Source organism: Conger conger, chromosome 14 (assembly GCF_963514075.1).
Source record: "Conger conger chromosome 14, fConCon1.1, whole genome shotgun sequence".
Lineage (NCBI taxonomy): Eukaryota > Metazoa > Chordata > Actinopteri > Anguilliformes > Congridae > Conger > Conger conger.
In genome coordinates, this window is record NC_083773.1 from 43,354,591 (window position 1) to 43,628,902 (window position 274,312).

The window sequence follows — 274,312 nt, forward strand, 5'->3', positions numbered from 1 at the left end:
ATGCAGCAACTCGTCTGGTCCTCACCCAAATACTCACACTCCCCTGCTTACTTCCCTCCGCTGGCTGCCTGTCATGGCTCGCATCAAATTCAAAGCATTGGTGCTAGCCTTCCAAGCAGTTAAGGGGTCAGCCCCAGCTTACCTCCAAAAGATCATCAGAGCCTACACGCCTGCAGACCTCTTCGTTCAGCCACCACAGGCCGCTTGGCGCCTCCCCCTCTCCGAATTTCCACCTCCCGCTCACGACTACTGTCTGTTCTGGCAGCACCTCTCCCTGTCCCTCCCTACCTCCATGTAAACCTTAACTGTTGTCTTTAACTGTGTTATTTACTTGTATATTAGGATGATACCTTCACTAGTTTGTTCAGCTAGGTAGACAGTTTATTCTTACATTTGTATGTTGCGGTATTACCATAAAAAAAAAAAAAAAAAAAAAAAAAAAAAAGTATAATAATAAATATATACATTTAATTTAATTGACCCTGGTCCTTATCTTTGTTGTACAGGTAGCAGTTGAAATTGTACTTCTCTCCGGGGTCTTTCAGTGCACCTTTCCCTGGTTATGGGTATGCACTTTGCACTTTGTTGTACGTCGCTCTGGATAAGAGCGTCTGCCAAATGCCATTAATGTAATGTAATGTAATGTAATGTAAAGCTATTAGTGCATTTGGTTTGAAAACCATGCGTGTAAAGTTAGTGCTGGAATTGTGTTCAGTCCTCTTTTCCCTGCTTCAGATGAGATAACACATGGCAAAGCAGTCACACTGTCACGTTTCATGAAAACTACAAACATTATGAGGTTGTTAGTGATATGGATGTACAGTGCAGTCCATAAGTATTTAGATAGTGACAATTTCTGTTGTTTTGGCTCTGTAATCCATCACAATGACCTTGAAATTACATTACTAAATATGAGGTTGAACATAACACAACTAGAAGTATGGTCAACTTTAATCTGGGGATATTTTAATCCATATCAGGTGATCCAAATAGGAATTACAGCCATTTTTTTTTTTTCATTTCATTTGGGACAAATGGCTTCACGTGTTTCTGATTAGGCATGTGTGTTCAATCATTTCTTTAGTGGAGGAATATGAGAGTGTTTAGCATCTAGTCTTGATTCTAGGTTTTTGAAAGAGAGGCTGAGAATGAAGCTGAGAAATAAAATTAAAAAAGGTAATGCGCTAAGCGACAGGCTTACCAACACAAACTGTTTGGAACATCATTAAGAAAAAAAAGCTGGTGAGGTCCGTGTAGGCTGACGTCTCTGACTCACTTCTCTTTAAAGTGCATTTAGGAGGGTTATGCCTATTATGACAGATTTTCTTTCCAGCCAATGCATTCTCCATTAAGCTAGGTTGCAGGAAATGCATTTTTCAAAGAACGATGACCCGCAAAAACTTTGTTCCATATTTATTTAAAAAAACTCTGCATACATCCTCATAAAACGTCAGCTAATATACAGTACCATTAGGACGTCAGCGGTATGTTCACACAAAATGTTACAACACCAAGACCAAAGATTTTAAACTGTACACAACTGATACAGGGCACTGGATGTGGAGAATACTTTAACCCATGATTCAATCTGATTGATAACAGGACAGAAATTCTTCAACAATGTAAGGCATCTACACTTGATTTAAAGTGAAATATTTATCAGTTTGCATCATGTACAGTAGTAGGAGAAGACATACCTTTGGTTGGGGCAAAAGTAATTTCAGGTCTGAAACTTTCAAAAAGTTTTTCATATTTGGGTTGCATCTCTGTAGTGTGGTCAAAGAATCGACCACATAAAACATGTTTTTGTGCATCTAAGGTCAAACGATTCTTTGACTCCATAATGGTTTACTTTGCCCCAAGTCACTTGCACTTGCAGCTTGATTCAGTTTCAAATAAATAGTGTGATATTTCATATTTTACAGAATAAAGTAGTTTGACAGGTACACAAACCATAACGGCTCAGTCTTTCAGCATGTTTGCGCCTGGGTGAAATTAGTTGTGTGGAGAGGGGCGGAGTACGGATGCTGTTGGTACAGACAGGCAGGAGGGCAAAGATACTGACAATGACTAGACATCCATGCATGTCCATTTAAGGGGTAGCCAAGGTGCGTCCTATTTGAAAAGTGTTACTTTAACAAAAGCAAAAAAAAAAGACAAACGTGGTAATTTCAACCGCTCGGTGGTTCAACTTCTTTAACCGTTTTTTTTTTTTTGTACTTCTCCTGCCTCCAAAGACAGTCTCTGCAGAGGGGAGCCCGTGCCCCAGTAACCCGAAACACGGAGCCCAAACAGTCTGCAGTGCTGTCTTTAATCAGACTTCAGCCATCACGGTGCGAGAGCTGCACTGCGATGATGAACCCTGTCTGAGCTCGGCAGGGCTTTTCCCTCTCATGGTCCTCCCACTCATGCACCCCAGGAACGGGAACGCTAACACTCCAGGAACAGGAAAGCAAACACTCCAGGAACGGGAAAGCAAACACCCCAGGAACGGGAAAGCAAACACCCCAGGAACGGGAAAGCAAACACTCCAGGAACGGGAACGTCGGGCAGGAAAACAGACGGGAAATAAAGTGGGTTGGTCGTGAGCATGCTCAGTGCGGCTTGGTCCTCAGTCAGTAAACAAGTCCCCACACAGCCCCCTCTCCTGACTGGCCAGACAGTTTTGGGCCGGTTTTAAAAGTTCACCGAAAATGGAGAGAATGACAGGTGGGTACAGGTGTTCTGTGTGTACGTACAGAATGGGGAGATTCCAGGGAGAAAGAGTGACAGGCGGGTACAGATTGGGGCGAAACAGGGACAGGTGGGTACAGGCATTTTGTGTGTGCGTACAGGATGGGGGAGAAACGGCACCCCTTGTTCCTCATCCTCGCTCTTTGGGATCATGCACTGCGTACGCATAACCAGAGCCTGAGTGCTGCCAGCAGGACAGGGGGCCATCTTGTTTTGGATCGTCAGGTCGGGTGCTTTGATTCCATATACATTCAGACAAAGGCAGCTTTGACTTGGAAGTACAGAGAGGGCCCTCGTATACACACACACACACACACACACACACACACACACACACGCGCGCGCATACACGGGTACAGGAAAATGTGTACACGCATACACTGAAAGCGCAGAGCTCCATTACCTGAACTTTACCCCAAACAGAATGAGTATAAGGACAATAACAGTGACAAACAGGATTAAAATGACCAGCATCTTGCGGTTCTTCTTCTGGTACCCTTCCGCCTGCAAAAGAAAGCAAAGAAACCAGGTAACCTTGACAAAGCTGATGACTTCTAGGTCCCAGGTCTGCTGATTAACTGCTGCTCCACTGACACCTTCTGCCAGTCACATTTTTCTATTCTAAAAGTATTCCTGAGTGAGGAAATCATCTAAAAGTATGAGAAAATCATAAAAAAGAAGATTTTTTTTGTGTGACTCAAATGCTTAAAGGTACAATAGGTAAGATCTGTGTGTTAAAACATTGTTACAAGACCATTGTAAATCCCTTCCTATCATTGAAAAATGCCCACTGACATGTTGACTGAACCTCTCCCCGTGTTTATAGTCATTAAAATCAGGTTTCGAAATAAACAGTTGACGGACTGTACAAAAGCATTGTACAGCTGTACAATAACTCAAGCTCATTGGTTGAAAATTGGTTGTAATTGCCACAGCGTGGTGGGGGGCGGGGGGGTATTCTGACACATGCACAAGCAAGGTGCCCTTGGACAATGGCAAATCTACCAGCAAGCGATCCTTAGACCCTACATCTCCTGTGGTTAGACCAGGAAAATGAGACCTCCACTCAGTGAGCACTTTTTTTTTTTTTTTACTTCTACTGCTGTAGCCTATCCACTTACAGTTATGACGGATTGTGTGTTCAGAGATGCTCTTCTGCATACCATTGTTGTAATGTGTGATTATTTGCATTACTGTCACTTTCCTGTCTGGCCAATTTCCTCTGATGTCTCTGATTAAGAGGAATCCTCTTAATGTTTCTGTCTCCAGAACTGATGCACCATTCTTTGCAAGGTCTGGAGACTAGTGTGCATGAAAATCTCAGGAGATCAGCAGTTTCTGAGACACTGAAAACACCCTGTCGGCCACCAACAATCATTCTACAGTCAAATTAAATAAAATTCCCCCATTCTGATGGTTGATGTGAACATTAACTGAAGCTCCTGACCCGTATCTACATGATTGTATGCACTGCACTGCTGCCACACAATTGGCTGATAAGATTATTACACCTACTTATTCATGTGATTAAGTAAAAATGTTCCTAATAAAGAGCTTGGTGAGTGTATGTGTCGTGTGCGTAGCAACACCTATATTTCGCTAAACCTATATTTGTGTTTAGCTAAACCTGTATTTGTCTCAAACTGTTAGTTGCAGCGTTTGCGGTAGACTATCATATCTTAGTTAAATAGCCAGCTTGTTACATGCCAAAACCTTGCTCATTGCTTGGTTAGCTAAAGCTAAAACTTTAGCTAAAGCTAAAACAAAAAGAAACATTGTGTTGTGTAGCTATTTCAACATTTCATAAAGTCAGCATCAAGTCACCTTTTGGCAAACATTATCTTACTAGAACACTATGAAAAGACGGCAGGCTCTGTCACCGTTTGTCACGGTCAACTTTGTAAAACAGCGCAAGAGAACCTTGAGCGAGGGATAAACAGTGTTGTGGTTTGAGTCTGTTTGTTGCTGCAATTCCTCTCTTGACCATTAGGAGTCTGAAATTACCTATTGTACCTTTAACCTCCAATGTTAGAGAGATTCTACTGTACATGAATGTGAATTTGTCAATCACTAAATGTCACTTTTGTAAAGTCAATTCTGCCATTTGAAATAATTTGAAACGAGAAACATCACTGTTCTTTTGAGTAAAAATCAGCTGCGGACCATGCAATTCATAAATAAGGTGAAAATGTCTTGGGAACCTCCGGGATCAGCGACGGCTCCGGGATCAGCTCTTACCTTCTGTAACTGCTTCAGCCCCTCGTCTGTTTTCACACAGGCCTGCTCCACATTGAAGTCAATCCTGTCCAGCACGGTGCCCTGTCACCAAACCACCAACCAAAAACCACAAGCTTCAAACTAAAGTTAAGCACAAGTCAGGTCAAAGGTTAAAGCGTCTATGCCACATCTGCAGGTCCACTGAACCTCATAATCTTTGGATTGGCCATTACAGCGCCCTCTATAATGTCTCTGACCTTTTTTTCTTGATTTGCCTCTGTACTCTGTGAATCGTTTGATTATAAATCTATACATTTTAGATTTATAATCAAACAATACACATGTGCAAATTCTCAGCTAATATTTTAAAAGTATTTCTTTATACACATTTACAATGGACGCATGAGTGTTGCTATGACAGACAGACGTCAGTGTTGCTATGACGGACACACATCGGTGTTGCTATGACAGAGACACATCAGTGTTGCTATGACGGACACACATCAGTGTTGCTATGGCGGACACACATCAGTGTTGCTATGACAGACACACATCAGTGTTGCTACGACGGACACACATCAGTGTTGCTATGATGGACACACATCAGTGTTGCTACGACGGACACACATCAGTGTTGCTATGACGGACACACATTAGTGTTGCAATGATGGACAGACGTCAGTGTTGCTATGATGGACACCTGTCCATGTTCCAGAGACAGACCTGTTCCACCACCATTCCAGCCAGGTCCCGGAAGATCTCGTTCAGGTCGGAGATGGACTGAACGATCTGTCGGATCTCCCTCTCCCGCTCTTCCACCATAACTGTGTTTTGCTCAACCAGGACCAGCTGGTCATCCGTGAATCCCTTCAGGCGCGAGACAGAGAGGGTAGAAAAGGTCAATCCATTTGAAAGCGAACTTCATTTTACAGTTTTAGACCTTCGTAACAATTCAACACATATTTCCTTGTGCACTGAATAGCTGTTGACATATGGTCAATTTCAAATACTATCCAATATCACGGTCCACTGCATATTGGGTGGCTCAAGACCTGGGTGAAATATGTAATTGTTTTGGATTCAAATACTTTTAGGACTAGAAGCTGGATTTGCACATTTTGAGAGTATTTTATAGGTTCTAATACACCAGGGCAAGCTCAGTAAAGCGTAGAAAAGTAATTGAATCCAAAACAATTACGTATTTCACCCAGGTCTGATATGGTCCATTTAAAATACTATCCCCATTGGCTACTGGGTGGCTCATCCTGTTATGGCACTGTTTTAGGTGATGGATGGACCCCAGATGGACCCCAGTCACCTGGTACTCCAATACAGACTGAGCCAGCACCACCGGTGGGCAGAGGCCCAGCAGGGTGACTCATAATGTGCCCTAGCACTGCACCGACAGGGACAGGGTCATTACATTAGTCATTTAGCTGACACCCTTATCCAAAGCGACTAGCGGTTCATCAGTCTAAGCAGGGGGGCAATCCCCCTTGGAGCAATGTGTGGCTAAGGGCCATGCTAAAGGGCCAAACAGCTGCACTGATTTTACTGTGGCTACTCTGGGACCTAGAAGGTTGGTGGTTCAAACCCCAGGCAAGCACCTTCGCCACTAGGCTACAGGCTGCCCCCAACTTTGCTGGGATGACTTTTGGAAATCTAGAATTGGTCAAAAGGAACGTTTAAAAATTCAGATTGTATACGTTTGGAGATGGCCCACCTATCAGTGAAAAATTCATCGTGTGATGTTTTACAGTTCTCTGTAATTTCAGTAAGACGTGAAGGGGGTGTCTTTATCCTCCAGAATGTACATTTATATTTCCTCCCAGACGATGGCCCACAGCGTTGTCAGCTCACCCGGTCATACAGAGCGATGTCCTCGTCCTCCTCCATCAGCGGGCCAGACGTGTCAAAAAAGTGCTTCGACCGTTCCTCTCGATTCTTCATCCCTGGAATTGGGCAAAGGAGCACTTAGTAAACATCTGCAACAAATTCCCCCCTACATTTATATCTGAAAATTGAACAAAACACGGGTTTAGAAGAATATTTCTACTGGTGTTTTCAGTTGGATGGACTGTGAATCGTTCGTAAAAAATATTGTTCATGCCACCTATAAGAGCTGATGAACAGTGCCACATACTGGACGAATAGGGTTTTGGATTAGTGAATCATGAACATGTTGGGTTATAATAGGCAAGCTGTAGGCTACTTTATTAAACGAATGCTCAAGGGAAATACATTGTGTCATGGTATTTATAGTGCTCTAAAATGTGAGTACATTTTTTTTCATAGTTTACCATTTAGTAAACGGAGCCATTCTGCACACAGCCTATGTAAGTCACTGTTCTAGAACTCCGTATCCAATTTCCAATAGTGATTGTTACATCAGCATCAGAATGACCAGTCAGGTTCCCTCAGTCAGGAACACTGTAATCACACGTGTGACCTCACACCTTAAGGGGCTGAGAAGCAGAGAGGATGGATGGAGAAACGGAGAGAATAGTGGGATAGCAGTGTGTGTGTGTGTGTGTGCGTGCATGGGAGTGTGCGTGTGAGTGCACGTGTGTGGGGAGGTGTGTGTGCGTGTGTGTGAGCCCGTGTGCGAGTGTGTGTGTGCGCGTGCGCGTAGCGGAGTGTGTGTGTGTGTGCGCGTGTGTGTGCGCGCCCGTGTGTGCAGCAGAGTGTGTGTGTGTGTGCGTGCGTGCGTGTGTGTGTGTAGCAGTGTGTGTGCAGCAGAGTGTGTGTAGCGGAGTGCGAGCGTGTGTGCGTGCGTGCGTGTGTGTGTGTAGCAGTGTGTGTGTGTGTGTGCGCGCGTGTGTGCAGCAGAGTGTGTGTAGCGGAGTGTGTGTGCAAGCATGCGTGTGGCGGGGCCTCTCACGTTTCAGGTAGCCGGACTGCGTGTGGCGGAAGCTGATGGACAGGTCCTGCAGGCTCTGGGCCAGCGAGGACACCACGTTCCTCAGGAGCCGATCCTCCTGCTGCGTGCAGTGGCCGCACCGCGCCTGCAGGCTGGTCACAGACCGCTGGCAGCGGTGGAACATCTGCAGGGGAGGGTATCGAGCTCAGGTCCTGACTGGCAGTGGTGTCTGCTGGCTAAGCTGAGCGTTAGTGCCAGCCTAAGCACTTGAAGTCGCTGATTAGCTAAAGACACGCCTCGCTTCCGAGGCCTGAACTGCCAGTTGAAGGGAAATCACAGAAAAAGTGCACACAATGTAGCCATTCAGCACTGGAGATCCAGATGCCCAATTTAGACTTTTAGTCCTTTATCACAGCATTGCTTTGTTCCCCTGTACCTGTGTGATCTCTATAGTGGTGTAATCTCCTGTGTAGTAGTCTCTGTAGTGCTGTACCTGTGTGATCTCCTGTGTGGTGATCTCTACGGCGCTGTACCTGTGTGATCTCCTGTGTGGTGATCTCTACAGTGCTGTACCTGTGTGATCTCCTGTGTGGTGATCTCTATGGCATGCTCCTCCTCACTGCTGTCATCCAGTGTGGGCCGGTTCATGTGCTTATCGTGGAGGCTGGCCAGCTCTTTCATCTTCTGCCGGATCCGCGTGACCTCGTACTGAATCTGTGGGTCATATGCCACACCGTCAGGCGTAATAAATATAAAAACAAACTACTGGAAAACTACAGGTACACTTAGAAAGGCTGAATTCCAGCACAGTAACTGCAATTCTTGGGTTGAAAAACATACACACTGTCCCTTAAAGAGATGGCTAGCTTCCCACAGTTCCAGAGTCCTCCTATTCTAACCCACAAATGACTGCCACGGTTTCCACAGGTCCATAGCCCTCCCAGATCCCCACGCTTTCCCACAGTTCCATAGCCCTCCCAGACGCCCACGGTTTCCCACAGTTCCATAGTCCTCCCAGACGCCCACGCTTTCTCACAGTTCCATAGTCCTCCCAGACGCCCACGGTTTCCCACAGTTCCTCAGCCCTCCAGGAGCGCTCACCTCATCCACCCCATCCACCCACTTGGGCGGCAGGCGTTTGGTGACCCCGATGGCCGCCTCGGGGTCCAGACTGATCCCAGACACCAGGGCCATCCGGTCGTCAGCCAGCTGGAGGTGGGGCGGAAACGGGAGAGAGGGGGAACAGAGTAAATTTCCTCCAAAATTCAGAACAATTATTATTTTTGTTTTTTCTTGCAGAGGATTCTCAGGGTTCTTCAGGAGTGCACTGAAGCTTTACCTCCATCTACAGAGTTAAAGGACCTCCAAGGTCTGACACATCAACAGAGTTAAAGGACCTCCAAGGTCTGACACATCTACAGAGTTACAGGACCTCCAAGATCTGACACATCTAAAGAGTTACAGGACCTCCAAGATCTGACACATCTAAAGAGTTCCAGGACCTCCAAGGTCTGACACATCTACAGAGTTACAGGACCTCCAAGATCTGACACATCTAAAGAGTTACACGACCTCCAAGGTCAGACACATCTAATGAGTTACACGACCTCCAAGGTCTGACACAGGTCAGCTTACCTTTAAAGTGATCATTGGTCTCAACCGGCTTTCCTTTGTGTCGATTGGTTAACAAACGTGCCAATCATCTGAATAATGCATTACTTTGTGTCGATTGGTTAACAAACGTGCCAATCATCTGAATAATGCATCGGTAAGTAAACCCAAGGCTTCCTCTGAAGTGGTATGTCACACTGTAGCATTCTCTTTCTTACACGAACAAATTGAAAAGCAGAAAAAGAAAAAGTTTGTTCACCAGGATTTAAACTGCAGAATCAGAGCAAATTAGGACAAATTGATATTTATACCATCAATGTTACTCAATTTCAGGCCTGAGTGTTTACAGAGTTATACCCTAGGGTTGTATGAGTAGCTGGCACATAAATGTAACATGGGGCCACAAATTGCCATTGTGTTAAAAGCAGGGTTGTGTTATAACAGAGTAATTCTAAAAAGCTGTGTCTGATGCTAAAACTGCCAAAAAACATTGTAAGCCAGCCTGTTCTTCCACTGAAGAAGGTAGTCCTCCAGGTTTCCCTTCTTCTTTTTCCATTCACGAGCGGTTGACTCACTTCGCGACTCAATTCTGTTTGTTGCTTTCCCCATTTTTGCTGGTCTAGTGAAGATCATTTTGAACACAAAGTCTTTTGTTTTCTACCAGTGTTTTTCTCACATTATCAAGAGAACTAAAACAAACTAATATGTCACTGAAACTCACGTGAATATTTATTTTAATTCACTGTAACTGGTTGAAGGTGTTGCACCAAAACTAAATATTAGGAGCCACAGGCATTAAGACTGAAGCCATAAGACTTCCTTACCTGCATGGGCAAACCCCTATAAGTCTGGGGGGTCAAAGTGCAGTCCTGAGGGGTAGCAGTGTCTGCTGGTATTTGTAGTTTTTCCAATTAATCAGCCAATCAAAGCCTTTTAAACAAGGTGCATAGACTTTTTAGCCAACCAATAAATTAATCACACCAAAAACCTGCAGACACCGCGGCCCTCCAGGACTGGAGTTAAACTTACAGACACTGCGGCCCTCCAGGACTGGAGTTAAACCTGCAGACACTGCGGCCCTCCAGGACTGGAGTTAAACCTGCAGACACTGCGGCCCTCCAGGACTGGAGTTAAACCTACAGACACTGCGGCCCTCCAGGACTGGAGTTAAACCTGCAGACACTGCAACTCTCCAGGACTGAAGTTAAACCTGCAGACACTGTGGCCCTCCAGGACTGGAGTTAAACCTGCAGACGCTGCGGCCCTCCAGGACTGGAGTTAAACCTGCAGACACTGCGGCCCTCCAGGACTGGAGATGAACCTGCAGACACTGCGGCCCTCCAGGACTGGAGTTAAACCTACAGACACTGCGGCCCTCCAGGACTGGAGTTAAACCTGCAGATGCTGCATATTAGTGTTTAATTGCCTCCTTAATGCAGGTATGAGAGCTCGCAGCACCTTATATTTCCTATATTCTTTCGATCACCTTTGGAAATTTTTATCAACATGATGATCAAAGTTGTGCCAACAAAAGTCAAAGAAGCCATTAGGAGACTGAGAAACAAGAATAAAACCAATAGAGATAGTCCACACCTTAGGCTAACCAAAATCAACTTTGGAACATAATTAAGAAGAAAAAGAGCACTGGTGAGATTACTAATCACAAAGGGATTGGCAGACCTAGGAAGACGATGATAGAAGAAATCTCTCCATAATAAAGAAAAATGACCAAACACCTGCCCCACTGGTCAGAAACACTCTTCAGGAGTCAGGTGTGGATTTGTCAATGACCACTGTCCACAGAAGACTTCAGGAAAATAAATACAGAGGCTACACTGCTTGATGCAAACCACTGGTTAGCAGCAAAAACAGGACGGCCAGGTTACAGTCTGCCAAGAAGTTAAAAGAGCAACCACAGTTCTGGAAAAAGGTCTTGTGGACAGATGAGATGAAAATAAACTAATGGCAAGAGCAAAGTAAGGAGGAGAGGAACTGCCCAAGACTACCTCATCTGTGAAACACAGTGATGGGGGTTTCATGGCCAGGTGTATGGCGGCTGAAGGTACTGGCTCACTTAAAGTTCAATCAAATGCCTCAAAACTCATTGGCCAGTGATTCATTCTACAGCAAGACAATGATCCCAAACATATTGCTCAAGCAAGCAAGGAATTTTTCAAAGCTAAACAGGGCACTGATAACCACATTATTGCGTAATAACGGGGCGGTCTCCACTTTATGTACTTTATCAGCCTGTTAACGGCCTCACACCGGGCAATGAACGTTTTGTGTTGGAAATTATTGCATAGATATAAAGACTATAAAGATAAAAGGTATATGGCATTTAATTTGTGCACGGTTTTAAAAATTATTTATTACATTTTCGCATGACGTCCACTGCCTATCCTTTTAGATTAGCATCATGATTGCTAATGGAGGAAAGTAAACAGAGACAGGTTGAGAGCAATGATCAGGTTTGTATGGTTTCTGCCTGCTGTCTTTCACCAGCAACCACAGATTCATATGTGGTTCCACTACAAATCCCAGAAGGCCATGGTCCAGGAAGTAGGACATTACATTACATTACATGGCATTTAGCAGACGCTCTTATCCAGAGCGACGTACAACAAAGTGCAAATTAAACACAAGAACAAGTGCAAAGAGGACCTGAGAGGACAGTATAGTTCCGAGTCCTAGTGTAAACATGCAGAAAATCAGAACCCTTTAAGAGTACAATCAACTGTCAAACTAGCATACCACAATTGCAGCTAGAATACAAAAATAACAATACCTATACAAGTAACAACATCTATACAATCTATACATAAGTGCCATTACAGTCTAAGGCTAATCATGGTGGTGAGTTGGGGAGGGAAAGGTGTAGCCTGAAGAGATGGGTCTTCAGTCTGCGCTTGAACGAGGTCAGAGACTCTGCTCAGGACGTTTTCTTTTTTTCTTTTTTTTTTTTAACTACAAAAACACCAAATAGGGCCCATTTCTAATACGGCAGGAATACATGCCACTGTATTTCCTCATCACATGTAGAGGACAGGAAATAACATTAAGCTGTCATAAAAAACCCAACACCACATGAACACCTGCAACATTGGCATTGATGTTAAGTGGTCTGTGCGTCTGAGCCACGCTGGAGCCACACACGGGCTCAGACTGATGTGACCAGACTGTGTTCTCTCTCAAAAAGGATGTGTTCACATCCAACACACTTTACGTGTTACTTTTTACACAACTTACATCAAAGTTACAACATTCATGCTACAAATGTACAATGTATGCGTTACAAAATTAGTTTTATCACAAAATGTTTTGTCCAGGCATAGAGGTGCATTAAAAATGTTAACTCGTGTTTTTAACACATCCATTTTCAAAGTGCCGCTGCATATAAACAACAATCTTGTAGACTTCTGGAGAAGCGATTTATTTGACTGTACCTCATCCAGCTCCTAGTTTGATTGGAAGATCCCAGCAGTCGCATCCAGTGAGGAGATGGAGGAAGGGGAGAGAGGGAGAGAGAGAGAGAGAGAGGGGGAGGGAGAGAGAGAGAAGCAAGACGCACAGGAGTGAGAGTAGATGAGCCCTGAAGTGATTGGCTGTACAGATACACTCTGCACACACACAGATCAGATCACCTAAAACACACCGCATACACAGATCAGATCACCTCAAACAGGTTTACATTGCATGGCAGTTCAGGCATCACACTGTCACAACAAGTGACCCTGTGATATACCCTGCAGAAATCCAAATACTTTTCCTAAAGAATATGGTGAAATAGGTCACTGATTTTTCACTGATTTGAAGAAAAACAAGCCAAAAAATGTCCAAAATATTATGTTTAGCCAATATTTTTTGATAGCACACACCAGCGCAGAAATGCATCGTCACATTTTAAAAAACGGGATACATTTAGGTGTGCTTGTCAGATCAAACTCAAATAATTATTTCAAATTTTTCAACTGTTATGAAACCAGGATCATTCCTGCAGATTATTAACTACTTTAAGAGAGACCTTACACTTTCACCAATATTTAGGACAAAAAAATGATATTCAATGTACAATTTTGATTAGATTTTATTGCTAAATATTGTTGAGTTTTGGCCCGTTTACATTTTACAGTGATGTCTCGTGTGAATTCAAAAAGAACTGCCATGAAAGGACTGTCAATTAAAATACTAAATCAACATTTTCCCCTTCTGAGATCACCATTCAGCTATAGCGATAATTTAAAGGAAAACACCAACATTTTTGGCAATACACCGCTTTTCCGACTTACCCAGCCTTTTCATTTTGTGCAGTCACTGGCTCAATTTTCATGTTCGCATAACGTGTTAACTTAGCATAAAGACCCTTTAGGAGTCACTAGCCTACTTCCCTCAAAGTGAAGAAATACACCTTACAGCAGCTTACTTTCACAAGGTATCGTGGGTATTTGAAATACACGGGCGGGAAAAAAAAACAAGAGACGTTGTTTTCGGAGAAGTGAGACGGTTGGAACTATAACCGCTGAACACACGTGTAACCTCGTCCGTCTTCCGCTGGCTGAGCGCAGTGATCCGCACACCTTCTGTTTGAAAAGGTAGAAAACAACGTCTCTCGTTTTACACATGATGCATCGTGTAAATAAGACAGATTCGGAGTTGCTGTAAGGTGTATGTCTTCACTTTGAGGGAGGTAGGCTAACACATTATGCTAACATGGAAACTGAGCCAGTGACTGCACAAAATGAAATGAACATCTCGCCTAAATCTGGGTAAATCGGAAAAAAGGAAGATTTCTCAAAATGTTGGTATTTTCCTTTAACATTCATGTAACAGCATGCTTTTTTTTTTCAAGGTCGGTAGGAAAGCACAAGCATGGAGATTTGAGTAGAGCAAGGAAATGCATGAGTTGTGAGTAGAGCAAGGAAAGAAAGTTTACATAGCAAAACTTGAGCCAAGGCCGAAATTAATGTAACACAAAAAATGTTGGAAGCCTAATAATAGATCAATAACTGCAGTTGGACTTGTGGAAAATCCCCAACTGGGGCTCAGCAGCACTGAATGAATGAACCTGTCCTGAATGCGTGAGTCTGCAAAACGGAGACACGATGTACTACTACACGCTACACAGGTGCGCCGACACTAAAGGATTAAGCCTTAAGAAATGTCTTGAGAAATGAGAGATACAGAGATGTGCCGGTGGCATCGCGCAGGGAGCGGCCTTCAAGACAAAACAACATTCTTCAGCCTTCTATTCTGTACGGGGAAAAAACAGCTTCAAAGGAGGGACTGTATGGGAGAGGAACAAAAGATAAAGAAGTACAGGGTACTTTAAACTGCCTATAACTTAGCTTCTACATTCAAACACAGGATATGATTTTAGCATAGGCCTACAGATTATTATTATTATTATTATTATTATTATTATTATTATTATTATTATTACTAGAAAGCCATCCTTTTCCCCATTAATGTTTAAAAAGAACCAAGTTGCCATTTATCAACTGAAATAATGTTTTAAAATACTAAAGTACAGTGAAAAACTAAACACAAAATGCATGTAGGCTATATACACCGCGGTAGTGCTGGATATGTTGAGGAGCGTTATTGGCTTCTACAATCCTCCTTGAATTTGCAAATCGCCGCATGTGAAAAGCGCACTGTTTTAGGCTGAAAACATTTGTCTCCGGGAGTCTCCATGTGTAATGTTCAATGGATTAAATATTAAGTAGATGCCCTCGGCGGGCATATGACAAGACATGCGATGTTGCAATATTTATTATGCACACTATCCATAAGTATTGTTGCCTTATCTGCTCATTCATAGAACATATCTACATGAATGCAGGTGATGCATTCATATGTCCGATACTGGCAGCTAGGCCTGTGATCTGACTGTGTTTTCCCTGAAAGATTATGTGTTAATATCCAACACACTTTTTGTGTTACTATTTTTGTGTTACTTTCAACACATTTTGCGTTAGTTAGAACATTGGCGGCATATGTCCAATCTGTATGTTCCTTACAACAGTTTTAAGTGTGCTCTGTGGGAATTCAGTGATGTCAAGTAGTCCAATACAAGAACACAGCAAAGCCAGCAAACACAAACACGAAAGCCATGCAGAAAAGCACAACACCGTACACGAAACATGCAAACTACATGCAATAATGCGATTATAATTTCATGTTGGGTAATAAAGCATAATTTTATGTTGCGTTACACATATGTTAGTGCACTTTATATTGTAATTTTAATGTGTGATAGTAAATGAATGTAGGCTTGTTTAAATCATGCGATTGTTCACCGGAGGCTGTCTCAGTTAACTGAATAAAATGTAATACCCAAGAATTTTAGCCGGCAAGTCTTTGGTTGGTTGCTTCAAACTAGTCGCTAATCTGCGATTTACAGCGAAGAAGCTACTTGTGCATGGCCTCGCCCGTGTCATACAATTCGCTTGCTTTTTTGATGGGTTATATTGTATAGCTAATGATGACAGTAATGTCGTAATGGGGATTCCTGTTAGCAGAATCTGGAGCATTTAACGACAGTGTACGATCAAATTATCTAAAATAGTTTTGTTTCTTTATTTTTTTGCCAACTGGCTACAATAACAAGGAACAAAACGTGATCAAATCTTCACATTAGCTAGGTAGCTAGCAAGGTATTTCAAAGGTAATGTGAACACCAGTTATACGTCAGTAAAGACATGCAGGAGGACCAAAAAAGTCACTAGCGCCGTTAGCTAACTTCGCTCGCTAGCTAGTTGACAGCCGGCAGTGCATCTCATTAGGCGATTGGCCCGGTCGCTAAGAAGGTAACCCAAGTTACAACCAGGTAGCCTAGGTTTAACAAGCTGTCATACGTTAGCAATGGTTTAGAAATGAATTACTCGCGAGCATTACGTTCGCTACGATAGGGCACACGGCACACAGGTGCAATATTACTAGCATGCAAGTAAGCTAGCAGCAAGCTAGCTGTCACTAGCCAGCTGCACACTTGTGCTTACTAGCCACTAACTAGCAAGATTGGTAAAGGTTTAATAATCTACGAGGCTATCAGAATAACACACGCACACACACACACACACAACAAATGTCAAAATAATCCAGACGATTAACGTGAGACTCACCGCAGCATTGCTACGTGTACTCAGAGCACGACGGGGGTCGTATGTACTCACTTGCTCAGCCAAAATCTGCCGGTTTTGGATTGCATTGTTCCGCATTAATAAGAAGGCATCGGTCAGGCGCCTAGTTGCCATGACTGCCTCTCACGAGAGGGGTTTAGCTTGCTAACGCTGCTACGATCGAATAACAGCAGCTACTGTTTCTAGCTTCCTAGGACGAGAGCTTAGATATACAGGCAGTAACGTTAACGCACGAAAAAAGGAACCCCTCTCCCCTCTCCTTCCAAATGCGGGTAAGATAAGGTCACTGCGTAGTTATCGCGTTTCTGTAAATAAAGGCATACATAAAATGTCCAACAAAAACCCGATACCGTCTGTCTTTTCTGCTCAGACCTATATCATTTATGGGGTCATACTACGGCCTCTCGACGATGAAAAAGGTAAATAGACAGCCCCACTTCCTCTGCCAGCAGAACGGCTTTGCGTCCACAGGATGTGGGAGAAGACGGTGGCTACGGTGGCTTAGATAGCCCAATTAATACGTTCCTTTTCAGCGAAGGGAAATGCAAAGCAAGGTCAACTTTTACAGTTCATTTGGTCATGACGTCACATTCGAAGGCGATTTTATCCAAAACGACGTACAAAATGTTCTCGGCAAGGCCATTAGGACAAACTAGATTGCCGGTAAGATTCACATAGAATCAGTTGTACAGCCATGAACATTAAAGTGACTGTAAAGGTAAATTCTGTGAATGGCTGCAAGCTATATTGAATGGTATTATTATGGTATGTATTAAGCATCAACACAATTAGAGAAATCAAATGCATTGCAATATTGACTTATATCAGTCGGAACGTTTCTATCTATCCCTATGTGGGGATTGAATGGGTGGAGTTATGGGTTCATTGTCCGTGATGACATCAAGAATCCCTGACCAAATGGCCATTAAATGTTTTAGTCTCAGTGCATATCTCCTCCCATATTTTCATGAGATTTGTATATAGAGATGTTTAGAGAGATTTGTAGCTTGGGCGATATGGTGTTGCAGTGGATAACAACACATCCAGGGTTCGAATCCTGACTGGGTGGCCTTTCTGTGTGAAGTTTTCTTCTCAATATTTTTCAGATCATAATCCATCTACTGACCTCATCCCTCTCCCAGTCTCCCTCCTTCTCCAATACAGTTCACTTGTAGGTGCATTCTGGGAGGAGTTTTGGGCCCTGGAGTGTTGAGGCAGATCAGACCACACTCATGCAATCCTGACATGCAGAATTTATGACTTGAATGTGTCTTATTGTTATCATTTACATTACTTTGAATAGATGTGTTGTAGATGCATCCCTCTGTGATAATTTAGGGTTATTTCAACATTTTCCAGTCACTTTATCCTAGTACATGTGGTAAATAGGCCAAGTCTGCAAGTAATTAGGTGAAGAATTCTTCTGTTTTCTTAAATGAATCAATGTGCTGGAGTACAAAAGAATAGGAATTTATTGCACTTCCATCCAAGACTGCACTGTATTACTTTAGATGTCCGCTCTGCGCTTTTCTTTGTACTACCTGCATATACACTCACTGATAACTTTATAGGAACACCTGTACACCTACTTATTAATGTAATTATCTAATCAGCCAATCGTGCAACAGCAGTGCAATTCATAAAATCTAGGAGCTTCAGTTGATGTTCACATCAACCATCAGAATGGGGGAAAAATGTGATCTCAGTCATTTCGACCGTAGCATGATTGTTGGTGCCAGACGGGCTGATTTGAGTATTTCTGTAACTGCTGAACTCTTGGGATTTTCACACACAACAGTTTGCAGAGAATGGTGTGAAAAATAAAAAACATGCAGTGAACAGCAGTTCTGCGGGCAGAAACGTGTTGTTAATGAGTGAAGTCAGAGGAGAAGGGCCAGACTGGGTGAAGCTGATAAGAAGGTGACAGTAAAGGAAATAACCACACATTACAACAGAGCATCTGTGAACACACAACGCATCTAACCTCTAAGTGGATAGGCTACAGCAGCAGAAGACTTCAGTAAAAAAAAAAAGTCTACTAAATACAGAATAAAGTGCTCACTTAGTGTAGTATATGTTCGCTAGTCGATTCCTTACTGTCAGTCCATATCAGACCTGGGTCAAATATATATGTCATGGTTTGGCCAGTTTCGATGGTAATTACCTCTTGGGGTCACAAGAGGGCGCTGCTGTCACATTCATGCCTCCCTCTTGTAGTCGGGAATCTGATTACACGCAGAGTGGGTAATCGCGAACAGGTGTATCTGATCTATATAAGCCCAGTTTTCCGAGACTCGGGGCTTGTTTGTTACTGCCTCATATCTCATGGCACTTTTTAGCCTTTTATTTTTGTTTGTGCACTAATGTGCGGTGTGCATGGACTAGACTTATTTACCTGTGGTGATGAGGGGTCTGGGAGCTGAACACGCAGCAACCCTTCATCATCTTAGTGTAATGAGGACGGTCAGTCTCACCTTCACATTTATATTTTATTTTGGTACACAGATAGCAGTCTCGACAGTTGGAAGATGGGATTCCTTCGGGAATTGAAACCCCATCTAATTCTTCCTTCTGTTGACGTCAAGAGTTAGGGTTTGAGTGATGGCATCCCTTTTCTTTGTTCACTTGCTTTCGTATGCTGTTCGTCCCAGTGGACCCAGGAGTCCCTCTTGTAATTTAAGACGGGCTCCATACAGCATTGAGCAAGTGTAAGGGGAACACAATGTTCACCCTATCCTTTGCTGGAACTTGCTCTTGGCTCTGGTTCCCAAGCTGGCAGCCGCATTCAGATCATTTTTGTGTGGAGAGGTGTTTCTTTCTGTCAGGGATCGGGCAAAGGGAACCAATCGCAGACTCAGGGGTAACGTAATCAGGCAGGCTTTAATGACAAAGGGGCAGATCCAAAACGTAGTCCAAAAACAGGCAACGGTCAAAATCCAAGCAGACAGGTACATGCAGAGGCAGAGTTCAAAGAAACAGGCAGAGTTCAAAGACCAGGAAGCCCAACAAGCGAAAGTACAAGAACAAAAAAGAAAAACAGAGTCCAAAAACCAGGCAGAGATCAGAACCAGAAAATTCAAAAGCAGAACAGACAGATAATCGCAGAGCACAGGTATGGGCAAGCTAGAACCGGGGTAGGGAACAGAATAACTTAAAAGACGAACCTAGCAACAAGAAAAGGACAGGTTTAAATACACTACTTACAAGCACACAATGAGAAACGGGTGAATGACGAGAGACGGGAAGGAAGTTCATATAAGGAGTGGGGTGGTGGAGACAGGAACTGAGACACAGGTGGAACAAATGAATGAGGGAATGGAAGGGAAAACAGATTATGGTAAGCACAGAGGTAACAAAAGGCAAAAACGCTGGGGACTTAGACATAACAGATAATAGAAAAAAAAACCCAGAACCTGACACTTTCTGTCACTTTATTCAAAATGCATGGTTTTCATTTCCATCATAGCATGTCTGTTATCGTTCATCCTGTCCCAATACTTTGCTGTCGGAGGTAACACCCTTATTAGAGAGCGCTTTGCGCACCTCTGATAGTCTAGGGATCTACGTTGGAGATCCTCGTGGCGGATTGCGTATTTAGGTTTCTTCCACATAAGTCTCCTGCCCTGAGACACTTATGCTCTTCCTTGCCTGCTTAGTGCATGTGCTTCTGTGTATTACAATAAGGTTAACTACATGTGCTTCTGTGTATTACAATAAGGTTAACTACATGTGCTTCTGTGTATTACAATAAGGTTAACTACATGTGTTCTGTGTATTACAATAAGGTTAACTACATGTGCTTCTGTGTATTACAATAAGGTTAACTACATGTGTTCTGTGTATTACAATAAGGTTAACTACATGTGTTCTGTGTATTACACTAAGGTTAACTACATGTGTTCTGTGTATTACAATAAGGTTAACTACATGTGTTCTGTGTATTACACTAAGGTTAACTACATGTGTTCTGTGTATTACAATAAGGTTAACTACATGTGTTCTGTGTATTACAATAAGGTTAACTACATGTGTTCTGTGTATTACACTAAGGTTAACTACATGTGCTTCTGTGTATTACAATAAGGTTAACTACATGTGTTTTGTGTATTACAATAAGGTTAACTACATGTGTTCTGTGTATTACAATAAGGTTAACTACATGTGTTCTGTGTATTACAATAAGGTTAACTACATGTGCTTCTGTGTATTACACTAAGGTTAACTACATGTGCTTCTGTGTATTACAATAAGGTTAACTACATGTGTTTTGGAGTTATCACCCCTCTCGGCAGAGAGCTTTGTGAACCTTCCATATCCCAGGGCTCTATGTGGGAGACCCTCGGTGCTGCTTGTGTTTTTAGCTTGCTTTCTCATGAGACTCCCGCATGTTCGGTAGAGCTGAGAAACGCACTGTATTCGTTTCAGTCATGTTTCTCACAAATTCTGAATACACAGTTGATGGAGAACCACCCGTCTCAGTGGAGAGTTTTGCGAGAGACCACCCAGGGTTCTGTGTCTGATACCCCTGTGTATTTAGTTGGTGCACTTGTAAGTCTCCTGCATGGTCAGTTGAGCCTAGGTGATTGTCAGGTGAATCTCTGTGGTTGCTGACTTTCCTAGTCAAGTGGTTTACTGAGCTTGTCTAGTCGATTGGAACCCATGAAATACTCGCAAAAACCCGTTCTCTGATCCTCTTGGTTTGCTTAATTGTACCGGGAAAGATCAACCGAGCCCAAAAAAGTATTTGAATACAGAAAAATACATATTTGGTGCACATTCTGAAAGGTTTGTGGGACAGAGCAACAAAGAGCAGACTCGGGGAGAAGGTGAAAAAAGGCAGACTTTAATGGACAGGGGGCAGATCCAAAACACAATCCAGAAACAGGCAATGGTCAAAAATCCTGGCAAACAGGTACATAAAGGGCACACAGAAGAGTGGTCAGATAACAGGCAGAGTTCAGGAACAGGAAGGCAGTCCACACAGATGAAGGACAGGTTTAAATACACAAGGGAATGACACAATCTACTCGGCGGGGCATGGGAGTGAGGGCAGTCTAACGAATAGACATCAGGTGAGACCCATGAAAGGGCAATCATACAATAAGGGAGGAACAAAGACGCGGGACTGGATTCACATAGACACACATGTAATACAAACGGCTCCGGACTAGGGAGTAGACAACTGCAAAGACTTAAGTGTGTTCATATAATTAGTACTGTACAAATCCTATGTTAGTCGATTAGTAGATTAGTGCTATCTACAAACATAAATGGAGAGAAAGCAGGAAGTAAGTAAAGCAAGACTGAGAAGGAATCGTGGGAAACCAGAAAATAATTTGAATAGTGAATTACACAGACAGGGTAGAGACTCAGGCTCAGAACTACATAAAGACACAGACATCACAGGGGAAGACGAGTGCAGTGTGGCAGTGTGTAATTAGCCAAGCGACAGCAGATAAACAACATCACACTAATCACATCAAAACAAAATAATAAAAACAAAACAAAAAAAGCAATAATTTAAAAAGAAACACAAAGTGCAAGATGAGCACATTAGCAAGATGACAAATGTAGCAACTCTTCAAGTGGCTTGCAACCGGTGAAACTTGACCATGATCGAGCAGAACTCCGGGTAACACACCTACTGTATTGCACTCTTTTAAATGAGAAGAGTATACACTCCAGCATTTTATTAGGAGGATTTTTACTTTATTACACCTACTTATTAAAGTGATTATCTACTCTGCCAATTGTGTGGCAAATGTGATCTAAATGTTGACCGAGGAATGATTGTTGGTGGCAGACAGGGTGGTTTGAGTATCTCAGAAACTGCTGATCTGGGATTTTCACACACACTAGTCTCTAGTTGTGTTGGCAATGAATGGTGCAAAAAATAAAAAATAAATAAATCCAGTGAGCAGCAGTTCTACAGACAGAATTGTTAATGAGAGGCATCAGAGGAGAATGGCCAGACTGGTCAAAGCTGACAGGAAGGTGACAGTAACACAAATAACCACACATTACAACAGTGGTTTGCAGAAGAGCATCTCTGAACACACAACGCATCATAACTCTAAATGGATAGGCTACAGCAGTCTAAAAATAATATATACCTAATAAAGTGCTCGGTTACTGTGTGAAAATGTAATTCTTCAGATGCCATTCATAATACTAATTAAATTACTCAATTTGTAGCACTTGACTCAGACCTTCCCCATTTCCCTTCACCATCAGGAACAATTCTGTCCCATAAACATGATTAGTTTTGCCTTCATATTTTAGTGCCTATTGCTCAGTGGTAGAGGGTTGAGGGTAGATGGTCTGTGTCTGCAGTATTAAAGTAAGAAATTGAACCAACTCAGAGAAAGTTTACTGTATTTTTGTAAACTAAAACTAAAACGAAATCTGCATTTCCTGCCTGTTGTCCGTCAGTGCATTGACTTTTGTAATTGTGACTTTTGACTTTTTAAAATCCTGCTCAGCTTGAGTCATGCCAAGCTTTTGGCATGTAAATGAGTTTTATAATGTAATAACCAAGTGCTGTTTTTCACCACAGGGTGGCAGTAAATCATTCTACACTGAAAAAGTATAAGCTTCACTGTGGGTCCAGCCATCATCTTGGCTTGTTCTGGTGGCTGACCTGGCTAGTTTTCAGGAAAAATGCTGAAAATCAATATGGGAAAAGTGTGTGTATGTGTGCATGTGTGAGAGTGTGTGTTAGTGTGTGTGCATGTGTGTGTGCCTGCATGTGTGAGTGTGTGTGTGTGAGTGTTTGTGCCTGCATGTTAGTGTGTTTATGTGTGTGTGTGCATGTACATGTGAGTGTATGTGTGTGCCTACACGTGTCTGTGTCTGTGTGTGTGTGTGTGTGTGCATGCACATGTGAGTGTATGTGTGTGCCTGCATGTGTCTGTGTGTGTGTGTGTGTATGTGTGTGTATGTGTGTGTGCGTGTGTGTGTATATATACTGTCTCATTAATTATCAGCACACATTGATTACATATTAAGTGAATGTGCTCTAAGTGCCCTTTCACAGCTTAGAGCTGTCACATGCTCAGTTTCCCCACTCCTGATTGGCCTTCGCATATAGGAAAACAGGAAGCTCCGCAAACAAAGTGCCAGAGCAGCCTGGTGTGAGTAATGAGGCTACAAATCCGCCACTTTCATGATTAACGGCGTCTCTAAGCCAGCATACACCACCAGGGAAACACAATGGCTGCTTTATCAGGGTCCCGGGCCCAACTGCAGTTATCTGGAGAAATGATTAGCCTGTCACCTAGTCTTTATGGGGCGTTTGCCCTTGGCAGCAAGACACCTCCCTGTGGATGTGATTACTGACACTCTTTCTTCCGCTCCTGTCATTAAGAACAGAGGATTATAAATGCACTGACCATAAGAAGAATTGTGTTTTCTCCCTTAAGTGACGAGTGATGGCTACTGTGTGTTTCTGAGCAGGTGAACTGTAGTGTATTGTGGGCGGCCTGTAGCGTAGTGGTTAAGGTAAATGACTGGGACACGCAAGGTCGGTGGTTCTAATCCCAGTGTAGCCAGTGGTAGTGCTGCCCGCAGTTAACACATGCCCAACAAAGGTTTTCTGCCTGTGAGTAGTGACCTCCATATACACTTAAGTCTTATCCGTGGTGCTTTAAATTTTCTTCTTTTTGAACCCTAGTTAGCTACATGGGGTGTATGTGTACATGGCTGCTGGGTTTCCATTAACCTGGAGCTCAGTTGTGCCTGCTTGTGTGCAATTGCCTGCGTGTGGCTGCTGTTTTTACACCTGGTCCGCTTCGCTCCGCTCCACGTTCAGTGACTCGTCTCCGTGATCCCGTCGCTGTGAGAGATCCGTCTGTGCGGGCGGTAAACACCGCGCATCGCTGCCCGGAGCCCCTGCTCCTGCGACGCATACAGGCCCAAGGTCAGGACCAGACTGCCTATATCCACACATTCAAAACCAGGGCTACACTCCACGCGCGGGCACGCAGTGACGCCAGAGCAAAAATCACTGCGACGGAGGCCTACGATGCTGAACTCCCTGCTCCGACAGGTTCGGCAGGTCTGTGCATTTACACCTGGCCCCTCAGTTATCTCTCACAAAAATACAAATAAAGGAAAAATATAAAGAAATTTAAAAAGTGCTCTTTTACCTAAAGCTATTTAATAAGGGTTTTCCACTTATCCTGTACCTTTGAGAGGAGTTTTCACTCTGTAGCTACATCTTGTTTCTGTAGCAGAGTGGAACAGATGTGTCCAAGCAGTTGGCGGAGACCTGGAGCAGTATTCAGCCATTTTGTTTTGCCATTTTTCAGCACATTTGTTGGACAGGGCAGGGCAAGACTGCTGTGCCTCTGAGCATAAACACACCCCTCCATTATAGAAGGCTAGTGATCATGTCTCAGTGTTTCACTTTGTCAGGAAAAACCCCTGGCTGGACATTAGTCAGGCTTTGTGAATCCCTGTTGCTGCCACACCACACAGCTTTCTGGAAGTGTGCCAGCAAAGGATTGATCAAAGGAGATTCCTGAGGAGCTCAGAAAACAAGTTCGATGCTCACCAGGCTGGAAAAGGTTACAAAACCATCTCTAAACAGTTTGGGCTCCACCAATCCACTGTCATGCAGATAGTCTGCAAATGGAGGAAATTCAACACCATTGTTACTCTCCCCAGGAGTGGTCGTCCAGCAAAAATAACTTCAAGAACAAGGCGTATAATATTCCAGGAGGTCACAAAGAACACCAGGGTAACATCTAAGGATGTACAGGCCTCTCTTGTGTTGGCTAATATCAGTGTTCATTAATCCACCATCAGGCAAACACTGAACAAATATGGTGTGCATGGCAGGATGGCAAAGAGGAAGCTACTCTCCAAGAACATTGCTGCCCGTCTAAAGTTTTCTAAAGACCACGTGGATGAGCCAGTAGGCTATTGGAAGAATGTTCTGGGGATGTCATTCATTCATTCATTATCCTAACCTGCTTATCCAGAACAGGGTCGCAGGGGGGCTGGAGCCCATCCCAGCATACATTGGGCGAAAGGCAGGAATACACCCTGGACAGGGTGCCAGTCCATCGCACACCATTCACTCACACACTCATACCTGTGGGCAATTTCGACTCTCCAATCAGCCTAACCTGCATGTCTGGACTGTGGGAGGAAACCGGAGTACCCGGAGCAAACACGGGGAGAACATGCAAACTCCACACAGAGAGGCCCCAGCCGACCGACATTCGAACCCAGGACCTCCTTGCTGTGAGGCAGCAGTGCTACAGAAATGTTGTGGAAAGACCCAAAGAGAGCAGTTAATACACGGAAGCTCACCAACATCACTGAGTTGGAGCAGTGTTGTAAGGCGGAACGGGACAAAATTCCTCCAAGCTGATGTTTGGGACTGATTAACAGTTCTATTGGTTGGTTGAGGTTATTGCTGCTCAGCAGGGTCACACCAGTTACTGAAAGCAAGGGTTCACATACTTTTTCCAACAAAGCATTTAATGTTGTATAATTTTGCTCAGTAAATAAATCATAAAAGAATAATGTGCATTGTGTTTTACTGGGTTCCTTTTTATCAAGTTTTAGGACTTGGATGAAGATATGATCGCATTTTAGATCAGATTTATGCAGATATACAGAAAATTCTAAATGGTTCACAAATTTTCTAGCACCGCTGTACTAAGCTTTATTGCAGTCCTTGTGAATTATATTTCAGTATTGACTGCTACCAAATTAAATGGTCCCTCTACGATTTGTGACTGTAATCTCACATATTATTTGACAGTATAAAATGCTGTAGTTGAAAAGTGAAAAGATGTCCTTTGAGTATTTCTCCCTGTCACAGCAGAACTTGTGCGAAACTGGTGCCCACACCCCCACCCCCAGACACCCTCCCCACTCATAAAAAGGGATCTAATGCCTACACTGATCACCCAATATGGATGTAAATACCAAATTAAAGATAACACTCTAACCTCATATACACCGTTTTATTTTAAAGTCAATGTGCTGGACTACAGAGGCAAGAGAACAGAAACTGTACCACTGTCCAAACCATTGTGGACTGCACTATATGTGTGCATGTATGTATGCATGTACCATGAGTGTATAGGTGTGTTATACATGTCTGTGTGTTTGTGTGAGCATGTGTTTGTGTGTACACTCACTGAGCAATTTATTAGGAACATTTGCTCTCCAAACAGCAATTCTTCATGGCATGGATTCCACAAGAAAACATTGTTTTGAGATTCTGTTCCATGTTGACATGATTTCATCACAGAATTTCTGCAGATTTGTCAGCAGCACATTCATGATGCGAATCTCTCGTTTACCACATCGAAGACATTGAAGGACATTGAACTCATTGTCATGTTCATGAAGTGATGTGATCATTTTGAGATGACTTTTTCTTTGTGACGTGGTGCATTATCATGCTGGAAGTAGCCATGAGAAGATGGGTACATTGTGGAAATGAAGGGATGCACATAGTCAGCAACAACACTCAGATAGGCTGTGGCATTCAAGCAATAATTAACTGATATTAACAGGCCCAAAGTGTGCCAAGAAAACATTCCCCACACCATTACACCACCATTATGCCACCAGCCTGTGTTGACACAAGGCTGGTTGGGGCCATGGATTCATGCTGACCCTACCATCTCTCAGCAGAAATTGAGATTCATCAGACCGTTCATTTTTCCAGTCTTCAACTGTCCAGTTTTGGTGAGCCTGTGCCCACTGCAGCCTCAGATTTCTGTTCCCTGTGCCCACTGCAGCCTCAGCTTTCTGTTCTTGGCTGACAGAAGTGGAACCCGACGTGGTCTTCTGCTGCTGTAGCCCATCCGCCTCAAGGTTCGACGTGTTGTGCATGCTGATGCTTTTCTGCTCACCACAATTGTACAGAGTGGTTATCTGAGTTACCATAGCCTTTCTGTCAGCTCAAACCAGTCTCCATTAACCTCTCTCATCAATGAGGCGTTTCCATCCACATGTTTTTTGCACCATTCTCTACAATCTTGAAAGACTGTTGTGCATGAAAATCCCAGGAGATCAGCAGTTACAGAAATACTCAAACCAGCTGTCTGGCACCAATATGCCACGGTCAAAATCACTGAGATATTTTTCCCCCATTCGGATAGTTGATGTGAACAATAATTGAAGCTCCAGACCCATATCTGCATGATTTAATGCATTGCACTGCTACCACATGATTGGATAATTGCAGGAATAAGTAGGTGTACAGGTATAAACTGCTCAGCGAGTGTATCTGTACTTTTTCTCTTCCTTTCTCTCAGCCAACCCTGTACCGCCCCCCGCCCACCCCTTATACCCTTAGCCTGGCCTGTTGATTTTCATGAGTCTGTGATGAATTCACTTTTTGGGGGCTGGTCCTGACCCCCCCACCTCCCCCCGCAGCCCAGCAGTGGCATCCATCATCCTCAATCGGCCCATTCATCACAGCCAGGTCAGCGGACGGCCGCCACAGCTCCACAAACACCTCCAGGAATGCAGTGTCGTAGTCCGACATTTAATGCGCTGCAGAGAGTGGCCATGTCACCCGATAAGGGCTCCCCCTCTGCAGGGCGGAAACGGAGGTCATCTCAGGAACCCCCTCGGCTCTTCAAAGGGAGAAAACGCGGCGTATTAACCCCCCCGGGAAATTCCACACCGGAGATAATGGGCGATGCTATGAGACGCAGCGCCTCAAGCACAGTCCGTTGGTGTTTCCCCCAGAGCTCCTCGCTTCCAGAGAGTTCCGCCATCATGCCAGGAGAGAGTATTTAAAGCGAATGCTTTAATGTGGCGTGACACCCGATACAGCCCATTGGCTAGAGCCGCTGGCCTTCTGGGTATTGGTCAAAAGGGCTTCACAGAGCACAACCAGCTACCACCACCCAAATACTTTTCCGGAACTCCTGTAGTTCTCTCCCGCTGTTGCCTAGCAGTTGTCTGAGGCAAGCTGCATTCAAACAAAGGGTTACTCAACTCATATGAATAGCTTTAAACAGTTGAATATGCCACACAATATTCAGTCATTTTTGCTGGTAAGTATGCTGTTTGATGTGTGCTTGCTAGATACAACCATTTAACCACAGACATAATTTATTATCCTACAAATTAAAAAGAAATTGGTTGGGATTCAACCAACAACTGTCCATAACTGAGACGGGTGCGTGGGGGTTGGACCCAAAATGCACGACTCAGAAACAATAGTAATATAAAGACCCCTCAGGGCTTTATTCGGGACGAATCCCAGGAGAGTAGTCAACACAAGCAAAGTCCATACACGTAGATCCAGCCAAACAAATACAAAACAAACAAAAAGCACGGTGCCGAGGGAAGAGGCAATCTCGTAGTCGGTAGGCGTGCAGGGAGGTCCGGTAGCAGGAGAGCTGTCAGCGGGGCAGATGAACAGACGGACGGCAGGCAGAGGCGTAGTCGTGGACGAAGCGGGAGTCGAAACCATGAAACAATCAGCGGGGCAAAAGTACAAAAACGGTAGGCGGGGACGTAGTCAAGAACAAAACGAAGGTCACAAAACAGAAATCAATAATCGATGGTCAGTAAACAGGCGTGGATCGTAACGTGTAATCAAACAGTAAATAATGCTCAAGAGTTGCGTGAAAAAACAGAGGCAGACAATTTCGCAGTGAACAGTTGCGCGACTGGGCTATAAATGCAGGTGTAGACAGGTGTAGACAATTAGTTAGAGCGTAGCAAGGAAATGGAAAACAGGTGCGATGGATGACTAGTTTAACAAGGAGATTAGTAATCGTTAGTAATAAACCTATCCTGCCCTAGCATTAGTAAATTAGTAAATGACATGCACGAGAAACGTAAGGTAACATGAACACATGATTAGTCTTGTTAGTTTCTACCCAATCCTGATCTAGCGTTAGTAGTTTTAGTAAATAGACAAATAGAACATTAGGGGAGTGAAGGACAGAACGAGAGAGAGAGAGAGAGAGAGAAAAGGCGGAATGCAAGGTTTGCGGAAAAACATGTAAAAGTGTATGCATAACAACGACCAGTTAACGTAACAATAAACATACATCGAAACATAACACAACGCGGAACTAAGACGATAAACACTCAACATAACCAGGTAATATAATCGTACGAAAACATAACTAGACATGACAAGAAAATAAATCGTAACAAGACATAACTAGACATGACGAGAAAATAAATCGTAACAAGAAATAACCTAAACAACATGACAAACCTAGACTAACATAATACATGATAAGACACTACGTGACTAAGACAACATGAATAAACATAAATCAACATAAAACATGGTGAGACAGACCTGAAACGTGACAATAACTTTGATTAAAATAACTCACCACTGATACTGAAAAAATGATATCGTTTTTTTTTTCTGTCAAAATTAAGGAGAGATGTTGACTTCATACCAATCATTGTCTACAACCAGCTACCAGCTACACACAGTGCTCTCCAATACTATTGGCACGCTTGCAGAAGAGAAAAGATTCGAGCTGCTGCCGGCCACTTTCCCGCTCCAGCGCTCCCGGGTCACTGACGCGGTCGCCCTGCCGGCTGGGAGAGCACGAGAGTGCCGAACGGCATTCTGGGATTCGGGCACCGCCGAGCGGAACAGGTGCTCCCTCCTCTTGTCAGCCATGAAGAGGGTCTTTCGACCAGGCCTGCTGCTACACGCAAATTCTTCAGAATCCGGCAGGACTGGTCCCAGACTACTCCATCGAGTTCCGGACCCTGGCAGCGTCGGCCGAGTCGAGCAACACTTTGCTTCATAGAGCCACTCTGCGCTTCATAGAGCCACACTGCGCTTCATAGAGCCACACTGTGCTTCACGGAGCCACACTGCACTTCATAGAGCCACACTGCGCTTCATAGAGCCATACTGCGCTTCATAGAGCCACTCTGCGCTTCATAGAGCCACACTGCTCTTCATAGAGCCACACTGCGCTTCATAGAGCCACACTGCGCTACTTGGAGCCACACTGTGCTACTTGGAGCCACACTGTGCTTCATAGAGCCACACTGCGCTACTTGGAGCCACACTGCGCTTCATAGAGCCACACTGCGCTACTTGGAGCCACACTGCGCTTCATAGAGCCACACTGCGCTACTTGGAGCCACACTGCGCTTCATAGAGCCACACTGCGCTACTTGGAGCCACACTGCGCTACTTGGAGCCACACTGCACTTCATAGAGCCACACTGCGCTTCATAGAGCCACACTGCGCTACTTGGAGCCACACTGTGCTACTTGGAGCCACACTGTGCTTCATAGAGCCACACTGCGCTACTTGGAGCCACACTGCGCTTCATAGAGCCACACTGCACTTCATAGAGCCATACTGCGCTTCATAGAGCCACTCTGGGCTTCATAGAGCCACACTGCTCTTCATAGAGCCACACTGCGCTACTTGGAGCCACACTGTGCTACTTGGAGCCACACTGTGCTACTTGGAGCCACACTGTGCTTCATAGAGCCACACTGCGCTACTTGGAGCCACACTGCGCTTCATAGAGCCACACTGCGCTACTTGGAGCCACACTGCGCTTCATAGAGCCACACTGCGCTACTTGGAGCCACACTGTGCTTCATAGAGCCACACTGCGCTACTTGGAGCCACACTGCGCTTCATAGAGCCACACTGCGCTACTTGGAGCCACACTGCACTTCATAGAGCCACACTGCGCTTCATAGAGCCACACTGCGCTACTTGGAGCCACACTGTGCTACTTGGAGCCACACTGTGCTTCATAGAGCCACACTGCGCTACTTGGAGCCACACTGCGCTTCATAGAGCCACACTGCACTTCATAGAGCCATACTGCGCTTCATAGAGCCACTCTGGGCTTCATAGAGCCACACTGCTCTTCATAGAGCCACACTGCGCTTCATAGAGCCACACTGCGCTACTTGGAGCCACACTGTGCTACTTGGAGCCACACTGTGCTTCATAGAGCCACACTGCGCTACTTGGAGCCACACTGCGCTTCATAGAGCCACACTGCGCTACTTGGAGCCACACTGCGCTTCATAGAGCCACACTGCGCTACTTGGAGCCACACTGTGCTTCATAGAGCCACACTGCGCTACTTGGAGCCACACTGCGCTTCATAGAGCCACACTGCGCTACTTGGAGCCACACTGCGCTTCATAGAGCCACACTGTGCTACTTGGAGCCACACTGCGCTTCATAGAGCCACACTGCGCTACTTGGAGCCACACTGCGCTTCATAGAGCCACACTGCGCTACTTGGAGCCACACTGCGCTACTTGGAGCCACACTGCACTTCATAGAGCCACTGCGCTTCATAGAGCCACACTGCGCTACTTGGAGCCACACTGTGCTTCACGGAGCCACACTGCGCTTCATAGAGCCACACTGCTCTTCATAGAGCCACACTGTGCTTCACGGAGCCACACTGCGCTTCATAGAGCCACACTGCGCTACTTGGAGCCACACTGCGCTTCATAGAGCCACACTGCGCTACTTGGAGCCACACTGCGCTTCATAGAGCCACACTGCGCTTCATAGAGCCACACTGCGCTACTTGGAGCCACACTGCGCTTCATAGAGCCACACTGCGCTACTTGGAGCCACACTGCGCTACTTGGAGCCACACTGCACTTCATAGAGCCACTGCGCTTCATAGAGCCACACTGCGCTACTTGGAGCCACACTGTGCTTCACGGAGCCACACTGCGCTTCATAGAGCCACACTGCTCTTCATAGAGCCACACTGTGCTTCACGGAGCCACACTGCGCTTCATAGAGCCACACTGCTCTTCATAGAGCCACACTGCGCTACTTGGAGCCACACTGCGCTTCATACAGCCACACTGCGCTTCATAGAGCCACACTGCGCTACTTGGAGCCACACTGCGCTTCAGAGAGCCACACTGCGCTTCATAGAGCCACACTGCGCTACTTGGAGCCACACTGCGCTTCAGAGAGCCACACTGCGCTACTTGAAGCCACACTGCGCTTCAGAGAGCCACACTGCGCTTCATAGAGCCACGCTGGCTACTTGGAGCCACACTGCGCTACTTGGAGCCACACTGCGTTTCAGAGAGCCACACTGCGCTTCATAGAGCCACACTGCGCTACTTGGAGCCACACTGCGCTTCAGAGAGCCACACTGCGCTTCATAGAGCCACACTGCGCTACTTGGAGCCACACTGCGCTTCAGAGAGCCACACTGCGCTACTTGGAGCCACACTGCGCTTCAGAGAGCCACACTGCGCTTCATAGAGCCACGCTGGCTACTTGGAGCCACACTGCGCTACTTGGAGCCACACTGCGTTTCAGAGAGCCACACTGCGCTTCATAGAGCCACACTGCGCTACTTGGAGCCACACTGTGCTTCATAGAGCCACACTGGGCTACTTGGAGCCACACTGTGCTTCATAGAGCCACACTGGGCTACTTGGAGCCACACTGCGCTTCATATAGCCACACTGCGCTTCATACAGCTACACTGCGCTTCATAGAGCCACACTGCGCTTCAGAGAGCCTTCGAGAAGGGGCTGTCTGACCAGATTCAGGACGAGCTGCCTGCCTGCGAGCGGGCACTCATTACAGCCAGAAGGAGTTAATCTGTAATGTAGGGACATTATAAAACAAAATGTTCTTTTTTGAATCAAAAATATCTTCATTAAACTCATCATTTCATTTTCATATTGAGAGAGAGAGAGAGAGAGAGAGAGAGAGAGATTACTTTACACAGTAATTACAGCGGATATTCTTTCTAAAGTCTCATTATTAGCTAACAGATATTAACTAGCTGGGTAATGTGAACAATAAACATGCTCTGATAATGTAAATGTAATGGGCTATGTGTATGCCTGCTCATACAGTAATATGCAGTAATGTTGCAGTAAGTCCACAAAGGGGTATTTTTAGGTTGAGTAAGGAAAACAGCAGTTTCTACAGGTCAAATCCCACTGGGGATGTTTGTATAATAGAATCTCCACACCATCCGACTGCCAATCAGAACAGAGTGCAGTTCACTACAGTATGTGAGTAAAACTTACATAATGATACATACAGGATGTAAAATAATAAGTGATGTATCGAAAAACAACTGTACATACATGCTCTCACTCTCTCTCTACCTGTCTCACAAGACAACCCCCCTCTCTCTGACACACACACACACCTGCTCTCTCTCACACACAGGCGCACACACACACCATCTCTCTCACTCTCTCTCTCTCTCTCTCTCTCTCTCTCTCTCACACACACTCACACACACACACACGTATATAATAAATCAGCTGAGCATGTCAGGCACACCAGTAGCAGAGCTATGCTATGTGTTTGAACTGAAAGCTAAGGCCACTGCTAACAAGAGTCCGGCTGTGAGCCACCCACAGCGCCCGGGCCTGCACCTGTCCCTGGCTCTGCCTGGGCGTGAGAGAGCATATCACACGCATATTACACACGTATTACGCGCCTGACACGTGTGTTCACCACATTCCTCCCCTCCCAGTCATATATCACAGCCCAGCAGCAGATGGACAGACAGAAAGAGGGGCCTTCCTGATACTCCTCCTTGTGACCTCAGTGTGTGGTGCGTCAGACAAACAGATTTAAATTATAGCAATAAGCGATATGTGTGGTGTAGTAACCCCAAGTCCCTTCTGTTACCCTCTCTGCCTTCTCCCTGTCTGAACACAGCTAAAAATGAGAGGGTGTACTGCCTGCTTAAAAACAAATCACAGTAATAATAATAATAAGAAGAATGCACTCATGTACAGGAACTTGACAGTGCTTGTGAGTTGGATTTAAGAATGGCATTCACCTTAATTTGACAAGGAATACTGCCATGGTAGGCAGGAAAGAACATACATTACTGCTCTCTGATTGGCTCGCAGGACAGAGAAATGTTCAGTGTCAAATCTCATAGAGCTATTTTAACTTTAATAGAGTCTATTTGGCCCCTATTGAAATAATTTAACATTGACATTTTCACAAAGGGGGAGTATGGACTGCAGTGGTCTCTAGCCCTGGTCTTAGACGATCCTGGGACTGCTGGTTTTTGTTTTCAGCTTAATATCAGCACCCTGTTCAGCTCTCCAGGAGTTGGAGACCACTCATATGCTGTTAGTTCCGGGGTTCAACCTTCCTTCCAATCTTGCATTCCTTACTTCCTGCTTTCTCTCCATTTCATGTTTGTACATAGCACTAATATACTAATCCCAACTAACATAGAAGTTGTACAGTACTAATTATACTGACACACTAATATGTTTGTCAAACTAACAAACTAACATTCACTAGTTTTGGGTATTTGTAATTTAAATCACTTCACTAACTTACTAACGCATCTCCAGTGTCAATTCTGTTCTGTAACTCTACCTCCCTATTCTATCACTGATTACTTGCTTAGTTTCAGCGAAGTATTCGCACCTGTCTCTCCATATCTCTGCATCTCCTGATTCTCTGCAAATTGTCTACTCCCTAGTCCGGAGCCGTTTGTATTACATGTGTGTCTTTGTGAATCCAGTCCGTGTTTTCGTTTCCCACTCGTTATTGTCCTATTACCCTTTAATGTGTCTCACCTGATGTTTATTTGTTAGACCGCCCTCACTCCCATGCCCTGCCTAGTGTGTATTTATACCTGTGTATATCTGTATATCTGGATTTCCTGTTTTGACCCCTGCCTGCTTCCCTGGACTCTTCTTTGCATGTTGTGGATATCTGTACCTCTGCCTTATTGGACTGACCCCCTGGTTTTTGACCTTGGCCTGTTTATTGACTCCGCTCTGTCTGCCCCTGCTGTTGCAATTAAATCCGTCATTTTTTCTTCACCCCTGTCTGCTTTTGGTGCCTCTGTTCCCCCCGGCATAACATGCAGGATGAAAAGGGCTGCATTTCCTACACGGTTGTGTGTTTTAATCTAATGGCGTACAGAGCCAAAACAAAATACTTTTGCATTTAACTGTATATGCAATTCAGACATGGTAGTCAGGCTGTAATGGCCCTATCATTCCATGTGATCTCTTACCTCTTCCATTTGATCTGAGAACTCCCAGACAAGCTTTTGGAAAATAGCCAAAGTGCCATCATTAGCCGTTGGTCAGTCATTTCTGACAGGCCATAAAACAACGTCCATGAAAAAGCGATGCTATCTCTGTGGAACGCCCCAGGCCCCTGTGCATTCCGTCACCTGTGATGTCACAGCACCGTGGGGTTGCTGGGGTCACATGACCCACGCACAGGAATCCATGTGAAATTCCACATATCCAAGAAACCTCACTGATGTGCTATTGGCTCATGTGTCACTAAGCAGATTTACAAGGTGTCACAACTCCGGCCAGACTCTACGACACTCACTTTACTGAGGCTCACGAATACCTGCCAACTTCCCAGAACCAAATACCAGCGCTGCCAGATATTCCAAACGTTTTTATGTCACTCAACTTCCCCGCGAACGGTGAACTAAAAGCCAGGACCAGGGGAATTTAGGGGCTGCGTTTAAGGAGTAGATGGTGTATCCAGATTAAAGGGAATTACCGCGGGAGAGACAGGACGCGAGCCTAAGGAGGGGGAGGGGGGCAGTGCTGCAGAGTTGGGTCGGAGCCCAAGCCTTGTGCTGCTCCGTTTCTGAGATGATGGTGATAAATAAACGCTGTCTCACCATCCATCAGCGTCAGAGAACAAAGGCCGCTGAACTGTAAATATTCCCCAAGGACTCGCCAGCACGCCATCCAAAGCCAAACACTTTATAATGAAAGAAACGTATCCTTCTGCTTTCTTTGTGGATGGGGGGGGGGGTGTTAATGTCAGAATCACTTCTGGAATGTCTCGACATAATGTGGGTGAGTGTGTGTGCGCGTGCGAGCATGCTCGTGCACTTACCCCTGGTTATGGGTATGCACTTTGTTGTACGTCGCTCTGGATAAGGGCGTCCGCCAAATGGCATTAATGCAGTGCTTGTGTGTGCACGTGTGTGTGTGGTAACATGTGCAGTGGCATCAGCAGTGAGGTCTGATATAGAATATCAGAGAGATGCATGTTTTAATGTCTCCAAGAGTTGTAAAATCAAAGTTCCAGATGACTGGGATCACATTATTAACACGAGATTAACACTGCATAACACACTTCATCACCAAGAGTGTACTTCGAGCGGGTACAGGGAGCCCTTGGTGCCAGTGTTTTTTGTTTTTTATCTTTGGATGTGTATTATATAACTTGATCCGAGTGGTCGGAACATTAGCAGTCCAGTCATCGAGCCAATGAGAAGACTATCCATCTGTCTCAGAAAGTCAATCCATCTCGGATGACGTGGCTAGAACATGGTCAAGTATAAGTATCTTAAAACTGTGCCTTTGCCTGAAGAGAGGGGTATAATGTGTCAGTTAGCAGTTCCAGACAGAATCAGAAATGATCAACGTGCCTGACCACTCTGAATGTCTGTGTCTACATAACAAAAACTGGAGTAAACATTTTAAAAAGTTTAAACTAATCACCAGCTGTTCTCCCTTCCTTAAGAGAAGCAAACCCCTTCTCTCCACCTCCTGGTTCTGTCCTTCCTCCGACTCCCCATTTTTCTTCATTCTCCTTAATCCTCCTTCCCCTCTCCCGGAGAGTGGGCTCCCCAGGCGAAGGTTTGATGTTACCCAATCACAGACACTCTCCAGTCCGCTGCACCCACAACTCTCTCCCTCTGCGAGGAGGCGTCAGGCAGGCGGAGTGTGGGGCAGAGGTCAGACCTGGCTGGGGTAACAGGGAGTGTGGGGCAGATGCCAGACCTGGCTGGGGTAACAGGGAGTGTGGGGCAGATGCCAGACCTGGCTGGGGTAACAGGGAGTGTGGGGCAGATGCCAGACCTGGCCGGGGTAACAGGGAGTGTGGGGCAGAGGCCAGACCTGGCTGGGGTAACGGGGAGTGTGGGGCAGATGCCAGACCCGGTCAGGGTAACAGGGAGTGTGGGGCAGAGGCCAGACCCGGTCAGGGTAACAGGGAGTGTGGGGCAGATGCCAGACCGGGGAGTCATGGCAGCGATGTGCTGAACCCCAGGGGCCGTCCCGGGGGACACGCGGTGTCAGCGTAATGGATGTTCCTCTCCTCTACGCCCTCAGCTTTCTCCGGCATGATGGATGCGTGCGTCACGGCGACCGTTTACAAAGCCGCGGAGAATACAACCCTTCCACCCAGCTGTTACCTCCCTCTGTTTCTCTTACCCCCCCCCCCTCTAAAGTACAAATTAATTAATTAATTAATTAAAACATGCAACATGATATTAAACTCTGTGGAAGCCTCGTATAGAAAAGTCAGCTTCATAGGTATGTTTAAATTCCCCTCGCAGTGTTTTATGGCCTACATTCTAATGCTTCACTGTGAAATTTACCATCACGGCCTTATAGGCTTCAGTTTCCTGCAAACGTCGACAGTCTGCGTTCCCAGATTCTTCGGTAACAACGGAGACTAAAGCGGGATCCATCATTGGTGAAGATTTCCCTACAGCAACATAATGTGGCCAGCTGCGTATATACCATCAATCCTGACCCATCATCGTGGACCAATCCTAATCCCTGTAATCAACCAAAACTCATCCGCCAACAAAACTAGCCCTATTACAAGTTCAGGCATCAAAACAACGTGCCAGCACTCTAACCTTGGCGTGAACTAGGGGTATACTAGTTCTTGACCTGCCCTTACATTCATAACCGAAGGCTAAACTTACATAGCCTATAACCGTAACTCGACCCTCATCGTGATCAAACTCCACAGCACTCAGACACAAACAGGACTCAGGGACACACTACTGGTGTGTAAGAATCGGGTTCAGCCACCTGCGTGTTATCCAAATCAGCCTCGCTAATCCCGAGGCTTGTCCCAAGAGACACCCGCAGTCTGTGCGTTTGATCTCGCTGCAGGAGGGGGGAGAGAGAGTGTTCTCACGGTCTTTCACGATCAGAAAGTCCAGCGCAAGGAAGGAAAGGGGAGGTCAATGTTACTGTAAAGGAATACCGTACATATACAGTCGTTGAAAATATGTGAAAAATGCTTTGAACTCGAGTTAATCCCCCGACAAAAGTATGAATATTTATACCACCGTATGTGGCCTTTTATTGCTTTCCTGGATATGAGGTGTAGTCGCAGTATAACCGGGCCGAGTATTTTTGATAATAAATAGCATACGGCGAAACGGGCGATTAAAACTCATTCGCCCCATAACTCCGCAATTCCCCGATAACTCAGTCATCGCTCACAAAGATGCACAGGGAACCAACGACTGAACTGTCACGTCCAATTTGATTCTCTGCGCCACTTCTTCGCGAGTCGTATTCCTCTGGACGTCTCCGAAGTACCACTCAGCATGGAACGCACAAGCCAAATCCGCGAGGGAACCACATATTCAAACTGTAATTTAATTCATATTCCCTGCATTACTGCTTTGGGTCTCCACGGTAAAACACTGCTGTAAATAATATTGCAGCCAGGGTTTAGCACACTATAATCGGGTGTTATTACAGTAGGCTACGGCAATGGAAGTTCGTATAGGGATCATGGTGAAGGTACAGCCGAGAGCCGGACAGAGAATACGCAGATGTAGCCCCGTCGACTGGGTAGGGGCAGTTAAATAAATTGAGCGCTATAAACCCATGAAACTGGATGCCGGTATTTTAGGGAAAGAACTAAAATCTATAAAATAAAAAACTTTTATGAGCCTAAGGGACGAGAAGGAAGACAACGGAATGTACTTTGATATATTAAGTGAGAGAAAGAGAGGAAAGGGGGGTAAGTTACAGTACGAGGATGTTTAAAGCAGAAAATGGATAAACAAATTCATAAACAAGCAAATTCCAACAGGATAAACCAGTAGGTTTAAATTATAGATATCTCATTGGATAAACATGACTAATTGATGAAGATGTAAACAAGTGGTAACTTGGAATCTCTGCAGTTGTACGTGTGTGCTTGTTATCTGTTGGCCCTCAAATATGCCCTTTGTTGGCACTAATGTGGAGTGTTTGTTGGCACTATTTAGCTGCTAGCCTGGGGCGGACTGCAGGCTGCCGTTGACGCATGCTTGGCGCTCCGATCACAGAAAGAAAATACGTTACTGGAATGCAACTGAAATTGTGACTGCATCCAGGTCCGCATCTGCACAGCGTCAACACACCTCCCACCGGTGACAGAATCGTAAATAATAGCTCTGCCTATTTTAAGAGAGCATCAACTTTGTTTTTACTGAAGTGCAATACGTCTTAGTCGTGTGTTGTTTAATAAATTGCATGTGGAAAATGTTTGGCCTGTGCGCACCATTAAAATAGAATCCCCGGTAGGAAGTGGTCGAAGAAGTAGTTCACGGGTGTTCCACAGTCCACAGTCCACAGCAACTTAAAGTATCTGCGTTTAAATGTAATTTGCCTGGAGTTTCTGTAATTAATAAACCAAATCAGCAAGAAATTACTGAATGTATCACTTATGACTAATGTTGTGCACCAGAAGTAGCAATAGGCATATCTACAGGAACTCAACATTGTTGGATGTAAGGAGCGGGTTCACATTCATTTGAAGACCTTTTTTTCTTTCCTTTTTTCTTTTAAGCATTTGAAGAATTCTCACTGTCCCCTCAAAAAGTATTTGAACAGCTATTTCTTTTTTCTATTTCTTTGAAATTTCACAGAAGACAATTGAGTTTGAGGTGTAGATGAGATGACAGATCCAAATTTCAGGTTTTATTTCCCGGTATTTTTATGTAGATTTGTTAAACAACTTAGAACATATCACGTTTTGAATCGTTTTGCAAATGTATTGGAACATGTGACTGACAGGTGTTTCTTGTTACCCAGATGTGTCCTGTTAGATTGATTGGTTAAACAATAAATATTTATGAATGTCTACTCTTGGTTTTAGCCTTGGGTTTTGTCTGTGACTACATTTGTGTTACAAAAGATAAACCAATATGAAGACCAGAGAACTGTCTTTGGGAGAAAAGCAAAGCATTTTGAAGCTTAGAAAAGAGGAGAATCAGAGCCATTGTATGAGCATTTGAGATAGCTTGTACAACAACATGGAATGTCCTGAAAAAGAAAGAAACCACTGGCGTGCAGGTCGACCAGGGAAAACAACAGCTGTTGATGACAGAAACATTGTGAGAATTGTGCAGAAAAACCCCAAAACATCAGTCAGTGACATCACAAAGACCTTATCTCAATTTACCGTTCGGAGAAGATTTAGAGAACAGCAATATAGAGGCTATACAAGATGCAAACCACTCATCAGTAGTAAGAGTCTGAGCCCGAGTCACTTCCCTGTCTATGTGATTCACTATTCGGGTGGTTTCAGAATTATCCGGTTTCCCACAATTCCTTCTCAGTCTTGTTTCGCTTACTTCCTGCTTTTCCTCTATTCATGTTTGTTGATAGCGCTAATCTACTAATAACAACTAACATTGATTTTGTACAGTACTAAATTATAATAACACACTAATTGTCTGTCTAACTAACTAACTAACAGTCACTTTGGGTAATGGTAATTTAATCACGTAACTAACAGACTAACTTTACCTCTACTTCAATACTCTGTTCTATCTCTAATTGCTTGCCTTGATTCAGCAAAGTTTTCTCTCCTCTCTCACTGCGTTCCTTAACTGCAATTGTCTACTCCCTAGTCCGGAGCCGTATTACATGTGTGTCTTTGTGAATCCAGTCCGCATTTTTGTTCCTCCCTCTTCATTGTATTAATTACCCGTTCATGTTTCTCACCTGATGTTTATTTGTTAGATCATCCGCACTCCCATCCCCCACATAGTTTGTCTCATCCCTCTGTGTATTTAAACCCTGGTCTCAGTTGTATTCTTTGTCAGAATGTTGAACTACATATTCAGAGCCGATTGATTGTAAGCCTGTTTAATAGTGATTCCTGAGACAACCGAGTTCCGGTTTGCCTTGCCCCTTTAATTTGTTTGCTATTCTGATTTTTGGTTTTTAATTTATTTTTCACATTTATCGACTAAGCAAAGCATCACAAAAGAAAAATGCAACAGATTGGCGATTTTTTGGCAGTTATTAAATACTCTCTGTTTCAATACTTTTACACACCTAAAAATCTCAAAGTCTCAAAGTTATAAAATAGTTTAATACATCTAGGTGTAAATACCAGGAAATAAAAGCTGAAATTCTGAACTCTTGTCTCATGTTCATTTTTTCATCTCAACCACAAATGTATTCAGTGTATTGCAAAAACAAAGGGAGAGGCATTGCAGTTCTAATACATATAGAGGGTACTGTATATGTTAAGCAATAGACCAGTGGTCCTCACTCCTGGTCCTGGAGAGCTAATCCTTATTTCACAGATCTTGCCAGCTGTTCCTGTTGCCATGCCGTTCGGTGGTCCAGGAGTTTAAACCTCGGGTTTAAACCTCGGCTGAACACGCTGTACTCACACATCACTTTTTGGTGAAAGGGACTAGGCTGCCACCGTGTGAGACCAGCAAAGCAGATATCGCAATCCTAAGATCTGAGACCACACACTTTGGAACTCAGATCTCAATCATGGTACACCTCCCAGAAACACAGCTTCTCAGAGTGTGGTTTCAGGGACAGGTAGGGTGTTTAAGCAGACGCAGGCACTTGGGAAAGAAAAGGTGGGAGTATGGAGTGGAAATGAACAAAATGGTCAATTTCTGTGTGGTTTTCATCAATCTGAATGTCTGGCGCCTTCTCCACACACACACACACGCACACACACATACACTCATACAGACACAGCACACACACATGCACAGTCACGCACACACAGACACAAAGCAAAGACACACACGTGCACAGACCAGCCCTTGCCAAATACCACCTGTCCGCAGGTATGAAATGAGACAGTCTTAAGCCCCCTCTTTGCTGTTTGTGCTCAGTATCCACCTGGCTTTCCATCCCTGAGTCGCCTGGGTTACCCCCCCCCCATCCTAATACCACTCCACCTCAACCCCAACCAACCCCAATCTGTCACCACCAGTAACTACACCTGAATGGCCAGCTGTCCTCAGGACAAAATTTAAAAAATGGTGGTTTAAAACCATCTGCAATTCAAAGGTGCAAGGCAAGCAGGATGCACCATTCTCCATAGGCACTGTACACAGTGGCTGTACACAGCAGTAATTCGACCTGAATTGCCACCTGTACTCAAAAATGGGGACCATGATGATAGAGACGATGATGAAGGACTAGTTCAGGATAGTTCAGAATAGTTCAGCATAATTGTTTTCATTCAGATTGGAATCACAATTGTGATTAGCTAAAATAAAAATCCAGTGCACTGCTTACCCACAGTGACTTCACTGCAAATGAGAAGTGAGTTCTCAGTCGGCCAATTCGGTTAAACAAAGATAAAATATAAACTGCCTGTGGGTTTGTAGGGTATTTTGCTTTTCTTCATTTGTAATCTGATTCTGATTCTGACTCAATGAGTCAAGAGCTCCCCCAGTGGAGGAGGATCATTGTGCATGGAAAACCCTCCACCAGGAGTTGTCGCACATGTAATCTCAATGTGAGCACAAGGCCTTCTGGGTAACCACCACACTAGCGAGACCTGATTTCTTGCTGCCCGAATCTGCTCTCTTAAACTGCGGCGTTTGGAAGGACAGCACAGCGAGGGACGGTCGACGGGGAGAGCCCTGCCAGAGCCTCACGGCCTCAGTCAAACCATCTGCCAGCAGCTTAACCAAGGAGCTGCATATCAGTGCAAATGGGGAATGACAGCTATGTGGCGGGAGGGCCTTCCCACACACACACTCTTATTCCCTCCCTCTCCTTTTCCCCTCTCTCTCTATCACACCCTCACACACACACACTCTCCTTCCCTCCCTCTCCTTTTCCCCCTCTCTCTATCACACCCTCACACACACACTCTCCTTCCCTCCTCTCCTTTTCCCCCTCTCTCTATCACACCCTCACACACACACTCTCCTTCCCTCCTCTCCTTTTCCCCCTCTCTCTATCACACTCTCACACACACACACTCTCCTTCCCTCCCTCTCCTTTTCCCCCTCTCTCTATCACACCCTCACACACACACACTCCTTCCCTCCCTTACACTCTCTCCTTTCCTCCCTCTCCCTTCCCCCCTTCTCTCTCTATCACACCCTCTCTCCCCTATTGGCCAATAAGTATAATTGTACATAAGAATAAACTGCCCAAAGCTTTACAGAAAAAAGACAAAGTCATTTAATTCCTAAAGTGCAAAACATTTTGAATCTGTAAAATATGAAAGGTGCACAAAGAATGTTAAAGTAGATAAAGGGCCATACTTCTACACCCCACCCACCCCTTCTGACACACACACACACACACATACACCCTTCTGACACACACACACACACACACACCCTTCTGACACACACACACACACACACACACACCCCCCTCACTGGTGGCAGATTGTTCAGGCTCAGTTTTCAGTGTGTGGGGAGTGCGCCGCTACTCAGAGCTCAGAGGAGGGACTGGGGCAGAATCAATAAGAGGCCTGATGTACCCAGCACAGGAAACCTGAATCTGCCTGCAGAAAGAGGGCCCAAGGCTGCATATACTACAGCAGCACAGAACTGCCCTGCAATCAGCCCATCTGAGTGCTCTTAGCGAGGGAAGCTCACTCTGCTGTGGGCTCTGAGTGCGCTTAGCTCACTCCGCTGTGGGCTCTGAGTGCGCTTAGCTCACTCCGCTGTGGGCTCTGAGTGCGCTTAGCGAGGGAAGCTGTGGGCTCTGAGTGCGCTTAGCTCACTCCGCTGTGGGCTCTGAGTGTGCTTAGCGAGGGAAGCTGTGGGCTCTGAGTGCGCTTAGCTCACTCCGCTGTGGGCTCTGAGTGCGCTTAGGGAGGGAAGCTGTGGGCTCTGAGTGCGCTTAGCGAGGGAAGCTGTGGGCTCTGAGTGCGCTTAGCTCACTCCGCTGTGGGCTCTGAGTGCGCTTAGCTCACTCCGCTGTGGGCTCTGAGTGCGCTTAGCTCACTCCGCTGTGGGCTCTGAGTGCGCTTAGGGAGGGAAGCTGTGGGCTCTGAGTGCGCTTAGCGAGGGAAGCTCCCTCAGCTGTGGGCTGTCTGATGTGAAATACAGGCTCATCTCTGTCTGCAGACTCCGGTCAGCATAATGCTTTCACTTTCACAAAATGGTGGATGCAAAGATGCTCCGGATTGAATGGTCATAACGGCGTAAGGTGACCTATTTTGTTTTCGATATTGAACATTGAATAAATAATGTGTTGGGAACTTGCTTAAAGGTATACTATGCAGGAGTTTACCTTGAGAATATTAGGTCAACAAAATAACCCTGCTAAGATATATCTATGATACACCTTACCGGCAGTATCTGTTGCTGAAAACATCCCTCCCTACCTCCCTGTGAACCTTAATTGTTGTCTCTGTGACTTGCTTTGTGTATCGGTATTTTTAGTTGGCTAGGTAAGCAGTGTTTGGATAGTTAACTTTGGTCACTTTTGCTCTTGTTTGTTTGTTTGTTCAAAAAAAAAAAATGAAAAAAAAAAATGGCCCTTGTCCTTATCTTTGTTGTACAGGTAGCAGTTGAAATTGTACTTATCTCTAGGGTCTTTCAGCGAACTTATCCCTGGTTATGGGTATGCACTTTGTTGTACGTCGCTCTGGATAAGAGCGTCTGCCAAATGCCAATAATGTAATGTAATGTAATGAAAATGTGTTCTGTCCGTGACGTTTCTGGCCGTGCTGCACTTTTCTGTGTGCAGAGGGAGTGTGTGGGTGAAATCAGGATTATGGGGAGCGGATTTGGCCATCTACACTACTGGTGGAGCTGTGTGGGTGAAATCAGGATTCAGGGGAGCAGATTTGGCCATCTACACTACTGGTGGAGCTGTGTGGGTGAAATCAGGATTCAGGGGAGCAGATTTGGCTAGCTGCAGCACTGGTGGAGCTGAAGAAGTAAAAGTGCAGGGAAGCGAAACGACAAGCCGACCTTGGAACTGCTTTTCCTTGTTGGCGACAGCTATTTAAAAACAGGCACATTAACACAGGAACGGTAAAACAGATTTTAAATATAAAAATGGAGGTGAGTGGGCGTGATTGAGGACAGAGGAGGAGGCTTCTTTGATTGTAAACACAGGAAGTCACCTCAAAGCAAAGGAATCCTCCTTACCTAGCGTACCTTTAAGATCTGTCTAAATTCAGTGGTTCTGAGAGGCCTGTCAGATCGGCACCTGCAGAAGACAGAAACCCTGCCGTAAAATCCAGCACTGCCAGCTTGACCAGCTCGAAAACTGAGCTGATCAAGCTGATCATAAGCTGATCATGAGCTGATCAAGCTGATCATGAGCTGATCAAGCTGATCATAAGCTGGTCTAGCTGGGTGTGAGCTGGTCAACCAGCTACCGGCTGTTTCAAAACCTAGCTTGAGCTGTCTTTTTCAGCTGTTCAGATACTTGTTACACGTTTGCAAGCTGATATAGGGGCATTTGTGGGTTTGTAGTTTAAAACAACAAAAAGTACACCAGGCAATTCCAGGGCCGCTTGTACAGCTTGTAATTATATCTCCAAAGACTACATCTGAACATATTAATCTCATAGCATTGATATACCGCTATAAACATGAATATGTTTAAATAAGCATTTTGTGCCAGTACTTCCCTTCTTGTACTGGTTTCAGGTTGCATTCACCAAAGGAAATAGTTCCAACCAAAAGTAAGATTAAATGCATTTAATGAGCTAATATAGACATGTGAAATGTCAGCAGGCCTAAAGTTACTATACATGCTGCTTTGGAGTTACTTGAAGTGTATTTTTTCATGTGAAACCACAAGCCTGAGAATGCCCCTATACCAGCCTTTGGAGAGCTGGCAGGTTGTCAGAGATGTCTGTAAATATCAAAACATTTCCTTCATACAGTAGCACACAAAAAAACATGTGGGCACAGTTAAAACATAAACTAGAACTGTCTGGGAAAATCAAAGAGAACTGAAACTGAAAAAATATATATGTTAGTAGTCAGAAAGTGACTATTCCTTTCACATTCCAGGGACATTTTGGTATTCTGTTTGTTATCTATGAGCCTAACAGAGGAGATCCAAGCTTCAGACACTGAGATGAGCCTGGAGCCAGAACACACAATTATCCAGTGCTGGACAGCAGTTTGAAGGCAGCTTCAAATCAATGGCTTTATCCTGGTAGATCAACATTTCCACAAATCCTGCAGACAGCATTATGTACAAATAGAGCCTTCCCCAGGGATGTGTGATGTGGTTTGAGGTGAGTACACTCAACATCTCTGTATGCCTACAAGGTTTTTCAAGGTCTCTCAGTTTTTTAATAATGTAGGTGAAAGTTTTGGATCCATATTGGCCATCACTTTTGATCTTCCCGTCTTGACCACACACCAAGCTACTGATGTTTTGCTTTATGACCCAAGTCTGGTCAAAAAAAGACAAATTAATTATGAACTGAGGCATTATGAGGTAAGTAAATGTTTAATTTTCTATTGTGAATGATCATATCACCCTAGACCTGGCTCCAGTCGATGACATACAGTAAAATGGCCTCGGCACAAGACAGAGCTTTCCGTTGGGTTCAGCAAAACAAATAAAAGGGTCTAAAAAAAAAGCACATTTTTCTCCAGCCAGCTCGAGACAGCTCTCCAAAATCGTGAATCATGCAGGAAAAATGAGCTATGAATGTAATATACACGAGGTTTGTCCACAGCGATGATTTTTTGATTTAGAAGCTGTGTCCAAAGTAAAAAAAATTTTACTGTACTGAATACATTTGTCAGTCTCAGACTCATTGTAAGGTTTGTTGAGGGTCACCAGCTTTTCACTCGATTTCCAAACAAGGAATCTCAAGTTTGACCCCCATCTTTGGGCTGCCACAGAAAATGTAACTCCATGCTCCAACTCCTTCCATGCTCCCCTTTTCAGTCCTCGCCCCACGCATCGGGAGAGGTGAGAGGAAAAGGAGGGAAGACGGGGAAATCGAGAAAACGTGAATTAGGCAAATAGAATGGTCCTTGCGCCTTCAAACGCCAGTTCGAAGCCACGTCAGTTACACGTGTGGCAGTTGCAGAGAAATGGAGAAAAAATATTTCTACAAAGGATGCGCTGATGTTTCCTTGATCAAAGGCAAGATTGGGAGTTCCTATCTTCTACTTCTAGCTCCTAGAAGGAACATTTAACGGGTCGGAATGTCCTTAAAGATTGCGGATCCTCTTTTCCAAAGACAAAATGCTCTACATTTACATTAGATTACATGACATTATTGGCATTTGGCAGATGCTCTTATCCAGAGCGACGTACAGTTGATTAGGCTAAGCAGGAGACCATCCTCCCCAGGAGCAATGCAGGGTTAAGGGCCTTGCTCAAGGGCCCAATGGCTGTCATGTACCACTACGCTACAGGCCGTCCCTTCAATCGAACTACAAATGACACAAGAGGGGTCATAATATAACAGGTTGAAATCAAACTAAACTATGAAGAAAAAAGATATTCAGAGGCAAGAAATATTATGTGCAGGGTAGTTCAGTTAGGCTGCAGCTTTAGACAATCAATGCAAGTAGAAAACCAAATCATCAACAAGATTGAAAATTAATAAATAAACAGAGAAGAGCAAATATCTATGTAAAAATAATGAATAAGGTGCTTAAGGAACCGGAGGGGGGGGGGGGGGGGGGGGGGCAGTTGGCTCAGTTCTTTTGAGGGGTCCCCCTACTATTCCTGCCACCGCTCCCCCGTTGGCGGCAAGGTCCACCACAGGACCGTCTGGGAGGAGGGATTGCATCATGCAGTGCGTGACCAGTTCCACATCAAATCCATTTCAAACTTCAGAGGTATAACTGTAACATGCGATACTGATGCACCATTCTCACAGAACACCCACACATAAGCTTATGTGCCGTTCAGAGTTTATATCAACAAGCACAGCTAAATAAACAAAGATGTATCCCAAACATAGATTTTTCCAGCACATATATGATGCTTGACACTACCAGGGAATGCTATGGCCCAGATAGTAATCTCATGCAGCAATTAGCCCTCGTTTGTCAAATCAGCTAGTTTACCTCACTCCATTTTGGCTTTGTGTCTCCAACATGTTGCACGGTGTTGCGTGGTGATGAGGGAAATGTGGGGAATCGTGGGTACTGTAGTGGATAGAGCAGGAGGTTGGAGGAACCAGGGGGGAATCCAGGTTTGTGTCGCATTCAGTTCTCCAGGGACGACTCGCTGGCGCGAGACGGGGGAAACTGCTATCCAGCCCGGGGTGAATCCACAGCTGCCCGCCACGCTGTGTCCCGGCTCCTGGAGCAACAGCTGCTGTCCTGGGGGGGGTCTGGATCCCACAGCAGCAGCATGAGCTACGCGCTTCATCCGTCAAACAGCCTGGAAAAGCACGTCGTGCGAAGGGCGTGCTGGGATAACACAGCTGCAGGGGTGGTCTCTGCTCGCATGTGGCCGGGAGAGAGCAGGGAGAAGGGAACAGCAACAAGTCATTTCTTGGGCTTGTCCCAAGGTGGCAGGCTTCTCTGCTGTTGAAATCGTACGGGGGGAATTCATGCAAGGCCGTTAGAGAGATGCACTCGGCCATTTCCACCCCCTTTGCTTCTGAAAACAAGACCTGCCCGGCTGGGTTATTGCCACAGTCCCAGTCTGACCATATGCTTGGACTATTTTAAACAAGTATGGAATAGCTGAATACCTCAGAGCAACACGAGGCTGCCAAGGAGGGAAACGCACCAGTGCGCAGACAAAGCAAAAAATCAACAACGTCCTCGTCCAAAGCGGAGGGGCGATCTCAGTGCCAGCCAGCAGCAATAGTCCTTTTATTGTCGGTACGGCGCAGCGATCCACCTGCAGATTACCGCTGGGATGAAGGGAGGAGCTGGCGGATGGTGCGGGGCAGTCTGGGGACGGCGGGGAGTGTTGGCGTGACGGTGTGTGTTCTGAGGCGCAGCTGGCAGATACCGAGCGGGGGTTTGAATGTGCGATGATTAGAGGGGCCGCTCTTATCAGAGCGCAGGGCGCGCTCCTTTGTTGCCGCTCCGCACCGCTCTCCCACAGACTGGACCCGCGCCACGTCTCAAACTCCGCCGGCCTGGAACAGCAGCGAGAGAATCTTTTCCCCTGACGTTTTTTTTTAAAGATTAAAAACACAAATGAAAGCAATAGAAAACAAATAAAGCAGAAACCGCAGCATAATATCAAGATCTGTCATTAAGATGGAAGAGGTACATGCTGTCATGATGAGTCTGGTGAGCTACGATTTAAAAAAATCAGTTGAGCTTTTTACACCTCGTTTTAATCAAATCTGATGGCGATGTGGGCGGTAAAAGGGTGGATGGATGCAGAGGTGCGTGATGTTTGAAAGCCAGGTGAAGGACTTGATTAGGGAGCATGTGCTTTCTTACTTTAAAAACGGGCCAAAAAGCACATCGACCCAAACAGTCGCCAGGCGCGGCAGGAGAGCGAGCTGTCGAGGAGTCAGGCTCTGAGACTGCAGAGACAAACTGGCCCCACGGGGGGCGCTGTCCGCTCATTTTGTAAGACTCGACACACGGTCCTGCACGAGATTGGTGATTTGGATATCTGACCTTTTAAACTGACAATGAAATGTCCATGGAAGCCAATTTGTAAATTTGCAATCAAAAGCAGCACGCTCTTTTCAAAATAAAATAAACTTTTTTTCACGTTTGTCATAACAATTGTTGTGAAAAGCATCTGAAAGGTTGTAGAGTTTTGAGGGGCCAGATATAGGCTACCTCACACAGAAAAGCTCGGTACTAAATCTCCTGTAACGGACATTTCATTAGCTCAGTAGGGGCCACATGTACTCTATTAGAGTTAAAAGTACTCTGAGTAGATTTCACGCTGAACATTTTGGTGTAGCCCACACTATATCATATTCTATGAAAGGACATCTGTCCCTGGAGATGTGGGAGGAGCTACAAGACTGGGCGACTGTAGATAGGAGAATTTACTGCTCTCAAGTGGTAAGTTAGAAGGGCTTTTTCCTTTCGTGTGTGCACGCATGTGTGCATGGGGGGGTTGACAGTGAAGCGAGACGTAGGATTATAGGGTTCAGATGACACAGGGGCCGTTGAAAATTCCATTGGAGTGGGGGGGTGGGGGCTCTGGTCGGATCAAAGCGCTTTGCACTCTAACGGGTCTGTCACTGTGCCGGGCTCACAGCGCCCCCTGTGGCCGGAGTGCGTGTGGCGGTCAGTCTTGCAGGAAAAAGCTCACCATGGCGTTCTCTCATTTCCTTCCACAGACCCTCTGCGGTCGTCAGTATTGGCTGGCCCCCGTGTGAGTGAAGGCCCTGACTGACATTTTTGACAAAACATAGTGTTATAAATGCATTGTTTATAGGGCACTAAATATACTGTATGTGTTTAGTTTACACAAGAATACTATTTGAAAGTATGAACACATGCTAAATTTAAAAGGTTCTATCTGCTTGGAGCCCCTTCACTTTGGTATCTTTGAAGCTCAATATCTCGAAACCAATCAGAACGCAGATAGAACCTTAAAATTCCAAGGTTACAAAAACTGTGAGAGGAACGTTCCCCTCTCCTCAGACCGATAAGCTTTTTCTGGGTTCCCTGAGCTCTGTAATGCTGAGCTGGCTGCCTGGCCCGACCTGGAACCCTTCCTCCCGTGACCCCCCCAAGCGGGGGGCTGAAGGGCTGAAGGCTGTCAGGGAATCCAGGGTTGCGGTGGCGGTTTTGTTTCTGGACAGAGACTCGCTCCCCTCCTCTGCTTTGATTTTGCCCTCTTGCACCTTGCTCTCAAATACTCCCCAGAGGGTTAGTGTCTGGGAAGTCTAAAGTCCCCTCCTCCACTCTCTCTCTCTCTCTCTCTCTCTCCCTCTCTTTAAACCCGCAGCGCTCAGAACACAGACACAGTCAGCCAAACCTCCGCTGGAGAGAGAGAGAGATTGAGACAGTCAGACCAACTCTCTCCTGCATACCGCCAACCAGACTGCCAAAAAGGAGCCGAAGGAGTAAATGTACTAAAAAGGAACTGAGGAATAAATATATTTGAATAAAATAAAACAGTGCTAAGGGACAGCAGTGCATTCTTTCTTTTTCACAAGGAGGTGAAACCAACGAGTGCCAGAGGAGTGCAGGAGAAGAGCTGCTGATCAGACTTACCTCATGAATCCCGTATATGCTGCAATGGAAACGTCCTTGGAGAAAGTCACTTGTTGAGTGAGGTGGTTGCCCACAACTGGATTGTTAAGGAAGCCGATCACCGTTCGGAGTGTGTGTGTGCGTGTGTGTGTGTGCGTGCGATCATGTCGAGGGCTGGTGTCACTCACCTGCTGAAGGGGCTTTCGCTGCTTTGGCTCTGTGAAGGTAAGTGACTGCTGGTCTCTCTCTCTCTATCCCTCTCATTCCCTCTATCCCTCTCATTCTGTTTTCTCTCTCTCTATCCCTCTCATTCCCTCTATCCCTCTCATTCTGTCTTCTCTCTCTCTATCCCTCTCATTCCCTCTATCCCTCTCATTCTGTTTTCTCTCTCTCTATCCCTCTCATTCCCTCTATCCCTCTCATTCTGTTTTCTCTCTCTCTATCCCTCTCATTCCCTCTATCCCTCTCATTCTGTTTTCTCTCTCTCTATCCCTCTCATTCCCTCTATCCCTCTCATTCTGTCTTCTCTCTCTCTATCCCTCTCATTCCCTCTATCCCTCTCTCTCATTCTCTTCTCTCTTTCTCTCTCTCTATCCCTCTCCCTCTCATTCCCTCTATCCCTCTCTCTCTCATTCTCTTCTCTCTTTCTCTCTCCCTCTCCCTCTCATTCCCTCTATCCCTCTCTCTCATTCCCTCTATCCCTCTCTCTCATTTTCTTCTCTCTTTCTCTCTCCCTCTCTCTCTCATTCCCTCTATCCCTCTCTCTCTCTGTCCTTTGTTTGCCCTCTAATCAGAGCTTAGTGCTCACAATTCTCAACCAAAAAAGCACCCATGGATCAAACTGAAAATATTATAATATTATACTATATTCCGCCTTTCTTTATGGTTCTGCTCTCCATTAACATGAGCCTTGTAGGTTGTAGAGATTTTGAAATAAAACCAAGTTAAACAATTAAAACATTTTATTAGCCAGGGAATTGGCATAAAACTTTGCACCTAAATATTTGTGTTCTTAAATGCTTTGAAATGTGCTTCTCTGTTAAGTCTGTGTTGCAAAGTGTATTACAATCTGTCAGTTCATATAGATTTTTTGCTACCCTGCTCTTGAAGGCTTTTAACAGCTCAGAGAAAGAACTGTCAAACATGCTTAACCTTAATCAGTTTCTTTGTTCATTAAGAATGAAAGAAAATGCTTTGTGTCATTATCAACTCAAACATAATTCCAAATGACTTATACAGTAGCGCATAATACGCTGTATGTAGTAACACAGGATATATATTAAATTCTACACATACACATGCACTAACATGCGTACTGTAAATTCACGCACAGTTTTTCTGCAATGTTTGTCAACGCGTAAACAGACTGACGACCAATCGGTAAATCAAAGTAGCCGATATTTGGAGATTTCCAAACGAGTTCAGGCGATTGTTGTCCCATCTAAGAGAGGTCTCAGGAGTCGGCAGTGTCCGAACGGCAGGAACAAAAGCCCCGCGAGCGGCAGGCACAGTGGCCCTTTTGTTGGGTTTAATTGGCTCTGCTCTGCGAGGTCTCCTCCACTCACAATCACACCGCAGCAGAGGGGCTTACAGCGAGCGCCGGGATATTATCCTTCTCGTGATCACAAGCTCCGTATCCTCAATTTCCAACGCCAGGGAGTCGGGATTAGTGCCTGCTTTCAACTGGACAGAACAGCACATTTATACTGAAAAGAGTACACCTCCAAAACCAGTCCTGAGAGTAATGTGTGTAGGATCACAATGCTGTTTTCATCTTAACTGGCATGTTAATGAAGGACATTAAAGTGTAATATAGCCTCAGGGTATTATTTTCAGCTGCTTTGCGAAGATCATAAATATTGCAGTGCACTACACGAGAGAAGGTGCTTGAGATACCACCTGAAATTCTGAAATATAATGGATTCCTTTGTTACGGCTATTGGTGTTAGAGCTGGGAGATCTTTTGCAGAATACACCATCTGACAGGTACATTCTGAAAACCGCAGGTACAAGTGGTAAAAAAAAATACACAATATAGACAGACTGTAACCAGGCCTAATGGCTTCAAGGTGAATATTGGCAGGAAATTTCAAATCATGAATGGACATAAGTAATATAACAGAAATATGCTCTGCTTTGTAAGAGCAGAAAACAGCATGCATCCATGGTAAACACTGTGCAATCCCAGAAGTTCACTGTCAAACACCGAAAAGGTCAACTCTTTCTACCCCAAAAATATTGAAAGTAGCTGAGGTCCAGATTTCGGGAGCCTCTGACGAAAATGACCCAAATTTTCCAAAATCAAAGCTTGTTTGAAGGTTTCATTTTCATCCTTAACTCACTCAGAGCCGTGGAATGTCTAGTTAGTTAGGGTGCCTTTGGGTGGAGGGGGGCTGCCTATTGTAACAGCGGTGCTCTTTGAAATGCACCCCCCCCCTCCCCCCTCCCCCCTGGAAGTCACGGCCCTGGAGCCTGTGCTCTGATTAGAGTAATGGCTGAAATAACAGGACGCCGCCGTGACTGACCCCTGGCGCAGGGCGACGCTCGTTTGGCATCACTAGCCTTGGGGCTCGGGGGCGTTTCACCAGTCAGCGGCGTTCAGAGGGGACGGCCAGACAGGGGGTCTCTGCAGAGCGGAGCCTCTCACTCCCGTCGTTGAGGAAAGACGAGAGCTCTTCAGCAGCACGGCTCTTCACACACTCCCGCCGACCCCAGACCCCGGCACCTGCGGAGGGGAAATTCATTGTCATTCATTCATTCATTCAGTCCAAATAATCCTCTTACAGGGCACACATTTATTTTTGAGTTCAGTATTTTAGTATTTCAGTTTCAAATAGAATTGTGTAAATCTCTGTAAACTACAATCAGAACTGTGGAGATTGCTTTGCTTTGCGGGTGGCACGGGAGAACAGATCATTAAAATTTAGGCAAATTACATGCAAAAAATACGTATTTCAAAAGGCATGCATTTGAAATTGAGCACACTCCTACCTCCTCACAAGATAAATAACTCTGCAGGTTTGACTCCACACACTGAATAGCTGGGACCCTCCCAGTCCCATAGCTGGGACCCTCCCAGTCCCAGGCAATGGCAGTACGGAGGAAAAACTCAAGAGATTAAATCAGGGATGCTTAGCTCCATTCCGGGAGAGCTGGCCTGTGTCCTGGTTTTCGTTCAAATTATTCTGTCATAGTACTCTCAGCAGCTCTGTTGAGTCACTCCAGTATAGGGACACAGTAAAAACAGCCCACAACTGTAGATTATACCTTTAGAAAAAATGTCAGGTCAAATAAACCATTCCACTAATTAAGTAATTATGAGGGGCTGGCATGAAATCCTGGAACGGAATGAGCCTTGCCACATGGCCCTGGAGTGGACCCTGACAGTATCCAGAGGTGCGGAAGAGATATCGGTCCCCCAGACACCCTGATTATTTCACACTCTTATTACGATGCAGGACCTGGCTACTGTCATCGGCTTGTCGTCATGATGGCCCCGCTGGTCCCGGCCCTGAGAGGGCTGTTCTCGCGTGGCGGTTTGTTCCTCCCGTCGGGGGAGTTTCTCTGAGGGCTGGCGCGGGGTGTGAGGCAGTGGGGTGAACAGGGCCGGATGCGGCTGGCACACAGCTGCTGCCGGTGGAGTCTGGGCAGGCTCGTCAGACACCGAGGCCGGGCTTAGCCGTGCAGAAAGCCCAGCTCACAGGCACAGCGCTGCGAAACGGCGAGGAATTGAAAACCAGCAGACCATCAACTGCTCTCTCTTTGTTCTTCCCCTTCCTGTGGTCAGTGGGAATGTTTTGGGCGGCGGGGGAATCTGCTCTGAGCGAGGGCCTCTATTGTGTCTGTGACCCAGTGAGAGTCACAGGCTCCGTCATTATGGGTGTCGCTTCACGTTCACTGCCTCACAGTAACCTCCCTGCACTGGAGCCGTCAGTGTGGTCTGTACTGCTGTCTGTGTGCACTGGAGCCATCCCTGTGGTCTGTACTGCTGTCTGTGTGCACTGGAGCCATCACTGTGGTCTGTACTGCTGTCTGTGTGCACTGGAGCCGTCAGTGTGGTCTGTACTGCTGTCTGTGTGCACTGGAGCCATCCCTGTGGTCTGTACTGCTGTCTGTGTGCACTGGAGCCATCACTGTGGTCTGTACTGCTGTCTGTGTGCACTGGAGCCATCACTGTGGTCTGTACTGCTGTCTGTGTGTACTGGAGCCATCACTGTGGTCTGTACTGCTGCTTTTGCATACTGGAGCCATCCCTGTGGTCTGTACAGCTGGTTCTGTATACTGGAGCCATCACTGTGGTCTGTACTGCTGTCTGTGTGCACTGGAGTCATCACTGTGGTCTGTACTGCTGTCTGTGTGCACTGGAGTCATCACTGTGGTCTGTACTGCTGTCTGTGTGCACTGGAGTCATCACTGTGGTCTGTACTGCTGTCTGTGTGCACTGGAGCCATCACTGTGGTCTGTACTGCTGTCTGTGTGTACTGGAGCCATCACTGTGGTCTGTACTGCTGTCTGTGTGTACTGGAGCCATCACTGTGGTCTGTACTGCTGTCTGTGTGCACTGGAGCCATCCCTGTGGTCTGTACTGCTGGGGATCGGATCTGGAGACGGGATCAGGGGTAACCTGGGAAACAGTGTCTGCGGAGGGGCTAAAGACTGGACCTGGTGCAGTGCAGGAAACTGGGCATGTTCCTGGAAACTAGACCGGGAGAGGTGCTGTGGACCGGAGCTGAGGTTCTGCTGAATGCTGGAACAGCAGTCGCACTGGGTCTGCTGCAAAGCCGGAAACTGGATCCGGGACGGAACTTGAAAGCTGTGTGGTGGACCAGGGGTTATGTCTCCAAGCAGAGCTGTATGGTGGAGCAGGGGCTATGTCTCAGAGCAGAGCTGTATGGTGCAGCAGGGGCTATGTCTCCTGTTTTCTTAGTGCAGACAGCTTGACTGACAGATGAACAGTTTGGTAGTGGGCTAGTTGTGGGCATTAAATGTACCACAGAACATGTGAACTCAACTCCGAGGATCTGAAAAACAGCACGTGCCCTGTCGAAAAACAGTTTGCTCAGGACGGCTCTAAATAGACAGGTATGGGGAAACATATTTTTAGATGTCCAAAAGGACGGGACCTCAAAGGGCCGCAGCTGCCAAACTTTCATCCCAAATACAAACAAACAAGCCTGTGCGCGGAGGTTTTTCATAAATTACACGCTGTCTATATATCAAAGTCTCCAGTGTGTGGTGTCTTGTGATGGGACATCCAGACAGGTAGATTACTTTGGCCTTTAACCAAACAATCTTGTCTTGGCAGCAAGTCAGATTGATATGGACCACACATGTTTTGCTGCAACGCCCTCTGCTGGTCAGGTTACAGACTTCACTAAATCAAAAGTTGGAATCATGGATACACTGTCCTGAAGTACCCCCACAAGTTTCTTTGTATAGCAAATCTAGAACTCCTTAAACATTTTCTATAATTCATTATTTCATATAGACTTTACAGCACCAGGATTCACAAAAAAACCCGTTCAAAATAAATAATCAAACCATCTCTATCTCTCATGGTTTTTACTTCCCAAGTGAAACGCAGTTCTATAAGTCACTTTGACCCAAAGCATCTGCCACATGACTAAATTGTGAAATGTAAGCGTGAAGAAGGAATGCGCATAATAGACGGGACACCGCGGCCACAGACCGTGCAACGACATCTCCACTGACACTCATAAATTCATAACTTGGAGACACAGCCGGCTTTTTGGCTCGTATGCCTTCAGAATGGATCGTATTCAAAATTGCCATAAACAATCCCTTTTCACTGGACAGACTGTCGAAGAAATGTGAAAGTAATCGTCGTTAAAATAACAATGTCTATGTACTTGTCAAACCGTGGTATCTGAAATCCAAATGTTTCCCTTTATTGCAGCTGAAATAAATCTGTTTTGGTATTTTGTTCTTATTCGTTTCCATGTTTCTATATATTATTGAAGCTACTCACAAGAGCAAAGTGGACTAATTAGGCGTATAAACAGTACAAAGAGTGTATGTCCAATTGACCATTGATATGGGCATATGCTTAATATTCAAAATATTTTAGATAGCTGCAGTGGTTATTGTCTTCATTTTAGCAAAAAAAGAAAAGAAAAAAGAGACTGCCTAATTGGAACCCCAATTTCTCAGTAATTTTAATTTTCAGGCGGTGCTTTCCCTCCCTGTCCCACACTCCCAGCGCGCGTAAACGCAACCATATGTTAAAGCGCGCGTGTAATCGTTTCCATGGCGCCCCGCGGGGACACGGTCCAAAGCAGCGCGGAGGGACTGAAGCACGACCTTCGTGCAACAAAAAAAAATCTAAAGAAAACTCTCGGCAAATGTAACACATATTATAGTCTACAATATATTTCTATGCTCCTTTATTACTGCACTTGTCACCATTATTGTTCACTCACTGTGTCGTTCAGTGACCCCTACGATGCTCCCATTATAGGAACTTTTGCTCCTGAAAATGAATGTGCGCTAACAGGAAAAATTATTCAGGTGGACATCTACTAATCGACATGCATTAGCGTGCTCCAAAATATTTCAACTTTGGAGCATACTTATGTGCCCTGCGGAAAAATGGTCTTGCATCGCATAAAATAGACTATTAGATATTTGCACTGGAGCGAAACAGCTGGAATGAAAGGACGATCAGCGTTATTGTGGAATATGTTAATAACTGTAGAGATTGGAGCGTAAAATATTTAGAGGGAAATAGCTAAATTTGGTTGTTTTTATTCAATTTATATATGTTTTCGTTAAAGGTTGGAACGCACCGGGCCTGTGCTTAAACTGCGAGAGGTATCAAATGAAGCATCAGCACATACGGAAATCATTTCATAATTTGACAAACAACCAACAATGGTTCGGATTCATACTCACCCTCAAGAGAAGCGGTTGACTCGGAACATTCTCTGGGGAAGCTCGTTGGCTGACTCGCACAAACAAAGACACTCTAAATTAAAGCAATGGCAATAAAATGCTATTCACGGATCACCACCATTTCCCAGTTAGAAACCGGGACCGATTGTAATTGGACCCGAAGCGTCGACAAAAGATATTATGCAGACGCTTTCGAAAATGCTCAAGGCAAGACCCCGGCCTCAGCCGCGTCCCCGCTTATATGGCGCGCAACCGGACGTGGACGTTCATAAAGTTGTACATGAGTGGTCTTTACGGTCTCGCTGAGGAGGGGGTAGGTGGAATGGGGATTACAGGGGAAGCGAGAGAACGAGTCTGCGGGGACTCATCGCCATCGTTGTTTGACGTTTGGCTGTGGATGCTGAAACTGGAGCCGTCCTGCTCGTTACAAGCAGGCCGCCCCGTCCCCCCGGAGCGGAGCCTCTTCATTCTCGACTCGCATTTGGGTTAAATCAAAATCGCGCTGGGCTGGGTCGCCTCACACAGTCCCTCTCCTCGCTCAGAGTGCACATTGGGCCATACGGCACTCGTCAGGTCCAATTCCCGACTACTCAAACTTTTATGTTGGTTTTAGAAACCATTTTAGAAATAGACTATTTATTTGCTAACATTAATCTCATAGAATTAATAGCCTATATGAATGCCACTGAATGTGGTGATTTGCTTTAATCCCAGTGTCTGAACATTACAACAGTGGTCAATGGATACAAACGGATATGAAACACAATATCTGAATATTTTTTGTTTCTTTCACAATTAATAAAATAACATGGACAGAAACAGCTTGGTTGTAAGTTTAATTTGCCATCGACCTGCAAAGAATCTAAACCACAGCAATAAGTAGTACTAGACAGAATGAACAAACAAATCTTTTGGGAGTCTATTTAACTCCCCCCATTGTTTAAAACAGGGTAGCCTTTTCCCCCACTTTCACAACTGCATATCTAAAATCTCCAGTTTAAGAAAAAGGATTTAAAGAAATAAAAAGAGAATTGCAGCTGGCTGCTGATTGAAGTGACAAGCCAGACTTTCTCCCCTCTCAGCAGCTGAGGCCTACAGATTCAGATCTATATATGGCAGCGAATAGTTCATCTCATAACAAAGCAAATCACACAAATCTGAACCTTCAAATGCCTTCCTGTCAACCATATAATGCAGTTTTAACATTTAAGAGGAAGCTTTATTTTAACTTTCTAAAAACCCACGATTTATCTTTGCGTGCTTTTATATTTCGTGGATCATTGTGGAGCCATATCTTAGGAAGGTTTTGTCTGATTTTAGTGATTTATTTGTAATCATTATATCTGGGTGTCTCCAGAAGTATCTATAACTTGTCCAATGGTTAGTCGTGGTATTTGTTTTGCACCAATCCTTGGTTGTGTTATTGCTTTTGGGAGTGCTAAAGGTGTTTGTAAATCACCTTTATATCCTGTGAATTTTGGGATATTTTTTTCGTCCCACAGAGAGATTTCACTCTTTTTCAAGTAGTTCACCCTCAGGGATGCAAAAAATAAAATGTATTTTATTACAAGACGATACAAAGGTGAGCAAATCATATCCATCCGTCCATTCACCCATTCATCTATCATCTAACCCAGCGCTACTCCACGTCAATGGCCACAGTGTCTGCAGGTATTTGCTCCTAACGTGCGCTACACCACCTGATTTCACTCATTATTTCACCTGCTTGGTTTCAGATAATAAGCTAATTAGTGAAATCAGGTGGTATACCGCATGGTTGAAGCAAATGCCAGCAGACACTGCGGCTCACAGCACATGGATATTCCTTTGTTTTTGCTATACACTGAAGACAATTGAGTTTGAGGTCAAAAGATGTCCATGAGAAGATACATCTGCATTTCAGCTTTTATTTTCTGATCTTTCAATCTTGGTATTTCAACTTAGAATATATAACGTTTTATATCAGCCCAATTTTTAGTTGAGCAAAAGTATTGGAACATGTGACTGACAGGTCTTTCTTGTTGCCCAGATGTGTTCTGTTAGATTGATTGGTGAAACAATAAATAGTCCTGAATGTCTGAGCCACCTTGGGTTTTGCCTGAGAAGACTGAATTTGTGTTAAAAATAAAGAAATTAAATAAACTAACATGAAGATCAGAGAGCTGTCTTTAGGAGAAAAGCACGCCATTTTGAAGCTTAGAAAGTAGGTGAAATCGATCAGAGCCACTTTTGGGGATAGCTTGTGCAACAACTTGGAATGTCCTGAAAAAGAAAGAAACCGCTGGCGTACTGAGCAACAGGTCGGCCATGACAGAAACATTGTGAGAGCTATGAAGAAAAACCCCAAAACATCACAAATCATCTCAACAGGACAGGGGTGAAGGTATCTCAATCAACCATTTGGAGAAGAGAGCAGCAATATAGAGGCCACAAGATGCAAACCACTCATCAGTAGTAAGAATCAGAAGGTGAGATTACAATTTGCAAGTCCAGAGATGAGCCAACAAAAATGAAAAGAACAAAGTTTTATGGACTGATGAGACCAAGATTAACCTCAATCAAAGTGATAGACAGGCCAAAGTGTTGAGAAAGAAGGGATCTGCTCATGATCCAAAACATACAAGCTCATCTGTGAAGCATGGTGGAGGAAGTGTCATGGCTTGGGCTTGCATAGCTGCTTCTGGAGAGGGCTCACTAATCTTTATTGATGATGGGACTCATGATGGTAGCAGCAGGATGAATTCAGAAGTCTAAAAACATTCTGCCACCTTACAGAGAAATGCTAAGTAGTTTAACACAATGTAAATACCAGGAAATAAAAGCTGAAATTTTCTCTTGTCACATGTTAATCTTTTTATCTCAACCCCAAATGTATTCAGTATCAGGTCCATAGAATAAGCAAACCCAATCGCAGTAATCCAACAGGCAGGAAGTTTGTTTAGAGTTTTTATTTTGTTCAGGCGAGTCAAACAGGCGATGGTCAATAGCCAGCAAACAGATTCAGCGGGGATAAGGCAGTTCGTAAAACAAAGTCCAAGCAATGGGTCAAAACTCCAGCAAACAGGTATAACAGGGATAATCCAAATTGTAATCGTGGTCACAGGCGAAGGGTCGGTAGCTAATGGGCTAAGTAGGCAGAAACAGAATCCAAAAACAAATGTCGAGGTACAAAAACAGGTCAATAAACTATGGTTCCAAATCAGACAGACGGGATAAACAAAGCGTGGAAGTCGGGGACAAACCAGGTCGTAACGGAGATCAATCAGAAAACAATGGAGAGTATGGAAAAGACATGTAACAATCAGGTGACGAGACATACAAACTGAGGGGTATAAATAAGACCGGTAATAAGAGAGAAACAGCAATCAGGTGTGGGAAACAATCAGGAAGTGAAAACACAGGTACAACGAATGAATGAAGTGACAGGGTAGCTACGGTGTGCACAGAGGTACAAAAACACAGAAACGCGAACAACCTAGACAAAACCTAGACAGTGAAAAATGCAGAGCCTGACATTCAGATGATGACGGCTCTTCTGACTACTTATTTTTATGTTGCTTATGTGTAAAAATGTGTTACTGTTTGTTGTAGTATTGCTTTGTACAATGAATGATTGTATGACACAAATTTTGCATCTAATCTGGTGTTCGTCTGTTGTATGCAATATTTTGTATGTTGATATGGATAAGAGTATCTGCTAAATTAATTAAATATTTGATTTAACATGACATGATTAAAACACAAATATATTCCACAACATCAGGCTGGCTGTCGATCAAGCCACAGAGGAAACCGTATTTTATTATGCAAAAATATGAATTACATATTCATACCCAGATTGAAACATCCTAAATAATTTAATACCGCTTAAGGCACTGCATTAATTTACTGTTGTTCTGAACAGTGTCTTGAGAAGCTGCCAAATTCTTAAAGATGGAAAGCATGCCTACCCAGAATGCTTTGGAATATTTATCCATGAACTTCACTCACATTTCATAACAGATCATTTGTCCTGTTTGTTGAGTTGAGAATGGATGTCAGCAGTTTGCCGTGTGCCTGCCGTGTTAATGTGGGAACTGTTCTATTGCATTATAGTACATTTAATTTTATATGGCAGGGGCTTTTATCCAAAGCGACATGTAATACGTGCATACCGAAGGTCGTTGGAGCAACTACAGAACACAGGTCAGATAAAGTACAGTTCTTATAACCTATCAGTTATCAGTTATCCCCTGCCATGAACATCAAGTCTAGTTCACACAGTAAACATTGGCTGAGTCAATAAAGCTATGGCAAGTCATAAACTAGAAGTGAGCCATGATTACAAGAGATATGATAAAGAGCTACAACATCAAGATGCAGATACAAGTGCAACATGAAAGTACTAGAATATCAAAATACAAGTGTTACATTAAAAAGATACTACATTGTGGGGTAGACCTGCAATTTGGTCAAGGTCTGATGCGGTTAGTTTTGGACCGTGGTGGAAGATGGGCAGTGATTGAGGAATGGGGAGTTTGTTCCACCACTCGGGAGACGGGGTGGGGTGTTATGCGGTAGAGGCTTTTTGATTGGTGATAGAGGCGGACATGTTCAGTTGTGCAACGCGGAGTAATGAGAAACAGCAAATCAAAACGGCCTGACAGGACTCGAGGGGTTTTCAAAGTGTTTGCCTAACTTGGCAATGCACGTGCATGAACATGCAGATGTCCCAGTTCATTTAGGTCCAGAATGTCAGAAATGGCTGTGCGGATTTTATTGTGGCTACACCGGGGATTGAACCACCGACCTTGCGGGTCCTAGTCATGTACCTTAACCTCTACGCTACAGGCCACCCTAAATAGATTGAATGACAAGGGCAGCTGGCTGGAGTTGAAATGCTGAACTCTGGCCTACCTGGTTCTGTGCAAGATGGATGGAGCCAGCAAGCATGTGCCCATCAGACCTCCATCATTGGTCTGCAAGCTATCAGTCTCCCAGCATTTTGCGAGTGACCACCATGGACCATTAGACAACTATTCTGCTTTCCATTAACAGCTCATCTTCACCTTGAGTGCTTCTCCCCCGCCACTGTTGCCCTGGCAGTCTCCCGGAACGTATCACCTGCTCCCTGATATCTGCGACTGGCCAGAAATCTCCTGCAAATCAGCAATCTGCACCACGGGCAGAAGTGAAGTTTAGAAATTCACGCTTTCCCATCACAAGCTTTGCAAAACAGTTGTGAATTAGGGAGCCAGAAAGCGCGGCGAAATCCTCACAGGTTGCGTGATAGCACGGGAACCCTCTCCCTACCCGGCTGGTCCCCCTGAAATTGTTTTTACAACGGCGGGATGTCTAGCAGTGGCAATTTGCCCAAAAAAACTGGTGGACTGACAGGTGTAATAGTGGCAGGTGCAAGTACACCATTGTATTCTTGCTAGCAGAGGGCAGTCCAACTACGCCATCCAGTGGTGGTGCACAGGGAATCTAGTTTTCATGACCGCTGTAGTGTACAGAGAAAGGCATCCAATTTGGAGGAACTTCGTCATGCAGCAAGACAATGATTGTGTGAAATGTGTCAGCTGTGTGTTATAAATGACAAGACATTCACTGAGATTTTCTCTTTTTTGGGTCTTTCATTGCAGTTCACATATAATACGTTTCATGGGTTGTTCATGTACTTGAGATTCTACTCAAAGCAACTTGACTTGATGGTGAAGGTAAAGGCAGACTAAAGTTATGACTTAAAAACTAAAATTGAAAATATGCGTAGGTCTCCGAGGGCTAAAAGTACCCTGTGATGTGAAATAGAATCTATAGAATCCTAATTTCTCACGATTCTTCTTGTGCCTATGTTTCCAGTTGCCTTGGTGTCAGGAAGTATATTATGGGAGGTACCGACGGCACCCTTCACGTCTCCTGTCAACAACACAGTCAAACTCCTGTGGGAGCCACAGTGCCAGGCTCAGCTGCGCCACCTACAGGATGGAGCCAGAATCACAGCGCTCATTCCTCCAAAGCTGGAGGGTAGCTGGGTCTCCTCCAGGCAAGTTCATCTGACTTAGAGCTCCCAGAGCTGCTCTATACATCATCCCCCCTTACCTAGAGCTCCCAGAGCTGCTCTATACATCATCCCCCCTTACCTAGAGCTCCCAGAGCTGCTCTATACATCATCCCCCCTTACCTAGAGCTCCCAGAGCTGCTCTATACATCATCCCCCCTTACCTAGAGCTCCCAGAGCTGCTCTATACATCATCCCCCCTTACCTAGAGCTCCCAGAGCTGCTCTATACATCATCCCCCCTTACCTAGAGCTCCCAGAGCTGCTCTATACATCATCCCCCCTTACCTAGAGCTCCCAGAGCTGCTCTATACATCATCCCCCCTTACCTAGAGCTGCTCTATACATCATCCCCCTTACCTAGAGCTGCTCTATACATCATCCCCCTTACCTAGAGCTCCCAGAGCTGTTCTCCTCATCATCCCCCCTTACCAAGAGCTCCCAGAGCTGCTCTATACATCATCCCCCCTTACCTAGAGCTCCCAGAGCTGCTCTATACATCATCCCCCCTTACCTAGAGCTCCCAGAGCTGCTCTATACATCATCCCCCCTTACCTAGAGCTCCCAGAGCTGCTCTATACATCATCCCCCCTTACCAAGAGCTCCCAGAGCTGCTCTATACATCATCCCCCCTTACCTAGAGCTCCCAGAGCTGCTCTATACATCATCCCCCCTTACCAAGAGCTCCCAGAGCTGCTCTATACATCATCCCCCCTTACCTAGAGCTCCCAGAGCTGCTCTATACATCATCCCCCCTTACCTAGAGCTGCTCTATACATCATCCCCCTTACCTAGAGCTCCCAGAGCTGTTCTCCTCATCATCCCCCCTTACCTAGAGCTGCTCTATACATCATCCCCCCTTACCTAGACCTCCCAGAGCTGCTCTATACATAATACTGCTGTTCTACATAGTGTTCTACTGCATATTTACATTTACCTTTTTATTTTGGGCCAAAAATGTACAGAATCACCAGCTAAACAATGACAGCATCTGGTCCCTGACTGCCAATCACCGGTTTCCAAATGCATTCAGATGCATTTGAGGATGGAATTCAGATGCAAATAATGCAAACCTTTCATTTTCTCCTCAACATTGAGATTGTGACTTCAGAAATAATGCAGAGAAAACAATACATTTGACACCATTGCATGTTTGAGTTATGATACAAAGGGGTCTATGAAGAGATATACCCAAATTGACTTTTGCAGATGCTGTTGAACGATGTGGTTTTGAATCCAAGTCATACAAATTTTTCCACGGGTGAGGTGGAACACCAAATCAAGTTTTTTTTTGCTGGAGCTCACCATTGACGGTACACAGCAAAGATAGAACACAAAACACAACAATCAGGTTTAAGTTGTTCCCGCTCCCCCCCCACCCCTCTCCTCTCAGGTGCGAGGTTCGCCCCGGTCCGGAGTATCTCACGCGCTCCTACACCTTCTACTCCAGCCGGCAGTTCAAGGCTCTGCAGTTCTATTACCGGGACAGCGGCTGCCGCGAGCCGGCCTACTCGCTGCTGGTGCAGGGGCGGCTGCGTCTCCGCCAGGCCTCCTGGGTAACGCGCGGGGGCACGGAGGCCGAGCCCCACCTGCACACAGTGTCCGTGGTCTTCCACAGTGCGGCGGCCCTGCATGGGCTGGCCGCCCGCCTGCCGCCGCTCTGCCACGCCCAGGGGGAGCGGGGCTGGGTCCCCGGGCGCCCGTACGAGCTGCACAGTCCCAGGGCCAGGGGGTCCGCCTGCCTGGAGCCCCTAGGGTTCTCCATGACTGAGCTCAGCCTGCTGAGGGTGGAGACCCAGCATCACGCCCGCGGAGCGATTGTGCAGGAGCTCTTCCTGGGAGACGTGCCCACCGACTGGAGCCAGCGAGCGCACTACCGCCCCACTGGCTACCAGCGCCCCCTGCAGAACTCTATGGTGAGATTGTGGGTACGCACACGTGCATATACACGCGCACACACGTACATAAAGTCTCACACACATATGCACATAAAGTGTCACACACATATGCATGCAAATATGCATGTGCACATGGTTGTGAATTAACTTTGCTACTGAATATTCTTTTTACACATAGATTTGTGTCATTCGTTGTACAAGTTTTAGAAGTCTGCCTTAATACCTGTATTTATTAATTGTATGCAAAGATATATGCATGCTTGCAAAAACACACATGCACACACACATGCACATTCCTTCACACACTAGCAGGCCATAGCAACGCACGTAAACAAAGATCATCCGACATCACTTACTTTGCTCGTCTTACAAAATCTTGAAAGAAACGGACAAAAGTTAGATAACGTTCCTTCCATTCGTAATTCACATTACATTTACTGAGTTTTTCTATTGGCCCTATCTTGTTATGGTAAACACGAGTCTTCAGTTTCATTGAAGACACACCGAACACACACAGTTTCAAATAAAACTTGGCCTAAGGTAATAAATATGAACATTCACAATCGCCAAAACGTATATATTCTCCCACACAAGGTTCATAGAGGCTAAGCCATGAAAGCCATAGCTGAAGGGTAAAGTCTTATAAATTGCAAGTGTATCCCAGCCTGCCCTGAGGCCCATTCCATTTAAATCATTGCTTGCCTACATTCACACAGATGCAATGACCCTTTTCTCATAGCTTGAAATCCAGTTACCATGTCTACCATATTTTCTCAGCTGGCTCACAATTGATTAATATTAAGAACCATGTGAGCATTTATACTTTTCTCCTGAACTGTATATGTACTGTTCTTTCCTCTTTCTGCTGTAATGATACATCTTCTGATGCTATGCTAGATCACATCGTGAGTGATGTAACCTGGGATCACCGGGTGCTTTGGGTCTTTCAAAATCAGACACCAGCAGTTGCCTCAGCTCAAGCCTCAGCTTGTGTCCTAGCAGCAACCTCCCACGGATTCACCCTCCTCTTTGTCTCCCCAGTGATGCCAAGTGCAGTGGAGGCCTTACCAAAGGACAGCCCTGCAAAGCCCCTGCACCCAACCTCCACTGGCAAGCATCTTGCCCTCAAACCTTGCCAGTCCTCAACGACTACCCTCAGCTCATTCTGGACTAACCGCCGCCATTCCCTTCCCAGAGCCCTGGCATATAGGGGGGTTGTGAAGGTTCACAGTACAGCCCTTCCTCTGGTCACCGCCCCCACCAGGACTCTGTGGCATAGGCATGACTCCATCTCCTCCACAGGAACCTCTGCTATCCACTTCCTGCCAGTCTTGACTGCAATCCCTGTCCTGGAGACTTTAGGGTCGCTTGATTCCTTAGTGAGCACCTCCCTCACTCACAAGATTTTGACTTCCTCCTCAATGGACTTCAGGGGGAGTCTTAGTTTGCCGGTGTTTCCATAGAGGGCGATACTACTCAAGATCCTTAGCAGACCTATACATCTCCTTGGGCAGCGATTGACTTGCCTCGCCACATCTGTCATGAGGGAGTTTGGGAACTCATAAAAAGCAGTAGCCACAGGATCTTCAGCAGGATACAATATTGAAAAATCCATGCCTTGAATTTTCCCCGGAGGCCTGTCTAGTCAGCCCTCCAGATCATCGCAGGTGACCTTGACTGATGCCGCATCTCTGAGGCTGCGGTCAAAGATCTTGCACAGGCTTTTTACAGGCTTCTCACAGATGGTAGGGAATTGCGGAAAAAATAGAACTAGATAATAGACTAATAGAACTCTGCCTTCTTTAACACCTGGGACCTAGACTTTCCTCGCTTGAAAGACAGCCTGGCCCACCCCATTAGTCTCTGAAACCCCTGCAGGATCCATCTGCCTCCAGACAGCGACTCTGTAGTCACTGTCACATCATCCATCAAGGTGTGAATAGGCGGTTGGCAGATCCCGGACTTGGACCTGGGGCTTCTGCACATTCAGCAGATTTCATCAACATGTTCATCGCCAAAGCAAACAGAATCACTGAAATGGTGCAGCCTGTGAGGATCCCCACCTCCAGTCTATGCCACTCTGATGCAAGTGACCCTGCTAAGATTCTTAGTCTGCAATTACTGTAATAATCCAGGAGAAGGTCTCTCACATTGGTAGGAACATAGTGCTTCAGAGCATTTCCAGTACCAGCTTGACCCATAGGCTAGGTCCAACCACACATTATCCCTGTTCTCACTGGCTTCTCTGAGGAGTTGTGTGACAATGCCTGTGTGTCTGAGACAGCCAGATACCCCTGGAATGCCATCTCTCTGCACTGACATGACAATGTATGCATTGCTGAGGAAGAAAAGCAGTCAGTCGCTTCACTGCAATGCTGAAGAAAATCTTCCCTGTACGAAGAGCTGATTCTGAACTGGTGTCCTTGGAGTCCTCCTCTTTAGGAATCCATACCCCTTGCTGTGCTACTCTGCCTCTGCTGTAAATGACCCTGATGGTTCTCCAGAGTCTGTGTGGCAGCTTTGGGCAATGCTTATATACCTTGTAGGGGGTGCCACTTGGTCCTGGTGCCGAACTAGGCCTTACACTCTTCACCACATCCTGGACTTCTTTTACGAGTGGCTCCCTCAAGTCTAATGCCTCAGTTGGCTCTGGTGGTCTTATCACAACATTGCATTGCCCTAGATCTTGGTCTCTGGTGGAGTCACTAAAAGTGTCAAGCAGGTGCTGGTCAACTTCCTCTGCCGTACTAGCTAGGTATCTACTGCATTTCTGCCCAAGCTGCCTGGTGAACTCAAAAGAGGAAGCAATGAAAGCAGCTTGCTTCCTGGGCCTTCCCCATCCCCCTCCTCTCCTCCACACCAAATCTCTCCGCAGCCATGCTCAGAATAATGGTTGTCATAGGCTGCAGTCTCCTCTCCACGTCCCCTTTTGCTGTTGCTTCCAGCGACTGGCCCACTAGATGGGGCGGCCTGCAGTGTAGTGGTTAAGGTAAATGACTGGGACATGCAAGGTTGACGGTTCTAATCCCGGTGTAGCCACAATAAGATCCACACAGCCGTTGGGCCCTTGAGCAAGGCCCTTAACCCTGCATTGCTCCAGGGGAGGATTGTCTCCTGCTTAGTCTAATCTCCTGCTTAGCCTTGTCAACTCCTCCCTGTCTTCCGGCTGTTTTCCGGCATCCTCCAAGAGGGGCCACATCACTCCGCTGCTAAAAAAGCCTACCCTGGATCCCTCCATCATCCAGAACGACCGCCCGGTATCTCTTCTTCCTTTCCTTTCTAAAACTATAGAACGAGCCGCTTCTACTCAACTTTCTTCCTTCTTTTCTAACAACAACCTGCTAGACCCCCATCAGTCTGGCTTCAGATCGGGCCACTCGACAGAGACTGCGCTCCTCTCCGTCAGTGAGTCACTTCATGCCGCACGAGCAGCCTCCCTCTCCTCTGTCCTCATTCTTCTAGATCTCTCTGCTGCCTTCGACACTGTGGATCACTCCATCCTCCTGTCTGCCCTGTCAGCAACGGGCATCTGTGGCACAGCCCTGGACTGGATTGAGTCCTACCTCTCTGGTCGCTCCTTCCAGGTTGCCTGGGCTGGTTCGGTATCGACACCTCGGCCCCTCGCCACAGGAGTTCCCCAGGGCTCAGTCCTTGGCCCACTTCTTTTTTCTCTCTATACTCGCTCCCTTGGCCCTGTGATCACTGCACATGGGCTATCCTACCACTGCTATGCGGACGATACCCAACTCTTCGTCTCGTTCCCGCCGTCTGATACGCAGGTTTCAGCCCGTATCTCTGCTTGCCTGAGGGACATCCAGAGCTGGATGGACAACCACCATCTAAAGCTCAACCCAGGTAAAACTGAAATGATATTCATCCCTGCTAATACCTCTCCCCATCTGGATCTCTCCATTTCCCTCGGGGATACCACACTCACGCCGTCACCCAGTGCAAGGAACCTTGGCGTGGTGATGGACAGCAGACTGTCCCTTTCCGAGAACATTGCGGCGGTGACCCGGTCTTGCAGGTTCTTCCTATACAACATACGGAGAATCCGCCCCTTTCTCACCCCCTACTCGACCCAGCTCCTGGTCCAAGCGATGGTTCTGTCCCGCCTGGACTACTGCAATTCCCTCTTGGCTGGCCTCCCAGCGTCCGCCATCAGACCCCTCCAACTCATCCAGAATGCAGCAGCTCGTCTGGTCTTCAACCTTCCCAAATACTCACACGTCACCCCCCTGCTTACTTCCCTCCACTGGCTGCCTGTCATGGCTCGCATCAAATTCAAAACATTGGTGCTAGCCTTCCAAGCAGTTAAAGGGTCTTCCCCAGCTTATCTGCAAAAAATCATCAGACCCTACACCCCTGCCAGACCTCTTCGTTCAGCCTCCACAGGCCGCTTGGCACCTCCCCCTCTCAGAACCTCCACCTCACGCTCACGACTACTGTCTGTTCTGGCTCCACGGTGGTGGAACGAACTCCCCGTTGAGGTCAGAACTATAGAATCTCTCCCCACCTTCAAGCGCAAGCTGAAGACACACCTCTTCAAACAGCACCTCTCCCCATCCCTCCCTACCTCCCTGTGAACCTTAATTGTTGTCTCTGTGACTTGTGTATCGGTATTTTAGTTGGCTAGGTAAGCAGTGTTTGGATAGTTAACTTTGGTGACTTTTGCTCTGTTTGTTTGTTTGTTCAAAAAAAAAAAAAAAAAATGGCCCTTGTCCTTATCTTTGTTGTACAGGTAGCAGTTGAAATTGTACTTACCTCTAGGGTCTTTCAGCGAACTTATCCCTGGTTATGGGTATGCACTTTGTTGTACGTCGCTCTGGATAAGAGCGTCTGCCAAATGCCAATAATGTAATGTAATGTCAAATGCCAATAATGTAATGTAATGTAATGACTGCATGCACCTGGAGGCTGTGGGGGGTGGCTTCTGGGCCCGGCTCCCCCTCTGCCTTTCTAGGTTCTGGACCTGTGTTCATTCTTCACAGAAGGTGCTGCTCGGGCTGCTAACCTGTGCCATCAACTGTCTCTCCAGTTGTCACAAACCAATCCTATTCTTAGTTGTCAACAAGCCTATTCCTGGTAGTCACTGGTTTCTCCAGGTCAACAGCTGTAATGATGCATCTTCTGATGCTAAGCTGGAGCACATCATGAGTGATGTAACCCAAGGTCATTGAGTGTTTTGGGTCTTTCAACATCAGACCCAGGCGACGCATCTCAGCTCGTGCCCTAGCCACCTCCCTCTTGATCCAGAGCCATCTGCAGGATTTCTCTGCAGCCTCTGTGCTAGCCCTCCTCTTCCTCTCCCCAGTTATGCCAAGTTCATTGTAGGCCCTACAGAGGAACTGCAAAGCCCCTGCACCCTACCTCCACCAGCAAGCATCTTGCCTTCCAAACTAGTCTGTGGCAGGCGCTAACCATGTCTTCGTATTTCTAAATGTATTCAAATAAAATTCTTAAATTTGATTCATATAGCAGAATGCAGTTACATCATAAAGGATCAGCATGTAAATATATAGACAGTACATGAAACAAATGACTGTATATTATTAACTCTCTGTCTCTCTCCCCCACCCCTCTCCCTCAGCACCATGTCCACCCCTGCCCGGTGTGTGCGCGGGTGTACCGCTCCACAGAACAGCGACCCCCGGTGTTGCCCTTGGCCCCGACGATGTCTCTCTCCCTGGGGGGCCGCTGGGTCAGTCAGGGCTGCGAGTCCCGCCCTGCCGTCCTCTTCCTCACGCGGCTCTTCACCTTCGACGAGGCGACGCGCTCCTGGGAGGGGCTGTACCAGCACTACTCCGACCCCGCTTGCCGCCAGCCCACCTTCGCCGTCCGTGCCTGGGGCCACTACGCCCTGGGGGGCCCTTCAGCCCGGGTCCCTGGGGCCTGGGAGCTGGTGTTCAGGGTGACCAGGGCTGGGGTGAGGGCCCTGGACCCCCCCACGGCGCGGCTGCTGAACGCGTCTCGGCCCGGACGCTGCGGGGGGGCGGGGCTGTGGGCGGTGGGGGCGGAGCAGGACGTCACGCCCACGGGGGGCTGCGGGGCCTTGGGGATTCGGCTCCCGCACAAGGAGTACGAGCTCTTCAGAGCCGAGCTGGACCACCGACAGCGCCCCCTGCTGTTCACCGGGGAGAGGCCCACCGACGGCTCCAGCCCCGACAGGCCCCACAAGAGACCCACCTCCTTCCAGGCCCCGCTCATCCGGTGCGCCCCCGAAACCCCGCCCCCGCAGCGACACGGCCGGGGAGACGGCCCCTCCTCCAGCGCCGTCTCCGGGCTGCGGCAGAATGGAGGCTCAGTTCTGCTGTCTTTACTGAGTGGCTGGTACATCCTTGCGGTGCACTGACACAGAGACGCCCCCAGTACGGAGTGTAGCCCTCTGTGACTGTCTGAACCAGCACTAGAACAATAATCCCACCTCCGGCTGCCTTTCGGCTACACAACGACGGGCAAAAACACACTTATATGTACTTTTTATTAAATAGTATAAAATACTTCCAAAAGATCTGTATCGATAAGCTTAATTGTAAAGGTGAAACCGCTGACAGTGCTCATGCAATGTCAGTTCAGACAGGATTAATCTTGCCTTTTTTAATAAATAATAATTCTAAATGATCGGCATACAGACTGGGTGGAGAATGTACAGCAGACCAGAAGAGGTTATTTTTATTAAATATGACATCTGAAATTAAACAAAATGTATTTTAAATAGAAATTGACTTCATGAATCATTCTTTTTTTTATCAAGAAGTATTCATATTTTCAATAGCATTATGCACTCTCTCACTGTACTGTGTATATCTATATTAATCCCAAACCTACATTTGTTAAATGTTTGCATTTCTGAAAGCCTCAAAAGACAGGAAATTAAATGTTAAAATGCTAACATCAGCCTGCTGACCATGAAGGTATCAGCACAGATCTCTGACAACTGTTATAGTCACGCATACTGTCTACTGTACGTCAAACAACATGTGCTCACCACTGGGCAGATGGTTTAAGGCTCAAACCTCATAGAAATCATAATCTTAAGGGTAGTGCACTGTAAAGTGGCAATTTTGCATATTAAAGTTAGAGGCAACATTAATAGAGCCTGCAGAGCTAGAAGTGCCACCCCCTCACATGATGCTTACGTCTAATGGGAGGGGCTATAGCACCAACCTTGCCTGTTCAGGCCCTTGTCCTGCTCTGGAAATCATGCAAAAGCTACCCTGCTGCCTGGCTGATGCCTGTGCATGCTAAAGACATAGCGCTGCCTGGCTCATTCTGCCTGCTAAAGCCGTAGCATTGCCTGACCCTTTCTGCTGCAATGCTTGTTTTGGTACGCTGTCACTCCGATGCAGCCATTGCACTTCTTGCATGCTATTGTCGCGTACGCTAGCTGCATTTGCTTGAATTATCCTGCTTATTCATGCATCCAGAATTTGTTTGCGCTCCGACCACCACCCCAGCATCACCCTGTGAGCTCTGCTTCTCAAAACCCCCATAAGGGGGAGGCTGTTTCGTCCCTGTTTCAGCTGGCCATTTCGATCCTGCATTAAAGTCTATATTGTAGAGTATAGAGTATACATATTGCTATGATCACATTCATATAGGCCGACTGTATGTCATTCTCGATAAAAGTGTACAAGCAGATATACAGCCTACAGTATGTACATACACTCCCTAAGCACTACATTAGGAACACTATACTAATATTTGGTAGGGCCTCCCTTTGCTCTCAAAACAGTCTCAATTCTTTGTGGCATGGATTCCACAAGATGTTGAAAACATTTGTTTGAGATTCTGTTACATGTTGACATGATTGCATCATGCAATGTCTGCAGATTCGTCAGCTGCACATCTTCTGTTCTACCACATCCCAAAGGTGTTCTATTGGACTCAGATCTGGTGACTGCTATACCACATCCCAAAGGTGTTCTATTGGACTCAGATCTGGTGACTGTCGTACCACATCCCAAAGGTGTTCTATTGGACTCAGATCTGGTGACTGTCGTACCACATCCCAAAGGTGTTCTATTGGACTCAGATCTGGTGACTGCTATACCACATCCCAAAGGTGTTCTATTGGACTCAGATCTGGTGACTGTTATACCACATCCCAAAGGTGTTCTATTGGACTCAGATCTGGTGACTGTTATACCACATCCCACAGGTGTTCTATTGGACTTAGATCTGGTGACTGTTATGCCACATCCCAAAGGTGTTCTATTGGACTCAGATCTGGTGACTGGTAAGGCAACTGAAGAACATTGAACTCATTGTCATGTTCATGAAACCAGTTTGCGATGACTTTGTGACATGGTGCATTATCATGCTGGAAGTAACCATTAGTAGATGGGTAGACCCACACACCATTACACCACCACCACCAGCCTGGACTGTTGACACAAGGCAGGTTGGGTCAATGGATTCATGCTGTTGGCACCACATTATGACCCTACAAATGAATAAAGAATTGATTTTTCCAGTCTTCAACTGTCCAGCCTTGGTGAGCCTGTGCCCACTGCAGCCTCAACTTTCTGTTCTTGGCAAACGGAAGTCGAAACCAACATGGTCTTCTGCTGTTGTGGCCCATCTGCCTCAAGGTTCAACATGTTCTCATTCATTCTGAGATGCTATTCTGCTCACCACAATTGTGTTGAGTTACCATAGCCTTTCTGTCAGTTCAAACCAGTCTGGCCTTTTTCCGTGACCTCCCTTATGAACAAGGCGTTTCTGTCCGCATAACTGCTACTCACTGGATGTTTTTGTTTTTCACACCATTCTGAGCAAACTCTAGAGACTGTTGTGTGTGAAAAGCACAGGAGATAAGCAGTTACAGAAATACTCAAAACAGCATGTCTGGCACCAACAATCATGCCACAGTCAAAATCACTGAGATCACATTTTTTGAACTTGCTGCCACACAAATAATAATATGCTGCCATGTTAATGCTATGCAAATAATTGGGTATAAATGAGAAAGACTTGTTCAGCACAAACTGAATATAAACTACAGGGCTGTAGTATGTTAGTAAAAAGTGGTATTTTTCCATTCACTGATGTTACCTTCTTGGTTGAATTGAGTTCTCAACCAAAGATTTTGTATTCATAGCTAGTATGCATAATGACACATGATTTAAAAGTATAGTTAGTGTAATTATTTTCCATTTCAAAGATAATTCTTCAGTCAAATCTTAAGGAGACGCCAGTTGTCAGGGAGGAAGGGGCGGAGCAAGAGGCCACACTCTGGGTCTGAAACGTCTGCACTGGTACTTAATTAGGTCAATGGAGTTTTACCAAAACAGTTTGCTAAACTATGGAAGCTATTCTGTGCCACATTTACAATTATCAAACGATGTCTAATAATGAAAACACATGAATTAACAACATGCCGTATGCGTTTTGATTAAAGCGTGTTCTTTTGATTTAAAAAGAGAGCTGGCTTTTATCATTCATCACCACCACGTCTGCCATTTATCGTTTAATTTATCATTCATCGTGAAGGCATAAAAAACGGCAATCGAAAGCCACGCCCACAGACACAGATCCATGTCTCAGCTATCGATCTGCTTCCCTTTGGAGCAAGAAAACCCAGTTCTGCAGTTTCACGCAGGCGGTAGCCTTTAGCTCTGAAGTTTGAACGAGGCTCAGCCACTCTGGTTTCAAGTTGACTTAAAAAACTAAAACTAGCTTGCTAACACTAATAGTAATTTTAATTTATTATAATCATAGATGTGGTGTCCAAGTGTGGTCAGGAACACAGCATGTGGAATCACGAACCAGCAAATTAGATAGGAGGATCGAGACAATATTAGTGTAGCCGATATTTCAATTCACAGATTGTTCTTCAGTTGTAATGTTACATTTCAATACATGTGAGTGAAAATGCCAGCAAATTAAGAAGTATTCTCCTTGGGTTTCCTGTAGTTAAAGCCCAGAAACGGCAAGAGAAAAAAGAAATCCAAGCAGCTAGCTATGGACCTACATAAATTTCTTGTTAAAAGTAGTAATGTTTTTACAATGGCGAAGGAGCATAGAGCCACATGCCTGTATTCTAGGCCAGGTTTGTGATCATCTGGGACAGGGAGCTGGTTAGGTAGTCTGTTTCAGGAATAGGGATGCGCTAACATAGCTAGCTAGCTAGTTAACATTAACATGGACCGGTTTCTGTTTTCAGGATATAACATCGACAGTGCTCCAAAGTTAATGACTTTTCAATGGTAGTTTTTCTTCTGAGGAATGTGGTTTATGATAATGGTTGCTTATTGGCTTTCCCAGACACTAAACACAGACACTGAGCCAGTAATTATAGCGGAAACGACAAATAACTACACAGCCTTCGAAGGACAGATGACTAATCAGGCAATGAGGCAACGAGGCATCAAGTGAACTGACCTCGGTTTTGGACATAGCCCTAGCCCTAGTCTAACCTGTCTACTCGTTCAGTAGCCTAGGTGCTTTCTTCCTGCTGGAGCAAGTCAGAGGGGGTATGTCCAGGTTCAGAAAGTAAAAGTCCTCTCTAGTATTTTGTTGCAAACACCTGGACTTGCTAATTGGCACAAATCTTCAGTCAGGATGTCGTGAGTGAAATCAGCTGGATGAGTTCATGAGTGGAAACAAATGGCGAGACTTTTCCTTTCTGACCCCCATGGGCATGGCTTTTTATTGACATTTGAATACTGTTGGGATGAATGATAAATGGACCGATAAGGTGGATATTTTTTAGATTAAAAAAAAAAACTGCTTTAATTAGATTAAATGCGGTCTTTTCTTAATTCATGTATTAAGTTTGCATTATTAGTTGTGATCATTTGAGAATTGCAAATGAGGACTAGCTTCCATAGATGCAAGCTACTCTGAGCATAGCATGATGTAATGTTAGTTACATCATGCTATGCTAGTAAGGTTAGCTATCAAAGATTGATAAGGTAGCCTGTTACTTTAACCAGCTAGGTAGATTTACCTAACGTTAAATAAGTTATAGTTATTGAGTACTTTCTTGTCGCTACCATCACTATGCACTGCTGCACATGCCTGCTCACTTTCTGTTGTGTGGAAAGTGTCTTCCTATTCTGTGAAATCTGTGGTTGTCTGCCATCAACACGGTATTTGTATATGATTATCTTGCCAGCGAGATTGCATGTTTTCTCATGTCATGTGTAATGAGAAATATCCCGTATCAGCCAGCCAGCTAGTTAGTGAGGTAGATCTAACTATAGGCTAGCTAGATAACCCCTTAAGTATCACCCCTTTTCTTGACACAAGCTTGAAAATTACATACCCAAAATAAAATGGTTACTTTTCTCGAACACATTTGACTACAAGCATAATCATGTTGTCTGCTGAAAGGTTTTGCAACAGTCTGAATTTCTCTAAGCATTACTAAAACAATGTTACAGAAGCTCAAACACAGTGGAAGTGGAATATTCTTTTCCTCACTGAAAAGATTTTCTGTGTTTGAGTGGATACAGATTATTGTTGTGGTGCCTGGCACACATAGAAATACAGTGGAGCCACTGCCAAAACACTGGACAAATCCCCTTTCAAAGTTGATTACAATATCTCCACAAATGAGCATGCTGCATAGTTTTTTCTAAGCTAGGTCTAGGCAGTTTTCCAAAAAGGACATTTGGAGACTCCAAAAGGACACATGGAAACTAAGTGATATTATGACGTGTAAAATACTGGATTTTGTTTCCTAAAGTATCCAACACTTTTTATCCTGAAAAAATGTGTTTGCAATTCGCCCCAACTGTTACCCTCCCCCATCGTCTCCCTCTCCTCAGACAGCAACAGGTCGAGAAGATTGTAAGAAATAAGTAAATAATACTTATCATACTTAGCATACAACTTCTTGTATACAAATATATTGATTGAGGGCCATTGATTGAAGTTTTTGTCAAATGCGCAACCTCCATCAAGTCAAACACAATTTCACGCTATTATTCAAAAGCAGACTTGTTCCTTACTTATAAGCATACTGAATGATAATAAAATATATTTGAGAATATATTTAGATGCTCACTGATATACAATGGGATCACAACATTTAAATTGGAGCCAAAGGTGTTTTCACGGTCTTCCTCAGAAAGATTCACCCGAGAATACTCAAGAGGCTAGAGACAAGGGATTCCTTGGAAGCATTTTTTGTTCGAAAAACCTCAACTTTTTTGGCCATAAAATCTCAAGACCTGTTTTTGCAGAAGCGTAAGAGTCTCAGCTTGCTTCTTGAAAATTCTACAGTTTTGTTAGGCAGGCAAACTGTGTTGTTTTATGCAAGCCTAACAAACTATACATTGTTGAAAACAAAATTAGTTCAAATGACTTTCGGCTGTTACTTCAGTACCATACCACTAGCCGGTTCTAGACGGAGCTGAAGTTATGGTGTATTTTTTGCTCACGGATGAGGATGCCACCTTTACTGTGCAGCTGGATTAAAGATACTGGTCAGATAAGCTCATACATCGGCTCGTCCAGTTTGAGAGAGCCTTTACAAAACATAATACAGATAGAATCATTCGTTTTCAAATGGTATATCCTGTTACCATAGTGATTGAAAATTGCACTGCAAAAAAAACCACACTGGCCCAGTGAATGAGACTGGCTGCTGCTAGCTTCCATGTGCTATGGAATGTCACCTAGCTACTACATGCGCATGATAACATTGCTGAACATAAAGGTCTCATGTTTGATTAGAACTTTAGATTAGCCTGATTCTCCCCATGTTAAGTCTATGGTCTAATTCAAATGTAATCAAACGTAGAGTCATGAAATTAGACTGTACTCTTGTAACAACTGTAATCTTCACTTTCTTTTTCGGCCAATGAGAAGCAACAATCTGCAACGCCCTGAGCAGATTATGGTCATGCCCTGTAGTGTCATTCATTGGCCACACCCCCTTATTTTAGAGTAGGTGTCTCATATGTAGAGGACAGGGAGCTGGATCAGACTTTTGTCTCCTTGCAAATGGTGGGATACCGGATTTCAATAAAGACACAAACAATATTCATTGCTATGATTAAACTCATTTTTTAAATAAATGAGTTTTTTAAATAACCAATAACTTTGTTCCAATATATATAAAATGTATAACATATTGAGAAACAGTATCATAGTCACTGTTATTTCTTATTATGTGCAGTTCTGGGGACCATACTACAAAAAAGATATAAAGGCACTGGAATAGGGTCAAAGAAGGGCAACCAGATTGATTCCATGTGCACTCAGTGAGCAATTTATTAGGTAGACCGGTACACCACCTTGTTAATGCAAATATTTAATCAGGCAATCATGTGGCAGCTACAAAATAAAGGCATGCAGACATGGTCAAGGGGTTCAGCTCTTGTTCAGACCAAATGTCTCGGGAAGAAATGTAATCCAAGTGACTTTGACCATGGAATGATTGTTGGTGCCAGAAACTGTTGATCTTCTGTGATTTTCATGCACAACAGTCTCTAGAGTTTGCAGGGAACTGTGTGAAAAACAAAAAACATCCAGTGAGCAGCAGTTCTGCAGGCAGAAAACCTCATTAATGAGAGAGGTCAGAGGAGAAGGGGCAGACTGGTTGAAGGTGGCAGTAACGCAAATAACCAGTGGTGTGCAGAAGAGCATCTCTGAACACAAAACATGTCAAACCTCTAAGTGGATATAGGCTATAGCAGCCCAAGACCAAGACCAGTCTAAAAAATAAGTCTAATAAATTCCTAATAAAGTGCTCACTGAGCGTATAAAATATTGTTAATCCCTTTAATGAATTTAAAAGCCTCCAAGTGAACGTCTGCCGATTCATCAGGGTGAGCATGGTTAGCACAACGAGAGGGCACAAATGGAAATCACAAAGGATAAATTCCACAAAGGCCACAGGAAGTATTTTTTTCTCACAGAGAGCTGTCACTGTGGAATAGCTTGCCAGGACATGTAGTGGAGGCAGAAACACTGGGGATTTTCAAGACCAGGCTTGATACGGTGCTAGATACCATCTAGCTTTTAGGCAAACTAAGCAGTAGGTACACTTTAGTGGTAGGAAAAGGTGAGCACTGCTGGGCTGAATGGCCTGTTCTGTTATATATGTGTTATGTTATTGATTGACTTGATTGCATTTTACACATTCTGATTTTCAAATATGAGATTCTTTTATCTGTTTCCCCATATAGCACAGCTCCATTTCCAAGGGGAAAAAAAGGCATTAATCTGGTTTGAACAGGTGGCAGTTCAGTTCCACAAGCAGCAGGGGCGTCCTGAAGACTCTAACGGAAAAAAAGAAAACAAGAAATGTCGAACAGATGCACGCATTTATCGTCAGCATAATTTATTTTATTTGGCTTTAAAGGCAAGATTGAATTATGCCTTTGAACTCTAGCAGAGCGATATCGGGACGTTAGGAGCATCGCTGCGGAGAATGACTCATGCCTCACACAGCTCACACATATGGTCCCTCTGGAGGAGGCTCAAAGGAGAACGCATGTAAGGTTAAGGCCTGAGCGCACACTTTAAATGTCCGACTTCTCATTCTCTCTGGGACTTAACGTAAGCGCATCTGATGACGAGAACAAGCTACTCAGCCCCGTCTAGGTCTGTAACTGACCTAATGTCCTGAACAGGGATCTGGAGGCCTGGTCATGGAGACATTGCAGGGTCTGCTGATTTTGGTTATTACTCTACTACGCATAATTGGCCAATTAAAGTGGTTGATTACACAGTGAACTCGCCGCATCTGTTTAATTTGGTCTGTTGCTGATTTTAAGAAAAGCAGCGCACCCTGAGACTTTCTCCGAGGCCAAAATCGAAGAGCCCGTGTTGAAAGAGCATCCAGCACTGTATCAAACCTGGACTCCAGTGTGTTTTATTACAATATAGGCATTATCGCCATTTATACCATGATATGAAACCCTTTAACTCCCCGTCATGGAATTATTCATTACATAGTCTTATTTTAGAGAACTAGAAACGAAATAGAAATGACAAGACGTTCTCTCAAAAGGTTTTTGGCTTCCTCAGGTAAGTTTTGGCAAACTCCATTGTGGACAGATGAGACTAAAGTAGAGCTTTTTGGTAAAGGATATCAACACAATGTTTACAGAAAACAAAATGAGGCCTTTAAAGAAAGGAACACAGTCCCTACCGTCAAATATGGTGGAGGTTCCAGGATGTTTCGCGGTTGCTTTGCTGCCTCTGGCACTGGACTCCTTGACTGTGTGCATGGCATCATGAAATCTGAAGACTACCAAAGAATTTTGGAGCGCAATGTAGAACCCAGTGTCAGAAAGCTGGGTCTCCGTCACAGGTCATGGGTCTTCCAGCAGGACAATGACCCAAAGCACACTTCAAAGCACTCAGAAATGGTTTGAGGGAAAGCGCTGGAGAGTTCTGAAGTGGCCAGCAATGAGTCCAGATCTGAATCCCATAGAACATCTGTGGAGAGATCTCAAAAAAGCAGTTTGGAGAAGGCACCCTTCAAATCTGAGTGACCTGGAGCAGTTGGCAAAAGAAGAGTAGTCCAAAATTCCAGTAGAGAGGTGTAGGTGTATTGATGGTTACAGGAAGCCATTGTTTTCAGTTCTTTTTTCTAAAGGCTGTGCTACCAAATATTAAGTTGAGGGTGCCAATACTTTTGTCCGGCCCTTTTTTGATTTAGGTGTAAAATTATATCGGATTTGGATTTTTGTCTATTCTTTTTTGTGTTTTTTCATTGCAAGCCAAACAAATAAAGATATTAAAACCAAAACATTTGTAATTGCAACAATTTTCTGAAACTGAGCATTATCTGACAGAATTGCAGGGGTGGCAATACTTTTGTTCATGACTGTACATATGTGCTTCAAGCTTAAACTGAAGTCCCTCATAGTTCAGACTGGCCTCTGGCCTGAGCCCTTGTTTGTTTGTTGGAAGTTTGCAACCCTGGGATTGCATCAGGCTTTCACCCTGACATTCTCTTCACAAAATGGTGGTCTGACCCATTCCAGCATACACCTGCAAACACTCAATTGCTTGGCCTGGCTTAACCCTCCTATTATGTTTTGGGTCAATTTGACCCTATTCAGTGTTAACCGGTTAACCTTTCTTTTTTATGTTGATACTGTATGATTTTTACATTTTTCTATTTTGGTGAGATTAAATAGTAAACATGCAATAAACATAATGCCAACTTGGTATGTGTTGTATGGGCTTATTATGACCCTAGTTGTATGCTAAGTATGATAAGTATTATTTACTTAAATTTTTTTTTTTTTTTACAATTTTCTCGACCTGTTGCTGTCTGGGGAAAGTAAAAGGAGAGGGAGAGGATGGGGGAGGGTGACAGTTGGGGCGAATTGCAAACGCGTTTACAACCATTATTATTTTTATCTCAGATTTCTTTGTGGATGATTCTGGTGGCACTTTCCCATACAGGTGCCAAACTTTTACTTCCTGTATTTCAGGCTGTAAAATGAGATGTTTCTCACAGATTTTTCATATTTATGGATAAAAGGCTAGTGATTTGGGAGGCAATAAGAAGGCGATTTTGCAATAATTTTGGGTTTATTTAAACTTTTCAGGTCAGTTTGACCCCAAACATAAAAGCGGCCATAAACTCTTAATAGGAGGGTTAAAATGACAGCTTCTCTATAACAGACTCTAATAACATAACTGCTGATACAATGATTAAGAACTTTGTTTCATTTGACAATTTACATTATTTGTGTGGGGAGGAAATTAAACCAGAAAGCTTTGAGGGTTTCATTCCCTTTCAGTTACACTAATGAAAAGATGGTAGGGGGGGGGGGGCAGAATTGTGAGTCACTTCCAAAGGCCGCATATTGCTCCCATTAGCTGCTGTCAATGGGATGATGATGGCGACTGCAAGTACCATGAGGTAATCCTTTTTGGTTTCAGCAAGTGCACTAAAGCCTTCGATTTGGGGAATGACACAAAATGAAGGGGTTTGGGCGGGTGGGGGAGCTGGAATGACTGGTGTTTATCAGAACTCTAATGTGCTGGATCCGTCATTATATGCGCGCTGAAACCTTCTGCCGACCCAGCAATAACAGACTCCTACACCCCTGCTGATGATGGCGGAGGACTGCCGGCGCGGGGGGAAGAGGGGAGATGCTTCTCCGTGGTCTGTGTGTGGTTTGGGCACACGGTGCAATCCAACTGGCGGGCCAGGGGCCAATCACGGGCCAAGAACTACAGCCCGACCTGCGTGTAATCAAGCCGGCGGCCGATCGCAGGAATCCACTACAAGAGCGGCAAAGTGAAATTAGTTTGCCGCGGTCACGTCAAGCAAAATGGCGAAAGAGACTCCCTGTCCTTTCTGAACTAGAGCAGCAGACATGGACGTCAGGCGCACTGTGGAGAGAGCAGGGTTGCCGTGGAGAGCGGGAAAGTGTTGAGATCGCATGGATGGTGAGCACAACTCACTCCAGTGCAGTCAGCTCAAGGAACCCTTCACATAGCAAGCATACAGAGACCAGCGGCCCGCCATCAGCTTGCCTTTAAGATCATGATCAGCTGTTGACAGAAGGGAATAGTTGGTCCACTGTCACTGGTAGGACCCATTTGCTAAATGCTGGTGTGCAGACGGCTGTTGCAAGTGGTGGTCTGACAGGCTCATGATGGGCTGAATAAGCAGGTAGCCTAATTTTAATTACCGCTTTACTGTATGCAGACCAAGGGCCGACACACCCCTTGATTGACATGAAGTCAGAAACCAGAGACGAGAGCTTAAGTCAGTCAGAAAATTGACACACTGACTACTTCTGTTTGGTTTTTGGAAATGAACCCCTGGAGACGCTCATATTTTGAAAATGACTTACAGAAAACGTGAAAAGAAAACACAACCGAGCTCAAGGAAGTGAAGAAGAAACTTCACTTTTTCCAAACCTCAAATATCTTTGTGGGTTTGTCTTATTAATTCCATGGTAAAGGCAGCGATTCAGCTCTGCTGTTGAATGCGGACGCGGCAACCAGGGAATTTTATCCCGTCTCTCATTCTTGAGACGATCAAGTAGCCTAAACGACGTCAGCATCAATGCGTTCATTCAGTGCGTTTATTATATTCCAACACCACATTAAAAACCTGACGTCAGGTTTTTTTTTCCACAATTCAGAGTAGACGACATATGTTTTCTGTAATTTCAACCTCTGTTAAGAAAATCCTATTATTTTTCTGTGCGTATATGAGGTACAGATGCCCTATAAAAAATAGCACGAACGCTACGTTATTTTTCTGGCTTGAGAAATACATGGCCGTTGAAAAAATTCACGGTTTTTAAATGCAGCGTTCACCCACAGACCTCTTGTATTCCTATACTGCTCAGTGCCAAAAGTGAGGCCCTCTTCAGAATGATCATCTGGAAAAATACACGCAAAAGCGCTGAAGCCGTCCTCAACTCCTCAGCAGAAACACTGCATCAGAATCAGCTATCGTTCACACATACTTAAAAAAACACACCCCTCAAAAATTCCAAAAGGAAAGTAAAAGACGCCTGCAAGCAATTTTGCCGCTTTGATACCGGCCTCAGTTATAATCAGAAATGACGCGTAAGAGTTGTGGAGGTAAGAGATGGGATTCGTGGAAAATATAATTTTACGATCTTGCTAAGAAAAGGTACGTTTGACCGGCTATGAGGGGTAGGCCTAATTACATTGTTGCATTGAATTATTGCCATTAAAATGGTGTCACTGAGCTCGGTCACTGACTCTCTCTCTCTCTCTCTCTCTCTCTCTCTCTCTCTCTCTCTCTCTCTCTCTCTCTCTCTCTCTCTCTCTCTCTCTCTCTCTTCCCAGCTGTGCCTCAAATGGTCTATGTCTTTCTGAGAGGCAGCAGAATTTTTTTTAAAGTTGAAGTATTAAATGTTTTTGACATAATATAAATCTCTTGGATGATAAAATCATGTTGCTGTGGAAAATATTTTAAAAATCTGATTTTATTCCTATTGAATGTCCTTTTAGTGTAGGTTTCAGCAGAGTAGAATCTTTTAAGACCAGACTCATGGACTATACCTAGGGCCATCAGCTCAAAACCGACAGCTTTTCACGCCTGCAGTGCTTTGTGCTGTAATAAAACGTTCCCTAAAAGATCAACAAATGTTTTCCAAAAAAATATATTGTCTCAAAGTGGATCAATCACTTCATGATTAAATGTATTGGTGAGCCAAGTACATTAGTCCGGTACTGGTACCAGACCATGCATTTGTGGTTCAAACCCATTATTACATTTGGAACAGAAACAGGGACCACTCCATACTTGGCTTTAGACAACAATTATAAACAATTTGAAGTGTAATGCCAGGATTAGTTGAGCTTGCACATGGCCTTAGATATGTTTATCGTTTAAGAATAGTACGTGGAGCCTGCCGACTGTAAGAGGGGGAGCAATATGGCGGCAAAGTTGAAAGAAACTTGCATATGGATGAACGCACGACCACGTACTCCGAACGTCTTCCAGCTCAGAAAACCCAACCAGGAATCCGCTTTACTGTGTGACAAGGCCCAGATCCGTCTAAACCTGAAGGAAGGGGAACGTGTCCAAAACAGGAAGAGACGAAACACTTGCGAGGGGAACCGTAGCTCTGGACTGCGGTGGAAGCGCTCAAGGCTGAAGAAGGGGCGAGAGAGTACTTGACAGCACTAAGTGAGAGAGTCTCTAAAGGGCTGGCTGAGAAACTCTCGTTCCTGTCAAACTGGGTGACGTGTCCGCTAGCCGCACCCTCCGGCAGAATTTCAACTTCGCTGTGAGAGGCCTAGCTTGACACAGACCACCTCAGGGTCCAGACCGAGGGCCAGAATGAGGTCTGCCTGGATTCAGGCAGCATCTGTCCCGTACTTTTACTTGCAAATGCATGCAGATGGGAGCGGTTGCTCCCCACAAACAAAGCTGGGCCATTCAACAGCTGCCCATCGTGAAGGGGGGAAATGCAACACGTGCAAATGCTGACTGAACCCAGGCCCTTCTCTTAATGTAACAAGGCCCATGCAAGTAATGGCTTTCATTAGCAGAGTACTATTAATTACATTGGGGTTTTTTTGAGCAATGTTTGATTATCTATACTTGTGAATCGCCATCGGTGTGTGTGTGTGTGTATGAATGGGTGAATGAATCGCCATCGGTGAGTGTGTGTATGAATGTTTAAAAAAATTAAAAAATTAAAAATTAAAAAATAATAAATGTCTGCTCACTGTTATGGGACCGGCGTAGTCCGATTAAATAAATGCCGTTATGTGTGACTTATTTAGCTTACGAGAATGGCAAAAGTTATTTTTATGATATATTGAACAGATCTAGGCATATGCTCGATATCAATATCCAGGCCTGAGGATGAAAATTAAAATATATAATTTTCTACAATGAACTGGGCCTCATTTATCAAATATTTTCAGAAATCCATGTGCAAATGTATGTGTGATCTGAAACGAACTAACAACGTTCTCCAGATTCACAAAAGACGGTTAGAGACAGCTTTTTTTCGTATCCACGTGTGTATGTTGATAAATACAAACTAATCGTAAATCAAAGGCACAAAATTTGTGATTAACATAAAGTGACGCCCCTAAAACACCATATATGGAATTTCGGCTTTTTAAAGAAAGTCGAAAAAAGAAAAAAGCTTCTCTGAAGTGGTGATTGAAGTTCTGTTAATGGAAGTACAAGCCAAAAACATACACCGATCTGCCATAACATTAAAACCACCTGCTCAATCCAGTTTTCACAATTAAAAAGGCTTTAAACTGTATAAACTTAATAGTGCATTTTTTTGGTTCTGCAACCACTACACTGCCCTACTAAATCTTTTCCCTCTAAATGTCCTGCACTTCTCCCTCAGGGTTCAGTCTCAATATCAGATTTTTGCTTTCGCCATCATCGGGGGGAATATCACATAATTCTGGTCCAGTCTGTCAGAATACAGGATAGTGTGTGTGTGGCGGAGTTCAGGCTGAGGGGTTCCCGTGTGAACGCCCGCCAGACAACACATTCATCATCTTGATATAGAAAGCACCATGACCGTGTAGTTCCCTTGGCTGGGGACAGCCATCCGTAGTTCAGTGGGCGGACCGCATTACCCACCAACCCCCACAAGTTCAAAAGTCATGTGACGAGATAAAATCAAACCACAAAGAAATAATGACACGAGAGGTCAATTTGGGGCTTTATTAACTTAATTTATTAAGATGCTACATAGTCCAACAAGGTTGGATTTTATACCATAGACTACTATACTAGGAATATTCATTTCTTAGATAGACTGTTATTTATTTATATACATACAAAACAGTTTCCCCGACTGCCATGGTTACATTGAGGGTCTGAAGCTCCCGTGTAGGTCTGTTTAGAGTCAACAGACCGATCCCACAATCCCCTTCAGCAGCACGTACTCTCTACACCTCACGCATACAGACTGTGTTCCTGCTGCCCCCCACCCCCCTCCCCCCACAATATCTGCAAGTTTTCAATTACAACAGTGAGATTAAATAACCGGTGTGCATGGTATTTCAGATATCCCCACTTAGTAAAAAACAAACAAACAAAACAAAACAAACAAAAAAAGACTAACAACAAAAACAAACAAAAGACCAAAACAAAGAGAAATGATACAAACCTAGTGATGAACTGGTCCCTGTTTGGAAGAGTATGTTTTGAGGGTTTCGGTCATGACTCAAACACTGAAAAGCCGACGCTGTCTGACCATGGCTGAATTGTACAGGAAATTTGGATTCATACAGAGCAGTAAAATGTTAAAAACTGAATGAATGTACTGGTTTGAATCCAATGAGAATCCGTACACATGGCTGAATTTCCAGCAGTGGGAGTGCGGTGGACTGGTTGTATGAGTAACTACCACGAGCAGAGCTGGAGGTGACGGGAGTTGCAGAATGGATGGCATGCGTGTTAGGCGTTATTTCTCCTCCCGATATATCATTAGGAAACTATGACACAGGAGGTAAACCGCCGGTATGCTCCGGTCAGAATGAAAGGGGAGATGGCTGCATGTTTAAGATGAACTGCAATTTTTTTTTCTTTCTGAAGAACAGGACAAAACCTGCATTCCAGACAGTCCTTGCAGTGTGGAGTTCTTAAACAACAGTATTGCACGTTTTCTGAGATACCAGCCCCCCCCCCCACCCCGAAAAGAGATTTTTCATGCAACCCTGGAACATTAAAACCATGTCCTTCCCTCTCTATCAAGGAGTAACTTACAAATATAGGTCGCAAGATGAGGTGTGTATTTCTGGGAATCGACCGTTTGCTTAAACTGTAACCCGATATAACCACTATAGTAGCTGTGTATAGCATGTAGCATGTAGTCATATAAAGATACATTGTCATTTTTGTTTGCAAAGTTTTAAAAACAAAACAGAAAATTGAAATTAAAAAACACAATGCAACTGTTCTGTGGAATCCTAAAAGGGGAAGCACTAAAATTAAAGTCACAAAAACAAGTTTTGAAAAGAAAATTAAAACAGCACCCCCCCCTTCTGCACGTGCTTTCATAAGCAGCTATTGCCACCTCAGATAAGACCATTGGCAGAGAAAGGAAAAGCAATGAAGACTGTCGCTTACATTTACCCACCTACAAGTCCTCTGACTCAGTCACCACAACATCCCCTACACTACAGCCACCACAGCCCAACCTGCTCCTAAGCAATTCTCATGATGATTCCACCTATTATTTATTTTTAAAGGACAGCAGCACCAGAAAGTAGTGTGAACACGCAATCGGCCAGTGGAGCTGCGGTGGACTTGAGACCGCACGTGGCTTTTAGCAGCCCGGCTTTAAAAAACGGCGACCGGTTAAAGCAACATTCACACGATGCTGGCCGGACGTCAGGATCGGTCAGATTAAACCTCTGCCGTCAGAAACGTCTTACAATGACCGAAGTCCTTTGATTACATTTTTCTTAATACACGTCCCCGTGTCTGTGTAATTCAGGGAGCAAGGGGCAGAATGACTATGTAATAGTTAAGAAGCAAGACCCGTGATTTTTTTTTTTCCTTTTTCATAATAATTTCATTAAATAATGGATTTTTCTTCTAATGTATTTTACATCCGTTAACGTCGCAGAACTACCCCAGTGATATGGCATTCTGCTCAAAATCTCCAGATCCGTTTTTTTTTTTGTTTTCGTTTCATTTCGTTTCACCCTGAAAGCATGCGGCGGACTCCGTCCTCTACAAGACGAGCTTCCCGATGATGACTCCGAAGATGAAGAAGAGCAGAATGAGGGCGAGCATGCGGGGGCTGGCACTCTCCTCCCGGGCTGCAGCGGAGGAGGGGGAGGAGTGCTGGGTGGACATGGCTGCCGTCTTCCTCATCCGGAGGCCATCTTCTTCCTGCGGGAGGGGAGGGGGGGAGGGGGTCAGCACAGGGGACACAACACCCTCCTCATGTATAAAATACCCCCCGCCCCCAGGGGAACACTTAACCAGTCCTGTCTCGGGGCTTAGGCCCTGGTTCTGCAGGTCTTTGATTTCATCTTTAAACCAGCAACAAATCAAAACCCAAGAAACCAGGTGAGGTAGGTGGTGTGGCTGTCCAGGACCAGGGCTGGGGACCCCAGCAGACCCTGTGGCTCTCCAGGACCAGGGTTGGGGACCCCAGCAGACCCTGTGGCTCTCCAGGACCAGGGCTGGGGACCCCAGCAGACCCTGTGGCCCTCCTGGACCAGGGCTGGGGACCCCAGCAGACCCTGTGGCTCTCCAGGACCAGGGCTGGGGACCCCAGCAGACCCTGTGGCTCTCCAGGACCAGGGCTGGGGACCCCAGCAGACCCTGTGGCTCTCCAGGACCAGGGCTGGGGACCCCAGCAGACCGTGTGGCTCTCCAGGACCAGGGCTGGGGACCCCAGCAGACCCTGTGGCTCTCCAGGACCAGGGTTGGGGACCCCAGCAGACCCTGTGGCTCTCCAGGACCAGGGCTGGGGACCCCAGCAGACCCTGTGGCCCTCCTGGACCAGGGCTGGGGACCCCAGCAGACCCTGTGGCTCTCCAGGACCAGGGCTGGGGACCCCAGCAGACCCTGTGGCTCTCCAGGACCAGGGCTGGGGACCCCAGCAGACCCTGTGGCTCACTTGGTGACCAATTACTCTAGAATGTTGCCTGGAACTATATAATTTCCAATAAGACTTTATATCAGGTCCAAGATTTTGTAAAGTGGGTTTATTGGGGGGGGGGGCCTTACCCTGATCTGTCTGTTCTCCTCCCGTAGTCGCTGAACCTCCATCTGCAACCTCTTGCACTCCTCCATGATCTTCTTCACCTCACTGTCGTCCAGCGAGGAGCCCATGGACTTCATGGACAGTGTGGAAGACTCGGACTTTAGGAGGCTGGAGGACAGGACTTTGTTGGAGTCCATGTCGTGCTGCGGGAAGATGAGCAACTGAGTGTGAATGACATGCACAGACCCTGCCCACCTCTGACTGTGAGTCACATTACATTACATTATTGGCATTTGGCAGAAGCTCTTATCCAGAGGGACGTACAGTTGATTAAACTAAGCAGGAGACAATCCTCCCCTGGAGCAATGCAGGGTTAAGGGCCTTGCTCAAGGCCCTTGCTGTGCGGATCTTATTGTGGCTACACCGGGATTAGAACCACCGACCTTGCGTGTCCCAGTCATTTACCTTAACCACTACACTACAGGCCGCTACAGGCTGACATAGTGACTCCGCCCACCTCTGGCTGCAAGTGACATGCAGTGACTCCCGCAGAGTGACCCCACCCAATCTACAGTCATGCTGTCTCCAAGGACACAGGGTACTATGTGCTTTTAAAACAAATGTCTGTGATAATCCAAAGAGGCAAGCTGTTTCTTATTCCACTCACGTTATGTGGAAATGACTCTCAGCAAAGGATAAAAAAGAAAAAAATTCTACACATACCAAATTAATAAACTACAACAGCCTGATGCTGTTTATGAAAACGGTTTGGGTCGCCCACGAGAGACGAGGGCCCAACAGCTGTGTGCAGTTTGCATAAAATAAGAACAATAATAAATTTTGTGCGAGAACTGAACGTGAGCCCAGAAAGGTTGGGCGGAGCGTGGCTGTGACCCAGGGTCACGGCACGGTGTCCCGGTGACGGGCGGCGAGGGAACGCTAGCGCCCGTGCAGAGGGCCGGCTCACCGCTTTATCGTTCTCCGCAGGCATCTCAAACATACACCTCAGCTTGGAATCCATCAGGTCCTCTGGCTTCGCTTCTTTCCACTGCACACAGAACAGAGAGCAGAAAGGGAGCAGAGCGGGAGAGGAAAGGGAGAGAGGGAGCAGAAAGGGAGCAGAGTGGGAGCAGAGCGGGAGAGCAGAAAGGGAGAGCGGGAGCGCAGAAAGGGAGAGCGGCAGAGCAGAAAGGGAGAGCGGCAGAGCAGAAAGGGAGAGCGGCAGAGCAGAAAGGGAGAGCGGGAGAGCAGAAAGGGAGAGCGGGAGCAGAAAGGGAGAGCGGGAGAGCAGAAAGGGAGAGCGGCAGAGCAGAAAGGGAGAGCGGCAGAGCAGAAAGGGAGAGCGGCAGAGCAGAAAGGGAGAGCGGGAGAGCAGAAAGGGAGAGCGGGAGAGCAGAAAGGGAGAGCGGGAGCGGAAAGGGAGAGTGGGAGCGGAAAGGGAGAGCAGGAGAGCAGAAGAGCAGAAAGGGAGAGCGGGAGAGCAGAAAGGGAGAGCGGGAGTGGAAAGGGAGAGCGGGAGTGGAAAGGGAGAGCGGGAGTGGAAAGGGAGAGCGGGAGTGGAAAGGGAGAGCGGGAGAGCGGAAAGGGAGAGGGATGGAGGAAGAGAGGGTTAAAGGAGCGGACCGATAGCCTGATGAAGTCATGCCCGATGGACTGCCTGGAAGAGCATCCTCATTCACAACTGTCATAACAGAACAAACATTCAAACATTGATATTCAAACGATGGGGGTTGGGAAAAGCCCAGCTACGGAGGGGAGAAAACTGCAGACAGCAGAGTGTCCATGATTTCAGTTTGTCATCTCCCCCCCTCTCCTTTCAGATACATGTACAAACATTGAAGAGAGCTGCCACATCACCAAAGTCCCAGAATAAAGAGTCATTCCTTTCCATCACTTAACGTCTCGATATGAGCTCTGGGCCAAAGCCTCATGGGATCCATAAACCTGTCAGTAACTAAGCTGGACACGGAGACGAGGGAGAAGGAGGGATTAATTAAAGCCATGTACAAAGAGAGAAAGAGGGAGGGAGAAAACCAAAAAGAGGACTCTGGCACTTAATGGCGGCAAAAAACGAGAGAAAAGGACTGGAAAGGGCGTGAGGCAGCAGCCAGACTTGCAGCCGCCTGATCGGCCCTTTGCCCTGACTACCAGGGCCCCTGCCTGACAGGGCCCCCTGCCTGACAGGGCCCCTGCCTGACAGGGCCCCTGCCTGACAGGACGGCGGCAGAAGCAAGGGGAACAGAGGGTGTGACATCACAGAGGTCCAGGGAGCGTGCTCACCACTCCCTCCATGTCCGTCATCTCGGGAGGAGCCAGCAGGGACTGCACCATGAACTTGTGTTTGCTCTTCTCACTGGGATCGTAGTCAAACGGCTGCAGCATAACTGCAAAAAAGCACAGACACAAACCGGGGGTTAGAAGCCATGTCACAGAACACAGTGTTCTGTACTTTGTCTTTGTGAACTTTGTCTGACCTGTTCTGATCAAATCATCAAGTTTTAACTGCCCAGGATTTCAGACCCATTCCTAATGGGTCAGGGAATTCCCCAGTTTTTGCCAGAATTGCCGCAATTTTTATGTCAAAATGTCCTTTTTTTATTTCAGGTTTTTCCCTAACTTCTCCCAATTTGGTTGGCAATTGTACCCTATCTATTCCAATTACCCCTGTTAGCGAGGATACACCATGTACAACCTGTCCTCCAGCTACCCCTGTTAGCGAGGATACACCGTGTACAACCTGTCCTCCAGCTACCCCTGTTAGCGAGGATACACCATGTACAACCTGTCCCCCGGCTTCCCCTGTTAGCGAGGATACACCGTGTACAACCTGGCCTCCAGCTACCCCTGTTAGCGAGGATACACCGTGTACAACCTGGCCTCCAGCTACCCCTGTTAGCGAGGATACACCGTGTACAACCTGTCCTCCAGCTACCCCTGTTAGCGAGGATACACCGTGTACAACCTGTCCTCCAGCTACCCCTGTTAGCGAGGATACACCGTGTACAACCTGGCCTCCAGCTACCCCTGTTAGCGAGGATACACCGTGTACAACCTGGCCTCCAGCTTCCCCTGTTAGCTCGTGACCATGATTCTTGGCGATTGGGGTATTGCATGTGGTGATCCTCCCCACCGAGTTCCTCCCGCCACCCTCAGAGCGGCGGCCCAATTATGCCGCTCCCACGGGCGCTGTCCAAACTCGGCATTTTGGCAGGACCGGGACGCGAACCCCGGTCCTCTGTGTGCAACTGCATCAAACTGATTCCTGCACCAAGGTCCGACACCTTAGCCGTGCTCCCCTAAAATGTCCATTTTGAAGTGCGGTGTGGAGCAACCGGTCTGTAAATGGTAAATTACAAAAGTCAGTTGATTGACAAATTCATTGGTCTTCATCAGAAAAGAAACCCAATGCCCCTTCCGCAAGAGAACATAAGCAATCTGGAATGTTCTGGTGGTCGCCATTTCTGCAACACCGCATTCTTTTTCAAGCTCAAAACAAAACAAAACGAAAAGCAGAGTCAAATCTTAAAACACACACCACAGAATGCACTACTGCAGCGCTAGATGCGTTTCTCGTGAGTTACCATTAGGTCCCAACCAAGAGTGACCAAACGCAACCTCAGCTTGATGAGGTGAAACACAAGATGACTGAACTGCAAGAGTTCAAGGCTGTACGTTGTAAAAACATGCCGCAAAACAGAAGGGAAAACCCCCCCCCCAAAAAAACAGGGGTTGTGATCAGAAACTGCCCTTACATTTTGATTTTGATTGAAAAACAAAGCCAAGAAAGGCAAAATGGTAACAGAATATCAACCACACAGTATAGGTGTAAGCAGACAGACAGAGTCCGGGCTGACAGAGTCCGGGCTGACAGAGGACAGAGGACAGAGGACAGAGTCCGGGCTGACAGAGGACAGAGTCCGGGCTGACAGAGGACAGAGTCCGGGCTGACAGAGGACAGAGTCCGGGCTGACAGAGGACAGAGTCCGGGCTGACAGAGGACAGAGTCCGGGCTGACAGAGGACAGAGGACAGAGTCCGGGCGTTTTATGCACTCAAACCATTTCTGATCTGCGAACAGGGCTGTGGACGGGCTCATAGGACGCAGGGACGCACACGCACACGCCCGTGTTTTTCCAATCTCGTGTACAGTGGGGCTCCATCGATTTAGATGATCAGTCATTTTAACACTCAAGAGATCTATACCATGTCTTTATAAAAAAACGAAAGATATTGAAAGCTATGGGCTTCGGTAATCGTGATTTATTCACAAAGTTAACTTAATTTCACAACTTCAACATTCAAATTTAGTGAAACTCTTATGCTTATTCAGGCAAGAATCTAAAGTGCAGCTATCCAATCAAGTGCCACTCACTTGCACAAATGTACCATATTATGCACCGCAGACAGATGTCTTCAGAGAGCTTTTAGTAAATTTGCATGCGGCTCGGATTAATTGAGCTGTTTGTTCGCAAAATTACCCATGAGTCGGGCGGACAGAGTGGGGGTCTGGAACATAGTCCAAGTAGCAACAGTCCTTCCTATTCAAAAGGGTTCAAATAATCATCGTCAAAGACGAGAAAGGAGGCAGTTTCTAAAAGATCAGCAGTCCATTTCTAGCTTTCTTGAACAAAGAATGCAGAGAATGCAATCATTGCGCTGGACTTGGACTCCATATTTTTGTCTTTTAAAATAAAATAAAAAAATTATAAACCAATATGCAGTACTGCATGGGATATAAAGCATCAAATCAGTTTATAATCTGTTTGTCTGTCTGTCTTGTTTTTGTTTTGAAATGGAGAAAAGCCTGTCCCTCCACCAGATGTACACATGTCGTTTGTGGACATGTGTGTCTCCCATTTAAGTATATACAAATAACATCAGAGATTAGATAAGATTAGCCATAGACACTGCTGTACACGTGTTGGAAAATTAAACTTATGTCAACAAATGTATTCTTTTTTTTAGTTTTTGTGCATATTTATCAGGGGTGCCAATAATTCTGGAGCCCACTGAAAGTCTCCAATTTAAGGATATACAACAAACAAACAAAAATTAGAGATTAGATAATAAAGGTAGTGTAGTTTATCTTAACACACACTTGGTCATATTATTCTGGACCTGTGTTACAGCACTGGTTGTAAAACCCTAACAAACTGTCAACTGATGAACTGAAACACAATACAGCCACGCACAGTATACCGAGCAGGATACAGCCACTAACGGCTCTGTAACTGCTGCTTTAACGTATGCTAATATTGCTAATGTCTCCCAAGTCCGGGCAAATTATCAACAGCCCTTCTCATTCCAGCCAGACCAAATACCATGAGCTACAATGTTTAACAAAATTTAGAGTTGTTGATGTTTTTTTTTGTTTCGCTTTTCTTTTTTCATTTGGCGTAAAAATCTAAAGTCAAACACGTTGCTTCTTAATACCGACCATATGGAGCTCGCAAGCAGATCTAACTTACCAATTAACATATGCTTAGAAAATCGTTTTGAAGCTTTATCCCAATTTTCTCTGTGCTTCACAAGGTGGAACACCACATAATAGAGTTATGATGTGTTGTGTGTTCAGAGATTCTCTTCTGCATACCACTACTGTAATGTGTGGTTATTTGCGTTACTGTCAGCTTCCTGTCAGCTTTGACCAGTCAGGCCATTCTCCTCTGATGGCTGCAGAACAGCTGCTCACTGAATTTATTTTGTTTATTGGACCATTTTTTGCAAACTCTAGAGACTACTGTGCATGAAATCGAAGAGAAGAAGAAAAAATGATCAAATGGGCCCTTGTCCTTATCTTTGTTGTGCAGGTAGCAGTTGAAATTGTATTTCCCTCTAGGGTCTTTCAGCGCACTTATCCCTGGTTATGTGTACGCACTTTGCACTTTGTTGTACGTTGCTCTGGATAAGAGTGTCTGCCAAATGCCATTAATGTAATGCAATGTAAAAAAATCCCAGTAGTTTATGAGATACTCAAACCACCCTGTCTGCCACCAACAATCATTCCACGGTCAAAGTCACTGAGATCACATTCCCCCCCCCCCCCCCCGTTCTGATGGCTCATGTGAACATTAACTGAATCTCCAGACCCGTATCTACATGATTGTATGCATTGCTGCCACAAAATTGGCTGATTACATAATCGCATGAATAAGTAGGTGTAATAAAATGTTCCTAATAAAGTGCTCGGTAAGTGAATGCTACTTTGTAAGACCTTTGCAGTGATCACTTAGCCAGCATGGGAAAAGAATCCCCCAAAAATGTATATTATTGTTTAAATCATGCTCATTTCCATTTTATGTTTGTCTATTGGTCCAGAGGGTCTGTGGAATGAATCAGAATTATTCAACTTGCATATCACCATGACGACCCCAAATTGATGGATCTTCTTGAATCCCCTTTGGGCAATTTTTCTTCAGGCTTCCAAACCCTGTTTCTCATTGTAACTTTTCTTAAATAAAAGCAGGTGCTCGCAAATATATTCTAAAACCCACCGCACAAAGCCAGCTGGCGTCATCCGATGCCATTCCAATGAACAAAGGGTATTTTAAAGCAGTTACAACGATTTAGTTTACATTGATAGGTTTCTTATGTCTGGCATTCGAATCTTGAGTCGAAAACGGGTGACGCAGGTCAAACCACTCCCGCCACTTTCTTAAAAAAAATAAAAAAATCGCATTGACATTCAAAGGCATTTTAAGATCAGTGGAGAATGTGTGAGTGATTTCAGAAACGCGCCGCAAGCTTTCATTAAAAACAGTTGACCTCTTCATTCTGAAGCAGCCGTGCCCACTCTCAGATGTGGCTACCGGGGTTAGCTCGCATATGGCACGTGCCAGTACTCGGCTGGGGGGAAATAAACCACCTCGCCGCATTTCTGCACGCGCGTGCTGTAATCACAATCAGCGCGGGCAAAACTAAAGACAGATTAAATCTGCAGTAGTACGTCTCAATATTCATCGCGGCACACAGTAGACAGGGTGGGAAACCGCTCCACAACACAAGCCAGAAATATAGAAACACAGAAAAATACTTAAACAGGATTTGGATATTTAAAAAAAATAAAAAAAAAAACAATGGAAAGCGACTTTGACATTTTCCAAACACACTGTGTAACTACATCGATGTTCGATTAAACATACAATTACATTTCCACACATACGGGTAGTCCAGCACACAACAACATTAAACCAAACGTAAATAAATACCGTTAAATCTTTGTAAAATTAGATGTGAACTGTCCAACCCTTAACGGTTGTCGGTTAAATTACTCGATTTAAAAAGGCAGTGCAGTCAGAAGATCAGACTTCACCGGCTGCAATTAATTAGCTCCCGAGAGGTGGGGCAAATTACAGCATTAATTACCCACCCGACCTCAAAAGACCTCAGCAACTGGTGGCAATTTCACGCAGGAGACAAGACAGCACGAATACAGAAATTCAACTTGAGGTGTATTTATCAGAGCTTAGCGGATAGATCACAGCTAAAATAATATCGGGGGGGGCGGAGGGGAGGGTTATCCCAAATACATGACTACCCCTTATGTAGTCCTTTATTTCTATGGAAATTGGACAAGAGTGGACTGTTTATTTTCACACCGCGGCCCAAAAGCCAAGCTGGCAGGTACAGGAGCCGGTGGTCGACGCTAAAAGAGTAAGCGAACACAGAGCAGAAAACTGTTGTTCCAGCGCCCCCTGGAGGCTTTTTTTGTTGGATATTCTGTGTTTTTTGTGAACATTTTTTGAATCACTTTTTCTGAAAATTTGTTTTCCATTCATTTGGATGTCTTTGTTCCTTTTGGTTTAAGTGTGTGTTTAAATAATTTGTGTTATTGAGTGTGTTTTAAAAAAGGAAAAATATTTAAAATTGTTAAAAGAAATTTAAAAACCAATAAAACTACCCTGGAGGCTGAAACACTCAACTAGTTTGCACTGCTCTCCACATTTAAATCAGTAATGTCTAAGCAGGTATTTTCCCATTAACAGCTGGGGGTAAAAATACCTGCAATGACATCACTGATTGGGTGTGGCCAGCAGTGAAATCAGGTTGAAAATTTTAACCCATAGACTGACTCTTTAATGTGTACCTTTAGCAAGCAAACCACAGTTGCCAGGCTGGCCATTTTAAACTTAAAATCTGTGAAATTATTCCATAAAATTGGAGCTATTGGCTATTGCACATTGCATTGGTCCTTGCCTTCCACCACTTGGGCCTGCAAGCAGGGTCTTAGCAGAGCAATAATATTGTATTGACCTCTTTTCATCAAAGGGGAAGTACGGAGCTGACTACAGCTGTTCAGTAAACTCATTTTACGGACGTGTCATCAATTAACTGCTTTTTTAATGGAATCCAACTTCCCAAACAACAAAATGACATGGCTAAATTCAATTATATGGAGCTGAAGACATGAAGATTTTTAAAATTAATTCAGACTGACTTGGTATTCTCAAACAATTTCTTCCTGGAATCCAGATTCTTGTTTAAAACTATGCATGGAGGCCAATCATTTTCCATATTCCATATTTATTTTTCCACATTCTGTATTTACAGTGTATAATGAGATGAGCATAAACTTGGTAATGGGTTTGCAGAATGATGAAACTGATATCGGTAAATGCTAACAGACGTTGACTCCCACGTTCCTTCCACTTCCTGTTTTCCTAAACGACAGGAGGCTTCGGTTAACTGACAGGAATTTCCACCGATGTATTCTCTCATGAGAAGGCCCAGAATGTGCAATGTTTCGGGTTTAGTGGAAGAGAGACCACACATTCACAGTTAAGATTAGGGAGCTGACCATTTGGTTGGTCTACTGCAATACCTGCGCTATTACTTAGCATTCTCTGACCAGAGGGAGGCAGGCAAACTCCATGCTGAAGCAGAAGTGGACACAGTCACAAGTTTAAAAAAAAACTGTTTTCCGCACTGTCCTACATTAGACCCAATACCCCCCAGTTTTAGGGGGGGGGGGGGGTTGTGAACACAATCGAACATGACGCTAGCTGTGCTAACGTGCTAACGGAGCGCTTGCCATGCCGGCTTCACATAGCAGTGCTGTCAGGGCCGGGGGGGGGGGGGGGCAGGAAGGGAGGAACAACACAAGAGCCATCAAAGGAAAGACCTTCAGGCACTGGTCCAGGCTTTACACGGCAGGCTTTACATGGCTTCAGCTGTGCTGTGCTGCCCTGCCTTTCACTGGAGCTCAGGGGGCAGGTGGGCCTGTAAACTGAGACCCCTGCAGAACCAGTCCCCCTCCCATCTCACGACTGAACCAGCCTCTCCCATCTCAGATAACTTCTCAAATGAATACCTCAGAAGAAGATTGTCCATGTTTTCTGTGATAAAAGCGAATGCTGGTTTCAGAAACATGCAGATACAACTGCTTTCTGGGAAATATCCCACACGACAGCATAGTTCACTTCCTGCATGCTCTGAGCAAGTGAATTCAAGGACAGTGCTCCCCAGATGAGTGCAGATATAATTTGTTTTACTAACTCTTAAAACCATCTCTTCAGATGTCAAAATTTTGTTTGTTTTAGGTTTGCAGTGTAGACATTTATATTGGGCCTGTGGGTTCCCAAAAATGTAAACTTTCCTTCAGACTCAGATTTTATTGAGGAAATTTATTTTAAAGTAAAGTGGAAGTAAAGGTTTTTCCTTGGGGTCATCCTGAATCCTGCAAGTAACCCTGATTTGAAATCCCTTCATGGATTAGTGAGAAGCCAGGAGCCAGCATTACTACAGAGAAAGCAATCTGAGCGGACAGCTCCAAACTGGCTGATAGTCAGGTCCCCTGTTGGGGCCTGCAGGTGGCTCAATGTAAAATGATGTCATCCAATTTGCTCAGGAAGGACTGTGGGAGGATTTCCAGAAGTTTCCAAGATTTATATTTCTCAAGACAATATTTGGCTAGAATGTTCTGAAGACACAAAAAACCTTAACCCCCCCCCCCACTTTTTAATGTCGTAGCTGTACCCCCCGAAAGCGGTGTAACCACACTGTGCATTATACGGCCCTGTCATAAATAAGGGCAGGCCTAGCAACAAAGCCGGAGAGCTGAAAACTGGAACATTCTGTGTGTGTGTGTGTGTGTGTGTGTGTTTGTGCATGTGTGTGCCCTGTATGGTTCCTGCAGTTGTTCTGCATTGGACCTGGAGAGGGAGCCAGGCGGAGGCTGGCAGGGCTTAGAGCCCGGGAACCAACCCCCGGAGAGCCGCCTGACATCAAACTCGGGCGATGTAAGACGAGTTACACAGGAGGCCAACGCCACTCAGGGGCCGAGCCAAGAAACAAGACATCCCGCCCCAAACAGCCTCAGGGCACAGCCGACACAGCCACAGCCCCCCCGACATGGGCTGAATCTGCCATGGGCTGAATCTGTATGGGCTGAATCTGACATGGGCTGAATCTGACATGGGCTGAATCTGACATGGGCTGAATCTGACATGGGCTGAATCTGACATGGGCTGAATCTGCATGGGCTGAATCTGACATGGGCTGAATCTGACATGGGCTGAATCTGACATGGGCTGAATCTGTATGTCCTGACTCATCAGGAAGAATACCAAGCAATCATACCGACAGTATTATTTGACAAATTTGACATATTCACCTCAGCACTGTTCCTCAATGCTTCCATCCATCATATTTCAGTACCAGCACTAAGTTAACAGAATTATTTACTACTACTACTTTTTTTACAACTACTGAACAGATAATAGTATATAACCTGTGGCTAGTCCTTCATGTAATTGTAATTTCAAAATCAAAACTTAATTTACAAGCCCAAAAGTACTAATTTCCGACGTTTGTGTTTTTGTATTGCAGAGGCATCCTAAAATGTGAAAATGGTAATGATGCTGGTCATGCTGTACTGGTCCAACAACCCCACAGCGGGGTCGATCAATGCTTAACCTGACTCATACGTGCCATTACTGGCTAGCAACATTCCCAGACCAGTGAATAAAGACGCGACATCGCTGAAGTACTAGCACAACTCAAGAGCGAAATGAACCGAAGCGGTCGGACCTACCGGAGACATTGATTGAGGTTCCCGCGTCGATGACGCCACTGTTCGGCCGCACGCAGTACCGGCGTGGAGCGGTCGTCTTCACTTTAAAACACACGTTCCTGTCGGTCGGGTTGGCCAGCTTCAGGGTGGTCGTGACGACATCTGTGAACGGACCTGCAAGGAAACGTGGGAGGCTGGGTCAATCCCAAAACTTCTGAGAGCTTCCAAAACGGCGGGGAAGGGGGAAAATGGTTGAAAAAGGGGTCTGAAATTAGGCTACTGTCGATATTACGACTGTTGTGTGGAGGCCGGGCAAACTTATGTGAATAAGCGATTACCTAACTAGATTAGCACACAGAAGACCATAAAATAGATGTCTGTTTTGAGCTTCACCTCCAGCGGTAATAGCTAGGCTACTCTAATTGTGTAAGGACAGCAACCTGCCCGGGAACCAACTTGTTCAAGCACCAAGAAAAATCCAAAAAAGCAAATTCATTCATTATTATTCATAAAAATGCAAAGCATTTGATTTACTTTGCATTTTGACTAATCTTATCTTTCCACAAAATCATGCTTCTGATTTGCATTACCAGGGTTGCTCAACCCTGATTCCTGGAGATTTCATTCCAAAACCAACAGAGCACACCTCATTCACACAGCTAGAGATGCCATTATCTGTGCCAAATTAGGGCAATGAAGACCTACAGGACAGTTGATCTCCAGGAACAGGGATGGGGACTGGCAGCCCGGGTGTAAACAAAACACCAGCTGGGAGCATTTTAACTAATGCAAAATAAATTATTTCTTGCAGTGTTATAATACAAAATTGTTCATAATATATTATTGCTCATAATATATTACATATTGTAGCAAAACAAGAAACTGTTAAATCTATTACATTTTTCACAGTCTGTTATCAAGCCATCAAGGTGTCGGCAACATTTAATAAAAACCTAGCTTAGTATTCATTTATTTTGTAAAATACCAACTACTAGTAGTCTCCATTCTCCCCTTAAAATACTGGGCTCTTTAAATTAGGCAGTTATCTACAGTTAAATTGATAGGGTACCACCTAACACATTTCAAACCACTTTACATTACCCCAGGGCTAACCAACAGATTAAGATATCCTCTTAACTGTCTTGAGAGCTCACAACAAGAAATCAATATTCACCTTGCTCTGAAGCAGGGCTAAGACAGCCTCAAACTATTTTAGATTTGCAATCAAATTATTTGCATGTAGTTAAATGGTAGATTCTCAGCTTTTATGGTATTTTTACACATTTTGCTTTAACCAGATGCTACTGGAGCACTGTTTATACACAGTCTCCATATTTCTGGGCACCATAATGCATGGGACAAAAGGCTTCACAGGTGTGTTCCCTTCCCCAGTACCGGTATTAGCAAAAGTTTTTCAAAGCCAAAACCGGAAATTTGACGGACAAAGTCGCCCACCTGACCTGAATTCAATAGTACTATCCCCACACCACCCTCCCACCCACCCACAAACATGGCTGCAGTACAGGTCTGGCAGAGCAGCAGCAGAGAAGATACTCAGCTCCAGGGGATGTCTATGGGTCACTGATTTCAAGCAGTCACCGCATACAAAGGAAATGCGACAAAGAGCATAACACCTTGCCCAGGGACTAACGGAGGAGAAGCACATTAGGACTGGAACGCCTGTATATTGTATGGAACGCCTGTATATTGTATGGAACGGCTGTATATTGTATGGAACGCCTGTATATTGTATGGAACGGCTGTATATTGTATGGAACGGCTGTATATTGTATGGAACGGCTGTAGATTGTATGGAACGGCTGTAGATTGTATGGAACGGCTGTATATTGCTGCATAACGTTATGGACGACTGCACAGAGCTGTGCAGATGAGAACATTCTCGCTGTATACACCGAGCTTGCTGTTACTTACTGAATAGCAAAATAGACCACGTAATTCAACTATCAATATCTATAACTAAATATGGAATAAATATCTTCATTTATTGTTTATATATTGTTTAATGCTACGCATAGCACCCCAGTTGCTATTTACGCCATGATAAAATCGCTTCATTCTGTTTCATTGCAAACTCTTTTACCTAGCAGTGGACAGCAACTTTCTTATGGTAACAATGGCACGGACAATTGTAAAATTGGGACGGATGGCTCAGAGTATACAGTGAGAATGTTCTCATCTGCACAGGTCCGCGCAGTCATCCATTTAATTTTGCAGCAATAGACAGCCCGTTTGAGTTGTATCATTGCTTTCCACCGCTTTTTGGAAGCATTTGGAATACCGGTGCGTATAATACGGCTGTACATTCGTGCAGAAACACCCGAGAAGCGACGGGGTGTGTTGCTCTTCAGTGGTCATCTGCGGCCTGTCAGAGGCACCCATGACGCCGTTCTGGAGAACCCGACCCTACTTATTATGTGAGACCAATTAAATAATTAAAGGGCGCTGACAAAGAAGACCTGCTACTGCTTCATACCACTACTGTTTACAGCCAATGAGAACGGCTGCCAGGCGGTAAATACGCAAGCACAACACAATGACACAATATTGACACAGCGTTAAAATGATTGCCTTTCCTCTTCAACTTAGATACATAGGTTTTTCTCCTGTAACACAGATAGTCATATTGAGAATAAGTAATCTTCATGCTCAATGTAGAGAATAAAACAAATGTTCTGCTTGCTTGTGTACAACTGTGAAGGTGAGCGAAATGATACGTTTTTCAGTGCATCGCTCTGCTTTCGTAGGAGGAGCAGATGGGATTAAGGGACAGCGAATTAGAAAGCATGTTTCCTGCAGGCCCATCTCCCTGGTCTCTGTGTCCATCAATTCTGTTAAGTTCCTTGGATAGCAGCGTTTTAATCAATACTACAGCCCTAGCAAAACAAAAAAAAAAAACTTAAAGGAGCTTTGCTTTTTGCAAGGCAGTACATCTGTATTAAATGAGGGGGGGGGGGGGGGTGGTGACCACGCGAGGGCATGGTCACTGAAGGCATTGAAGGACTGACTCATACATTTTAACAACTTTACAGAATTACTTCAAAAAGCACTTAAAATGCACGGAATCATAGGGCACGGGGACTACAAACATTATCTTCGGTTGTCCTGTATATATATATTCCTGACAAACACTGTCCTTGAAAGGCAAGTGGACCTTCAGAGAGCCTCTTTTGGGCTCTTGGGACACTAAATGTGCAAAGCTAGATTCAGCAATAGTGCTGGATCAAATGTCACAGCCCACCCACTCAATAGACGAGGAGCTCCAATTTAGCACGTCTGTTCTATATATAGACCTGTTCACAACAATGTAGCAGACTGCGTCTCCACGAGAAATAACAACCCATAAGGTTCACCATCTTAATGACAGCGGAAGCTGCCTCAAACTAAAAAAAAAAAAAAGCATTATAAATTGGTTTCTTCAGGCTGCTTTCCAATTACTCACTTGCAAGGAGAGCTCTTCTGAATTCCACCTACGCTTTGCCACTGTACAAACTGACAGAAGCTACGGTTGTGTGAAAAAGACGACGGCGAGAATAAGAAACTGTGCTGCATCGTGCGTGGTGTAAAAACCAGCCAATAGGGAAAGCTTAGGGTGCCTGACAGCAGAACAGCAGCAGCCAATCAGACTGCTCAGCCAGGTTCACAGTTCCGCCCGGAGTCTTACGCGCGGGGTTAAGCTAGCGGGTGGCCACAACTCCATCAGAGATGCTGCTGTAAGTGTGGCCGGCTCCTGATTGGTGAGAAGCCGAGCCAATCCGCACAGAGGAACGGCACATCGTTTTAATAGCTGCTGCTGATGATATGGTCACAAAAGCCACCAGGAAATATAGAAAACAATGACTATTCTAGATATAGTTTCACCTTGCAGTGACTATGGCGACACCCTCCCTGAGCCTTTAGCACAACAGTGACACCATCACCCTGGTGCCTGTCCGAGGGTTGCCATCACAACACCGACCGCATCACCCTGGTGCCTGTCCGAGGGTTGCCATCACAACACCGACCCCGTCACCCTGGTGCCTGTCTGAGGGTTGCCATCACAACACCGACCCCGTCACCCTGGTGCCTGTCTGAGGGTTGCCATCACAACACCGACCCCGTCACCCTGGTGCCTGTCTGAGGGTTGCCATCACAACACCGACCCCGTCACCCTGGTGCCTGTCTGAGGGTTGCCATCACAACAGTGGAAGTGGAAGAATAGCATCCTACAAATGTGCATCCAAGGGTGCAAGTTGTCCGTGGCCAAATAATAATAATAATAATTTTCTTTTAAAAATAATTCCGACTTAAAAGTGAGCTCCTTAATGACCTTCACACACCACAAATTGCAAGGCTTGTATATATATATACATACCCCTGTAAAAACAGTTATACCAGTTTGCATGAGACAGTAAACATACACACAATAATCTCAGAATCAATGTAAACCTGATACAGGATAGTGTTTAAATTTAGCATAATTCTGACTCTCCCTGTAGATATGTTTGCATATGCCAGTCTTATTTTCTTCAGTCTTCTATTATGGTGAAAAGGAATATATTAATATTTTAAACTTAACCAAAATATGTGACACTAAAAACAATAGAGCCCCCCTTACAATCTGTTACAGTGAAAGTTCTCCAGAATGTGTGCCAACGAGGCAACTGTTCCTAAACATCAGTATTTCAGCCAAGCTCATCCTAGTCAAACAGAAATGCTGATTCTGGGGTCCCAGCAAGAGTTGTATGTGTTTTAGCCAAAATAAAGTTGCTATCGGGACCCAGAACTCCTTGGACCCACTTCAGTACATTTTCAGTACCCCCGGCCAGACACACTGTGTCCATACACCATGCTGTGGCAGCTAATTACATGGGAATGGCACCTGCAAAGTCAAATGTAGCAGCATGTTTGCCAACATTCATACACTGTCAGCAAACTTGGATCACACTCGAGGGCAAACGTTTTAGTCAGATGGCGGGGTCGATTTTTTTAGGAAGTTGGCAGTCCAACCAAACAAAGATAGGTATACGCTATCCAACTCGCTTAATGTTGTTTGGATCCGTTTGTTAGCTTGATAGGACTGCTCTAAAGCCAACTAACGTTATAAGCGGTTAACAATTACCGTTGCAATTAGAAATATAGTCACACATTTGTTATACAATTGATAACAAGCTAGCTATAAATAAGTAGAAATTGCACTTCACTAGCTAATGCATCCAAGTAGTGCAATCTGTCAATCTTAATTTAGTTAACGTTGGCTAGTCGATTACTCTATGTCAAAACCAAGCCTTTTTGCGATTAACATCAATGAGCTAACTAGCAGACCATGCCACAATGCAGTTACTACTGTTAGGTATCCCGTAGTTACACGCACTAGATAAAGGCTGTGCATGAAAAACAGCCATGTGGTGTACCAATGCCAGGCATGGCTCGTTGAATAACCCATCCCAGGTGACGTATCTAACTGGTTGTCCTCCACCTGTTCCCCAATAAACAATTCATTTTGTTGTCCGTGAAAATATCTTGATGTCTACATGGAGTAGAAAGCTAGCTCTTGGTAGTCATATTTTGGACATATTTGGACCATATTTTGCAATAGCGCCGCTACGGTTTCAGGATCCGTTGAATTAGCCAATGCAGCAGCAAGGTTAAAATGCGTAGCATTAGCTACCAACCAAGCCTGCGAGATATACGAATTCGGGCTTGAAATTGCCCACGCCAACATGAGATGCAATTACCTAAAAATCCATGATCACACTTCATTTAGTCCAATCTTAACTAAACATGCAAAGGAATCGGCATCGCTAGCTAATGCAAATAGCTAAGCCAGTCAGTCAAACACAACATTGCACGAATGACTAGGCCTAGTTCCAGGCTGGCTGGCTAGGTAGCTAGCCCACGGATAAGCTGTCAAACAATACCCCTGGAAACACTGACTTCCTTTGCATTTCGTTTAATGTGAAGGACACACTAACTTGCACAACAGCTCTCCTCATTCATGTACCATTATCGACCCCTCCCCATCCCAATGTCGAAATATGGCTGCTACCTAAGCCCCCTCCCTCCCGAGTTTCGATGCACATTCGGTGGCTAGCTAAGGCACGGCGCACTCGCAGCTCAGACGGAACTAAGGGCCCTCCCCTCTTACCTCGGAATTTCAGTTCGTGCTGTGGCTCTAGAAGCAGGACCTGTTCTTGCCTGGCCATCTCCCAGCGGTTTCCGAGGGCAATTTCTACCGAAATGCGTTTCTGTTGCAGCGATGACACTGGTATGAATGTTACGCTTGTTATTATGGTAATTAGCTCCGATTATTCCGTCTCCTGGTCACTGCAAATAACAGGAGGGCGACTCCGGGCGACGGGCGGCTGTGATGATGCAGCAGGAAGGCGGTGAGAGAGAGGCTCCGATGACGTCACGGCTCCGCATTAACCACTGAACGAGAGGCGAAGTGGGAGGACAGATTTTCTGTGGAGGGGGGAGTGGGGGTTTGTAGGTTTGTAGGTTTGTACAGAAGCACAGGGCACAAGGTGTGTGATCAGTCACCCATACGCAGCCCCCAGTCCCCATTGAAGGTGGTTTGCTGCTACTGCTCTCTATTGCATTCACTAGAAAACACATCCATTACGAATTTAGCAAGTACACTAGTATACTAGTCTAGTATACGAATCCTGTGAAAGCAGATTTGATGAGCAAAATCGTGAGATCCAGGCATGTGCGTATACAGTCCCTTCTTAGAACAACAAGGTTCATTATTTTGTTGTTGCTCTAGGCTGAATTGACAATTGACTGATGTGACAAGATGTACATGAGATGACAGATCCGAATTTCAGATTTTATTTCCTGGTTTTTATATAGATTAGTTAAAAAACTTAGAACATATCACCTTTTTTATCAGACCACCCAATTTTTAGGTGAGCAAAAGTATTGGAACATGTGACTGACAGGGGCTTCAGATGTGTCCTGTTAGATTGACTGGTTAAACAACAAATAGTTCTGAATGTCTCCTCTAGGTTTTAGCCTTGGGGTTTGCCTGTGAAGACTGCATTTGTGTTTTGAAAAAGATAAACCAACATGAAAACCAGAGTTGTCTTTGGGAGAAAAGCATGCCATTTTGAAGCTTAGGAAATCGAAGCCATTGCACAAGCATTGAGGACAGCTTGGAAAACTCAGAATGTCCTGAAAAATAAAGAAACCACTGGCACACTGAGCAACAGACATTAACAGGTCGACCAAGGAAAACAACAGCAGTTGATGACAGAAACATTGTGAGAGCTGTGAAGAAAAAAAACAATCTCAACCGTTCGAAGAAGACTTATAGAGCAGCAATATAGAGGCTATACCACAAGATACAAACCAGTACAGAGTACAGAGATGAGCCACAAATGTTCTGGAACTAAGTTTTATGGACTGATGAGACCAAGATTAACCTCTACCAAAATTATGGAAAGGCTAAAGTGTGGCGAAAGAAGGGATCTGCTCATGATCCAAAACATACAAGCTCATCTGTGAAGCACGGTGGAGGAAGTGTCATGGCTTGGGCTTGCATAGCTGCTTCTGGAGTGGGCTCACCAATCTTTATTGATGATGTAACTCATGATGGTAGCAGCAGGATGAATTCAGAAGTCTACAAAAACATTCTGTCTGCCAATTTACAGAGAAATGTCTCCAAACTAATTGGGAGGAACCTCATAATACAGAAAGACAATGACCCAACACACCGCCAACACAACAAAGGACGAGAAAATGAGAAAAGTGGAAGGTTTTAGACGGGCCAAGTCAATCACCAGACCTTAACCCAATTGAGCAAGCATTTCACCTCCTGAAGAGGAGAATGAAAGGGAAAACCCCCCAAAACAAATGAGAGGCTTGATGCAGTTAATGCAAGCAAGGGATATGCTACTAAATATTAAGAGTTATTTACTTTCATTTACTTAAATACTCTCTGTTCCAATGCTTTTGCTCACCTAAAAAATGGGTAGTCTGATACCAAAGGTGCTATGTTAAATAGTTTAACACATCTTGGTGTAAATACCAGGAAATAAAAGCTGAAATCTGAACTCTTGTCTTATGTTCATCTTTTCATCACAACCCCAAGTGTATTGCAAAGGAATTGGCCTTGCTTTTCCAATAATTTTGGAGGGGACTCCAAATAAATATTACATTAAAACATATGTATGAATCTTTTATGCATGTTTTACATATAATTTATTTTATGATCAGTTTTTACAGTTCTGTGAAAGCATGTCTTGTCATGTGGTAGAAAAGGGTATTCCTGCAAGCTTTATGTCTAGCCCAATGCCAATTTCAAAAGAGTTACTTGATAAATATGAATAAGAATTGGGGCTTGACGTGAAACACTGTCTTAATAAACACTTAAAATGCAAAGTATCTGCGCTATAGATCTGTGCTCTTCAAGAGCACATCCATTGCCAGAGCAAAGATGCAAAAGAAATTGTCCAACCTTCAGCCCCAAATTGATAGAAACTTCAAGTCCTTTGAATGCTGAGTGATTGGAAGTTCTTCCATCGCTCAGCTCTATTTAAAGTGCAGGGCTCAATTCTCTAAGCTGCATGGACTAAGATACACATACCCATAGTTCCACACATGTAAATATAGACAGAGATCTGGCTTTCCATTCTGCCTCTTTATCTCTCGGGCTCTAGCTGGGCCACACCAGACCATTTCAGCAAAGGAACACTACAAATGAACAATGCTCAACAGGCATGGTAGTGATTTTTGAATTATTTTATTCGTAAACAGCTTGACGTTTCCCTTTTGCACATTCAAAAATACACAGTGAAGTTGTTTCAAGCTTTCGGTTGTTTACAATCACTATGAAATGGAAGAAATTAAAGCTGAATATGACAAGATTTAAATGCAGAATTACTCTTAGTTGTATACCTGTGGTGCTTCTGCAATGCAAACTAATACAAGTAAATAACAGAGTATAGCACACCATCTAAAGCAATAAGAAGTATTAATTCATATTCACACATTGTCGTGTTAAAGTGTGCACGTGGATGTGGTGCATCACTGCGGCCCTTCCGGCACACTCTCGGGGCCAGCCCAAGATTTGCCGATTTTCTGAAACCTTTTTATGAAAGATGGGCGATTACGGCCCGGTCACTAAACAATCACCAGCAGGGATCACACGACGCGCTGAATGTGAAAAGGTCTCGCGTCACACTCGACATAAAGCTGTTACATATTACAAAGCTGCTATGTTGGGGCTATACTGAAGTCACCATACAATGTATTATTATGACTGCCAAATATGAACAAAAACAGAAACATTGTTTGATGTATTACAGTAAAAAAAAAAAAATGTTTTACTTGGTATTGAGGAGAGTGGAAAGGAAAATATGACTCAGTGTTAAGTACAATGACAACCATGCGATCCCAATTTCCGGACAAAGGACTACGAGTCAAATTACTTCCTTTAAAGGTCTCCAAACAGTGCAAGACCTGCATTCAGTGGTACAAAAGTACAGTGGGAAAGGAAACATTTTAATAATATGGTTAAAACCAGGGGCCAGATTTACGTACATGTAGCTCACAGCGCAAAATGCGGCTTGAGGAGTGTGTGCTGGTGTGGTCACACGCTGCCTGAAATGAACATCTCGTGTCCGAAGGTTACAGCTCATTATGTGACCAGAGAATGAACCGCATTTTGTGAGACACATTTTAAACAGTGCAGTTAAAACATGCATTTTATGCTTGGAATATCTTCTGCCAATATCCATGTATTGGCTGCCACATAAAAGCACATCCAGCACAGAGCAAAATGTGTAGGGGAGACCGTGGAACCAGCAAACACTTAAGCAAAAACTTCTCTTAGCCTAATAATAATTTTTTTTTAAATGTTCTAAGACATTCCTGGCAATTACAGTTCAATGGGAAGAGAGTGAGTGAAACTGTTACAACATGCCAGACTATAGGGCAAGTTGAAACAGCTCTGGGACAAGTTGAAGCCCAGTCTTCACCAAACAGCCGAGACAAGACGAGAGTTTTACAATGTCTTTAGAAGAACGTTTTATTGGTATGAACGGTCTGGTTTTAGAACACAAAGTGTTCCAACATGCCCCTGCTGTGCTAGTTGTACTGCTGCATGGGTCACATTCTATGCTTGCTTTATAACCCACAAGACAGTTATTTAAATTGGGTATATTTGGCGTTCACACATCATCAGTTAACCGAAAAACAAATATTACTTTCAGGGTGCTAAAACACAGATTTGTTAAGAACTCTTGGAATTTTCAAATGGCCCTGGCACTCAAGGGGGTTGCGATAATACAGAAGTTGAAACAATCCCATAATACTATGCAAAATCCCCATGTTTCAACATGCCCCGTGTTGGTTTGCCCCGGTCTCTCCTACATATTCCAGCCGTGGTCGTTTAAATTAAATGCAAAATGTGGCTTGAGCTTGACTATTGCTGGAACAGAATGGGAACGTTGTGTGGGAGGTTCTAGTACATCTTGTATTTCTCCCAGAAGCGTTATTTGTATGGCTGAGTGTTTGTCACAGGTGATTTTCTCTTTTTTGCCAGTCCCTTTAATTCCGTGTTTCTTTTCGATGATTGTATTGACTATTTATCCTACAAACACATGCTTTTTCCGCAATGGACAAAAGCGATTAAAAGCTGTGTATCATTGCATTTAGTCTACTCATTTCTTTTTTTACTGGCGGCAACATTTAGTTTACACAGATTTAGTTTACACTCAACACTGGTTGAGCATGTTATTTCAGTCAATTCCCACTGCTTCACATTAAATATTGGTTAATTGAAAAAATGATTTTCTAAATATGTTCTGTGACAAACCCTTAATTTTTGCTTGGCTGCAATCATTACTGTTGTCTTGCTCTGGGGGCGATTCTTCTTGCAAAGATCATTTCAGTGCATCTTTCGAAGCCAAGTCTCTGTCTTGTGCCTCGCTTTAGGCCTGCTCTTTAGAGGCAGAGACATTTCCTGCAGAATCCGACCCTCGTTAATCATGTGAACTTTAGTAAATTCAACAGAATACATAATCAGCTACACTTATATCTCCACCCATTATTGGCGTGATCCAGCCTTAAATGCATTAAGGAGAGAAGAGCAGCTCGACTCACGCACAGCGGCAGTGTGACGCATACGACTCATGACTCCTGGGCTGAAAGCTGAAAGGCTTTAGTACATCTGGCCCCAGGTTTCTCACCGAGAGGCATTTAAACTGCCAGTGAGCGTGAATCCCCTCTACACTCGATTTAGTCCCTCGCTCAGCCTGGCAGTATGTCAGGGAACAAATACAAATGAGAGGACAATTCACACAACTTCCCACACAGAGCGGAAAACAAATATTAAAAGTGCAACTGCAAGTACCAGAGCTTTAGAGTTTTATTTTTCATTGCACTGTGAGGAAAACGGTATTCTGGCCTCGAAAAACTGCCAGAGACATTACTACTGGCAAGAACACCGCTCGAAATTGCAACCAGCGTCTTTACAGTTTGAAGTAAACTGTGTGGCTCTCAGCAAGTCTGTCTGTGATGGAGAGGAATTGATAATCCGTACAGGAAGAGGAAAGGGATCCTCAGCACGGCAGCCTATGCCAAGAGTGGTCACACTTTGGTACTTCTATTTTCCAGACATTTTAAAAATATTGCACAGAAATGGCTACACTTGTTTCAGGAAAAAGAAAGAATCCCCTTCATTAAACCCCTGAACCGCCACAGACTAGAGCACTTGGCACTGCCATTAAAAACATGGAAAAGAAGGTAAAAAGAAGAATAAAAAACAAACACAATGGGAGACGTAAAGCCACAGACAACTTCATAAATACCAACAGTCGGGTGATCTGTTAGATCGGGTGTGTGTTTGAGGGTGGGGGGTTGACCGACTTTATGGGCTGGTCTGCTCCTCTGCAATAATATAGCCCAGGAATCAGGACTACAGTGCCTGCAGTCTCCTGGTGAATACACTGTACCCATTAAAATGTGCTCAATGAGGCTTCACACTCATCTTCTCACCTCCTTTCCTGAATCCGCGTCTCTCTGTGTTGTTCTTCTATCTCTCATTCATTAGTGATCGGGATCGACATGCAAAACCAAGGACAAAGTTGATCCAGGAACCCATCTCAACATCATGCCAGTACTCGTCCATTTCTATACTTTGCTTTGTAAATTGGACCTCCCCAAATAATTCACCAGAAAAAGAAGGTCCCATAAGCTACCCACCCGCATGGCAAAGTTTGGAAACAAAGACTTTGTTTACATAAAGTCTCCGATACATAGAAGCAGAACAGACCTGCTGTTTTCTGTTAAAGTCAGTTAAAACGTATGATTGTAAAATCACTAATTGAACTCAGTGGCATTCCCATTGTTTTTTGGGGGGTGGGGGGGCATAAGTGTGGTCAGCCACAGAGGAAAAATATGCAAGGTAAAAGGTCTGCACTTGCTAAAACATGCACATGTACAGTTCTTCCCTTAGTCTACCATCTTGGGATGGTGTAACAGGTTCCCATATCGCATACAGCATAGCAGGTCTGGGGGGGGGGGGGGCATATTTTCCTGCTCATTTCAATGTGGAGAAAATTTGCAGAAATCCTTCACATATTTTTTCATTTACATTTCTCCGTAAGTAAAGCTCCTCAACAGCATGCAGTGAAGTCAGTGGGATGGAAATGGAGGTGAACGGGGTAAAAAGCGCCTTCCACAGCCGGAGAGTAACTGACAAGGGCTCGGTGGACGGGTAACCAGCCGGAGAGAGAGCCGCAGGTCCCTTTCAGTCTCTGAGAATGACCTTTGGGAAAGTCTTATTATTATTATTTTTTTCCCCTTCTCATCGCAAAGCCAGATTGTGAAACCCACTCTTGGCTGGATATGCAAGCCAACATATTTTCGGTTATAGAATTTAAAAGATTAAAAATGTTTAAGGGACACTTAAAGAAGTGGCAGAACCTTGCAAAACAATAATTCTGCAAAACAAAAAAAGCAAGCCATCAGGCGATCATTTCCAATGAACACGAATGGTTAAAAATTTTTCGGACTAAAATGGATTCTGCCAAAAGGAGTAATCCTACTGGCTGTGTTCTCAACCACATTTGGGCCAAATTAATTTACTGAATTCCAAAGCCTGACTCCCTCACTTCTGTGGTGCCAAAATTAAAAATGGAAAAACGATCATGCCCAGCACATGCAAACTGCCAGTCTTGTCAGTCCTCTTACAAGCTGGCCTGGATAGAAAGTCCAAAACACAAGCAGCAGAGCCACTGTGCCAGGGGTCGGTCTCAGAGCAGTGGTCAAAGATCAAAGGACACAGTCCACCACCTTGTGAGGCCTCCATCGATTCAGGCTGCATATGCAGTTTCCCTCTAATGTTCAGCACTCAAACAGGACAGTGGCCCACAGCGCAAGGCAGCCTGGACACAACTCAATTAAAACAACAATGAAAAGACAAAAACATGGGCATCACCAAACATCGCTTCGTTAGTGTACGCTAGTATACGTTAGTATATGTTAGTATAAACAATCTCCAACAGCGTCCCTCTGGAAACATTAAATGTTAAAGAATGTTGAAAACTGCCAGGTGCAAAGGTCATGCAGGGTTGAAATGTCTGACACTGAGAGACTCGCTCCTTTCCGCTCCGCATCCAGGGACTCGCTCCTTTCCGCTCCGCATCCAGGGACTCGCTCCTTTCCGCTCTGCATCCAGGGACTCGCTCCTTTCCGCTCCGCATCCAGGGACTCGCTCCTTTCCGCTCCGCATCCAGGGACTCGCTCCTTTCCGCTCCGCATCCACAGGGACTCGCTCCTCTTTCTGCTCCGCATCCACAGGGACTCGCTCCTCTTTCTGCTCCGCATCCACAGGGACTCGCTCCTTTCCGCTCCGCATCCACAGGGACTCACTCCTTTCCGCTCCGCATCCAGGGACTCGCTCCTTTCCGCTCCGCATCCACAGGGACTCGCTCCTTTTCCGCTCCGCATCCACAGGGACTCGCTCCTTTCCGCTCCGCATCCACAGGGACTCACTCCTTTCCGCTCCGCATCCAGGGACTCGCTCCTTTCCGCTCCGCATCCAGGGACTCGCTCCTTTCCACGCTGCATCGCCCGTTCCTCACTAAGGGATGGCGCTGAGTTTGTGAGTTTGGTACCGGGGTGGGGGGCTTACACATTTGAGCTTCAACAGCTGGACTTGATCAAGAACTACATTAAGACCATTATTTTGGCACAATTACAAGCAGACGCTGTTACTGTAAAAGATGCAAAGACACTGGGCAACACAGTGCTCCCTGCAGTCCAAGTAGAGAAGCCTGAGAGAGCGGGATTCTGGCTGATAATGGCAGGATGTGGAAAAGATAAGGACACGTTCGAGACGTGAATGGTAACTGAGCAGGAATAGAATTACATGTACTGTGTTCTGATCATAAGGTTAATAAAAGGAGAAAGAAATTTGGGAGGTTGGTGTGGCTTTGGATCGGAGTGCCACCACACAGGCGGCGCGGTCTGGGAGGTGAGGCGTGTAGGTCGGAGGGGGAGTTGGTTGGGACGAACTTTGTGAGCTTTCCCAGGCTGGAACAGGCCGGACACCACACACACGGAAGGTTCCGCGACCTTCTCTGGAGTGTTCATGATGACGAGAGGCAGATGAAGGAGGCTGAAGAACGAGCAGCCGGTGATGGGGGACGGGGTGTATACATGGAAGTGTAGATGTAGATATATATATATACACAGGGTAGCGCGGCCCCCTGACTGTCCCCTTCTGGCGGTTTGGGGGGGGGGGGGCTTGTCAGCAGCAGGTGCGGCGAGTTTCGGACGGCTGGCGGCGGAGCTTGAAGCCCTTTCCCGCCCCGACCCCTGGATCGGACATGGGGATCCTCTGGCCTGGGGAGAGAGAGGGAGAGAGAGGGAGAGAGAGAGAGAGGGAAAGGGAGAGGGAGAGAAATGCATGTTAAATACGGTGGGACCGCCATTACACGACAGTATCAGGGATATTCCACTAGAGTGGAGCTGCTCTTAAACAGGGACCTGCAAACCTACCGCCAACTTCAAACACTTGCTACTGTCACTGTGGTTGAACAGGCTATTTCTGTAATTTCCCACTGCTTCGCATGAGATATTTCTTAATTGAATAAATGATTTTCTAAACATGTTCTGTGACAAGGCCTTAATTATTGCTTGGCTGCAATCATTAATTAACCTTTAATATTAATAGTCTGTTTAATGAATTCTTGGGGTTGAAATAGTGTGATTTCTGCTGCAAAGATTATTTCAGTGCAAAAGGTTTTCAAGATTCGGAGCCTGTGTCTGTCTAGCTTGCACCTCGGTTTGCGTCTGCTCTTTAGAGGCAGAGAAATTTCACACACAAATGAGCCCCATGCGCCAGTTTCATATATCAAACGCATGTTTCCTGGGCAGAATGCGTCGCGTGTGCCTGAAAATTGTCGCGAAAGGCTTAGTACATCTGACCCTAAGTGTCCAAACGCTTTCTGACATTCAAAAACCTAGAGTGGAAAAAAAACAAGGTTGTTAGGAGGGAACCACTCTTATTTAAAATGAATTTTACACTGAGCAAATACCTGAATAAAAATAGTGTCTTTCTACATTCTAAAAGTTAGCATGACAAAGATCACATCGAGTAATGTTAGAAGGGCATAAGGTAGCATAACAGTTTGCTTTGTAAAGAGTTCTTATGTAACTAGAAGCTCACCTGGGCTGTAACTGATATGCTGGTACAAATTACAGGCATCCAATGCACGGCGAAGTCTAACGTTTTAAAAGTGAGGGGCTCAATTAAACGCGCGCCAATGTTTCATAGGGAAATGGTACACTTTCTGCTGTGATGTTGCAGTCAGATGCTTCAAGAGATAGGTTTGGTAAAAACAATGCCAACAGTGCTTACTTATCTCTATGAAGACCTCGTTAATGTTAATTGCGTTCTTGGCGCTGGTTTCCACGAAGATGGCGTGGATGGAATCGGCGTAGTCCTTGGCATCTTTCTCTGGGACCTCTCTGTGGGAGGGAGAAGGGTGGGAGAAGCACGGTCACTGAACGCTACAGCAGGGAGCTCTTCTGCCAGGAGGGGCCACAGCGTCTGCCTGCTTTCTGAGCCCAATTTAAGCCAAAGAACTTCCACACACCTCGTTTCCAAGGCCCCATTCGCCTGCCGAATGGGAAAAGGAACCACAAACTCCAACAAACATTGCGGCCCTCTAGGACTGGAGTTAAACCTGCAGACACTGCGGCCCTCCAGGACTGGAGTTAAACCTGCAGACACTGCGGCCCTCCAGGACTGGAGTTAAACCTGCAGACACTGCGGCCCTCCAGGACTGGAGTTAAACCTGCAGACACTGCGGCCCTCCAGGACTGGAGTTAAACCTGCAGACCTCTTAGAAGTTTGACTTTAGTAGCAAAACCAATAATCTCACTGAATAATTTTGTTCTATGTATCTGTGAAACAGACGCGGTCAGTAATCTTTGTGTCCTCAGATGACTGATATATTGACAGAATTTCTTTAAGGGTTTCAAATAAAAAAGTATTTAAAATAAAGTATTTGACCCAGGATTGACCCATCTAGTCCAGTAATATCGTCGAAAATCATGTTTCGAGAAAATCGACTCCAAAGACAGAAATGGTAAATAATTAGACTAATTTAACCATACACATAGGGTAATCATTCAAAAGGTGGCATTATCCTGAGAGTTGAATAAGTGAGGGTTGATTTGCAGAAGTAAATTTGACTGAAAATGTGATTTTTCCAGTGGAACAGAAACTAACTGTTGAACTGGGCATTATCTGGTGCGCTGACCGGCCTGTTTGACCGGCACATTGTTCAGGGCCGATGCAGATTCCACACTGCGCTGGCTGGGCGCTGGTTGGGCGCTGGCTGGGCGCTGGACGTGCAGTGCTAGGAGGGGCCGGTCAGGCCCTCTGTATTGTGTGCGGTTGGGAGTGCTCCGGCAGGTTTAGTAACTCTACACCTGGGCGGCTATATAATTATCCTCACGTGCAGTGGAGCGCCAATGGATCCATTTCACCAGGGTTGCCAGATGGGGAGGGTGGGTGGGGGGGCGGGTAAATCCCCGTTTGCAGGGGGATTTTAGAATATAGGGATTATTCAAAGTAGAGATGTACGAAGGATCGGCGGTTGCTGGTCGGCCCATCATGCTAAAGCTGTTCTAGTGCATGGATGAGCCCAAGTCAGTATTTGTATTGCGCTTTTCACAGCAGACTGTCACAAAGATGCTTTACAGGGTAACAGAAGGGAAGGGGGGGAAAAAAAAGGCCTGATCCCACAGATCCCACTTTCAAACAGCAGTGATACCAATCTCCCTGATGGGAAGAGATCCCGCCTATAGGGGAAACGCCCATCCTCTGCTGGCCTATAGGGGAGACGCCCATCCTCTGCTGGCCTGTAGGTGGAGTTGTGCACCATGGTGTGAAATCTGGTTTTGTACTAGTGCTGACTCCGCAGGGCGAAGCACATTTGGTGCGAGTGCCAACCAGGGAACGGGAGTCTCAGGCGTCTGTGTGGGAGAAGACTCTTCCTCGTACGCGTCTGTGTGGGAGAAGACTCTTCCTCGTACGCGTCTGTGTGGGAGAAGACTCTTCCTCGTACGCGTCTGTGTGGGAGAAGACTCTTCCTCGTACGCGTCTGTATGGGAGAAGACTCTTCCTCGTACGCGTCTGTATGGGAGAAGACTCTTCCTCGTACGCGTCTGTGTGGGAGAAGACTCTTCCTCGTACGCGTCTGTGTGGGAGAAGACTCTTCCTCGTACGCGTCTGTGTGGGAGAAGACTCTTCCTCGTACGCGTCTGTGTGGGAGAAGACTCTTCCTCGTACGCGTCTGTATGGGAGAAGACTCTTCCTCGTACGCGTCTGTGTGGGAGAAGACTCTTCCTCGTACGCGTCTGTGTGGGAGAAGACTCTTCCTCGTACGCGTCTGTGTGGGAGAAGACTCTTCCTCGTACGCGTCTGTGTGGGAGAAGACTCTTCCTCGTACGTGTCTGTGTGGGAGAAGACTTCACCGTACGCGTCTGTGTGGGAGAAGACTTCACCGTACGCGTACGTGTGGGAGAAGACTTCACCGTACGCGTACGTGTGGGAGAAGACTTCACCGTACGCGTACGTGTGGGAGAAGACTTCACCGTACGCGTACGTGTGGGAGAAGACTTCACCGTACGCGTACGTGTGGGAGAAGACTTCACCGTACGCGTACGTGTGGGAGAAGACTTCACCGTACGCGTACGTGTGGGAGAAGACTTCACCGTACGCGTACGTGTGGGAGAAGACTTCACCGTACGCGTACGTGTGGGAGAAGACTTCACCGTACGCGTACGTGTGGGAGAAGACTTCACCATACGCGTCTGTGTGGGAGAAGACTTCACCATACGCGTCTGTGTGGGAGAAGACTTCACCGTACGCGTCTGTGTGGGAGAAGACTTCACCGTACGCGTACGTGTGGGAGAAGACTTCACCGTACGCGTACGTGTGGGAGAAGACTTCACCGTACGCGTACGTGTGGGAGAAGACTTCACCGTACGCGTACGTGTGGGAGAAGACTTCACCGTACGCGTACGTGTGGGAGAAGACTTCACCGTACGCGTACGTGTGGGAGAAGACTTCACCATACGCGTCTGTGTGGGAGAAGACTTCACCATACGCGTCTGTGTGGGAGAAGACTTCACCATACGCGTCTGTGTGGGAGAAGACTTCACCGTACGCGTCTGTGTGGGAGAAGACTTCACCGTACGCGTACGTGTGGGAGAAGACTTCACCGTACGCGTACGTGTGGGAGAAGACTTCACCATACGCGTCTGTGTGGGAGAAGACTTCACCATACGCGTCTGTGTGGGAGAAGACTTCACCATACGCGTCTGTGTGGGAGAAGACTTCACCGTACGCGTCTGTGTGGGAGAAGACTTCACCATACGCGTCTGTGTGGGAGAAGACTTCACCGTACGCGGACGTGTGGGAGAAGACTTCACCGTACGCGTACGTGTGGGAGAAGACTTCACCGTACGCGTACGTGTGGGAGAAGACTTCACCGTACGCGTACGTGTGGGAGAAGACTTCACCGTACGCGTACGTGTGGGAGAAGACTTCACCGTACGCGTACGTGTGGGAGAAGACTTCACCGTACGCGTACGTGTGGGAGAAGACTTCACCGTACGGGTACGTGTGGGAGAAGACTTCACCGTACGCGTCTGTGTGGGAGAAGACTTCACCGTACGCGTACGTGTGGGAGAAGACTTCACCGTACGCGTACGTGTGGGAGAAGACTTCACCGTACGCGTACGTGTGGGAGAAGACTTCACCGTACGCGTACGTGTGGGAGAAGACTTCACCGTACGCGTCTGTGTGGGAGAAGACTTCACCGTACGCGTACGTGTGGGAGAAGACTTCACCGTACGTGTCTGTGTGGGAGAAGACTTCACCGTACGCGTACGTGTGGGAGAAGACTTCACCGTACGCGTACGTGTGGGAGAAGACTTCACCGTACGCGTACGTGTGGGAGAAGACTTCACCGTACGCGTACGTGTGGGAGAAGACTTCACCGTACGCGTACGTGTGGGAGAAGACTTCACCGTACGCGTACGTGTGGGAGAAGACTTCACCGTACGCGTACGTGTGGGAGAAGATTTCACCGTACGCGTACGTGTGGGAGAAGACTTCACCGTACGCGTACGTGTGGGAGAAGACTTCACCGTACGCGTACGTGTGGGAGAAGACTTCACCGTACGCGTACGTGTGGGAGAAGACTTCACCGTACGCGTACGTGTGGGAGAAGACTTCACCGTACGCGTACGTGTGGGAGAAGACTTCACCGTACGCGTCTGTGTGGGAGAAGACTTCACCGTACGCGTCTGTGTGGGAGAAGACTTCACCGTACGCGTCTGTGTGGGAGAAGACTTCACCGTACGCGTACGTGTGGGAGAAGACTTCACCGTACGCGTCTGTGTCTGTGTGATGACTCAGGCACTCATAGTGGAAGTGGAAGTTGCAGCAATGTGCACAGATTCCTAATTATGAGAAAAAGTGAAAAAACCCACATGGGGAGTCAGACAGATGGGGATATAGAAAAATATAATTGGGAGCAACACAGTTCGGCATCTGGCAACACAGTTCACCGTCATGGGAGCCATGGAGACAGAATCCCTCCTACAGAGATGCAATTCCATTAACTGCTAACTGTAGCAGGCCTCGACACTCCCTTTCAAAAGTGGTTGCCAGGCTTGGCAACCAAGCATCAGTTTTTGGTTGCCGAAATTTGCTTGCTTGTCATTTTTTAACAGGCTATATGATAAGCCAGATTTTAAGAAGGAAACAATGTCCCAAATTTTTTTTACATATTACACAAGAACAATATTTTTTTTGCTTTGTCTTTGTTTTAACAATTGCTTTACAGCCATACTTCACAGAAACAGATTAAGCTTAGCCCTGGACTATATTGAGAGAGACTTACTCATTTAAAAAGTCTTAAAGGTACAATAGGTCATTTTGGACTTCTAATGGCCAAGAGAGGAATAGCAGCAACAAACACCTTCAAACCACAACACCGTTTATTCCTCCCCATTCTCTGTAAACGCACTGGCCTTGAAACGCCATTGGCTGTGGCAATTAAAACCAATTTTCAACCAACGAGCTTGAATTATTGTTCAGCAATACAATGTTGTGAGTCAACATGTCAGTGAGCCTTTTTCAATGATAAGAAGGGATTGGTCCTGTAACAATGTTTTAACACAAAGATCTGACCTATTGTACCTTTGATGATACAATAACGTTACAACATTAAATGTGCACAGTACTTTGCTGTCCCCGGTTCCACCGCATTATTTTTTAGCTGCCCTCTCATGTGGCTACGAATTCCAGCGTTTACATCCAGCCTTAATAGTTGTAAAAGATGCGAGTCCTTTCATGACTGAACCTATTGTCTCGCTGATGGTGTATGTGACATGGCTTGCCAAATGATTTGCCGTCCCTCTTAAAGATGGCGGCATATACTCCACCTCCCAGGCTTGGAAAAGGTTCTGCTTTTCTTTCAGCAGCCGTACTATCAGGTGAATAAGTTTGTGATGTGAGCTGAGATCTGCGGGAAATCACAATCACAGGCCATGAACGCAGGTCGCAAACGCGTTCATGTAGGCAATCAGTAAATCACCTATCATTCTCATTAGCCTGCCTCATTTTGCTTTGTGTCGTACTTTGTGCACAGCAACACTCCTAAGCTCGACGTGTCTGAGGGGCGTGAAAATGTATCTTGCAGTCAGATTAAATGGGGAATTATAGGCGTACGTAAAAAAACATTTTTTTTATTGTAATGATTTATTTTATGCAAACTATTTCTCCTTGGTATACCTAATAGCCTACACTTTACAGGAATGAGGCATTCTGACTTTTGCAACATTCAAATTAAACCTACCTGCCACCTAGAAGCCATCCATCAGTTGTTCCGTTTTTTGTTCATCCATCAATAAAACCGAGCACGAGTCGTGTCACAATACTGCCACTGATAGCCTAGCTGTGCCTAACTTAACATTTCTTAAGCTCATTTTGACAGAAAACTGTTTTCATTATTTGGCTACACATCACCAATGCAAGAGTCCATGTAAAATGTAGACCGTTTGCAGTCATATTGGTTTGGCACTGCAGGAACACACTGGCAATTTGTTCTGGGTCTAGAGCTTTATCTTTAAAAAAAAAAAATAATAATAATAATAATAGTAATTCATAAAATTTGGTCCAACAATTCACATTCCTAATAAAATTTGAAATACATTATTTTGGTCTTTGCTACCAGGCTGTTAGTATGACAGGCTTTTTGCATTGTATAACCACACATCACTGTAAATAACGTCTCTACACTGGTGGAAATGATGTGTTTTTTGTTAACTTGTCAGTAAGAAGCAGGGATTGTAGAGCATTTGCCCGGGTGTGTATCTGTGGGGGGCATGCTGTACCTGGCATCGGTGAGGTCACACTTGTTTCCGGCGATCGCTACGACGATGTTAGGAGGCCCGTGCTGACGCAACTCCTTCACCCAGTTCTTCAGCGTCTGGAAAGAGTCCTGAGAGAAACCATCCAGCTGCAGATCAATACTGCTCTGACTCCCGAGAGAAACCATCCAGCAGCACATCAATACTGCTCTGTCCCCGAGAGAAACCATCGAGCTGCACATCAATACTGCTCTCTGTCCCCCCAGAGAAACCATCCAGCAGCACATCAATACTGCTCTGTCTCCCGAGAAACAATCCAGCTGCACATCAATACTGTTCTGTCTCCCGAGAGAAACCATCCAGCTGCACATCAATACTGCTGCTGTGTCATTCCGAGAGAAACCAGTCAGCTATACGCCATGCATTACACACCCACAGGAAGGGGACAGAGCCATGTATTACACACCCACAGGAAGGGGACAGAGCCATGTATTACACTCCCACAGGAAGGGTACAGAGACATGTATTACACTCCCACAGGAAGGGGACAGAGCCATGTATTACACACCCACAGGAAGTCGTACCTCTTTGGTGATGTCATACACAATAATGGCTGCTGCAGAGCCGCGGTAGTACATTGGAGCCAGGGCCCGAAACTGTGAGAGAGAGAGAGAGAGAGGAGAGAGAGAGAGAGAGAGAGAGAGAGAGAGAGAGAGAGAGAGAGAGAGAGAGAGAGAGAGGAGAGAGAGAGAGAGAGAGAGAGAGAGAGAGAAGAGAGAGAGAGAGAGAGAGAGAGAGAGAGAGAGAGAGAGAGAGAGATCACTGAAAACACAATCAGCTCTGCTAAATTCCATGTAAAATTAAAGTGCACAGACCCTAAATTATTTTCATTTTATTTAGATAGAAAGGGCTGCGAAGAAAAGGTGAGGTAAAACGCAGACCACACACACACACACACACACACACACACATATATATATATATATATATATATAGCAGTATAGTATAAATAATGAGCATTTTATGAATTAAAAGAGCCACACCCGTTTTTCTCCATATCAGTTATCAAAGATACATGCTACAGCCGTATAAAATATCCATGTCACTGGTATTTTCATGACAAATCGTTTTCAGTTCTGCATGTTATTCCCACAAACTGCCAAACCAACATTTCTGGGCTTACTTCTCCATTATAGGATGGGAGTCATTCTGAAGGAGGCTGACAGGGCTAGTCCACAGAGGTGCCGTGTTCATTAAGAACAGTTTACAGAAGGGTTGTCATACTCTAGTCCTGGGGGAACAGGATACCGTCGAACAGTTCTTTTTGTTTCCCTTTGATCAGTCATCCACTTAAATGTCGGAAAGATCAGTTGTGGATCCAATCAATGACAAACTGATCAAACAAAAGAATCAGCTGACACTGCTGGAGTTTGACACTAAAGGGCTTAAAAGTCCACTCATTTATTTTACATTTGTCATTTGGCAGCGTAACCCTCTCCAACCTGTCATTCCAAAACAGCGACAGAAACTGGACTTTCAAATTGACACAAGAGGTTTCAGTGGTGCACAGCAAGTCTCTGCGGCAGAGGTGATTACACAGCGCTCCATTCTGAAGTCCTCTGACGGAGAGGCAGGTACCTCTGCTCATGCAGTGCCAGAGAGGAGCCTGCTCTTTACGCCATCTGAGAATGTACAGTTCCAAAGATCAATAAGAGGCAGAGTAGGGCTTGGCGATATAGCCATCACAGTATAACCAATTTCTTTTTTTTTTTTTTGCGCAGCATTAGATTTCTTAATCATACCTGATGCGGTTGCACACCTCCAAGGTGAAATGCTTCCGGAGGATTTTCAGTACGTCACTCGTATCTTTTAAACATTGATATGACAGCGACAGGGTCATGCTGTTTCCATGCGGTCGATAAAAACATGATGACAAGGGTAAAAAGTGGAAGTGTAAGCAATGTGTTTTTCAAAACTAACAGGCAAGCAAACCAACATTGACGAGATACAAGTGATGTTTTTTTCTCCCCCGGAAGCATGTGACTGCAGTTTGGAGATGTGTTACCGTATGAAGCATGATTAAAGACGAGAAGAAGAAACAAAGCCTACCGCCACCTGCCAGAGATGGTTCTTATTGCGCTCAAGAAACTACTCAAAGTACAGCGATAGCTATATCGTGCAGCCCTGATTGGGTACCTCAAGCACATGGTCACCAGTGTACATTAGGTGTAATAACTTAAATTATGTTGCAAGGGGTTCAGATGAAGTAGAACCCAGAAACATCAGTGGCATTGCAGGACCATGGTCTCACCCTCGAGTGTGGGACAGTTATTCATCATAGAGGAGGACCACATTTGTTTGACAACTTTTCCTATAATAAAAATATGTCAGCAACTGTCTACCGACACATGACAGGCCAGTATACGGCATACAACCAATTGTATTCTTATTTTATGTTCATTTTTTTAGCTCAGAAAGCGTGTTTGTCTACAAACAGACCTCTAAAAACTCTGAAAATAGACCAGAAGACATGTCTGATAGCAAAGGGTAAACACTTAAGCTAAGCTAAAATGCACATTAGTTAGCTATTGCCACAACCCAACATTAATTTCAGCACTATCTGCCAGACTTTACATAGGTACCCATGCACTGAGACAGTTATCATTTATGACAGCTTACTTGATCATAAATAGCCTGGTTGGTAGGTCGCTAGCTATGTTGGCATTAAACTGATAACCTGTCAAAGTGCAGTAGCTGAATATGTAGCTACCTATCCTCGGTAGCTAACAACATTACCACTCACTTACCATGACAACCCCCTTATGATTCAGCGGGCTCCTTTGTTCAGTAAAGGGGCTACTTTGAGCAAGTCAAGATAATGTAGGTGCATGGAAACAAACTTCTAGCACCCCTCTGAATCTCACAATTACATTATGAAAGGAAGTAAACGAGTGCTTACCCTCTCCTGTCCGGCTGTATCCCAGATAAGGAACTTGTGCAGTTCATTCTGATACTGCACTGTCTTTGTCATGAACGATGCCCTGGAAGTCAACCAACTCAACTCAATCCCATGTGTAACCATCATTATCTCCAATGCTTGCACGTTGTAACGTTGCTTTGGTGTAACGTTGCTTTGGTTTTCGTGCAGAGAGACATACGTCGGCTTAATAGCATGCAACAGGTTCTCAAGACGACTTCTGAGGGCTCATTTCAAAATGGAGCTTGTGGATAAATTGGTCGAAACAGTTGTATATTATAATGCTACATATGTGGCCCCAGTATATCTGACATACCAGATTATCTAATGGCATATGGATGTCAACATCTACTCAAGAAGGGTGAACGCAGGGACATTGAACCATGTAGAAAACATATAATAATAAATTACTGTTGACTTCAATTTCAAACAAAACCCAAAAAGGCTATTGTGAAATGCAGAAACTGTTAGAAAGACTTAAAATAAAAAGCTACAATGTGTATTAACATGCTCACTTTGCTTACAAAAGCAAACTCACTGAAAATGTATGCTGCCCCAGAAATAACACTTTAAAATGGAGCTCCTGATTTTATTTTTCTACATTTGAGAAAAAAACGAAAAAATAAAATAAAATACATAACTACTGTACCAAAGGTTGACAACTGCATGTTTATGATATGCGATATAACTTACCCAATTGTTGGATTGATGTTGGGGTCAAAGCTATCTTCAACAAACCTCCAGACAATGCTTGATTTTCCTACTCCAGTGTCCTTCAACATGAAAAACAATAACATTTAGGCCTACATCAAAGTGCCGACTGCATGTTTTTAATGAATGAGAAATGTGTTATGTTAACTTTATTTTGCTAGGTAAAATACGTCAGCATTAAGTTGTATTTCTTGCATCAGTTCAAATATTATATCCAGGGTGGTATTGTTTGAATACCACAATCAATGCATAAATAACTGCACATAATTTCAATTTCAAGGCAATACATTGCTGCCGAAAAATTCAGGATTACCTGAACTGAAATATTTATCAAAGATACAAATTAATGTCTTTGCCAATGTGCAATACTGGCAATAGGCAGAAAACACAATCAAACATTGAAGCTAAGATCTTGTTCATGAAGTGATCTAGTCCAGTGCACAGCTAACTAGTTAGCTAACTGTTTTTTTCTAACCATGGACTTGCTCACCAGAGAGCCGCGCACGTTTAAGCAATTGATAGATATCACTGCAAGTAAGCAACATAAACATCGACAATTTCACTCAATTATGAGAACAAAAAATATAAGTAGCATAGATGACAGTGCAAAACTAATCGCAGTTACCTAGCAGTAGCTAAGTTAGCTAACTAACTTTACACCAGTACGGTAGCTAGCTAGCTAAGTTAGCTGCATAGAATTCGTTAGCACTAACGTCAACTAGCTAGTTCAGTCAACATGTAGACCAGTGCACATTTTGCGAAGAATGCAAAGACAAACGTTAAATCCTTACCCCAAGCAGGCAAACTTTCAACTCCCTTAGCGCCATATCAATCTCCAAAATAATATTAACTTTATGTACATCCCAACCACAGTGGGTGAAATAGCTACCAGCTAGCTACTTGGTTTGGCTAGGCTAACAAAATAGCTAGCCCAGTTAGCCAGTTAATTAGCTAGCTGGTTACCTGCGTTTGAAAACAGATGGGTGGGAAGGAATCAGGCACAAATGTGTTACAGTTGATCTAAACTATGGATCACACAAGTGATATATCGCTAATTCGATACAGACAGTTTGGATAATCTTGCTAGCTAAAGTTAGCTGGTTAAAAACGTAGTCGTTGACGCCATCTTGAACGGCCGTCGTCAAGTCACGTGACAACTGGGATTTTTTTTGTTTGTTTGTTTGTTTTGTTCTGTTTAAGAAATATCTAGCTACATCTATCCCCTATAAGCATTTACTTTTTAAATTCTGAATATTATATAACCGCAGCACAAAGATGAATTATGATATATAAATTGATTTTTTTTTTAAAGAAATTGCTCCAGGAAGTAATTTCAGGAAGTAGCAAGCTTTCCTGACAGTCGTGCAGTTTACAAATCAAGATGGCAGGTATGTAGAGAAGTGTAATATAGACATAGCGAACTTGCAAACTCTATTTTGAACTATAACGTTAGCTATTTTATTCTGTACATATATGGTTCATGAGAGATGTTTCATGATAATATACGTTTTCCGCTGTTGGCCGTGAAGCTGCAGGGGGCGAGTGTGGTTTAGCAAGATAACAGTTAGCTTCTTAACGAGTTGCACGGCTACCAAGCTGCTAGCTAGCAGTAAATATCTAGCTAGCTAGTTGTTATCGATAGTTGCTTACTGACGTTGGCTATTAATCGCTTGGGTAGCTATTTGTGTATTTAACTCAATAGCTACTCGCCCGTTCGTATCGTATGAGCTAACGTTAGGTAGATAGAAAAATAGCTTTCTATCTGTCTTTTGACTAGCGTCAACTCACAACCTAGAGAGGGCTAACTAGGGCTAGCTTACTGAATGTACTCTTTCGGATAAGGCCATAGCTATAGCTGTTTAACGTAATAGGCTAACAATTAGTCGAGAAACCCAGGATTTGTGTAGCTAACAGATTGCTTTCTAGCTGCTTAGCACTGGATAGCTAATCGCCAGCACACAAAATCCAATTATTCTCGCTGCTCCACACAGTGAAGTTAACGTTATGAATTTCATAGCGCTCAAAACCGAGTTGCAGGTCGCTGCTGCATACGTTAGCGAGATACCACTAGCCAGGTAGTTATCTAATATCTGACGCTAGACTTGGTTGTTCAGCTCGGTCGTCAGTGCCAGTTACTCTTTGTTTTGATTCGTGTCCGATCTCTTTTTCTGGAATCTATTGTTCACTAAAATATAATGTTATCCATTTTATTTCCACGTTGTCTGAATTGTAACGTATTCTTAGCCTACTGTTGTGTGGTAGCTTGTTTTGCTTTCCTGCCTGCTTTCCGCCAGTGCCTGCTAGGAATGCATGCCTGTGGATGGCTGGCTAGCTTGACATTACATGCGTTAGTGCTGTCTATTGTGACACTGACATCGGCATTTTACCAAGCCAATCTCCTGTATGGTGCAAAATGTATGGATTTAATTTATGATTAAACAATGTCTACTTGCAAACTTTGTGGATCGAGCTGGTTGACTAATGTTATGGCTAATGGTGGCCACGATTAGAGTGCTAGAACTTATTTATGTTCTTTTCTCACCTGTAAGAATGAAGGGTGTGTGTGTTGTAACGGCAATACATATTTGATTATTATTGTTTTTGTTGCAGGTCTGTCTTTATACTTTGAAGATGGTCATGACGATTTGGATGACTGTAAGTATTTTATTTGTCCTCATTCCGTAACCAAATTGATTATTATTATTATTTTTATAAAAGGTTCAGTTCAACGCAGAGCCACATTTTGCATATTGTCACGTAAGACTTACTAGAGTACATTTTGTATTGCCAGCATGGAACTATCCATATTTTGGGTAATCTGTGAGACATTGTGTATGCCGTTTTTTTTTTCTTTATCCTTTAATTTCTCGGTGCAAGTCATATTTGAAGCAATCCCTTAAAGACAAACTGGTGAAAATTTATTTGAAGAATAGGGAGCAGATACTGATTTGTGATTTGAAAAATTGATCCCAAAGGAGGCTGAAATGATCACTTGGGCTGAAGCAGAACTTGCTCAGTTGTGTTTGTTGGTTTTGTGTGTCCGCTGTCTGCTATCCACACATGGGATGTTACCCAGGGCCTCATCACTGAGGGTACCAGCCCTGCTGTCATTAACTGTATAGGCTAGTCACCCCCTGCTGTTACGAGTAAGAGGGCTGGGATCACATTTTTAGTCTGTGTACGCATACACGTCCTCATAACAGCATCTAGTGTTTCATATTATGCTTTGAAACATAGATGTGGAAGCCTGTAGCCGACAGCCAGTTTCACAGACATGCATACCTACATTCAACTGCACTGCATGCGGTTGCCAAGATCTCAGCCTGGTAATCAGGCACCTTTCCAATATTTATATTTTTAGCAGTGTGTGCCCTTTCACACTGTTGAGTAATGGATTCATTCAAATTAGCCACACTATGCCTAGCATTCCCCCCAAGCCGTTCATTCATTAAAAATATACACTCAGTGAGCACTTTATTAGGTATTTATTAGGCTTACTTCTGCTGCTGTAGCCTATCCACTTGGAGGTTCGAGGCATTGTGTGTTCAGAGATGCTCTTCTGCATATCACTGTTGTAATGTGTGGTTATTTGCATTACTGTCACCTTCCTGTCAGCTTCGACCAGTCTGGCCCTTCTCCTCTAACCTCACTCATTAACAACGTGATTTTGCCTGCAAAACTTCTGCTCACTGGATGTTTTTTTGTTTTTCATACCATGCTCTGCAAACTCTAGAGACTCTTGTGTGTGAAAATCCCAGGGGATCAACAGTTTCTGAGATAGTAAAACCCCTCTGTCTGGCACAGTCATTCCCCGGCCAGTGTCACTTTGATCACATTTTTCCCCATCGTGAAAAAATTGAATTGTACAGCGATTGCTTAGAAAGTGTGTTTACCATGCAACTGTGTTGTTGTGTGTGTTCATGTCTAATGATAAAATCAAACCGCTGCTATAACTTTGTTCTTCTCACGGACTTCCTCAGTTGGCTTCGATGACTATGGGTCGGAGTGCGATGGGATCCGGATAACTGCCTTTCTGGATGCCGGGCAGGACAACCTGACTCCTCTGGGGCGGCTGGAGAAGTATGCTTTCAGCGAGAATGTCTTTAACAGGTAGGAAATAAAATGTCAGTGCCAGACATTCTCCACTGCCCTGTCTTTCCACACTGTTGCCCATGTAGTTAAATGGAACACGGATGGTCTTCTGCTTACCTTCTTGTGTAGAACTGAAGTTTCTTGGAATCCCATTCATGCAAATTCATTATAATATCTTCTGTGCTGTGAAAACGACCAGTCAAGGTAGAAACGGTCATCTTAACAGATGCAATAAGCCAAGGAAAATGATCCCATATGCACTACCATTCAAAAGTTTGGGGTCCCCTTGTCTGACTTAATGTTTTATTTTCTCTGTATTCAAACATTTCATAATTGGTCAAAGCGCTGACTCAGAGCTTTTAATAAAGGGTAATTCTATACATTTGGTTTCACCATGTAGTAATTACAGCACCTATGAAGTGATACTAAAACTCTTTGCATTTGAATGGATCTCAATGAGAACTGGGGCGTAGGACTAAATTCAGCTGTAAATGATTGTGCTGCTGTCAAATATGCAGTAGATACTAGAATTATTGTTTCTACTGACACATTTTCCTGTTGAACTCAGTGGAAGAAATATTCAGGAGAAACAATTCTACTGCATATGCATCAACTGCTTATCTGACAGCAGCACAGTGGTTTACGGCTGATTTAATTCCTTGGACCCTTGATGACTTAAAACTATTTAGCCAACAAATGTGTTCAATACTGTATCAGCATGATTTACAGCTGAATCTAGTCCCACCCACCAAATAAGATATCCAGACTGAAGATGTTGATGGGTCACAGACATCAGGAAGTCACGGCATGCAAAGGAAATGCAACCAAATACAAAACACGACTCTTTTATTTGACATTATGTTAAAATGTATGAAAGATTTCTACATACAATAAAATACTATCAAAAGTTAGTTGGTTAGCTTTGGTTTTAAATGCTAAATGGCTAAATTGTACAATAATTGAAAACTGAGGCAGCGAAAGTTGCATTTTCACCACCGTTTGGAGTTTCCTCTGAAAAGACACTGTTTAGAATCGCGAGGTGTCGCGAGGGTGATGGTTGTTGCGTTATTTTTATGCCAAATGAATGTGAAAAGGCTGTCGAATATTCATCAGTTCTGAAAAACCTTGGCAGCGCTCCCTGTGTTTCTTGGGTCAGTCGCAGTACGAACACCCTGACCCTTTCCCCCTGTCGGGTTATTTTACTGTGACCTCCGGGATGAGTTTTCTTCCTGCTTCCTCTTCAGCTCCAGTTATTTTCATTGATAAAAATATGAGCCCTCGGATGAGTACTACTGGGCTCAGTGTGTAGCCATTGGCTAACGGCCATCGGCGGCTCTTGAAATGCAAACTGGGTTTCTGTTTCGACGAGAGCTTGTGCCAGTGTGAACCCGAGCCTCCGGTTCATGTCGCCCTGCAGGCAGATCGTGGCACGCGGGCTGCTGGATGTGCTTCGCGAGTTCAGCGACAGCGAGAACGACTTCGTCGCTGTCATGGAAACGGTTGCCAGGATGTCGGAAGATGGAGGTATGCGTATGTGTATGAATTTAATGGGAGAATAAGGCCAGTCTGCTGGAATAATGTTGTTGCCGTTATGACATTTTATGGCATGCCGTACACTGCTTGGATGCATATGGAGATGGTGTTCATCTGTTTCTGTTCAGAGATGGTGAATGGGCTAGGGTGGGCTGCTCATGACCGTGGAACTATAAGGTTCTATTTCCGTTCTGAGTAGATTTGTGATGTTGCGCTTCAAAGCTTTCACATCCTAATACAGCAAAACTGCAGTGGAATATTGCTGTATGTACTCGGAATGTACAACATCAAAATCCTATCAAATTGCCCTAAAAACAACATACTGATGACACCAACTGTCAAAAATGTCAGTTATATGAACCTTATAATAAGGTCTCGTAGTGGTGGGGTAAAATCCTCTGTTGCGGTAAGATCTCTGTTGCGCTAATCGGCAAATCCCCGGGATTATTTTTCCTTGCAGGAAAAGGACCTCTTTACACTGCACTTTAGAATGCAAGAATGCTGAGAATTCCCTCTGGGTATTAGGGTTTGATCGTTAATTCAGATACTTTGACAACGGTTCCAACACCACTGAACATTATGTTTAGCCAAGTTAGCTGATCTAATACTAAACCAAGCAATCAATCGGGGTTATTTATAGGGCACATTTCATACAAAGTGTGCTAATCACAAATATGTACATAAGTACAATAAAAAAGAACTAACATCAAGGAACGACTGTCTAACCAATCAGGTATCAGTCCTCCCTTGTTCTTGTTCATCCCATTGGCCATCTATCAGACGGAACCCACCTACAGTACCGTATATACTGTATTATAACTTATATCTTCATTTCCGAAAGTTCCCTGAACTTGGGTGCGTTTGTTGAAACCGGCGTGGCACACGTATGGGCCCTTTGTTCAAAAAAAGGTGAGAGAAATCTATGAGAAGAAAAATGAAATGTTCTTGCATGAGGCCCAATGTCTGTTGGCCGACAACACTACAGTCTTTCATGCTTTATCTGCAGGGGCCTGCAAGGCTGGGCTTAATGGCAGTGTTGCCCCTGAAATGTGAATGCTGTTCAGTTTTCAGGAACATTCCCAAGATTTGCTGAGATCAGCCTGTGTTCATAATGTGTAGAACTGACTGAGGATCAGCTTTTGAATGTGGCTAATCATAGATAAGGACAGACAGAGCAAGCCCATGGAAACTGACCCTAGACCACGTCTGCTACTCTGACAGCATATGAATACAGGACCTAATATGTAGTACTTGTTGTCTCTTCACAAAATATGATTGTTTGGTGAATTCTTTCTGATCATGGAATGTCCAAGTGTAATTTAAGATGCGCGAGCCGAAGATATGAATTATAACATCCATTTCCAAAAACATCCGTGTGTGGATTGTTCAAACTCAAGGAAATGATTATTTCCCTCCAGTACTGGGAACAAGTGGTCTAAAGGCTTGCAAGAACATCCACACTATACACATGAACATGTACTGTAATTTGTGTATGTACATTGTAGAATGCAGTGCTATATTTTGTTCTTGACTGCAGTAGTATAATTTGTTGTACAGTGTAGTGCTGTAATTTGTTGTTCGGTATAGGACTGTACTTTGTTATATTGGATAGTACTGGAATTAGTTTTATAGTGTTGTCTGTAATGGGTTGTATAGTTTAATACTGAAATAGTTTTTACAGTATAGGACTGTAATTTATTGTAGATTGTAGTGCTATTATTTATTGTGCAGCATAGTACTGTAATTTGTTGTATAGTGTAGCACTAAGTTTCTTGTATAGTGTAGTACTGTAATTGGTTGTATGGTGAAGTATGGTCATTGGTTTTACAATGTTGGATAATAATTTGTTAGTGTAGTACTGTAGTTGGTTGTACAGTGTAGTAATGTAATTAGTAGTACAGTATGCTATTGTAATTAGTCTGATTTGTCTATAGAGCCCACGGTCCGTGCTGAGCTGATGGAGCAGGTACCCAATATCGCCATGTTCCTCCACGAGAGCCGGCCCAACTTCCCAGCAGCCTTCTCACGATACCTGGTGCCCATTGTGGTTCGGTACCTGACTGACCCCAATAACCAGGTACACAGACTGCTGCTCCTGCTGCTCCTGCTGCTCCTGCTGCTCCTGCTCCTCCTGCTGCTCCTGCTGTTGCTACTGCTGCTGCTGCTACATTTACATTTTAGTCATTTGGCAGATGCTTTTAATCCAAAGCGTCTTACTCAGTGCTGTTACTACTGCTACTGCTGTTACTCGGATTGCTGCTGCTACTACTACTACTGCTGCTGCTACTGCTGCTACTGCTGCTACTGCTGCTACTGCTACTACTACTACTACTACTACTGCTGCTGCTACTACTACTACTGCTGCTGCTGCTGCTACTACTGCTACTGCTACTGCTACTACTACTACTACTACTACTACTACTACTACTACTGCTGCTACTGCTACTGCTACTGCTACTGCTGCTACTGCTACTGCTACTGCTATTACTACTGTTACTCCGATTACTGCTACTGCTATTATGACTGCTACTGCTACTAGAATAGAGTAGTTACTGCAATATTTCAGTTCAGGACATTACCCCTGAAAGTGCTATATACATGCATGCAGTGGTAGACATATTCTTCACCCTCTGTAATTCACAGAAGGATGTAAACATGTAGGCAATGTTTAAGGTATGCTAAGAGCAGTGTACACTTTAAGCCTGGGCTGTTATGAAGTGTTGTGGCCTTTGTTATATGTGGTACTTTTAAACAATTTATCTTCCACAACAGACATAAGACTAGAAGATTGGGCTACACTTATGAGATAAAAAAAAAAGAATGTGAATATACACTCCCAACAAGGTCAAACCTGCTGTATTGTTCTGTACTGACAGTGTCAGTGCTGTGTTGGGTCTGTACTGACAGTGTCAGTGCTGTGTTGGGTCTGTACTGAAGGTGTCAGTGCTGTGTTGGGTCTGTACTGAAGGTGTCAGTGCTGTGTTGGGTCTGTACTGAAGGTGTCAGTGCTGTGTTGGGTCCTGTACTGACGGTGTCAGTGCTGTGTTGGGTCCTGTACTGAAGGTGTCAGTGCTGTGTTGGGTCTGTACTGAAGGTGTCAGTGCTGTGTTGGGTCTGTACTGAAGGTGTCAGTGCTGTGTTGGGTCTGTACTGAAGGTGTCAGTGCTGTGTTGGGTCTGTACTGAAGGTGTCAGTGCTGTGTTGGGTCCTGTACTGAAGGTGTCAGTGCTGTGTTGGGTCTGTACTGACGGTGTCAGTGCTGTGTTGGGTCCTGTACTGACGGTGTCAGTGCTGTGTTGGGTCTGTACTGACGGTGTCAGTGCTGGGTTGGGTCTGTACTGACGGTGTCAGTGCTGTGTTGGGTCTGTACTGACGGTGTCAGTGCTGTTCGGGTGGGAAGCTGGTGGTGACGGTGTTGGTCCTGTGTTGGGAAGCTGATGGTGATGGTGTTGGTCCTGTGTTGGGAAGCTGAGGATGACGGTGTTGGTCCTGTGTTGGGACGCTGAGGATGACAGTGTTGGTCCTGTGTTGGGACGTTGATGGTGACGGTGTTGGTCCTGTGTTGGGAAGCTGAGGATGACAGTGCTGGTCCTGTGTTGGGAAGCTGGTGGTGATGGTGTTGGTCCTGTGTTGGGAAGCTGATGGTGATGGTGTTGGTCCTGTGTTGGGAAGCTGAGGATGACAGTGTTGGTCCTGTGTTGGGACGTTGATGGTGACGGTGTTGGTCCTGTGTTGGGGCGCTGATGGTGACGGTGTTGGTCCTGTGTTGGTGGTGTTGGTCCTGTGTTGGGAAGCTGAGGGTGACAGTGTTGGTCCTGTGTTGGGACGTTGATGGTGGCAGTGTTGGTTCTGTGTTGGGAAGCTGAGGGTGACTGTGTTGGTCCTGTGTTGGCGGTGTTGGTTCTGTGTTGGGAAGCTGAGGGTGACGGTGTTGGTCCTGTGTTGGGAAGCTGAGGGTGGCGGTGTTGGTCCTGTGTTGGGAAGCTGAGGGTGACGGTGTTGGTCCTGTGTTGGGAAGCTGAGGGTGACGGTGTTGGTCCTGTGTTGGGAAGCTGAGGGTGACGGTGTTGGTCCTGTGTTGGGAAGCTGAGGTTGACGGTGTTGGTCCTGTGTTGGGAAGCTGAGGGTGACGGTGTTGGTCCTGTGTTGGGCAGGTGAGGGTGACGGTGTTGGTCCTGTGTTGGGAAGCTGAGGGTGACGGTGTTGGTCCTGTGTTGGGCAGCTGAGGGTGACTGTGTTGGTCCTGTGTTGGGCAGCTGAGGGTGACGGTGTTGGTCCTGTGTTGGGCAGGTGAGGGTGACAGTGTTGGTCCTGTGTTGGGCAGGTGAGGCTGACGGTGTTGGTCCTGTGTTGGGACGCAGCTGAGGGTGATGGTGTTGGTCCTGTGTTTGGCAGGTGAGGGTGACAGTGTTGGTCCTGTGTTGGGAAGCTGAGGGAAACAGTGTTGGTCCTGTGTTGGGAAGCTGAGGGTGACAGTATTGGTCCTGTGTTGGGAAGCTGAGGGTGACAGTGTTGGTCCTGTGTTGGGCAGCTGAGGGTGACGGTGTTGGTCCTGTGTTGGGCAGCTGAGGGTGACGGTGTTGGTCCTGTGTTGGGCAGGTGAGGGTGACGGTGTTGGTCCTGTGTTGGGCAGCTGAGGGTGACGGTGTTGGTCCTGTGTTAGGCAGCTGAGGGTGACGGTGTTGGGGAGCTGAGGGTGACGGTGTTGGTCCTGTGTTGGGCAGGTGCGGAAGACCAGCCAGGCCGCGCTCCTGGTGCTCCTGGAGCAGGGGCTCATCTCCAAAAGCGACATGGAGACCAAAGTGTGTCCCGTCCTGCTGGACCTGACCGAGCCCAACAGCGATGACGACTACAAGATCGAGGCCGTGGCGGTGAGGCGGGTTGTTCTCATCCAGGCAGGGTTGTGACCGGTGTTTCCTCAATAGCACACGGGAACTGTCGACAAACCAGGGAACGCTTAGCCACCAAATGATTTTATTAAAAATTTTTTATTTTAAAAATATAATTCAAGAACTGCATCACTTACAGTTACAATAAGTGATTGTTACATGAGTTCAGAGCACTTTAATCGCGTGTTTGTGAGCTCACGCCTTAAAGGGTTGATGAGGGATGTGTGACGGGTACAGTAGCCCTGATTAGCAGCTGGTCTCCGCTCCCTCTCGAGCTCTGGAGGCAGACGCTGGCCCCCCCCCCAGCCCTGTGCCTGGAGCTGAGCCTGCCTCCCTGTTCTGCAGATCATGTGTAAGCTGGTGACGGTTCTGACCCGGGACACAGTGGACCGTCTGCTGCTGCGGAGGTTCTGCGAGCTGTGCGGCGACGCCCGCCTGTTCCAAGTGCGCAAGGTACCCGCCCCCTTCCCACCTCACGCCCTGTAATAACGCCTGTCCGTCAGGGCTCGTCCAATAAAACTGCAGAGGGGGTGTGGCTTCTTCACAAAGGAAATGAGATCGCCCGTGTTTTCTGACCAGGCTTTCGAAAGCCCTCAGAACCTCGTCATATTACTGGTGGATACGGTACTCTATGGTGACACCTTCAACACGAAAGGCTCAGATCTGCATCAAATGCATATTTAACCCTTCATGAACCAGTAGAATTCCTACAGATTACTGACAAATGCAAAAGAATGCATTTTCACCAGTATCAGCAGTATCTTTCCTGAGATTTTTGTGCGTAGTTCCTGCACATTTTTAGTAGTAGTACAATTCATTGAATTTACAAATCCTCTGAGATCAACGGTATTATAGATTTAGAAGCACCGACAAGGTTTTCGGGTATATATTTGACTCGGGTGTAAATGTGTTTTCCCCATTCAAAATGAAGAAGTTCAACTTCTCAGCTTTTCAGCTTTCTTACTTGGCCACGAATAATCTCCAGTTTCATTGCTTGTCCAATAGGGGCAGGTGTGTGAGAGTGAGCTTTGAAACCTCACCCAGTCGACTGCTTTGTTCACAGGTGTGTGCCGCCAATTTCGGGGAGTTCTGCTCCATCGTGGGCCAAGAGGCTACAGAGAAGCTGCTGGTGAGGGCGTGATGTCATTATCTCTGTCATTTATATACTGCGGGCAAAGCTGGGTCAGCCTCAGAACCCACAGGGATGGGTCTCCTTCTGACCTGCGCTAAAATTATACCTTTTAAAAGTGCTGGAACTGAAACCTTTTTTAAAGAGTAAACGACAACATTAAGGAAGATATATTTTTTTAAATTAGTGTGCGATGAGACCCTGGGTCTTGTACTGGTGGTAATCCAGCCATTTGGCTCTGTAGAGAGGTGTTAGCCTGGTGTGAGAGACAGGGTTTAGTGGTAATCCAGATGTTTGGCTCTGTAGAGAGGTGTTAGCCTGGTGTGAGAGGGTTTAGTGGTAATCCAGATGTTTGGTTCTGTAGAGAGGTGTTAGCCTGGTGTGAGAGACAGGGTTTAGTGGTAATCCAGATGTTTGGTTCTGTAGAGAGGTGTTAGCCTGGTGTGTGAGACAGGGTTTAGTGGTAATCCAGATGTTTGGTTCTGTAGAGAGGTGTTAGCCTGGTTTGAGAGACAGGGTTTAGTGGTAATCCAAATGTTTGGTTCTGTACAGAGGTGTTAGCCTGGTGTGTGAGACAGGGTTTAGTGGTAATCCGGATGTTTGGTTCTGTAGAGAGGTGTTAGCCTGGTTTGAGAGACAGGGTTTAGTGGTAATCCAGATGTTTGGTTCTGTAGAGAGGTGTTAGCCTGGTTTGAGAGACAGGGTTTAGTGGTAATCCAAATGTTTGGTTCTGTAGAGAGGTGTTAGCCTGGTTTGAGAGACAGGGTTTAGTGGTAATCCAGATGTTTGGTTCTGTAGAGAGGTGTTAGCCTGGTGTGTGAGACAGGATTTAGTGGTAATCCAGATGTTTGGTTCTGTAGAGAGGTGTTAGCCTGGTGTGAGAGACGGGGTTTAGTGGTAATCCAGCTGTTTGGGCCCGTTTCCCCAGATGGCGAAGTTCTTCGACCTGTGCTCGGACAGTCTGTGGGGCATCCGCAAGGCCTGTGCCGAGTGCTTCATGGTGGTGTCCAACTCCACGTCCCCCGAGGTCCGCCGCACCAAGCTGTCTCCCCTCTTCATCAGCCTGATCAGCGACCAGTCACGCTGGGTAGGACCCCGCCCCGCCCCGCTCCCCCAGAGATCTGCCTTTTTCCTCCTCAAACATCTGCCTGAACATCTCTGTTCCCCGATTGGTCAGCGAAGCGTGACACGGCAGCGTGATGTGGCTGTGTTCACGCCAGACTGAGGAATGCGTGAAAGGCACCGCCCTATAGCTGTCACCAGGCTCTTCTGTGCAAAGTGGCCGTCTTAATCCCCATCACGTCCTTTGTTCTGTGACGAGCTGAGAATGTTGTCAGATCACCGGCTTATGAGCAGATATGTGGAGATGTATGCACCTGCCCTGCATTTTAAAAGATCGTCCTTTTATTCCAACGTCGGATTGACGTAACTGACCTTTTTAGAAATGTGCTCTAAACACACATGCATACATACATACACATGCACACACGCACGCACACACACGCGCACGCATGCCCCACACACACACACACACACACACACACACACACACACACACTGGAATTAGAACATGTTTTGTGTGCGTCCCCTCCTCCGCTCTTTCTGAGCACATGCATGCACTCGTACACACAAACACACGTACACACACAGGGCTCGGGGTTCCTGGTTGGAATTAAGGTTAGCAGGTAGGGTTAGCCTGTTATGGTTAGCAGTTAGAGTTTAGGGTTTAGTGGGTAGGATGAGGGGTTAGAATTAGCGGTTATGCTCTAATGCTAATGGGTTTTGGCTTAGCGGGCAGGATTTAGGGTTAAGGATTAGGGTTAGTTTTAAGTATCAGGGTTTGCATTTAGGATTCCAGTTAGCAGTTGGAGTTTGGGGGTAGTGTTTAGGATTAGGGTTATGGTTAGTGGATAAAGATTGGGGTTAGCGTTTAGGATTAGGGTTATGGTTAGTGGTTAAAGATTGGGGTTAGTGTTTAGGATTTGGGTTTTGGTCGGTGGTTAAAGATTGGGGTTAGCGTTTAGGATTAGGGTTATGGTTAGTGGTTAAAGATTGGGGTTAACGTTTAGGATTAGGGTTATGGTTAGTGGTTCAAGATTGGGGTTAGCGTTTAGGATTAGGGTTATGGTTAGTGGTTAAAGATTGGGGTTAGTGTTTAGGATTTGGGTTTTGGTCGGTGGTTAAAGATTGGGGTTAGCGTTTAGGATTAGGGTTATGGTTAGTGGTTAAAGATTGGGGTTAACGTTTAGGATTAGGGTTATGGTTAGTGGTTCAAGATTGGGGTTAGCGTTTAGGATTAGGGTTATGGTTAGTGGTTAAAGATTGGGGTTAGTGGTTAGGATTAGGGTTAGCAGCTTGGGTTATGGTTAGCGCTTGGTGTTAACCCCCCTCCTCCCCCAGGTGCGACAGGGTTAGGGTTATGGTTACTGGTGTTGACCCCCTCCAGGTGCGACAGGCAGCCTTTCAGTCCCTGGGTTAGGCTTAGGGTTATGGTTATGGTTATGCTTAGGGTTATGGTTATTGGTGTTAACTCCCTCCTCCTCCAGGTGCGACAGGCAGCCTTCCAGTCTCTGGGCCGCTTCATCTCCACCTTCGCCAGCCCGTCCAGCGCCGGCCTGCACTTCCGGGAGGACGGCACGCTCCGCGAGATCGCCAAGCCCCCCCCTGAAAGGTAGGAGCAGCAGGCCTCCCGCACCCTGTCCGTCTCTGGGGAGCGGGGCTGGAGCGGGGCGGGCGGGGCGGGGCGGGAGAGCACCGCACTGTCTGCAGGTCGCCTGTATTCACCAGTGCTCTCTCCGCTAAACGGAGCCAAGCTGAAGCTCAGCAGAAAAAAATTCATTTGCTATCTAAATCTGGTTGTTTTTGTAGAGTTCTGTTCACCTCAGCCAGCTTCAATTTGAGAATATCTTTTTGTTGTAACATGAAGCTTACTTTTACTTTTTACTTTTATTACAAATAATTAATAGTCAAATACTTTAAATCGTAACTTATTAAATTAACTTTATTGATTTAATTCCAAAACCTTTTGATCAGTCAGTCAAATAAAATAAGGAAAAATGTTACCATTTTCCTGTGAGTGAAATGCAATTCATTGAATTTTGATTATCCTGTGTTTGCGGCTTTTTGTTTGTATGTACATATATTGTTTTTTGAAAGTGTTAATCTGATGTGAGCACGGGGAGGAAAGTGATCAGATGTGGTGTGTGACTGAGTGTGGATGGGCTGGATGCTTCCTCTCGCAGGGAGTCGCCCGGGGGCTGTCAGGGGGAGCGGCCAGCGTACACCCCTCCGGAGACGGGCCGCAGCTCTACTCCAGTCCCAGGCTCCTGGACGGGCCTGGAGGCTGCTCGGGGCCCCGCTCCTGGGGCTGCGGAGGCCAAAGGAGGAGCAGACCAGGAGCGGGGCCGGCGGATGTGCGCCTCCCTGGGACAGAGGGAGCAGAAGGAGGCGCAGAACGCCGATGACACGTACAACTCCTTCAACTTCTGGAGGCCCCTGCTGCCTGATATCAGCCAGGATCTGGAGCTTCTGCAGAGTGACGGAGAGGAGGAGGAGGAGGAAGATGAAGAGAGAGAAGAAGAAGAAGAAGAGGAAGAGGAGGAGGAGGAGGAGGAGGAGGAGGTCACCAGGCTAGACTCCCAAGGCCCGGCGACTAGCTCTCAGATACAGAAGGTTCTAGACTGCCTGCAGCCTCACCTGGACGACCCCGATGTTCAAGGTAAGGGGTTTAGGGTGGGGTCTTCTCTCCAGGTCCTGTGCCCTGTTTCTGTGGGCTGTGGCTTACTGCTTCAACACTGAAAACTACCCCCACCCCCCATGTGAATGATAGCTTTCTGCTTTTATGTCATGTGCTTACTGTGTAGACCACAGCTGCTAACTATTACTTAACCAGAGGTGTGGGGGATTACGACTCCAATTTTACCCAAACTTTGTGTAAATGGTCTTTATATATTCCTGCGACCCTGTTCAGGATAAACAATATATAATAGGCCTACCCCCCCCCCCCCCCCAGCTCAGGTCCAGGTGCTGTCAGCGGCTCTGAAGGCTGCCCAGCTGGAGAGCCAATCAGACGAGGGCGAGCAGGAGGAGGCCGCACCTGATAGGCCCGCCCCTGAGCCGTCGCCGCCCCCCACCCCGGCGTCCGACGATCCTCCGCACCTCCCCAACGGCGACGACACGCCTCCAACTGACACGGAACCTTCCGGGGCTCCCCAGACCCCGCCCGCCTCGCCCCCTCCTCCTGAAGACACGGAACAAACGCGCGCAGTGAGTGTACACCTGTGAATCTTCGCGGGACTCTTTCCGCTTTCGAAATGTCCTTTTGCCGCACACTCCAATTGACTGTTAAATAACTGTCATTGCCTTGACAGGTTGTCAATCACGTAAATGTGATTTGTGCTTTTCAGATTAGTTTTGAGGATAAAGTGGTGCATTCATGTCTTTGTGTTTATTTTCACATAACATAACATAACATAACATAACAGGCCACAACAGGCCACAACAGGCCACAGCAGGCCATTCAGCCCAGCAATGCTCACCTTCTCCTACCCCTAAGCGTACCTACTGCTTAGTTTGCCTAAAAGCTAAATAGTATCTAGCTCTGTATCAAGCCTGGCCCTAGACCCGGTGCAGGATATCATCCCTGTGCTGTCATGTGGAGAGTGGGCCTGGGTGATGGTGTTGGTCATGTCCCTGCCCCCCTCCCTCCTGCAGGACGAGCTGATCCAGGCACTGGAGGAGGAGAAGGACTTCAGACCAGCCCAGCTATACGAGGAGGAGAGGTCGTCCAAGGTCCAGGTCAGTTTGCCAATGAACCCAACAAACACACCTCTGTACGTCCTGTAAAAAACACTAAAATCCAATATTAACTTTTTATTATTTAGCCCTTCCAGTCCCAAGCCCACCCTTTGCTTGAGAAAATTTCGGAGGGTTTAATAGGCCTCAATACAGTAGTATAGCAGTCATTTTGATTGGTTGAAAAGGTATGAGGTCGAGAGTGCCATATGATATGTAAATTGTCTGTTTTCTTGAGTCCGACAGTTTATGCTCATTAATGTAGAACGGTGATTAAACCTTTTCCAGGGATACTTCATAGCCAGCCCAGCCAATCAGAATTGAGTTTTCAGCCAAGCTGTTGTAGAATAAAATGCCCTGGTTCCTTGTTGGAGAAGACAAAATGGTTTTGTTGGACATTCAGATTTATTTGTGCTTCCATCTTAAACAGGCCATCTTGTTTCCACCTTGGTTTCGTGTTGGTTTTCTCCTTTGATAAAAGGACACAGATGTCGCTGTGATGAAAGGGTTGTGATGAAAGGGATGTGGTGTCGGTGTGGTGACGGGGGGATTTTCGGTAACTCTACCCCCCTCCCTGCAGAACGTGATCCCGCAGCAGCTGCTGGATCAGTACCTGTCGATGACGGATCCGGCCCGGGCCCAGACGGTCGACACGGAGATCACCAAGCACTGCGCCTTCAGCCTGCCGGGCGTCGCCCTCACCCTGGGGAGGCAGAACTGGCACTGTCTCAAGGACACCTACGAGACCCTGGCCACTGACGTGCAGGTGAGAGACCCTCACCACTGACGTATGGGTGAGAGACCCTCACCACTGACGTACAGGTGAGACCCTCACCACTGACGTACAGGTGAGACCCTCACCACTGACGTACAGGTGAGAGACCCTCACCACTGACGTACAGGTGAGAGACCCTCACCACTGACGTACAGGTGAGACCCTCACCACTGACGTACAGGTGAGAGACCCTCACCACTGACGTTCAGGTGAGAGACCCTGGCCACTGACGTTCAGGTGAGAGACCCTCACCACTGACGTACAGGTGAGACCCTCACCACTGACGTGCAGGTGAGAGACCCTCACCACTGACGTGCAGGTGAGACCCTCACCACTGACGTACAGGTGAGACCCTCACCACTGACGTACAGGTGAGACCCTCACCACTGACGTACAGGTGAGACCCTCACCACTGACGTACAGGTGAGACCCTGATCACTGACGTTCAGGTGAGAGACCCTCACCACTGACGTACAGGTGAGACCCTCACCACTGACGTGCAGGTGAGAGACCCTCACCACTGACGTGCAGGTGAGACCCTCACCACTGACGTGCAGGTGAGACCCTCACCACTGACGTACAGGTGAGACCCTCACCACTGACGTACAGGTGAGACCCTCACCACTGACGTACAGGTGAGACCCTCACCACTGACGTACAGGTGAGACCCTGATCACTGACGAACAGAATGAAGACAGTTTACATATTAACAAAAGGCACAAAACCAGGCCTTAACCCTCAAATAGCATGCGCATTTTAGCGTTTCTAATGAGGCTCAAGTCCCATGTCGAATAGCACAAGAACTTGAGACGTCAAAGAGGACTTGGGTCATGCCGGCTTGTGAAAACGTCTCTGTGTTCCCCGCTCGCAGTGGAAGGTGCGCCGGACGCTGGCCTTCTCCATCCACGAGCTGGCGGTGATCCTGGGGGACCAGCTGACCGCGGCCGACCTGGTGCCCATCTTCAACGGCTTCCTGAAGGACCTGGACGAGGTGCGCATCGGCGTGCTGAAGCACCTGTACGACTTCCTCAAGGTGAGCGCCTTGGGCGGCGTTTTCAAACGCACGCGTGTGGAACATGCAATGAAGACGTAAGACCAACATGCTGACGCGACCATCCCTGTAATACAATGCCTTTCTCTGTGAGGTTTGCTAGAACGTATTATCCCAAACGGTCAGAACAGCAGGGAGTCCCTCCCCGTATTTTCGACACAGGCTGTACCTTTTCAGACTGAACCTTAGTCCTCCCTCCTGATTTACCCTCCCGCACTTAAGATGACTCTTGCTTTTTTGGTTACTGCTGTGACATGCATGTTTAGCTATTTATGGATTTGCAAGCGACTTACACTTGTTGAGGAAGTTGTAAGTCGCTTTCGAGTAAAAGTGTCTGCTAAATGACTGATCAGTTGCCCTGATCCTGAAGGCTGAAGGTTAAACCGGTTTCGTCCCCCACTGTTTGTCCAGCTACTTCACGCAGACAAGCGGAGGGAGTACCTCTACCAGCTGCAGGAATTCATGGTGACGGACAACAGCCGAAACTGGAGGTTCCGTTACGAGCTGGCAGAGTAAGTCCGTCCACATCTCCCTTTTTTCTCCCCATAACCACTTACTCGCCCTCAGCATCACCCACTGGCAGCTCATTGGTAATGGAATTATGAGTTCAGTAGGGGTTGTCTGGCAGTCGGGGGGTTGCCGGTTCCATCCCACCCTGAGTGTGTCGAAGTGTCCCTGAGGAAGACAACTAACCCCCAAAATGTTCCTGGTTGGTGCCTTGCATGGCAGCCAATTGCCGTTGGTCTGTGAAGCATCAATTGTACAGTGCTTTGGATAAAGGCGCTATATTAATGCCTACCATTTACCATTTACCATTTTACACTCCGCATTGCCTGAGGACTAATGAGGCAATCTGATTTTAAGTTGGTCGTATTTCAAGGAACAGCATCGTATACAGCCAAATGAAGAGAGCATGTGCGTGTAAACACGTCTTCTGACTCTTCCGACCGGCTTGAGTATCAGCAGGATGGGTGTGGGAAAATGTTACTTCTGTTTGACTCTTCAGTCAGCCCGTTTTCCCACTTTAGAGTCATTTCATTTTATTTGAACTCTATGAATACAGTACATTCTCTAATCTTTTCTTACTGTAAACATGTAATCCACCTCGAAGAGCCTTTTGAAACAGATGTTTCAGCCGCATGAGAATAGTTAATATAGTCATGTTACTTTCATATGAGAAAAATATCAAAGATTTGGTCACTGCTGGTTGTTTTGATGCATGCCTGAGCCAAAATACTGAATCCTGCTTTCAGTTAGAACCGATTAAAATCTTTGTAATAAAGTTGAAACATTGACTTATTACTTTTTTGTTTGACTCTCAGAATACACCCACCACACTCCCGTAGATCCTAATCAAAAGATTCCTCTCTGTCACAATATTTAAAAAGAGAGGGGATGAGGCTTTTCCAGCAAGCACTCGATTTCACTGAATATTGATCTCTCGGCCTCTAATTCTGTGTTGTTCAAACCCGGTTTGCACAGGCCTTTCACGTGAATGTTGTTTCATGTCCGCCCGCCCTCGTCTGCCTCCAGGCAGCTGATTCTGATCATCGAGCTGTACAGCCACTACGACGTGTACGACTACCTCCGACAGATCGCTCTCACGCTCTGCTCCGACAAGGTGTCTGAAGTCCGCTGGATCTCCTACAGACTGGTGAGCTCCCACCCGCACACGTGCCCCTCTCCCTTTAAACGGAGCGCGTTCTGCTCGCGCTCATGTGGGTTAACCACACCTGGGTCAAATGCGTTATTGTTTTGGATTGAAAAGATTTTCTGTGCTTGATTGATCTTCCCTGTGGAATTGAGCCTACCAGTAGGGCCATAAGGGGGGGGTTGCACTTTTTGAGAGTATTCCATCAGGTCCAATACTCAGTAAAGCATAGAAAAGTAATTTAATTCGGAACAATGAGATATTTGACCCAGGTCTGAGGTGAACACGTTGTCCATCTGACTTTATAGAGTGCTTCCACAGTTTCAGCCTGGCTCCGCCTTTTACACAATTTAGAAAAAACCTGGGGTGGGTAGAGTAGGTGTTGTCCATCTCATTTGATTCTCTAACCAATCAGTTACCGGCAGTGTTCTGTTTTGTTTTGGTGCGTAACAGCTGGCTTGCCGATTTTAAAACGAACAGTTAAAGGGAAAAAATTTGTGCCTGTCAACCATTTTCCAACTGATTCTGATTGACGTCTATATATGATATCACCATACCTTGACAAGGTACTGCAGATCGCATTTTTAAAACTGCGGCGCAATACATTTTTCGACCAGTTTAAGCCAAAATGATATTATTTCATACATGTAGAAATAATGGTATGGATTAAAATGTTTTGTCTGTCTCTTTGGGGTGCAGTTGGTGTAGGAGTGTCGGTGGTGTAGGGGTGTAGACTGAGGAGTGCGTGGTGTTTTTGTTTTTGGCTCTCTCGTTGGGGTGCAGGGTGGTGTTGGGGTGCAGGTGGTGGAGGTGGTGTAGGGGTGTAGACTGAGTGGTGTTGATGTTTGTTGGCTCTCAGGTGGTGTAGACTGAGTGGTGTTGATGTTTGTTGGCTCTCAGGTGGTGGAGGTGGTGTCGACTGAGTGGTGTTGATGTTTGTTGGCTCTCAGGTGGTGGAGGTCCTGCGGAAGATGTACTCCAGCGGAGCTCAGGACCTGGGCCTGAACTTCATCAACGAGCTCATCGTGCGCTTCTGCCACAGCCCCAAGTGGGTGGGCCGGCAGGCCTTCGCTTTCATCTGCCAGGTCAGACCCCCTCTCCCAAACCGTCTGCCTCTCATAAAATCTCATAAAATCCCTCATTTTCACAAGGAACCCTTTCCCAGATGGCAGCAGCCCATGTACAAGATTTCAGTTAAAAACTAGTAAATGGTAAGCGCTTTGGATAAAGGTGTCTTGTTCACCCATTCATACACTCACTCACACCAACGGCGATTGGCTGCCATGCAAGGCACCAGCCGTCATCGTCAGGAACATTTAGGGGTGTCTTGCTCAGGGACACTTCGACACAGCCCTGGCGGGGGATCGAAATGGCAACCTTCCCACTGCCAGACAACTGCTCTTCCCGCCTGAGCCGATGTCACAAAGACTCCAGCCGGATGTAAACCCTCCTTGCCTGTCGTATGGTGTTTCTGTGTGTGGCCAGGCACTGTCTACAGCAGGCTTGGGGCACTGTGAGGCCTGGGCTTTTACAAAATGGTCGGTGAATGATGCCCTGTTTGTCGCCATAGCCAAGCATAACGGCATGTAGGCTACATTTAACATCCACTGTCCGGTATTGTTCTTCACCATCTGAAACTATGAAACTTCCACGCAAAGTAATGTTAACTGAATGATAATGGTACGTTGCCATTTCCTGTTGCATAAAACAGACTCGAATAAACATGACTCATTTTGAAATAATAAACGGGCCGAGGGTATGTATAAGCGGTGTAAATGTGCTTGTGTTATTGCCATATAATTGTGAATAATGTTGAACTGACGTAGGCAGCCTTACACTATCGCACTGTCATAAACAGAACACAGCCAAGGTCTGTTTGAACTGCAGTGACCTAATGCACTGTTCAGGGCCAGCCTTCCTCTCCAGCGTCATTGAGATGGTGTCTCTAAAATGTGAGTGGATAAATGGAAAGAATTGAAAGAATAAAGCCTACAGCTGCAGTTTGCTACCGTCTTCATTGAGGTTATTTTTCTCCACAGATTGAGCTAAAGCTATGTAGGCTAGCTCAGGGTTTATTTGAGTGCGAGAGAAATGTTCTTGAGAAATGGACGCCTTTCTGCTGTACCCCAGGTCAGGTGATAAGGGCTAGGACAGCCAGATGACCTGATAACTGATAACAGCAAGTGGCATTATTGCAACACCACATGCATGTTCATGGCTCTACTGCAATATCACCTTACACAAAGGTGTGGCTTGATGGACTGGAGTTAAACCTGCAGACACTGCGGCCCTCCAGGACTGGAGTTAAACCAGCAGACACTGCGACCCTCCATGACTGGAGTTAAACCCGCAGACACTGCGGCCCTCCAGGACTGGAGTTAAACCTGCAGACACTGCGGCCCTCCAGGACTGGAGTTAAACCTGCAGACACTGCGGCCCTCCAGGACTGGAGTTAAACCCGCAGACACTCCTCCAGGATGGGGGTTAGGCCTGTAGACACTCCTCCAGGACGGGAGTTAAACCCGCAGACACTCCTCCAGGACGGGGGTTAGGCCTGTAGAAACTCCTCCAGGACGGGAGTTAAACCCGCAGACACTCCTCCAGGACGGGGGTTAGGCCTGTAGACGCTCCTCCAGGTCGGGGCTTAGGCCTGTAGGGTTGTGCGGTGTGTCTGATCTCTGCTCTTCCGCAGGCCGTGGTGGAGGAGGACTGCATGCCCATGGATCAGTTCGCCCAGCACCTCCTGCCCAGCCTCCTCAGTCTGTCCTCGGACCCCGTTGCCAACGTGCGCGTGCTGGTTGCCAAGGCGCTGCGGCAGAGCGTGGTGGAGAAAGGTAAGGCCGATGCCCGGCTCGCGCTTCGCCTCCGCAGTCCCGTTCGTGTCCTACTCTGACCTTCTCGCCCTGCTGAGGCCACTTCGCCTCCGCAGTCCCGTTCATGTCCTACTCTGACCTTCTCGCCCTGCTGAGGCCACTTCGCCTCCGCAGTCCCGTTCATGTCCTACTCTGACCTTCTCGCCCTGCTGAGGCCACTTCGCCTCCGCAGTCCCGTTCATGTCCTACTCTGACCTTCTCGCCCTGCTGAGGCCACTTCGCCTCCGCAGTCCCGTTTATGTCCTACTCTGACCTTCTCGCCCTGCTGAGGCCACTTCGCCTCCGGAAATGCGCAATGGGCCCGGTGAGGAAAAGTGTTGTTCAGGGTGAATGAGTTATCTATCTGAAATTTTGTGTGTCAAAATTCGAGTTCATAGTCTAAGGCAAAACTCTTCCCTCCTTGTGGAACACACTCTTGTAGACTCTGTGGTCATTAATTGGGTAGCCTGGTGGTTTGGGTGGTGCTCAGCTTCCTCTTGGATCCCACGTGTGACAGTTGAGGCTCTGCATGGATGTTTCAGCTCCGTGTGTTGCTAGTAAACATGTTGTCTTGAACTTTAGCGCGTTTAATTTTAGCCTCGATGTACATGGTTATCGGAGCTCGGATTCGCCTCAGAGGAGCTCTCCCCTGACCCTCAGCTGCCCTTGCCAGCTTCAGGCTAATTCAGGAACACAATCCCTTGAAATAGGCGAATGATTACTGTACAGGAGGAGTAAACACCCCATTGCACCAGGAGAGACCAGGAGAAATAATGGAGGACTTTTTTCAAGTGTATTTTGGTCCTCCAACACCAAGGGGTCAGTAGAGCCCAAGTTTCAAGCCAGAGGTAAAATAGTTGCTGTGACCATCAGTTAAGTGCTCAATTGGCACTTAATCAGTTGCATGAGATGAGTGTTTTTATTTTATTTTTTATACTCAGAGTAGCTGTAGAGAAGTAGCTGTAGAGAATGCGGTTTATTTACAATATTTGTGTTCTGAATTATGCACTGCATGAAAATTGAAACTCATATTTGCCGACTAATAACTAGATAGATTTCACCTGATTTTTGTACACATGTCCCAAACAATGGGAAGATCATGTGACTCAGCTGTATGGTATGATAAAAGTATGGCTAATTTTAGTATTTTTGTTTTGTGTTGGTTTCCCAGAGGAAATAAGTTCAGATAAGGCTGCTGAATATGTTGATTATCCAAGCAAACTAATTGGAAAGTCGCTTAAATAAAATTCCTCACACTGTTCTCCGGCTTTAGTTTTGGCGACTGAGAATGCCCACGCAAGTTATACAGAACCTATGCTAAGATATAAATGGCAAAATCAATTACATTTCATGGTATGCAATGTACCAGTATGGTATTGTTTTGCCTTGTCATCGCTCTTGATGTTGTTTGTTTTCATGGTTCACTTCCTGTCCACTTATTCATCACAGCGTCTAATTGTTGTGCACTGTTGAGCCCCTCTTAATTAGTCCCTAATTGTGTAATTAGTCCTGTGTTTGTGGTGATTGCAAAACAGCCGCTGAGCTTGGTGCCTGCAGGATGACTGCTGTAATTCAGCTTGACAGGCCAGAAGGTGTTTGAAACATGGCGCTCCCCGATGGAGAGACGCAGGGCTCTGGTGATCTCCCAGTCTGTGTCTGTGTGAGTGCGTGCGTGTGCGTGTGTGTGTGTGAGTGCGTGCGTGGGTGTGTGTGTTTGGAGAGGCCTGAGGCCTGAGGCCTGAGGCCTGAGGTGTGAGTGTGAGTGTGAGTGTGAGTGTGAGTGTGAGTGTGAGTGTGAGTGTGAGTGTGAGTGTGAGTGTGGGTGCGGGTGTGTGTGTTTGGAGAGGCCTGAGGCCTGAGGCCTGAGGCCTGAGGCCTGAGGCCTGAGGCCTGAGGCGTGAGGCGTGAGGCGTGAGGCCTGAGGCCTGAGGCCTGAGGCCTGAGGCCTGAGGCGTGAGGCGTGAGGCGTGAGGCGTGAGGCCTGAGTGTGAGTGTGAGTGTGAGTGTGAGTGTGAGTGCGAGTGCGAGTGCGAGTGCGAGTGCGAGTGCGAGTGCGAGTGCGAGTGCGAGTGCGAGTGCGAGTGCGAGTGCGAGTGCGAGTGCGAGTGCGAGTGCGAGTGCGTCATGGCTTCTCCTCTCTCTCTGCAGCGTACTTCAGAGACCCGGGCAGTGCGTACTCTGACGAGCTGGAGGAGACGGTCATGGCGCTGCAGGCCGATAAGGATCGAGACGTGCGGTTCTTCGCCAGCGAGGACCCCGGCAGGACCATCATCGACACAGCCTCCCTAATATGACTGTCCCTCAGAAACCATGAACAGCTCCAATGAAACCACTGAGACACACACGTTCACACACCTGTTTTTGCCATCTTGTGATGAGGACATATGACTTTCTATACTAGTGGGGACACACACACGAGGACATGCACGCGCACACACACACACACACACACACACACACATCTTCACTGGGACTCCCCTGATCAGACAATAGACACTGGGTTTTGGGGGGACCCTTGTTCTGGTCTCAGGGGGACCCTCCTCATAGGGCAGTACAGCTGGTCTGGGTCAGGGCACCAAACCCCTCCCCATCTCTTGTCCGCTCTAGCTCCATACGATGGACTTCTCATACGTGGCAAGCCATCTGTCCAAAGGTTATTGTACAGATGAGTATCAATATTTTACATGTTCTTTTTTTCTTTTCTTTTTTTCCCCCCCTCCCTTGAATTTCTTAAAAGAAATTCACAAAAAAGACTAAACTGCTTGGAAACATGCACTAACTCAGGGGGACTGATCAGAACAACACGTACGCAAACCAGGTCTGAAAATCCCCGGGGGTTTTCCAGCTGGCTCTGCTCGCAGAACACCGTAGCTGTGCCCCCAGAACGTCCTCAGGTTCCCTGTAAGCCGGCCTGCATGGATCTCACGGCCCCTCTCCTCTCCCGGGCTCAGACGGCTTCTTATGACCACTACCACTCAGGACAAACTCCTCCTCCCTCTCTCCAGTTCTCTTTCTACAAATCATATCAGACTGTTTTTACCGGCGAAACGTCAAGCCCCGGCCATGCCGACCGTAGACCTGAATACCTCAGCCTGGGCTGCTGCCGCGGGAACCGTCAGCTGGACCCAATAACGAGTTTACAGGAAGTAGCGCCGCCAGCAGCCCTAACGTTGGCCCGAAGGCCAAAGAGGCGTTCTGAAAGGGAGGAGCTGAGCAAACGCGGGGGCAGAGCCGCTTGGCGGTCAAGGCGGTCCGGGAGGTGATCCGCTGCGGACCGGGGGTTAGCGGGAAAGCGGTGCACGTCTCTCCCGCCGCCTCTGCAGGGCCAATGCTGGACGTGATGCGTCTTCCGCGGGGCTACGCTGTGCCCCGGTTCATTAGGTACAGTTCTGATGGGATTCAGACACAAGCGTGGGTAGATTTTTCTTTTTTTTTTCTTTCTTTTTTTCTTCTCTCTCCCCCTTCCCTTTCCTGTCCAGTTTGGAACGACCATTTGCAGCATTAGAGCAGTTCCCACACCTGTGGCATTATTCCTGCGTCGATTCTGCATCCGTGCGCGTCTGTCTGGGACGCGCGCACGCAGCCGCTGCCTCGGCAGCCGCCGCAGGGAACGCGGGTCGACCCACCTCCATCCCAGTCGAAGTTTTGCCCGAATGCACATCGGTCCGACGCACCCCCAGCGGTTGCGTTCCGTCCGGACCGCATGGCACATTGGCGCGCTGCAGAACTGCTACCAGGACGGGACGCCTCGGGGGTATTTGTGTTTACGCACGAGGCTTTTGTAAACTGTGTAATCCCCCTGCTAATCTGTGCAGATGGAACTGGCACCTGAGGTGCTAACGGCGGCCCGTGAATCCAGCGAGGAGAAGCGAGTTTGCAGATAACGAGAGCAGTCACCAAGTCACTTTTATTTCCTCTAAAGTCTTTTTTTAAAGTGTGTTTTTGTAAAAAGGCAGGGTGTTGTCCGTAGAAATGACCAGAGAAATGAAGCTGATTGTTTGGCTGTGTGGTTTGTGTATCTCTAGTGGACATGCCGGTCCGGCTGCAATGCTGGCCCTCTCCACTCAAATGTCTGTGCAATTTGTGCCCGTCTCAATTTTTTAAAATGTGGTAGAAACTGTTTATAAATATATATACACATTTTATGAAGTTTTATTTTTTTCTTTCAATTATTTACCTTGTTTAAAGATTTTATAACTTTTGCCATTTACAACCTTTGTAATTGTCAATGGTTTCTTTTTAAAGATGTTTTATGCATTGTTATTTTTAGGATTCAATAATTCAAATAATATAAATGACAATTAAAAAAACGTTCTCTCTGTAAAGATGAATACTGTAGAGCGTCTCGGATTCGTTTAATAACTTGAGATATTTTGGGCATTTTAAGTAACTGGGTGCCTAGTCTGAGTGGATCACCAGCACAAAGAACAAAACAATGCAATCTAATATATAATTCAGAATATGCAGTGCGCTGAAGGGTTTTGCGCAGTTTAGCCATTTAGCGCATCTGCAAGTCATTTTACCAACGAGTCATTAACCTATTGTGTGTTTATGAAACCAAGTAATATGTATAAATAAGTATTCATTTATTAACTTTTTAGCTTAATAATCATACCTGGCTGCTAGCTCTCTGTCTTGCTAGCAAAGATTTATGTTTTTGACTCGATAGCGACTGCGCAAACCTTCCAGTACATCTCGCTCATTCTGAGCTGAGTGCGATTTTAGTGTTCAGTCTCTCTCTCACTCTTATCTCCTTCTTTCTCTCTTTCTGTCCCTCATTCCGTCTGTCTGTCTGTGTCTGTCTGTCTCTCTCGCACACAGACGCACACACAGCCCCGTGGCCATTTCCTTCCACTCGCTGTGCGCTCTCAGCAACTTAACTCGCCCATTAAATGCACAAACTTGCATCGGTTTAAAATTAAATTCCAATCACTACTTGGGCACAATTATTTCATTAAAAAGTTTCACTTTCTTGGAACCAGGCTGTTGTTTTCATTTTAACAACAAAGATGTATCTTCACTTCTGGAATGTTGGCTAGAACAATATATTTGGAGTTGTATATACTTCTGCCTATGTTACTGTTCTGGTCTGCTAATCAGGAAATATATGGTGATGGGACCGAGCTGTGGGGAACACACACTTCAAGCTGTTGGTTGGCGCATGCAGGTAAAACATTGTTTGGTTAATATAAGTATAAATGTCAGTATTGATTGTTTGGTTTATCAGTATAAATGGCAGTATTGATTGATTTATCAGTGTAAATGGAAGTATTGATCATTTGGTTAATATCAGTATAAATGGCAGTCTGTAAATTGCAGTACTAATTGTTTGGTGAATATCAGTATAAATCGCAGTGTTAATCATTTGTTTAATATCAGTGTAAATGGCAGTATTATAGGGTGAAATTGGCTCAGGCAGTAAGAGCAGTTGCCTGGCAGTCAGAGGGTTGCTGGCTCGATCCCACCCTGGGTGTGTCTAGGTGTCCCTGAGCAAGACCGTTGGTGTGTGAGTGTATGTATGAATGGGTGAATGAGAAGCATCAATTGTACAGCGCTTTGGATAAAGGCGCTTTTTAATTTCCAACCATTTACCATATAATCGTTTGATTAATATCTGTGTAAATGGCAGTATTGATGGTTTGGTTTATATCAGTATAAATTGCAGTATTGATCGTTTGGTTAATATTAGTATTAATTGCATTATTCATTGTTTGCTTATTATCAGTATACATTTCAGTATTCATTGTTTGCTTATTATCAGTATAAATTGCAGTATTGATTGTTTGGTTAATATCAGTATAAATTGCAGTATTCATGTTTTGATTAATATCAGTATACAATACCAGTCAGAAGTTTGGACACCTTGCCTTTTTCTGGATTTTTTTTATTATTGTTTTATTTCCACTGTTTGTAATCAAGCAATTCATATGTGGTCAAAGTGCAGATTCTCATATTTTATTAAGCCATGTTTTAATACATTTTGGTTGCACCATGTAGTAATTACAGCACTTTTTATACACAGCCCCCCATTTCAATGTTTGAGATAATTTAACATAATGTCAAATAAAATTGTCATGTTTTGTATTTGGTTGCATATCCATTGCATATCATGACTTCCTGATGTCTGTGACCTATCAACATCACCAGAACCTGGATAGCTTGTTCTCAGGTTGTCCTACAATCGATACTAGAACTCTTTGCATTTGAATGGAAATTCTAGTCCCACCCCCCAATTCCCATAGAGATCCATTCAAATGCAAAGAGTTTTAGTATTGATTGTTGGACAACCTGAGAACAAGATATCCAGGTTCTGGTAATAATAATAATAATAATGGATTTAATTTATAATGCACTTTCCAAGTGCTACAGGAGTCAAAACATCAGAGAATACAAATAAAAATAACTAAAAACAGCTACAAAAAAAAAAAAAAAAAACAGCAGTATCCAGACATCGTCATCACTATACTAAAGATGTGGGTAGGCTCTTCCAAATAGAGGGTGATGTTGATAGGTCACAGACATCAGGAAGTCATGCTATGCAATGGATATGCAACCAAATACAAAACATGACTATTTTATTTGACATTATGTTAAATTATCTCAAACATTGAAATGGGGGGCTGTGTATAAAAAGTGCTGTAGTTACTACATGGTGCAATCATGGCTTAATGTGTAAAAACATGGCTCAATAAAATATGAATTGCTTGATTACTAACAGTGGAAATAAAACATTAATCAAAAAAATTTTTTAAAGGCAAGGTGTGTCCAAACTTTTGACTGGTACTGTAAATTGCAGTATTTATCGTTTGGTTAATATCAGTATAAATGGCAGTATTCATTGTTTGGTTAATATCAGTATAAATTGCAGTATTGATTGTTTGGTTAATATCAGTATAAATTGCAGTATTCATGTTTTGATTAATATCAGTATACAATACCAGTCAGAAGTTTGGACACCTTGCCTTTTTCTGGATTTTTTTAATTATTGTTTTATTTCCACTGTTTGTAATCAAGCAATTCATATGTGGTCAAAGTGCAGATTCTCATATTTTATTAAGCCATGTTTTAATACATTTTGGTTGCACCATGTAGTAATTACAGCACTTTTTATACACAGCCCCCCATTTCAATGTTTGAGATAATTTAACATAATGTCAAATAAAATTGTCATGTTTTGTATTTGGTTGCATATCCATTGCATATCATGACTTCCTGATGTCTGTGACCTATCAACATCACCAGAACCTGGATAGCTTGTTCTCAGGTTGTCCTACAATCGATACTAGAACTCTTTGCATTTGAGTGGAAATTCTAGTCCCACCCCCCAATTCCCATAGAGATCCATTCAAATGCAAAGAGTTTTAGTATTGATTGTTGGACAACCTGAGAACAAGATATCCAGGTTCTGGTAATAATAATAATAATAATGGATTTAATTTATAATGCACTTTCCAAGTGCTACAGGAGTCAAAACATCAGAGAATACAAATAAAAATAACTAAAAACAGCTACAAAAAAAAAAAAAACAGCAGTATCCAGACATCGTCATCACTATACTAAAAATGTGGGTAGGCTCTTCCAAATAGATGGTGATGTTGATAGGTCACAGACATCAGCAAGTCATGCTATGCAATGGATATGCAACCAAATACAAAACATGACTATTTTATTTGACATTATGTTAAATTATCTCAAACATTGAAATGGGGGGCTGTGTATAAAAAGTGCTGTAGTTACTACATGGTGCAACCATGGCTTAATGTGTAAAAACATGGCTCAATAAAATATGAATTGCTTGATTACTAACAGTGGAAATAAAACATTAATCAAAAAAATTTTTTAAAGGCAAGGTGTGTCCAAACTTTTGACTGGTACTGTAAATTGCAGTATTTATCGTTTGGTTAATATCAGTATAAATGGCAGTATTCATTGTTTGGTTAATATCAGTATAAATTGCAGTATTGATCGTTTGGTTAATATCAGCAATAGGTATTAACCAGAGCTAATGAGCGGGAACCATGGTGAATATAAATCCTTTCTAAAAGCAAAATGCATGGGAGAAAATAATCAATAACTATGCTCAGGCAGAACCTTGCACAATCTGGCCTATAGTTTAGAGCAGACCATTTAACATACAGAGTCAACTATGGTCAACTATGGATAGCCAAAATTGAAAGATATGTCTATCAGAATGTGTTGTATAGTTGTACTTAAACAGTTAAATGAGGGTTAAGTGGTCAAAACTAGAAGTTTCAGTCGAAGCAATTGGCTCCAAATTTACTGGGAGGGCAGTTTCACAAGCCCTCTGCCTCTCGACAGCAGTACCTATGCTGAACACTAGATGATACCATTTCAATGTTTTATTCTGGTGTTAAACAATATAACAGCTATTCTATTCGGTTTATTATATGTTTAAAAAAATTGTTGTGTGCTCTGCTGTTAAGCATCCGTCATAGACATATTCAGTCTTTGTGGAGTTTTAAATAATCATAAGAATAATATGTATCAAGTTGGTCGGTGTATCCCATGGCTGTTACCGTGTATGATGTAGCCTCCACAAGTGTAAGCACCATTCGTAAAGCTGCCGCAAGAGGGAGATGAACCGTAACCTCGGCCGGTTTGACTGGTCTAATTATATTCGGCTAATGTCACGGTCCTCGGGTGTGCGCCTATGGTCCAGCCTCACTTTACCCATCATTACATTGCATTAAAAGCATTTGGCAGACACTCTTATCCAGAACGACGTACAGCAAAGTGCATACCCATAACTAGTATTATTCATTATCCATCAACATCCAGATGGGATAGAGTGCTACCAAGTGATGTCACCTCAGAGCTGAATCCTGGAATAATGAATAGTAGCCTACAACCACAACTGACATAGCTAGCTATGGACCATGTAAATATGATTGATTCAAGTGAAGAACGGTATTTAATATGTGGGCCGACAAAAAAGTGACATTTATTTTAACGATCTGTTGCCGGAATGACAAACACTTGATAGTAGCTGCTACGCGATATGTTGCCTGGGAAAACAACGCGGCCAACGTAAACATAATCCCTATGGATTTATGCTAATTGTATGCTGAGGTCCCTTTTACATTGAAATTATAGTTTGGTACAGACAGTGACGTTAATATCCAAAATGTCGTTTGCTACTTTGAGTAGCGTTAGCCTATGCTGCACCACCGGGAGACGGTGGATGATGTAGTAGCAGGCAGGAGAGGTGGGGCTTTCCATTTCCTCAATCGATGTGGAAAGAAACACCTCTGCTCATCGGCACCATTGAGTAAAGGGGCGGTCACTCATTTTTCTGTCGGTACATCTCTCTACTTGCCTTCTCTCTGTCTGTCTTCCTTTTCTCCGCAACATGGCTGCGTTCTCAGCCTGGTTTTGGAACGAGAGGTTTTGGCTTCCCCACAATGTTACTTGGGCGGACCTTGCGGATCCAGCACCTGGAGTGGAGTACCCCAAAGCAAGGCACTTGCTTTCCGCCCTACCGCTGGCTTTGGGAATATTTGCTGTCAGAATATTCTTTGAAAGGTATGTGCTTTGCTCTGTTAGAAAATATCAAGAACAAGTTTTCATACACTAGTTAGGTAATGTTAGCCTATTTTAGTGGGTTCCTAGCTAACTATCTCCAACTACGGTAACTTCGCTTTGCAACCGTGATCGTCATCTAGCTAACACTTAATAGAGATGCCGATAGCGCTTGTAGCTATGCAAGAAAGTTAGCTAAATGCGGAACTGTGTAATGGGGCATTATTTAGTAACTTTCTCGCTAGTGTGCTAATGTTACATTATCTTGATTGTATATTGTTAATAATAATAACTTTAATTATGATGGGTCCGACAGCCTACGGCGATATAGCTAGCTAGGCTAGCTAGAGCCACTCTAGCTAACGGTAGTGGATTTCAATGGTCCTGATCGTTGCGGTTAGCTAGCAAATATTAGCTAGCTGCAGTCTATCTTGCCTACTAACATGGGTAGCCTGCCAAGAAGTGTGGCTAAAGTTAAGGATAGTTTGATATATAATCAGCGGGCTAAACAACATAAGCCATTTCAATTATGCGTACTTGTCAGATTCAATCTATATTGCTCAGAAGTTAATGGGGGAATATAGAACACGTGTAGCTAAATTAGCCTGGTTTTAAATTAGCTAGTTCGCCAGTGCTCGACTACTTGGCTACCTCAGATATGTCTTGTGATCCGTGTTTATAGCTAACTGACTACATTGTGGATGTTTCAAGACCCAAGCTTTCAAATGCCAGTGAGTTTTGTAACGTACATCTTTATCGAGACAGACAAGTCATTTATAATTCACAATGTTTCACCCAGTTTGATAGCTAGTTAACGTTATTTAGGTTAAGTAACTTAACGTAATCCCTAGTATAACACTAGTTGTCTAACGTTAGTAATTAAGTTACCCTAGCCCACGCATACTGGAAAATATTTCGTAATTGGTGAAGCCGGGAAACGGTCCGATATTTGTCAAATGGTTAGCAGCTTTGCTAACGTTAACAGTTGGATTGGCCCAATTACTTTGCTAAATGCATTAACCTAAGGGTTGATGATTGTTAAAGCTTCATAGGCTAATTTGACATCTAACAAGCTTTTTGAGAGCTACTTGTAGCTAGCCAGCTAACTAACATTAGATGCTGCTTTGGCCGAGATCCATTCAGTTGCTGTATGAATATGTCCAGTGTATTTTGCATTTTGAAATTGGAACGTTTTATAACGTTGCTTTACACTACCGCCCAAGATGAAAAGATTTTGGAGATTTTTTTCAGCACAAAATATTACGGGTGTAAACCCCCTACATTTTGTTCATATTCTCTTGAAAAATAAATCAATAAAAAATTATTTTCACTAAGTTTACTCGTTACATTTACACAACTCATTTAACGAGCACATTTTCTGGGACCCTTCTTTTTACAAGATATGTTGTCCTAACACATGGTGAAATAACATTTATTTTTAATCTGTCAAAAGCACTGTATGTATGCTGCAGCCTAACACTTGCAATGCCAATAACTGCCTCTGTGTTTATTTGATTGGTTAAATGTCTTCAGAAAGTGTTGCATGCAGTATTTTTTGTTCTTGTTGCAAGTTTAGTGCAAGTTAGTAACAGTTAACCTGTTTAAAAAAAACCCTGCTAATGACAATGGTTAATCTTTTTGGGATCTACCCAGCTCCTCACCTGAAAAGGGGTTCTGGGGCCGGTTGCACCTGTTATGCATAGTCTGCATTTATGATGTAATCATTGGTTACTTCCTGGTATCAAGGCAACAGATCGGCAACATAGATCAGGTCTGCTCACCTCTATTGTCATCGCTGAAGCTGGTTGGCACTGACTGCAGTTTGAGATTTGACTTGACTTCATGCGACTGCCTGCCACCTGGATTCTGACCTTTCACTACTTCAGATTCTGTGACTGCTACTGATTCAGACTGGGCCGCCATTAACCGATTAACAGTCAGCGCTGAATATGTTGGGGAACGTTATTGACTGATTTAATGTGTTTTTATTTATTACATGATCTTGTATTCATTAGCATAATGTATATTTAAATTATTTATATATTAGGATGAGAGAGAGAGAGAGAGAGAGAGAGAGAGAAGGAGGTCAGGAGAAGGGTATTTATTTCCTATTGTATTCCTGGATGTGGCTTGTAGATGGTTGATTTTGTACTGCTTATATGTTTTCACCTTTGACCAAATTAATTTCCTACTTGGATTATAAAGTTATACTAGACTTTTAGGAAGAGTAGAAATGGATGGTGTCAGTGTAATCCATGGACTTTGTCATGACTGCTCAATTACCACCCACATAAAGGTGCTATCAAGGTGCATTAAACTGCCAGTAAATAATCTGCCGAGTTATAAGCCATATACGAGTAGTCGCGTCTGAACACCCATAACCTTCCATGTTGTTTTTTCACTGGACCCGGTTGGGACCTGCCCTCAGTCCACTGATGGACACGCTGTGTTGGAACGTGTCTGTGCGCAGGAAGCCTTTCCCTGTGCGTTCGACGCAGGTTATGGTATGGAAGATTCGGAAAGATGGCCAAGCAAATGCCTATGTTGAGTCGGCTTACACTAGCTTGAAGAACTCAAGCAATTCATTCAACAGTGGAGGTTGCAGTAAAAAAATATATTTATTTGAGAAATATATATAGGCTCTTCGCTGTGTACAGTGACCTTGTTTTGACTAAAGATGCAGAGATTATAAATGCATGTTATTAAAAGACCTTCATGCTAACATTTCTTTTATTAGCTCTTGCATATACACTGATCAGCCACAACATTAATACCACCCGCTTAAACCATTTTCCTTCATGTCTATAAACACTTAATATTTCATTATATGATATGTGTACTTGTATAAGCAGATAATCCTAAGTGAATTGCATTTCATTTGGAAATCTTGTAAGCTCAGTGGCAGGTGATGCATTGTTTTGTTATTTAAATATCTTGGTACGTACTGGTGTTCCTGAATCACGTCACTCTTAAAAGGTGCTCCGGGACCTGTAGAATTTTTCACATAAAAAAATAAATAATGACCACCCGCCATATTTATAAATGCATGGGATCTTTTCCTACCGCAGTGTCACCGCCTGCAGTACCATGTCATTCCAATGGAAGGAAGATGGGTGAAACTCATGAGGATGCAGGATTTATTTCATTTTGGCGGGAGGTCTTTATATTTTGATAGAATATTAAAAAAATTCTACAGGTCTTTGAGCATCGGTTAAGATGGACGTCATCATGAACACCAGTACGTACCAAGATATTTAAATGCACCCCCCAACTCCTAATGAGCTTAAAAGATTTTCATTTTCATCTAAAAATTGTACTTTTGAATGCAATTCCTTATCTGAACTTGTATAAGCAGATAATCATATCATATATAAAATATAAAATGTGTATAGACACGTTTATACAATTTAAAGCTTTTTTAATCATGCGATTGAGAAGGTGGTTTTAATGCTGTCTAATCGGTGTATAATATCTTCTCAGTCGAGGTGCATCAATGTCGTGCTTTTAATCGGGTTATCAGGCCTGAATACTGCGTTGTATTTTTTTTTTTTACTGAATGTGGTTTTGTTGATCAGAGAGGTAGAAGGCGGAGCAGGGGGAAAGGGAGGGGTTCTCTCGCATCGTCTCTGCCTGACGGGCTGCACCACATGCCTCGCCTTTGTAATGACATTTTAGTGAATTTTAGTGAAACTGCTGCCTCCCTGCTTGCTTGGGCTTCCTCCCCCCCCCCCCCCCCCCCCTCCTGGGGCTCAGACGATGGACAGTCCCCTGAGCAGATCGTCAGCCTGACGCTGCATGCGTTGCTCAGGAAAAGGGCCAGGATGAAGTGACCGCACAGCCAGGATGAAGTGATCGCACAGCCAGGATGAAGTGACCGCACAGCCAGGATGAAGTGACCGCACAGCCAGGATGAAGTGACCGCACAGCCAGGATGAAGTCACCGCACAGCCAGGATGAAGTCACCGCACAGCCAGGATGAAGTCACCGCACAGCCTGCCCTTTTAACTAGAGAGCATGCGATCAGTACACGGAGGCCATCAGAGAGTTGAGGCAGCACTGCAGTGTAAATCATACAGGCTCCTACAACACCTGGGTCAAATACGTAATTGTTTCAGACTCAAAAACCTTTCTACGCTTTACTGGGCTTGTCTGGTGTTTTGGTAAAGCCCTGAAAAAGTGCAAACTCCACCTTCTGGTCATCTTGGCTGGCTTAATTGAACCAGGCAAGATCAAGCGAACACATAAGTAGTTGAATCCAAAACGATTTTGTGTTTGACCCTTGTCTGGCTTCAACTATCCTCGAGAGACGCTGGACTATAACTGTGCACCCAGCACCCGGAACCTGCTCTGGAGAAATATTTGTCCTTCAGTAGGGCCTGTGTTGGTGTGGAGCTGTCCTTTATTCTCACTTATGAAGATGAACGGTTTGCAGTGGGAGCTACGGTGTTTGTGCTGCTGTAAAGCAGTGGTTTGTGGGTAGTTTCTGTGTGTCACTCATTTATTAATCAGGAATGTCGGCCTGCCTGTAAGGCTGCCTCTCTCTCACACCGCACCTGTGACACCACCTCCGTGCGCCTACACTGCTTTTTAAAGGATTATGATGAGTCGAGGAGGTCAGGTCAGAGTAGGTGTTGAGAGAAAATGAAAAGTAGCCAATTAAATATCCTCTTCCACGTTCCTGTTGACCTGCTGCCTTCTGTAACCTTCCTGTTTTACACCAAGGCTCTCAAATGACGGCCAAAGACGCAGGCTTGCCAATGAAAGGCCAGATATCTTGTGCGCATCTTGCATTAGTGTGCAAACATGTGCACACCCCTGGTCAAGAAGCCTTTTACAATTAATATCCTAGTGAACAGAAGCGAACCTGGCCTCTAAATGGTAAAACGTTAATCATGACACTTTTCTTCAAATCTTTATGTAAGATTACCTTTAATTAAAAATATTTACAATTTCAGAATGATAAAAATAAGGTAAAAGGCCCTGTGCAATAATTCCTTTTTTCACCAAAGATGCGTACCTCCTTTGGTGGTGGCCAAGAAGTTCCATTTGGGTTTCATCAGTCCAAAGCAAGTTGTTCCAAAACGCTTCAGGCTTCTCAGTGATTTCTTTTGCATACTTCAGAAGCTTCATTTTGTGTTTGTCATTCTTTCTGGGAACTCTGCCATGTAGATCTTTGTTGTTTAAAGTATGTTGCATTGTTGTCTTATGAACAGCTTGACCTGTGTTAGCTACTCCTTTTTTTTTTTTTTGCAGTGATATGTGAATTCTTCTGAGCATTTCTCATCAGGTCTCAGGCCATTCCATCTTCCAGACCTTGCCTTGACTAAAACTGTTCCATTTATCTTCCATTTTCTAATAATGTTTCTGAGAGTGGGAAAAGATGGTTTGACACATTAAGAGTTTTTGTAGCCTTTTCCTTCTTGGTGGAAATTAACCAGCTTCAATCTGAAATCCATGGACAACTTTTTTTGCGGAACCCATAGTTGCTAAACCAGACTGAACAGCCAGTGCAGTTGGATACTGTAGATGGCATGGAGTTACTTAAGAATAAAAAATTCAACCCTGGAATAATACTCACCGTCTCGGCCTTAGTAATCATCTTTTTAAAAAGTAACAAATAATAATCCAAAGGGGCTCTCAAACTTTTGCACTGGGTCCTATACCTACTTACTAATTTATAAACAGTAAAAAATGAAAATAAAAAGCAACTTGCTTTAAAATTAGCAGAAAGGTCTCATGTTTAACTCTGTACCATTTAGATTTCAGGTTTGCTTTCGCTCACATACAGCAGTGGTTTAGAGGCGGGCTGCCTGAACAAAACAGCTTGCCTTAACTAACGTTGGATTAAAAAATGAAAATTAAAAAATCTGACCGCGTCGCAAGGTGACGTCGAACAGCAGAATCTGCGGGTTGAAAATAACATCGCGTATTTTCTCATTCAATCATTGTCAAATGGGACCAACTTCGAGGTGAGAGGAATTATTCTTCTTAACTCCATAAAATGCCAGCATAACCTGTCTATAGGGGCGGCCTGTAGCGTAGTGGTTAAGGTAAATGACTGGGACACACACGGTCGGTAGTTCTAGCCACAATAAGATCCGCACAGCAATTGGGCCCTTGAGCAAGGCCCTTAACCCTGCATTGCTCCAGGGGAGGATTGTCTCCTGCTTAGTCTAATCAACTGTACGTCGCTCTGGATAAGAGCGTCTGCCAAATGCCAATAATGTAATGTAATGTCTAATATTTTGCTAGTTAGTAAGATAATTTTTTCTCATGCTATTGCGGCACCATGAGTTTTGCACGTCTGTTTCTCGACATTTATCGGTCGACTAGCGGTTAGTTAGAGTAGGGAAATGTAACTTTTGAAATGAGTCAATCCCTACAACCGTTCTGCTAGTCAGTGTAATTTTACTAACAGAAGTTTTGTCTTTCGGCTTATAACTGAAAAGGTTAGGATACGGACAGGTTGCGTGACATTAAATTATGTTACTTATCTGCTGCTTTTATCCAAAGTGGCTTACAGTTGATTAGACTAAGCAGGGGACAATCCCCCCTGGTGAACCTAGATCAGTCCTCCTATGCAAATATGGGCTCAATTATTCAAACTTATTTCTGCAATGAGCTGTGCATTTGCCGTGGTCTCCCCTTGTTTAATGGAACTGGATTTTGTTAAAGAAATACCCCCAAGGGCTCTGGGCCTTGCTTCTGCTGTTCTCCAAAGTTCTGGTCTGATGAGTTCAACTCGCCTTACGCGTTGTGTTGCTTTCAAGTGGCGATGGGAACAGAACAGGTTTTTCTTTTCTTCGTTTTTTTCTTTGCATGAGAAACCAAAATAAACCAGGTGGAGTAAAATTCCTGCCCTGCAAAGCCTCACCGAGTCGGGAGAAGACATTTATCCCTTTCTGCTTCCGTTTACTCCGCTCAACATGTCGATTCAGATGAGGGGTCGAGTGACGTGTTTTTACAAATAAGCCAATTGACGCTGGGGTGCTAACAGCCGGCTCAGTCAGGGAAATGGTTGCTAGTTGTCCGGCTTGTGCTCAAAATGGATTTGCACACTGCCACGCACTGTGCACGTTCAACCTTCCATACAAGAATTTGTGTTTTTTTGCATTCTTCACAGAACTGTAGGACAGAAAGTATTCCTGCATTGGGGAGATTTGAAGCATTGTCTTTTGGCTACCAGTTTACCAGGCACCAGTTTACTTGTTGCGAAAACAACCAGTGATATGTATAGAACGCCTGACGACAGTAGTGGTTTCCAGTCCATCCTGTTAGTTGACCACAAAGGAATGTACTGCATGTGGTAGTTAATTTGCATGATTGCCCATGGGCCTTTTTGGCGATGAAAGAAATCACCGACCATTTCTCGACAGCGTTTATGTCTCGGGGAGTCAACCTCATACCTGTTGAGGTTCATACCTCCGTCACAAGCCTAAGGCATTTGTCCCGAATATCCGGTTTGTGCAAACTTTGCCTTCTGAAGTTGGTGGTAAAAGCTTGCCGGATGTCCAGTAGTCAGCCTGGAGACTCAGGTTTGAGGTCCACTCTGTGGATGCAGAACTACCTCAGCCTTGGTGCTGGAGGGCTGGGTGGTCTGCCGTTTCTCTTGTTGGTGCTCTCTGCCGAACCCACTGATCAGTTGAGCTTGATGAGTCATGAGGAGTAGACCCCGTGGCTCTCCAGGGCCGGATTGGGATACAGCGGGGCGTAGAGGTTGGGGAACTGGGTGGGAACATGGCCACTGTCCCTGCGAGGCCTGCTGCATTGTGGGTCGTTCGTACCCTCTGTAAGAGTATGAGCTGCTCGGAATGCAACCTTCGGCTAAATGCCTGAATGTGAACTAGCTGTCGCAGATGCACTTAATTCGATTTTTTACTTCTATTGAGGGGTGATTTATTCACTGAGTGGTGTATACACAGTTTAGGAAATAATTCCAACTGAAAGAGGTTCCATTTGTAATTTATTCGGTTACAAACTAACAGGTGACATCAGTGGGGCGCCATTTGCTGAGTGTGCGGAAACCTGAAACCGCCTGTAACATTTGCCGTTTACTGAACGCAAACTGCAGCAAGACTGGCCTCCTATGTGTGAATTACGGTTGAACACATTTGCAACACGCTCAATTGATCAAGAGATTGTATTCGACAAAAACCAGTATAAACAGCGGGTCCCGAGAACCAGGGTTGCAAAACCCTGGTATAGGGGTCGGTGACAAATGCAAATGAAACGTGAATTTCAGTGATATTTAATTATTTAAAAAACATTATTTTCAGAAAATGTAATTTATCGAGTCATATAATAACATCACAAATGTCATACAAGATAACAGATATTAATTTTCCAAATAGTATTTTTTTTTTACCTTGCTTTTATTACCACCAATAACTAGTAACTATCCAAGGTGAGATCTCAGAATGTATCAGTTTGTTTACTTCTCATAGTTGGGTTATATTTTATAACATTTTACTTGCTGTAGATTATGGGTCAATGTGTACAGTCTCTTACTCAAAACTCCTCATGAAGGACAATATTGTTTCATGTATTTTTCCTGAAATAAATGCTTCTTTATATATCATAAATGTGTTTCGGACATCATGAGAGACGTGTCACCCAGTCCCGGTGTGATGCTGGATGCGCTCCCCTCCTCAGCACGACTTGAACAGCCTGCATGTGCAGCTTCTTCTGGTCTCCAGGAGCGGGAGAGGGAGAAAGGCAGGGAAACGGCACCTGACCGTTCAGATGGCTTTATCAGTCACCTAGCGCTGTAATCACTGACTGCAAACACTGGGGTCAGTCTTCAGGTCATATGGGTGTGTTCAGGTACTTCACATTTATTTGGGGAAGCGATTAGCTTGCCTTCTTTAAATATTTATTTGAAAGTATTTTTGTTGGTGAGGGCCTACCCGGTGTTTATGGATGGGATTCTGAGTCGGTGTCATGCAGGTACTAGATTGAAAGCGAAGTCGGCACAATGTTCATTTGTTGTATTTGTTGTATTGCAGCGAAATTAAAATGGATATGGGAAGTTGAAATAAACACTGGATAAATGATCCTAATTTTTCTTTCTTGTTCTTTGTTCAGGATAACGATGTGATTTCCAGTATGAGAGAATGAATGCACAACCTGAATAAGGCTTGCAGACCTTTTTCATTTTTAAGAGCGCGCATGTTTAACATTCGATTGTGTGGAAAGGCGGCTTCAAATGACCTTTCTGTGGTTTCTGCCTTAATTGGCACCACCTCAAAATGGCTGCTGTTTTGTGAACCTGTTTATCGGGCTTTTGAGGTCCGCCTGTTTCAGGAATCCTCTCCTCTTTCAGGAGTAATTTGGTAAAGAAAAGCCTCTCTTTGTTTTCCTCGCGGGTTCTTTTACGTGCAGTTGAAAGCAGCCCGCTGAGTATCGCTGCTCTCGTGTGCCGCACTGTGAGTCCCGGCTGCTATTGGATACCGGGTAAAAACCGGGGAAACTGGCCAGTTGTGATCTCCTTAATGGCCCTAATAAAGCCATTAAGGTCTAATGAGCTGCAGATTCCCCTCAAATGAGACCGTCGCCTCGTGTGTGTTGTGTTGCATCACATGTTTGTGTTGAACAGAAATAATTCTCCTGTGAGACCGACCCGAAGTGCCTCTCAGCCATTTTTATTTATACATTTATTCACCCTTTCTGAGACTGGGGGGGGAGAGTGACTGACTGGGGGAGACGGATGGGGGACTAATGGACAGAAGAATGCAGTGATGAAGTACAGGCTCGGTGGGCACAGCCTGCTGATAGAGAGGTCAGAGGTCAACAGAGGCGGGCCTGGCTTCCCAGGGAGAACACACTGCAGCGAAGAGGAGAAGAGCTGCTCTTCCTCATTAAATGTGAGAACAAATTCAAATTCCCCAAATTCACAACACAGCCCCTGAACTTCCCGAACCTACCTGAATCACAGAAAGTGTAGGTTCTGCCAAAATCTGTCCACAAAACATATAGCTACCTGCTGCAGGCTTGAGGGACATGCATTTGGATGAATTGTGATTTGTTGTTTTATTAATTTAGATTCATTCTTCATCTAATTATTATTAGTGTATGTGTCAAAGCTTTTTGAATTCACTTTTTATATGAACTAGCTACTACTAACTTGCGAGAGGGGACAATTGTATTCACTTGTTTATGACGTTCAACGTTCAAATTCGTCGGAATTCTGTGGATTTCTCGTCAGAGTTCTGCGTCCATGGATTTTGTGCGGGCCGACTTATTACCATAACCGGTGGTATTGCATTAACTGGGGGGTTACAACTTTTTTTTAGTAATAATGTCGACTATTCACGTAATAACGTGTGCCTGTTAACTGGGCTCTTTTTTTGGGCCCACCACCTGCAAGGTCCTGGGTCGTGGCGCAGTATCTGTCAGGTAAGGTGTGGGAGTAAAGTGGAGGAAGTTGGGATTGTAGAAACAGACTTTGGGTACTTGGAACATTACCTCACTGAGCTGGAGGTAAAGAGGTACCAACTGGATAAAGCTGGAACCAAAGTATTTGGTCCCCCTACTACTCAATGCGGTTGGATGGCAGCGAGGAGACCCATTGTTTGCGTTTATGTGCCAATACACACGTCGGCAATGTCTGAAAATTGGAAAGGCGTGATTGTAAGGAATGGCCTCTGATCTGAACCATATGTCATTGGACTTCTGTGCTCATCATGGCTTGTCTGTAGCAGACAACAAGGTTCTGGAAAACCATTTGGCATCTCCGTTAAGGAAAGCAGGACACCGCTCATGCTGTTCTTAGTGAGGGCAGTGAAAGGCAGACCTTAACAAGGAATATTGAGGAATAGTCTAGGGGTCAGAACGCATCTGTGTGGAAGAAGTCCCTGGGGTGGTTAGAGAAATATTGAAGGCTCTAGATGTTATTGCTGTGTCATGGTTCACACAAAGCTTCATTGTAGCATGGAGGTCAGGAACAGTGCCTTTGGAGGGGCAGTCCTGGAGGGCGGTTCCCTTCTTTAAGAATGGGGACCAATTACCAGGGAATCGCACTCCTTTGCCTCCCCAGGAAAGCCTATACCAAGGTACTGGAAAGGAGACTTCAACTGATAGTCAAACCTAAGATTCAGAAGGAATTTTGTCCCAGCCACAGAACAGCAGACCGGCATTTCCCCCTCTTGAAGATATTTGAGGGTGAATGTGAATTTGCTAATCCAGTCTACATGTGTTTTGTGGATTTGGATAAGGCATATGACTTTGTTCCTCTACGAATCATGTGGGAGTATGGGGTGCCGAGGTTGCTATAGCAATCCATTCAGTCCCTGTACACTCTAAGTGAGAGCTGTGTTTTCATTCTTGGCATTAAGTCGAGCTCGTTCAGTGTCGGTGTCCGACTCCACCAAGGGTGCACCTTGTCTCCTCTCCTGTTTTTGATAGTCATAGACAGGACCTCAGGTTACCAACATGATCTGGAGTGTCTGGTCCGCTTTAGGACACAGATGGTGTCTGCTGTTAACGAAATTATGTTGTCCTATGTTGAGTTCAAGTATCTTGGGGTCTTATTCACAAGTGAGAGAAAAAAGGATTGGGAGGGGACCCAAAGGCAAACCTAGGACATTTCTCCCAGCTGGCCTGGGATGACCTTGGGATGACCTTGCTTTGTCCTGTTGCCACTGTGGCCCTGACCTGACTTTATGAAGCTACAGGAGCAGATGACAGTGGTTGAAGACACAAATTCATTAGAATCTAATGGTAAATTTGGACATTTTATTGTCTGGTTGGGACCACAAACTGGGCCAGTACAAATAATTTCAAAGACCGTATGGTCAAAAACTGGCTATTGTTTCTGGCATGCCTACCTGGTCATTGGATAGGATACTCAAAAGTAATGAAACGCATGTTACTGAATACTAAAATTCAGTTTGACTTTTGGTCAAAAGTCTCGCAGTTTGAGGTCATGGACAGAAAGGTAGCTACCATTAGTAAGCCTAAGTAATTATTCTCTCTCAATTGCTTTAACACATTTTTTGAGTTGCAGTGGAGCATTAGTCTAGTAAGAGTTTTTTTTTATTGTATTGAAATAATGGCAATTCAACACTATTCTTGTCTATTCCTGGCATATCATAGATGACATATAAAGTATGCATTCAAGTGAAAATGCAGTATCCTATCATACATCATAAATATCATACTGTTTACAAGAAAGTGAATAATACGGTTGTATGAATTTTGGAAATGGTAAGAAATTGCATCATGATTATTCTGCTACAGGGAAAGACTGATATGATCTGAGGTATTTAAAAATGCATTTGAATCCAAAAACAATGGAACTGATAACAACATAATATTGCTTGACAAAAATAACAATCTGGCATTAATTACCACGGAAATATCACTTTGTTATAGTACTGCTTTGACAAGGGGATATATCCCCATACCAATACTATGTATATCTGGGTTTACATCTGAGTGAATATACAAAGGGCAGTAGACCCGATTCAAACCATTGGAGGCAGTGGCCTTAAACAATGAACCACCCATGGCCACCACAGGCAAAATTGATACGACTTGCATATGAAAGTAAACGTATATATACTGTAATATGGCATGTTGTTTCATTAACAGTCGAAGTATTAATGACATTATTCAGCAAAAAAGTTGCAAGCCCCAGTTAATGTAGGAAGCTAAAATCAGCCCAGTCATTTACTTTTACATTGCATGACATTACAAGGCATTTAGCAGAAGCTCAATGAAGTGCAGATCAAACACAGGAACTTGATCCCACGTTTCAGATGACGTCATGAGCTGTGGCTCCAGAAATGCTCGTCTTTGTGTCTTCGGTGCCAGTGCTCATCTGTAGTCCGGTAGAGGCGCGAACCAGCACTGGCTTTTACGTGTGTTTAGAAAGTGAAAATGACGTTTGATGAGACCTTAAACAGGGCCCGGTCTGGCTGGAGATGCACGCTGGTGGGCCTCCGGTCCCAGTCTGTCACCCCGTGCCATGTCTCCTTTCCGCTCCGCTCTCCTGTCGTGCCGCAATCGCCAAGTCTGGACCTCCAATCCAAATCCGGCCCTGGTTTTAGTTTCTCCCAAGTGCTACTAATTGGCCAGGCCAGTCTTCGCACCTGACTCCCAGGTAAAGGTTGGGTGGAAAGCCAGCAGGTCACGGACCTTGAGGACCGTGTTTTGATGATCCCTGCTGTAGTGAATGTCCTCCTTTCTTAGGGCTAGTAGGCTGTAAAGGGCTCACAGGCCCAACCCTGCTCCTGGAGATCTACCCTCCTGGAGGTTTTCACTGCAACCCTAACAAAGCACGCCTCATTCAACAGCTAGAGCAGGGCTGCCCAACCCTGCTCCTGGAGATCTACCCTCCTGTAGGTTTTCACTGCAACCCTAACAAAGCACGCCTCATTCAACAGCTAGAGCAGGGCTGCCCAACCCTGCTCCTGGAGATCTACCCTCCTGTAGGTTTTCACTGCAACCCTAACAAAGCACGCCTCATTCAACAGCTAGAGCAGGGCTGCCCAACCCTGCTCCTGGAGATCTACTGTCCTGTTGGTTTTAATTTCAACCCTAACAAAGCCCACCTTGTTCCACAGCTAGAGATCTCATTGACTTCCTAATTAGTAGTGTCAGGTGCACTGAATTTGAGTTGAAACGAAAAACCTACAGGGCGACAGATCTCCAGGAACAGGTTGTACAGGCCTGCTGTAGCTGTTCCCACAGTGGGCTTGGCTCCTCTTGCTATTTGGGCCGGAGCTGCTTGCTGATGTGAAGGCGATAAAGGCGTTGAGCGGGCCCTGTGGCTCACCGGGGCCAGCGTTTCACACGGCAGCGTGAACCTCCCGTCCCAGAAGGCCACGGCTTCTGCAGGCTCATGGTGACCGGTTTCCTCCAATCAGCACTCAGCTTAGGGCCCTGGCAGCAAAGTGTGACTCGAGCCAATTGATGACTTAAATTAAACACTGAGGTGCTGTGACATACCGAAACACTGAGACCTTGCACCCCTCCTGGACTGCAGTTTCCATAACTGACCCCTGTACAAGATGTGTGGCGCTGTAGTAAGTGAATATGTCTCTCTGTGTGCAGGTTGCATTATTACTGAAGTTGTGTGTTGCTGTAGTAAGAGTCTCTCCCCCCCTCCCCCTCTCTCCCCCTCTCTCCCCCCCCTCCCCCTCTCTCCCCCCCCTCCCCCTCTCTCCCTCTCACCCTCTCTCTCTCTCCCTCTCTCCCTCTCTCTCTCTCTCTGCAGGTTTGTCGCGCGGCCATGCGCCTACATGCTGCGGATCCAGGCTGAAATGGGCCGGAGAGCTCAGCCCAACACCGTGCTGGAGAAAGTGTTCACGTCCATCACAAAGGTGCCCCACACACACCTCACACGCTCCCCCCCCACACACACACACACACCTCACACGTCCCCCCCCCCCACACACACCTCACACGAGTGTGCCCCACACACACACACACACCTCACACGAGTGTGCCCCACACACCTCACACGTCCCCCCACACACACACACACACACACACACACACACACACACGTCCCCCCCCCACACACACACACCTCACACTGCCACCTCACACTGCCACACACACACACACACACACACACACCTCACACTACCACCACTCACACACACACACACTCACCTCACACTGCCACCTCACACTGCCACACACACACACACACACACACCTCACACTACCATCACTCACACACACCCACACTCACCTCACACTGCCACCTCACACTCACACACACACACACCTCATACTGCCACCGCACACAGTGTACAGGGACTATGTGATTATGTCTCTCAGTGTCTCACTCTCTCTCTCTGTCTCTCTCTCTATGTCTCTCTGCTGATGGGGTGGAATGATAACACAATTGAGCAATTAGGCAACACCCTCCTTCCGCACCCCTGTCAGAGGAGCAGGTTCTGCTCAACACAACAGGATGACTCAGAAAAGCAGAGAGTGGAGAGGGGCAAAGGCAGAGCAGATCATGAAAACTAGACTCATTTATCCATCCGCCAGAAATGGTGGAAAACCCACAAGTGGCAATAAGTAGCCAATGGGTAGAAGCGAAAGCGATTTTGTGTCTCGGAGTTGGGCTCTGGCCTGGGAATGGCCGCAGCGTTCTGAAGTGATGACACGCCGTGACTCATCGAGAAATTATCCGATCGAACATGTGAGGCTCTGCTTCCACAGCGGCTACACGCATTGTGCTGGTGCCTGCTCATGTGCTGCGATGGGTGCAGTGATTCAGACGTTTCTGAAACAATCGCTCCACTTATCCTCTGTGTCAGTGAGGGACGCATGTCTGTTGTTCATGCAGCTTGCACTACACCTGAACTCTGTTCTTCCTCTGCCACCCCCCTCACCGTCTCATTCTTCTCCAAAACCTGGGTCATATTTGCAAGCTTGCGCATTATAGCTAGCGCTTGTATTCCTGCAAATAGAACTGAACTAAAACTGCAAAGTTAAATAATTATTTTGTCTTATTATTGTCCCAATTATGAGTAAAAAGGGAGAGTTCTATTAAAACGGAACCAAACATAATATTTCTGCTAGTAATCTGCAGAAATGACAAATGTGCTTCAGTGTGAAAAGATGAGTTTTTTTAGGCACTGTTAGCCATGCCCCTTCAGTATGAGCTACACAGCACGGTATATTGGGTGATTATCTGACCTGGTTTTATTCTGGCTCTGACCCGCGTCTCCTCGGCTCTCTTCCCCACAGTGCCCGGATTCCCGGCACTTGGACGGGCTCTCGAAGCAGCTGGACTGGGAGGTGCGCAAGGTCCAGAGGTGGTTCCGGCACCGGCGTAACCAGGACAAGCCCAGCACTCTAACCAAATTCTGTGAGAGCATGTAAGTGCCTGCCTCGGCAGGGCTGGACCGCTCCGCCCAGATCTGCCCCCGGCTCCACCCAGATCTGCCCCCGGCTCCACCCAGATCTGCCCCCCGCTCCACCCAGATCTGCCCCCCGCTCCACCCAGAATTCTCTCCATAATAAAGAAAAATCCCATCACACCTGTCCCACAGGTCAGAGTCAGGTGTGGATTTGTCAATGACATGCCTGTCAGGCATGTGAGAGGGAAATGTAGTTTTTTAATCATTCAATGTAGTCCCCAAATCTCCCAAACGGGCAAACCTCACGTTTCCTTTCACTTTGCATGGTGGAATCTAGGCACGTTTGGAGGAAGTAGACAAATTTGCCTACGGATGATATTTGGCTCCCTGAAAAACCTGATAAAGCGAATCTCTCGGTGTCTGCCTTTCTGCATTGTGCAGGTCACACCTGCTTTGTCTCGCTAACTCCAGCCCTGTGCTTTCTCTAGGTGGAGGTTTACCTTTTATCTGTGCATATTTATCTACGGACTTCGCTTCTTATGGCAGGTGGGTCACCCCCCCGTGAATGGCATGGCAGTGGAGGGGGGAGGGGGGAGGGGGGAGGGGCGGGGGGGCACTGGATGTTTTAAATGTGCAGAAGACGCCAGTCTGTGTTTTTGCTCTTTTGAAACGAAACGGGGTCTCTTGAGGTCGCTCGCTTGGCCTCCTGAGCATTAAGGATATCAGGACCTGCAGAGACCTGCTTGTGTCTTTCTGCATCTAAAGGCCTTGAAGATGTCTGAGATTTAAAGGTTGGCGGCGATGACGATGATGATGATGATGATGATGATGAGGATTTATTGTGTTTTTTCAGTCCCCCTGGATGTGGGACACACGACATTGCTGGTATAACTATCCCTATCAGGTGAGTTGTGAATATGACATGGATACAGGAGTGTGGGCACGCACCTGTCTGCTTGCTTGTGCATGATTGGACGGGGAATTGTTAAAGAGGAAGGAAGCTGCACCTCAGTCAAATCTGTACTTCACATTAGTGAAGGCAATTGTGCGTTTCCTCATTGAGTTTTTGCAGGTGTCTACATATCTGAGCTTAGAAGATGATTAATAATGCATTTATTTATAGAGGACCTTTCTAGCATTGAGCACAAGGTGCTGAACAAAGAGAAATGGTAAAATGAGTAGGTAAAGTACAATAAAAACATGGCATAGGAACAGATATTTGGCTAAGAGTACAAAAACAATTGTACATATTAAAAGTGCAAATGTATAAGATAAAATAAAGGGATCTTATAGAACATTCCAGAGTCTAGAGGTGAAGACTGGCAAGGTGTGGTCAACCCTGGATTTTTACCTGGACTCTGGAACTGCGAGTTCAATCACAGAATTCAACTTTGAGAGATTTAATATTCAATTAAGTTTTATTTGTATGGGCTACTGGGCTAGCTTTTTGGTGTGCTGATCAAAATTCAAATTCCAGTCAAACATCACACCCAAATTCCTTTATGTGCTTAATATGTGATGTTACTAGAATAAGTTACTGGACATCCAGTTTTTAACATCCATAATACACATAATACAGTATCGCCGGCGTAGCAATGGAAGGAGACTTCATGTTGCCGATGGATCTGGGCTTAAGGCGTGCATTTATAAATAAAATAAAAGTGGCCAGAGGCTTGAGCCCTGCGGGACACCGCAGGAAGTTGTTTTGCCGTGGAGGAAACATAGAGAACTTCCTGTTTGATGTGTGTGATGGAAACCACTCCAAAGCAGTCCCTGAGATAACAACACTGCCTCTCACTGTATTAGTTAAAATGGCTTGGTCAGTAAAATAGCACAATCAGATTCAAGGACAAAGGCCTGTTTCTACCTTTTGTGCCATCTACAAGACCTGGGTCAAATGCATAATTGTTTTTGATTAAAGTACTTTTCTATGCTATACTGAGCTTGTCTGATGTATTGGAACCTATGGAATACTCTCTGTGCAAACCCCGCCTTCTGGTCCTCTTGATTGGCTCAGTTGCTGCAAGGCAAGAATAATCGAGGACAGAAAAGTATTTAAATCCAAAACAATTATGTATGTGGCCAATTATTGCAGTGAATCATTTAATAGACTGAATCATGTCTGTGTTGCAAAAGTTTTGATTAGTTTCTGGTTCAATGAAAGCTGATTTCTGTTCTTATGTCCCTGCTGTGGTCTAATCTCCATGGGAACTGATGTTGTGGTACCCAGCTCATTGGGTAATGTTGCCAGGGTGCTTGGTAGAAAGGAAAACCGGCATACATATGGCACCAAGTCCCACCCCTGTCCCTAGATTTAGAACCCCTAAATTGTGCGACAGAAGTTCAATATTCAAATTGAAATGCGTTTGTGAGGTTGCTGTCTGCAGCTTATCTTGGAGGAAAATGTAGCCTCTGCTCTAAGTTGAGCAGAGCCGTGCATGTGTAGCTGAGGTGTAGCTCTGCTGCAAACCACAGTATAATGCCCCTGTTGAATCACTGCCTATTTTGGCAGCTGAATTGGGGTCTGATGGTGTAGCAGGCTGTCGGAGCGCTCTGTGTGTTGTCTCCACGCTGATCCAGTGCTCCTCCTGCTCTCCTGCAGGTCCTCTCCCCTGGACTCTACTACTTCTACGTCACAGAGCTGGCCTTCTACTGGTCTCTGGTCTTCTCCCAGTTCACTGACATTAAAAGGAAGGTGAGGGGGTTATGACGTGCGCACGCACACCACACGCACGCACACGCACACACACGCGCACACACGCACACGCACACACACGCGCACGCACTGTCTCACAGGACTGAAACCTGGCTGCTGAGTTCCACTGGCCGTGCAGAGAGGCCGCGACACAGAGGGTTTATTTAGAGGCCTGGCTCCTGGCATAACAATCTCTCATATGACCGAACCATAATAGAATCATCTAGATTAGAGTGGGCTTGGGGCCATGGGTCAGGCGGGGTCAGAGCTGACTGGGAATGAAGGGAGGTAGAGAGAGAGAGAGAGAGAGAGAGAGAGGACTGCTTCCAGGCAAACTCTTGATGTAGGTTGCCCCCTCTGTGGTTAATCGTCGTGTGCACATAATGTGCCATCAGGGATGTGTAAATTAGAGATGGCAGATTTGTAAAAATGATTACACTCAGGTTGCTGTTAAGATGATCCTGGGTGCCTGCCAGGTGTTTACACCACCACTCAGGGTGAGGCAGAGGTCATTTCACCAGTTAATTATTAATGTATAAATATGAACCTTGGTTTGTCTTGTTTTATGGAGTGCCTATCTCATTGTCACCTTTTAAAACACACCTGGGTCAGTATACACGCACCTGGGTCACTATACGCGCACCTGGGTCACTATACGCACACCTGGGTCACTATACGCACACCTGGGTCACTATACAGACACCTGGGACACTATACGCACACCTGGGTCACTATACGCACACCTGGGTCACTATACGCACACCTGGGTCACTATACAGACACCTGGGACACTATACGCACACCTGGGTCACTATACGCACACCTGGGTCACTGTACACACACTATACACGCACCTGGGTCACACACACACACCTGGTTCACATTACATTACATGGCAAGGCATTTTGCAGATGCTCTTATCCAGAGAAAAGTACAACACAGTGCAGGTCCAACACAGGAATAAGTGTGAAGAGGACCCTAGAAGACAGTACGGTTCCGAGTCCTAGCTTGACTATACAGATACAGTTGGAACCCTTGAAGAATACAGAATCAACTTACAAAATAGCATACCACGGTTGGCAGCTAGAATACCCCGAGTACAGCAATACAATATCTAATACAATACAACGTCTCTCTCACACACACACACACACACACACACACACACACACACACACACACACACACACACACCTGGGTCAGGTATACGCCTAGGTCATGTACACATCCTTGGTCATGTACACACCTGGGTAACGTTATGAAATCCTTTAACTGTTCGCATACCAGTAAAACTTCAAAAAACTCTGAATCTCTGAAGATTATCAATGAAATGTGTACCTAATAAAAATGTACACCCACATGCAAGTAGAATTCTGTTTTAAATATTGGTGAAAATAGATTCATAGTTTCTGAATATTATCAATGATCTGGAAAAAAGTCTCCCATAATACCAACAAACATAATGTAATATGACGTCTATATTTGTCATTTTAACAGCTAAAAAAACTGGTTGGTTGGGCTAAAGGGATAGCATATACTGGCTATCACTCGCATTGTCAAATCCCCCAGCCTTAATGTCATCGATAATATAATGTTGTCTGGTTATTGATCATTTTTGTTATGTTACAAAGGGCTCTTGGTTTCTGTCTTTGCCACAGGACTTCCTCATCATGTTCATCCATCACCTGGCAACAGTGGGTCTCATCAGCTTTTCCTACGTCAACAACATGGTGCGTGTCGGCACCCTGGTGATGTTTGTGCACGACTCGTCTGACTTCCTGCTGGAGGTACGCCTCTGAACAATTCACACTTCTAAAGAGTCGCAAATCACTCCTTTGAAAGGCACTAATTTTGTGTCTGATTCATGTCACGGGAAGGAGCATTTGCTTCAGGCATTTATTTTCTTTGAACTTGCCATTCGCGTGTGTCAACCACTCTCTCTCTCTCTCCCCCTCACTTCTCTCTCCCCCCCTCCCCCTCACTTCTCTCTCCCCCCCTCCCCCTCACTTCTCTCTCTCTCTCACTTCTCTCCCTCTCTCTCACATCTCTCCCTCTCTCTCTCACTTCTCTCCCTCTCTCTCACTTCTCTCCCTCTCCCCCCTCCCTCTCCCTCTCTCTCTCTCTCTCACCTCTCTCCCTCTCTCTCCCCCCTCCCTCTCTCTCTCTCCCCCTCTCCCTCTCTCTCACCTCTCTCCTCTCTCTCTCTCTCTCTCCCCCCCTCTCTCTCCCCCCCCTCTCTCTCTTCCCCCTCTCTCTCTCCCTCTCTCTCTCTCTCAGGCGGCGAAGCTGGCTAACTATGCCCGGTACCAGAGATTGTGTGACTCGGTATTCGTGGTCTTTAGTGGCATCTTCTTTGGCACGCGGCTCATCATCTTCCCTTTCTGGTGAGTGTCGTGGGTTTGGGGGGGGGTTTTGGGGAAATAAAAACGAGCGTATGCAGGGTTCCATCAGCATTGGCACCCAGGTGTGTCTAGGGTGGCGGAAACACGATCCGCGATATTCAGTGGCCTGGCCCGATATCCATCTGAGCGTGGGGGGTGTCCGCTGACAGGTGACTGAGTCTTAGTCACGCCGAACCTGACCCCCCCCCCCCCCCGCACACCTTCCCTGCAGTATCTTCACTTATTCATTTATTTTCAGATTACCCAGAATGCCAGAGTAGGAAGTGAGGACTCAATGGCACCTCATGCCTGTAATGTGTGGATAATGTTAACATGCCCCAGCACAACACAAGACCAGCAGTGCTCGTTTCTGTGGAAACGCATTACTAATATTAATGTACAGTTCAGTCTAATGAAATCACTTGTTTTTCATAACAGTGAATATAAATGCTTCTTTAAAATAGTTGGTAATCTGCAGGAATTTTATTGGTACGTAAAAGTATTTCAGATAATCTTTGACTAGATAAACTGTGATTAGTCCTTAGTAGTATGCTTACCTTGGCAGTAAGACTTGGTGCAGTGTGATCTACTGTGGTATGGCTTAGTGCAGATGGATAAATGGATAGATGGATAGATAGACAGACAGATATACATATAGATTTATATAGTGGTTTTCTCACTCAAAAGCGCTTTACCATGATGAGGGGGAACTCTCCTTAACCATTGTGTGGCACCCACCTGGGTGATGCAACGGCAGCCATCTTATGCCGGGATGCTCACCACACACCCGCGGAGGTGGCGAGGGAGAGAACAGTATGCGGGGATTTGCAGTATTTGAAAGGCAAATTGGAGCGGGGTCTGAGCTGTTGTGTGTGTGGGTGTGTGTGCGGCAGGATCCTCCACACGACGCTGTTTGAGAGCTGGGAGATCGTCGGCCCCTACCCCTCCTGGTGGCTCTTCAATGGGCTGCTCCTGGTGCTGCAGGTCCTGCACATCATCTGGTCCTGCCTCATCGCCCGCATCGCCTACAAAGCCATCGTCCGCGGGAAGGTAGGTGCTGGCGCCCTCGCTCGCTCCAGAGACACGGGCTCACCCGCCAACTCTCTGAAAGGGAGGAGCAAAGACTGAGCACAGTAAATAGAACGAGCATCTTGAGTTTGCAAAACCTCATTGGAACTGTGACTGGAAAGGGAGTGCTATGGTCAGATGGAATCAAAATTGAACGTTTTGGCTATATTTATCATGAACATGTTTGGCAAAATGGAACGCATACAAGGAGAAGCACTTCCCACCTCCTGTCAAATATGGCGGTGGGTCATTGATGTTTTGGAGATGTCTTGCTGCCAGTGGTACAGGGACACTATTTAAGATGAATGGCACAATGAATTCAACAAAATACTAGGAAATTCTAGTAGAAAATCTGGTTGTCTCTGCCTGAAAGCTGAGACTTGGTCATCGTAGGTACTGTCCAGCAGGACAATGACTCCAATCATACATCAAAATCTACACATCCAAAATCCACTTTTTAAAGAAAAAAACGACAACCTTGTTCTGCAGTGGCCATCTCAGTCTCCAGACCCCTGTCTGGTCCCATGAAAAACATGGGATACCCCCTCTTCAGTTCAGACTTCAGATTCTTCTTCAGATTCAGAAAAGTTCTGAATGGAGGAATGGTCAGAAATCCCTCCAAATGTGTTCTCTAACCTTATCACTAATGATAGGAAAATACTCCACATGGCTGTCTTTGCCAAGGGCCTGCTCTGTATTAAACCTTTTTGTTGCTGTTTTTTTTCCACAAGTTGTGATATTTGCAATGATAAACGTCCATAGTACACAGCATCAAAAAGTCCTAAGTAAGTTGTCTGACTGTTGCAATTACCTGGTGTGCGCACGTATGTGAAACCAATTTCTGCGGCCATCCCTGCTGGTTTTCCGCAAAGTGTGTCGTTATTGGTGTTACTGGTTTGAGTATATGGCGGCTGTTGTCTTGATCAGGATCTTTAGGATCTTTTGTGCCAGTTGGAGCGATTGAAGTTCGGAGAAGCTGTTAGCTAAAATGCAACCAAGCCAGCTCTAGAACAAGGTCATGGATCTTTGTGGAAATTTTTTCACACAGACTGTACTTGCGAGATTTCGATCCATTTAGCGCGTGTATGACTCAGAATGACTCCGCGTGACTGTGACTGTTACTCTCAGTGACTGTTACCGTGATGCCAGTGCTGCTCTCTCCTGTCAGACTTGCGTACAGTGCTGCATGTCTGCACCCCACTTCCCCTCAGCCTGTGTGTGTTCAACCCTGTCCTGGTTTTAATGTGAGCCTGTGCCTGTCAATGTTTACAGCATTCCAGGGCCGAAGCCTGCCCCCTTCCACTCCACACTGCACGCATTGTGCATTCACACGCTTTTTTAACCTTTATTGAACCAGGTTACTATCTTCAGATAAAATATCCCATTTTCAAGAGGGAGCAGCACATATACCCTGTGTAAAAAGAAGATTAGTAAACACCAAGCATTAATAAACATGTGTGAAAATATTTAGAGCAGGGCATGAATAGCAGTAAGTGATAGATTAGGATAAAGTAACCAGTCACCAGTTCCTGAATAAACATCTTAAAAGCACAAATTGATGCCAAATTCATGTTCACATCCATGTTCCAAATCAGTGTGATCAAATATGAGTGAGGGTCCCAGGGTTAGTTGGTGCCAGCCTCCACATTCTGTAGCCTTGATTAAAATTATGTCCCGAGACCCTTCTCTTTGTGCCTGTGTGTTCGGAGAGAAGATGGCACCATTAGGATTTCGATTTGGAGCAGCTGCACACATTATTTTTTACTTTTAAATGTAACAATGCACAATAGCATTAATTATCACAATTAATTACTGAAGGACTGGATGCGTTCAACGGGACTTTTACACACTTTCTCGGCCTGTAAGCAGGGGCAGTTCTAGAATATATTGACAGGGCGGGCATTTTGAATTATAATCTGGGCTTCTTTTTCAAATGTAATCACTGCATTTCACGTTGCTGTGAGCAGGAAACAAAACCAACCAAAGAACCGGCACATCGTTATAAGAGGTTGTAACTTTAACATAGAGAATTTTAAGCCTCATTTTAATGGACACAATGCTTATTTTCTGCCTTCCTGCTCCTTGCCCTGCTCCTTGCCCTGCTCCTTGCCCTGCTCCTTGCCCTGCTCCTTGCCCTGCTCCTTGCCCTGTTCCTTGCCCTGTTCCTTGCCCTGTTCCTTGCCCTGTTCCTTGCCCTGTTCCTTCTCCTAACCCATTGCGGGAGGCAAGAAAAGGAGGATATTGATAGTGCCCCGCTGTTCACAATGTTCATTCTCTGATTGGGTGGGCAAGACAGAGGCTTACCTGTAAGTGTTTACAGTAAAACGTGGTTCCTAGGTTTTCCCTCCATCTACACCGGCTGGTTATGCAAGGACACAGGCTGTACACTGGTGGGATTATTGATTTCTCTGTTTATGATTATCTTTTTGTCACATTACGTTTCCAGTGGATCCAGCACTGGCCCTTATCCATTAGCTTCCTCTTGCAGATGCTGTAACCCAATCAAAGCCTTGTCAACGGCATATTTCATATAATTGTGCAGTAGTTTCTTATCGTCGCTGCTTTAGTATTCGTGGAGAATAACGGTGGAAAAAGAGAGTCGTGAGGAACACCAGTATTTATTATTTTATTCATTTATTTATTTATTCCTTTCTGCTTCTCCAGGTTTCCTTTCTTTCTCTTATACTGTGCTTTTGGTTTTGTGTGGAAGGGCATATGGATTCACTTCCCCCCTCTCTCCGTCTCTCTCTCCCTGTAGAAGCGGCTGTGTTCCTCTTTTCAGATAGCGCGTGGATCCTGTCTTTCTCTCTCAGTCCTCCTCCACCCCCACGTCTCTTTAGCTCAGTTCCTCTCTGTCTCACGGGGAACGTCGCTTTTCTGCTCGTCTTTGCTGTAAGTCCTTTTACACTTTTCTCTTCCTCTAGTTTTCTCTTTCTTTTCTTTTGCCCGGTCTGTGGCTTGCACAGCCTTTGGGAGAGGTTGGGTTCGCAAACCCTGCTCTCTCCTCTTTGGCTCAAGTGATGAATTCAGAGCATGTTCACTTCAGTTTTTATTAATTTCCACAAAAGGCCTAAAGTCCTCATTAGGTTGCTACAGTGCCACCTTGTGGCAGAACTTCAAAGTTGTGACATAGGTGGAGATTGGATACAGGTAAAGGCACAGGTACCAGGAAGTATTTATTTACACGGGGAGTTACCAGTAGGGATGTGTATCGTTAGGATTTTATTGATACCGATACCAATACCGATACTCCTTATTGGTGCCGGTATTTATCGATACTCTTATCGATACCATGGCGTGTAATTTAGTGTATAAAATAAAGACGTTACAAGATGGTAAAAGATTCTATCGTTTTTTATTACCACAAGGGGGGTAACACCAGCAACATCATTAAACAACTTACAGCACCTGCCTTTTAAGCCCTTAGCAAGTCAACATGTGCAGTGCGAGGTATGTCAAAAAACGAGCAGGCAGCTCCATACAGCCTTAAAGGTAACTGTCAATGTGATGATGCTTCAACAGAACAGAAGCTTAACTTAAAATTACAAATGCTTCTCAGAATAGATGAAATAAATAAAAAACCTAGGGAGATGACCAAAGCCCTTGCCTACATGTTCAACCCAACAGAAAAGCAACATATTTACTTTCTCTGGCAGCAGTCGAGATCGCTCTGGACAGAGTGACGTCACGCTATACGCTCGGATAAAATGTTTTAAAAAAGGGTCATTTAATTACATATTATTTTTAATCCAGCTTTACTGAGTCTTAAACCTTTAAGGATGTATATATTGGGAATCAATCTTGTAAATTATTAACTTAATCTAGTATTTCACTTCCCCTTTAATGATTCATACACTCACCGTGACTTGATGATGAAGCACTGTCGGAGTCTGCCTGCACGGTGGAGGGCACGGTGTTGTTAGCGTCTGCCAGGTTGCTAACTTTAGATGCGTTGTTGTGGCAGTCAAACACGCCGCACTCCTTCAGCTTTCAGCAAGTGTTTCATGATGTTGCTGGTGTTACCCCCCTTTGACGCAACTACTGTCTTGCATATATTGCATTGAGCCGAGGACCCATTGAGTTTGATGAAGTGAGCCCATACCTTGGAGCGCTTAGCTCTTACGGCCGACATGTTGACTACTAGAGAAAACAACGGGGCGCTGCGTCATATCCTGTCGACGGCGGCAGTGTCATAATTACGCGACGGTTAGGTAGACTCTTAAAAAATACCGAAAACGGTATCGTTTGTCCAGAATCTTTAGCGGTACCAAAAAATACCGCCTCTCGGTACACATCCCTAGTTACCAGTGATTGGGACCACATTGCAGGTTATGGCGGAGAGCTTTGTGTGTTCAGACCCAGGCTTCATTCTCTAGGTTTGAAGGGAAATGACAACACGTGTGCCAGCCAATGGGTGGCAGCCATTTCAGTTGTGGCTATTCAAAATGAGCCTTGCATGTTTTTATTTTTAATCTGGGTTCAGTTCTTAGAAATGTCTCGGGGCTCATTAGATCACATTAATTAAATTGCTGGAATGCTTTTTGGCCTGGTTTTGGGTGTTGTTTTGGCCATGTGCACAGTGCAGGGAGACTAGACCTCTCGCCTCTGTTGGCAGGTATCCAAAGACGACCGCAGCGACATCGAGAGCAGCTCGGAGGAGGAGGCTGAGCCGGTGAAGGACAAGGCCAAGCCACTGGCCCGCTGCAGCCCCAAGGGCGAGAACGGGACCAACGGCCACTTCTCCTCCGGAGCCTGGGTGCAGGACCACTGGTGAACGCCGCGCGGATGCCCCACGCGGGCCCTCTGGGGCCACATTTTAAAGACACTACTCTCTCACTGCCCATGCCTCCTTTCTCCCTGCCTGGCCAACAACCACACTAAAAGAATTCCTGGGACATTCAAATTTCTATACCGGCTGCTTACCTCTATCACTTCTGTGACTGAACACACTTGGGAGAATGGGGATGGTCAGAAACGATGGGTATAATGGACACCAAAGTGACAATCGCACCAAAAAGAAAAATGCAATAAGAAAGATGAATGATATCAGTGCCTTCCCCTGGAACAGGAGGGTGGTGGGGTGTTTCAACCCTTCCTTTTAGTATGAGAAATCATACGAAATCAGAAATGATGAACGTAGTTCCCAGTGGTTTTATTGTCAGATATACTTGAGTTCTGCATTTTTACTTTATGGTTCAACTTGTTAGCCTGTTTTTATTTGTTACGGTTTCTGATTGTTTTACTGATTTTTATTTCGAGACCAAATAAGTTTATTAAAATGTTGTTTGATTGTTCAGCGCTTGTCAGATTGTACTCCCTCTGTGAACACCAAGCTCCAACCACACCCAATCCATGACCCATGCAACGTTGTGAATGCTGTAATATTCTTCTACCACATCCATATACTGTCCCCTCCAAGAGTATTGGAACATGTTACGACCCAACCTCTCCCATGGAGCATGGGGGGGGGGGGGGGGGCACAGTTGGACCGCAACCTAAAACAAATTACCACAAAACTAAAATACTAAATCAAAATACAAAAAAAACACATTACAAAAGAATCAAAAAGAAAAAACTGCAAACAAAAACATGGCACAAAACATGAAACTGAACTGAAACTATAAAATACACCTGTCTCAAAAAACGCAGGACTTCAAAAGTGTGTCCTCTAACTGCAGAAACTTCCACCATTTATTATTTCGGGGCAGCTGAGCATCAGTCAACTGGCTGCACCTGAAGGAGCCACATTCACGGCCACAACAGCAATGCCAATTCCTTTGTTTTTGCAATACTCTGACTAGATTTGGGATGAGAAAGATGAACACAAGACAAGAGTTCAGAATTTCAGCTTTTATTTCCTGGTATTTTCATCTAGTTAAAATACTTAGAACATAGCACATTTGGTATTACACCACCCAATTTTTAGGTGAGCAAAACTATTGGAACAGAGTACTTTTAAAGTAAATAACACTTAATATTTGGTATCACATCCCTTGTTTGCCATAACTGCATCAAGCCTGCGACCCACTGACACCACCAAACTGTTGCATTCTTCTTTTGTGATGCTTTACCAGACTTTTACTGCAGTCTCTTTCAGTTGTTTATTTTGGGGTTTTTTCCCTTCAACCTCTTCTTAAGGAGGTGAAATGCCTGCTCAATTGGGTTAAGATCTGGTGATTGACTTGGCCAGTCTAAAACATTCAACTTTTTGTTGTGTTGGCAGAGTGTTTTGGGTCATTGTCTTGCTGCATGATGAAGTTCATCCCAATTAGTTTTGACACATTTCTCCATAAGTTAGCTGACCGTTTGTATACTTCTGAATTCATCCTGCTGCTACCATCTTGAGTTATATAATCAATAAAGATTAGTGAGCCCACTCCAGAAGCAGCCATGCAAGCCCAAGCCATGACACTTCCGCCACGGTGCTTCACAGATGAGCTTGTATGTTTTGGATCATGAGCAGATTCCTTCTTTCTCCACACTTTGGCCTTTCCATCACTTTGGTAGAGGTTATGTTATGTCATATGTTATATGTTATAGCCTCTATATTGCTGCTCTCAAGTCTTCTCTAAACAGTTGATTGAGATACCTTCACCCCTGCCCTGTGGAGAAATGGCTTGCTTTCCTCCCAAAGACTGCTCTCTGGTCTTCTATCTTTTCTAACCCAAATGCAGCCCTCACAGGCAAACCCCAAGGCTAAAACCAAGTGTAGACATTCAGTACTATTTATTATTCACCAATCAATCTAACAGGACAGGCAACAAGAAACACCTGTCAGTCATATGTTCCAATACTTTTACATTTGTCTGATACAAAAGGTGATATGTCCTAAGTTGTTTAACAAATCTAGATAAAAATACCAGGAAATAAATGCTGAAATTCTGTGATCTGTGATCTCGTACATCTTTTGACCTCAAACTCAATTGTCCTCAGTGTATTGCTAAAACAAAGGAATTGACCTTGCTGTTCCAATACTTTTGGAGGGGACTGTATGCTTTTGCAAGTCAAGGGAAGTTAACATTGCATTAAAATGAGAAGCAAGGCTTTTCTTAATTCTAAAACCTAACTGACAGGCTTTCGGAATGAATCTTCTCAACTAAGAGGGAAAAAAGACTTTAATATAAAAAATATATTAAAGTTAAGGACAAGTGAATACTTGATTCAAGGCAATCAATCAGTTTACTTGAACTATTTGAGTAAACTGGTTTTACGGAGGTTAATTATTATTATTATTCCAGTCTCCTACAGTGGTTCCCAGGGCTGGACTGGGGCAAAAAATAGGCCCTGCCATTTGGCTCAGACCGGCCCACCACAATCGGTCGGACACCGCCCATCACTACAACATCCTTGCAGTCTGTTCAATATGCATATGATGGATATCTACCATTCATCAAATCATCAGTGTCATGGACAGATCAAGTATACCAATGCAAGTGTGGACCAGTGTACTCACTCACTGTCGACTTATTCCAAGGTGATCAGACATGGCTGCTGAGCAAACAATACCCATACTCATACTGTTAAGTAATTGTTAAAGAAAAAGCTCTGCTCATAGGAATAATTCAAATTATTTAATTTTAAGACGCTCAAGCTGCCAGACGCCCTGGCTAGTTAGCTACATTTTACATCAGTCTAGTCGCGGTAAATCCTCGATCGCGTCGACAATAGTTAATAACAGCACATAATAATGTTCCTGAAACCCCCTGCGATAACGTACGATACTGTACTAAATAAATCTGTGAAGGGACCGGTTTGAAAAGAGCGCTCAAACGGTCTGTCAAAATCAGCGCGCTCGCGCTGTTGCTGGACTAGGCTCATCTAGAGTTAGCAATAGCATTAGCCATTCTGTGCTAACATTCATAAGACCTAGCCCAAAAAATTATGCTAACGTAACGTTGCTTAGTGAGATTTTTTGGGGGCCGCTCGATAACAAAAACATTAAAAATGTTTTTATTTTTATTTTTATTTTTTTATATAAATAAATAAATAATACCGGCCCAAACCGGCCCAAAACTAGACCGGCCCACATGCCCGCGGGCATGTAGACTATATAGCCAGTCCAGCCCTGGTGGTTCCCAAACTATGGGATGCCTGAATACATTAAAAACCAAGTTGCATTTACTTGACGTGTTCAAATATTTCCATTCCATACTTAAGCACCCCCTTTCTTAACACAGGCCTGAAAGTGATGCATATTCAAGTTAAAGTTGCAAAAAATAAACTTAACTTACTATTATACTAAAAATAACTTACTATTCTTGAACCCTTTTGTCTACAGGTGTTATCATGGTCTCTTCTGAAATGTAACCTTTGGGATTTGTTTTCCAAGAGTCAGAATTACTCCATACTACATTTTTTAGTGGATACAGATGCTTGTGGTCATGCCTTGTGTGCTTAGAAATGCAATGTAGCTACAACACTGGATTAATATTTGATGACAATATCGCAAAATGAGCACTCTGCATTGTTTTGTCTATGCTATGTCTAGGTGGATTTCCAAAAGGCCATTATGGGTCTTATGAGATGTAAAATACTAAATGTTCCTGGAAGTGTGCTGAAATTATCCTGAAATGTGTGCTCACTTCCCCCCTCCTTGTCTCCCTCTACCCGGCAGCAGCAGGTCTGGAAGATTGTAAAAACAAAAACAAAAAAAAGTTGAATAATTGCATTTCGTTTTCCTGAACAGTGTTTATCTGTTGATTGTGGTCCATTGATTGAACTTTTCAAATACCCAACCCCATCAACATGTGAAACATCCCTCAATTTCAGATTCCTTTTATTATTCAATATCAGGCCTACACCTTATAAGCCTATTGAGTGATAATATTATATATTATATAAATTATATAATGTAGAATGTAGATGCTCACCGATTGAAAATTCGATCAATCACCGAACATGCTGTGAAGTCAAAGTTGTTCTCCTTTGAAATATTCACTGACAAGTGATTTTTTGCAAGGCCTGAAATTCCTGTTTAAGCATGCATTTCTTTGGGCATAAAATCGCAGGAACTTTCTTTGCTTTCTGTTCGTAACGTTCTACAATTCTCACCAGTCGTCACCATAATAGCATACTGTTCAGCTGCATATGGAGCAAAAGCTATATTGTAGTTCTTCACACATGGAGAGCGGCATTGCCTATACCAGTGGTGTCCAATCTTATCCTAAAAGGGCCGGCGTGGGTGCAGGTTTTTGTTTTAACCCAGCAGTAACACACCTGATTATACTAATGAACTAATCGTGGTCTTTAATCAAGTAACCTTGATGAGTAGAATCAGCTGTCTTAGTCCTGTGCTAAAACAGCAACCTGCACACACACCGGCCCTTTCTGGATGAGATTGGACACCCCTGGTCTATACTGAGATCGCTTAGCCCAGGGGTCAGCAACCCTGGTCCTGGAGAGCCGCAGGGTGTGCTGGCTTTCGTTGTTGCTTGGTATTAATTGATCAATGAAAGCCGTTGATTACAGTTAACTCACCTCACCTGGTTTCTTGGGTCTGAGTCGCTTGCTTATTTGAAGGTGGAGACGAAAGCCAGCACACCCTGCGGCTCTCCAGGACCAGGGTTGCCGACCCCTGGTTTAGCCAGTAACTGGTCTAGCTTATAGGTGGACTTCTCTTGTTCTCCTCTACGAAACGTAGATAGTATTCTTCTGTAGCATTAAGTACTTTTGTAAGTATGCAAAGGCTAAGTAAACAATCGATATTCTATCTCCAAGTTCTCCACGTTTTTGGAATTGAAAACTAAAAACTACTGTGAATTTAACACGACACAGATGCCGACTTCACTGTACTTCGTGTTCTCGGCAGATTTCTAAAGCGCATAGGTGAGAAACCAATCTTGTTTTGCCTCCCCATCTGTTAAGAAATAAGTGGCCGAACAGATCCCTAAAACACGGCATGGTAAAATACAGATGTATTCATTGATAGTTAGATTTTCACGCTTTCGAACGGTATATCCTTTGACCAGATTTATTGAAAATGTCACCGAGGTGAAGAAAAAGAGGAATGCATACAAACAAACCCACTGCGAATAAAGGAGTTAAACTGAAAAACACTTATCCCAGTAAATCAGACATTATTTATTTTCAATTATATATACAACATAATTCGCCGATTTAACTGGAACAGCTGTTACCAAGGCAACAAAACAAGATGCTGGGGTCGAAACAACATTCACTGCGCGAATAACTTCCCATTGATGTTAGAAAGGGGTCAACTTTGACATCAGTCCAAGTCTGATTGATTCTCCGCTTGAAGTTTAAGTTGTTTCTGTCGTTCCATGTAGCGACGTCCTCGCAAGACACACAAGTAGCCAGCGTAGACCGTCAGCAGCATCATGGATCCCGAGAACATCTTGTATCCCACGTCGGCAATCCTCTTCCCGGAAAGCATGGCGGCTATTTTCTTACCTAAAGCTCAAAGCACAGAAAGGAAAACTATTATTAAGACTGACAAAATAAAATTGCACTAAATGCAACTTCTCTAAATAGGATACAATTACGAATTACTCTGCATCGTCGGTGGTGCTAGATACCCATTAGCTACCTACCTACATGCAGTCCCCTCCAAAAGTATTAGAACAGCAAGGTCAATTCCTTTGTTTTTGCTATACATTGAAGACAATTGAGTTTGAGGTCAAACGATGTACACATCCGAATTTCAGCTTTTATTTCGTGGTATTTAAAAAGAAATCTAGATTTGTTAAACAACTTTGAACATACCACCTTTTGTATCAGACCACCTAATTTTTAGGTGAGCAAAAGTATTGGAACATGTGACTGACAGGTGTTTCTTGTTGCCCAGAATTGTCCCGTTAGATTGATGGGTTAATAAATAATTCTGACTGTCTACTCTTGGTTTTAGCCTTGGGTTTTGCCTGTGAGGACTGCATTTGTGTTAGAAAAGATAAACCAACATGAAGACCAGAGAGCAGTCTTTGGGAGAAACGCAAATCATTTTGAAGCTTAGAAAAGAGGGGAAATCAATCAGCCATTGCAGAACTGTTGGGGATAGCTTGTGCAACAACTTGGAATGTCCTGAAAAATAAAGAAACCGCTAGTGTACTGAGCAACAGACATTAACAGGTCGACCAAGGAAAACGATTGCAGTTGATGACAGAAACATTGTGAGAGCTGTGAAAAAAACCCCAAAACGTCAGTCAGTGACATCACAAACAATCTCCACAGGGCAGGGGCTGTGGCTATACCACAAGATGCAAAAGTAGAAAGAATCAGAAGGCGATAACGATTTTCAAATAAGTACTACTACCGAAACAAACAACTACTGAAAGAGGCTGCAGTAAAAGCCTGGAAATCTGCGGCACTAAAAAGTATCACAAAAGAAGAATGCAACAGTTTGGTGATGTCAATGGGTCGCAGGCTTGATAAGGTTATTGAAAGCAAGGGATATGCTACCAAATATTTACTGTCATTTACTTTCATTTACTTATACTCTGTTCCAATACTTTTGCTCACCTAACATTGTGTGGTATGATACCAAAGGTGCTATGTTGCAAGTAGTTTAACACATCTAGATGTCAATACCAGGAAATAAAAGCTGAAATTCTGAACACTCGTGTTCATATTTTTATCAACCCCAAATGTATTCAGTCTATTCAAAGGAATTGGCCTCGCTGTCCCAATATTTTTGGAGAGGACTGTAAATACTCTTTCCAATGTAGCTATGATAGGAGAAAATAAGTTGTTGCGCAGCATCAAACAATAAATCCCAAACAGGGCGCAATTCAGGTAATTATAACGTTTGTAGCCACCGAAGCTATTCCCGGTGTGTAAATTAGCTACATATATAGGCTACGGTTGTAGCGGGCGTTCAGCGTTAAATTCGCGTGTTAAATATGTCCAAACAATGTTACACTCGAAAAATGTCCTATTCTAGCCTGCAGACTATTGTAAAATGTACCGCTCTGGTGATTCGTCACTCCAGAAGTTAGCTTCCCACCCGTCTCCTCCCATATAGCCAATTAACTTGGCTTTTCTACTTAGACTAAGTTACTTACTTGTTTCTATTATAACGCAGGACGATTGTGTACACTGACTGGTAGGTAACTTAGCTGTGGGGGTATTATGTTTCCCGTATTTGCATTGGATAGCTAGCCTGTTAGCTGAGCAACTATATTTTATTCACATGCTGACATCGTCACTACGTGACAAATCGATTTAGCTAGATAAGCGCAGACTTATTTTAGACTGATACACTCTATAGCTAACGAAATAATGTACCTCACATACCTTCCAACAAAGAAAACAGAAAAATACACCGTGATAACTTCGCTCAATGTCACCGTGAAGCGAATGTAGCGTTGGGCCCAGAGACTATGTTGGGCAGCATCCAAAAACCACGTGATATCTTGCAAACTATGGGTACTCGGAAGGGAAAACTGCGTCAATATAATTTTCTTTTCATACGGTCTGTGGTCAGGAGGACGTCTAAATATGTCTGAAGACTGTTCAGACAAAATAAATCATTTTGATGGCGTTTTCTGAATTAGAAATGGTAACGCACTCAGCCCTATCTGGCCGGTTAGCTCAGTTGGTTAGAGCGTGGTGCTAATAACGCCAAGGTCGCGGGTTCGATCCCCGTACTGGCCATTAAACTTTTGTTTAGACCTTCGGGAAAAGTAGAAGCTTGATTTTTCATTACAAGTAGAAAAAAAAAGTTTAAAATTTCATTTTTACATTGAATTTACATTTCAATTCGTGAATCTAAGACAATTGTTTTATGCAACATTATAAGAACGAGCTAACGGGTTTAAATAACCTAGACATAACATAGTCTTACATTTAGATTTTAGGATCAGTTTAGGTGGACGTTTTTTGTTTTTAGTCGGCAGGACAAATTACGAGTAACTCCTGTGCTGCCGGGCTTGAAATACTGTAAGCACCATTTCCCCCCGGACTCTTTTTATTGTCGGACGGTTCGGATAATGATGGCAGCAGCAGCGATGGCTGATTGCGAAGTCACAGACGAAAGTAATGACCCTGGAGCAGCACCATTCGGAAATTTTATAAATTACTATGCGTTCAATCCTCCAGAGAACCGCATGAGTCTCATACCGAGCACATTGCTTCAAGATATCGGATACAGCGTTGAGAGTAGCGTTAGCGACACCGTACTTCTGCTTGACGTGGGGTGTAATTCTGGGGTGAGTCATTTAACTTAATGTCACCAAAACATGTATCTTTGCCTAATATTAGCGTTATTTTATAATGACAAAAGCCTTAGCCTATATGGTTGAGAGGGCGAGTTTTCATAATACATTTGCCTGAAATACAAATAGTACAACCTACTCTCTATCGAGCAACATTCGCTAATATCACTGTATTATGTGATACGTTGGCCTATATCCACACCGACTGGTCACTACTTTTAGCCGCATTTAACCATTTACTTTTAAAGAGTCGCTAATTCTCTTTCAATTAAGCAGGATTTAAGTGTGGCCCTCTTCACGCATCTGCAAGGCCGCCGCGCTAGTGATGATGCGGCTGAGTCTAGGAAGCTTCACCTGCTTGGTGTCGACCTGGATGAAGACCTTATTCTCCGGGCGGAGCAGTCCAACCCTTTCCCGGAAAACATATCCTTTATTCCTCTAGACATCACGCATGATTTGGACAGTCGGACACAGCTGGAGAGTTACTTGGCGAGGTTTGGGCGCTCGCGCTTTCACCTGTGCGCCTGCCTGGCCGTCACCATGTGGGTGCATCTGAACCACGGCGACGCAGCCCTGCTGGACCTCCTCACTCGCCTGGCCTCCTTCAGCGACCACCTTCTCCTGGAGGCCCAGCCGTGGAAGTGCTACCGCTCTGCGGCCCGCCGGCTGCGCAAATTGGGCCGTCGCGACTTTGATCACTTCAAGACACTGGAAATCCGAGGGGACATAACGGAACGGGCCAAAGAGCACCTGGAGAGAAGCTGTGGTATGGAGTTATTGCGCAGCTTCGGCAGCACGGTTTGGGACCGTAAATTGCTACTCTTCGGCAAACGGAAAATGATGCGGGGAGAAATATGAGTCTTATTATAATATTACTCGCCATTACTGCGACCGTATTTGGCAAATTGAGTGACGCTGTCATTTATTTTCCTTCTGGGAATATTCGAGGAGATCGGTTACACTAGAGCCAAACGGAACACTGTTTTACAAATGTTTCAACAATTGTATAAAAAATGATAATTAATTCTCATATGCAGTATCTGTCTTGTGAAGCACAGAATATTTTTTATATTGTGTGTGTATGCTGTATGTGCCGCTGTGTGACCACAAGGTGGCGGTGGTGTAGCCTGAGCGGACTGCCTGAGCCCACGAACCATGTAATTAACACAATTTCCTGTGACCCACTTCGAATGAAATGTTTTATACAAGTAGCTTATTCATGTTACAATGGATATTATAGATTAACGTAATGTGAGAATTCCTTGGAAATGGCTAAGGGCATTTAAAATGGTTTATTTCATAGAATACAATGAAAGTTTTACCCTTGAAAGTTGTGGAAAGCTTTACTTTCTTTGCGCCTTCTGTGGCGAGGTTACATGGCAGTTATTTTTAACGGCTATCTATTCTAATTTACGAACAAACAGTATTTACAAACAGTAAGTATTTGGACAGTTGGTACAATTTCTGTCCTTCTGGCTCTGTCGTCCAGGACAATGGATTTGAAATGGAACGATAAAAGTCAGGTTTAAAGTGTAGACTGTCCCCTTTAATTTGAGGTTCATGCATGTAGGAATCACCCCCCCCCCCTTCATTTTAGGGGAACAAATGTAATTGGATGGTTGGCTTCTCATCTGCTTCTGAATAGGAAGGTGTCCTCAATCACTTCCTTACTGCAGGTATAAGAAAGCTTTCAGTATCTAGCCTTCATTCTAGGCTTTTGATTGACTTTGGAGTCTGTTATTGGCATTTGTCAACATGAGGCCCAGAGGCAGAGACAGTCAAGGAAGCCATTATGAGGGTGAGGAAAAATTTTTAAATAAATACAGAGCTAAAGAATAGAAATTGTACCAGTTGTCCAAATACATATGCAGTGTATCTTGAACAATGTTGTACCTGATCGAGAGATGGGGCCTGTATTCTTTCACTGGGGCTTATACATACAATAGGTTGGTAATGGCAATACATGGGAACATATGTGCAAAGTAACTACACAATAATGGTTGAGTTCACCAAGAGTTACCTTGCATGAACCCAAATATATCACAAAAACTCTTGTATTGGTGAAACAACATGATGCCTCCACCTAATAAGCATAGACACCTGACATGTATCAAGGTCTTAATTTGGAAACTTGAATATAATGTGCCCACACAAAGAATGTGACGGTGAATGTGTGGACATTAATTTCCACATGTGTGTCTGCCTGATTTCCACTTAAGCAGTTCAGCCTCAGGAACTCCCTCTCTCGCAGAGAGTGGGAAGGAACCCACAGTTTGATTTCTACAGTGTTATTGTAGCCAGCACTGTTAGATCACATTGCATTACATCACATTACATTACATTATTGGCCCGACTTATCCAGAGCGACATACAGTTGATTAGACTAAGCAGGAGACAATCCCCTGGAGCAATGCCTTGCTTAAGGGCCTAACGCCTGTGCAGATCTTATTGTGGCTGCATCGGGGATTGAACCAATTACCTTATGGGTCCCAGTCATGTGCCCTAACCACTACACTACAGACTGTTTTGTATTTTGTATTACATCAATGAAAGACAAATAAGGAGATTTTTTTTTTAAAGCAGGATAAAGAGCAAAATAACTGATGCAATATATTTTTTGGAAATCTTTTCTTTTTTCATGAAACTCGTTTGTTTGCTTTAGTCCATAGTGACATGTTTTACGTGAATATTGTTTGCTTTAATCCATAGCAACATAATTGATGTGAACAAGAAGCCCAAAAAATCAGACCACGTAGAATTGCGAGACCATTTTTGCATTACGGAGAGGTCAAAGGTCAGAGGATGGAATTATGTCACATGGGACATGTGACAAGCAGGCTGCCTGTTCATTCATTGGTCAAAATGACGAGGCAGTGCTGATAGCTATACAGGTCTTGCAAATAATCATAATAATAAATCTAATTATGTGCTTTTCATTTAATGAACAATCTCAAAGTGCTACATGAAAGGATACTATGATAAAGGTGCTTTACTAAACAATGATAAAAATAATAAAAACAAAAACTAGGTTTATATAAACCATACAATGATTAGGCAAACACTGAATTATCACATCAAGCATTTCCATTTTTACTTGGAGTGTAAAATGGAGGTAGCTATGAATCTCAGTGGTGTGTGAGGTAATGTGTAAGAGGTGGATGTTATTAAAAAGCAGTGCCATGTCAAACTATTTTGTGAAATTATTTTAGTTTGGTGACAGGCAGATGTATGAACAAACAACTAACAAAATGTTTGGCTATTGTTTTGTAACACTGGTTACTTCAGTCCGAATAAAGCCTGTTTTTTCCCTCGTCGAGCAGGAGAAACTCAAAGGAGGTCATTGAGCTTTCACTCTGGCTGGTGGAAAACTCAGAGTAGGAGTTCAGTAGTTTCTTATTACTGGGTCCGTTCCTGCTGCCGTGGTACATGGTCGTATGTATGCGGTGTATCCTAGATAACATGGGTAATTGGTATAGGGTATAATTGGCAAGTAATCTTAAATTAATGAATAATAATAAATAAATACTGTTACTGTCACCCTCCTGTCAGTTTTGACCAGTCTGGCCATTATCCTCTGAGCTCTCTAATGAGTTATGTTTCTGCTCACAGAACTGCTGCTCACTGGATGTTTTTTGTCCCAGGTGATCAGCAGTTTCTCAAACCACCCTGTCTAGCACCAACAATCATTGCATGGTCAAAGTCACTTAGATACATTTTTTCTCCCCATTCTGATGGTTGATGTGAACATTAACTGAAGTTCCTGACCCGTATCTGCATTATTTTATGCATTGCACTGCTGTCACATGATTAGCTGATTAGATTATGACATGAATAAGTAAGTGTACAGGTGTTACTAATAAAGTGCTCAGTGAGTGTATGTTGCTTGCAGTAAAACACGCCAGTTGCACTGCAATCAAGACTTGATTATCTTCTTAGACAAATGAAAAAGACCTTGTGTAGGCTAAGTGCATTATCAATAACAAAGGAGAACTGCTGTATAAGAATAAAGACATTGCTGATGCATTAAATGGCTACTTTGTTGAGAGTTTTACCAGGGAGGAGGTTACTAGTAGGCCGGAAAGCATACTGAATACTAAATGTCTTTGCCAATATTGAGATGGGGATAAAGAAGTACTAAATACATTACATAAACTAATAAGGCAGAAGCCCCCCATGGCATACTCACAAGGGTACTCAAAGTGTTAAGTGAGATAATGTTTAAACCACTGGCAAGTATTTTTAGACTTTAGAAACTGAAGAAATACCGGAAGACTGAAAACAAGGTAATATAATACCAATATATAAGAAAGGGGACCTTTCTAGGAAACTACAGGCCTGTCAGTCTAACTTGTATCACATGTAAAATACTGGAATCTAGAGACAAACTGGAATTAATTCTTGAAAATAATAAGCAAGCTCATTTTTGGGGAAGGTACCAGACTCACCATTGAATCCAGTAAGTCCTTGATTATTTGTCCAGTATTGTTTAAAATAGCATGCATAGAAACTTTACTTGCTCTAGTCCAGGGGTCGGCAACCCTGGTCCTGGAGAGCCGCAGGGTGTGCTGGCTTTCGTTGTTACTTGGCATTAATTGATCAATGAAAGCCGTTGATTGCACAGTTAACTCACCTCACCTGGTTTCTTGGGTCTGAATCGGTTGCTTATTTTAAGGTGGAGACGAAAGCCAGCACACCCTGCGGCTCTCCAGGACCAGGGTTGCCGACCCCTGCTCTAGTCTGATACATTTTTATTTTTCAATTTGGAAATTTGGTCACTTGGAGATCCACAGTAACCTATCGAGAGTAAAAGTGTTGATTTAATAGGAACTGGGACATACTTTGGCAGAGGTTTGACTATTGGGAGAGTTTATATTCATGAAAAGAGAAGATGGAAGATTTACTGTGTCGTGTCAAACCATTCTGTGAATGCTCAAATCGGTTTTTACCGATATTTGATAATTTGACTATGTTCTGGGGTTGTGTGGCAGCTGGGGGCACAGGAATATTGTGCAAGTGGAAGGGAGAGTGGATTCTAGAGGCTAATGTTCAATGGTCAGCCCAGACATTGAAGTTGAAGAGCAGTTTGGTGTTCCAGCAAGACAATGATCCAAAGCACACCTCCAAATTAACCATTAAGTACCTCCAGGGAAGAGGGATGAAAGTTTTGAAATGGCGCCACAGTCCTCAGACTTGATTATTATAAAAAATCTGTGGAGAGATCTCACATATGCTGTACATGCAAAGAGGCCGAAGAATATGGTGTTCTGCCAGGAAGAATGGGGAAAAATTCAGAGGAGGAGTTCAAAAGTATTAACTGACAAGGTTCCCAAACTTTTGCACAGGGCCTTTTTCCTTTTTTAATTTATTTTGAAACTGTAAAAAAAAGAAAACTTGCTTTAAAATGTGAAGAAATGTGTCATGTTTAACATTATACAATTTAGAGGTCAGGTTTGCTTCTGTTTACTTAAATATTAATCGCAAAAGGCTTTTTGACCAGGGGTTCCCAAATCTTTACACACTGCTGTACTGTAAATGCAGCAGAATTCAACGTGGAGTGCTTTCATTTCTCTGTAGTACTTTAATAATTTACCAAGTAAATTCAATTTAGTTATTTAAACTGACTTATACTATCCTGGAGTTTGGACCCACCCTGATTTATATCAACATGTTCAGAAAGCAAATTCTTATTATCTAAGAATAAATTAGTTTGTGCCATCTCTACTGGAGGTGCTATGAGTCATTAAAATTACCCATGAGTGCAGACATAATGGAATCCAATGGTGAATCTTGCAAGCTGGGGTCTGTTTATTTTCTCAATTTTGTGTCTCGTCTAGAACCAGTCCTTTCATTTGTTCATCATTTACCATTTGTCTAATCCAATCTAAGCCAAATAAATATGTTGAATGCTAATACTTTGGATGCAAGCAAAATCTTAACACACTCCTACTCTTGAAACTTGCCAATAAGCAAAACACATAATCGCATGAAATAATTTCTCTATAAATCTATTTGTGAAAATCAATATTTCTCGAATTTGCTGGTGCTTTAATAGGTTTTCAAATTATGTATAACATGATGTTTCTCATACTAATATAATTAAGGAACCATGCTATGAATATCATAATGAATATTAATTAGTTTCAGAGCATTATGTATGCCTCCACAACACACCATTTGCCTTTTGTCTTATTTGTAAAAATCATTTAAGCAGATCAGATTTTTGTTACAACCATGAGTCATTTTTATTTACCTGCACTTGATTACATCTCACATTCATATTATTCAAATTGCATAGAAGTTGTCCACTAAACAGAAAACATATTAAGCACACAGACATTTTGCAGATTAAACATGAAGCAAGTCCCCACATTTCACCCAAATAGATAAGTTTTATACCTTATCTATTCAATTCTCATTATCACATTTTTAGGTGTGGTGCTGTTTTGACTTTGGGAAAAGAGTGTTGGCTTACAGCAAGTATTGTTTTCTGAATAGGCATTGTCTTCGCCATTGTTTCTATCCAAACCTTAGACTGACATTTGAATACCTGCATTCATGTGTGCCCTCTGACTAAAGACAAGGTCATAAATGATGTAGATGCAGGCTGAGCTCTGAAGAGTGGTGTTGCATGATGCCTCAAAAAAGTCCGTACAGATATTAGGAAGTTTTTTTTTTGTTTGTTTGTTTTTTCACACAGTGAGTGGTCAATGTGTGGAATAGCCTGCCAGTACATGTAGTGGAGGCAGAAACACTGGGGGTTTTCAAAACCTTGCAGGCTTGATACGGTGTCAGATTCTATTTAGCTTTCAGGCATGTTAGGCAGTAGGTAAACTTAGGCGTAGGAATAGTCGATAGTTGCTGGGATGAATGGCCTGTTCTTGCCTTTACCTTATGTTATGTTTAATTCACAGGTTTTATCTGCTGTCCTGAAGGAGGCTGCAGGAGGAAAATCTCTAATATTATACAATACATCCAGAATCAGCTAAATCTAATATATTAATCACAAAAAAGAGTTCTAAGTGAAATGTTTTCATCAGCATTAACACGAACATCAGCCTGCTCTACATCAAGGTATAAGCACAGATCTCTGACTTTTACAGTTAGAATGATTCCAGAAATGTGCCCCTTAATATAATAATATAATAATATATAATTTTCATATTTGAGTGGTTGAGCATAGGAATATGTCCGTCAACAGACTTGCCTGATGTAAACACACAAGGACCCAGTTCACCCCTGACTTGTGGGTAAATTGTGTGCCTAAAGTTCTTCTTGGGTAAATCCACAAAGCCATACAAGCTAAGCAGGTGGTGTTTTAATGGGAGAGACCAAAAGATTGCCAGTCATTAACAAGAGCATAAAGATTCAGCCCTTTAGTTGTTTAATATTATAATGAGTTACAATGTAAACACTGAAGGTTTGAACAGACTTATTTTTGAACTGAAAGATTTGCCCTTGTAGAGCAGCGGCTCCCAACCCTGTTCCTGGAGATCTACCGTCCTGTAGGTTTTCACTCCAACCCTAACAAAGCACACCTCACTCAACAGCTAGAGCAGGGCTGCCCAACCCTGTTCCTGGAGAGCTGCCATCGTGTAGGTTTTCACTCCAACCCCAACAAAGCACACCTCATTCAACAAATTAGGGTTGAAATGAAAACCTGTAGACCTCCAGGAACAGGGTTACAAACTACTGCTGAACAGAATCTCCAGTAGGACCAGGGGCCTGTTCCACAAAGCAGGATTACTTCATTACCCAGACAACTGGACAAAGAATAACTCAAATAACTGCTTCCCATGTCCAGGGTCTGGGTTTTACTCAGTGCAGTTACCCGGTTGACCCGGTAATCCTGCGATGTAGAACAGGCCCCAGATCCGGATCGTGAATCACAATGATGATTGGTGTTTAATTAATAAAGCAAAAAGATGACAGACTATGATAGTGGATCATTGACCAGGTATGTGTTTAAGGCTACAGACTCGGTATGCGTTTGAGGCTACAGACTCGGTATGCGTTTGAGGCTACAGACCCGGTATGCGTTTAAGGCTACAGACCCAGTATGCGTTTAAGGCTGAGGGGACCCTTAGGAGGAGCTGTATCTGGTATTATTGCGGGTCTCGGTGGTCTTGATGAGGAGCTTTGTAGTGCTGCTGGGCTGATGGCCGTTGAGAGATTTGGATCCTGGGAGAAACAGGAGGGAACAGGGGGATCCACATCACTGGGTTATGGAGGAGCAGTGAAGACAGGAATAACCTGTCATCTGCTCGCACCCAACATTCATCAATCCACTCTTAAACTCGCTGGATTAGAGCGTCTGCCTAATTGTAAACGTGCGTCTACAAATGCTAATTATTTTAGGTGGTATGTGTACTACACAGGGATGGGGTTAACCGAATTTCAACTCAGTTGCATGCTATAATCATTACAAGTACATGACAGTCATATGTCAGACATTATCATCTGGAGCAATGTGCAGTAGTACATTAGTAGGACATAGGCACTTAATGTGCTCCTAGTAGCTATAGCTTCCTTTCCAATAGAACACACACCACCAGTGACCCCACGTCTCGCCAAATCCACCAAGACTGCACAATTACAGATTGACACTTTGAGAAAGTGCCTGAAAACTCAGTTGTTAGTTATAAAAAGTATTTATTTATTTTCACAGAGTGCTTACCGTAGCCTGTCACTGACTGGACATTGAAAACCACTTGTTGTCCAAGCCTGGGAGAAAGAGGAAGGTTTGAACATAAAAAGTTTTTATGTTCACAAGACAAAGCTGCTCTCATTTAGCCAGGAAAGCCTCTGCTTTAGCGATTGTGCTGTTCCTCTCCATAACCCCACCCCTGTTCCTCACCATAACCCCACCCATAACCCCACCCCTGTTCCTCTCCATAACCCCACCCCTGTTCCTCTCCATAACCTCACCCATAACCCCACCCCTGTTCCTCTCCATAACCCCACCCATAACCCCACCCCTGTTCCTCTCCATAACCCCATCCATAACCCCACCCCCGTTCCTCTACATAACCCCACCCATAACCCCACCCCTGTTCCTCTTCATAACCCCATCCATAACCCCACCCCTGTTCCTCTTCATAACCCCATCCATAACCCCACCCCTGTTCCTCACCTGTCCTCCTCCCCTTCCAGAAGCTTCCGGTAGGTGGCGATCTCGATGTCCAGGGCCAGCTTGACGTTCATCAGCTCCTGGTACTCTCTGACCTGACGGGCCATGTCCTGTTTGGCCCTCTGGAGTGCCTCCTCCAGCTCGCGGATCCGGCCCTTCCCGTCCTTAACAGCCAACTCCCCACGTTCCTCCGCCTCCGTGACCTGGCTCTCCAGACTCATGCGCTGGGAGGGGGGGAGGCACATTTAAACACACCACGGCCCCCTTTACACCCAGGCAAGGGTTAAGCCATCAGTCAAAACACTAACCCCTTTACACCAGTGACAGTCCTGCAGATTTCTGACAGTAAAACAAGCAAGCTAAGCATCAGTGCCTCTTTCAAGCACGGATAATCGGGAAGACTTCCAGATGTTTTTCAATATACCATATGTAAACAAATTTCTCATCAAAATACTGGCTGTAGACCAGCATAAACTTGTTGAATAGCCCATAAGATAATACACTGATATAATAATAATAGATAATACTCATAATCATGAGTAAAAATGGCAACAAAATCTAGTGTAATGCAAACATTTAATTCAAATAAATGAGGCGTTTTGCCTACACTTTGCCCTCAGGTGCATTTTTATAGAAATGCTCCATCTTATCTGGCCACTGGGGAGTATTTACTTCACTTGCTGGTCCTTTGGGCTTCAGACTGTGTCTTTGTATATTTCTCTTTTGCACAGTGTTCCTGTATATAAGTGAAATGTAGTGAAATTGAATTGAATACGTATTACTGGATCTATATTTAGTGTTATGTGTCTTCGGCGTGAGACTTCAGGGTGTTTTGACGCTGCTGTTTTGGGGTGTTTTGACGCTGCTGTTTAAGGGGTGTTTTGACGCTCCTGTTTTGGGGTGTTTTGACGCTCCTGTTTTGGGGTGTTTTGACGCTCCTGTTTTGGGGTGTTTTGACGCTGCTGTTTTGGGGTGTTTTGACGCTGCTGTTTTGGGGTGTTTTGACGCTGCTGTTCTGGGGTGTTTTGATGCTGCTGTTCTGGGGTGTTTTGACGCTGCTGTTCTGGGGTGTTTTGACGCTGCTGTTTTGGGGTGTTTTGATGCTGCTGTTTTGGGGTGTTTTGACGCTGCTGTTCTGGGGTGTTTTGACTCTGCTGTTTTGGGGTGTTTTGACGCTGCTGTTTTGGGGTGTTTTGACGCTCCTGTTTTGGGGTGTTTTGACGCTCCTGTTTTGGGGTGTTTTGACGCTCCTGTTTTGGGGTGTTTTGACGCTCCTGTTTTGGGGTGTTTTGACGCTCCTGTTTTGGGGTGTTTTGACGCTGCTGTTCTGGGGTGTTTTGACGCTCCTGTTTTGGGGTGTTTTGACGCTCCTGTTTTGGGGTGTTTTGACGCTGCTGTTCTGGGGTGTTTTGACGCTGCTGTTCTGGGGTGTTTTGACGCTGCTGTTCTGGGGTGTTTTGACGCTGCTGTTTTGGGGTGTTTTGATGCTGCTGTTTTGGGGTGTTTTGACGCTGCTGTTCTGGGGTGTGCTGCAGGCCGTGGGGACACTGGAGGCTCACCTGGCTCTTCAGAGCCTCGATCTCGCTCTGCAAGCGGCCGATCGCGCGGTTCAGCTCGGCGATCTCCGCCTTGGCCGTGCGCACCTCGTCCACATACTGGCTGGCCTGGAAGGACATCTGGTCGAACTGGTCAGAGTCAGGGGAGAAAACAGACGCAGAACATGACCACACTTTCAAAATGGCAGAATTTGAACCTCAATATCCCACCTGTTGAAAAAAAACGTAATGCCATTTTGCAGGTCTACTACAATGGCAACAGGCTCGCCAACTACTGGTTTTGGTATTGCTATGTTGCACCATTTCTGTGTTATGGATGCCTTTAAAAATGAGCAAAAAACATGTTGACTTTTTGTGCGCAAAAATTAAGACACGCATGTTTCAGTTGAGATTATTTGGATGAAATGCTGAAATTATGTCTGTAGGCCTTTTAAAAATCGTCATCAGTGTAGCCGTTTCCTAAATATGGAGCAAAACTGCTAAGGGCAAACAGAGCATCAGCTAAATGATGTTATGTAATGGAGTCACTCTCTCATCACTAGTGTCAACACTAAAGTTCCTAGTGAAGCAAAAGCTCCACCTCTTTCTTAACACTACCAATCCCCCCTGCACACACAGACACACACACACACACACACACACTCACTCTCACACACACAGACACACACTCTCACACACACACACACTCGCTCTCACACACACACACACACACACTCTTGCTCTCTCTCACACACACACTAAAGTTCCTAGTGAAGCAAAAACTCCACCTTTCTTAACACTACCAATTTCCCCAACACACACAGACACACAATAGCTCTCTCTCTCACACACACACACACACACACACACAGACAGACACACTCGCTCTCACACACAGAGACACACATTTTCTCACACACACACACACACACACACATACACAGACACACACACACACACACACGCACTCACACACACGCATACACGCATACACACAGACATACACTCGCTCTCACACACACACATGCACACACACACACACACACACACTCACACACAGACACATGCACACACACCCACAGTCTCTCTCACACACACACTCACACACACACACACACACACACACACTCACAGACACACACAGACACATGCACACACACCCACAGTCTCTCACACACTCACACACACACACACTCACACACACTCACACACACACACACACACACACACACACAGACAGACACACACACATACACACACTCACACACACACAGACACATACACACACACCCACAGTCTCTTTCACACACATACACACTCACACACCCACAGTCTCTCTCACACACACACACACACACACACACACACACAGACAGACACACACACACACTCACACACACACACACACACACTCACACACACACACACACACACAGACAGACACAAACACACACACACACACTCACTCACACACACACACACACACACACAGACAGACACACACACACACTCACACACACACACACACACTCACACACACACACACACACACACAGACACACACACTCACACACACACACACACACACACACACTCACACACACACACACAGACAGACACAAACACACACACACACACACACACTCACACACACACACACACACACACACACACAGACAGACACACACCTTGCTCTTGTACCAGGCCCCTGCGTCCTCTCGGCTCTTGGCGGCGATCTCCTCATACTGGGCCTTCACCTCGTTCACGATCTGGTCCATGTTCAGGTTGCGTGAGTTGTCCATCTGGACGATAACAGAGGTGTCCTTGATGCTGGCCTGCATCTCACGCAGTTCCTAGAAGGGAGGGAACACAGAAAAACCCTTCATCCACATTCCCTCACTGGCTTGTTCAGAAGTAAAACATTTTTGTCATTGATAAATTATGTGATTGAGTGGTTGTTCCACTAATAGTATCCCTTGTCCACTCCTGGTCCATCCCCTGTGCATAGCGACTGACTGGTAAAGGAGCGAGACCATTCTTCTTATGAGTACCGTTCTTCTTCTTCTCCGGCAAGAATGCAGTGTGTAGTTATTCAGGTAGCGTTAGGCATTTGCGGTCCAAGTTTTAATTTGAAAAAGTAAGTATTCTATACTTAGAGAGAACTAAAGTATGATAACGACTGTAAGGCTGTGGCCTCCAAGACTGCAAATAGCAGGTCCGCACACGTGTTCAGCTCAGTCTACAACAGAGTACATGATGTGTACATACGTCTTCACAGGCAGTTTTTATCTGATGTATTTTGATCTGTAGTACGTTAAAATAAACTATGTTTGCTAATCTGTCGCTATTGGGTCACTATTTCTAAAAGCTAGTGCCTTCCAGTCATCACTGAGGAAAGGCATTTAAGTACCTTGGGCCAGTAACACAAGTCTTTAAAGATGCATTCAGTAACATTCAGTTTATCGGCATTACCTGTGGTTATAATCCTGTGGTTTATGCTTGTCAATGACACAAATCGCTGTCATTTCCAGTAGCCAATGAAAATGCAAGATTTGTGACAGGGGGATGGAGGTGGGGCTTGGATGTAAACACAAGAGCCAATGTTTGCTCTTCCTGGAGTGCTATAAATCCCACGCAAATTACAGCACAAAGCACAATTGTTGCAAGCTGTATGAGTTCCATGTTTATTTTGGTTTCAAAATATCATGGAAAAAATATACAGCAAGTGCAGCTGTACCACAAAACAAATGTGTCCCCAAGACAGCCGTCGTAATGTGTGTGTGTCTGTGTTAGTAAGTTGCTTAGATGCCCTTTTGGAGTGTATTGGGAATTTCAAGCATTTTGTTGTAGTTTTAGGTTTTCACCTACAAATACACAAGCTAGCAAGTTCTAATAATCACAAATACGCACTTTTTATAATCACTGATAAAAATGTTGAGCACTTACATTGCAGTCCGTAAGTATTTGGTCAGTGGTACAATTCCCGTTCTTTTGGCATTCAAATTAGGCATTGGATCTGAAATGTAACAGTGAATATGAGGTGAAGGTCCAGACAGTCTCTGACTGACTGTTTTTTCTTATTTCTCAGCCTCATAATGGATTCCTTGACTGTCATTGGCAGTGAACTCTGGTCCTGGCAAATGCCAATAACAGAATCCAAAGACAATCAAAAGCTTACAATCAAGACTAGATTTCATATACCTGACTAACCTGATACAGCAGAGAAGCGAACTGTCCAATTAATTTTGGTCGCATAAAATGGATGCATTTCCTACACAGATCACCCGATATCGATGGATTCATTTCAAATCCAATGTGCTGTAGCACAGAGCCAAAAGAACATAAATTGTACCACTGTCCAAATACTTACAGACTGCACTGTCGCTGAAACAACTTGTGCATGTTGGGGGTCCACTGAAATGTAGTTTGCATACTGCGGTTTTTTGTGCTACTTTCAAGGATTTAGAGCAACAAAATTGGGCTCCTTCGAATAGAATAGGGTGTTAAATTGGGCACTACTAAAAACTGGGTACTACTGCCATACTACTTTCAGACAGGTGGTGGCGCCCCTGAGCGGGGTGGGTACCGCCGGACGTGGCGGCGGGGGAGAGCGTTTCCGGGGTTACCTCTTCGTACACGCTGCGCAGGAAGCTGTGCTCGTCGGTCAGGCAGCCCACCTTGTCCTCCATGTCAGCTCTCATCATGTAGGCCGAGTCCACGTCCTGGCAGGGCGGGACATTGTCACTGAAACAGCTCAGCACTCTCACACCCACGCCGGTTTAAGGACATCCTTCAGTGGCTTTTCTGTGAAGGGTTTTGACCTTGGGACCATTTCCCGGCGTTAAAAAGCAGCACCCTGTGATACACTGGTGTTTTTAAGTCCGGACATTTTAAAGCAGGGCCGCTGGTCCCTTCAAAGCCACACGGAGTGCCTCAGAGGCATTATCACGACTTGTCTAGCTTTTCCTATACGCCATTTCGCTGCTGTCACGTGATACCCAACCACTGTATATTTTGTAATTTCTTTGTGAGGTTGGTTTCACCTGTAAACTCTTTTGTGTTTCACTTCAAGTGTATTGTCACCAGGCTGTAATGATACGGCCTGTTTTTTCCCCCCAGAGCACTTGTCTCATGGGACCCTTTAGGTGCTGAACTGAGGTAATGGTGTCAGGTTCACAAAGGGAAGGGTCTGCGGGTGACACAAGCACAGCCTTTCTGTTAAAGCACAAAGCTGACCAAGGGGACAAAAGAGCCTTTCACCTTCTTTAGCACCACAAATTCATTCTCCAGGCAGTTCCTCTTGTTGATCTCTTCTTCATACCTACATCAGGACAACAGGAAGAGAAGTCTTGGAGAATTATCTGCAGGGACTTAACAGTGAACTGCAACTGAAATGGCCTGAATGCAAATATATTAATCCCATTGCCTTTTAAATCTTTAGTTTAATCAACAGTTCTATTCAACAGAATATATATTCGAACAAGGTTCACTCCTGCAGACCTCTGTGTTCTAATTGCATTGCATGCTGGGAAATGCAATTCAATCAATTAAGAGTTATGCTCTATTAATTTCAGTTGAGGAAAGATCCAATTATATATTCAGACTAATTCAGACTCATCTAGCTGAGTGCCTCCCAGCCTCCTCGGGACCCCCTGTCTTTATTCCAGAGGTTGCAATCCCAGAACTGTAACAAGCTTTTTATTTTTTTCGTAATTATGTATATTTCAGGAATGTTTGGAATGAAAGTCAGCGCACACAGGGGGGTCCCCGGGGTGGAGGTTGGGAGCCGCTGGTCCAGTCCCTCCGTGTGCTCACTTGTGCTTGAAGTCCTCCACCAGGCACTGTGTGTTCCTCAGCTCGCCCTCCAGCTTGGACTTGTCGTTGTTGACGATGTCCATCTGGCGCCGCAGTCCTGCCATGTAGGCCTCGAACAGAGGCTCGATGTTGGAGCGGCTGCTGGTCTGGTTCTGCAGGAGCTCCCACTTCGTCTCCAGCATTTTGTTCTGCTGCTCAAGGAAGCGTACCTGCGGAAAAAACGGAGAGAGACAGGGGGACAGAGAGAGAGGGAGAGAGAAAGAGAGAGAGGGGCACGGAGAGAGAGAGAGGGAGAGGGGGACAGATCGAGGGAGCGAGAGAGATATTTTTATTACTAGTGTGCAGAATGTTCAGAATGAATTTCATTAGGTTCTGTTTCTCTGTGACAATATTTGTAGCCATTTTGTGATCTCCTCAACTGTTGTTTATGCCTGAGACTGACTGTAATTATTCCAATGGAGACCTGGGCGATGTCTGAAGGTCATAAAATGGGGGAGGGGCATGTGTCACTTGATCTCTTGTAAATGTGTTTCTCCATGACTGACTTTGCAGCTGCAATGCTAGATCAAATCCCATTTGCCTTCAATCTGAGGCTTTCTGATTCTGGCTGTGTGAATGATATTACACGATGCCATTTAGAATTGAAAATGTACTTTTTAATGATATCTTTTTTCAACAGTGTCAGTAGAAAATAATCAGTCGGCAAACTGGCTGCAACGGTGAGCCACACTGCAAAGGTAAGATTACAGGCCTGAGGATACAATATTGTGTTTCTATTGTTCCACATGAAATTAAAGTATGCAACACGCTTTTTAGAATATCTCAGGTGGCTGAAACCAGTCTTTAAATGGGGCACTACGTAAGAAATGCATTATAAACCATGGTCAGTTATTTTGAGGGTGGAAAACAATGCACCTATATCTCAAAGATTTGGTTATCTGCTGTTACCTTACGTTACATTTAATTTGGCAGATACGTTGTGCAAAATGTATAGTGTTGCAGTAGTAGGATAATGGCGATGGGACAAAGGAAACACAATGCTGTTTTGCGGCTGTTTTGTTCCGTCCGTGAGAACGGAAACATTAGCCTATCTGTGTGCAGCACGTAGAGCTTTCATAAACCCATCAGAAAATGTAAAAACATTATGAAATGCGTTTGAGCTCTGAAATGTCTTTTCTTTTCTTTCTTTCTTTCTTTCTTTCGCAAATGACATCTTTCTAAACCAAATTGTAAGTAGCATAATATTGAATGTCAACCAACAGTATTGCATGTATTCCTTAGCATCTGTGTGCGCTGAAATGCACAAAGCCAATGTTGTTCCTACAAACTCTCTCTCTCTCAAAAAAAGTTTCCTTGCGTATATCCACACATATATGGCACAATAACACCGACAGATGGACGCACACAAGACCAAAACCAAGACCACAGCCCAACACGTCAGAGACTTAAAGTTATGAAGTGCTCACGCCGCGCACGAATTCTTAAGAAAACACACCTGACTTATGTCTACGGTGGACTGACCTTGTCGATAAAGGAAGCGAAGCGGTTGTTGAGGGTTTTGATCTGATCCTTCTCCTGGGTGCGGATGATGTGTATGGTGGGGTCGATCTCCAGGTTCAGGGGTGCCAGCAGACTGCGGTTGATGGTGACAGAGTTAACGGACAGCCCGGAGAATACAGAGCCGCTGCTGAACCCGGCCAAGCCGCCCGCGGAGGCGCCGAGGAAGCCGCCGTAACCGCCGGACCTGCTCGCGCCCCTCAAGCTGCTGGAGCTGACGCGCTTGGTTCGCAGACTCATGGCGGGAAGAGCGGAGAGACGGGAGAGGCTGAACTGCGAAGTGGTGAGACTGGAGTGAGCAGCGAAGTGCGTCTCGACCGGTTAGTGCCTCTCCGTTGGAACGGCTTCCATTTATTCACGCTGCGGGGTGGGGCTGAGGTGTCCTTTACGCGGAATAACCAGTTCCCACGAATTCATCCACTCCCTCTATATCCGAATCTAACCTCTAGGCCTATGTGTCCCCTGTGTAACCATGACCCAAATGTGCAATTCTGAGCAGCAATGGAATATGAGAGGAGCATTCAGTGGGCAGGTCTGTCAAATATCCTGTTTGAGGCTCTAGCAAGCAATTCCAGTATTAACTCAGCAAAGTAAGATTCCCACATGAATGAGAAATGTGCTACGCTGACAGGTACGCTGTGCATGGAACCCACCATGGAAGCCAGTATTGCATATTCGGATGAGTACTTACAGCTATGAAGGATGCACTTATGCATCTATTAATTTCTTGGCCTTTTTTGATAGGACAAATCTCTGTTGAAATCTTCTTTGGACACAATTTAGTTGAGAACCAAATCAGCTGCTCTCATCATTTCACATCGTAACAATCATATTTAACAAATATCAAACTGATAACTTATTCATACACAAAGCATACTGTATCCACCAAAAATGATAGAATGGCAGCACTTAATGAAATATTATTTAAATTTGGAGAGGATTATAGCAACAGAAAGGAAGAAAGAGAAGTTGTACAAGGAGACTTGGAAAAAGGTGTTACAGATTTTAAATTCAGATTAATGGAGAACGAGTAGCCTTAAGGAGGAAGAAGACATTTCATACGATCCTATAAAAGATCACCCTCATCCCCCCCTGCCCCCTCCCATTTAATCCCATGTTTGTTTTCCAGTTTTTCTTTCTTACTCCTTGTTATCTTGTCAAATACAGCAGACATATCATAACTTAGTGCTGCTCTGTATGTGGAGTTTGTATGCCTATCCCAGCATACATTGGGGCGAAAGGCAGGAATACACCCTGGACAGGTCGCCAGTCCATCGCAGGGCACACACACCATTCACTCACACATTCACACCTATGGACAATTTAGACTCTCCAGTCAGCCTAACCTGCATGTCTTTGGACTGTGGGAGGAAACCGGAGTACCCGGAGGAAACCCACGCAGACATGGGGAGAACATGCAAACTCCACAAAGAGAGGCCCCGGCTGACGGGGATTCGAACCCAGGACCTCCTTGCTGTGAGGTGGCAGTGCTACCCACTGCACCATCCGTGCCGCCTAAAGGTAATTTATAACATCAAAAATATTTGGGTAGTTGAAGTCTCCCATGATAATTGTCTCACCTCCCTGACAAGCTTGTTTTATATTTGTCAATAGCATGGCTTGCAGTCGGTAACACACTCCAATGTTAAAACCCTCATCTTCTTCCCCAATAAACTTAATCCAGATATCCTCACTAGGCATGTGCTGGTAAATTTCCGGGATCTCTTTCACACTAAGATTTTCTCTTACATAAACAGCCACACCTCCACCTCTCTTACTGGATCTGTCCTTCCTAATAAGTTTATACCCCTCTATATTATATTCATCCCCATGCCATGTCTCTGTAATCCCTACAATGTCATAGCCCCCACTAATGATAACTGTCTCAATTCCCACAGGAATCCCTGCCCCACAACTCTCTAGTTTAAATAGTCCTGTGCTACCCTAAGCATATGTGACCCAGTGCACCCAGTTCAGGTGCAGCCCGTCACGGTTGTACACAGCTCACCCCTGTCCCAAAGATAAAGAGGTACTTTACTGTACACATTACATTATTGGCATTTGGCAGACGCTCTTATCCAGAGCGACGTACAGTTGATTAGACTAAGCAGGAGACAATCCTCCCCTGGAGCAATGCAGGGTTAAGGGCCTTGCTCAAGGGCCCAACGGCTGTGCGGATCTTATTGTTGCTACACCGGGATTAGAACTACCGACTTTGTGTATGCCCGTCATTTACCTTAACCACTATGCTACAGGCCGCCCTATCCCACAGCTCCCCTATCTACACAGCGATCCCACAGCTCCCCTGTGTAGGGACTACAACTTCCACATTCCCACAGGAAAATTCTGCGACGTCCACCACGAATGACGTCTAACTTGGTTCAGCCAATCCCGTAATGGCGGGAGCAATAAAGGTCCCGTATAAGAGCAAGACACGTTCTTGGGATTTCTCTCTTCTGCTTTTTCTGCCTCTTCTGCTTGTTCTCTTCGACGCACCCTTTTTGGCCAGTCGCTTCAGCTCATCTGCTCCGAGACTCGGACAGAGGCTGAATGCTGCACAGCGCACTACCAGGCCTACGGACACACCCAGTTACCTCGCGGTAACTACGTGGCCTATAGTGAGTGGAAATTGTTGTACGCGGAACGCTACATCAGTTTACCCCAATAAAGCTCAACAACGAAACAGCAACGAACTTTTACACCTGGAAAAGGACCAGCGGATCAGAAGACAACGCGCTGCTAAGACGGGAACACCCCAGCCTGCGCATCTCTCCCGGACACCATTCACAGCACCATTGCCGCTTCTACAAGGACAGCATGTCTTTTGGATCCAGCAATGCGTATGGACTCAGTAAGAAAACAAACATTCAGGCATAGCCAGTGTTTAGTTTAGTCTTAACTGTTTTTGTGAATCTGTGTTTCAATATTTACCATCCAACCATTGTAATGTGTTTGGTTAGCTACATATATATGTACGTGAATTGATTAGCCGTCTTTTGGGCATATATAGAGTAAAACTACGCAAGTAGTCCCTTCTCACAGCTGACTCTAACTCATTACCACACCCAGAACTCTAGCTTAATCAAGCTAGCTACTCCCACCTTTCCTTTGTTCAAGCGACATGCGCGCTTGCGCGCGCCACACACACACGCACACACACATACCCAACTAAATTTCCCTACTAATTCCCGTTCGTTTATCTGTTATGTGTTTGTATGTTTGTTTAATAAATATATTTTATTAAACCCCGGTGTCCGTTTTGGAATCGCATAGACATGAGAGCCGAGTTAAAGCAGTCTTTCGAAGAACTTCCAACCTTCAGGTTATCGGTATGTTCAATCATTAATATTGGTTATTTTAATTAATTAAAATACTATATTTGTGGTTGGATATTTCTGATAACAGTAATTTCATGAGACTGATTACTTTTCGCAGTTATACTGCAACACAACGTTTAACTGGCGCCCCGGTTTCGTAGAGAGTAAAATCCCTGCGTTATTTGGCGGCCCGTGCAAGGACCCTACATAATTTGGAGTCCCGTGCGAGGACCCCTACACCTGTGACTCCCTCCCCACACCCTCGACATGACTCTACTGTGCACAGCGATCTCACAGCTCCCCTGTGACTCCCTCCCCACACCCTCGACATGACTCTACTGTGCACAGCGATCTCACAGCTCCCCTGTGACTCCCCACACCCTCGACATGACTCTACTGTGCACAGCGATCTCACAGCTCCCCTGTGACTCCCTCCCCACATCCTCGACATGACTCTACTGTGCACAGCGATCTCACAGCTCCCCTGTGACTCCCCACACCCTCGACATGACTCTACTGTGCACAGTGATCTCACAGCTCCCCTGTGACTCCCTCCCCACACCCGCGACACATAGCCCATTATGCTGGCCATCCTTGGCTTTGGCATTTGCTCACTGAGGACCGGGACTCCTGCACCAAACTGATGCCTGCATCAAGGTCCGCTGCTTTAGCCGTGTCCCACCGCGGCACACAATTGTTGCCACAGGTCAATTTATTTGGTTACATGCAACAGGAATGAATTAATTAACAAGCAGAGGACGCAAAAGAGAAAATGATGACGGACAAATTTACAAGGCATAATGGATTGGTATGTGCATATTCACAATACAAAGTGATTTTTTGTAAATTCATGTAGAACACTGAAAAATAAAGAGTACAACAAAGACCAAACAATCAATGTCTCAGATAAGACATTTTAGTCTGACATCTAATGATCAACTTTAGCTGACATACACAATACCGCCTCTAAACAGGTAGAAAAATAACTGGAATTGCGAGTACTGTCAAGTTCATTTTCAGATTACAAGTTTGCAGCACACATTTTCTACAGTGTAGGCAAATAGTTCTCACATAGGGTCTTTCAAAAAAAAAAAAAAAATACACTGGTGACAATTTCATCATCACAAAATACCATTTATCAATGGATTACATTTCACATTTACACATTTTTTAACGACAAAAGTGTTACAAACATTTGTAATGGCATCCCAGTTTTTCCCAGTCTTTGAGCTGTGTTTGTCAGATGTCTGTCCAAAATATCATTAAGGGACATCAGGAGAACTTTAGTTTGTGCTACTATAGACACAACAAAATGGTTGGATCACCACCTTTTATTCACTGCTGGAACTCAAACACCCATTAAATAAAAATTTTTAAAACACACATGGTGTTTTGCCTTCAAATATGACACAAATGTCATCATGTATATTTATTGTAGTACTTGGGGTATTCTAGCCATGGTGTGCTATTTGGTAAGTTGATGTACTCTTCAAGGGTTGAATTTGTATCTATGTGATCATGCTAGGGCTCATTTTGCAAACTTGCTGACTCGTCTTCTGTACAAATTCTCTTTTGATCATGAAAATTAGATGTGTTTCAATTAAACATTCAGTACATTTGAAAGGTTTTTCATCTGTATGAGTTCTCCGGTAATTTCACTCACTCCTTTTGTAAGGGAGCGGGGTCAGAGGACCAAACACCACCGAGAGGGGTTCTAAAAGTTACCCACCAGACGTGGGATAACCATTTATATTTTCTAAGGGTATCCCAAGAGACAAGGGAGACGCCCTAGAGGAGAACAGGGAAAACCAGGAAGGGAATCAATAACTCCCATGCACTTGGCCAACAAAAAGAAAAACCTATTAAAATAGTCAGGAGTAGTCTAATCTGACTCGTGTGAAGAAATAACAAACGTGCCCTACTGATTACGGTGATTGTAAAACAAGCCGAGTAGGAAGTAGGTAAGCCAACATCGGCAGGGAGAAAACTACACTCCCAACTGCGTTATAGCCTACCCAGCACCGGGAAGGCAAAGTGGTAACAGGAGACACACAAAACATCCCGTCTCTAATTCCACTGATGAAGCAGGATTACTGATACTGACACTAGAATACACAACAAAACATTAACACTATAATTCAACTGATGAATCAGGATTACTTAAACAGAGACAGGAATACATGAAACATATTAACCCTTTAATTCAACTGACGAAGCAGGAATACAGAGGTAGAAATGTACACCAACAGCGATGGGGGTCTCAGACACAGAACCTCGGTCTTATCGGTGAGTTTGTGAAGTTCTCCTCTGAGAGGAGCGATACTCCAATGACCACATACACCACTTCACTTTAGGGAAGTCAGAAACCCAGATTCACCTGACGCTCCCCTAGGCTCAACTGACCATGCAGGGGTCTTACAAGTGTGCCAACTAAATGCACCTACTGCTCCAAGGGTTGTCAAACACAGGGTGGTCGGCGAGTATCGCAAAGCTCTCCAATGAGAGGGCGGTCTCCAGTGAGCATGCATTTAGCCTCTGTGAAATCCCCACACTAATAGCAAACATACATTAATCATTAATCATGGGACAGTGAGCAGCTCGGCTCTACTGACAATTCAGGACTTATGAGTGCGCAACCTAAATACACAAACTGCCCCAAGGGTATCAGACTCAGAACCCTGGGAGGTCGGGGAGTCTCACGAAACTCTCCACTGAGAGGGGCGGTTCTCCAACGACTGTGTATTTAGAATTCATGAGAAACATCATAACAGACATGCACTAAGACTGACAGGGATACAGTGTGCTGTTCAACTCCACTGACATGTGGTAGACTTAGGAGGAAGCAAGATAAATACACAAACTGCCACAAGGATCTCCAACATAGAACTCCGGGCTATCGAAAGGTTCGCAAAGCTCTTATTGGGAGGAGCGATGACTCCAAAACATGTGTATTTTTAACCTTAGTGTAATTCACAGAAACAACCATGCACTAAGCAGGCAAGGAAGAGCATAAGTGTCTCGGGCAGAAGACCTATGTGGAAGAAACCTAAACACACAATCCAACACAAGGATCTCCAACGTAGATCCCCGGACTATCAGAGGTGTGCAAAACTCTCTGATAAGGGTGTTACCTCTGACAGCGGCGTATTGATACTTAGTGCAATATGTACGATAACAGACATGCTATGACGGAACGAAAACAATGAGTTTTGAAAGTGACAAAGAAAACACCTCACTATACTAATGTAAACGTAATGTGGTTGTCAAACTTGGAAACAGCACGCTACGGGAAACAGACACTTTCTGAACAATTTCCACATATGGGTGAACATTGTCTTATCCCTTACACTTGGTCAAATCTATAGGGAGAGTCTGAGCAAGTCTTTTCATTACAAGGGCCCAGTACTCCTGGGTCCACCTTGACTCATCCTAGAGCTCCTTCCTTCCTAACGGTATTTCTTAAACTAGGTGGAAGCAAACTATGGGGACAAACAGCAAATGAGAGCAAGTGTGCAGAAAAGGATGCAATAAACTCAAAGCCTAAGACTTGGCCTAGACAGAAGGAAGATGCTGACAGGGTCTCAATTCCCAGAGAAATCTCGTCTTCCAACTGTCGTGTGTCTGACATTTGTGCACAAAATAAAATGTGAAGGTGAACATGTGACCGACTGTCCTCACTACTGTAAGGTAACAGAGGGTTGCTGCCTGTTCAGCTCCTATACCCTTCGCCACAACAGGTAAATGAGTATCGCCAGTCACATACCTCCCATAGTGCACAAATGAAAAATAAAAGACAGAAACGTGCAATGGAAAATGAAGAAATAAAACACAAGCCTCGAGTCAAAGAAACGCGGGGCTTAAATAGAAAGACATGCAGCTGACCTTCATCAGTAATCAGACCGCATGCGGAAGACAATTGGAATCAGTCGCCCGCACGAGGGTACTGTCTACCTGAGCAGTGCTATCTGCCAGTGAAACTGATTCCCAAATTGGCAGAAATATGGCAAGAGCGCCCTCTAGCAGCACCAAAAAGTAATGCCCAGAAAATCATATGAGCAGGCAGGTAGTCCGCAAGCATACTTAAAAATTGCAGTTAGAAATGCTTGACACTCAATATTGTTATTTGTCTGGTTCTAAATAAAGTGAATAGTGGAAACAATAGAAGAAAGTGGAATCATTGAACAAAATCAGAAAACTGTAAAAAAAATATATAGAATTACAACATACTGTGGGTTTGTTTCACAATTGCAAACAAGCATTTGTTGATACAGAGTTTACTTTTTTAGAGCTTTCCACACAGTTCACAGAAGAGCACTGTATGTGGACAAAACTGAATGCTTATTTTCATTGCTTTTACAAAAAATCAGGCTGAACCACCAAAGACTATACATTTCTACAGTCCAATCACTAAACGAAAATAGTGCATCTACTGCAATGTCACTGGTTGTTAGTGTTTTTTAGGTCATTCTTCTATGATTGACAAAAAAAATGAAGAGTTTTGAAAAAGTTCATTGTTAGCAATTGTAAAAAACTGTAATCATATCAACAAAGTTATAAAGTGGGAAAAAAATCCTCACCTGCAGTAAAAGACAACCCCCCCCAGAAACAAGGCCTCCTCTCTGAAGGCCACCTCCTCTTCCTCCTCCTCTCACTGCTTGATCTCTATTCTAACATGGATCATCTGACCTCTTCATGTTGTCACTATGTTGTTGCAGATGGATACACATCCTTATTCCTACTCTACCACTACTTTGTTACTCCTACCACTGTGTAAAATCAATCATCAGTCATTTGAGCAGCAGCTCAAACTTACCAAATGCGGGGGGTGCATGTCAAAAACATTGAAAACCCTTGTGACAAAGGATTACATTAAATCATAATGTGGTAAAATGTATCCTGTTCCAAAGTAATTGGTGTCAATTGATTTATGTATCCTAAAACATTCATGATCTAAACATGGAATGTTTTTACAAGTATTCCTTTTCCATAAAACTATGCTTTAGGAGTAATGTTGCAGTCATTTTGAGTTGTGGGATACATTGGTAGTTAGATGCGTTGTAATGAACGAAAACATAGTATTTTCAAATGTAATGTGTGTATTTCATTTTGAAATGCTAATACTTTGAACGTTATGTTGTGACATTGTGAACAAGTGATTTAGTTCAGCGAATATACATGATTTTTGGTTCATGTATATTGTATCCAAGCCATTGAAAAAAGTGTTTAGAGTTTTGAAAAATGCATTTTGATTATCCATTTTGAGTTTTGCATCTGCAGTTCTGAAATTAGTGTCAGAGTGATTGTAAAAAATGTAATGAATGAATGTAAATAACATTCAAATGTCTGAGTGCTAGTGTAACATGTATCACCTGAAAATGAAAAAAATATGAAAACCAGTTAGCTGGGCATCAGTATCCAAGTTACTGCTTCCTATGGAAGAATCCAGCCTTCCTGATACGCCCCTCGGGTTTGTGTTTGCTGGTGTCCAAGTCTTCACTAACCTGCACTGAGCTGCTGAACCCAAGTAGAAAAAAAGAATAAAAAAAAAACAAGCTTTTCAGATGTGGGCATGTTAAATTACTATGTAAGGGAGTCCGGGTGGACTTTCTTGTCGTCATTTACTCCACTGTGCTTGCGTTGGCTGCAAAGTGTTGCAAAACATAACAATGGCGACACCCTCGTTTGGGCTTCATGTGCCAGTTAGCAACCAGCAGTGGAAAATGTGACGTAATTGTCACGTCCGTGCCCATTGTTTTCTTTTTTTTATGTTCTCTGTATTCTCACTCCAGTCCTTCTTTTCCCTCTCTCTTCATTACATGTGGGGCGACATGGCTCAGGCAGTAGGAGCAGTTGTCTGGCAGTCGAAGGGTTGCCGATTCGATCCCCCGCCCGGGCTGTGTCGAAGTGTCCCTGAGCAAGACACCTAACCCCCAAATGCTCCTGACGAGCTGATCGGCACCTTGCATGGCAGCCAATTGCCGTCGGTGTGTGTGTGTGTGTGTATGAATGGGTGAATGAGAAGCATCAATTGTACAGCGCTTTGGATAAAGGCGCTATATAAATGCCAACCATTTACATGTCTCCGCCCTTTGACTCCCTATTTGGACTTCCTGTCATTTATCAATTCCTCTCACCTGTTCCTCATTTTCGGTTTTCGGTTTCCAAGCTCCCACACCGTTTAGTTCATATTTTTCAGTTGTTCATTGCCACCTGCTCTGTACCCGTAGCCTGTTATTGGTCTAGCCTCTGTTTCTGACCCGTTTCCCCTTCTGTTTTTCTGTTCTGGTGTTTTTCTGTTTGGATTTCCTGTTTTTTTTAACTCTGCATGCCTTTGGGCTCTGTTTGTTGTAGTATAGTTATATAAACGGATTGTGATTTATGTACCTCTGCCCTACTTTGAATGACTCCTGGTTTTTGTACCCTGCCTGCAATTTGGATTTCGCCCGCTAAATTAAAGCCTGCCATTTTAATGTTAGCCCTGAGTCTGCGATTGCTTCCTCGGCTTGGCATAAAAATATACAGTACTGTGAAAAGGTCTTAGGCACCTGTATAACATTCTGTACAGATAAGATTCTTTCAAAAATAATTCAATGAAAGGTCCTAAATAAACATACTATACATTTTAGTAATTTGGCAGAACAGTTCAAAACTGAATCAAATCAAGATTTTTTGTGACCACCCTGCATCTCTTCTCTGAGATCGGCAACGCTGTCCTGCAGTTCTATAAGACAATCAGCAGGGAGGTTGTTCCAAGCATGTTGGAGAACTTGCCACTGTTCTTCTGCAGCCTTTTCCCTTGCTTCTGATCTCAGACAGCCTTGATCATGTTTTTATGTAAAAAGTAGTCAATTGCTAATTGTAATTGTAATTGTAATATGTTACTTTTTAAAATTAAAAAGTGTCTCTCTAAAATAAAATCTTTTGGAAAATAAATATTTGGAAATCTCAAATGTGTTATTTTATACTAACACACACAAAAAAATAAACAACATATATATAATAAAGTCTAGGGTATATATATGTACTATGCAGAAGCCTTAGGCAAAATAATTCAATTTTAGTAATTTGGTATATATATATATACAGTACTGTATAACGTAAAAAGAAAAATAATAATAATAAATATATATATATTTTTCTTTTTTACTTTCCTCAGTTTGTCCCTCTGCCTATTCAAAGGTTGTTGGAGATTCACACAGACATTTAAAACAGGGGTATTTACATGCATTTTAAATACAGTGTTTAAAAGTGTGTTTAAGCAGAATGTCAGGAGTCTGTGATACTGTCCTTTCATGATGCAGAAAAGCTAGTCCATGGTTCTGTTACCTCAAGATTAGATTACTGCAATGCTCTTTTGTCTGAAAGTGCAAATTTCTCTCTGAAAGTGCTCCAGCTAATTCAAAATGCAGCAGCTCGTGTTCTTTCTAGAACAAGGAGCACATCAGCCCAGTGTTAGCTTCACTTCACTGGCTGCCTGTTAAATTCCGAATAAATTATAAAATACTACTTCTGACTTTTAAAGCCTTACATGGGCTTGCCCCTCTGTATTTAAACAATTAACTTCATCCTTATACTCCCTCATGAATACTCCATTAGCAGGGTGCAGGCCTCCTTGTTATTCCTAGAATAACTAAAAGTACCGTAGGTAGCAGAGCCTTTTCCCATCGTGCTCCTCCCCTGTGGAACAATTTTCATGCTCATGTTTGGGGTGCAGACACTATCACCTTATTTAAAGCTAGGCTAAAAACGTATCTCTTTAGTCTGCCCTATAGTTGAGGGGCAGGAGTGGGTGGCTGGCATAAGCTATAGAGTCTCTGTTGGATTTAGTGGTTAGTGCTGTCAGTGGATCATTGTTGGTAGTGCTGTGTTAAGCTGGTCTGGTGGTGACTGTACCAAGCCTACCCTTATGGCTATGTTGGCTACTGACTCTGTTTCCCTTAGCTAGGCTGCCACAGCCTTATTCTGCTGGGGTCTTGCTTATTGCATGCAGGCACCTCTTCTCCCTGGGCACCTGCCCAGAGCTCCAGCCCAACTTTTCCTGACCACCCCCTCCTGGTCCAGAGCTCCAGCCCAAGACCAGCTGTGCAACCCCCTCCTTCCACTGCTGATTCAGCTGCAGCACCAAGCCTGTCCCCTCGCCTGACAGTACTACCCACTGCTGATTCAGCTGCAGCACCAAGCCTGTCCCCTCGCCTGACAGTACTACCCACTGCTGATTCAGCTGCAGCACCAAGCCTGTCCCCTTGCCTGATAGTGCCACCCACTGCTGATTCAGCTGCAGCACCAAGCCTGTCCCCTTGCCTGATAGTGCCACCCACTGCTGATTCAGCTGGAGCACCAAGCCTGTGCCCTTGCCTGACAGTGCCACCCATTGGTGTTCCTGCCATCCCTCTACCTCATCTCTGCAAAAAGTATGAAAGAAGAAAGAAGAATTGAGTCTGTTTTTTGGTAGGTTTGTTTGTGGGATGAGTATACATACAAGGATGCAAAGTTCAAACTAGGTTGTGTTATTTGTATTAGTAGCAGAAGAAGTAGTTCTGTAAACACTCCAATAAGATAAGAGAATAGGTGAGGCGGCAACCAGCAAGATAACACCCAGAAGGATCCCCATAGTCAGGTGACACAAGATGCTTTGCTTTGTGAATCAATAGGGCTACTAATTAGTTTGCTGAACACAGGGGTTTTGGTTCTTGGTTCTGACCTGCTGTCAGTTCTGTAGGTAGCCTCTGTCAAATGCAACGGGAAGTTATGAAAAATTAGCTATAATTTAATGCTTCAGTGCAGTGGCATTATCAGAAAGCGTGTAAATCAAAGTCTTCATATGGATTTAATTCATCTGCAAATATTACATTACATTATTGGCATTTGGCAGACGCTCTTATCCAGAGCGACGTACAGTTGATTCGACTAAGCAGGAGACAATCCTCCCCTGGAGCAATGCGGGGTTAAGGGCCTCGCTCAAGGGCCCAACAGCTGTGCAGATCTTATTGTGGCTACGCCAGGATTAGAACCACCAACCTTGCGGGTCCCAGTCATTTACCTTAACCACTGTGCTACAGGCCGCCCCAATATCTGCCTTATACCTGAATATAAGCTTCCTTTCTGATTTTGGCCGCTCTGACTATGTTTGATTTGTTGGGAGAAAAAAACAACATAGTACATAGACCCCTTTACAAAGTGTTTTCTTTTTAAATAATTTATCTTGTGCTGCAAAGCAAAGTGCAGCCAAATGTAATATAATCTGCAAGAGGGTAATATTCATTCTATGCAAATCACAAACAAATAAAAAATTTTCATAACATTCCCAAATGTCCCAAATATTGCAGTTATGTGTCATGGGCACCTACAATTCACCCCTTTTATCAAGTTGGACACATTTATGTTTATGTGCCACCCCAACGTGACTCCAGGGCAAATGATCTGTCTCTGCCGCTGCTACTGTGTATTTAATAGGCGGACGTCAGCCAGGTTGTCAGGTGCAGTGTTGGTGTAATGCCCACTGTACCTGAGCGGGCCCACTTCCTTTAGAGAATAACTACTTCCTGGATAAAGGGGGGAACTGTTAGCTGTGCACGCAGTAGATTTAATATATCTTCTGTCCTCAGGCTGAACACAATGCCATCCATCCATCCGTTATCCTAACCCGCTTATCCTGAACAGCCTATCCCAGCATACATTGGGCGAAAGGAATACACCCTGGACAGGTCGCCAGTCCATCGCAGGGCACACACACCATTCACTCACACACTCATACCTACGGCCAATTTAGACTCTCCAATCAGCCTAACCTGCATGTCTCTGGCAAACCCATGCAGACACGGGGAGAACATGCAAACTCCGCACAGAGAGGCCCCGGGGATTCAAACCCAGGACCTCCTTGCTGGAGGCGGCAGTGCTATCCGTGCCGCCCTGAACACAATGCTGAATATTAAATGTAGTCACTCTAATGGCAGGACTGACTGAAAAACACAACTCTTCCCAATGTTCCCAGCTGTACCCTCAGTTTTTTTAAATGCAGTTCACCTTTAGACAGTGGACCTCTACTGACCCATTGAAATTCAGTTAACCTTGGGACAGTGGACCTCTACTGACCCACTGAAATGCAGTTCACCTTGGGACAGTGGACCTCTGCTGACCCATATCTTTGTGGCACTCAATAAGGCAGTTGCGATTTTGTCAAACTTATACAGAGTCAAATATCAGTAAAATGTCTCTGTGGAAAACATTCAGTTCTGACAGACAGCTGTAGTATGAATGTTGCAATGCTGTGTAAGATTAGATAGCTACTGACAGCACAAATAGAGATATCACACACAACCTTTACTCTAATAAGAGCTGATAATATCAATCAATCATTTAATCATCAATCAGCAATTTTTATAGCACTTTTAACAAAGGGGCTTTGTTCCAAGTATTGAGCAGACTCAGTTGGGGAACCCATCTGCTGCTGGTTGAAAGAATGGTTTTAAATACAAACAGATGAATAAAAGCACATAATATCGACTGTTACATGTTTGAGGAGAGAAATTAACAACAGCCAGGAAGTGTAGAAATCCACAATGAGAGTTTAACTTGTGGAGACAGAGTTGCATATATACAGACAGGTGAAAAATTTGAGTAAAAACCTGAATAAATGAGTGATAAAACATCACAGATCACATGCTTTCAGACAGGCCTACTGCATGATGCTGTTATGCAGTTACAATCCTCTCATGCTCTGTGGCATGTATAAAAATGCAGAGCAGGCCCAGGTGACCTCAATTTTGGTAATTATTTCCATTAAGGTTAACCATTGGGGGATGGCAGGGGTTTCAGTCACACAGAAGTCAAGCAGTCAAGACTGCTCAACTGGCTAGTGTTTCAATAGGAACAGTGATTAAAGTAACATCTGCATTTAAAACTATGGGTAAGGCATCAGTAAGTAGGATCAGAAATTGTGGTCGAAAGTCACATTTGTCACAATGACAGAAAGTCAGCTTTCATTGATACAATTAATGTGTAAATTAAGTTAGATGCATCGAAAAATTTTTAAAGATCGGAGATTTAAGCTTAAATTATTGTGATTGCAGAATTGCACTGCGGCAACTGAATAACAATCCCCACCATAGAGGATATATTATGAATTCCTCTTAGATTTTTGTGTTCTGTGTTTGGAATCATGACTTCATTTTTCCCCTTTTATCTTTGATTGTGCACTTTGGGTCAGTAAGGACATGATCTCACTAGAGGGGCCAGCTCACACCATGCAGGGAAAGCACCCTGTGCGACAGCTCTTTACAGAGTTTCAGTGCGGCGTTATACACTCACTAAGCACTTTATTAGGTTGTTACGTCCCTCAGGTGTCTAGGGGTAGGAGGGAGTGCGAAACATATTTTGGATGGGTGTTGAGCGTGTTCAGTGTAAATAATGAGGGCCAGACCTGCCCCAGGGCCTGGACTATACACAGAGACAACCACACACACACACACACACACACACACACACACACACACATACACACAGACAACCACACATACACACAAGTAGGGGGAAAAACAATTTCTGAGTTTTTACCACACATACACAAGTGGTAGCAGAGAGAGATGAGAGATAAGTGAGAGATATCAGAGCAGCAGCAAACAAACAGCTTTTATCTTGGGGAGGAAAAATGTGATTGGCAGAGGCGGGACCAGGATAATAACGATTGATAGGTGGGACAGTGAATGGAATTGTGATTGGCCACCTGCAGAGTAAAAAAGGAGGGGAAAACAGAGGGAACACAAGACAAGAATGTGGAACGTAACATAGGTATAAGTTATTTCTTTACTTCTGCACACCACTGTTGTAATGCATGGTTATTTGCATTACTGTCACCTTCCTGTCTGCTTTCACCAGTCTCGCCCTTCTTTTCTGACCTCTCTCATTAACAACACCCGCGGAGCTGCTGCTCACTGGATGTTTTTTTGTTTTTCCCACAGTTCTCTGCAAACTCTAGAAACTGTGGTGTGTGAAAATCCCAGGAGATCAGCAGTTTCTGAGATACCCACATGATGGTGTACAGGTCTACCTAATCAATTGCTCACTGACTCTATGTCTCTTTAAACAGAGAAACATTGATTGAGTAACAGGACTTTCAGAGACATCAAATGATCTATAGGACACCGGTTGCGACCCCTCCCTTTCTCATGTAGACGGTTGTACAGACCCCGGCATAAAGCCACCCACTCAAGGTCCGCTATCACAGCCAAGGTCCACTGTGTCATTAGAGGCATGTATCCAGCGTGAAGCGTTATTATGACGAAGTAGCCTGCGCTAGGATCAGCACAGGTGAGCTCTTTCTCAATATCAAAGGTTAAGCAGAAGAAAGAACTCTTTGGTCAAGGTCTAATGTGATTTACGCCTAGTTTGACTGCTGAAGCTATTATGTATCGCTCTGCTCTGCAACATTAGTTGTCCCGTGAGCCGGTAAGATAGTTTATCATCTATGATGGAGACATATTCGGTAGCTAGCGATTTTTATAGGCAAATTGTGTGTATTTTAGAAATCATGCTCTTGCATTCAAGCTTGCTGCATGTTTGCGGACTGCTGCTTCGATTCGCAAATTATGCGTTGGGATGGGCAGTCTATTCTATGCTAAATGTTGGGACGGATGGGCACTGAAATATGGGGCGTATTTGATGGTTCACTGTTAAGTTTTATGTAGTTGAAGGAGTGTCGGGATTTCCACCCGTCTGTTTATTGCGAGTCAAGGCAGTCGCTTTCATTCATTCATTCATTGAACGTGCGCTGTGCTGTAAATACATGGAAACCTTATTGCGTAGCCAAGTAGCCTAAATTGAGTTAATTTTTAATTTTGCCTGATTTACTTTTTATTAAATTCGTAGGCTGGAATGCCTCGCGGCAACAATTGTGTTTAAATGTATACTGCTTCCGCCTTTGGCAAGCTACTCAGAAGGGGGCGGCAAGCGACTGGTTGCTTGAGAGTAACGTGTTGAAGACCCATGGTGTAGGACGACTTTTCATTGGCAACAGTATTAAACCAACCAACAATATAAAATATTAAGAAGAGCTCTTTTATATCATTGAGTTAAATCGAAACAATGTCTTCTAGTGCTCATGGACTGATAGCCCTACTGGTAGGCAATATTACCCCGGCTTGTATTTGGGGGCCGGCCTTTATTTGTCCGAATCGACCTCGCCCCGGGCAATTATCCGAGGCCTGGTTAATGCTTAAGAAGATTTACCGTAAAGAAATAGAAAATTTTTTTCTTCATTTTTTAGGAAAATAAAATATAGTTACAGCGGCCAAAATGCGAAAGAAAGATCGGCAGATATTTGCAGATAAATTAAATTCGTTAGAAGACTTTGATTCAATTGCATTCTGGTAATGCCACCACATTGAAACATTACAGTTTTTTTTACAATCACTTCGCCGCTAATCTCACAAGCTTGTGCTCAATTTTCTAAACTTATTTATACTTACGCACTTGTAACACAGCCTGTTCACCTGTTAAAAACATGCATTGTGCATTCATATCTTTGAAGAAATCTTGCACTTCCAAACTCATTGGTTTAAGTTCCTCATTTTTCATTAAATACTATAGGAACATTTGTTTAGATCACCCACACAAGAGTTACCTATAGCTTCACTGTTTAGTTGTTTTTTTTTTTTTTTACAATATTTTACTATAGCAGGAAAAGTTTCAATTTTGTCCTTTTTGTGCGGTCCTAAATAAAGGGAATAGTGGAAACAGTAGAAGAGAGTGGAATCATTGAACAAAATCAGAAAACTGTAAAGAACATTTGTAATTTCAACATACTGTGGGGTTGTTTCACAATTACAATTGCAAAATCACAGTTAGCACAAGAGCACTGTGTGTGGACCAAACTGAATTACTTTTGTATTGCTTTTTTGCATTGTTACTCTCACTGCTTGATCTCCATTCTAACATGGATCACCTGACTGCTCCATGTTGTCGCTGTGTTCTTGCAGGTGGATACATATGCTTACTCCTGCTCTTACCACTTTGTAAAATCAATCATCAGTCATTTGACCACCAGCTCAAACGTGTGTCAGAAAAGGTTGAAAACCCCTGTGACAGAGGATGGTGATACAATATTACATTCAATGATAATGTGGTTAAATTGATCCTGTTCCAAAGTAATCAGTGTCAATCAATTCATTTATCCTAAAACATTCATGATCTAAACATGGAGATTTGTTACAAGTAATCTGTTCCAATAGAACTTGGCTTTAGGAGTAATGTTACTTATCATTTTGAGTAGTTGGATACATTGGTAGTTAAATGTATTGAAGTGAATGAAAAGACAGTATTTTCAAATGTAATGCGTGTATTTCAAATACTTTGAGTGTTAAGTTGTGTCACTGTGAACAAGTGATTTGGTTCAGCGAACAAATTATTTTTGGTTTATGTATATTGTATCCAAGCAAATGAAAAAAGTGTTTATAAAAAATGTGATTATAATTTTCCATAACTTCCCAGCGCATTTGGCGGTGGCTGGAAAAAGATGTGGCAGCAGGTCAAAGGGCCTGTAACAATATATTGCAAACAGATTTTGTTTATTGCAATTCATATTGAAATGTACAAGTTAGTGGTTAAGGACATTTTTATTTTAAATCCCTATACTGGCTATTGCAATAGCAGCTCATCTGACTTCACATTACATTACATTAATGACATTTGGCAGACGTACAACAAAGTGCATACCCATAACCAGGGATAAGTGCGCTGAAAGACCCTAGAGGGAAGTACAAGTTTGATTGCTACCCGTACAACAAAGATAAGGACCAGGGCCTATATAGGGACTTCCATATACTGTCGGCCAGTAGTTCTCAAATCCGGTCCTGTTCTCAAAAACTACGGCCTGTGTACTAAAGAAAAACATAAAGGCTGAGGTGAATCAACAGGTTCCTAATTGGTGAAATTGTGGACACCTGGCTATGAAAACAAACCAGTTGGGACATAATGCCGGAAGTATTCAAGCCCTGAGAAAATGAGAACGAGCCACCCTGCTGGAAAAAAACAACTGAAGCGAGGATTTGAAACGGCTCGTAGCTGGGATTTCAAGCCGTATTTTATACCAGGGCATTATCAATCAGTAATGATGAAAAATGATGAAAGAACCTAAACCCTGCATCTGGTAACCTCATTAGTAGCCTATTTATTCACCTCAGTTTTTCATTTTGTCAGTTAAAAAATATATGTTGCATCATTTTATGTAACTGTTTGCAATATAGCAAATCTGCACAGTGTGGGGGTTTTATTCATGGCATGCATAGCAATTCCAGACATAATGTGGCTTAAGAGGATAACTAACCTTCAAAACATAACAGGTACCTAATTTAGAAAAATATTCTTAAAAAAAAAAATCTGAGATTACAATTGTGGTTGGAACTGAAACCGGTATACATTGGGGTCCCCTAGGATCGAGTTTGAGAACCAATGTTGTAGGCTGTATCCAAAATATCCTTCAACGCACACACAACTGTCTGGGGCAATCTAAAACATGCAGATAAACTGAAAAGGAAATAACTCCAGGAAGAGAGTTATTCCTTTAAGTTATGGTGCCAACCTCACTGTTTGTATGACAGAAATGTAGTAAATATAGTTGTGTGGTTCACGCATACCCTCAGACAACACTGGCTGTAGGGCTCCCTCTAGTGGGAAAAGGAGTAAGATGGTAACAATGGACCTGATGCACTGCTGGTTCCTGATTATATAACTATGTGTTTACAGAAAAGATAATTCCGCTAAAATAATAAATTAAAAAGATTTAACAAAACTGGTATTCACAACCAATACTACCATGCACTATCCATATACTTTATATTGAGTAAAACAAACATTTAGATTCCATAAATGTGGCTGTTAAATGTCAGCATTATACTGTACAGTCGGGCTAAAGGGTGACTTTATCAGCTTGAAGTCTCTTCATTACAGTTGACAGAAATTGAAATGGTTTTGTATTATTCTAGTTGTTGATTTGTTTGCTTATTTGTTTATTGCAGTGGTGAGTGCCCTGAGAGAGAGGGGATCCAGAGAGGAGCACAAATGGAGGTATATTTTAATATAATTGTTATTTTACAATATATGAAATTGCTACTGAAAACTGCTCTGAAACCTGCAAAGTTGCTTTGTTTCACTACCCCAAGATTTAATTCCACCTTTGAAACCCTGAAATAGCAACAGCTTACTTGCCGGTGCTTCTGAGGTGATAAAAAGTGTCATTTCACAAAGTAAATTTCCATGTGATTTTTATTGTATGGTATAATACATTTAATTATTCTGCAGGAAACAAACTCGACAAAAAGTGAGGTTGGAGAAGAAAAGCAGCTGACAGATCTTGGTGAAGTGCTACAGAAAGCAGGTCTTGACTGGAGATACTGGACCAAGGTTTTTAAGGATGAACGGGGTGTTCAGCATTCAGCGCAGCTGCAGTATTTACATGTTCCAGATTACAACGTGCTAAAGAAGCATGTGCGCTATGAATGGGAAAGCAAAGCTCTTAAAAAAATGCTGGGGATTGAGGAGAAACATCTTCATCCAGAAGAAAATCCAGCTTCACAGAATGAGGAAAATCGGATTGAACAAAATAGAAGACGAGAAAATCAGAGAATTAACCGCATTAAACATTATCTTAAAGAGCTAAAAAAGTTTCACCAGCAAGGTGTGGACCAAAATGACACCAAAGTTAAGCTAAAGCTTGATGAAATTCGCTCAGCTCTTGATGTGCCTGAAGGCAGCTGGTTGCCATCAGGTGCACCTTTACAAGATATCATACAACCTTTGTACGAAAGGGTGTGCTCCGTTGAAGAGGGTTTAAACTCACCAGCAGAAATTATTCCTGATGAAGAGGTTCTGAGATCTGCGTCCGGTGGCCTGGCCCTAGAAGGAATGTACAAAACTGGAAACCTGGAGGACCTGCTGCAGAAAAAAAATCAACTGATTGAAGTGCCAGATTCATTCAGGCTTCATGGTCCTCAGCACCCATATTCTTTTGTGAAAAAGGAATTCAATTCCCAGGAATCTCAAACAGAGTTTCAGAAGGCCATAGAAAAGCTGGGTGTAACTTTAGGCATTTCATGGGAAACTAAAATCTTAGGTTTTGAATTTGAGGAAAAAAATGAGTATGAACATTCTGAAGAAAAAACAAAAAAATCTTCTTCTGAACACACATACATTTTAAATACACAATATAACTATGTACCGCTGGCCTCCTGCTTCATTGAGAAAAATGAAATGAAATTGTGCCAATTTGCTTTGAATGGGCTGAAATATATTGAATCACTTTTGCTGAATGTAAATGAGAAGAATAACCCTCAGTTGCTTAAGGAGGTTGGTAGTTTCTTTCAAACTTTTGGTTCACATGTAAATCAAGGTCCTTTTCACTTTGGGGGGATATTCTGGTGGACAGCCTCAGCAGAGGGCTTCAGCAACAGTGAACTGTCAGAAGTGAAGAGTCTGACATCTACTGCTTTGAATGCATATGCTGGAGTTGGGTCCATTCTTGGAGGTTCACCTGGGATGAGTGCTTCTCTCTCTTACTGCAAAGGCTCCTTTGAAGGACAATATAGTGCCAGTCTCCTCAGTACAGTTCAGCTTTCTGTCAGCAAGTCTGGAGGACCACCCACAACCGATAATCCCCTGGAATGGAAAACGGGTCTGGTGACTTCCAACAAAAGTTGGTGTGTGATTGACAGGGGAAATACCCAGGTCCCAGTTTGGGACATCATCCTGTCTTCCCACAGAGAGGAATTTGAGAATGCTTCCAAACTCAGCAATTTCATCAAGGAAGCATATACAGGGATCACGAAACAGGATGCAAAATCTATGTGGGGTCAGAATGTGCTATCAGCAGTGATGGAAGCTCGGAAAATGATCCAGTCAGTGAAGTTGTGGTCTGTATCCGAAGGTCAAAAGTATTTGAGTAAATTACTAGAAATCAAGAGAAAACTCGAAGAAGACACAGAATCCACTAACACATGGGTTCGAGAGTGTCTCTCTTGTCGAGATCTTCAAGACTTTTTAACAGAGATCACTAATCAAAACACTGATATCTGCTTGAGAGTGCTGATGAAGTCTGCAATGGAACAGTCAGATGATGTCCAAGACTTCCCAAATCGATCTAAAATCCAAAAGTGGACAGAACACACTGAGAAGGACTTACCCAAAGTTACAACTGCCTCTGAATTTTCTGACCTGGAGAGAATACTGAAGGATGTCAAAGATAATTTCTGCAATCTACAACATGATTCTGGCATGTCTCCTGAGGAAAAAGCTACTTGCACAATAAGCACTGCCATCAATTCACTGTGTAAGACTCTGAAAACGAAAAGTGAAACAGACATAGAGCTGTTGATTCTTTCCATAGTCAAAGTTTTAGGATACAGGGAGGGTATATTTTGTCCACTACTGGGTGTAGCGGAGATAGATTTTTTACAGAGCACTCTGCATCAGTGCTATGAAGATTACTCTTCTCTCAAGGAGCAGAGTGAAGACAAGGCTGAGGCATACTTGCTCCTGACAGCACTGACTGTGTCCAGAATCAAACAGAGAATCTCCCCAGAAGACAAAGAAAGACGGCTGAAATTCTTTACATCAAAAGTTGGGAAAACCTCACTTGTTTCTAAACTGATTGATGATGCACAGAAACACAAGGACTGGACAAAACTAGAGCGAGAACTCAACATGGTCATCAAGGAGAGGCCATCAAAAGAGCAAGATATACTGCTGAGGAAGATTCAGGCCATAGGTAAGTTCATGAAACCTTTGGAAAGGAAACCTCGTCCTCGCCAACAGGATGACTCAGGCAAAATGAGAATAGAAGAACCCCCTCCTGTAAATGACTGGAAGGTGGATAAATGCAAGGGTTTACTCCAGAGACTGGGACTATGGGAGTCATACCTCAGGAAAATAAAAATGGAAGATGTCCTCCTTATAAGTAACATGTCAAGTACAAAGCAGAACACAGTGGGAAATGGCTTTTATCAACAGTATATTTACAAGCTCATGATGCTGGACTGCAGCGCCAGATATTTGTGTTTGAAAGCAGCTGAATCATCAGGGCCTCAACCACACACTGCTGAAGATGCATGTAGCAGTGATGGTGATAGTGATGGTGATAGTGATAGTGATAGTGATAATGATAATGATAGTGATTCAACTGTCCACCCCATGGATATTCATATGGCAGTTTTTCATTGTTCAGATGATTTTGTGAGGCAGTACCTTTTTTCAAAACTCTCCACATGTCAGTTTGCTTTACCTCTTCTGGTACCAAACCCTTTCACAGGTGAAATAGAGTTCCCTGTGTGGGCACTTCGACAAATCAGAAAGACCTGGCAGAATAAACAGCAGCCTATCTTCAGTGCACAGGTACCTATTGTGTCCTTTGTGAGGCTGGGGAAATCCTCAAACTCTAAATCTCACATACTCAGCAACATCATCAGCCAACGCAAACACCCAGTGTTTTTCAACAGACAATGTAAAGGAAGCGTGAGGCACTGTCTCCTTATGGATGGGGTTGTGGAAATCACTTGGTACTGTCCAGGATCCAATGAGAGTGACATTTTTGACAATTGTGTAGCTTTTGTGAATCTCCATGGCGACGCCAGTGATCACCCCAGACAACTCCGGTTTCTGCAGGAAGTGAGTGCTGCTACTGTTCTGCTTCTGTCAGAGAGCCCCCTGGAGGAGGAAGCAAGTAAAACTTTGAAAGAGCTGGAAAGCTCTCCAACACTAATTACGCTCATCTCTCGTAAAAAAAAGATTTCACAGAAAAGTAGGACAAATATTAAAATTGCAGCAAAGAACAGAAGTGAAGCTGAACTAACTGAAGAAATCATCTCCAGCATCAAACAGTGCCTTTCAACTAAATCAGAGAGGCCTAGCTTAGCAGCTTGTGTGGAGATTGCCAAGAAGAAGCAGATCAGAATTGATGAGGACAATGAACAATGTAAGGAGGGAAAAGAGCAGGCTCAGCATATGATGAGTTTGCTGAAGGGAGAGAAGAGAGAAGGCAGAAAGGAGTTAGAGGAATTGATGAACTTAAAAGGGAGGCATTTGCCTTTGCAAGGTGAACTGTGGGAGAACTGGTGCAGGAAGGACAAGCAGGAATACCGTCTGCAGAGCACCGACGAGAGAAGCAGTGAGATGGTATTGAGTGACATAAGATCTGAGAAACAAGCCATTCGTGTGGAGCAACTGAATAAGGCTTTTCAGCTCAGTGGTTTCATGAGGTCATTTCTGCAGTGTTTGCACCCGTCAGAAGAAAAAAAGTCCCGGTATATGACACAGTGGCTTCAGACATTTCTGGAAGAATACACCACTGGCACACTTGCCAACCTCCAGGAGAAGTACCACTCAATATGGTCAGAAATGAGACTGAACCCAAAAGGCAAGGACAAGGAACTTGAAAAGAAACTTGAAAAGGTGTCTGAGGAGATCATATCAATGTCAGTGGGGCTACAGCATCTTATGAGAGAACTGAGTCAGCTGTATGAGGCAGTTAAGTCTGTAGCTGTGTGTGAAGACTTCACAGATATACAATGGGTTGACACTCTTCCCAGAATTGTAACAGAGATGCTGATGGCAGGATACCCTCTGGAGCTCATGGACGGAGATGTGGCTCACGTGCCTCTTGACTGGATCAGGGCTGTTTTTGACGCAGTTATACACAAACTTGGAGACAAAAGGGTATTTGTCCTCTCTGTCCTGGGTGTTCAGAGTTCTGGCAAGTCCACTCTGCTGAACACCATGTTTGGCCTGCAGTTTCCAGTGAGTGCAGGAAGATGCACCAGAGGTGCATTCATGCAGCTGCTGACCGTTGATGCAGAGATGAGGGAACAGCTGCAGTTTGACTTCATCCTGGTGGTGGACACTGAAGGCCTGCGTTCACCAGAGCTCAGCTCTGAAACCACCCTGGCCCGTGACAACGAGCTGGCCACCTTCATCATTGGTGTGGGAAACATGACTCTCATCAACATCATGGGAGAGAATCCTTGTGAAATGCAGGATATTCTGCAGATCTGTGTTCAGGCTTTCATGAGAATGACGTCTGTCAAAATAAAAACAAGCTGCATATTTGTTCACCAGAATGTTTCAGAGATAACAGCCAATGAAAAAAATAAGGAAGCGAGAAGATGTCTTGAAAAGAGACTTAATGAAACGGCTTGCAATGCAGCAAAAGAGGAAAACCTGAACATTAAAGCGTTTTCTGATATAATTAATTTTGATGTGGACTCACAGGTGTTCTACTTCAAAAATCTCTTGGAGGGAGACCCCCCCATGGCTGCTCCTAACCCCTCCTACAGCCAGAACGTTCAGAAGCTGAAGGAGAAGCTGCTCTCTATTGCTGAATGGCAGCCAGACCGTCGGCTGCCCACACTGTCTGAGGTTAAAGAACGAATCCAAGACTTATGGGATTCTCTGCTGCGAGAGAACTTTGTTTTCAGTTTCAGGAACACCTTGGAAATTGCTGCGTACAGTAAGCTAGAAAAGTCTTATGCGCAATGGTCATGGAGCATCAGAAAGCATGCTCTAGAGAAACAGCAGACTTGGCACAACAAAATAAACAGCAAACGGGTGGGTGTAGTTTACATGTCAGATCTTACAAAGGAATTTGATGAGATCTACAGAAATCTCCATGATGAGATCGAAACATATTTTACATGTGAGGAACACCCAGAGATCCTGGTTAACTGGAAAGGCAATGTTGAAAGAAGATTTGAAACCTTGAAGGATCAGCTCATTGAAGACACAGAGAGGAAGTGCAAGGATTTGCTCAATATCAGAAAGTGCAGATCGGAACTAGAGGGGAAGAAGATTGGCTATGAGCGAGAATTGCTCAAGATGAGTAGATGTATAGCCTCAAAACTACAGGACAAAAAACTGAGCAGTGATCAAATGAGGACACAATTTGATGAACTGTGGACCGAATGGTTGGCAAAAATAGCCAGAGAGACACCTCCAGAAAAACAGCTGAACATCCAGGCTGTTGTGGAAGGCATCCTGTGCAACCAATTCAAACAGGAAAAAGACATTGTGAAAAGAATTTACAAGCAAATTATACATTTTCAGTTCAAGGCTAATAAATATGTGTCGCTTAGCACGGAAGACCAGTGTTTTGAGTGGTTTGGGTTCAAAAATGCAAACATTGAGAAAGAAGGTCAACATCTTACAGAACAAATTACTGCGGAGGTTGCAAAGTACATTGAAAAGACATCGAAGGAAAATGTGGACTTCAATGAAATATTTATTCATGAAATACTAGAGAGCATATCGCAAACTTTGGGCAAATATGAAAAAAGAAAGAGCCACATAAAACTCTTAAAGGAGTATAAAGTTGATATCTCGATTTACACATGCACAAACGCAGTCAAAAAGTTCAGAAAAATGCACACAGATTTCAGGAAGAGGAATGACCTGCTGGCCTGCCTCGGGGAGAAAAAGGAGCATTATTTCCAGTATTTCAAAGACTCCTGTGACGGAGCGACTGCTGTCACGATTTTTGCCAACTTCCTGTGCAAACACCTGAAACTAGCAATAAAACAAGCAATGTACAGCAAAGTCAGCCTTCAGATTGTGGACAGAATGAAAAATAACTACCCAGCTTTCAATGGATGCCGAGCTAACCTGGAGGACCACATACTGAAAGAGCTTGCCGAGAAGGAGAAATTTGACCTGTATATGGAGTACCTTGAGCGTCCCAAGGAACACTTTGAAAAGTTCATCAGGGGAAGGGTGGAGGAGTACTGTAGAGACCACAGTTTAAGATCAGAGCTCCTCAATAGGAACTTGAAGATTTTGGTTGACAAGACTTTGACCGAAAGTTCCATCGTGGCTTCAGAACTGATAGAGAAAGATGGCACTATCTCAATGTGGCTTGACAAATTCTGCTCTAATCTTGGGGATGTTTTCTCCATCTCAAGAGAGAGTTTCAGAAACATTGAATGCGAGGGCACTGGAAACCTTCCGTTCCTCCTGGACATGATGGACAAATCACTTTCAGGCATGCAGCAAAAGGTAAAGGAAGAAATAAAAACCTCAAGCCTTGACTTTAACATGTTTGAGAATAGACCAGATGACATTCTAATTGATCAGCTCAGCGGGTGCTGGGAGCAGTGTCCCTTCTGTAAAGCCATCTGTACAAGCACCATTGCTGGCCATGACACTGACCACAGCGTGAGATTCCACCGCTCAAAAGCTCTTGGAGGCTGGCACCGTTCTTTCACAAATGACTTTTCAATTGACTTTTGCACCACATCAGTCAGTAGTGACGCATGTTTCCTCAATAGTAAATGTGAATCCACTCCTTATAAAGAGTACAGAAAAGCAGGCCCCCCTTATGACAATTGGTCAATCAAGCAAGATCCTTGTGAAAAACTCTACTGGAAGTGGTTTGTGTGTGTCTTCAGGAATAAGCTGCAGGAGAATTTTGATTGCAAGTTTGAGGGCACAGGTAAAATTCCAGATGACTGGGAAAAAATCAGTAAGTTTGCTGTGCTGAAAGAACTGGACGTCTGAATATGAATCTAAGTTCAGACCAGCAAGGATTCAGCCCATTGAAGGATACAAATTTTTTAGATATATTTTTTTAGGCCTTTTTCAGCTTTATTGGACAGTATATAGTATAGAGAGACAGGAAGAATGGGAGCGAGAGAGAGGGGAAGACATGCGACAAATGTCAGACGGTCGGATTCGAACCGCCGACGTCGCGGCTCGCAATGAGCATGCGGTCAGTGCTCTACAGGCTGCGCCACCGAGACACCATAACCCAACATTAATGCCACGTTGTACCAGTTATCAATCCATTCATCCATTATCTAACTTGCTTATTCCTGGACCACAACTGAAAGTTTCTTACTATTGCATACATTACTTGAGTAGACTGCTGGAGTTGTGTTGATGATATGCCAGGGTTTTGCTGAGCGTGGACGTGCCCAAAACTATTACTAAATGTACTGCAGACTGTCCATGCTAAATCCAACATGCCCCAGGTATTTGAGCATTAATCACGGACTAAACAAGAAAACGTTTCATGTCTGTAATATTCATTTTGTATTCTGAAATCTTAATCATATTAAGTTTAATGGTTTGTTTAAATTATCCTGAAAAAATTCTGATATGATTAAATACTAAAGAGGAAACCTGTTTTACTTTTTTTCTGATCAGTTTTCTCTGTAGATGATGCACATGTTGGGTGGGATGGCGCTGTGTCATAACTTTGAACGGGAAAGTAATTTGATCAGCTTTACCCAGCTATGACTCTCATTCAGGCCCTCAGTTCATAATCCTTCTTTTTTACTCATGTAGACCAAGTCAGTCTGGGATGCTTCTCAGCAGATTTCCTTTCTGTTCGTAAAATTGACGATGGCTCATTGTTAATTGTATACTTCTGAATAATAATTATGATTTGTTTTGTGATACATTAATCCTTTCAGTTTCAGTGGCTCCACCCAAATGGCAAGTCTTTGACTTTGGTTGACAAAATTTAGTAAGGTTGACCATTTTACTCTTTACTTTATTCAGGCCCTATCAAGCTTCTCCGTGGAAATAATTTGTTAGATAACAAGGAACAATATGAGCTATAATTTGTATTAAGAGAATCAACATTTAATGAATGAAATCCATACAAAGATACAATATTCTAAATATAAATTGCTCATGGAGCTATTGTGTACAATAAAAATGTTTATATCAATTAATTGGACTAATGGTAAACTACTTTTCAGTTAGTCTTTTCTCTTCTGATTCTGAAGAATCTCCTCCAATTACAGAAACATCTGACTCTTGATGATTCTTGATCATCTAAGACGCTGTTATCTACAAAACTTCCCTCTAAATCTTCAGCTGTAAAGCCTTCAAAATCTTCAAACTTTGTCGCTGTCACTATCAAATAAATGTGCCATAAGTCACTTCTTTTCATTTGCGGAATACGAAAGAATCTTTTATGACAGTGTTGAAGTTTGATCAAAATGCCCTTATTGAAAATCAGGAATGATGAAGTTTGATTTAAATACTTTCAGAATCATGTGCAAAAATACCCTTTCCTAAATGTTACTATATATCTCTATACTATATTTCAAATGCTGTTTAGTACTACAATGATAAGCCATACTGTTTGAAGAATTATTATTAATCATGTTAAAATGAATAAGTCTTGAGCAATTAGAACTGTGTGTCTGTTAAAACACATTGAGCTGCAAAGTATGGTTTGAATTTGATGTCAAAACAAACTTTAAGGCTTCGTCTATTGATTAGAATACAATAGGGGCTCAAAACAATAGTATAGCAGTCATTTTGATTGAAAAGGTGAAAGGTCGAGAGAGCCATATGACACTCTTAGCATTTTATGGTATTTACGCTTGAGTCTCATATGGCCCTCTTGGGACTGAAAGGGCTAATGTTGGACAAACATTGTGATGGGGAAATATTGCAGTCATTTAGCTGTGATAATTAAACATTCCGCTTGGTCGTTCTGGTTGTTCCGAGTCTGGGAAAGAGTGTAGGCAACCCTGGCACCTGAGTGCCAGCAATGGTCCTGATTTTGCGCCATCAAAGCCTATAGCTACATAATTTGATTCCTCTTTAATTCATTAATTCATTAATCAGATTCCAGCACACATTCATGCAGGTGTGCTGGAGGCAATCAGTGTTTATCCCTTCTGAATATTTAAAATCTTGTGATCAACATCAAATGGAAGAAGAACAGGAAACGTCACTGGCACTCCAGGACCAGGGTTGCCAACCCCCGCGGATTACATCTTGTCGGAATATGGTGGAAATATAATTCTCTAATATTTCATGTCACTTGCATGTTTATTTTGCTTGCTATTTTATTTTGTATCTCTGTGGTTGATGGATGCTGTATATTGAATGGTATCTGCGTCATCATTTAAGGGTTTCTGAATGCTGAAGGAATAACATTACATTACATTGCATTAATGGCATTCGGCAGACGCTCTTATCCAGAGTGATGTCGTGAGCCACGGACCCCTTGCCGAGCTCAGACCTCACGTTCTCACGAGCAGTACCCCACAAGGAGGTGTCTCGGGGACGAACTCAAGTACTCCGAACGTTCTGGACCCCTGGTAAGTTCTACTGAACTTCCAGCCCAGTCTCGAAGTGAAGGGTGTGATGCAAATCTGGTATTCGATGTCCTGTATTCAATGTATTCCTCTAAATAATCTTTATCACATATGATTATAGTAAGATATACTTTATTATAATCAATCAAAAGAATAGAGTTATACAGATTACAGTGTACATATCATCTTTTGCAGTTTGCTGATCACATGCAAGTTACATATACCCCTTTAGCTCTTTCTAATTTACCTTTCCACCATGATGTTTAAAAGTCAAGGTACACCCCTCAAATATCCATCATCCTCTTTGGCCTTTACCTTATCTTATGGCTCCCCCTTCATGGAGATAAAAGCTACTGAACTTCCATTAATACAATGGGTACGAACACCCCTAAAGTCTACTACTTATTTATATCGTATATAGTATCTTACTAAAAAATAAAAGACATAAAAATGAAAGGAAACTTATAACGTTGAGCTTCTATGTACTACTTTTCCTACTTTTATAAGTAATATAGGTTATAATTACCACCCATGCCCTAAATATAGTCATCTTGTTTTCTGCGGGATTTGATCCCTCCTCCTTGCTGTTGATGAGGTCTTTGAACAGCTGCATTGGTTTGGGAATCTGGGGCAGGATCAGGACCCAGACTTTCGAAAGACGTGACTTTCGACCTTCGTACTTCTCCTGCCTGTTGTATGGGATGTGCGCTGGTATGTCTTCGAACATGTCGGGGGTTTTTGCAGTGCAGCCGCAGCATATGCCTCTCCTCACTGACACTGAGGTTAGGGGGGGAGGCTTCAGGTTCTTGCGTGGGTCCAGCAGGAAGGTGTTCTGTAGCGTGGAGGAACCCCGCATCCCGTCTGTTGGCCTCCAGGTGTAGTTCACGGCTCCAAGCATGTCGTAAAAGCCCTTTAACTCTTTCACCAGCTTTTCTGTATGATGAGGGATGCGCATGAACACCTCTTCGACATCAGTCCCACTGCCACAACTTTTGGGCTGAGTCCGCACCGCGTACGTCACTCCTCTCTCCATATCCATATCCTGGAGTGGCGCGCAGAAGTCTCTCCTTGACTTCCTCCAAACTTTGATCTCATACACGCCCTCCACCATCTCAACACACTCTTCAGGTGCCCCTCTCCGCGGCGCCTTAAGGGATCTACAAAGGACATCCAGCCAATAGCTGAGTGTAAATCATCCCCCAACTTCTTCTACAGTCAGTCCTTTGAATCTATCCGATAAATGATTTGTGCTATAATCAGGAAGGCCCTTGAAGCCTCTTAATATTCTTTCGGTATTGACATCCCTTCCATTTTCCTTATCTCTCCTACATTTTTCCATCTCCTCATATTCTTTGATCTCCCAATTATCTTCATTGTTTTTCTCATCCTGTTGCTTTAACCAGGCCTTGTGCTCCTCCCCTGTAGGAGCAAGCCCACACGTGTCAACCAAGTATGTTATCACATCTATCGTCTCCTTGAATGCCAAACTCCCTGGGTCACCAATTTCCCGTTCAGCTTGTTCAGCATCTTCCATGGTCATGCTAGAACACATTCTACGCATGGCCTCAGTCAGGCCTTTAGCCTTGCTCTCTAAAACCCTGAATCTAAGTCCTCTGACTTCAGACTCCTCAGTATCCATATACGGTTGTACATTTATCTTGTACCATATACTTCTCCTCTTACGGGAGCTTTTACTCCTACCCCATTGGCGTGTGCGAGGGGTTAACAATGCATTCCTGCCTAACCCATCTTCTGTCAATCTCTCATCAGGCGGGCCTAGGGCCGGGTCCTCGACAGTGACGTACAACAAAGTGCATACCCAAAACCAGGGAACCCAAAACCAAGTGCGCTGAAAGACCCTAGAGGGAAGTACAATTTCAACTGCTACCTGTACAACAAAGATAAGTACCAGGGCCTATTTCAATTTTTTTTATAATGAATAATTTTTAAATAAACAAACAAACAAACAAACAACAAAGCAAAAGTGACCAAATTTAACTATCCTAACACTGCCTACCTAGCCAACTAAAAACACAGATACACAAAGTAAATCACAGAAAGACAACAATTAAGGTTCACAGGGAGGTAGGGAGGGACGGGGAGAGGTGCTGCTTGAAGAGGTGCGTCTTCAGTTTGCGCTTGAAGGTGGGGAGAGATTCTACAGTTCTGACCTCAGCGGGGAGTTCATTGACTGAGAATCACCTCCAATAAAGATATGCTCAGTTTACAAAATAGAAGGGCTTCCATTTAACAATCAGTTTGAAAATGTTTGTATGGAAATATGTAAAGTAACAAATAGACATTAAAATATTTGAATCCACTGTTGTGGGTGAAGTATAGCAGATTCAGTTGTGTCTGTTGGATAATATAAGCATAAGCATTTCAGGGCCCCATAACCACGCCAGGGCCCCCTTAAGCATGCCAGAGCCACATAACCATTTCAGGGCCCCATAACCACACCAGGGCCCTCTTAAGCACGCCAGGGCCCCATAATACAGCCGATACAGACCCGTCCCCTATTAACCAACCACTTGGCATCATCTATTTAGCAATTTTTCTATTTTATCACTCTGAATAGTAGGTTTTTTTATTATTGATATAGAAAAATATTTACAACTCAATCTTATTACATTCAGATACATGAATATTCATAGTTGTGAAAACAGTTACACTCAGTTAGGAACACCTGTACACCTACTTATTCATGCGATTATCCAATCAGCCAATATTTTGGCAGCAGTGCAATGCATAAAATCATGCAGATGCATAGGGTCAGAATTTGGCGCCAACAGCATGAGTCCATGGACCCAACCTGCCTTGTGTCAACAGTCCAGGCTGGTGGCGTGGTGTAACGACAATGCACTATGTCACTAAGCAAAAGTCTCAAACTGGTTTCATGAACATGACAATGAGTTTAATATTCTTCAGTGGCCTTCCCAGTCACTGGATCTGAATCCAATAGAACACCTTTGGGATGCGGTAGAACGGGAGCATGAATGTGTAGCAGACAAATCTGCAGACATTGCGTGATGCAATCATGTCAACATGGAACAGAATGACAAAGGAATATTTCCAACATCTTGTAGAATCCATGCCACGAAGAACTAAGGCTATTTTGAGAGCAAAGGGAGGCCCTACTCAGTCTCAGTATAGTGTTCCTAATAAAGTAAGTGCATATTATCTAGGTTATCTTAAGAGAATGTGGTGTGTCAAAGAAGGGCCATAACCATTGGCAGCATTTAAAATGCACACAAATGTCCTTATTGGATTGTTTTTTTAATTTTTATTCTTATTTATCCTCAAGTTCATGAATTAAATAAGACATTTGATTATATACATGGGATTTAATGTTTGAATCATGTACTTGAAAACATTTAGCTTGTAAAAACAAAACATTAGGCTTAAAAGGGTACTGGTGTGATGTGGATTGCTGTCCAATCAGAAGAGAACTCAGGATGAATCACAAAGAGTTACAAACAGAAAAGCCAGACACAGGCCATTAGCTCAAGGCTGGATTAATTTACTCAGACCAACAAAGTCTCACAGATCTCAGCAGCAAATGTTGTAAGAGTCAAAGGAGAAATGGGCACGTATACATTCAGACGAAACATCACATCAGTCTCCACGGGCTTAACGCAGAACATGGTCTGAACCCTCCTATTATGTTTGGGGTCAATTTGACCCCATTTATTGTTTGACATCTCTTAAAAAAGTTAAGTTTTTTTTTCATCTTGATACTGTATGATTTTTTTTTTTGGTATTTTGGTGGGATTAAACAGTACACCTGTAATAAACATAATGCTATGCAAATCCTATACCAACTTGGCATACAAATGTGTTGTGTTATTTTGACCCTCTGTAAATGTATAAAATTAAAGAAAATATACAACCATTAAAAAATAATTATCAGATTACTTTGTGAATAATTCTGGTGGCACTTTCACTTACTGCTCCTTAGGCTCTAAAATAAGATGTTTCTCACAGATTTTTCATGTTGTTTGATACAAAGCTAGTAATTCAGGAGACGATAACGCATTTCATTACAATTCCTTTGTGTCCATTTCAACTGTTGGCCTCAATTTGAGCCGAAACGTAAAACTGATGATATCTTAACATAACAGGAAGATTAAAGGCCGTTTACAGCTAAAAACAGGGATGGCACACAGGTGTAGACGGTAAAGTGTTGTCTTGGCTGTATCCTGTGGGTCATTGTCATGCTCTTGGCACCCAAGTTCCCCAAATCCCTTGCTCCCGTTTGTGTTCATTTTGTCTACCTTTGTTTTTCCAGGAATCCAGGGTGCGGTAACGGCACGCTAATCGTAAGCGCCCGGCTGGAGGGTTAGACATGGTCACCCCCGTGACTTTCTGGGGTCTCATGCTCCTTCTTCTTTGTTCTCCTTCTGCACCAGGCTGGGCGGCTGGACGCCCTGCTGCTCGTTGCCCTTTCTGCGCTGACGATTCCCACCCCACTTTTCATTCCGCATCCACACACGTTACTTATAAATACGGTGCACTGAATAGTTGCTTTCTGTCGAATAAATTACTTGTTTGTTAAATGGACCTTGTTGTGTGGTCGCCCTTCTTGTTATGATTTACCAACAGTCGTAACAGTAGCAATCATGATCAACAAAATGGTTGTGTCAGGAAATTTTCAATGATACAACAGCTTTGATACACAGGCTTGAATATTTTAATTGATATTTTGAGACAACCTGTATGAACAACAAATGTGAAATAAATGATATGGCAATATGTTTGATGATGATTACAATGTTGAATATGGTGAGTAGTTGAGTACAAATGAATGCTATTAAATGTTAATGTTATCGTTTTTGTTAAAAGGCTCAAATGTAAAAAGGATTGCAGGTAATAGTATTTTGCTCTATGCCTGTTTTACTACAGCCTATACACATGCTGGATGGATTGGCAGCAGCCCACTAAAAACAAACTTTTGTTCAAAGATGTCAAGCGATCAAAAACCATTGCATGATTTGAAACAATAACTCAAACAAACTCCTCATTAAAAAGGTTTACATACTCAGACACACTGATAATGGTTGAAATGACGCATACAATTAAATTTGAGAGTCAATTTTATTTCTTGCACAATTCGTGCTATGAGTTATGTGCAACAGTAATTAAATAACTTTCATAAAGAGGTAAAATAGAAGAAAGCAAACGACACTGCAGGACATATGCATTTATACAGTCATTTACAAACCATAAAGGCCTTGGCATGTGCACATTCACAATGTACAATTATTTCATACACATTACAGCCTCCACACTGGCAGTAAAAGAACAGAAAATGAATTTACATTTTTACATTTTAGGCAGACGCTTTTAATCCAACTGTCATACAGGTTCATCAACAAGTGAAAAGCAGGCCAGTATGTCAACTTAATTTTCTGAATATATGTTGGCAATATGCACTACTATGTTTGTTTCTACAGTATACTCAGTTTTAACATTGTTACTCAATCAATAATATCGGTGACAGCTCACAAAACAAATTCAAGGGAAAATATCCACCTCACAACTTATTGGAAAGTGGCCAAAATATTATTTGAGGAATCAATAACCTACAGACAGTGCTGCTTGGATAAGAAGGCTCTGTGGAAAAGGTCCTCTAGCCTGTAAAAAGCTCCATGGGTCACACGCATTTAGTTTCTGATGAAATTTCCTGGTGTTGAAATAAACATAATGAACCCATTATACATATAACTTCTCACATCGGTGTCACATTAAATCACAGGAGTATTTTAAACCATTCTCCAAGACAAACTTAAACACCTGTCCATCTTCCACCACTGATGCAGATTAAGCAGATCAGCAGTTCAAACATTGTTCATTTGTATATGGATGCCATATGCTCACATTAAAGTCTGCCAGTCTGAACTTCACTTTGAGGGTATTTGCATCCATACGGAGAGGACCTCGTGGGAATTACAGCCCTTTAGAATTGGATCACTGTACAAATACTTATGGACTGCACAACATTAGTTTTCAGCTGATTTCTGAAATCATCATGAAGGATTTTGGTACAATTCATCCGGTGTTGTTGAATTGGATTCAATTGGATGAACACTGGAAACACTTCACACAATGCACATCTCATGAAGTATGCTTCCATAAAATACTTTACATAAAATAATTTGTCATGTTTTTTGCCCATATGAACGTGGGAGTCATTTAAAACAGATTCTTAATTCAAACAAAATCTATATGAAAAGCTTTTCACCTGCATGTATTATTTGGTGGCTGCATAAATGATTTACCTATGAAACACTTCCCACACTGAGGTAGGTACGGTTTTTCAACTGAATGAAATTTGGCAGCAATTGAAATTCTGTGGACACTTGCGTGGCTCTTCACCTGTATTAATTCCACCCTGGTGATTTTCCATACATGTAGGAATTTCCAGATAGCAAGTTCAATTTGCTTTTCTATAAAAACACATCCCAGTTTGCCATTCACCTGGACAAATTTTTTGAATAGAAAGAATATTTTGCATCAATAAGCAGTATGAATCATCTTGTGACGATTTAAATTTGATATATTGGGAAAGCACTTCCCACAATAAATACAGGTGAAGGGCTTTTCTCCTGTATGCATCATCCGGTGGCTATTTAAATTAGATATTCTGGAAAAGCACTTCCCACACTGAGTACATGTGTAGGGCTTCTCACCTGTATGAATTATCAGGTGGCTATTTAAGTTAGATATTCTGGAAAAGCACTTCCCACACTCAGAACATGTGTAGGGCTTTTCACCTGTATGAATTCTCTGATGTTTATTTAAACCAGATTTGGAATTAAACCACTTCTCACACCATGTACATTTGTATGGCTTTTCATCTGTATGAGTTATCTGGTGGCTATACAAATTTGATTTTCTGGAAAAGCACAGCCCACACTGATAACATTTGAAAGGTTTTTTGCCGGTATGAATTATCAGGTGGCTATTTAAATAAGATACAGTGGAAAAGCACTTCCCGCACTGAGTGCATTCAAAGGACTTTTCCCCTGTATGGATTCTCACATGTCTATTTAAACCAGATTTGGTATTAAAACACTTCTCACAGTTTGTACATTTGTATGGCTTTTCACCTGTATGGATTCTCTGGTGTGTATTTAAATGAGATATTGTAGAAAAGCACATTCCACACACAGTACATTTGTATGGCTTTTCGCCTGTATGAATTCTCTGGTGTGTGTTTAAATGAGATATTGTAGAAAAGCACTTTTCACACAGAGTACACTTGAAGGGCTTTTCATCTGTATGCATTATCCTCTGGTGGCTATGCAAATAAGATTTTCTGGAAAAGCACTTTTCACACTGAGTACATTTGTAGGGCTTCTCAGTTGTATGGATTTTCAGATGTCTATTTAAACCAGATTTGACATTAAAACACTTCTCACAGTGTGTACATTTGTATGGCTTCTCCGCTGTATGGGTTTGACCAGTCTGGTCACTGTGATCTCCTGCAGCTCCATTCATCATGAGATCACTCACTGAACTCTCACTGGATTCCCACTTCATTTCATCAGATCCAATAATAACACATTTAATATCCTGCAAATCGCTGATGTGTTCTGCCTGAAGGTATCCTTCATCATCATCCTCCACTTTGATTTGGTCAGGATGCAGATGGGTTATATATCCCAGCTCTGTGCTGTCTAGGCTTTTTGTACTAAGATCCCCAGTGTGGGGGGAGCCCAGATCAGTTTCCGTTTTAATCAGTGATGTGTGTGTATGGTGTACGTCACTGACCCCGCTGTGTGCTGTCACACACTCTGGCTCCAGTGTGTTGAGTCCTGCTGCAGCACACGTCTCTGACTCTGCCATGTGGACCAGTCCACCGAGTTCCTCTTCTTTCAGTCTGATCCTGTGCTGTTCAGTGAGCTCTGGTAGTGTTGTCTCAGTGTCCTGTCTCAGACACACTCCTGTCTGCATCATACTGCTGCTCCAACCCGTGTAGATGTTCAGCTCCTGGAGGGAAACAGGGGAAGGCTTTAGCCTCAATCAAACAGCTCCTACTGCGGCAGCTGACACAGTCTTGTGCAGGAGGGGTACAACAGACAAACAAAAAACTAATTTCACATCTTGGCTCACTGTAACAGGTTATTTAACAAGGAAATACATACAATTAGAATTGATGAAACTATTAAATAGTTTCAAAAGTGCACTGACAGTTCAACTAATATATATATATATATATATATATATATATATATATATATATATATATATATATATATATATATATATATATGCGTTTGTTTTTTTGTTTAGTTTTTTTACATCAGAAGCCGGAATCGGTATGAATTTGCCTGCACGTAATGCTACATCAAAATCAATGAGGTCATTATAGAAAATCTAACCACACTGGAGGCTCGCAATGTTTTTCAAAACAGCCCCAGAATGGATATTGTGTTGGTGAAATGCTATTCAAATTGTAGCCAACCCCTATCTTGACATTAATGGGTGTTTTCTAATTATAAAAAGGTGACATGTGCCTTGTTCTTTTTCACTCTAGCAGCTGGGTCATTCCAGGTCAATTCAACAGTTTGAGCCACATGGTCACAGAGGTTAATGAGATTTAGCATGGTTTTGGACCACATGGTCACAGAGGTTAATGAGATTTAGCATGGTTTTGGACCACATGGTCACACAGTTTAATGAGATGTAGCATGCTGATCTAGCCTTACAGGAAATCTCAGGAACACTCTCAGATACACTTGTCTCAGATTGTTAACCTGGGAGATACGGGCGAACAAAGTTTGCACTAGTTAGCATGACACCATGACTTTGGGCGGACTCAAATTGCAGACAGGTGGACTAGTTAGCGTGTAAATCAAGCGCAGAGGTTAACGGTCATGCGATCAAGTGCATCCCAAACTCAAGTACAAAACTGCCAAGCACACGTGGAATTCACCGGAAGCTCTTTGAGTTCTTGCTGTACTAGTGAGGACCGAAAATATAAGTCTGCCTCAGAGCGCATTTCATTGCCAGTAGTCATGGTTTTCAAAGCTGACAGCAAAGAAGAAATTCACATTCAATCACATATAATGGAATGCAGATTATCTAGGCAAAAAGACAATGCAGCAGGTAATGAGGGCATAAAACTACTTATGCTAGTAAATGTCACTGACTAGACCAACGTTAGCCATGAATATCATGAATAACATTTTCTCTCATCTTTAATATCTCATCATTGCTAAGCATTTTTCCCTTTTCCTAAAACTATACCAAGAAACCACAAATAACAAATACATTTTTCTGCTATAACATAGCTAGATAGCCAACTGTCACTTCAGATGTCAGTCACTGCTGCTAGTCTAACTTGCACTGGAAGCATTTCTCACTATGGTCAGAAGATGTTCAGTGTTCCCCAAGTGCCGGCTGCCAGCTAAACGGCACGTGTAGCTGGCCGGCTACTCTATAAAACATCATTATATCTTTAAAAATATATTTTCAATTGTATTCAATTGTATCTGTAATAATAGCCTAATAATACTGTCCGCTGCCAACTGCATTGTCACACGCTAGTTTCATGAATCAATGTGACGTTAATTATGTGCTCTCTTGGGAGAGAGGAACGTGCCACTCTCTGCGCTGACAGCTTGTCATTTTCTCCGCAAACGTATTATTCTATTTTCTGTAGGCCATTTCACATAGTTATAAGCCAGCTAGGCAACACATTAAGTTCCATCAGCATTTACCTGGTTAGCAAACTACCCTGAACAGTAAAATAGTTGTAATGTTAGAAGAATAAAGTAAACCATATTATAAGCTATACAATCCCTAAGGTTAGCTACTACTATCCTATATCATGATCCATTTCATAGCCTGGAGGGTAGCTAACTTTACAATTGGCTACTCTGACACATTCTTGAACAGTTTGCTGACCGAGGGTAACACCATCTTAATTAACATTGATATTAATAAGAACATAGGCTACGGTGCAAACTGTTACAGGTCACTGGCTAAACGTTAACTGCAAGATATAGATATACTAGATCAATTCATTTTTAAGATCCGATTTGTGCACTCCGCAACATATGAGACTTCAGGGGCTGAACATCAGGCAAAACGTTAGTTTATTATTTGTCCAGCATAGAAAGGCGAAGTTAGGCAATTGCAAAATGGAGGAGTTAATATAAATGTTAATATAAACCTTATCTAATTCTCCAATTCATGAAATTGAAATTCCGTTAAATTCATTAGCCATCACAAAATGAAAGATTTGATGAAAGTAAAAGCAAAGGCAATCAACATTGTAAAGCTACTTTGCTTTTTAAGCTATAAACGAACAGGAAAAACACAGTATCCACTTTGTCTCCATTGGATTTGGCGTTGAACAAAGTAACGTTATTGCATCCGTTATGGCAATTCAGCGAAACCATGCATCATTTGGTGTTGCAGAAAATGTCTTAAATACAATTTATGTAGCCTATAGAATGTAATATATAAGTGTGCATATGATTTAGGCTACTTAACAGAGGCATTAAGAAAGAGTTCAATTGATTCATCAGTGACTATGAATTGGCAAACCAAATTTGATTGGTACTTAATTCAGATTTTACCAATAGGATATTTTATTAAACAATTGAGTGATTCCAATTGTGTCCTAAATTCATGTGAAGAATATGAACGATTAAATATCATACTGGAATGGTTTTTGGTTTTGTAGAGGGAGATCAGTCAGCCTCCACACCAGAGCCAGTCAGGCCCCAGTCAGCCTCACAGACAGACCCACAGAGAGCCCCAAAGCCAGCTCCACAGAGAGCCCCAAAGCCAGCTCCACAGAGAGCCCCAATCCCAGCCTCACAGAGAGCCTCCATGCAGTGCAGAGATAGAGGAGGAAGAAGCCCAACCCCGAATAAACAAATCAGTTATTGTTCAATATCATTCAAGTGAAACATCTTTTAGGTAATGCTTTGTAAAAGCATGTATGTCCAGAGCGACATACAGTTGATTAGACAAAGCGGGAGACAGTCCAGGGATGTGCGGATCTTATTGTGGCGACACAATCAAACCACTGACCTTGCATGTCCCAGTCATGTACCTTAGCCACTATGCTACAGGCTGTCCCAGTCATGTACCTTAGCCACTATGCTACAGGCTGTCCCAGTCATGTACATTAACCACTACGCTACAGGCTGCCCCAGACATGTACCTTAACCACTATGCTACAGGGTCATGTACCTTAACCACTACGATACAGGCCACCCTACAGTTTATTCAAGTAAATATTCATTCATATTTTCTTCTTTCTTTCTGAACAAGATTACATTTTATGTGAAGTCACTGTGTACATATGTATATGTATATGTGTGTGTGTGTGTGTATACACACACACACATATATACATATACATATATAAACAGTACTTTGCAAAGGTTTTGGCAGGTATGAAAATGCTGTAAAATGAGGATGCTTTCAAAAATAGAAATGTTAATAGTTTATTTTTATCAATTAACAAAATGCATGAACAGAAGTGAATGAACAGAAGAAAAATCTAAATCAACATTTCAAAACAGCATCAGTTCTTCTAGGTATACTTGCACACAGTTTTTGAAGGAAATCGGCAGGTAGGTTGTTCTAAACATCTTGGAGAACTAGCCACAGTGGATTTAGGCAGCCTCAAATGCTTCCGTCTCTTCGTGTAATCCGAGACAGACTCAATGATGTTGACATCAGGGCTCTGTGGGGGCCATACCATCACTTCCAGGACTCCTTGTTCTTCTCTATGCTGAAGATAGTGCTTAATGACATTGGCTGTATGTTTGGGGTCATTGTCCTGCTGCAGAATAAATTTAAATTTATGCTTCACTGTTGCCTGCATTGCACCAGCCCTTCGGTAACAAAATGCCTTCTGTTACAGCCCAATATTTCAAATGTTTTCGTGCATAGTTGAGTCACTTGGCCTTGTTTCCACGTCGTAGGTATGGCTTTTTGCCCGCAATATATAACTGTAAAACTCTCTTCTCAAAATAATAAATAGGAATTTAAAATAAGTGCAAAATTATTTATTTGGTGAGTAGCCAAGCGGAATAAACCACACCAGTTCTAAGGACATAATCCACTTCAGGGTGGTTTTTGGTCGTGAAGGTGTTGCCATCGGGCTATTGTTCACTTCACTCTAGTCAGCAGATTCAGAGTAAGTGTGAAAAACACATGCAATGATGTCACCAACACTTATTTTTCAGACTTCTACTGCTGTCGGCTGCGTTGTGTGTTCAGAGATGTTCTTCTGCATACCACTGTTGTAATGTGTGGTTATTTGCATTAGTCACCTTCCTGTCTGCTTTGACCAGTCTGGCCATTCTCCTCTGATGTCTCTCATTAACAAGGGGTTTCTGTCTGCAGAACTGCTGCTCACTGGATTTTCATTATTTTTTCACCATTCTTCTCAAACTGTAACTAGTCTGCGTGAAAAACCCAGGAGATCAACGGTTTCTGAGATACTAAATACTGGTCTGCCACCAACAATCATTCCACTGTCAAAGTCACTTAGATCACATGTTTTGCCCATTCTGATGGTCGATGTAAACATTAACTGAAGTTCCTGACCCGTGTCTACATGATTGTAAGCATTGCATTGCTGCCACACAATTGGCTGATTAGATAATCGCATGAATAACTACGTGTAATAAAGTAAATAAATATTCCTAAAAGTGCTCGGTGAGTGTATATTTCATTAAATATCGCATCCCATAACTATACAGTATTAGTAGATCCAAACAGTAAGCTTCCACAAGTTTTACTGCTCGCCAACTAAATAGTTCATGTTATTAAAAAAATAACACTATCCGGAAAATCGCGCAGTCGATAATACCCCCCAACGAGAGTGATTATAGCTACTGAAGAGGGAAGTGCCTAATTTTATCGTATTAGCTCTAGTCGAAAACAAACAAACGTTATTTTCTGGCATGTGGGCGATTTGAGTTTCCATTTGACTATAGTGTCAACATCTGTTTTCTCTAAAATCGCCAAAACGGGTTCCCCCAAGTTAGCTACGTTCAGTTACAGTGAACAAAGGCAGCGTTTCGCATAGGCTATTCGCCGATATAAGATATCATGTACAGCTAAATAGATAGCTCGATAATTCGCATAGGCTAGGCTAACTTGTGATAAACGCTCATAGCTAACGTTAGCTAGTTTCTTTCGTACAAAACGGCATTACGGTGTTTTCAGCACCGAATAGCTCTAGCCCGGAGCTAGTCAACTTCACGTCCTGCGGGCCGCAGTGTCTGCAGGTATTTGTTCCTACCGTGCGCTCGACCACCTGCTTTCACGAATTAGTTTATTATCTGAACCAAGCAGGTAAAATAATTAGTGAGATCAGGTGGTGGAGTGTACCGAAGCAAATGCATGCAAACACTGCGGCCCACAGAAGGACGTGGAGAAGAGAAGCGCTGATCTAGCTTAACGTCAGGTGTGTTAAACTGCTGAGACTAGCAAAATAGTAGCTAGGTCTAGGTAATAATTTCACAAATAGGACTGTTTTCGTTTTGTGTTTTATTTACACCATTGCATCAACACAAATAGCCTATCATTAACCATATTTAGCTACCAATGTAAACAATGGACTGTTCAGTGAAATCTGTCGGTGCCGTCGGGCTGCAGCATTGATCATTGATGGAATGCTGGTAAAACGAGCGCTTAAAAGCCACAAAAAGAGTCATTTTATCACATTAGAATTCCACATAAGCATAATTATTGTCTACAACATGTTGATTTAAGCTTAAACCGATATTTTAGCCATAATATTCATATCAATTTCCGGGGGGGAAAAATCGGTTGTCCTCCCTACTAACATAGTGAAATGAACTGAGCTATTTAGCCCAATACGATTTGAAGCGGGTAGGCCAGATAAACAAAGCTAACAGAACTGTTAAAGTATCAAGATTATGAGGAGGAAAAAAAAGCTTACCAATATTCGTTGATGACTCGGACTGTTATTAAACGACTGGATTTTAGGAACTCATTAATGTAATTTTGTCGGCGCAAGATCCCATATCCTTGCTCAAACTGTATGAACTAAAAAGCGTATGAAAATACGCTGAGGTTGAATCAATGAGTAAGGTATGTCTGCAGACCGGAGGCTTCGCGTGGGCGGAGTTCCGGTCACTGACTTTTTGGTCCGACCAATCAGAAAGTTGTAATTAATATTAACCCGACCAGTCACCGTCTAGAATCAGTTGTCAATCACTTTCTAACCCGACTACGTGTTTCTCGCTTTTTATTATTTAATTCTCCCTCCTCCCATGTTAAATTCCAATGGGGGCACAAAGCGGAATTAAACTTCCCTGAAAGTATTTTGAAACTCGATTATGAAAAACAGATTGCGAAAATGTGTTCATTATAAATAAATAATTTGGATATATTTTAGCCTGGACTTTATTTAAACTGGTTGCACCAACCGATTTAGCTCGGTAATTTCGATTTGGTGATTTCTGACTTCTAACGGTCACGAGAGGAATTGCAGTAACAAACACCCTCAACTGACTTTGGCTCCAGAATAGCGACTTCTTCCACTACAGAGACAGCACAAGAAAGTTGATCTAGATGACTTTGTTTATTTTGTACAGAACAGAATACTAATTGTACAAATTAATGTGCAGGTAAATGAGAACTGATGTGATCCAGAAATAATGTTTTTTATGGATAGGAATTTTCATACAGAATATTTTATACTGCACTAACCTGCAGTAAGACTAACCCCAAAGAACACTAACCCACAGTAAGACTAACCCCAAATAACACGAACACTAACCTGCAGTAAGACTAACCCCAAATAACATGAACACTAACCTGCAGTAAGACTAACCCCAAATAACACTAACACTAACCCACAGTGAGAGTAACCCCAAATAACACGAACACTAACCTGCAGTAAGACTAACCCTCAATAACACTAACCCACAGTAAGACTAACCCCAAATAACACGAACACTAACCTGCAGTAAGACTAACCCTCAATAACACTAACCCACAGTAAGACTAACCCCAAATAACACGAACACTAACCTGCAGTAAGACTAACCCTCAATAACACGAACACTAACCCACAGTAAGACTAACCCCAAATAACACTAACATTAACCCACAGTAAGAGTAACCCTCAATAACACGAACACTAACCTGCAGTAAGACTAACCCCAAATAACACTAACCCACAGTAAGACTAACCCCAAATAACACTAACACTAACCTGCAGTAAGACTAACCCTCAATAACACGAACACTAACCTGCAGTAAGACTAACCCCAAATAACACTAACACTAACCCACAGTAAGAGTAACCCTCAATAACACGAACACTAACCTGCAGTAAGACTAACCCTCAATAACACTAACCCACAGTAAGACTAACCCCAAATAACACGAACACTAACCTGCAGTAAGACTAACCCTCAATAACACGAACACTAACCTGCAGTAAGACTAACCCCAAATAACACTAACCTGCAGTAAGACTAACCCCAAATAACACGAACACTAACCTGCAGTAAGACTAACCCCAAATAACACGAACACTAACCTGCAGTAAGACTAACCCCAAATAACACGAACACTAACCTGCAGTAAGACTAACCCCAAATAACACGAACACTAACCTGCAGTAAGGCTAACCCCAAATAACACTAACATTAACCCACAGTAAGAGTAACCCTCAATAACACGAACACTAACCTGCAGTAAGGCCAACTCCAAATAACACAAATTGTCAGGAATCAGAACAACAGGACTCAGTCGCAGGACCACCAGATTCAGTTCAGAGTCTTTATTGTAACTTTGGCAGGTTAAACAGACGGAGGTCAATAGCCAACAAACAGAATCAGCAGAGGTAAGGCAGTTTGTGGTTAATAGTCCAGACAATGGGTCAACTCTTCAGCAAACAGGTACAATAAGGATAATCCAAAACGTAGTTGTGGTCACAGGCGAAGGGTCAATAACAGGCAGGCTAAGCAGACAAAACTGAGAATCCTGAGAATCCAAAAACAAACGTTGATATACAAAAACAGGTCGATAAAATACGGTTCAATATTAAACAGACGGGAAAATCAAAACGTGGAAGTTGGGGGGATGAAACAGGATGTAACAGACCAATCAGAAAATGCTGGAGAGTATGGATAATACACATAATCTGGCAGGGAGCTGAACAAACAAAGGGGTTTAAATAACAGGTAACAAGAGGGCGTGTAGGAAACAAACAGGAAGTGAAAACAGGTGAAACGAATGAATAAGAGTGAATGGGGAAACAGACTGACTACAGAGAGCACAGAGGGTAACAATACAAGGAAATGACTTAGACAAAACCTCGACAATGAAAAACACAGAACCGGATACTAACACTAACCCGCAGTAAGATTAACCCCCAATAACACTAACACTAACCCACAGTAAGACTAACCCCCAATTGTCACATTTCATGTTTGTCATGTCATGTTTCATGTTTAGTCATTGTCTTAGTTACGTTATTGTCATGTCACGTATTTTGTTAGCCTAGTCTCGCCACGTTTTTATGTTTTATTTCTTGTTACGTTTCATTGTCATGTCATGTTACGTTTCATGTTTAGTTCTTGTTACCATTTATTTCTTAGTCTTGCCATGTCATGTTATATTGTCTATTGTCATAATTTTGCAAACTTGTCATGTCACGATTTATGTTGTTTCATGTTATGTTGTACTGTTCATTGTTTAGCATACACTTTTTTGTCACACTTCCCTAATTGTTGCAATTTCCCTTGTCTACTTACTAATCTACTAACGCTAGATCAGGATTGGGTAATACTAACATTCTAACCACGTGTTCATGTTACCTTATGTTTCTTGTGCATGTCATTTACTAATTTACTAACGCTAGGACAGGATAGGTTTATTACTAATGATGACTAATTATCTCGTTAACTTCTCAATCCTTCACACCTGATTTCCATTCTCATGCTGCTCTCAAGCTAATTGTCTACACCTGTCTACACCTGTCTACACCTGCATATAAGCTCAGTTTCATATCAAGTCTTTGCAAAATTGTTGCCTCCTGTTCATTAGCGCATGCTTTAGCGTTATTGTCAAGCCATTGTTTACCCGTTATGATCCAAGCCTGTTTATTGACCAAAGATTATTGACTTCTGTTTTGTTGACCATTGTCTGCCTGTACCACGACTTTGCCTGCTGTCTTTGTGCTTTTGCCCCATGGAGCAGACTTCGGTCTTGACTCTTGTGCCGTCATCGACCCTGAGCCTGCCTACCGTTCGCCTGTACTTCTGCCCAGCTGACAGCTTTCCTGGACTTTTTGCATGGTGTACCGATTACGAGACTGCCTTCTACCTCGGTACTATACTTTGGTTTTGCCTGGATTTCACGTGTATGAACTTTGCTTGTTTTTCGACTACGTTCTCTGGATATTCCCTGAATAAAGCCCTGACGGGACTTTATTACACCTCTGTTGAGTCATGCATTTTGGGTCCAACCCCCCACGCACCCGTCTCACCAATAACACTAACCCACAAGGTTCAAATAAATACTGGCTGAGCAATCACATTTATGTCATATACAGATATTTGACAGACACAGACAGTGAGAGACCCCAGTCCCAGTCTATTTTAGATCCAGCCTGGAGCTGCTTGTAATCTGGCGAGGTTGAACTAAATAAAAAATAAAAAATTCCAAGCTGGCAGGGCGGCCTGTAGTGTAGCAGTTAAGGTACATGACTGGGACACGCAAGGTCCATGGTTCCATCCCCGGTCTAGCCATGATAAGATCCGCACAGCCATTGGGCCCTTGGGCAAGGCCCTTAACCCTGCATTGCTCCAGGGGAGGATTGTCTCCTGTTTAGTCTAATCAACTGTACGTCGCTCTGGATAAGAGCGTCTGCCAAATGGCAGTAATGTAATGTAAATAGCTAATATAAAGCCTACATACTATGTATGTAAATATGATGCAGGGTCATACATATGCATGTTGTTGTGGAGGCCCTATTAAGCATTTAGTGAATGCTGTTATCTATGGTTTTCAGCAACTTGAACCATGTTCCGTTCAGCATTCCATAGCTCACAGTGTTCCGTACTCTTGACCTTTTCTCCCAAATAAAAAACAATCTGGAAATACTTGTATTACAGATAAAAACTTGTTGCGAAATGCTACTGTCACTCTTCCCTTCAACACCATTAACATAAACCACACTGCGTGCACTTTGCCCATTGTAAGTAAATACTGTTACCCAACCCCAGCTGGCTGCAGCGGAGGTGATCATATAGCATGCTAAAAGTGGGGACAGCTTGGCATTAAAAATGACAATATAAAACAGAAATATTCATTCATTCATTATCCTAACCCGCTTATCCAGAACAGGATCACAAGGGGGGCTGGAGCCTATCCCAGCATACATTGGGTGAAAGGCAGGAATACACCCTGGACAGGTCGCCAGTCCATTGCAGGGCACACACACCATTCACTCACACACTCATACCTAAGGGCAATTTAGACTCTCCAATCAGCCTAAGCTGCATGTCTTTGGACTGTGGGAGGAAAATAAAATGATAAACACTTACGTCGTGATTAACAAGCAGCAACCGTGGCACAATTCTTTGGATGGTGTTTGACGTGGAGATATTTTATATTATTGCAGGATACCATAACACCGCGAAACCGCCCAACCCTAACATCAATAGAACCCAACTGGGGAACATTCCGCCACAAAGGCCAGCAGGTCCGCTCACCGCTCAGGCTCACTTGTGTCTGTGGTCACAGGCTCATACACAATGCAGACATCCCAAGTTGACAAAACTGTATTCAGGGAGATTCAGAGGGCATTTCAGGGTGTCATGGACGCAGCAAACCAACTGGGGACTGCTGCCGCCATTACGGCAATCTCAATTACACAAAAACTGCTATATCTCTTATTATTACTCCTATAACCCTATTTACCACAGCTCTTGGATATGTGATAAGACAAAATATAATTTTTTTTTTCATGTGGCAGCTGAATTTTGCATAACCCTGCTGCTTCACCCTGAGAATGACACAGGACATTTCCGAATTATGAGTAATAGGCCTATATTACATTACATTAATGGCATTTGGCAGATGCTCTTATCCAGAGCGACGTACAACAAAGTGCATACCCATAACCAGGGATAAGTGCGCTGAAGTACAATTTCAACTGCTACCAGTACAACAACGATACGGACCAGGGCCTATTTTCTTTTTTTTTTCTTTTTTCTTTTTTTTTAAACAAACAAATAAACAAACAACAAAGCAAAAGTGACCAAACTTAACTAGCCAAACACTGCTTACCTAGCCAAACTAAAAATACCGATACACAAAAAGTAAATCACAGAAAGACAACAATTAAGGTTCACAGGGAGGTAGGGAGGGACGGGGAGACGGGGTGCTGCTTGAAGAGGTGCGTCTTCAGTTTGCACTTGAAGGTGGGAAGAGATTTTACAGTTCTGACCTCAACGGGGAGTTCATTCCACCACCGTGGAGCCAGAACAGACAGTAATCGTGAGCGTGAGGTGGAAGTTCGGAGAGGGGGAGGTGCCAAGCAGCCTGTGAAGGCTGAACGAAGAGGTCTGGCAGGGGTCTAGGGTCTGATGATTTTTTGTAGCTAAGCTGGGGAAGACCCCTTAACTGCTTGGAAGGCTAGCACCAATGTTTTGAATTTGATGCGAGCCATGACAGGCAGCCAGTGGAGGGAAGTAAGCATATAGCCTACCTATGCCGAGCCTCTATGTTACTATGTCACATTTTGATGTCTGCGCACTTTCAGTAACGTTTCCACTGTATGTTAATGCTAAGAGTTTGATTTACTTGCGATATTGGCTCAGGCGGTAAGAGCAGTTGTCTGGCAGTCGGAGGGTTGCAGGTTCAATCCCCCGCCCAGGCGGTGTCGAAGTGTCCCTGAGCAAGACACCTAACCCCCAAATGCTCCCAACGAGCTGGTCGGTGCCTTGCATGGCAGCCAATCGCCGTCGGTGTGTGAGTGTGTGTGTGAATGGGTGAATGAGAAGCATCAATTGTACAGCGCTTTGGATAAAGGCGCTATATAAATGCCAACCATTTACTTGCTTTCAAATTATGTAAGCGCAATGAAACATTAACTTACATAATTTATCATGGCGGTGGCATTACATTACATTAATGCCATTTGGCAGATGCTCTTATCCAGAGCGATGTACAACAAAGTGCAAAGTGCATACCCATAATGCATGAGGCTAAAATAAAATAAAAAACTAATACAGCTTATTGGACCAGTGGCAGTGGCAGCAGCTGGTTATGGGCCCTTCCTCTCAGACGCATGCATGCACACACAAACGCATATAACAGAGATTTCACAGACAATATTTCGGATTTGATTTGGCTCATGAGTAACATATTATTATTGGGACACAGGCTACATAATTTAGAACATTTGTATAAATCAAGTCAGAACCATGGACCAATGAGGATGGTCATAAAATCAACAAATCAATTTACAATAGTTGGGATGTTTACATAACTGAAGCTTAGGCCACTCATGTGTCAGTATCAGAGGAAAAGCACAACACACTAAATTCACTGTTCACTGTGTTCTTATGCCTAATTCACTGAATGCATTCCCCCCCCCCCCAATAAATTAATGTATGAAAATTAGTTCATTTCTTAGCTTTTGTTTTATCTTTCAACTTATTGGCATTATTATTTAAAAAATTAACAGTATATTTCTTGCAGGTACTTCTTATTATAGACGTACCTCCTCCTGCAGTTGATAAAACGAAACATACCAAACTTGCCAATCAAACATCCACACACCAATTTGGTCGCAATTTACACTTTCTATATCATAACGTTTTTAAAAACAGCCCCCTGACTTAAAGGTACAATAGGTGAGATTTTTTTTCGGTTAAAACCCATTGTAAATCCCTTCGTATTGTTGAAAAAGGCTCACTGACTTGTTGACTCACACTCTGCCTATGTTTATAGTCCTTAAATTCGGGTTTCAAAATTTACAGTTGACGAGCCGTCACTGTATAGAAACATTGTACAATAATTAAAGCTCATTGGTTGAAAATCGGTTCTAATTGGCACAGCCAATGGCGTGGGGGCTTATTCTGATTGTTCGCGTGTAGCTGCCCAAATTGCACTCCAGACAAGCGATCACTTAAACTCTGTATACTACTGCTTATTATCCAAGTGAAGACTACATATCTACTTATAAAACAAAACCAGTTCGCAATCGGTACAGCAACAACAAACTGCTATCTTCTTATAACTAGATATGTATTATTCACTTGGATAATAAGCAATAGTATACAGACTTTCAATGATCACTTGTCTGGAGAGCAATTTGTGCAGCTACACGTTCCTTTTATAGCTTTACGTCTTCAATCATGCGTGTTTAGTTAAACCTTTATTTGTCTAGTTCCATTATTTTGTAAAAACTTTTGTCATGCAATTTCAGCGCAATTCTCGTGTAAATAAGACCTGTTGGACGGAGAGCGAGAGTTGCTCTTATTGTGAAATAAAAATACCAAAGCATATCGGAAGTCAAAAACCGGAAGTGTCCTTGGGGCTCGCTTCACAGTATTCGCAGATTCGGTTGTGTTCGATCAGATACTTTGATAAAAAACTGTCTTTGGCGCGGTTCGTTTGGCCTGTGATTTTAGGGATCTGTGTTGTAGAAGCAGTCCTGACGCATCATGACATCAAACAGACATGCTAGTAATCAACCTGCTGAATGCGGCTCCAACGCGGACCTGAAGACACACTTTCGTGTTTGTAGGTTCATCATGGAAACAGGTAACGTTAACGTTAGCTAAGTTAGGCTCGCTGATATTGTTTATTATTAATGATTTTTTATTATTATTATTATAGCTAGTCCGTGACATTTCCGTTTACTCTAACGTAGACCCACCGTAAACACCAGGTTAGCTAGTTAGTTTCGAACAGTGCAACTTTCATGACGAATAAATTGAACATTACTTCCAGATTGGCTCTAGTTTTTGCGTGTGTGTGAAGGATAATGCCTTACGTTTTCATGTAAAAAAAAAAAAAAAAAGATATTGTTAAGATTAAGATTTAATAGAGATATTGTCTGCATAACACAGTGTAAAACTTTAGTAGTGCGTCAGGTGCTGTTCGGAACATCGGGAGCTAACACGGTCTTTCGAACATAGGGATGTTGTGCAGTTATTTGTCGTTTTCTGAGTTGTTATTGGTCCAATTCACATCAATCCCAGTGTTTTTGCGTCGGGAATAGGCAATAAGCAACCATAATCCTAAACCACATTCGTCTGGAGAAAAACTACCATTGAACGGACGTTAACTTCTAGTGGAAGAGTATAACTTCCGCTTCCCGTTCTGTTGGAACGCATTGAATTAACTGCGTTATTGTTACTCCCGAATGATCTGCCTGCATAACGTGAACGGTACAGGCTGTGGACGTGTTTTAGTCACCCAAATGTAATAATCCCCACATTCATACAACTCTTTCAGTCGTAGTCCATGCCATTCTTAGCTAAAAGGCTAAATTAATCTCGGGTCAGCACTCCAATATGCTTTCTGGATTTGGTCTGGCATGCAGCCATTTGCACGAAGGCTAAGGGCTGACTGCAGACTTTGACATGCGCCCGTTGCTGCAGAATCTGAAATCTACGTTAGCTCTCTGAAACGCTTTGTGTTGAACGGGTTATCCGCTTGCTAATTATCTTCATATGATGGCGGATGTGATGTTTATAGCCTAATGAATTGCCAATCGTACAGAGTTTCCAACTAGCGTGAGACTCACACTTTCAGGCGCTGTCTCACGCCGTCGAGAGGGCAATGCATCTCACGCTAAAATATAATTTATTTCTGAGGGGGGCATTCAATCTCACGCCAAGACAGCCCTGAAAGTTGGCAACTCTGCTGTAGGTTCATTACATGTCCAACAGTTTGAAACTTTGAGGACACTGAACTTCTTTTGGTTGCCGTAGCAAGTGGTTGCCTGGACAGTTAAGTCCATGGGTGTACCTACTTCGTGCCAGTGCCGGTCAATACGCTTGAACTCATCCTTTGGCTGCACCACCATCGCCAATTGTCACAAAATAAATGTATTTAGTATTTGGCAAAAACGTGCACGATAGCATAATTAGCTAGATAGAAAAATAGTTTGGTAGAGCTAACAAGAGATGTGTACATTTCTCCTGATTCTTTCTTTTAGGAGTCAAACTCGGGATGCATTCGGTCCCCGTAGCAACGGCGTGTGCACTGTACCATCGTTTCTTCCAGTCCGCCAGCTTACGGGTGTACGAGCCCTACCTGGTGGCCATGTCGGCTATCTACCTGGCCGGAAAAGTGGAGGAACAGCACCTGAGAACGCGTGACATCATCAATGTCTGTCACAGGTAATCTTGTTTGACTCCTGTTTTGAAAGGTTATGGACATTTGCATGCGTTAAAATCCGGTTTTAAGGAATGTTAGTTGTGCTTTTGAAAGCTATTTTTTAAATCGGTTCTCCCTTGCTCTCATTTTTTCTCTGTTTCTTCCTCTTACTCCGTCCTCCCCTCCTTTCCCCCTCTCTCCTCCCTTCTCCCTCTCTTCTCCTCCTTCCCCCTCTCTCTCCCCCCTCTCTCCCCCCTCCCCCCTCTCCCCTCTCCTCTCTCAGGTACATGCACATGGACAGTGAGCCTCTGGAGCTGAACACTCAGTTCTGGGAGCTGAGAGACAGCGTTGTCCAGTGTGAGCTCCTGGTTCTGCGGCAGCTGAACTTCCAGGTGTCCTTCCAGCACCCCCACAAGGTGACCCGCCTGGTGACACCCCTTCTTCCTCTCGCCTGTTCATCATCATCGAGAGCACTTTAGAATGAAGGGAAACTCGCCATAACGTCACCAATGTGCAGCGCGCACGGCGGCCATTTTGTGCCAGAACGCTGGTGGAGAGGGAGCAGTTAAAGCCCCAAGACTCTGCCACGAGAGGAGAGCCAGTGGCTATACTGCTTCAATCTGCACAACTGACCCGAAAGCTGCTTTCACATGATCGGCGTCAAAACACTCAACACAGCGTCAAGCCATTCAATTCTTATGGAGGGAGTGTTGAAGCCCAACTTGGCGCCATCAACGTACAAATTGTTTAAACTTTGAGCGTGTTTGAAGCTGACCTTTTCTAATGAATCCAGTCCATAGCTTACAGCTTTGTATGAAGCAGGCATACGCTACCTAGCATCACAGACAGAGCTGTTTCACATAGGCCATCGTTTCTCAATCTATGGGCTGTGGACCGGTGCCCGATTGAAGAAGTGGAGAAGTGGGGAAGTCGCTGCCGGTCCCCTGAATCCTGCCCTTACTCCACTCAAAATTCAATTTCTTTTTCTGTCTGCTCGACACACCCCGTACTTACGTCGCCTGTCCATCATTCTCTAACATGAAGCTTTCCCGCCCGCGAGAGGTTACGTGCTCTGTTCTATCTCTGTCACTCTGAACGTTCAATCACAGGCATACACACACTACGTCTACGAGCTCAATATGGCTCAAAGCAAGCTAGCATCAAGGGTTTCTTTAAAAGGCAACCTGCTACACCTACTAATGCTCCACCTGATGTTCCCAATGAACCACCGGCAAAAAAACATCGCCCATTTACTTGAAATTATGACCAAAATGACATCAAATTCGGCTTTGTGTCCAACAGTTGGTGTTGAACATTGTTTCGTGCTGATGTGAAAGCAGCCTATCTGTCTCAAGCTGATGCAGAGCAATTGCATACTGTCCCCTCCAAAAGTATTGGAACAGCAAAGCCAATTCCTTTGTTTCTGCTATACACTGAATGCATTTGGGGTTGAGATGAACACGAGACAAGAGTTCAAAATGTCTGCTTTTATTTCCTGGTATTAACACCTAGATTCTCTGTCCCTCTCCATTACTCACTGTCTCCCTCTCTCTATCACTCTCTTTCCCCCTCCATTCTCTATCCCTCTCCATTCTCTATCCCTCTTCCCATTCTGTCCCTCTCTCTGTTCTCTTTCCCTCTCTCTATCACCCTCTCCATTCTCTCTCCATTCTGTCTATCTCTCTCCATTCTCTATCCCTCTCTCCATCACTCCTGTGCGTGCGTGCGTGCGTGCGTCCTCCTCAGTACCTGCTGCACTACCTGCTGTCGCTGAAGGCACTGCTGAACCGGCACAGCTGGTCCCGCACGCCCGTGTGCGAGACGGCCTGGGCCCTGCTGAGGGACAGCTACCACGGGCCCCTGTGCGTGCAGCACCGGCCCCAGCACCTGGCCCTGGCGGTGCTGTGCCTGGCCCTGCACGCCTACGGCCTGGAGATCCCCGCCGGGGAGGGCGAGTGGTGGCAGGTGTGTATGTGGGTGTGTTGTGAGTGAGTATTGGCTGTGCAGTGTGCGTTTGTCTGTCTTGTGTGTAAGTGCGTGTGTGTTTTTAGTTTTGGATTGTACCTCCTAAGTGTGTACTAATAAGAAAATGCTTGCATGCGATGCAACCGACTTTATACGGTGTGTGATCTGTGTTCAGCCATTGGTGTTATTGGTGTAATATGGTTGTGAAGCAGGATTTATGGTGTATGGTATATGGTGTCTAGCTTTTCCCAGCTGTTCACTTCGTAATGGAGACATAAGATTCTGGCCCTCCCGCCCGCTGCAGGTGTTTTGTGAAGACGTCACAAAGCCCATTATTGAGACGATCATCTCTGAGCTCCTGGAGCTGTACGACATGGAAGCCAAGTGCACCTGATGCCCAAAGACCAACAGGAAGGAGAGAAGAGTTGTTTCTCTTTGAGAGCTCGACCAGGAAGTGGTCTGCTTGTGCCTAAAAGTGCAGTTGGTAACCAAGTTGTACAAGATTTCAAGATGACGTTCGGTGCAGGACAACAAAAACAATAAAATGTGCAACACAGGAAAGTCAAGTCAGTACTGGCGTATCGGACTATATGAAGGACGACACAAGACTTCTCATTACAGCCACCTAGTGGTGTGTGAGATTCTGCATCCAGCGGCTACATGCATGTAGCTTAGCGTGTCCTCTGCGTGTGTAAACGGAGTCAGACGCGGGGAAGATTTTGGAGGTGTCTCGGGTGGACTGCAGAAGAAAGGGGCTCCTATTACCCTCTTTCTGATTCAGCATGACGCCATGGGTAGCGGGAACAGGAGCGGGAACTAGGCTGACAGACTCCTCTGTTTCTGGTGCTAAGTAGTGTCACTGCCAGTTACTATTACTACTGTCATTAATGTTTAAATGCATATCATTGCTGCAAGTTGTACAGTCACATTTTATGGTTTTGCAGTTCCTGCTTGTCGATTTTTTTATTATCTGCAGTATACATTTATTCCCTCAATATTTAATCATGTTCTTGTTTTTTTTTCCCATTTCCATGTCATTTTATTAACTGCGTTGTGTTGCCTACATGCAAGAGGGAATCTATGTTCAACAGCAATGCACAAATAAATGCTAGTATGAAAAAAGGTTCAGCCCATCGGGATGGATATATATATATATATATATATGTTCACTGAGCACTTTATTAGGAACACCTGTATACCTACTTATTCATGCGATTATCTAATCAGCCAATCATGTGGCAGCAGTGCAATCCATGAAATAGTTACGGGTCAGGAGCTTCAGCTAATGTTCACATCAACCATCAGAATGGGGAAAACATGGTCTAAGTGACCTTGACCGTGGAATGATTGTTGGTGGCAGTCAGGGTGGTTTCAGTTCATCAGAAACTCCTGGGATTTTCACACACAACAGTCTCTAAGAGTTTCAGAGAATTTGAAAAGTTTGAAAAACAAAACAAAAAAAATCCAGTGAGCAGCAGTTCTGCAGGCAAAAACACCTTGTTAATGAGAGAGGTCAGGGGAGAATGGCCAGACTGGCCAAAGCTGACAGGAAGACAGGTGACAGTAACGCAAATAACCACGCATTACAACAGTGGTATGCAGAAGAGCATCGCTGAACACAATGCGTCAAACCTCTTAAGTGAATCCGCTACAGCAGCAGAAGACCAGTGAGTAATAAATGACTAATAAAGTGCTCACTTGGGTGCATGTTACCGGAGACAGCCTCCCCTTCCCAGTCGCATGGATTCTTGCAACCAAAGGCTTCTATAACGCACGTTTTCGGGTTAGGATCACCATGGGTAATCATTCTACATTCTTCCTTATTCAGTAATTTTAAGTATTTTTTTTTAAAAGACGATCCTCTGGGCCGGTATCTATGAAGCCGCGCAGAGTAAAACTCATGTCTAAAGTGCGTCAGAATTCGGAGAATGGCGCGACTTAGGTCTTAATTGTAGGAGTAAGAATAATGGCGTATACAATTCTTATGTGACAAATATGGTCTTGGCTCCTAAATGATTAAAGGGAGCTCGGGAGATGAGCTCAGCTCGGAGTTGCCAGCTGTGGTGCTTGCACTGAGGCCGAGACTTGGGCCCATTAGTCAGCAGTTAGTAGGTACATTACATTACATTACATTACGTGGCATTTAGCAGCCACGTAATGTAATGTAGGGCTATAAAGGATTAGACATCACAAAAGAATGCAGGCAGCTCACTGATTTGTAATTATAATAGTTGTAAACAAGTTGTTCTAACAGCTTAACATAACTTAAGCTTAGCTTAACATAACTTCAGGTAGTCATTGACTGCAAAGGATTTGCAAGAAAGTACAAATATGGCGATTTTGGAATAAAATGTAGTTTCAGTAGAACTATTTATTTGCAACTTGCTTTCGTGAAGCACATATAGTTGTGTTCAAATAAAAAGTGTGTGAAAAAAAGTGAATAAAGTGCAAATATTTTGTAATAGCTTGTAGTTCAATATTTCAAATGTAGCGGAAACATTACACATTCAATTCCAAATCAAAGCATTAACAAATGTTATCAAGTTTGTATTATTCTTTTACAAGAAGCAAAGAAAAGGAATATCACTCTGTTAAAAAATATGGGAGTGTTGACATTGTTCTCTTCAAACTCTCTTCAAACTGTATAAGCTTAAGTAATTTCTAGATTTAACTTCACTACCATTGTTTTTGATAACTGCTGTGCATCTGCGTTGCATCGAGTCAACCAACTTCTGGCACCTAGAAACAGGTATTTCAGCCCAGGATGAACGACCTACATTCCACAGTTCCTGTGAATTTTTGGGTTTTGCTTCAGAAACTGCATTTTTAATGTCACCCCACAATTTTTTAATGGGGTTGAAGTTAGGGGATTGAGCTGGCCACTCCATTACCTCAATCCTTTTTGTCTGGAGCCAAGATGTTGCTCGCTTACTCGTGTGTTTGTGGTCGTTGATGAAACACCCATTTCAAGCACATGTCCTCTTCGGCATACGGCAACATAATCTCTTCAAGTATTTTGATTTGTTCAAACTAATCCATGATCCCTGGTATATGAACCCAGCATTGTAGTATGAAAAACATCCCCATACCATGATGTTTGCGCCACCATGCTTCACTGTCTTCACAGTGTACTGTGGCTTGACGGACTCAGCTTTTTTAATGTTAGTTTATTCTGTCTGCTCTCACCCAATGACAGAGCAGACCTTTTTAATGTGAGTTTATTCAGTCTGCTCTCACCCAATGACAGACCCAGCCTTTTTAATGTCAGTTTATTCAGTCTGCTCTCATCCAATGATAGACCAAGCCTTTTTAATGTGAGTTAATTGAGTCTGCTCTCACCTAATGACAGCCTAGCTATTTTAATGTGAGTTTATTCAATTTGCTTGGACCCAATGACAGACCCAGCCTTTTTCATGTGAGTTTATTCAGTCTGCTCTCACCCAATGACAGACCCAGCTTTTTTAATGTGAGTTTATTCGGTCTGCTCTCACCCAATGAGAGACCCAGCCTTTTTACTGTGAGTTTATTCAGTCTGCTCTCACCCAATGACAGCCTTAGCCTTTTTAATGTGAGTTTATTCAGTTTGCTTGGAACCAATGACAGACCCAGCTTTTTTAATGTGAGTTTATTCAGTCTGCTCTCACCCAATGAGAGACCCAGCCTTTTTACTGTGAGTTTATTCAGTCTGCTCTCACCCAATGACAGACCAGGCCTTTTGAATCTGAGTTCATTCTGTCTGCTCTCACCTAATGATAGACCCAGCCTTTTACTGTGAGTTTATTCAGTCTTTTCTCACCCAATGACAGACCCAGCCTTTTTAATGTCAGGTTAATCTTTCTGCTCTCACCTAATGACAGCCTCAGCCTTTTTAATATGAGTTCATTCAGTCTTTTGTCATCCAATGACAGACCCAGCCTTTTTAAAGTGAGTTTATTCAGTCTGTTCTGACTCAATGGCAGCCCCAACCTTCATAATGTGAGTTTATTCAATTTGCTTGTACCCAATGACAGACCCAGAATTTTTAATGTGAGTTAATTCAGTTTATTCTGTTTTTTTTTTTATTACAGATTTTTGGGGAAATACAAAGGGGTAAGATTTCTCACAACTCTTTATTCAGTATCTAAATATTGGGGTGCAGGTCGGCTGGCTAAATATTGGGGTGCAGGTCGGCTGGCTTGCTCCTCTCTCTGGCCAGAGCCATCTCCTTTCTGTGGTAAGCCACCATATCCTCATGAGCCTTTTGCTCCTCTCGTTTCTGAAATTGTACCTTGTTCTCCAGAGGATTCTGGCATTCTTCTGCCACTTTAAGGATGCCTTCAGATTTGGTCCAGTCTGTGGCCTCCATCTGAGCCAGCTCCTTTTTAAGAGCGCTTTCCTTTTCTTGCAGGTTCTTGGCCATGCTCTCCAGTTGTCCTGTGAGGGACTCGATCTCTTGCTGGTTCAGCCGTTGCTTCTGCTCCATGGTCTTCTGGAACCTCTTCAGGCCTTTGATCCCATTTTCTAGCATGGCCATCTTTGTAGAGCATTGTTGGGCTCGTTGAATGTAATGTTCTGTTATTTTACACATCCTGTAATTGACAGAGAACACTCTGATCCACACTGTGACGATGCTGGTGATGTACAGCAGGAGAAGACTTGTCTCCTGTACTTCCAGTCCTGGTCTCCATTCTGGAGACCATCGCTCGATGAGCGTGTCACAGAGGCCAAGAAAGCTGGACAATGGTCCAATGCCCTGGACATTTAGGTCTGGGGAAAAGAAAGAATTATATTAACCAAAATCACAGCAGAGCAGGATATGCCAGAATGCTCATTTCTATTCCCAATGCTAATTATATCAATGGCTATTTGAATATCAATAGCTAATTGTAGCTGTATGCTTCAGTACAGCTATATGTGGGTTACAAGCAAAGCTACTATATTCAGTGATGAGGTTTCTATTAATCATTTTTTACTTAAGAATATAATTTTTTACTCATCACTGTCAATATTCACAGGAAAAAGGTCAGAATACCAGACAGTTTTCTTCTATCTTCAACCTTTTATATTTCAGTTGTTTTTAGATTTAAAACTGTCCTGATATTTTCACACTGCCTGAGCTGAGTTGGTGACAGATTCTCCACTTACCGGGGTTGAGGTTGAAAAACGTCCCAACACTAAGGGAAAGGAATAATAGTGGCAGCAAAATATGCAGCCACCCACGCAAAAATGCGACAGGTGGCATTCTTACACGCTACTGATGCTATTCTACTTACTCAGTAAATACTGACTTTAGTAAACACTGAAGACTGCCAGTTAAAATGAATATCTGTTGTGCTTGTTCCAAGAAGAATGTCAATAATGAATAAGTGAACTGGTGAGCTGCATATATATATACCGCTTTCCTTTAGAATGTTGAACTTCTGTGATGTCATAACACCACAGAAGTCTTCTGTGCTGGGTGTTCGGAAAGGCCAAGCATATTTGCTGTGATTCAAAAGTAATCCTGCAGAAAGAATGGCCTTTTTGATTTGTAATCAAACAATGCATATGTGCTTAAAATGCAGATTCACAGCTTTTTATTCAAGGGTATTTTTACACATTTTGGTAGCACTGTGTAGAAATGACAGCAGTTTATTCAGTCTTCTCTCATCCAATGTCAGACCCAGCCTATTTACTGTGAGTTTATTCAGTCTGCTCTCACCCAATGATAGACCAGGCCCTTTTAATGTGAGTTTATTCAGTCTGCTCTCACCTAATGAGAGACCAGCTTTTTTAATGTGAGTTTATTCAGTCTGTTCTGACCCAGGCGGCACGGATGGTGCAGTGGGTAGCACTGCCGCCTCACAGCAAGGAGGTCCTGGGTTCGAATCCCCGTCGGCCGGGGCCTCTCTGTGCGGAGTTTGCATGTTCTCCCGGTGTCTGCGTGGGTTTCCTCCGGGTACTCCCGTTTCCTCCCACAGTCCAAAGACATGCAGGTTAGGCTGATTGGAGAGTCTAAATTGCCCATAGGTATGAGTGAATGAATGGTGTGTGTGCCCTGTGATGGACTGGCGACCTGTCCAGGGTGTATTCCTGCCTTTCGCCCAATGTATGCTGGGATAGGCTCCAGCCCCCCTGCGACCCTGTTCAGGATAAGCGGGTTCAGATAATGGATGGATGTTCTGACCCAATGACCACCAGCAGCTGTGACCTTAAATAGGCACACCAATCAGGGATAACCACCAGCACCTGTGAATAGGAGAGGGAACGGGAACAAGCAAAGTAGAGGAACACGTAACAGCCAGCGGAGCACCCTCAACCACCATGCTACCCTGGGGCCTTACAACACAGCGCACCTCTCTGCAGCCTAAATAATGTGGAAAACAACATTCATCATCAGGAAGAAGGGGAGCCAGCGCGGCCAGAGCAGTCCCACGATGCTGTTGTTTGGGACAACGTCGTTTCCATGGTGCTGCTCTGGTTCACTGACCACCCTGGATTCTCTGCGTTATGTCCGTCTTCACCATTCCTCAACCCGACTGAGAAACGTTCTCTTCTTGGCGGTGGAGGAAGTACGATTGAATCCCTTGTGTGGGGAAATCTTGTGCAGGAGGCGTGTGGAGATCCATCCAAAGGTGCTTGTAAGGTCCCATGCAGCCTTATAAGAGCGAACATCATGTGAGATGTGGATGACAGTCTGTGGCCCGACAGCCCAGAGATAAGACGGGGATCAGACTGACAATGCCAAGCAGTGGGAACCGTAAACTGTTCTCTAAACTGCGTTTTATTTTATTTTTTGACGCAACGCATCAAACCTCTGTGGATACACTACAGCAGCAGAAGATGTAAGTCTTAAGAAATAAGTCTAATAAATGCCTAATAAAGTGCTCACTGAGTTGTATATTATCAGCGTTTATGTATGTTTTTGAGAAGATAATTTGAGCTTTGCATGAATGTTTAAGATTGATTTGCAGTTTTTGGATTGTGTTAATAGTTTCGAGAAAAAGGGGAATTGTTTCATGAATTCATGTCTTAGCAATTAGAAACTTTGAAATGCATGGTTGGGATATTCATTTTTTTTCTATGTGCTTCAAGAAAGCAAGTTGCAAACAAATTATGTTGAAACTAAAAAACATTGCATTTCACCATCTTAAAATCACCATACCATCATTGCAAATACTTCACAATCAATGACTGCCTGAAGTCTGCAGCCCATAGGCTGCAGCAGCCGTTTCTCAAGACTGTCCTACATACCCAGCAGCCTATTGCAGTACCCTATATACCCAGTATCCTATTGCAGTACCCTATATACCCAGTATCCTATTGCAGTTGCCTATATATACCCACGTACGCTATATACCCAGTACCCTATTGCAGTACCCTATACACCCAGTACCCTATTGCAGTAACCTATACACCCAGTACCCTATTGCAGTACCCTATACACCCAGTACCCTGTTGCAGTACCCTATACACCCAGTACCAGTCATTTTCTAAAAAGTACACAAAATGTAAAAATTGTAATTTCTTCGTTCAGATGGATGGAACATGGTTGGAAAATGATGGATGTTTATGGTGACTGAAAATGTGTTTGAAGACATTCGATGAAAAATCAATTTCAGGGTCCAGAAACAAGACCGTTGACAGTACAAGAATTGGGAACAATTCTCATTCTAAATTATTAGAATATTTATTAAGATGAGAATCAATCTACAAGGTGAATGACAACCCTTTTGAATATATTAAATGTAAAATAGTTTTAAGGGAATACAACAGAACAAATTAGCCTGTCGTCGGTCCTAAAAGTGAACAATGCAAAGACTTTGTAAAAATAATTAATATTTGGAGGAAAGACTCGTGTAGTCATGCATTTTAATCATTTCTGTGATCACATTTTTCTTCAAACATTTAATTGATTTATACAGAA

General features: G+C 44.1%; 12 protein-coding genes and 1 non-coding gene across 21 annotated transcripts; 7 read left to right on the forward strand and 6 right to left on the reverse strand.

Moving 5' to 3' along the window:
- Positions 1-1,398: 1,398 nt before the first annotated feature.
- On the reverse strand, positions 1,399-17,041 carry stx16 (syntaxin 16). Of its 3 annotated transcripts, XM_061220460.1 has the most exons (9): positions 16,546-17,041; positions 12,868-12,879; positions 8,912-9,019; positions 8,384-8,524; positions 7,832-7,994; positions 6,811-6,902; positions 5,674-5,817; positions 4,972-5,052; positions 1,399-3,237 (listed from the first exon to the last, which is right to left on the reverse strand). In XM_061220460.1, the coding sequence occupies exons 1-9, from the start codon at positions 16,675-16,677 to the stop codon at positions 3,133-3,135; spliced, it is 978 nt and encodes a 325-aa protein (XP_061076444.1). In that variant the 5' UTR covers positions 16,678-17,041; the 3' UTR covers positions 1,399-3,132. The 3 variants fall into 3 exon arrangements, with proteins under 3 accessions (XP_061076444.1, XP_061076442.1, XP_061076443.1); XM_061220458.1 differs by lacking the exon at positions 12,868-12,879 and having other exon boundaries at positions 16,597-17,041; XM_061220459.1 differs by lacking the exon at positions 16,546-17,041 and having other exon boundaries at positions 12,868-13,736.
- Positions 17,042-51,438: 34,397 nt separating this feature from the next.
- apcdd1l (adenomatosis polyposis coli down-regulated 1-like) lies at positions 51,439-72,843 on the forward strand. The gene is made up of 4 exons (XM_061218817.1): positions 51,439-51,867; positions 64,396-64,579; positions 65,987-66,509; positions 72,082-72,843. The coding sequence occupies exons 1-4, from the start codon at positions 51,807-51,809 to the stop codon at positions 72,841-72,843; spliced, it is 1,530 nt and encodes a 509-aa protein (XP_061074801.1). The 5' UTR covers positions 51,439-51,806.
- Positions 72,844-89,495: 16,652 nt separating this feature from the next.
- Positions 89,496-108,068, reverse strand: vapb (VAMP (vesicle-associated membrane protein)-associated protein B and C). 2 transcript variants are annotated; one of them, XM_061219477.1, is made up of 6 exons: positions 107,772-108,068; positions 101,648-101,800; positions 92,897-93,000; positions 91,584-91,664; positions 90,640-90,819; positions 89,496-89,793 (listed from the first exon to the last, which is right to left on the reverse strand). In XM_061219477.1, the coding sequence occupies exons 1-6, from the start codon at positions 107,827-107,829 to the stop codon at positions 89,632-89,634; spliced, it is 738 nt and encodes a 245-aa protein (XP_061075461.1). In that variant the 5' UTR covers positions 107,830-108,068; the 3' UTR covers positions 89,496-89,631. The 2 variants fall into 2 exon arrangements, with proteins under 2 accessions (XP_061075461.1, XP_061075462.1); XM_061219478.1 differs by lacking the exon at positions 107,772-108,068 and adding an exon at positions 107,599-107,693.
- A 2,282-nt stretch (positions 108,069-110,350) lies between these two features.
- Positions 110,351-128,354, reverse strand: rab22a (RAB22A, member RAS oncogene family). The gene is made up of 7 exons (XM_061219758.1): positions 128,012-128,354; positions 127,203-127,282; positions 126,492-126,573; positions 124,117-124,188; positions 123,557-123,663; positions 117,498-117,607; positions 110,351-116,479 (listed from the first exon to the last, which is right to left on the reverse strand). Exons 1-7 carry the CDS (start codon positions 128,045-128,047, stop codon positions 116,385-116,387), a joined length of 582 nt encoding a protein of 193 aa, XP_061075742.1. The 5' UTR covers positions 128,048-128,354; the 3' UTR covers positions 110,351-116,384.
- A 225-nt stretch (positions 128,355-128,579) lies between these two features.
- On the forward strand, positions 128,580-154,964 carry ppp4r1l (protein phosphatase 4, regulatory subunit 1-like). Its single transcript, XM_061220898.1, has 20 exons — positions 128,580-128,608; positions 129,831-129,875; positions 131,201-131,330; positions 132,730-132,836; positions 134,780-134,922; positions 137,570-137,716; positions 138,080-138,187; positions 138,798-138,863; positions 139,792-139,950; positions 141,410-141,534; positions 142,106-142,581; positions 142,876-143,129; positions 143,577-143,660; positions 144,238-144,423; positions 145,304-145,465; positions 145,895-145,995; positions 147,017-147,137; positions 148,085-148,219; positions 149,827-149,968; positions 152,135-154,964. The coding sequence occupies exons 1-20, from the start codon at positions 128,602-128,604 to the stop codon at positions 152,278-152,280; spliced, it is 2,844 nt and encodes a 947-aa protein (XP_061076882.1). The 5' UTR covers positions 128,580-128,601; the 3' UTR covers positions 152,281-154,964.
- Positions 154,965-159,073: 4,109 nt separating this feature from the next.
- cers5 (ceramide synthase 5) lies at positions 159,074-186,790 on the forward strand. Of its 4 annotated transcripts, none has more exons than XM_061220328.1 (11): positions 159,074-159,529; positions 173,745-173,850; positions 175,238-175,368; positions 175,839-175,896; positions 176,204-176,254; positions 177,953-178,045; positions 179,704-179,832; positions 180,323-180,429; positions 181,320-181,476; positions 184,253-184,386; positions 186,110-186,790. In XM_061220328.1, the coding sequence occupies exons 1-11, from the start codon at positions 159,357-159,359 to the stop codon at positions 186,168-186,170; spliced, it is 1,200 nt and encodes a 399-aa protein (XP_061076312.1). In that variant the 5' UTR covers positions 159,074-159,356; the 3' UTR covers positions 186,171-186,790. The 4 variants fall into 4 exon arrangements, with proteins under 4 accessions (XP_061076312.1, XP_061076313.1, XP_061076315.1 ...); XM_061220331.1 differs by lacking the exon at positions 159,074-159,529 and adding an exon at positions 160,156-160,257; XM_061220329.1 differs by lacking the exon at positions 184,253-184,386 and having other exon boundaries at positions 159,120-159,529.
- A 4,760-nt stretch (positions 186,791-191,550) lies between these two features.
- LOC133110605 (cytochrome c oxidase assembly protein COX14 homolog) lies at positions 191,551-193,963 on the reverse strand. Of its 3 annotated transcripts, none has more exons than XM_061220823.1 (2): positions 193,744-193,963; positions 191,551-191,904 (listed from the first exon to the last, which is right to left on the reverse strand). In XM_061220823.1, exon 2 carries the CDS (start codon positions 191,885-191,887, stop codon positions 191,720-191,722), a length of 168 nt encoding a protein of 55 aa, XP_061076807.1. In that variant the 5' UTR covers positions 191,888-191,904; positions 193,744-193,963; the 3' UTR covers positions 191,551-191,719. The 3 variants fall into 3 exon arrangements, with proteins under 3 accessions (XP_061076807.1, XP_061076806.1, XP_061076808.1); XM_061220822.1 differs by having other exon boundaries at positions 191,551-191,910; positions 193,744-193,932; XM_061220824.1 differs by lacking the exon at positions 193,744-193,963 and adding an exon at positions 192,045-193,316 and having other exon boundaries at positions 191,551-191,910.
- Positions 193,937-198,691, forward strand: LOC133110604 (pre-miRNA 5'-monophosphate methyltransferase). The gene is made up of 2 exons (XM_061220821.1): positions 193,937-194,657; positions 194,940-198,691. Exons 1-2 carry the CDS (start codon positions 194,439-194,441, stop codon positions 195,519-195,521), a joined length of 801 nt encoding a protein of 266 aa, XP_061076805.1. The 5' UTR covers positions 193,937-194,438; the 3' UTR covers positions 195,522-198,691.
- Positions 194,030-194,103, forward strand: trnai-aau (transfer RNA isoleucine (anticodon AAU)). Its single transcript has one exon. It is a non-coding gene; the product is annotated as a tRNA-Ile (tRNA).
- Positions 198,692-202,303: 3,612 nt separating the features above from the next.
- Positions 202,304-211,937, reverse strand: si:dkey-222f2.1 (keratin, type II cytoskeletal 8). The gene is made up of 9 exons (XM_061219591.1): positions 211,662-211,937; positions 210,141-210,349; positions 209,586-209,646; positions 208,952-209,047; positions 207,014-207,178; positions 205,350-205,475; positions 203,794-204,014; positions 203,338-203,384; positions 202,304-202,841 (listed from the first exon to the last, which is right to left on the reverse strand). The coding sequence occupies exons 1-9, from the start codon at positions 211,935-211,937 to the stop codon at positions 202,744-202,746; spliced, it is 1,299 nt and encodes a 432-aa protein (XP_061075575.1). The 3' UTR covers positions 202,304-202,743.
- A 21,767-nt stretch (positions 211,938-233,704) lies between these two features.
- On the forward strand, positions 233,705-238,540 carry LOC133109496 (interferon-induced very large GTPase 1-like). The gene has a single exon (XM_061218818.1). The coding sequence runs from the start codon at positions 233,705-233,707 to the stop codon at positions 238,538-238,540; it is 4,836 nt and encodes a 1,611-aa protein (XP_061074802.1).
- Positions 238,541-246,179: 7,639 nt separating this feature from the next.
- LOC133109869 (gastrula zinc finger protein XlCGF28.1-like) lies at positions 246,180-255,219 on the reverse strand. Its single transcript, XM_061219590.1, has 2 exons — positions 255,047-255,219; positions 246,180-249,096 (listed from the first exon to the last, which is right to left on the reverse strand). Exon 2 carries the CDS (start codon positions 249,061-249,063, stop codon positions 247,618-247,620), a length of 1,446 nt encoding a protein of 481 aa, XP_061075574.1. The 5' UTR covers positions 249,064-249,096; positions 255,047-255,219; the 3' UTR covers positions 246,180-247,617.
- A 7,412-nt stretch (positions 255,220-262,631) lies between these two features.
- ccnq (cyclin Q) lies at positions 262,632-267,551 on the forward strand. The gene is made up of 5 exons (XM_061220135.1): positions 262,632-262,899; positions 264,302-264,485; positions 264,746-264,878; positions 266,209-266,427; positions 266,732-267,551. Exons 1-5 carry the CDS (start codon positions 262,800-262,802, stop codon positions 266,819-266,821), a joined length of 726 nt encoding a protein of 241 aa, XP_061076119.1. The 5' UTR covers positions 262,632-262,799; the 3' UTR covers positions 266,822-267,551.
- The last annotated feature ends 6,761 nt before the right edge of the window (positions 267,552-274,312 follow it).

Bases quoted from the DNA above. Each gene is read 5' to 3' on its own strand.
- rab22a (XM_061219758.1), bottom strand. From the start codon at position 128,047: ATGGCGCTAAGGGAGTTGAAAGTTTGCCTGCTTGGG. The intron at 117,608-123,556 runs GTACAGCATGCC...TCCCTCCCACAG, and splicing joins TGTGACCTCACCGATGCCAG to AGAGGTCCCAGAGAAAGATG. The intron at 116,480-117,497 runs GTAAGCACTGTT...CTCTCTCCCCAG, and splicing joins CGAGGTCTTCATAGAGATAA to GCCAGAGGATCCCCATGTCC.
- LOC133110604 (XM_061220821.1), top strand. From the start codon at position 194,439: ATGATGGCAGCAGCAGCGATGGCTGATTGCGAAGTCACAGACGAAAGT. The intron at 194,658-194,939 runs GTGAGTCATTTA...TCAATTAAGCAG, and splicing joins ACGTGGGGTGTAATTCTGGG to GATTTAAGTGTGGCCCTCTT.
- LOC133109869 (XM_061219590.1), bottom strand. From the start codon at position 249,063: ATGATGCAGACAGGAGTGTGTCTGAGACAGGACACTGAGACAACACTA.
- ccnq (XM_061220135.1), top strand. From the start codon at position 262,800: ATGACATCAAACAGACATGCTAGTAATCAACCTGCTGAATGCGGCTCC. The intron at 262,900-264,301 runs GTAACGTTAACG...TCTTTCTTTTAG, and splicing joins TAGGTTCATCATGGAAACAG to GAGTCAAACTCGGGATGCAT. The intron at 264,879-266,208 runs GTGACCCGCCTG...CGTCCTCCTCAG, and splicing joins CCTTCCAGCACCCCCACAAG to TACCTGCTGCACTACCTGCT.
- vapb (XM_061219477.1), bottom strand. From the start codon at position 107,829: ATGGCCAGGCAAGAACAGGTCCTGCTTCTAGAGCCACAGCACGAACTG. The intron at 93,001-101,647 runs GTAGGTCCGACC...GCTTTTTTGCAG, and splicing joins AACCTCAATCAATGTCTCCG to TTATGCTGCAGCCGTTTGAC. The intron at 89,794-90,639 runs GTAAGGCCCCCC...CCCCTCCCGCAG, and splicing joins AGGAGAACAGACAGATCAGG to GAAGAAGATGGCCTCCGGAT.
- stx16 (XM_061220460.1), bottom strand. From the start codon at position 16,677: ATGGCAACTAGGCGCCTGACCGATGCCTTCTTATTAATGCGGAACAAT. The intron at 7,995-8,383 runs GTACAGCACTGT...CCTCCCCTGCAG, and splicing joins CCACACAGGAGATCACACAG to ATGTTCCACCGCTGCCAGCG. The intron at 6,903-7,831 runs GTGAGAGGCCCC...GCCCAATTCCAG, and splicing joins GCAGTCCGGCTACCTGAAAC to GGATGAAGAATCGAGAGGAA.
- apcdd1l (XM_061218817.1), top strand. From the start codon at position 51,807: ATGTCGAGGGCTGGTGTCACTCACCTGCTGAAGGGGCTTTCGCTGCTT. The intron at 51,868-64,395 runs GTAAGTGACTGC...CTATGTTTCCAG, and splicing joins GCTGCTTTGGCTCTGTGAAG to TTGCCTTGGTGTCAGGAAGT. The intron at 64,580-65,986 runs GCAAGTTCATCT...CTCTCCTCTCAG, and splicing joins GGTAGCTGGGTCTCCTCCAG to GTGCGAGGTTCGCCCCGGTC.
- LOC133110605 (XM_061220823.1), bottom strand. From the start codon at position 191,887: ATGCTTTCCGGGAAGAGGATTGCCGACGTGGGATACAAGATGTTCTCG.
- LOC133109496 (XM_061218818.1), top strand. From the start codon at position 233,705: ATGGTCATCAAGGAGAGGCCATCAAAAGAGCAAGATATACTGCTGAGG.
- si:dkey-222f2.1 (XM_061219591.1), bottom strand. From the start codon at position 211,937: ATGAGTCTGCGAACCAAGCGCGTCAGCTCCAGCAGCTTGAGGGGCGCG. The intron at 209,647-210,140 runs GTGAGCACACGG...GTCCTGATGTAG, and splicing joins GTGGAGGACTTCAAGCACAA to GTATGAAGAAGAGATCAACA. The intron at 209,048-209,585 runs GTGAAAGGCTCT...CCGCCCTGCCAG, and splicing joins AATTTGTGGTGCTAAAGAAG to GACGTGGACTCGGCCTACAT.
- ppp4r1l (XM_061220898.1), top strand. The intron at 137,717-138,079 runs GTGAGGCGGGTT...CCTGTTCTGCAG, and splicing joins ACAAGATCGAGGCCGTGGCG to ATCATGTGTAAGCTGGTGAC. The intron at 147,138-148,084 runs GTGAGCTCCCAC...GTTGGCTCTCAG, and splicing joins GCTGGATCTCCTACAGACTG to GTGGTGGAGGTCCTGCGGAA.
- cers5 (XM_061220328.1), top strand. From the start codon at position 159,357: ATGGCTGCGTTCTCAGCCTGGTTTTGGAACGAGAGGTTTTGGCTTCCC. The intron at 159,530-173,744 runs GTATGTGCTTTG...CTCTCTCTGCAG, and splicing joins GTCAGAATATTCTTTGAAAG to GTTTGTCGCGCGGCCATGCG. The intron at 179,833-180,322 runs GTACGCCTCTGA...TCTCTCTCTCAG, and splicing joins CGTCTGACTTCCTGCTGGAG to GCGGCGAAGCTGGCTAACTA.